Below are 243793 nucleotides of genomic sequence, written 5' to 3' on the forward strand. Positions count from 1 at the left end.
ACCGACCGGCTATCGACGAAGGAGTCGAACCGCTTCTACTCCTGGCCATCGGTGGTCAGTCTGGTCAGTGCCTGCCGGTACGGTGCATTCCCCGGCTTCGATGCATCTTGGGATGTGTTTGTGTACAAGCACTTCGCTTGCTTACTGTAAACAGCAGTCCCCACAGTGCACTGAGCGTAAAGTACAAGTTTGCATTTAGTAACATATGATAAAAATGTTCGGTTGAAAATTTTACCATTTGGCTAGGAGAATATCAGCTATTCTACAATCTAAACCAGAGAAATTGTGTAAAATAAAAAGAATGAAATAGCTGGAGTGAATCGCGATAAAAATCCGTTTAAAATCGAGTGGAAAAAATGTGATAAATCGGTATTTTGTGTGGGTTTGCTTTGTGTTTGTCAAGCTTTTTTTTCACATCTGAATGTAAGAAATTAATTCTGTAGTCGAGTTTTTTCACTAATTAATTTTAACAATTGAGCAGTCGTAATTGAGCCTTTTTAGTGCATTTTCAGCAAAAATCAACGATCTTATTGAATCGCTTCGTTTTGTTTAAACTGTTATTCAATTCTCTAGTCCTAATTACTATCACTACTGCATCCACTTTATCCACTACTGCAAATCGCTAGTACATTCTAGTAAATTTACAGCAGAAACTATTTTAGGTAAATTGAAATAATCAGCCACGTACTCAGAAGAAGGGGGGGGGGGGGTCTGAGTAAAGGTACTATGCATTACTTTACGATTAGATTAGGTTTTGATCTATGTGTGAGATTGGGAATCGAACCCAGTCGGGTTGTGTGAAAGGCATCGACTTACCCATCACGCTATACCCGTCCCGAATACGGAAAAATGTTCCATTTGACGGAGCGTTTCACTCGATATTATCGTGGGATGGAAAGCGAAAGAATGAGTTACGATGCGAAAGGAAGGAAGCACCTATAACTTCCTTAATAGTAACGCATCGTATGAAGTGTTATAAACGTCGCTCAATCGTAAGCTAAAGGTGTTACGAAACGTTAAATGCGTTACTTTTTTCAAAGTTATAGGCGTTACAAAGCGTTATTTTTTTAATTTTTTTTATGACTTTTGGTCAGTCAATAATTTTTACTTTTTTCGGTTTTTTAACGATATCATACCCGGGTAGGTGTAAATAGCAAACAAAGGTCAAAATAATAACAAATTTTACCATCATATCTTGGCTTGATGTCTCTGTGTTGTCAGAGTGATACTTGATATTTTCGTGATATTTCATCAAGGGATCAAGACATTGTACAATATCTGTTCAACATCAAAATTAGTTATAATATCTTATTTCGTTATTGATAAGCTAATTCAATTTCATTAAGTAAATTGACCCAGTAGTTTTATTTCAAATAAAATACCATTTAATAAACTGCATCAGAATCAGATAAGAGAAATACTTAAGATATTACTCTATTCTAAATGCTAGAATATAAAATAATGAACAAATTCATCTTCTATAAATATTTTGTTCTTGGTTTGATATTACAATGACAGAATTTTTTATTTTGTTGCTATTTTCTCATGCAGACTTTGTTATGATTTTTGATATTTTAACTCTTATTTCAAACTAAATAATGTTAATTTCTACCATTGAGATGTTTGATTTTAATGACAGAATTTGGTATTGGTTTGCAAATCACTTCTACCCGGGTACTAACTGGAGATTATAAGAGGAGAAAGAATATGAAATCATAGAGCCATAGTACTCAAGGAAGAGCAAGGATGTGAAGAATAAACTGCGGAAAAGTGGGACGTGACAAGGGTCATTTTAAGTAAGCAGAAAGCTTCTCGTATCTAAACTTTTACCTTCTACCAGAGGAGTCGGCATCTTAGGCATCTTAGCGATACGAGTCATCCGAGTCTCTGATATGTCAGAAAGTAAAGGCAAAGGTCGTTTGCCATTTACTGTCCGAACCGGCAAAAGTAGACGAAAAAAGTTATTTTTTTGTAAGTTATAGGCGTTACGAAGCGTTACATGCGTTACATTTTTGTGAGTCACAGATGGTACGAAGCGTTACATGCGTTACTTTTTCGTGAGTTATAGACGCTACAAAGCTTTACATGCGTAACTTTTTTGTAAGTAAAAGCGTTACGAAGTGTTAAATGTGTTACTTTTTTGTGAGTCATAGGTGTAACGAAAACTTACATGCGTTACTTTTTTGTGAGCTATAGGCGTCACAAAGCGTTACTTTTTGTGAGTCATAGGCGTTATGAAGCATTACATGTGTTACTTTTTTGTAAGTTACGGGCGTCACGAAGCGTTACATGCGTTACTTTTTCGTGAGTTAAAGACGTTACAAAGCGTTACATGCGTTACTGTTTTGTAAGATATAGCCGTCACGAAAACGTTACATGCGCTACATTTTTGTAAGTTATAGGCGTTACGAAACGTTGCATGCGTTACTTTTACGTGAGTTATAGGCGTTACGAAGCGTTACCTTTTGTGAATCATAAGCTTTATGAAGCTTTACATGTGTTACTTTTTTGTAAGATACGGACGTCACGAAGCATTACATGCGTTACTTATAGGCGCTACAAAGCGTTACATGCGTTACTTTTTTCTAAGTTGTAGGCGTTACGAAGCGTTACTTTTCCGTGAGTAATAGGTGTTACAAGAGTTTTGGCATCCGAATTTTTTTAAATATTTTTTTTGAGGAGTCACTTATTGGCAAAATCTACTGGAAATGTCAAAATTATAAAATTGTTAGAAATGATCCTTCGACGAAATGGAATACATTGATCAAAATTAGCACGATGACATATCTTATGGAAACAAAAACTAGTTTCTAATTATGAAGGAAAATGACGTTAATTAGGGTTAATAAGGTCTGTTTCATTTGTTTCATTTCATTTTTAGTACGTATAAAACCCCTTCCTTATAACTGAATAATATTTTACCATTTCCTAAAGTTTTTTTGTTACCTAGATACTTTTTGACCGCACTTCAGGAGTACATATCAATAAATTGTGTTGTAAAATTAACACAACTTGTCAATTAATATGAACGATTATTGATATTGGGTTGTTTGGGTGAAGCATGCCAGTTTTATTCGTATTCACGTCTTCCAGTTATGTCTCTGGCAATACCCACCCACTTTTTTTTAGGGTAAATGAAATTTGCATTAAGGAAAATTTCATGTTCGCCATTTTGATTATCTACCATAGCAATTATCGACATCAAATAAATTTCAAAATACAAGAAAGGGAAAATACGATTGAGTTTTATGTTTCATTTTCAGAACGTAGGCAAAAATTTTAATCCGACGATGCTGATTTATACCAAAATAACGACGAATCACTAAAAATAATTTTTAAAAATCATGCAGCCTTTGGCAAGAAGCGTATTGATTTCCAGACAATCAGTTAAAATTCTTTTTGTTATCTATACATTCACGATAAAATTGAAGCACATAATTTTGTTTTTAAATTCAGAGAAAGCCTCAAAGTCGTAAATAAAATCCAAGATATTCTAACCATCATCTGCATAAATATAATGCTGATATTAACTCAGGTTTCAACACTTTCTTGAATTTTTTTATCATTTCGAAATATACCTTATGATCAAAAACGAAATGGAATTTTCATTTTAAAGTCCCGCGCTTGTCCAATCGGTAAACTTTTATTCCCTCAACGTTGGCAACACTTTTATACACATTCTGTCAAATTTTGACGCATATCTTACGATTAGTTTTTGTTTGGCGTCTATACAAAGAAGTTGAAAAATTTTCGTGTGGCGATTTTTATAATGGATGAAAATTTAGAACAACGTGCGTGCATCAAATTTTGTGTTGCAAATGGATTTAAGTGTTCCGAAACGTTGAAAATGTTAGAAAAGGCCTTTAGTGAATCGTGTCTAGGAAAAACACAGGCATACGAGTGGTATAAATGCTTCAAAGGTGGTCGTACAAGCTTGGATCATGATGAGATCCCTGGTCGCCCAACAACATCTGTTACTGAAGAAAACATTGAATCGGCGAAGCAAATCGTGTTGCAAAACCGTTCTGTACTGATTAGAGAGATTGCTGTGTTGTTGGGCATCTCTTATGGATCAGCCGAACACATTTTAACTGATGTTTTGGGTTTGAAACGCGTCGCTTCTCGGCTGGTGCCAAAAAAGCTGAATTACATTCAAAAATAGCGTCGTGTTGATGTGGCCAAAGAAATGATTTCCAACGCAGATAGTGACCCCACATTCAACGAATGCATCATAACTGGTGATGAGGTGTGGATCTATGAATATGACGTCGAAACCGCACAACAATCGACCGAATGGCGCTTCGAAGGCGAGCCGTTGTTCTCAATTTTCATCCATTGTAAAAATCGCCACACGAAAATTTTTCAACTTCTTTGTATAGACGCCAAACAAAAACTAATCGTACGATATGCGTCAAAATTTGATAGAATGTGTATAAAAGTGTTGCCAACGTTGAGAGAATAAAAGTTTACCGATTCGACAAGCGCGGGAATTTTCAAATGAAAATTCCGGTTCTTTTTTGATCATAAGGTATTTAACGCAGCTTTATGCTGATTCTTTATTTTGCTTTGTATATCTTATGAAAAATTGTCCACTTGGCTGAAATATAATCTTATAATGGTTTTCAGTAGGCTTTTGTGTAAAATTCACAATGTGAGATTTATGATATAACACTTAAGACTGCTACAAGTATTTACTAATATTAAAAATGTGAGCTTGAAACGCTCAATACGGCTGTGTCATCTTTAAACGAGCAGCGATTCTGCAATTCATTTTATCGTCAATGTGCATATAGCTCTCGAGTATGAATATTATTTAATCATCTGTGGAACTATTTTATACTCCGACTCCAAGAAATTTCCGATGAACATTAGAATGGGTCCTGAGAGCAAATGAAAGATTCTCTTTTTTTACTTTCTGTTTGGATTATTATGGTACTCTTACAACCAGTGATGTCCGAGCTCAGCACACGAGCTGCTCTATACCTGCAGTGTGTGCTTATTAAACTCGTGTGCTGTGCTTTTTCAAACCAGACTTATGAGCGTGTGCTATTTGTGTAGTCCACCTACTGACAAGAGACAATACAAGAGCGGATACTGTGTGTTTAAAAATTATATTATATTATTAAATAAAAAACAAAAACGAAAACTCAACTCAGCACGTGAGCTAGCACATGAGCCAGCTCACGAGCTAGCTCCCCATTCAAGCTCATGAGCCAGCAGATGAGCCAGCATCGCGAGCTGGTTCTTCGAAGCATACGACTCTCGATCTAGTAGCAACACGGCACACAAGCGTGTGCTTCAGACTTCGTGTGCGTGTTTTTTAAAAGGTACAGCACACGGACTGTATAAGAGCTGGCTCGTGTGCTGGGCCATCACTGCTTACAACTAAAACTATCATCTATTTCAAATTTCATATTCTGTAAAGAATGTTCAAATTGGTAAGATAAAAATCTAATTAAAATTTAATCATCGTCTCTGCAAGCAAGCAAAATTTCTACAGTGCCAGAAAAATGTCCACTTCATTAGAGCTCCAAATTCTGAATATACTTACTCTCTGCTTAAAAGCTGAGTAAGGAACTACTTCAAAGTTTGTTTGTAATTCCTTAAAAACGGATTGTTCAGAATGCTGCTTAAGCCAAATAATTTTTTTACGAACTTTTGGTTACTTGGGCTCAATACAAATTGTAAATAAATCCTACTCTATCGAATGAACTGCAACGTTGTGCTAAGTTTAGTAAGTCATTAGTGGGGAGAAACGTTAACCACTTAGTATTTTAACAATCCTGCTGTCCGAAAATATAAATTCGAACAAATAATTTTTACTAGTTTGAACTTGGGTCGTTTATTGCTATAGAAACAGACTTGCATTCGAAATGGTGATTTCCAACATAGCTTGAAGCTAGACCAACTTGGCTAAAGATGCACGTTGTTAGGTGGTACTTCGAATGAAAAATGATACTATTAAATTATTCTCGAACTTTAACTTCCCTGCTCTGGAGGGGGCACTATCAGATTTAGCTTTGTATTTCATTTCCGGTGAGAAAAGCACTTTCAATTATCGAGGTTATCCCTGCATCGGTTTTGGAGCTGAATGCACAAACTAACAAACCGCAGCTGATAACTAACTGGTTTTTATTTACTGAGGAAACTTGAAGGAAAGCTATATTTGGAGAGAGTCCTAGCCATGCGATAAATTCCCATTTGTGTATTTGACCAACTGTAAACGGGATACGACTGAAAAGCAACCGAACTGAGCCGACTGTCCTTAAACTGATGACACGAGTAAATATCGCATAATTGAAGCCAATTATGCAAAATACTTCATGCGACCACGTTTTGCTGTACCACGTTGTCATACATGACCGGATGTGAGGATATTTGCAATCAATTATGATGTTGATTCACATCGAATTGACACCGGTGTACTCAGTTATTATGCAAGAGCTGTAATGTGCATCGGAGGCCTAAGTCACGTTTTTGGGTTTGACGTGCATACAATTACAGGGTACAGCTTGCAGCATGTGCCGTCCTGGTGCGCAAATTATAATGATAATAGTTAGGAACCCGACCAACACCAACACCACCACCACCGGGCGCAATGGTTTCTGATTTGCATAGTTGTGACATGGATTTAGATTCGATTAACATGAGGGGAGCAAAGGCCGCGTGGTTTTCGGGCGCTTTGGGGATGCTGCACTGGGGTCATAAATGTTTGTGATAATGATTATCATTTATTATCATTATCGGCGGAAGCAGAAGCTGCTGCACCAGTATCTCGTACTAACGAGAGAATTGCTCGACCATTAATTTAATTAGTCAACGTTCCGCGTGTGAACCGCGCTTACCGTTCCGAACACGCGGGTTCGGTCGGTAGGAGATCATCCGCCAGGGAGTTGAAAATCAGAAAATATCTACCGCGCGCCAGTAGCTCGATTAGTATAGCCCGAAAATATGTTTAGCTTGTTTCGTCCGGGTCGGAATAATGGCCCGGGTGGGTTGAACTGAACAAGCGATTGTGTAGTAAACGGAGAAATATTTGCATGCATAATTTATGAAGCGACAGAAAGATGAACCCTGCACCGATTGAGGTTAATTTATCTGTTCAATCGCAATCGCTATTATTGCATGCATTAGTTCACTATTAGTCATATCGTGAATATTTCAAATCACTGCATAATACATTTGGAAAATGTAAACTTTTGAATGTGATTCTGATCAGTCTCCGTTGACTCCTGACCATGTTCACTTAATATCGAATAGAGAATGTTTATCCCCCACATCAAAAATGAAGCCATAAATTCAACCCATTCTCAGACTGACAGACGGATGTTCTTCTTCGTAGCATTGGCCGGTTGTGTTACAACACAACCAACATATTGATGACCCGGACCCGAATCAAAATTTGTTCATTTAAGGGAATCCGATAACGATGAACCGGCATATATCAACAACGTTGGATTTGGTTGGCAAGGCCGTCGTAGCTCATCTAATTCGCATCTCCCAGTCCGGCCATAAAAGGGCAAAGCCAAACCGTACCGAGTCTGGCAAACCACTTGTTCGACCGAGATTTTAACAAAGCCGATGATAAGTGGAACCGTAAAATCAGTCGATTTATGGCAACGGCGTGTCCGAATTGTGCGTAGGAGCAGGACGCGGTGGTACGATTAGAACACGATTTCGATATTTTAATTTATGTCACACCCAGTCGAGCTGTTTTTTTTGTGAGTGTGTGACCGTCAACCGATTGACGGGGAAGGTGGTCAGTCTTAATTTACAATGCTTTCTTTTTGTCCGAAGAATATGTATTTCGCAATGGCCATACATTTTGTGTTTCTTGTTTTTTCCAATTTGACCTCTGTGGCTCACATAAATTGTAGAAATTCCCTAAAATTGTGCTCCACGATCGCCCCACGATCAGAATATGGAACGAGATGCAAGAGCCATTTTGTGGATTTAGCGAAGAGTGGGGCGTCAATTATAAAATCAGTGCGGTAAAACGTAAAAGTAAAGGTAAACAAAGAGAAAGTGTCATTTGCAGTTAGGCCCTTTTGTCGTGGGACTGGTTAGGACCGAAACGGCAAATAAAAGATAAAAAACCCCTTTATTTGTGTCGAATTTTAGCCTTTCTCATATAGAAAGGCTATGTAATCCGAGTGTAAATCGACTTTTTAACCGAGGCCCGGTTAAAGTCTCTCTCTCTCTCTCTCTCTCTCTCTCTCTCTCTAAGATTCAAATGAAAGGTCCCATAGCTTACCGGTTTCAGAGTTATATGGTAATATGCGAAAATTTGAGAAAAAGTTTACATTCAATTATCTCTGGAACAACTCAACCGAACTTCGCAAACTAAGATTCAAATATCCTAAAAAAATTTAAAACATTTTATCTGGATCCGACTTTAGGTTCCGGAACTAAAGCGTGATAAGAGGAAAATTACCAATTTTATTAGTATTTTTCCATGTACGATGGTAAAAAACTGGTACAGATCCCATAAAACTGTCTGAAAAATTCTTCTAGTTTGCAGAGCTTGTTAGTTTGTGGGCATAAAACCTTAATTCGGCATTACTGGTCCCCTCTTTTCTTGCTCCGAGAGCACCGAAAGTGGAGAAAAACTCCTACAACTAAATACACTTCGATTTCTCTGAGACGCTTGAATCGATTTTCACAAATCTTGATTTGAATTAAAGTTCATACTGTCTTTAAAGCTACTGTGACATTTCATCCGGATCCGACTTCCGGTTCCGCAGTTACTGGGCGATGAGTGTCAAAATTTTCAAATCACCATGTAGAGTACAACACCGAAAGAAGAAGAAAACACAAAACGAACAAGGCGTGCTTTGTTCTGTTTCGTACACGTTGTGTAGTGATGTCAATAATAATAATAATAATAATAATAATAATAATAATAATATAATAATAATAATAATAATAATAATAATAATAATAATAATAATAATAATAATAATAATAATAATAATAATAATAATAATAATAATAATAATAAAAAAAATAATAATAATAATAATAATAATAATAATAATATCACATGTTTGATGCTGTTTAGCTTGACTTACATATGCAGAAGTAACAGAAACGCTGGTTCGCCTCGTTTGTTAGATTTCTTTTAATTGGTTTAATCGAAATATAGAATGAGATAGTAAGTATAGGTTTAACTACGTTCAAAGCAGTTCCAATTTGTAAGTCATATTTGTTGGTAGCAAACGAACCAACTTCGGCTATTCCTTTCATCTGAATCCAGTTTCGGAAGAATTGGAAATAGTGATTAAAAACTGCAAAGAGGATCTCACTCACTTGTCTTGGAGATGGCCAAATCGATTTTCACAAACTTATAGGTTCAAAGGAAAAGTCTTGCAGTTTCATACGGAATTCCTTAATTTAATGTGGATACTACTTTCGGTTCCGGAACTACAGGGTAAACAGGATTTGTAGAGTTTGTGAAATTAGGTTCGAACAAATTTTCTTATTTCTATTCAATAAACAATTGTTTTTGCGAATTTCACAGTTATATTTATGATGTAATGAGTAATATGAGAAAGGCATCATTACACCACTAGGTGGATTAAAATAGGTTTTTTTTTCTCCACTCGATTTGTAAGACATTGAAACGAATTAAAAAACTTTGGAAGCGAGTCATTTCGTCGAAAGTCGATTCATCTAAAGCTATTTCGCTTAAAGCTGCTGCGTAGGAAATTACTTTTAACTACCGGAAGCAATTTCGTAGAAAGTTATTTTGCTTCAAACCGATTTGTTATAAATCATTCAACCGAAAGTCATTTCAATGAAACCCGTTTTTCGTCGAGAATCATTTTTTTTAAACCGTTTCGTCGAAAGTTGTTCTACCAAAAGCCATTTCATCGAGAGCAACCGACAATCGACGCAATCGTTTTCACTGAAGGTCATTTTATTGAAAACGTTTTAAGTCGAAAACAATATCATTGAAACTTCGTCCAAAGCAATGTCGTAAAAAGCCGTTTAAAGCAAAATCCATTCCGCCGGAGACCGTTTGTCTAAAGACATTCGATCGGGATCAGGGTCACTTCGCCGAATGTCATTTCGCCGAATGGGTCACTTCGCCGATTCCTGCAATTGTCTTAATATTATAATTGGAATTGATTTAAAATAAACACAAATGAATGAGAATACGTTAACACCCGTTTTGTTGACCTACAATTGTACTTCTTGAATAAAGATTGATTCATAACCAAACAACAGAGTTACCAAGGAAACTTGTTGACTATTAGCCACTAAGCATCAACGCAATTACATAGGTGTATCTACCAAGCAAATATATGTGGTATTTGCCGTTTACTAAGTGAAAAAAAATCTAATGTGGCTTCGCCACACCGATTTGATTGCAAATGAAACCCGTTTTTCGTCGAAAAGCAAAAACAAAGAAACCTAGCTTTGAGTAGACCGGGCAAACGAGGCGGTTACAGGTTTGTATGCAAGAGGGCGCCGCTTCCGACGGCGGGTCAGCGGCCACCTCAGTCGCCATCGCCTTGGCGGATTTATGCCATCGAGCCATCTTGCCTTCGGTTATGTGGCTGCGCCACATCAGTTTTACAGGAGGCATAATAACACAAAAAATGATAATATGATGTATTCGAAATGACCCTTTCGGCGAAATGACCCTTTCGGCGAAACGGCTTTCGGCGAAATGACCTACTCGGCGAAATGACGTTCGGCGAAATGGCTTTCGGCGAAATAACCCGCTCCCTTCGCGTCTATTGCATCGAAGGTGATTTCTTTGAAATTCACTTGATTGAGAGGCATTTCATCGAAAATCAATCAACCGAGAATCATTTTGTCGCAAGATTCCTTCTTCACAAAGAAGAATGAAAAGCAAAGCAAAGTCTTGGCATTACATTCCTTTTGTGGAATTTGGCCTTTCTGTTTCAACAGGCTTCGCAGCCGATTCTTAGTGTACAGAATCATTGCATGGCTAGTACTATGGATTCTACTGACACTAAGAATCCTTCCAGGTCGGGAAGAATGAAACGTATGCCATAGAAGATTTTAGGCAGTTACCAAGTTTTTAGCATTCGAACTGGCTACCGAATATTTGTGTACGAAGAAAAGGACGCGTTTTCAAAAAAAAAAAAAGTTTAGTAATGCAGGCCCTTTGCAGCTATGGCAGTAGAATTCGATATTTGCTTACAAACGGAACTGTGGGCAAGGATATATAATTTGAAGAGTATTTAATGAAGCGTATTTTTAACCGTGTCTTTACGATAGAGATGTTTTATTCTGATAGGTAGAAAATTACGTATATTACGTACTGGAATAGCCAATATGCTCAACTGTTCAGAATGACATCTTAACGAAAAATGTTATGTTCAGATAAAACATGATCTGTCATAGTTTTTAAATAATCAGAGAAACTGCCTATTATCTGTCATTTAGGCGGATTTGAGTGTGGTGGGATGGACTGATGTCCTTTTCGAAGCGATCCCCTTCAAATTTCTATGCTTTGAAGGTACACATTTTAACTTCTCTGCTGTAGTGATTGGCTTGCCAAATTTGGCTGAAACATTGTACGACTTAAGCTGTTAGCGTGTACAGTTTGTAAGCTGTAACATGCATACACTGCAGGGCCGCTATCACAGAAGGGCTGTGGGACACGTGTCCCCAGGGTCACGGTCTAGGGTAGGGTCTGATTGATGTAAAAAAATCATAATTTATGCGATTTTTTTTTCAGAACTATCGTTCAACAAAATAAACTCAAACGTTTTGCATAATACAAAGCATCATTCGAACAACATTTTGTAATTTTTTCCTGGAAAAATATTGAAAAAGGAGATGAAGAGATATTTTTGAGAACGCTTCATAAAAATCATGATTTGTGGTGTCCACTGTATCTCAGCTCAGACTAATCTGGAGTCAACAAATCAAAGCAGCATAGATAGAATAGATGTTTTTTTTGGACCCCAACCAGAGCTGAAAATTGTTAGTCATGTCAAATGACCTTGACAGACTGCCTAAAATCATCGTAAACTGTAATCGGTACGGTCAAAGTGTCTGTCAAATGAGATACTCGATAGTTCAATGATCAAGTAGAAGTATACTCAGTCAAAGACAGGCGACTCTTCTTGTTTACTCTCTCATTCTCCTATTCCCTGTTGAAGTAAAAAAATCAATGAGAGTACTAACATAAACATAAATTAATAAAGTTCATTGTTCTTTGCAAAAAGTCATCGGACTTCGGAGTTTATTGGTGTAAATGAATTTAATTCAATATTTATGCTGTTTGATTAATATTTAGTCACATCGTAATCAAGCAGTAACAGGAAAAATGAAGATAATATCAATCGTATTGGCAATCAATGAACGTCCTGGTCAGAGTAATACAAAGAGAATTTAAGTTATGACAGATCGGCTCTCAGACACTCAATATATGATGATTGGTAGAGCCTGGTTGGCAGCAGTCCAGTGACATAAGCTTTCCAATCTTCGTCGTGCAAAGTTGCTCGTTGATAGTGACATTTAGCAGCTCTGACCCCAACGTTTCTGTTTGATTTTTAATTTTCGGTTGTTGTTTAAAGTCTGTAACTGTAAAACCTTCCTAAAGTAACAAACAACAAAAAAGAAAACGTTGGGGTCTGGTACTTTAATAGTAGAAAGTGTGTGCAAAATTTGAAAAAAAATTGGTGTAGTATTTTTCGAATAACGATGGACACGGACTTTCAAAACCTGCTTTTGAGAAAAATGCGTTTCATGGTTTTTGGTTATAAAATCGAAGAAAACAATTTAGTAGTCTAGGGAGCCCGTAGTTTCTAACATTTTCGAAAATCTTTTTTTCTTTTATATTTTGTTATAATGAAACATTTAAATAATGTTTTTTTTAAGTTTACGAGTCAATCGAAGCAGAAATGTTGGGTCTGTGCGCCGAGCTCTTACTTCTTCGCAATATGAGCTAAGCAAAGATGAAGGCCCATAACTTGCTGAGTTTTGTTCCGATAGACTTGAACATTTCACAGAATGAAATGGTTTATTATAAGGAAACACAAAGAAAAAAATAAATGATTTTTCAAAAGTGTTAGATCCTACCCCCCCCTTAAATCATCTATCTGACTCTTCGATTTTTCAATTTTTTTTGCGAGATTGCACCTGATCTCGATGTTTCATGCATTTTTAAGCTATTTAGCGTAAAAAAACCTGTTTTAGTCCACCAAGTGGTGTACTGATGCCTTTTTCATATATCATATATTCTCATATATAAATGTGTGATATTCTACAAAATAATTTTCTTTTATTCTTGAAAAACATAAAGGTTTGTCCATATACTAGTATAACCTACAGAGTGAATCAGTACTCAGGTACCTCTGAAACCGGAATCCGGGAATCGAAGTCGGTTCGAGAAAAAGGTCTGGGATCTATTTTTAAGTAGTCTACTGACAATGACTAGCGATTGGAATAGTTTTGAGACGAGTTTAGAAATTATTTGACGTTTTTTTACTTCGCCGCTTTTAGTGATGGTATACACATCCTAACATTCTCCCCGCTGTTATTCCGGAACCGGAAGTCGGATCCGGAAGAAATATTAACCTGAGTTTGTGCAATTCGGTTAGGCCATCACTGAGAAAAGTGAGTGAGATTCATTTTGGAATATATAACCACTAACACTTTCGGTGCTTCCCAGGATAGCCGAAATCGATTTGCTTGGTTGTCTACTGATAATAGCGACGAACTGGAGTTGTTTCGAGGTCAGATTAGAAATTGTTTTACGTTTTTCGTAAGTAACGGTATCAAATTTTTAACATATTTTATCCTTAATTCCGGAACCGAAAGTCAGATCTGGATAAAATGAGACCTTTCATTTGACCTATCAGGTGTACAACTTTGCTCCCGCCGTTTCCCGATAGGTGACTGTACCGGCTGAGGCTGGTCAAAATACATAGATGATAATGCCTTTAAAGTGAGTGTGTACAGTGCCTAACGAATTGTCATCGCCGTTTCAGTGCCAGTTGTTCTTGTTTTCGTATTATTCACGCTCGAAAATGTCTGTTTATAAGCCCAATTCTCGCCATTTGCGGGAAGTTTTACTTTTCTGTTACAATTCGAAAAAAATGCAGCTGAAGCGCATCGAATTATCTCAGAAACTTACGGTGATGCTGCTCTGAGTGGTTTCAACGTTTTCAAAATGGTGATTTCGATGTCGAAGACAAACATGATGGTGGAAGAGAAAAAACCTTCAAAGATGAACAACTAGAAGCATTGCTTGATGAAGATTCGTGCCAAACCCAAGAAAAGCTTGCCGAATCGTTGGGAGTGAGTCAGCAAGCCATTTCAAAACGTCTCAAGGCCCTGGGCATGATTCAGAAAGACGGAAACTGGGTGCCGTATGAGTTTAAACCGCGGGACATCGAGCGCCGTCTATTTGCATGTGAGCAACTGCTTCAAAGACAAAATCGTTAGGGGTTTTTACATCGAGTCGTAACCGGTGATGGAAAGTGGGTTCGATACGATAATCCTAAACGCAGAAAATCATGGGGAAAGCCCAGGAATGCTACTTCGTCTAAGGCAAAACCGAATATTCATGGCACCAAGGTTATGATTTGTATTTGGTGGAATCAGTTCGGTGTGATTTACTACGAGCTCTTAAAACCGGGTGAAACCATTATAGAAGATCGCTACCGAACGCAACTGATGCGCCTTAGTCGCGCGCTAAAAGAAAAGCGACCACAGTATCAAGAGCGACATGACAAAGTCATCCTCTAACACGACAATGCTGGGCCTTACGTCGCAAAAGTGGTCTAAAAGTACCTGGAAACGCAGAAATGGGTAGTCTTGCCCCACCCGCCGTATTCCCCAGATGTCGTCCTTTCTGATTTCCACCTATTCCGTTCGATGGCACACGGTATGGCAGATCAACATTTTCAATCCTTCGAAGAGTTGGAAAAATGGATTGCTTCATGGATAGCGTCAAAAGAGGACTCCTTTTTTCGAGCCGGGATCCGAAAATTGCCGGAAAGATGGAAGAAAGTTGTCGATAGCGACTTTGAATAAGACATCTGTAAGCACCTGATAAGATTGTTAAAATCATTGCCGTTTCAACCTTCCGAGTGAACGGACGTGCTTTGTGTTTACTGCGAAAGCGTTGAAAACCAGTGCCGTGTGTGATAAAGTGACCGGACGATCAAAACTAGATCGCTATTGTGTAATAGACAATAGTGCTTTTTCCTGTGAGAGGTTTTATGCACATTATATACTGAAGCAGTGTATTGTTGTGAGCGGACGATCGAAACAGTACCGTTAGCCGGTGATTGTTCGATCGATCAAAACAGGCCCAGCGGTGTACGTGATATCACTGTGCGGATTAAAAAAGAGTGTGCTTTTTCCTCTCGGAGGTTTTTTGCACACCATCGCAGCGGCGATACGCCGATCGACGAGGGCTAGGCCTTGGTGGCCCCCGTTGGATTTAAGTTAAGTATCATTATTTAGTTTTTTTTTCCTTCCTGCATTCGACTGTTCTATTTCTCCCCGATTCACTTATTTCTGTGCGGAGGTAGCTCCGCAACATGTCTAGTCTAAATTCTGACCCCCCCGTTCCCGATGATCAAATGGAGACTTCCCTTGACTATAAAAAGTCTCGCATAAAGAGCTATCCGGATGGGCTCGCACTACCGGCCGGTCCTTATGCGGTCTATTTCCGGACCAAATCGAAAGAAAAAAAATTAAATATTTTAAAAATATCGCGGGACCTGTCCTCGCGATACAATACTATAAAAAGTTTTGATAAGATACGTCCAGACAAGCTCAGGGTCCTGTTTACCAGTTCAAAACAGGCTAATGAGCTCGTTCAAAATGATCCTTTTACGCGGGAGTACCGCGTCTACGTGCCAGCTCGCGAAGTAGAAATCGACGGTGTGGTCACCGATTCGAGTTTGACTTGCGAGGACGTTCTTAAGTACGGGGCGGGTTGTTTTAAAGACCCCTCACTTAAGAATGTCAAGATACTGGATTGCAAGCGATTGCATTCAGTATCGATCGCCGGGGATGGAATGTCCTATCCCCAATCAGACTCTTATCGTGTGACCTTCGCCGGTTCTGCTTTGCCCAACTACATCCTCTTGGACCGGGTTCGTTTGCCTGTTCGCCTATTCGTACCCCGAGTAATGAACTGTACTAATTGCAAACAACTGGGGCATACAGCTACCCATTGCAGCAATAAGCCACGTTGTGCTAACTGTGGGGAAGCTCATGCGGACGGCTCTTGCGGTAAGGATGCTGAAAAGTGTCTCTACTGTAAGGAGGGTCCGCATGACCTCTCTGATTGTCCCGCTTATAAACTGCGAGGTGATCGAATGAAGCGTTCCCTAAAGGAGCACTCCAAGCGTTCTTTCGCAGAGATGCTTAAAAGTGCCACCCCTCCTAAACAGACAACGAACCCATATGCCTGCTTGTCAACTGACGAGAGCGATTCTGACGACCCTTTGGAAGGTCCATCTTCGGCGGTCCCTCATAGCTGTAGGAAAAGAATAAATAAATCCTCTCATAAGCTACCTAAGCTACCTAGTAAGGGTTCGAAGGTGTCTTCCGAAGGGCTTCGAAAAGTTACAGCTAACGGGAATCGGGATACAACACCGAAGCAAAAAGCTCCTGGTCTCGGAAAACTCAATTCCGAGATGGAATTCCCACGACTTCCCGGGACTACAAAATCCCCAAGCGTCCCAAAAAATCTACCAGAGAACCAACTAGGTGCTGGACTTATCAAGTTCTCTGATGTTGTGGACTGGATTTTTACAACTTTCAATATTTCAGACCCTCTTAGAAGCATTTTAATTGCTTTCATGCCAACAGTAAAAACATATTTGAAGCAGTTGACTGCAAATTGGCCCCTTCTCTCAGCGATTGTATCCTTCGATGGCTAAATCATCCACCGAGGTCACGGATCTAATCACTGTTTTACAGTGGAATTGCAGAAGTATCATCCCAAAAATAGATTCTTTTAAATTTCTAGTAAATAATCTGAAATGTGACGCATTTGCATTGTGCGAAACTTGGCTAACTTCTGAAATATCCTTAAACTTCCACGATTTTAACATTATTCGCCTGGATCGAGATGATCCCTATGGAGGAGTACTTTTAGGGATCAAAAAGTGCTATTCTTTTTATCGAATTAACCTCCCCTCGATACCAGGTATTGAAGTTGTCGCATGTCATGTTACAATCAAAGGTAAGGACCTTTGTATTGCTTCCATCTACATTCCCCCTAGAGCCTTGGTTGGGCATCGGCGGCTCAGTAATATCATAGAGCTCCTTCCCGCACCGACGTTGGTTTTAGGAGACTTTAACTCACACGGTACGGGATGGGGCTGTCTTCACGACGATAACAGATCAGCTATGATCCATGATATTTGCGACAACTTCAATATGACAATCTTGAATACGGGAGAAATGACACGGATTCCTGCACCACCAGCAAGACCAAGTGCGCTGGATTTATCCCTTTGCTCGACATCGCTACGGTTGGATTGCACGTGGGAGGTAATTCCTGATCCCCACGGTAGCGACCATCTACCGATCGTAATATCAATCACCAGCGGCTTAAAACCATCGAAGACAATCAATGTTTCGTATGACCTCACACGAAATATTGATTGGAATAGCTATGCGACCTCGATATCTGAGAAACTAGTAACAACACAAGAACTTCCTCCGGAGGAAGAGTACACGTTTTTGGCTGGCTTGATTCTCGATACTGCGATTCAAGCTCAGACGAAACGTGTACCCGGCGCAAAAACTAACATCCGTCCTCCCAACCCGTGGTGGGACAAAGAGTGCACAAATTTAAACGCGGAGAGAGCCTCCGCGTATAAAAAATTCAGAAAAAATGGAACACCTGATAATTACCGGAATTACGCGGCGTTAGACGTTAAAACTAAGAACTTGATTAGAGCCAAGAAACGCGGTTACTGGCGTCGGTTTATAGACGGCTTAACGAAAGAAACATCTATGAGCACTCTTTGGAACACAGCCCGACGAATGCGCAACAAAAACACCATGAACGAAAGCGAGGAATATTCTAACCGCTGGATATTCGATTTCGCTAAAAAAGTATGCCCAAACTCTGTTCCGGAACTGAAGATCACCCGCGCCGCGACACCAAATACAAACGAGTCACCGTTTTCGATGGTAGAGCTTTCACTTGCACTTTTGTCATGTAACAATAAAGCCCCGGGATTAGACAGAATAAAATTCAACTTGTTGAAAAATCTGCCTGACCCCGCCAAAAGGCGCTTGCTGAATTTATTCAACAAGTTCCTCACGGGTAATATTGTCCCACACGACTGGAGACAAGTCAGAGTTATCGCCATTCAAAAACCAGGGAAACCAGCCTCCGATCACAATTCGTATCGGCCGATTGCTATGCTTTCCTGTATCCGGAAATTGTTCGAAAAAATGATTCTGTTTCGTCTAGACAATTGGGTCGAAACTAATGGTTTACTTTCAGATACACAATTTGGTTTCCGCAGGGGCAAAGGAACGAACGATTGTCTTGCGTTGCTCTCAACAGAAATTCAAATGGCATTTGCTCGTAAAGAACAAATGGCGTCAGTTTTCCTAGACATTAAGGGGGCTTTTGACTCAGTTTCTATAAATATCCTATCTGAGAAGTTGCATCAGCATGGTCTTTCGCCAGTTTTGAACAATTTTTTACATAATCTATTGTCTGAGAAACACATGTACTTTGCGCATGGTGATTTGTCGACAATACGATTCAGCTACATGGGTCTTCCTCAGGGCTCATGCTTAAGCCCCCTTTTATACAATTTTTACGTAAGTAAGATCGATGAATGTATCAACACATCTTGCACGCTAAGACAACTTGCCGACGACAGCGTTGTGTCTATTATAGGACCCAAAGCTGCCGATCTCCAAGGACCATTACAAGATACTCTCGACAACTTATCATCATGGGCTCTTCAAATGGGTATCGAGTTCTCTACGGAGAAAACTGAGCTGGTTGTATTTTCGAGGAAGCGAGAACCAGCACAATTACAGCTTCAACTAGGGGGTGAAACCATAGCTCAGGCCTTCACATTTAAATATCTCGGGGTCTGGTTCGACTCCAAAGGCACCTGGGGATGTCACATTAGGTATCTGAAACAAAAATGCCAGCAGAGAATCAACTTTCTTCGTACAATAACCGGATCATGGTGGGGTGCCCACCCAGGAGACCTGATCAGGTTATACCAAACAACGATATTGTCCGTGATGGAATACGGATGCTTTTGCTTCCGATCCGCGGCGAACACTCATTTCATCAAGCTGGAAAGAATTCAGTATCGTTGTTTGCGTATTGCCTTAGGTTGCATGCAGTCGACTCATACGATGAGTCTTGAAGTACTGGCGGGCGTCTTACCGTTGAAAAATCGATTCTGGGATCTCTCATATCGATTGCTAATTCGATGCGACATTTTGAATCCTCTGGTGATTGAAAACTTCGAAAGGTTAGTTGAGCTTAACTCTCAAACCCGTTTTATGTCCTTGTATTTTGATTACATGGCTCAGAATATTAATCCTTCTTCGTTTGTTTCCAACCGTGCTCATTTCTTGGATACTTCTGATTCTACTGTGTTTTTCGACACATCCATGAGAGAAGAAATTCGTGGAATTCCGGATCACGTGCGCCCTCAAGTGGCCCCAAATATTTTTTATAATAAATTTAGAACAGTCAACTGTGAAAAGGTGTTTTACACTGACGGATCAAACATTAACGAGTCCACAGGCTTCGGCATCTTCAATCAAAACATCACCGCTTCGTACAAACTCAGTGATCCGGCTTCAGTCTACGTCGCAGAATTAGCTGCTATTCAGTACACCCTTGAGATCATTGAAACCTTGCCCAAAGACCATTACTTCATTGTGACGGACAGTCTAAGCTCAATAGAAGCTCTCCGGGCAATGAAGCCAGGAAAGTATCCCCCATATTTCCTGGGGAAAATACGGGAACATTTGAGAACTTTATCTGAACGGTCTTATTTAATATCGTTAGTCTGGGTCCCTTCGCATTGTTCCATTCCGGGTAATGAAAAGGCAGACTTATTGGCTAAAGAGGGCGCATTGGAAGGTGATTTTTATGAAAGACCAATCTGCTTCAATGAATTTTTCAGTATTTCTCGTCAGAAAACTCTCGAAAGTTGGCAAACTTCATGGACGAATGACGAACTGGGACGATGGCTACACTCCATTATCCCTAAGGTATCGACGAAACCTTGGTTCAAGGGGATGAACATGAGTCGTGATTTCATTCGCGTTATGTCACGGCTCATGTCAAATCACTATACATTCAACGCACATCTCCGGCGTATCGGGATCGTGGAGAACGGGCTCTGCACCTGTGGCGACGGTTATCAGGACATCGAGCATGTCGTGTGGTCGTGCGTAGAGTATCGTGACGCCAGGTCGAAGCTACTGGAATCCCTCAGGGCCCGAGGTAGACCGCCTGAGGTGCCGGTTCGGGATGTGTTGGCGAGTCGGGATAGTTCATATATGCTTCTCATATACCAGTACCTTAAACACATTGATATACAAGTGTAATGTGTTATTCCTCGCTCAGAAAATATAATCTCCACCTACAGGTTCGACACTAACATCCGCCCGATTCTCTCGATCCCCGTCCCTGTTCACCATCTTCATTGGAATTAACAAGATCTTTTTTTTTGTCACTAACTTTTTCGTTCCCCTTTCCCTGTTTTTTCACCATCTCGATGGCAACTAATTAGATCTCTGTCGTTTTCAAACATTTTGTTCCCACACCCCTTTTTTACCCCGTTTCCCACAATATTTACTTCTTTTTTTCATTCTCTTCCGTAACATCACCATCACCGGAAGACCGCTCCAGTCAATGACCAGCATGCGGGCCACCCGCCGGGCCTTCGTAGCCTGGGGGTGTTTCCCGCGGACCCTCACGGACCGAAGAATGCGGCCAACATAGAAAATTACCATCGCCATCTGGAATCATCTCATCCTAAATTCAATTCACCGGCCACTACCGATCGCCAGATACTATATTACATAATGATACTACTCTAGTTTTAAGTTAGACGATAATTAAGATTAGTAAATACCCTTGGCATCTTAGAGCTTAAGCAGTGTGCCTTAATATTATATTATATTATTGAATAAAAAAAAAAAAAGATTGTTAAAATCGATACGGCCTTCTTTGAGAATAGTGAGGAAGTAACTTGAAATAGAAATTTTTTCACTAATCGCCCAGTAATTCCGGAACCGGAAATCGGATCAAAATAAAATTTAGAAACTTTATATGGGACAATTATACCTTTCATTTGAATCTAAGTTTGTGAAAATTGATTCAGCCGTCTCTGAGAAAAGTTGGTTCGTTTATTTGATTTTTTTTATCATCCTGTAATTCCGAAACCGGATTTCCTTTCATTTGAATCTAAGTTAATGAAGAACGGTTCAGCCATCTGCGAGAAAAGTGAGTCGAATGGTATATGACACTCGACCCTCTGGGTTTGGGTTCAAAAGTTAGTTTTCAAAGCATATGTTGTTTTCTGTCACTACTGATTGTACATTTGGGAAAGTTTATCACGAAAACCTGGATTTTTCGCCCCGGATGCAAATCTTTCGCTAGGTCATAAGTTTTCTTGTGAATTTACCGGCAAAAAAGAATTTGAACTCGCTACAGAAGTCGCCTCGACCAATGGCTTTATAAAACTTTTATTCGGAAAGCTGCCCGTAATCTATCTTCACATTTTCCGAAGAGTGTGTTCAGAATTAACTTTTGTTTTGCTGCTTCCATTGCTAAATAAATTGTGACGAAAATTTCTGCATTGAAAGAAGAAACATTTTAAAACAAACTGCTGTCAAAATAAAAGTATTAATACACACTAATAACCATTCCGTCATCTGAAAACAACAAAAGCGCAACAAAAACGTGTTTACACTTTCTGAGATACCATATAGGGGTAGATGGGGTAAAACGTACCCCCTAAGGAAATGTTGCTATATCTTAACTAAAGGATATAACACGCTAGGTGGAAGATTGTTCACTATTATCCATTAAATTGATAATTTATGAATAATTTTTGTAAGCGACTACTTGAGCATTTTGCCTCACACAATTCGGACCATTTTGCCCCCAAAAATATGAGACGATAAATTTTTGGCAAAGAAGTTCATTGATTACATAACTTAAATCGTCTTTCTCACCCTAGAAAATCCATGAACATCAAAAATTACTTATAACAGAGACATAATTGGTTTTTTATATTTTTTTTCAGATATAAGCAGTGTATCGAAATGTAGTTAGCAACATTGATTATTGAATAAAAAAGCGAAAAAAAAAACATATTTTGACATAAGTTTTCGATATATTGTAGAAAAATTACATTTTTTTGCATTTCACTGATTATATTGAAGAAAATCCTAGTTTCTGTGAAACGTTCGCACTTTGGACTTGACATTCTTCATTAAATTCTGCACAGTTACTTTTATGACTTTCCTGGTGGCAGCTGTCCAGTTATTTTTTTTGAACTCCTGCATGTTTTGGGACACTGTACCTTCCTTCGAAAGTGCCGCTTGACAATTGCCCAATACCTTTCAATTGGCCGAAGATCCGGGCAGTTCGGTGGGTTGATGTCCTTTTCCACGAATTGTACATTATTTTTTGACAACCACGGAGTTGGCGTAGTGGGCTGAAGCCAAATCCGACCAGAAGAGAGGAGGAGCCTTATGCTTTCTGTACAGTGGCAGCATTCTCTTCTTCAAACATTCTTCCTCGTACACCTTGACGTTAATAAAATCGACGACCGCGAACCACAGGTACAAATTGCTTGCCAGACCAACACCTTCTGCCCAAACTTTTCCATCGCCACCGTGGTGTCAGCGTCGTCCAGGTCTTGGTACATCGATTTCGTATAATATTGCGGTCCGGGCAGCGCTCGAGAGTCTTCCTTGGCGTAAGTTTCGTCGTCTATTAGGATGCATCCGTCTTTATTCTGTAGAATCCGGTTATACAGTTTTCGCGCTCTTGCTTTGGCCTGAACTTGCTGTACCAGGGACTTTTTCGGCACCTTCTGTTTCTTGTACGTTTTCAGAGAGATCCGTTGAATCATCCCGATGCTGGTGTTGAACTGCTTGGCCAAATCCCGCGTCGACGCCGATGGGTTTTTCCTGATGTACTCAACCACTTTTAAGTTCCGACCGGGCTGGCTGGGACTCGTTTTCCTACCGGATCGGGGCAAATCCTTCATGGAAAGGGTCTTACCGAACTTCTCGATAGTATTTTTGACACTGGTGTGGTGCACTTTCACTCGTTTTGCAATTTCGTTGTACGTGACACCACTTTCTGAGCACCAAGTGTGCAAAATTTTCTTTCGCGTTTCCGGATCAATTCGACCCATCATTGAAACGATAAACCGTACGGAAACCAATAGATTGCGCAGCTGTTATTGACATGTAAACAAACATGCCACCGCAGAACACGCTGCAAAAAATTAAGCCATTTCAGAGTAATAACTGTTTGAATGTTGCTAACTTCTTATCGATACACTCCTTAATTGAATAATCGCTACCAAAGTTATATAGTAATCTGTTGTTATGGCGGACTTTCAGTTTCATAAAAATTTCAGCGAAAAAAATTGGTAACTTTTGAGCAAGGTGCAAAAGGTGCTTTACCCCATCTTCCCTTACAATATATGATGCATGTTACGGCTACTAAATTCCTATGCATTGACAGTGTCCGTTTGCATTAATGTTCGAGGAGACTTTTGAATGGAAAACATGAGGGGGATGTATTCGAATGAATTTACAAATTTTGTGATTAAAATCCCCATCTTTACCAGCTTAGTGAAAACGCAACAATTCTCAACCTGGTTTCACACATCGCTTCTTTGGTGGGGGGGACACCAGAGATGGGATTACCAGGTATCTTCTTTCTTCTGTTGACAACTGCAAGCATTTTCCGCACTGCATGAATTCAACAGCTTTTCACAGAAATAGGTCGCGTAACCGTCAATGGGAATCAGAAAGAATGGAGAATCGACTTCTAGCGTTTGCGGTAGGACTGGCATTGCATTGGTGGAGGAGATAGATTGCATCAACGCGAACGAGAAGCAATTGTGCAACTGCCTAGATGAAGACCGGATGGCACATTAATTCCACACTTTTACGTAGTGATTCTTAAAGGTGGACCATTAATCAACTGGCTGGCAGTGGGAAGCAATTAAGCGGAGTGTTATAAACAATTCATAAAAATCCATCTGACAGCGCGTAATGCAGCGCGGTTGGGAAGTGCGCGGGCGTCGAATTCCACACATTTTCAAACGATTAAATTTTCCTTTCAGTCTTTGAGTAAGTGACGGAATTAATTTATACTGAGCAAAATCCTGAAACTGTTTTTGTTCTGCACTGTACTTGGACTCAAATATATTTGTTTAGCAAAAAACCAGTTGAGGTTGAAAGGTTTGATAAAAGCCATCACAGCGATAAAACATTTCATAGATACGTATTGTTCCGGATTTCAAACTTCTTTCAAAGTCGACATCAGCAGTAGATGACGAAACACGTTTCTTCAATTTCCTAGTAATCATTGTTCAATTTCGACATGGGCTGCTAGTTTCCCGTTCCCGGTGTGCTTTTTCGCTGCAGACAGTGAAAGAACGAAGTAGGCGCAAAAAATGAACCCTTTTCTCCAGAGTGCCACTCGGCGTATTGTCATCGCATCGGTAGGAGATTTTATATTGTTGCGCGATGAGAGGCGGTTTCCGAATTGCCATCACGAAGTACCGCTTCTGAGTCAGTTCCCGTGAAATATGACTGGAATTGTGCATTGAAGCATTGAGAACTTGCCGGTGCTGCTGCTGGATGGGGAAAACGATTTGTCTGCAGTTCCGTTCACGTTCCGCATCAGGCACTAGGCACCGATGGGTTGATCACATGATCGATGTGGGATGTGCTGTGTTCTTGTCCGGAGATGGAACGGAACACACACACACACACACAATTCGATTTAAATCAAATCCAATTAACATCGAACAAATCCGACAGAATTCCCCGTTGATTAAGTAACAGAATAAATAAGATTAGTAGAATTTTGCATGCGTAGCTTGTGATTTGTGAAAATTGCATTCCATTACGTGGCAGAGTTTCAAAGTGCATACATAGCAGGCGATGCGATGATTCAATTTTACACTCGAGTCCGAGTGTAATAAATGCTTTCATTGTTTTCATCGGGAATCGGTAGTAGGCAAACAATTTCACCATGGCAACTCTGTAGCAAAAATTTCTATTGCACAAATTCACCAAACTGAAGCTTCTAATTTTTGTTTTCCCACAGAATCAACGACCAACGAAGATGCCGGCAGCATTTCCCAGCAGCCAAAGAAGCGCAAAGGTTCCCGGGGTCACAATATCCAAGAGGAGACCGCCGTTAGCAGTGACATGGCCTCACGCTTGGATTTGTCCTGCATGGCCCAGGGTTTGATTCATGCACCGGAGATAAACAATGGCTACGTTGTCAAGTACAACAGGTGAGAGCGGTGATACATCGCTAACGCGTGCATTTTTATGTGGAATGTGTGTATGTGCGTCTTATTTTTCTTCCTTCCTTCGACAGGCGCAGGAAAGACGATCACATCTTTCTGGTAGCTTTCTACGAGTGCGATGACTACTACGAACTACAGCCAGCAGAAACGGATCGATTGTTCTGCAGTGGCAAGCAATGGATCGGAACGAAACCGAACTGTGTTTCCACACGCCCGGTAGGTGAAGAAGAGGAGGACGACGACGAAGGTGACGGCGACGAGGAAGAAGGAGGTGAGTAACTTTTTGTGATTATGACGCACATAAACGGATACGAAACCGGCATCAGTTGCAAGCAAAGGCCATTCTGCTCCCATGAATCCCGAGTTTTATGTTCCCAAAAAAAAAAACAAGTAGAAACACTTTTTCCTTGCTAAAAGGTTACTCTCAGTTTCCTCCAGTATTTTTGTTTGCACATGAGTGGGGTATCAGACACTGGTTTCAAATCCGGAAGCTTCTATTTTTTTTCTACATTTGATCAATGAAAGTTTTCCGGAGTAAGGTTCACATGCCAACCTCGGACGACTCGTATGCAGACGAAAATTAGTTCAGTTAGACCAAGCTTACGTTCATACATGAGAGAAGATTGTGACTGAAACTGTAGCCAATTCCGGCCGGTTCAAGTGGCAACTAAACTAAAAGGGCAGTGAAGTGAAGTGAACTGAGCAAGGATGATTTTGTGTGAAAACACTTGTTGTTCTGGGTAAGGTCTTTCATCTACTAGACTGACACAGGTTTGAGGTGGGATGTCACCGGCATATCCGGATACTATAGAGACTTAACGAAAACGGCTTTCGGTAGGACATTGGAAAAGTATTCACAGATTTAAGGGATTCTTTATTTTTTACCTGTATGTATTCTACTACACAACGATAGTAAAAGTCAATTTTTTATTTAGAAAACAGTGTTTTTGTTATTTTTATCCAAGCGTAAATATTGTTCAGCATTCTACTCGAATGCGAAAAATCAGCAGAATTCCGATAAAAAAGATTACCTCTCAAGCTAGACGAACATCGCATAAAAGAAATCCCGCTGACAGTCCACTACTGATATCCATAGTAATGTACTTCACGGCGGAAACGAACCGCACTGAATGCAAGTTGGTTCAATACTAATTCTGGTTGTGTGAAGTAGCGCAAATTCATAACTCATCAGTGTGAACAAATTCATTTCACTTTATCTTATTGTAATGGAGTAATTCCATACGAAATAATAGGCCGATTTTTACTTGTATTTTGCTGATTTGGCTCCTATTTCGCATATACATTCTTCATGAACAAAAGAAACAATTTGCATCATAAGCTAGCCATTTTTACTCTAGCCTTACTTTTGAGAAGAGACTAAGCAAAAATGCCTTGAAAATTTTCCATAATATATCAAAACGGTGGGTTTGAACGATTAGTATCTTCTGCAATTCAGTTTTTGCAATGACTGAGCGGAAATATATATTGGAGAAGCCAAGTGAAAGAAAAACCATGTTCGATGTACGTTGCTACTATGTCTGTGAGTTTTAGTGTTTTAACAAGATCAGAGTGGCGAAATGGTAGCGCGTATGCACGGAATGCATAAGAACGCAGGTTCGAGTCCTGTCTCTGAGCGTATCTTTTTCCAAAAATTCATCTTTTCTGTTAGTTTTTCTTTCACTTGGCTTCTCCAATATATATTTCCGCTCAGTCATTGCAAAAACTGAACTTAGTCATGGCGGCTTTACGTCAAACTAAAATTAATAAATCGTTAATCTTCTGCAATGTTTTAGGTAATTATAAAGACTATGTAGCACTGTTGATAAAATTTTAGATCTATTGTGGATTATTTTTATTTTAAAAATAATACCAAAAATTCAAATATCTAAAAAAAAAATGTTTTTTCGATCTGTTTTATTTTATTATTATGTTTTGGTTGAAAAAAATACTGAATCTATATCTATAAAAATGCAGAGATCATTCTTTGTAATCGCATCACGTAAGAACGGATGGACGGATTTGCATGAATCTTTTTTTGTTTGATTAGTTTTTACCCCCACCGGGTTCGTACATCAAAAAAGTTTGGAAAACTTGCCGGAAAAGTGGGAAAAATCAATAATATTATTTTGTATGGACAATGGAATTTTACATTGAAAAAGTCGTCTATGCTTGCTAGATCATCGATAGGTGTTTGGCGCAAAACGAGTTGCATAAGTGCTTGACCGACGAAGATAAGAATACTAGATCGTCGAATAAATTTTTTGGTGCGCAACGAGATGTTTTGTGTGGAGAATTCTCATGCATACGTGATTAATTGGGTATCAAAAATATTGCTTGGTAATTAAATTAATGACAGAATGCATATGTCTGTATGACCGCTGCAGGTAGAAGAAAAATTCTGATATCCAGTTGAAGAATTGTGTGTAATGAAATCAGATGAATAAAATTGATCATTGTGAGCGCGAGTTTAAAAAATCAGACAATTTTTGAATGAATCAATGAAAAGATTGTACTGTAGAAGCTAAGGTCACACATACTAAGTGGCAATTTAATCAATGCACAGTGGTCCGGATCCACAATTTAGGGGGACAAAAACATTTGTGGCTTAGCCTTATACTTTAGAGCTATGATGTCTTCGGAACAAATGATCAGTGAAAGATAAGCCATATTTTGAAGCATATGGTATTAGGGTGGTTCTAATTATTAGGGTGATCCAAAAATTATTTTCCGTATGTGTTGAGATAGAGGACTGCATCCTTCGGCAAAATTGTAGGAAAACTTATATCAAGCAACTTTGCCGAAAACACTATTGTAGTATCTCTAACGGTTTTAGTGTTACAGCTATTTTAATAGATCAACTTAGGGTGTTTCTAAAAAAATCAGATTTTTTGCTCTAGCTTTCTTAAAATTCACTTCTCGATTTTGGTGTCTTTGAATATCTTTTAGAGTTTGTTGAAACCAATTTTTTCATGACTAGCGATTCAGGTAGCGTTTTCTGAACCGAAGTTATGAGCAAAACTAGTTCAAAAACATATCATTTTTAAAATGCTATATCTAACTTTGGAGCAAACGAAAAAAAATCGGTTTCTTTCATTTGATAGAAAATACTTTCGAGCATGTTTATAGAAAAAATGGCAGAGGAGATATTTTTTTAAATTTTTTAAATTGTGTTCAAACATCGGGTTTTTTCATTGAAAAATGTTCTTTCATGTAAGACATTTATTAGCTATACATATTAAAATAAGGTATTGCTGTCTTCTAGCGTGTTAAAATAAAAAATGTTAATTCAGCTGCATAATCGGGAAGATGGAGTACACTCACGTTGGTTGTTACACTATTCGATAATGCTATTACAGGATCAGACGTTAAAAGAAATCGTTTGAATACATCCTCTAGATTCACTAAACGATTGAAGTTCTGCTGATGGAACTGCCTATACTTGCGAATTGATTTATTTCGACTCTCTTGCGCTTCCTTACTGTACATTATTTGCTATCTGTTTGGTTCCCTTGCGATTGATTGTTGAGCAAGAAGGCTGGATAATCTGGAACACTAAATTATCCTCCATCTGTTTCCCTTTGCTGCCCAGAATAATAATCTTTCAAAAAGACAACACGGAACTAACAGCAGGAAGTGGACAAAGTAAATGCAGAAATTGCAGAGCTTTCTCCCACAGTACTAGGGAAAGTATTTGTATCAACGAAGCTAGTGTTCTGCCTGAACGATACGAAAGTGTTAAACGACATAACAGGCATACACTCCCAAGCTTGGTACAGCTGCCTTACTTCGACTAAAGTTATCGTTTGCTGTCGGTCCGGATGGAATCCTATCTTGTGTTTCCCCTGCGTTGGAAGTCTTCCCATATGTTTCCGGTCCACAAAAAAGACGACAAATGTAATGTTGCTAACTATCGAGGAATAACATCATTGTGTGCTTGCTCCAAGCTATTTGGAATCATCGTGAACGACATTTTGTTTTCCTGTTGCAAAAATTAAATAGATTCTCAACAACATGGCTTCTTTCCAAAACAAATCTCATGCAGTTCACTTCAAACTGTTTACGGAATTTGGACTGCGGGTTGCAGATTGATGCGGCTTACATCGATCTTAAGGCGGCATTCGACCGGGTAGATCATGGAATCCTTCTAAAGAAATTGGAGTTACTTGGCGTTTCTACTCGTGCAGTTTGTTGGTTCAGATCCTATTTATCGCAACGCCACTGGATTGTCGATTATTTTACGCAGACGATACAAAAACTTTTCAAATCATCAAGTGCCTTTCGGACTGCATCGAATTACAAAAAATGCTGAATGTATTCCAAAATTGGTGCTCTAACAACCTTTTGGACTTAAGCGTCGAAAAATGCAGGATTATTTCCTTCCACCGTAAAAAAGCTCCAGTTGCTTTCGATTACAAAATCTTAGGACGCTCCCTCGCCCGAACAAAGCACATTAAAGATCTTGGCGTGATTCTGAATCGTGAAGTTACTTTCAAACTACACTATGACAACATCATTCGTAAAGCAAACCGACAACTGGGCTTCATCTTTAAGATTTCGTCCGAGTTCCGTGATCCGTTATGTTTGAGATCCCTATATTGCTCGCTGGTTCGGTCATTGCTCGAATCTAATGCGATTGTATGGTGCCAGTTCCACTCTAATTGGATTACCAGGAATGAGGCAATTCAACGAAAATTCGTGAGATACGCATTGCGGTTTTTACCTTGGTCTGATCCAACGCAGCTACCGTCATACGAGGACCGTTGCCGTTTACTAAATCTTGAACCTTTGGAATTGAGAAGAGCATATGCTCAAGCATCATTTGCTGCGAAACTGCTTTTGGGTAGTGTAGACTGCCCTGCTTTACTCGAGCGACTAAATTTGTATACTCCTGAGAGGCCTCTTCGACAACGACCTTTTCTGCTATTGGAAACTCGTAACACACTATATGGTCAAAATGAACCATTCAGATCCGTTTGCCTACGATTCAATGAATTTGCCGAATATTTTAATTTCAACGTGTCGTCTAAAGTTTTTTATCTTAGATTACTTTATCGTTTTCGTGTTGTCTACCGTAATAATGTACTTTAAGTTTTACTTTTTTTAAGACATACATTGTCAGATGAACTATAAAATAAACAAATAAACAAACAAATATGCAAGCGCTCAGGAAAAGCTCTGAATTATTCAATAACTGAAACAAATGAGAATAATCCAAACAAATATCAATTTGGAATTTCGCCTCTACACGCAATGATTCGATCTATGGAACTTTGGCTAAAAGTGAGTTATTGTTTGCACATTGAGAAACCGACATGACGCGTGTCCCGACAAAATCAGCATGTCAAGGAGCAAGAGACAAACATACTAACGGCATTAAAAGAGCAGCTAGGGTTACGTATTAGCAAAGACATTATATTAACAAGATATCCAGCTCGCATATTTCCAGAATAAATCATTGGAAACATCCTTTTTTGCGAGCATGGTACCCTCAGGTGAGTCCGTATCGAATCTCGTACATAGAAGTAGGGAAGAGAAATGTCAAATTCTTGCGCGCAAAAATAGCAGCACTGCGCACCCACACAATTGACATGATATGTTGAATGTGATGCCGTGTGATGGCGTTCCTATACTGAAGATTGATTTCGCTCCAAGCTGACAGGGTCTAGCATTGGTGAACCATTACCTGGAGGCGGCAACTCGAATGATGGTATCTGGGCCCGTAGATTTTTCAAAGAATATAACACAGTAGCGCAAATCATCGAGTTAAATGGAAATATACTTGAACGGTATTTTATAATCTTAACGTTGATAAACAGCAATGTGAAGATTTCGGTACCTGCTTTCCAGGAGTTTTTTTTAACAAACAAGAATTCGTTTTGTGGAGCTGTATGGATGGTATGCTCTGTCGCCAACTGTGCATAAACTTCTGGTGCATGGGACTGCAATTATAAAACATGCTTTGCTTCCTATTGGTATGTACAGTAAGGAAGCGCAAGAGAGTTAGTGAATCTAGAGAATGTATTCAAACGATTTCTTTTAACGTCTGATCCTGTAATAGCATTATCGAATAGTGTAACAACCAACGTGAGTGTACTCCATCTTCCCGATTATGCAGCTGAATTAACATTTTTTATTTTAACACGCTAGAAGACAGCAATACCTTATTTTAATATGTATAGCTATAAAATGTCTTACATGAAAGAGCATTTTTCAATGAAAAAACCCGATGTTTGAACACAATTTAAAAAATTTAAAAAAATATCTCCTCTGCCATTTTTTTTATAAACATGCTCGAAAGTATTTTCTATCAAATGAAAGAAACCGATTTTTTTTTCGTTTGCTCCAACGTTAGATATAGCATTTTAAAAATGATATGTTTTTGAACTAGTTTTGCTCATAACTTCGGTTCAGAAAACGCTACCTGAATGCGCTAGTCATGAAAAATTGGTTTCAACAAACTCTAAAAGATATTCAAAGACACCAAAATCGAGAAGTGAATATTAAAAAAGGTAGAGCAAAAAATCTGATTTTTTTAGAAACACCCTAAGTTGATCTATTAAAATAGCTGTAACACTAAAACCGTAAGAGATACTACAATAGTGTTTTCGGCAAAGTTGCTTGATATAAGTTTTCCAACAATTTTGCCGAAGGATGCTCTATCTCAACACATACGGAAAATAATTTTTGGATCACCCTAATAATTAGAACCACCCTAATACCATATGCTTCAAAATATGGCTTATCTTTCACTGATCATTTGTTCCGAAGACATCATAGCTCTAAAGTATAAGGCTAAGCCACAAATGTTTTTGTCCCTCTAAAATGTGGACCACTGTGCAATGTTCAAGATGATTATCATAAATTGCCATTTTCTATTTCATATTCTGTGAAGAATGTTAAAATTGGTAAGATGAATATCAAATTAAAATTTAAGCGTCGTCTCTCCAAGCAACCAAAAGTTCCACAGTACCTGAAAATTATCGACTTTATTAGAGCTTTAATGAACGCGTGGTACTTTTTAGCAACTAGAACGTACAGAAAATGTTCCCAGAAAACTTTCTCGCTGCTTTAAAACTGTACAAGGAACTTCTGCAAAGTTTGTTCTGTTATATAGGGTGAACATTCAAGTTTGAGTAATTCCTTAAAAACGGACTGTTGGGAATGTTTTGTATACTACTCAAGCTCAATCCTTTTTACGAACTTTTGGTTACTTGAGCTAAAAACAAATTGTAAATATATCTTACTCTACCGAATGAACAACTTTAGAAGAGATACTCTGCAACATTGTGTTAAGTTTATCAATCCAACATTATGCTTAGTGAGCTTTTTCATCGATTACCGGAAGTAAGAGTCACATCTGTAACGGAAAACGTGGCACCTTATATCCATTTCGTCGAAGCCGTCAGAGAAGGATCTCTGTTCAGTTCATTGACTCAAAGGATGAGATGAAAACCTGTGCGTTTGCTCAATTTTAGTATTTAGTATTTCACATTTTCACATTTTTTTTGTGGTACTCCTTTTTTGATCTAAAGCGTGTGTGTGTCGCATTCCGTTGATTGAAGGTTAGGTAATCAGAAAAACAATGGAGACATACATGAAGCACTTAGTCGTTTGACAATTCTGCTGTCCGAAAACATAAATTCGAAGGCGAGACGAAGTTCGACGGGTCAGCTAGTGTAGAAATAATATTTGAAAAAGTAATATTTTTTTCAAAATAATGTAAATTTTTTAAAAACATGATAAAAATTTTCTATATATTTTTGAACAAAATTTCATGAAAGAATGCCAAATTTCCAATAAAAAAGATGGTAATCAAAATTTTGCTTTATGCTACCGTTCTCGAGATACAGCAGCTTGAAAAAACAATTTCGGGAATCTTTTTTTGTTACGATTTTTGCATGGTTCTTAATCCACCTAGTAGTGGCCTTTCTCTTTCATCGATACAGTTTCATAAAAATAAAGCATGCTTCAGCGATTGTGTCACATATTCGGCATCATTTCTCAAACAAAGCGCTTGACATTTGCGTTACTTTTTTGTATCAAGTCAAAGTCAATTTTCAAAAAAAAAACGTGCTTAATCCACCTAGCAGTGAGGTGATACCTTTTTTATCGATCCGCATTTTGTTTTTTTTTTGCATGAATATTCGGCTCAATCGGTGTTTTAGTTCTCATTACATTATTTCAATGCACAGTTCGCTTTCACATCTCATCCAAGTCAGTCGATAAAACAAAACCGCTTACGTTCGGGACAGAAGAAACCAAGTACAGTATTGTGTAGTGAACAATAGAACGACTTCGAAATGAGTGACCAAACGAACAAAAGCTATCGCCGACACGAAAGAATACAATTGTTGTTGACTTCAGGCAGTGCAAAATTCGACCTTCGATACCAGAACTTGAAGGTTTGCTAAAGGAGCAAATACATTAAACGTGTGCATTTACTTCAATGAAATAAGACAAATAATCGCCCTTATTCTGAATAACGATGTATTGATTTTTCGATCGAATGTGGTTCGATCGAATCATAGCTACCTTTGATTTTGCTAGCGTTATGGGGAATACAAATGAAATACGAGGGAAAAAACGATACGACGTTATTCAGAATAAGGGCGAATGTTGTTTACATCCAGTTCTATAAAGAGTTGGATGCATTTCAATTCGCTAAAGACAATAATAATGTGCACTATGTGGAGCATGAAAATATCAAGTACAACATTCCAGTATATATGAAAGATAGTGCTATAGAAGTGCGTGTGCATGATCTTCCCTCAAGCGTCATCGATCCTTATATTCGCAAAACTATGTCCAAATACGGAGAGATTCTCTCTATCGAAAAAGAAAAGTGGAAGAATTTTTTCCCCGGTATTCTAAATGTCGTACGTTTGTTACGCATGCGCTTGAAGCGGCATATACATTCTTATGTGACTTTCGGTCAAGATACAAGAATCCCGTGCAAATCACTTGTTACCTATGACAATCAGATGGCCACATGTCAATATTGCCAAAAAGCTGTTCACTACGGTAAGCCATGTGATAAACTGGACAAGGAGACAACTACACCAAAGAACAACGGTGCTTTCTTCACACTAACACCAAGCAAACCCAGTACACCTGTGACAGCCACCAACAACAATGAAGTATCCTCTTCAACGAATCCATCATCATCCCCTATAGAACAAAGTACACCAGCTGCAGTTAAAAGCTTACCATCTAACCAACCAGCAACTGCAATCAATGTACAACAAGGCGCATCTATAGCAACGAGAAGAAGACGGAACTCGATAACAATACCATCGATACGGCAATGGATGACGAGACGAACCACAAACGAAGTGCCCCTCAATCCTCGCAGGAGGAAAATGGAAGCTCCTCTCCCCCTGGAAAAAGTGTCACAAGGATATCCAACTCAAAAAAGAAATTTATTTAAAACATCGGCTCAATCGGTCACGTAAAGCTTGTACGCAAATAGGCCTGAATAAAAATATCTTTTAAATAAAAAATAAATTGTGTAATATTACAGATTAATCAGAGATTCTTTTACAAGCCAACAAAACGTGTGGGTAGCCCACTGTGCTCATTCACTGAAAGTATTCCTGGTTTCTATGTGTCGTTTTTGTCTGTTATGCTTTGTGCGACGGTTCGTTAGACCCAAACGGTTAAAATATTGCGCGCATTTTCTGGGATCACCTTAAAATGTTGAATAACTTTGTAAGGAATAGGGCAAATTGTGTACAGTCTTCAATAAAAACAGGTTATTTTACAGGTTATAGTGATTGCCTCCAACGTCGTAAACATAGAAAACAGCCGTGAAAAAAGGTATGAACAAAAAATGATTTCAAGGGGTTTGAAACGAAAATGCTGCATATATCCGAAACTTTTTGTACCTATAGGCAAAGCTTTTTCTCGTTAGAAGTTTTAAAACTTCGTAGAAGACATCGTTTTTCTATTTCTTCAAGGAAAAAGTTATTTAGAAGAACTTTTATCATAGTAGGCTTTGAACATTTTTTTATTGTGATCAAATCATGAGGTTTGTGAATGAGTTCTTTGAACAAACTATGTGTGTCGCATGAACGGTTTAGCAGCAGCTAGAGAACTAAGTTCACGTTTTTATCGATTCAAACCACTGTGCAATGTAGCAAATTCAGTCATTGTAATATCAAACCAAGAATAAAATATTCTTAGGCTGTGAACTATTTCGTGGTTAATTCTAACTTTTGGTTGAAATCTGACACTCGAGTGGTTATTTTGATGTTGTCAAAAATAACCTTGCTCGAAAGCATGGTTATTTTCCGACCCTGAAAAAAAAACTTGCAAAGGAAATTCTAATATCAATTGTTTAGTCAAAATTATTTCCAGTGCAAAATAAACCCAAATAACTTTCCATCCGTCAAACTTTGAAATGGGCCGCAGTTTTAGTTAAATTTAACTACTCGATACAAAATAAGTTGTTATTTTAGCATTCATAACTCTTATCTAATTCTAAGGCAGTTTTGTCGTGAATACGACTTACTTTACTATGGGGCGCCTTTTCAAAATTTACCCTCTGAGAGAGTGATAAGTTTTTGATCGTGAATATCTCCTGTTGTATCTAATGAATCAACATAATTCTTGCTACATACCATCGGAAATATGATCACAATTTTATGATAAAATTTTCAGTTGTGTGACATAATCTAAAATAGTTCAAAATAAAACTTTTCTGGAATGTTCGGTATAAACGAGTATCAAAAAGGATAATTCACAAGGCGCCTTTGCCTTTCTCGTATTTTAAAAATTCATAGCTCAGTGATATGTGGAAGGATTTATATAATCTAACTACCAATAGAATCTAAAATTTTCAACTTGAACGTGTATTGCAACAACATTGAAGTTTTTCAATAATACACTATTGAAAACCTGTTTGATTTAACCTATGACAGCACCAGCCAATCAGAACGCGAGATATCAGCTTCTATAAGAGAGCATCCATATAAAAGTTGAGTGGTTCATTTTTCCTACCATTTGCTGAGCAACTGTTCCCGAAACAAAACACACGAGATCAACATCGAGAACCTGTCGTCTCACTGTTTCCCGTTCTGCAAACAGGAAAAAGAATTTTGGCAAAGGGGCTGTCCGCACACCGCTGCCAGTAGCAGGTATAAAATGAAATGTGATGTGAGAAATAGCGTCATTTAAGTTAAAGCAGCTACTCTGAACGTACGAGACACCGTCAGCACGATGACACCGAAAACCGGTAGAAAGGCAACCAAAAAGTCCAGCAAGGTCCATTCAAAGCAATCTTCAGTGCTTTTCACACAATTCAAAGCACTTTTCAGTGCTAAAGATCATTATAAAGAACTAGTTGAATTTTGTCGCTTTCCTACCATTTTCTGAGCAATTGTTGCCGAAACAAGACACACACGATAACCATCTCAGATCTCAATATTTCCTACCAAAACATTAATCAAGATGGAACTTAATATAATTTGCACCGTCACTAACACATGCAATTACGAACGGCAATGCGAAAACGAAAGTGATGATGTTGAACACATCTTTATACTAGTATGGGGTCGTGTGAAAATATGCGAAACAGGGTTGCCATATATACAGATTAATCTGTGTTTTATTTATCCTGAAAAATACAGATTCAAATGTTGCGAAAGGAAATAATTTCTTTATACCGCTAAAAATCCATATTTGTTTAGAAAGTGTTGTGAGCGAGCGGAATTCAAAATCCGATATGGTATGTTTATGGTAAATTTTTCTATAATGTTTGGCATATATTTTCAATGTAGTTATTGATTATAACGGTTTGCTTACTTCTCTTGAACATACATCTGGTGTTTTGTTTTTCAAGATATTTATAACAATGAAATATTAATAACAATTATAATTATAATATTATCATTGTTGGTTTTTCTAGATTATGAATTCGCGCCAGATTTTTAAATTTTAATTATGAAGTTCTAGTGATAATATTACGGATAGCGAAGTTAAAGTTCTTTATATATTTCAATAATTTTCCATCTTGTTCATTAGTTTGAATCCGAGCTAAATTGTCCATTTGTCCATTATAATACTAATTATTATTATTTTTATTATTATTATTATTATTATTATTATTATTATTATTATTATTATTATTATTATTTTTATTATTATTATTATTATTATTATTAGAATATTATCATTATAATTATTAAAACTACTCTTGCTTACCCAAGATCGTCGATAGATTTCAGACCAGGCCATTGCTATTGTCTCTTACTGAAATTTCGAGAAGAATCATAAATCTTCACACTTCATAGCTTCAATGAAAATAAATTACAAATTTATCGTACCTAGCCTATATTAGCAAATTAAAAAGGAATTGTGTCAAGTTTGGAATATATAGTTGTAGAATAGTAGCTGTTTAATGTAACTAATCTGTACTTTAATGTAGGTGCATCGCTTCAAACTCTAGTAATGAAAAAGGAGCGTGCCAGTTTTATCGTATTCACGACATCCAGTTATGTCTCTGACATTACCCACCCGCCTGTTTTTTAGATTGCTTTTTATTTGAAGATTGTAGCAAGTAATACAAAATATTTCATCAATAACGAAATATTGACGTTAAACAGTTATTGTAATATTTCTTGATTGATTTAATGAGATATCAAAAAAATATCATGTATTGCAATGACAGCCTAGAAAGAACAAGTCCTGACATGATGGTGAAATTTGCTGTTATGAATTTATTATCCAAAGCACTTGAGAATGAATTATTTTTTTAACAGCTCAGCAAATTTAGCAGAATTTCACATTAAAATAGTCACACAGTTCAATATTACACAATAATAGAAGTATTATTCTGTCACGATCCAAGAAAATGTAGCATACTTTGTTTTACGTCATGTGTACGTTTCTTTTTTGTAAAGAATATGAACCGCAAAATTTGTCATTCATTTGTTCGTGATCAAAACGCACAGCCCAACCGAACAACTACTTGTTGATTGATTTCATCTTTCTGAAATTATAAAATGCCTTCATGTTGTTTCAATGAATTCTCATTCACCCAGTAAATCATTCAAACAAGCTTTCATTGTTCATCGGCTGCCGTCAGTGTCAGAGCCGAATTGTACGTTTTTGCGACAAGGAGTGAATGTTCCATCTACTTTCAAGTCAATCGTCACCCTGAAGTCCAGCTCGATGACAATGAAGGAAGGGACGTTTGATTTGATGTCGAAATCGAAAATGATTGAAATCTCACTGCTCTGCTAAGTATCCCTGCAGTGACGATGCAACCAGCGCACACTGGGGTTTGGTAGGGTCGAATTTTGACCAAAAGTGACATGAACCCAAGTGTTAAAGTCTACAATTATCTGCAAGAAAAGGGACCTTTTATTGTGCTAGTGTAAACAAAAGATACCTACTGGAAAAGTTGTTTATCAAGAATTATAGATTTGAGGAGTCACGAACTAAATTCCAAATAAAATTTTCTTTTTACGAAATGGATTCGAAAATTAGAACTCACTTGTAATCAAATATATTTTCAAAATTCATTTTTGACCACGAATTTGTTTCGTTAGTTCCTTTGTGCAGTACTGGATAATCAATGTTGAACGCAGTAAATAGGGTATGAATTGAAAATTAATTGTTCTTCTTTCAATCAGCACTGCAATTTTGCTGCAATATTCAGATTGTTGTCCTGCTGACCGGTACGGTTCAGGTTCGACAATGTCTGATCAAACAATTGTCCGAAATTTCTGTTTATTGCCGTCCATTTTGGGTGTTTTTCCATCGAATGACATTCGATGTAAAATTTACGGATTTCGAATTTCTGTGACATTAATAAATTCAACTAGTTTAATTTACTACTTGTTTGCTTACAAATCCAATCCAATGTCACACGAAGAAGCATTCTTCATTAGAACTGTAAGGCGTCACGGCGTCGTAAGAAAAAGTTCCCCCCGATTTTCAATACACACGTCAGTGCCTAATCGCAACCAGATGGATGGATAACCGGAGGAGATTGCCGCAAGAGTACACTATTGTCAAAAGTTCAACATTCCGCAAGCACAATAAATTGGATTAAGCGACACTAATCTTCCGTCGGCATCGGTTCACGATCGATCTTTGAGTGTGCGCGCGCGTTGCCTTCCTCTTTGACATACCGACGAGTATTGGCAGCAGGGCCGCCGGATCGGTATCCATTTCAAGCCAGTGAACGATGCCATAGCTCTTTCGATCTGCTCGACCGTTTGTTTTGACCAGTGACAGGCTCCCGAGATTATCTGGTGTAAAGAGACTGTAATTTAAAAATAGATCGCAGTCTCGAATCTTCACGTTTTTTGTTGCGTTGATCGTTTTCATCTTCATTTTCATCTTCGGGATTTCCTTGTAGGGCCTTACAGGGAGTGCCAAAATGTGTGTTCACTGAGGGGAAGCTAGCCTAACAGATCGAAGCGACAAAAACGATTCCGCAACGAGACCAATCAATTCCATAATAAAATTATGCTATCTTCGCTCGATGCCTAAAAAAAGTGCCAATTTATGCCTCGTTCGATTTAAGTAGAGACAGGTACAGCTATTGACTGTCATTAACTATTTACCTTGGTGGTGTAAGGGGAGGAGAACGGATCCAATCGGAGATTAAATTTGATAGATGGATAGATTCAAACGGAAGAAGGAATCGGCACTTTAAATATCATCGATCACACGTTGGTTGGTTTTTGATGATGCCGTGGAATCTCTAAGCAACGAGCCTTTTGAAAATAAAACGCGCTATAGAAAAAGTTAATCGTTGTCCCCAAAATTCAACCTCTTGTTAGTAACACTCATGTTCTCCAGGCAACTTACCAGTCCCAGTCCCAGTCCCAGTCCCAGTCCCAGTCCCAGTCCCAGTCCCAGTCCCAGTCCCAGTCCCAGTCCCAGTCCCAGTCCCAGTCCCAGTCCCAGTCCCAGTCCCAGTCCCAGTCCCAGTCCCAGTCCCAGTCCCAGTCCCAGTCCCAGTCCCAGTCCCAGTCCCAGTCCCAGTCCCAGTCCCAGTCCCAGTCCCAGTCCCAGTCCCAGTCCCAGTCCCAGTCCCAGTTCCAGTCCCAGTCCCAGTCCCAGTCCCAGTCCCAGTCCCAGTCCCAGTCCCAGTCCCAGTCCCAGTCCCAGTCCCAGTCCCAGTCCCAGTCCCAGTCCCAGTCCCAGTCCCAGTCCCAGTCCCAGTCCCAGTCCCAGTCCCAGTCCCAGTCCCAGTCCCAGTCCCAGTCCCAGTCCCAGTCCCAGTCCCAGTCCCAGTCCCAGTCCCAGTCCCAGTCCCAGTCCCAGTCCCAGTCCCAGTCCCAGTCCCAGTCCCAGTCCCAGTCCCAGTCCCAGTCCCAGTCCCAGTCCCAGTCCCAGTCCCAGTCCCAGTCCCAGTCCCAGTCCCAGTCTCAGTCCCAGTCACAGTCCCAGTCCCAGTCCCAGTCCCAGTCCCAGTCCCAGTCCCAGTCCCAGTCCCAGTCCCAGTCCCAGTCCCAGTCCCAGTCCCAGTCCCAGTCCCAGTCCCAGTCCCAGTCCCAGTCCCAGTCCCAGTCCCAGTCCCAGTCCCAGTCCCAGTCCCAGTCCCAGTCCCAGTCCCAGTCCCAGTCCCAGTCCCAGTCCCAGTCCCAGTCCCAGTCCCAGTCCCAGTCCCAGTCCCAGTCCCAGTCCCAGTCCCAGTCCCAGTCCCAGTCCCAGTCCCAGTCCCAGTCCCAGTCCCAGTCCCAGTCCCAGTCCCAGTCCCAGTCCCAGTCCCAGTCCCAGTCCCAGTCCCAGTCCCAGTCCCAGTCCCAGTCCCAGTCCCAATTGCGGACGGTCTCGGTTGCGCGGCGCTGGAATCGTATTGGACGACAAATTTGAAAATTTTTTCAAAACCATGACGAACAATTCGAATAATACGAATGCGAGGGAACTTTGGATGCGTGATTGTTAAATTACTGGCTCCTTCGCCATAATCGCCAAATTTGGCTCTTGCGGACTACGATCAGTGGACATACCTTGAAAAATATTTCAATAAAATCATCAACAAACAGTTCAGTTTGCGCGAGGAGACTACATAATATTTTGCAGAAAATTACTTTGTCCGGTGTTTAAGGTTCGAAGCATAAAGCAGGGGGGAGGGGGGGGGGGAATTGACTATGTAAGCTAAACTTTTTTAATCAATTTTATTTAAATAGTTGACGAAAGCCTACAAAAAGTATTATACTATTGATTTGCATAAAATCGGTTTAGTTTTTCAATCAAAATACTGAAAAACTACAATATCGAGTCCTACACTGAAAACAATTGACTTTAAAATTTCCAAAAATAAAAACATTTCGTTTATGAGAAAAATTCATAGGGTCTTATTTATATTATCATCCAAAAATTTCAATTTGATAGTAGATATCCGATTTCAGATTTTTTTTTGCAAAAAGTATCAGTATTGGAGTTGACTTTGAATTTTGAAAATCGATTTTTTTTTCAGTGTAGGATTCGAACAAATTTCGCACAAAATCGTATTCGGAGTTGGCAGCATACAGACTTGCTCAGAAAGAGCTACTTTGCTCACTTTATTTTTCCAAAATTGATCTAGATTATTTTTTGAATAGGACTAGTCGTTTTTAGCATTTTGTTGCAAATTATTAGAACAGAAAAATGACAAACCCTCCAAAAAAATAGTTGTGTTAGTGGTGTACTCGAAGTAAGTCTGATTTTTCGAATGAATATACTGAACAAATTACTAACCGAATTTCACACTAAAAAAATCGATCCTAAAAATTTGAAGTCATATTACAGAAAAACGCCATTCTTTGTTTGAATGAAATTTTATTTCAGCATAGATAATTATGATGTGCCAATCTTCCATATATTGTAAGATGGGCGTATTGAAGGGCAAAATCTTATCCAGCACTGATGCTTTCAGCGAATATCGGGCAACTAGCAATAGGCTATTCGATGAAATTTTCTTACAAATTGAGAGTCATTGGAATCTTGGATGATTATGAGTTGCAGTTTAGTTTAGTTTTTAGTAAAAAGACAATGAATAAAAACTCAGTTTGGACAAGAGATAGTTTTTGTTTGTAATCATCAATCGTCGGACAAAATTTTATCAAAATCAAAAATGGGCTTCTTTGTAAATCGATCTTAAATTTTAAAATAAAATGTTTAGCCCTTTTAAAAAAACAGTCTGGATAAATTCTAGGAAAACAAAGTATGCGAAGTGGCTTTTTGTTCAGAAAGTTTCATACACATTAGAGAGAGTGCGGCTAACATTTGTTCGAGTTGGAACGAAATTCATCATATTGATAGAGAACATATTTTTTTTGGAAAGGTTTTTTTTGTTTCGATTATAGAGGTTCTAACCTTAAGGTCATTCGCCTCTTCGGGCCGGAAAAATTTTCTGACCCTATGTGCGGGGTTGAGAATCGAACCCAGGTGGGCTGCGTGAAAGGGCACCGACTTACCCATCACACTATACCCGTCCCCCTGGAAAGGTTTGAACCCCTAAAACCCCTCGCCTGTATACGCGCCCGACGGGTACGTAGGCTCGTAGAAATCATGATATCGCTATTGGGATGAAATGAATGGTTTCATGTCGAATTGCCCCAAGTAGCGAATGTTATTGGTTTCGCATGATTGGAATCGTAGTAGGCGTGTGTTTCAGACGCTACACTTTTTCGCTCTTGTCAAAATTTTAGAGAAGAGACATTTTCGCAGGTTTTCTGGTAAGACATTCAGTTTTAATATTCTGTAGTTTACATTTGAACTAGTGGTTTTTTAATTTTTATGATTAGAATCGTGTTGTGCGGTGCAGCGTTGCCGATTTGGTTGGACACCCCGACGACCAGAAATTTTCTTTCATTGGATATTTGAGTAAAATTAGCCGGGCAAAAAAGATGGGAGGGTAATGTCAGAAACATAACTGGATGACGTGAATACTAATAACACGGACATGGTTTTTTCCACACATCCGAATATCGATAATCGCACGTACTAATTGAATAATTGTGTAAATTTTTCAAACTTGCAAACTCATAATTGTAACGTTTTAGCTACATAGGATTTCCAAATTTTTAGAGGGAATTAATATGAAATTAGTTTCAGTAACTTACTTGTCTAAGCCGTCCAGAAAATATAAATTGTGTCGCGATTTGAAAAAATATCCACAAACTGACCTTAAGAATTGTAAAATATAAATTATCGCGCCAAGAGTGGGCAAAAAGTATCTATAATTCCTTCAAAAATTAATGAGAAATGGTGAGGTGTTATTCACTTATATATTGATATGATATGTACTTTTCAAACTAGATATATTTAGTAAATATCTTACAAGCCAGTTGTAAACTCATATAAAATAATCTTGTTAATATAAAAACGATCTTGTTTGAATATCACCTGGGTGAAGTATTGCCATTATGCTAAAGGTTATGAATTGTAACAAATAATGAACGATTTTTCAATAGGTGAGAAAATCAATTATAAGAGCATATTGATTATAAATTGAATGACTAAATTGGCTATCTTAAACAACATGCACAAATGTGTCTTCCTCATATTCGTCAATTAAAAATATTCATGGTTTTAAGCATACATAGTTAGTGTCTATTTTACTAGCGAACAAAACATGGCATAAACCATGTAATTGTAGTTCACTGAAATTTAGTTTACGCCGGGGATACGTAAGATCTGCCTAAACATAATATGTAGTCTGCTTAAAAATAATCGAAAAACTAAAGACTCAGTGTACTAGCCATGCAAAGTACGCTAAAAATGGATTGCCAAATTCCATACAAACTTGAAGTTGGGATTCGATCCAGATACAGAATCGGAATTAAAATCACCCAGAAGTACTATTCGAAGTTTACCTTAGTTATTTAAATTTTTAAAAGTTGATGGTATGGGTAATTTTCTTAGAGTCTCTGTGATTTTTCGGAACTATAGAGCAATGCATTTTAAACAGAAGTCGGGACACCGGAATATCAATCCTGTGTCGCGTGATAAATTCTAAATTACTAAAATTTTTGAAATAAAACGTAGACTTGAGGTTTAAAACATTTTTTACCCTACGGTAGAATCGCTTGCTTGGATGAGTCGTTGTCCTTCCGTAAACTAAATAACAAACTGCATTTCCTCTCTTCTATATCCGTTATCCTTCCCAGTGAATAATGGAGACGGTTGTAGTCGGAAATGTTGACTATCAAGCAGTTGAGATGTTCAATCTGAGTTGGAATTGTATCAACACAATTTCCCAAACAACTCTTAAGCGGCCCTTACACAAGAATTATTTACGTCATTTTTAATGATTACTAAGTAATGACATTCAAATGTATATGGAGTATTCATCATTCAAATGTATATGGAGAATTCATCATTACTGCCCTTACTCGTTCATTAAAAATGATATTAATCTTTATTAATAACACTTTTGATGATAGTGTAAGTGGCTTTATGTGTCAATGAGTAAAAACCATGATGATACCAGTTTGCAATCCGCCAATTAAATGCAAAGCGAAATGCATACAAGAAATTGGAGACAAAAATACTGCAGATTAAGCTCTTGCACTGCATATGGTGGGATCAAAAGTAGGTCGTATACTTCGAACTTATTCCAAGTGGTTAAGCAATTCAAGTGATAAACCTCCCTAAGTCGTTTGAAATAAAATTTAACGAAAAACGTTCGTAATTTTTCATTACGACAACACTCGGTCGCAAGTTGAGAGGAATCGCAGCAGGCGAGCGGTAAACTTGTACCATTTTACGGTTGATTTTTCAAATTTATCGATTAAACGGTGTAATATTGATCGACCAAAGTAACTGTAATCTACTGATCCAGTGGTGATACTTGTTGTAACAAGATTCACTGCATTTTGGACCTGCTTTTGCTTACTCGAAACCGGAAATTCATTTTAAATAGTTCAGACCTTGTTCAAGTTAAAGTGTCGATCATATTTTACAATGAAATGGTAACCAAAAGTTTTGGACCAAAATGAAACAACATCAATTAATATGAACTTCTAGATTTAAAAAAAAAAACATGAAACGGATAAAGAAAACTACTGCTTCCAACAATTTCAACTTTCAATCGAGACAACTTCATCCAAAGGCACGGGAATTTCGAACATCGGATGCCTGCTACGTCATTATCATTCGGGCAGCCCGGGGTTTCGATTTCGCCTCCAAGCGAATCTCATTTATGCCGCTTGATGAAGTACCGTCACTAATAGCCGGCACAAATTTTGACACATCTGTGTCTCGTTTTACAAACCGTAATAGTTGTTTGGTTGATTTGGTCGTACTCTAAAGGATCCAATGTGAAATTGCTTGACTCATCAAGGGAACAGACAAAGACCGACTCACAGAAACAAAAAAAAAGAAGAAAATAAAGTTCGTGGTTCGGGAGGGGAGCCGTGGATGGAGCCGGATAAGAATCTAATTTTGTATGATGAGAATTGTTGGGAAAGTGATTCCTAATGAGCCTATGATAACGGAATGCTTTTGTTTTTTGCTGGTCATTTTCTCGTGGCTCGAATGATTGGAATGTGACGCGATGTAAGCGATTCGTGTGATGAAGATGATGATGATGATGATTTGAATATCTATTTCGCTGGGCTATCGATCCGTTTAGTTTCCTTATTAGACATCCACTCCTATTACTGTTTTACTGGAAAAGATAATTGGAATTAAGATTCAGTGAACATCTCATCTTGATCGGTTGAAATTTGAATTGAATAAATTTAAACTCCTTATCATTACAACTTTGGATTATATTTGGAACTTCCATTTATGAACTAATTCAGACACTAGTAAGTGGTATCAGTCTGTTGGAAAAATTTGCTTTGAAAGTTAAAGCCATCATTTGTATATATATAAATCTAAAATAATTTTCTATTGTATTGTATTTTTTCAATGTTACAAAATTTAATGATTGAGTCAAGTTTAAAATACGAATCGGCTCCATCATCCATTGTAAGTTACGACAGATATTAGTTTGACTACAAGAATAGTAGGCGTAGAATGCTCGAATATGCACAATCGAACATTCACGACGCCTTGGTCATACTTTGCGTTTGGTAAAAGCAGCTACCCAGTGAAATTTGTAGACCCGCATAAGTCCGATCATCGGTCCGATTATCGGACCGATTGAGCACGATATGGGGCCGATCGTAGCGCTTCGATCGGCCCGTCATCGGACGATTTTGCACCATTTGCATCAACCGCGTCAACATTCGAACAAGCGAAACGCATCGATATATCAGACCGACATCGGCCCGATATCGCACTATAGAACATCGTGCGATCGTCGGGCTCTTTTATTTTGTATTTTCTTCTTATTTTTATTTAGGATTTTTCGGATTTAATCGAAAGAAAAATAGTCGTTATCTTGATGTTTTAATTTATAACTAATAAATCTATATTATATTGAATATAATTCATCGAAATTTCAATTATCCATGATACTTAGTTTTTTAATCAATTCAAGTGCAGTTGCAGCCGTATACCGCTGTGCGAATATTAATTGAAATTATTTGGCAATAGAGTTGTTATTGCGTCGGATGAGATGTGGTTGTTTGGAGCACCTATTGCAGATTCTGGTGGGATTTTTATGTCGTCATGATCGGCTCTGCAATAAAAGGAATAATATAGAATGTAAATAATCCAACGTTGATTTAACAGCCAATACCAACCAGATGTTTGTAGTAAATCCAGAATTGTTTGTCACAAGTAGTGCATTTTTGGGGTAGTTCATTATGGCTTAGTATCAAAAGGCCAGAAGAGCTTGTTTATTGTGATACGCTGGAATTGACATTTACAAGCCGTCCTAGTGAGCTGTGGGCGTCGTTCTTCGGAAAATTGACAATTCTCGTTGTTCCGGTGCAGTTGCATCCGGTTGGGGTTTCCATAAAGTAGAACAATTCGTTTGCCACCAGTTGGTATTGCGTCGGTTGAGATGTGTTCGTAGAAAGTACTGTTGAGATAGTTAACGAGGTATCTATATCACGTTCAGGTTGTGACCTTATCGTGTATTGGAATGATTGTATTGTAAGCTTCTACATTTCGTCCTTTGTTGTTTGTAACTGTTTCAGAATGCATATGGCTGTATGACCGCTGTACTGCCCATACTTGCATATCAGTCCCATATGGAAAACCGGCATGTCGAGAAAAAGACGATTGTGTTACAATGCTAAATCATGGTATTATTACATGAAATATCTGTAATACACCTTTGCTATTCCAATATTGCAACGAATAAAATTATTGAAATTTTCACTGAATGGGACTGATATAAGTTCATATTTTGTTCACATTTTACTGAACGAACCCTCAACTTTTATTGCAATTTCTGAGAGTATATTGAGGATAGATAGCATTCCTAAAGCTAACTCAAAATTGGCGAAAGTCGATATGGGACTTATATGCGAGTATGGGCAGTGTAGGCAAAAGAAAAAGTTCTGATATCGTTTACCAGTTAAAGGATTGTGTGTGATGAAGTCAGATGAATAATATTGGCCATTGTGAGCGTGAGTTTCACAAATCAGATTTTTTTCTAATGAATCAATAAAAAGATTGAGCTGTAGAAGCTCTAAAGTCAAACTAAGAGATTTTTCTTTCATTTTGCTTTCGAATGAATTAGACTACACTAAGCGCACATAATAAGTGGCAATTAGATCAATGTTCAAGATGATTACAATAATGGATTGAGACTGCAATTTTATATTTCCTGTAAGTAACCAAAAATTCCACAGTGCCTGAAAAATATTCACTTTGTTAGAGCTCTAAAACTTATCTTTTACTTATCAATTTACTTGAAGGTATTATTGGCAATTACATTCGCCGCCTTTTCAAACGGGCAGCTTTCGCTTCGTTGAATAAATTTATCGCCTGCCCCATTTCAGAGACAGCCAGTGTTCTCTCAATACAAAATTTGTGAATGCCCACTTCTGCAATGGAATAAAATAGATTAAATATTTCCTCTTTTTCTTCAATTTTTCTTTGGAACTGTTACAGGTGTTATGAAAGGGTTACATTTGATGTTTGAATCTATATTTGTGAAAATAGGTAAAGATATGAGAAAACTAAGTTCCCCATACACACACACACACACACACACACACACACACACACACAAACGCGCGCGCGCCTATCATACGCATGCTTATTTTTCATCTGGGTAAACCGATTCTACAATAATGAATGTGGCCTTTCTATAAGACAAAGTTAATTATTCAATTCTTAAAACTTTCATTAAATATGAAAGGCCTCAATACTAAATTTTAATTTTTAGTTTAGCACATACAAATTATTCACAACTAACTTACCTAGTAGGAGATTGAATATTTTTAAATCACATGCTCGTTTTATATCAATATTTTTAATTGCATTGTGTGCTTTCATTCCGGTCCAGTTGTGATAATCTGCATTTCTTAGCAATTCTTCACTAAAATGCCTGAACAGAGCACGTGCAGAATGACACATAAAACTGGTGAAAATTTGACGCAAGTTTTGCTGATGCATTTCGAAATTCTTCTCTATGTCATCCAATTCAACTTGACTTTTTGGAAGTCGGAATTCTTGTTGAATTGCATTTTGAATTTTGAGTTTTCCTATGTCCTCTGTTAGTTGTTGCAGTTTACCAATTACGTCGTTTAATAATCGTTTTTCAACAATGGTCATCTTATTTGTAACGTCAAGCTTTGCATCTTTTGAAGAAAGAATAATTTTTAATTTCAGAAAAATAGGGAAAAAAATCATAAAATACAAGAGTAATAATTTAAAAAATAAATTATCGCAACTAGAGAATTATGTATTAATACTAAGCGTCAATTTTTGTTCAACTCTGTACTTATGTATTTCAGGTGAAGTAGAAAGGGAAATAAAGCGAAATAAACTCTCAGTGTAAATCCAGAAACTTGTGTACTTAATCATCGGAGGTGTGTTTCATGGAGACGTTCAATTAATATCGCATTTAATTTGAAAATTCAAAAATTTCAACTTTTATGAATATAAATGATGTAGAAAGTATACACGATTGTTATTAGAATATTCAATGATATGATATTAATCCGGTTCGAAGGGCAAAGGCGGACACTTTCTAAGATGTAATCATAGAAGTGACGCAACTACTTTCTTTGGCACTTTTTATCTATTAACTTTTCGTTTGAGTGTTTGAACAGAATGATTTTACAAGGATATTTAAAAAATTATCCTTGTACTTTTTATCTAGCCGCTTAATTATCTCGGAAATGACTGAACCGTCTCCAACAACCCCATTGATAAAGTTCGGAAGGATCATTGCTACACTTCCGATTGTGGAGATATAATGGAATAAGTGACGTAATTGGTAGATTTCTTGGTTTTGTAATGGAAGTGTTGGTTTATTGTTAAGCTACAGTTACTAGCATTGCTCAATATTTCTCAATTCCCATTTGAAGTACATATGCTTACCAATAATCTTCAATTTTTCTATAATTGTCTCTGAGTCAGATCTAGTAGCAGACCCTGGGATCTCAATAGATTCTAAAATGAGAAAATAATTCGTAATACAGGAATATTTAATTTATTTAGACGTTAATTCTTATAACATGAACAGATTTAAACTTACCTTCTTTGAAACTTTGTTCCATTGAAATTCCTTTTATGTTAAGCTCATCAGAAGCATAAGAGTTGTTCTGAGTTGACGATGACATTAGTTTATTTGTGTTTGGTGTACATGTAGGTGCTATTGTGTTATGATAATCATCTCGCAACACAATTGGAGTCTTCGACATAACCGTAGTTTTCAATAGCGGAGTACATTTTGAAACATTTTTGTCACCTTGATTGATACATTAAATGCAAAAAAAGTTAATGTTACAATTTCGAAGCATTGCGTTATTTGAAAAACTAATTCTGGAAATCGAATGAACCAACAAACACATTAGACATGGACTACTGTCCACACGACAACCGACAAAATTGTTAGACAAAAGATTTAATAATCTATCGATTTATAGATTTATTGGAGGTTGTCATAGTGGGAATCGTTTTGAACTTAGTTTTCTTATTTCTATCAGTACTCAAATGAAAATTTACAGAAAGATTGTCACAGTTTCAATTTCTCGATTATTAACACATCACTCAATAAGTGGTGTGCCACGTTTACTCACAGTCGATCAAAAACAACAACGTGTTGATGATTTAGAGTAGTGTTTAGTCATGTTTATAGGTAACTAGCTGAAATACCCGGCGTTGCTCGGAAATGTTTCGTGAAGGTTGAAAAAGGATTCTAGAAACTGTCCTACTCATCGAAATACTATGAATGTTGTGAAACACGACAGCCCGATTGAACAATACTCCGTACATGTCAAGATTGCTCACAACCAGTGTCCTATCTCAGATATCACAATAATCATAATTTTCATGGTGTTGTCGACAAATTGGGTCAGTTTTATATTTGTACTATTTTGTTAGAAACATTTAAAACACCTTTCTTTCTATAAATACTTTCTTAGTAATCTCCGAGTTTCATATGTATATATACATATCGATAGTCCCACGACAAAAGGGCCTAACAGCAAATGAGAGCCTCTCTTTGTTTACTTGAAATTCCCCGGCAAAATGGTACCAGATCTTTTGAAATTATTTAAAGATAAGTGCGTTGCATTCAAATAAACAACAGCAATACCAACTACCATGACATTGAAATTCTTGTCACTCTCTTATTTTACAAAAAATTTGAGATGAAAATTTATTTTCAAAAACCTATATAAATTTCGTCATTGACCCTCTCCGCCCATGTTAAGGACACTTGCTACACACTCCCCCTGAAAATTCTCTAATGATCATCTCTGAAATACAAGAAGTACCTGTGCCAAGTTTGATGGCAATCCGTTCAGTAGTTCCGAAGTTATAGCGTTACAAACACGTTATATATAGATAAATCTGATTTTTCCATCAATATTTGACAATGGATATAGTATGGATCTATCACTACCAGTGCGGTAAAATTTCATTTTCAGTCGAATAATATAAGATGAACATGAAATTTATGGCCGCTGACCGTCAGCGTATCCCTACTAATTCATTTGACTTTTGTTTCCATTTTCAAGTGAAGCTCCCAGAATTCATCGTCAGTTGAATAATCGTACCTAGGCATTTGCAGTTTTGCTTGCTCAGTTTCAAATGCCAAGTAGTCTAGCAAGTAGTTCATTGTTTTCGCTCTTGGTAGGTAGCAATTTCGAACGAATAGAATTATAAATGGCGTAAAGTGTTAAAAATGAAAACTGAAGGAGGAAACAATTAATTTATGTGTATTCTATGATTGGCATTTTAGCTATCTGGTTTATCTTTAATCTATTATCTTGTACCAATTCGAATGTTTACATGAACCTCATTTGAAGGCCGCTCTCACACTATTGAAAGAGATATTTTGTTACTTCAAGAGATCAACTGACGGTGGTTAAACTGAGCCTCGATTGAAGAGAAACGTTCGGGCCGTCAGCAAACATTGTGTGTGTCAGAGAGTAAAGTTTACTGCAGTGGAGAGATCGTTAATGTGTTCCACATTCAGTTTCAATTGAATTGAATAAAGTTTTACTGCACTGATCACTACACTTCGGAATAAGAAGATCATTATCTGAGGAGACTGGGTTGATGAATAAAATCTATTTTATTTTCTTAGTTAGTCACACTACTTATTGAGTGATGTGTTATATCAAGAAAAACGTAACCGAATTTTATCGGTAGTTTCATGGGGTATATGTTTTCACCGGAAGATCTGCAACTTGTTCATTGGGCAGTTGGTATTTACATGCAACAACATCGAATATGAATATTACTAGTCAAAAAAATCAAAACTAACCTGCGATGACACGTTTCATTAAAACGGCTGGTCTTTCGAGATTATAAAATTTATCACCTTTGGATTCAGTTAGAGGGGCAGTTCGCGGATTTATTGGTATTCGTGTGGAAGTTGATGGTAGCAATTGCTGAGAAATCTTTACATCTTTACCGCTGGTTAATGTTGCGTTATTAGTAATTTGATGAGATAGCAGATACTTATTTGGCACTGTTCCTGTTTTTATCATCACCGGTATCAATGTTGGTTTGTTAGGTGCGATTTGAGAGGACATTGTTGATTTGAATATTTTAACTTTGTTACTACCGATACCGATTACCGGATCTGAAATACAAATTAATTTTTTAAACTAAGAATCATGCATTTTTTACAGATTTTTGAATCAATGCTATTTTAAACTAGTATTCCGATCAAAGAGTGGACTTTGATTGATAAAAAATAAATTAATGTACACTCGAGTTTTTGCAAGGAAAAAAAGTTTAAATCGGTTTACTTTGAGCCAGAATCTTCCGGTTTATAGAAAAGTAAAACTTAAAGTATAGTTAATTGTTAATTAATGCATATATTTTGAGTAAAAGATCTTATATATCCAAAAAATTCTTTCAGGAATCTATGGAAAATAATAAATAAACTATAATGTAAGATAAAATGAAAAAGAAAGAATGACCGAATGTAAATAATAAGATTATTGATTGGTGAATGAAATATGTATGATTATGCATTACCTGTACTGTTCATGTTATTTATTTTTGCAAAATTTATAGGAATCACTTTTTCTGTAGATACGTTGTTCGCGGGATTTTTTTTTGTTTTCTTCGGAGTTGGGATCAAGGATTCTTCTGGGTGGACCGTATCTAAATATTCGTAACTGAACGACATTCTGGAAAACAAGTATTATATCAGTTCGTAATTTCGTGCAATTTGAAATCTAAAACGCATTCTCATCCTAAGCCACCGTCATTAGCAAATATTTAATTATTTCTGTTATATTACTAATTTAGTTAGACTAACATGCTTGCTATTAGATCATTAGTATAGCTATATATATATATATATATATATATATATATATATATATATATATATATATATATATATATATATATATATATATATATATATATATATATATATATATATATATATATATATATATATATATATATATATATATATGTATGTATGTATGTGTGTGTATGTGTGTGTGTAGTTTACGTGATTAGTATATAGTGAGGGGTTACTGTATCATTAGTCATCCTTGAGAATAAGCACCAAATAGAGATAGCAGAACTCACTCTAACCAATGGTTTCCATAAACGAGATGAATGGTGGAGCTGATTCATCTCGTTTATGGAAACCATTGGTTAGAGTGAGATCTGCTATCTCTACTTGTTGCTTATTCTCAATGAATAAGATGGAAATGGGTGCATCGTACATTTTTCACACAAATTTAGTATTAGTAATTTAGATATTGGTTTCGTAATTTGATAAATATTGTAGTGACTCGATTAATGAGACGACTATTGATACAATCACCCTATATATTGTGTAGGGTTAGGTTTGCATTACTTACAAGTATCTGTGTGGAGAATTACTATGAATCCATGCACACCGTGTAGATTTATGTGCAACACTTTGGAAATGATGTTTGCATTCAGTATTGTTTGCTCATCCGCGTGACAAATATGCTCACAACAATATACACCCAAAGTTTTTGAATTTGTTGGTTCTATATATAAAGCGCTAAGGTTCACCACTTTGTAACATTGTAACATGTAATGGTCGTCTTCTTTTAAAATGTTTGTTACTACATATATATCGTCATTTTGACTGACATATCTATCGTTTCCATCAGCTGAAATAGTCATATTTTTGCAATTTGAGATTCTACTCAACGAATTTCCTCGACCGCTAACAACTATTGTTTTTTTATTAGATGTGTAGCTTAGATGCTCACTGAATCGGTTTCTAAATTGTTGTAGCGGGTATGGAGCTTTTTTAATGTAATGCAGCATTGTTTGAAGATAATTCTCGAACGGGAATGCGGAGAAATCATCTAGTTTACCATGTAACATACAATCGTCTGCTAAATGCGTTAATAGATGAAAATTGTATACAAAAAACTGTTCTCCATACAAACTCATAAAATCTCTGGCGAATGCTTCCAGTATGTTCTTTGCAACATTGTTCATGGTGCGATGTAGTATTGGATGACAAAGTATACGTATGGCGCTATGCAGTTTAATAAAATGTTTGTAATATCGTTCATCCAGCACATCAACGAAGATAAATGGTCCAATATAAAGTAACATAAGACGTAATTCAGTAGCTTTAAACCACTTTAAATCTGTTAAAGGTCTCGGAGTTCGTGCAAAATCACAACAAATTTGGTTTTTCACGAAAAATATTCTTCGGTCAATCTCTCTTTTTTGAATTACACTCAAATGACAAGGTATAGCGAAACTATTTAACCAGTGCTTTAGAATTGTACGGAACACGCCTAACAAAACATTGTGCATATAATCAATCGGTACACATGAAATGCAGCCAATCCCAATTTGTGCCAAAGGTGGAAGCTTATCGACCCTTAAATGATGACCATCAGTTAGATTCAAAAACGATTCATCCGTACGCAACTCATGAGATCCTATATTTGTGAACGTAGTACGGTTCCCAATGTGTTCTCCTCTGGTATTGCATTTGGGACATGCGTAGAAACCGGTATGTCCCTGTAAACATGTATATTTAATAGGTAAAATTGTGATAAGAAAAAATTGTATATAATATATATATATATATATATATATATATATATATATATATATATATATATATATATATATATATATATATATATATATATATATATATATATATATATATATATATATATATATATATATGTATATATGTGTGTGTGTGTGTGTGTGTGTGTGTGTGTATGCAAGCGAAACAAAACACGATGCACTTCTTGTCTTATAGCCACAAAATTCGCGTTCATAATAGTGGAGGTCGCTTTAGCTATTCAAGTTTTCGTTACCACTAGACTTTTCACTGATTAAATATTTAAAGCACACTAATTTCTTTTAGCTAGACCACATAACTACGGAGATCCATTTTATTGTATTGCAAAAATATCTTTCAATTGTCGGAAAACATAGTATTAAAGCATTCTCCAAGATTCAAAGAGTAATTTCGAGGCGTTTGGTTTCACAAAGTGTTTCATTTCACCTATTTATTACTTTAGAATCTTTTTATGTGATTGTAACTAACCTTAATGTCTAGAACATATGATTTAGCTGGAGCATCCATTACAAAGGCCGATAATTTCAGTTTTACAGACATGCTATTCATTGTAAATCCAACCGTAAGAACACTGAGCAACTCACGCACAAATTCTTCCATAAATAAATGAATATCCGGAGGTTTGCTAGATCCATGAAACACAGCAACTGGTAGAACCTCCGGGAACTCTTTAAGTTTCAATAGTATTGGCCAGAATGAGCTACCGGAACTTTTTGTCAGTGGTATTCCATCAATTCCGAATTGAAGGTGATAGCTTTTTTTTGATATAAGTTCGCATGAATGTTTGTCCAATATATGAGACAGCATTTTCGTTATACCAAAATAACAAAATTCTCCATGTTCCAATCTCTGAACCGCCACATCCACAAGTTTTGCATTGGTTTTCAATGCTTTTATCGTTTTAGGCAAATGTGGAAAATGATGTTGTTTTAACCACGCAAGTAAATTGTTAGTCGCTCTTTCAGATATGTTGAACTCCAAATGCCAACTAACAATTTTTTGCCCAATATCATCGGATTCAGGATTACTGGAGTTTACATCAGTGAAAGTTTCTTCATCTGAGGCGAATTCATCCACTCGTTCGAAATCCAAGTACTCAGTATCAGTGTCGATGAATTCTGACGGAATAAAATTATGTGAATCTGGCAAATCCTGATGTTCAATATTTGAACGAATTTGCTGATTTGTTGCTCCTACTGCTCTATATTCTCGTTGAAGCTCATCTCGATCCCTTCGACTAGCAGTCCAACGTGACATGTTCGAATTCCTTGGATTCTTCAAAAATTGGAAAAAAAATTGCACAACTAAAACAATGCTATAATGGGACTATTTGAATGACAACTGAAAAGTATTATCAAACCACTAGGTGGATTAAGAAGAGACAATGACGTAAGTGACGTACCGAGGATAATGAGCGCCTGGGGCAAAAGAAAAATTTGCCGCCCCGGGTGACCGCCTCCTTGCCCCCAACCCCCACTCCCTTAGGTCCGCCACTGAGAAGAGATGAGACTGGGTAAATCTATCAAGTCATATGTAAGAAACAACTAACGGTGCTAGAGTAGAAGGGTGAAACTATTTCTCGGTTGATTTTTCATTAGGGCATATAAGCAAGTTACAGTTTCTCTTTAATCACTCTCTCTTTTTCGATTATTGTGATGTGATTAAAATGATTTTCTTTGATATCACTATTCTGTTTGAAAGTCGAAAGTTTCGGGTATCATTTCATGCAAAGAGTTGAGTGATAAACGTGGAAACCGCATGGTAATTAATAGAAGAGAAAGTAAACAAAGAGAAACTGTCACTTGCTTATACGCCCTTTTGAAAAATTATCCGAGATTTCTTTTTCGTAATTAGGGATCTATCCGTCCCACATTATCAGATCCGAATGGATTCCGAATCAATTCCGAATCGGCGAGAAATTTTCATTCGGAATTTCATGTGGAAATCATAATGGATTTCGAATCAATTCCAACTCCAGTGCAACAACCGATTCCGAATGAACCGGTTCGCCTACAACCGGTTGATTCGGAAATCATTCGGAATTGAGTGAGAAGATGCGAACTGAATTGTCAATTCGTCTTCTTCTTCTTCTTTCCTGATTTTGCACGTTTTCGTGCTGATTTTCAGTTTATTTTTAAACGAAAACATAATATAACTGAATATACAAATTTAAATCTTCATGTTTTTCAGATATACAGAACTAGTAAATAATCAGTTCTTCTTAGAATCCCAACATAAACTATTGAAATTCCCTGGAAATTAACAAAACGGCCTACCTTAGTCAGCATCATCCATTCCTCTAGCTGGAGTGTAGTGAAATGGCTTAAGTCGCTTAAATTTCACACTAACACATTCATAAAATGAGCGAATATTCAATGACATTTATAATGTCACTGTCAATCAGGTTGATCGAGCAGCCAACTCAGGCGAAAATTCTAGCACTGAACCGATCGAGCACTAAAAAATCATGCAGTCGAGTAAGAATTCATTGCTCATTCCGTCATTTCGATAATGTGGGGTACTTCTGATAACTGCACTCAAAATAATAATCATATTATAGTTACGTGAAAAGTTATGTGAATATTTTCCACCCTACTTTTCACGTAGGTTTTAATGGACTGGCATTTGAAAGCTGTTTAATGCATAATCCAGTAAAAGTTACGTGTTTCATAGGTAAAATGTAATGTACTGTTCATATCACATTTATCTATCAGTTCATATCAAATTTAGATACAAGAAAATTACTATTTTATATAATGGTTGAAGCCGAAAGGGAGATTCCAGATTTTGATATAAATCTATGAAATGAAAAATGCCATGAAATATAAAACATTTATTTTAGAAAATTGTCATATAATTCCAATGGCTTAAAAAGCAACTAATAACTTAACGTCGTGGTATCTCAAATCGACAAGCCTCCAGAAATCGTTTATGTTGTCACTGCCATCCAACCGAAGCTGAAGTCGAGATCCAAGAACTTCCACAACACTACCGATGCAGTTTGAAGTCGCATAACATGGTTTCAGTGTCTCTAGCTTCATACCGACGGCCTGTTTGAAGCATTCGGCAGAAGCGGGTAAACTTCCGGACTCACACAGGCACTCGGTCCAGTTGAACACATGGAAACTTTTATACTGGAATGGTCCGGTCGATGGAGTAAAAAATTGTAATTAAATAACTTTTCTCGCAAATATTTACACTACTTACACTTCGAGGGCCACTGCTCGCCATTTTCAAAATCGAGTTTTCCACACTGGAAATTCACGTAGATTGTGTGACGTTTGGTCAATTCACGTAAACCTTATGTGATGACTATATTCATTTTAGGGGATGTTCGTATAACATTAATTTTCGTCACGTAAAATATTCAATTTGGAACCATTTTACGTGATTTTTCAAATGAATCGAACGTGAATTTTTATTTGAGTGTGGAAATAATAAATGCTACGATAAAATTACACGCAGTTTTACGAAAAAGGTATGAGCGTGTAAATTCACAATTCATGCATGGAGCATAGAAGATACACTGAAATGAAAATCTTATTTATATTCATTAGATTTGTCATATGAATCATATGCAGAATATAATTCATAGAAATTATATGGAAACTTATAATCTTTATTTAATGTGTACGTCAAATCTAAATGGACGTTATCATAATGAAAGTTATAAAAATATCCCATATAATTTATATGGAAATCCGATGGAAGTCGTGAATCGTACTGCTTGAAACTGAAAAAATAGTTGTGTCTCCGATATTCATCAACTGCTCCAGACCATTTTTTTTTCAGGAAGTTCCGCATCTCAATGTAATTTTAAATCGCTGACAAGACGGCTCATCCAACTTCGTTCAAGGATATGCGTTAACGGACCATGAAATATATATCTGGTACACACTTAAATTTTTTAGCTGAGTCTCGGCAAAAAAATGCCGAGATTCGCACAGCCGAGTAATCAGCAATCATCTCGGCAAAAATAAAATTACTGAGCGTCTCGGCACCCTCAAATTTGACAAACGTCAAATATTGCCGAAATCGTCAGCATAAGATTTACTGTTTGCTCAGTGAAACGTTCACTGAATATACGGCAATCCAATAAAACGAAAAAATGAAAAAATAATTACAGAATCATCAGTAATTAAAAATCTAGTCAATTAAATTTGTTTGTAATTTCTCAACATTATAAACACGCCATTGAGGATCAAAAATTCATTTTATTAACACTAAAAGGAGGCTTATGAATTTGTTGCCAGTAGTGCTTAAAGCCTCTACCTGAAAACATGTAGCATAAAAAACAGCGGCGTTTCCAGATGCGACAACCTTGAGTCGAGCTGGAAATATGAAAATAAAAATATATATTGATTTTTGGCTTACAAAAATGTTCAATATTTAATGATGCATATACGGTATTGTTCAAAAAATAAACTTACTTTGATCTATTGAATTATTCCATGCATTGGGTTATTTTTTCGCATATCCCCCAAAGTTTTATCTCGAGGACGCCTTGAGCCCCGTGTTGGGTGTTTTTCCCTTATAATCGCGAGTGCTCTGATAAAGTCGCTTTTTAGAAAAGCGAAACATGTCACTATATTTATTCAATATTTTTATTTGCATGTGATCCATTTTTTCACTCGAGAATTTCATCAGAAAATAATCGCACAATGCGAAGCGAAAATGTAACGCGGCAATAAATGACAGCTGTCGTGCTGAATCTCGGCAACAGCTAGCGCATATTCCGAAATCTCGGCAAACGTCTCTGCTGATGTCGGCATATCTGTTGTTTACTGATAAATTCAGCAAGCAACTATGCCAAATTTCGGCAAAGTGAAGCATTTTACCGAAATATCAGTGAATGCATTTAACGAAGTTCAGAAACATGCGTATTGATTACTGAGCAGTCAGCAAATTTACGTGTTGCTGATCAATTTCGGCATTTTATTATGCCGAGCTCAAGAAATGGTTTTAAGTGTGTACATTTCATTACTCTATCTGTCTAGTAAAATTCATTTTTATTTTCAGTCTCGGGATCTCACTTCTTTTTCGCAAATATCATGAGGTGCTCCCTTACCGAACGGAATACTAGTAAAGCTTGAATCCTCAAAGAAAAGTAGTAGTTGGCGATTATCTGCTATTCGTATGAGCTCTATTGACAGTTATATATATATATATATATATATATATATATATATATATATATATATATATATATATATATATATATATATATATATATATATATATATATATATATATATATATATATATAAATTTTTTAAAACTAGTCATATGGTATATATGAACCTATCTAAATAAAATCGAAGTGAATATTATATGCGCTTCATAAATTGTTCCAATGTATGTTGTTCGGATATCTAGTAATGGTTATAAGACGCGCCAATCAATTTGACTCAGACTGGAAATTTCATTCGTTATATGGAAATCCTGTAAAAATAACGTTAAGAAGAGTTTTATGTTTCATAAGATTATCTCATATATTTGACATGATATTGAACACATCTTGTAACTATTATTGGAAATGCTAATAGTGCAAAATCATTAGAATATCATATAATGTGAAAAAGAAAATTTAGCTCAGTGTAGAAGTAAACAAATCGAAAAAGAGCGAAACTTATATTTTGTTGCTTTATTCTGTGGAAATCGAATGAAAGTGAGAAAATTTGCATACGGTATAAGGTTTAACCGACGGCTTAACAGTAAATTCATCGATCTATTAAACATTGATCAGAATATGTACGATAATTTCTTAATATGAATTGAAACCAAATTCAAAATGTTCATTGGTGTATTGCTCTATTTGCTGACAATGTAAGTATCGCCCCCTTTCTAAGAAAAATGAGTGAGTTGTCTGTTGAAGCTTTTAACCACTGTTTCCGGTACTTCCGGAACCGAAAACCGGACACCGGTATAGCCAAAGGCGGTTTGATTCGCTAGCTACTATTAATACCTACTAATTAGAATAGTTTGAGCCCATTTTAGAAAAAAAATTACGTTTTTTGCATCGGCACTTTAAGTGACGGTTAAAAATTTTAAACACTCTTTACTCTATAGTTCCGGAATCGGATGTCGGATCCGGATAAAATTCCGTGTTATTCTATGGAGCCATAGAACCTTTTATTTACATCAAATTTTGTAAAAATCGGTCAAACCATCTCAGAGAAAATTGAGTGTATATATTTTATTCATTAATTTTTACACAAATAACCCCATAAATCCCGAACCGGAAGTTGAACCCGCAAGAAATTCAATAGGGTTCTATGGGACCACAAGACCTAAGTTTGTGAAAATCGATTCAGTCATCGCTGAGAAAAGTGAGTGCATATTTCTTTATGAGAAAGGCTGAAATGGTTGATAGAGGGCAAACAGATTCCTCGAATCCGACTAATTGGGGAAATGTGCATAATAGTGAAATGATTTCATGTTTTGGAGTGAGTATACAGGTAGTTTTTTTTAAATTAAACTATATATCTTTGTAGATGCCCCCAACGCTAGATAATAAAATGGAAACAAGTTCATATGAAGCACTGAAAATGTTTACCGATGCACATCATCGCAGAACATACCCCAAGATAGTATCACACTCTCAACAGTATCATCGGAACGTGAACAGAATCCCGAGTGCCAAGCAACGATCGAAAGAAGCGCTGAATCAATTAACTACAATCAACAAATAAAAAACAGATGATCGATAATCCAGATAGCAAGTATGAGACTGCGCTCAAGACATACACGACAAAAGCTTTGAGGAATTTCAGTTTAAATGAAAGCAAAACATGGTATACTGCAACCGGCTGAGTGTGTTGATTCAGATAAAATTCCTTATGCTCTGCTGGAACAAATCGGTAGTTTTGAAAATTTTGGATTTGAGTTAGTGAGGAACAGACTCAGGTGGCTACAGTTAAAGACGAAAACGGTGTTATCGATCCAAGTGATCCGCCACAGAAATTTTGAATAAGGATTTCAGGCTAACTGATGACGATGTGCAGCTTCATTAGGACGCAGAAGATATTTATGCGTACTGAATTATTGTTAATGAATGCTAATTAATACAGACCAACCTGGAATTCTTCAGGGCCAAGCTCTCCAACTCTCAAACGATCAGATTGAATGAATTTCAAGCAAAGAAAACAGTTACGTAACGAGAAAAAAAATTTATCTTCTGTTGAAGGTCGCACTCTTATTTCTGCTCTCGTATAGCGGACTATAATTTGATTTATGGTGATAAATTAATCTACGAAATAATCTCTCGATTATTACGAAATAAAAACTTACCCTGGTATGAAATATTGTGTCACTTCAATCGTATTCCAAATTCTCTTCTAATCATTTTTGACATAACTAATGAGCGAGATGAAAGATTTCGGACAGAGAAACATAAAAATAAATCTTTCTTCTCTTTCGTTCTAATGATACACAATGCAAACGTCAAACTTTTCGAAACGCAAATGCAACTCGCCCGCCCGATTCGCACGACGGGCGAATTTACTGGGTAGATATGTTATGGATCAATCCTAAACGCAGTTGATGTCCTCAAACCGAACGATGATTTCACAACATCAATTGAAATTTAAATCTGAATTTTCTTTTTGCTTTGATTTCAATACAGAATTCTACACTTCACATCTAGAAAAAACCGTATAAATTTACGTCTTTTGAGATCGACACATTCGAGCGTCAAAAATGACTCATTTTTACGGTTAATCGAACACAAATCTAATGCACGATGATATTTTTTTAAGTGCTAAAACATGTATGTTTACACGTCTGCTCGAAGGTCGGATATTTAAGATACACATTCGAAATTTCATGCTTGTTAATTTCCGCCATTTTACTAATTACATCCCTACGAATTACATTCTTACGAATTGTTTCATATGTGAATTTGTGTTACCTGCAAATTTCATTTTTTTTTTTTTTTTTTTTTTTTTTTTTTTTTAAATAACTATTTATTGGAATATGAGTTAAAATTAAATTATTAAGATTTAAATTGGGTGTTCAGCCACAAGTGGTGACTTTTCAGCCCTGTTATATATATATATATATGATTTGGTTATTACCATGAAGACATCATTTGCTTCCGCAATTCTGAGATTTTTGTGTAGGGAAAATTCTAAACCTACTTGTATTGTGTAATGGGGAAAAGGAACTTATATACTAACTTACTAACTAATACAGAGAGCGAATCGATTCAATTGAAGATTGCATCGATTTTTGTCGGAATTTGCTTATAATATTATGTGACATTACATCTAATGGTTCTATATTTGTGAGTCTGTGTAACTCATTTGTACTAAACCAGGGAGGACGCTTCAGAATCATTTTCAGAATTTTATTCTGAATCCTTTGAAGCGTTTTCTTCCTGGTGGAACAACAGCTTGACCAAATTGGTACCGCATAAAGCATGGCTGGTCTGAAAATTTGTTTATAAATTAACAATTTGTTTTTTAGACAGAGCTTAGAATTTCTGTTTATAAGAGGATATAAACATTTAATATATTTATTACACTTTGCCTGGATTCCTTCAATGTGATCCTTGAAAGTGAGTTTTTTGTCATACGTTAAACCTAAGTATTTAGCTTGATCAGACCATGTCAATTCCAAGCCATTCAATTTGAGAATGTGATTATTGTTTGGTTTAAGAAAAGAAGCTCTTGGCTTGTGAGGAAAGATAATTAATTGCGTTTTTGCTGCATTTGGTTTAATTTTCCATTTTGACAGATAATCACTGAAAATATTTAAACTTCTTTGTAGGCGACTGCAGATCACTCTTAGATTTCTACCTGTGGCTAACAGACTTGTGTCGTCACAGAATAGCGATTTCTGACAACCAACGGGTAGATTTGGAAGATCAGAAGTGAAAATATTATACAAGATTGGAGCTACACTCGAACCCTGCGGAACACCGGCTCGTACGGGTAGCAATTCAGATTTACAATTCTGATAGCTAACCTGAAGAGTACGATCAGTTAAATAATTTTGAATCATTTTGATCAAATAAATAGGAAACTGGAAATCAGACATTTTTGCTATTAAACCTTTGTGCCAAACACTGTCGAATGCTTTTTCTATGTCTAGAAGAGCAACTCCAGTGGATAACCCAGAAGATTTATTTGATTTTATCATGTTCGTTACTCTGACAAGTTGATGAGTAGTTGAATGTTCATGACGAAATCCAAACTGCTCTGGTAAAAAAATTGAATTCTCATTTATATGAGTCATCATTCTTAACAAGATAATTTTTTCAAAAAGTTTACTGATAGAAGAAAGTAAGCTAATTGGGCGATAACTTGATGTTTCTGCTGGGTTTTTATCAGGTTTTAGGATAGGAATTACTTTAGCGTTTTTCCATCTTTTTGGGAAGTAAGCTAATGAAAAACACTTGTTGAAAATTTTAACCAGGAGTCTCAAGGCAACATCGGGAAGATTTTTAATAAGAATATTAAAAATTCCATCATTACCAGGAGCCTTCATGTTTTTAAGTTTTCTAATAATTGATTTAATTTCATCAAAATTCGTCTCAATAATGTCATCGTGTGATAACACTTGAGTTGAAATATGATCATATTTCAGTGAGACTTCATTTTCAATAGGACTCACAACGTTCAAATTAAAATTGTGGACACTCTCGAACTGCTGAGCAAGTTTTTGAGCTTTTTCGCCATTTGTAAGAAGTATTTGATTTCCTTCCTTGAGAGCAGGAATAGGTTTCTGAGGTTTCTTAAGAACCTTAGAAAGTTTCCAGAAAGGTTTAGAATATGGTTTAATTTGTTCAACTTCTTTAGCGAAATTTTCATTTCGCAAAAGAGTAAATCTATGTTTAATTTCTTTTTGTAAATCCTTAACTATGTTTTTCATAGCAGGATCACGAGAACGTTGATATTGTCGTCGACGAACATTCTTCAACCGAATGAGCAGTTGAAGATTGTCATCGATGATAGGAGAATTTAATTTAGTTTGAGCTTTGGGAACTGAAAGATTTCTAGCTTCGATAATATAATGATTCAAATTATCAATTGCTGTGTCGATATCCGCAGAATTTTCTAAAATAGTTTCATGATCCACATGATTTTCAATGTGAGATCTGTAATCCAACCAATTTGCTCTATGATAGTTGAAAATAGAACTAATTGGATTAATTATAGCTTCGTTGGAAAGTCTGAATGTTACAGGAAGATGATCTGAGTCAAAATCAGCATGAGTAATCGGTTCACTACAAATGTGACTTTGATCTGTTAGAACCAGATCAATTGTAGACGGGTTTTTCACGGAAGAGAAACAAGTAGGATTACTGGGATGAAGAACTGTAAAGTAACCAGCTGAGAGTTGATTATGAAGTATTTTACCATTACTGTTATTTTGCCTACAATTCCACTGGACATGCTTAGCATTTAAGTCCCCTATTACGAAAAATTTCGATCGATATCTTGTAAGTTTTTGCAAATCGCCTTTAAAGAAATTTAATTGTTCGCCGGTGCATTGGAATGGCAAATATGCTCCAGCGATGAAATAAATTCCATGAATGGTTTCAACTTCGATTCCCAAGCTTTCAATAACTTTAGTATTGAAAGAAGGTAAAATTCGATGTTTAATTTGCCGTTGGACAAAAATGGCAACTCCACCACCAATTCCAGTAAACCTGTCAAATCGATGAACCACATAATGTGGATTACTTTTCAATTTTACATTTGGTTTAAGAAAAGTTTCTGTCACAATGGCAATATGAATTTTGTGATCTTTGAGAAAATTATAAAATTCATCTTCACTCGATTTCAAAGATCGAGCATTCCAATTTAAAATATTCAAATAATTATTTAACATCACTGTTAAATTTTAAATTCATTATAATATTATTTGCAAATTTCCATCCGATTTGAAATGCTTCAAAAAGTGATGAAGTCGAATTCATTTGGATGATCATTTGAAAAAGTTGATCTTGTAGGTAGATCATTTTATTTTCAGTTATATCGCCTAAATCGACTTCATTTAAAGAAGCGAATGGCATTGAAGGAATATTTGTAGGTAGACTGCCATTAGAAGAAGATGATTTGGCCGGTCTACCTATTAATAAATTGTTTTCGTTAGAAGAAGAACTGCAAGGCGGTCCTGTGTTTTGATTATTTACATTAGAAGAAATAGGAGATAGATTTCTACCTAATATACCAGCATAACTGACATTAGAAGAAGATGATGACGAGGTCGATCTACCTGTCAATAAATTGTTTTCGTTAGAAGACGAATTGGCAGGTGCCTTAGAAGAATTTTCAGGTATGTTCTGTAAATTTAAGGTCGTTGATTTGACTTGTTGTCTAAGCGAACGAGCGTTTAAAATTTTTTCCCTGACAGGACATTTCAAATAATTGGATTTATGATTTCCATTGCAATTTGAACATGAAAATTTATCAGTGGTTTCATTCATTGGACAAGCGTCTTTCGAATGCGATTTACCACAATTCAAACACCGTATATCCATATGACAATTTTTGGTTCCATGACCGAAGCCTTGGCAACGACGACATTGCGTTAAGTTTGCAATACGATTATGCCGTTTATAATGTTCCCAATGAATTTTAATGTGGGAAATGAAACGTACTTTTTCTAAAGTTTTCAAATTGTTTACATCACTTCGATTGAAGTGTATTAGGTAAAGTTCATGGGAAATTCCAGAGCGTGGTTTAGAAGTACCATTCGCTCTTTTTTTCATAAGTATTACTTGGGAAGGGGCAAAACCAAGCAATTCTTTTAGTTCATTTTTAATTTCATCAATACTTTGATCATTTGATAATCCTTTCAAGACAGCCTTGAAGGGTCTGTCTGATTTTATATCATATGAATAAAATTTATGAAGTTTTTCGGACAAATATCGAATAAGACGTTCGTAATCTTCCAATCCATCCACCAAGACTCGACATTCTCCTCTTCGTCCGATTTGAAATGAGACTTTTACTTCCGGGAGAAAAGTAGAAAGCTCAGTACGGAATGCTTTGAAGTCGGAAATCATCACCGTCACTGGTGGCATAGATTGATGTTTCTTCCCAGAACGACAAGCGTCCATTTTGGGAATTTTTGAAGAATTTTCTTCTATGTCGCTACAATCGGATTCAGGAAGAATCTCGTAAATATTGTTAGACGGCATAGGATCAACGGAAGGGAAATCCGTCCGTTGTCTTTTATTTTTACATTCAGATTCTATAAGATCGTGAATGTTATTAGAAAAATGTTGAATAACGGATTGTGATTTATTCCGTATTGAATTATTTTTAGCCTTAGGCTTGTTGCCTTTCCGGTTGGACGCAGGCATTTTTGAAATTAATGAAATTTTAAATTAAATTAACTAGGCTAAATTAGTCTTCGATTAGACTCCTAGCTAGCCTTAAAAAAGGCTGATTAATTTCTTAGTCACTCTAATATCACTCTTTGTATCACTTAGTCACTCTAATATCACTCTTTGTATCACTTAGTCACTTAGTTAGTGATTCAGGTAGCCTTGAAAAAGACTGAAGCCTTGAATCAATGAAACTCTAGGTAGCCAGAAAAAAAAAATTCCAGGAGCCAAGAGCTATACGCGTGCGGTGCGAACGACTGTTCAACACCGACTGACCTGCAAATTTCATAATTTGTACCTGTGTACGCCAAAGTCTTCGATAAAGTACAGTTTTGGGTGTATATAACACAGTTAGAAGAAATCGTGTTATTCACGCCTGAGAGTATGACTTATTTCAGCATCAGAAAAAGTTTTACTTTTATAGTTAATTCAATACAATATTCATACACATTGGTGTACTTTTAAGTGTTGAAACATGTAATTTTACGTGCCGTTCGTTCGTTTCGTTTGGGTAAAACTGCGGGGTTAAGGGATAAACAGTTTCGGGAAATCGTTTTTTTACATTTCGAAAATCTTGTGTCAAAATTTCAAATCAATTGAATTATTCAGTGTAAGTTACCAAAAATATTTTTTTTTGCTCACTTTTTGAGAAAAAAAACTTAAACATTCACGACGCCTTGGTCGCGTTTATCTAGAAACGATCCTGCAAAATCTACTTTTCAAACTTGGAACATACATTCTTGGTATAAAATGCTTTCCCCCTACGTTTATGAAATTTTTCCGTTTTCGTTATTATGGTAGTTTTTTACCTCAAAATTGACGGAAAATTCAGCGCAAGATCGTGTTTTTTGCTTAAACATGCCACGAATTGTTAAAAAATCAAAGTGATAACCTTCACAGTTCGAAAAAATCTTGTGATTTACATCTTATAAGATGCACATAGATGGAGCGCCGTATTTCATACTAATTTATATTCAAGAGCATGTAAAATTGTGTGATTTGGGAATTACATGTCGTGAATTCGAATGAAATAAAAAACCAAAAGATCGATAGCAGCAGCGCGACTTGAACCGAGAAACTTTAGATTACAAGCATATCGATTACTCGACTGAACCGCTGCGCTTATATCTGTTTCCTGAATAATTGATAAATATAAATCCATACAGCGGCACTTGGTAGTCGAGTGCAAATTACATTCGGAGCATGTAAAATTGAAAAATTAAGTAGTTGTGCATTGTATTGTTTGTAGAATTCTGTCACCTGTCTCTGTTACCGGCTTATTTTTCAATATTAATATTAGGAAATTCGACTAAATATTCTTTAAATGATGCTTTATAATATTAAAAAAAAGTTTGAATAAATTTGTTTAAGCTGTTTCTCTGTAGAAAATTTACAAAAAAGTGTTTTTTGATTCAAATTATTCATTACTCCCCTCTCAAAAGGTATAAAGACTGTCTCAGAAAGTATGGACGCAAACAAAAACCGCTGTCATTTCGCAATCCCGGGTAGAAGTGATTTGCAAACCAATACCAAATTCTGTCATTAAAATCAAACATCTCAATGGTAGAAATTAACATTATTTAGTTTGAAATAAGAGTTAAAATATCAAAAATCGTAACAAAGTCTGCATGAGAAAATAGCAACAAAATAAAAAATTCTGTCATTGTAATATCAAACTAAGAACAAAATGTTTATAGAAGATGAATTTGTTCATTATGTTATATTCTAGCATTTAGAATAGAGTAATATCTAAAGTATTTCTCTTATCTGATTCTGATGCAGTTTATTAAATGGTATTTTATTTGAAGATAAAACTACTGGGTCAATTTACTTAATGAAATTGAAATAGCTCATCAATAACGAAATAAGATATTATAACTAATTTTGATGTTGAACAGATATTGTACAATTGTCTTGATCCCTTGATGAAATGTCACGAAAATATCAAGTATCACTCTGACAACACAGAGACATCAAGCCAAGATATGATGGTAAAATTTGTTATTATTTTGACCTTTGTTTGCTATTTACACCTACCCGGGATGGCTCAAAATCTGTCAATTTTTATGGCTGCGTCCTTTAGTGTACACTCTTCTCTAACCACTTGTGCAGTTGTTTATTCGTTTTCATTAGTTTGTTTCGAAATGCGTGGACTTTCAGCAGAACAACGTCGAAAAATTGTGTACAAATGGTGCACAGAACGCGGACTGTCACTGAGAAAGATAGCAAAAATGGAAGGAGTAAGTGAAAAAGCTGTGCGAAATGCAATCAGGAAATTCAATGAAGATAACACCTTTGAGAATAAACCGAAAACGGGTCGAAAAAAAAGATCCTGCTAACCCTCAGTTGGATAAACTTATACTGAAGGCGTTCGAGCAAAAGAAGAAGGTTTAGTTCGGGATGTGGCCAAAAAAGTGGGCACTTCGAAGTCAAATGTTCTTCGTGTTAAAGAACGACTGAATCTTCGAGCTTATTTGAAGCAGAAACAACCAAACCGTAGTCCGAAACAAGAAGCATCGATCAGGCCGAGGGTTCGAAAGCTGTACAATGCGATTCTTGTTGGAAATTTGAACTACATAATCATGGACGACGAAACCTACGTGAAACTCGATTACAAATCCTTGCCGGGACCACAATATTAAACGGTGCGAGAAGGGCAAGTGTTAAACCAGTCCGAGACATCGATTGAAGTCGAAAAATTTGGTAAGAAAGCTATGTTCTGGCAAGCAATTTGTAGCTGCGGTAAGATTTCGAAATCCTTCATCACCACTGCTTCAATGAACAGCGAAATATACGTCAAGGAATGTTTACAAAAACGACTTCTACCCATGATTCGAAGCCACAAGAATCCTATTGTCTTCTGGCCAGATCTTGCTTCTTGCCACTACTCGAAATCAACGGTAGAATGGTATACTAGCAAAAATGTAACTTTCGTCCCGAAAGACATGAATCCACTTCGACCAATTGAGGAATTTTGGGCATTAACGAAGGCACATCTTAGGAAACATGTCTCGGCAGACGAAACCATTCAACAGTTCAAAAAAGATTGGAAAAAACTGTCGAAACTTGTCGCCAAGAAGTCTGTACGGAATTTGTTGAGGAACGTTCGCAAGAAGGTGCGCCAGCTAGTCTACAATGGCTAAGTAGCAAATGTTGAGAATAATATTCTGGTTGTTGTAGTTTAATATTATCAGTATATCGAATAAAATTTGAATATCTAACACTTGTGAATTATTTACAGCGAAATCAAAGTGCGTCCATACTTTCTGGTACAGTCTTTAGGATTTGATTTTCAAAAGAAAACACAACAAATTCGATGAAATTGTTGAAATATTTTTTGGAATCGATAGAACGATCATTATGGTTTAATGTTTGAAGATGATTTTATAGATTATAGACTAAACGGAACTAGTTTGACAATGATACAAGAAACGATTCATTCATGATCTGTCAAAAGCAGTGTTGGCAAAAAGATACCAGCAAAAAATCAACCTTTATTTGACAAAATTCTATTAAGAGAGGGTATCATAATTTTTAATGATTGAATGACTGAATGATTGAATGATTGAATGATTGAATGATTGAATGATTGAATGATTGAATGATTGAATGATTGAATGATTGAATGATTGAATGATTGAATGATTGAATGATTGAATGATTGAATGATTGAATGATTGAATGATTGAATGATTGAATGATTGAATGATTGAATGATTGAATGATTGAATGATTGAATGATTGAATGATTGAATGATTGAATGATTGAATGATTGAATGATTGAATGATTGAATGATTGAATGATTGAATGATTGAATGATTGAATGATTGAATGATTGAATGATTGAATGATTGAATGATTGAATGATTGAATGATTGAATGATTGAATGATTGAATGATTGAATGATTGAATGATTGAATGATTGAATGATTGAATGATTGAATGATTGAATGATTGAATGATTGAATGATTGAATGATTGAATGATTGAATGATTGAATGATTGAATGATTGAATGATTGAATGATTGAATGATTGAATGATTGAATGATTGAATGATTGAATGATTGAATGATTGAATGATTGAATGATTGAATGATTGAATGATTGAATGATTGAATGATTGAATGATTGAATGATTGAATGATTGAATGATTGAATGATTGAATGATTGAATGATTGAATGATTGAATGATTGAATGATTGAATGATTGAATGATTGAATGATTGAATGATTGAATGATTGAATGATTGAATGATTGAATGATTGAATGATTGAATGATTGAATGATTGAATGATTGAATGATTGAATGATTGAATGATTGAATGATTGAATGATTGAATGATTGAATGATTGAATGATTGAATGATTGAATGATTGAATGATTGAATGATTGAATGATTGAATGATTGAATGATTGAATGATTGAATGATTGAATGATTGAATGATTGAATGATTGAATGATTGAATGATTGAATGATTGAATGATTGAATGATTGAATGATTGAATGATTGAATGATTGAATGATTGAATGATTGAATGATTGAATGATTGAATGATTGAATGATTGAATGATTGAATGATTGAATGATTGAATGATTGAATGATTGAATGATTGAATGATTGAATGATTGAATGATTGAATGATTGAATGATTGAATGATTGAATGATTGAATGATTGAATGATTGAATGATTGAATGATTGAATGATTGAATGATTGAATGATTGAATGATTGAATGATTGAATGATTGAATGATTGAATGATTGAATGATTGAATGATTGAATGATTGATATTTGCTCGACGAACGATGAAAAAAATCACCATCTTTGCGATTTTTTTTAAACTATCGTTCAACAAAATAAACAAAATAAACTCAAACATTTTGCATAATATAAAGCATCATTCGAACAACATTTTGTAATTTTTTCGTGGAAAAATATTGACAAAAATAAGTGGGTGGAGTGGTATTTTCGAGAACGCTTCTTGAAAATCATGATTGGCGGTGTCCACTGTATCTCAGCGCAGACTAATCGGAAGTCAACAAATCAAAGTAGCGTAATTAGAGTAGAAGTTTTTCTAGACCCCAACGTTTCTGTTTGATTTTGTTTTTTTTTTCATTTTTGGTGGTTGTTCAAAGTGAGAACTACGATTTTTCACCGAAAAATCCGCCATTTTATAGTTGTAAAACGTCCCCAAAGTAACAAACAACGAAAAGGAAAACGTTGAGGTCTGGTTTTTTATATGTAGAAAGTGTGTGCAAAATTTGAACGAAATTGGTGCAGTAGTTTTTGAATGAAGATGGACACGCACTTCTAAAACCTGCTTTTGAGAAAAACGTGTTTAAAGTTGTTTGTCTATAAAATTAATGGAAACAATTTATTACTCCAGGGAGCCCGTAGGACCTAAAACTTTCAAGAAATCATATTTTTTGTTTTATGATATATTATAATGAAACATTTCAAGAATGTTTTGTCAAGTTTTGAAGTCTATCGAAGTACAAATCTTGGGCCTGTGCGCTGAGCTCTTGTTTCTTCGCAGAATGAGATAGCTATTGATAAAGGTCCATAATTTCCAGAGTTTCGTTCCAATAGACTTGAAAATTTCACAGAATATTCTTGAAATGATTTACTATAAGGAAATATAATAAATGATTTTTGAAAAGGAGAATAATAAATGATTTTTGAAAAGTGTTAGACCCTACACGCCCCTAAAGCACGTTTTTCTCAGATGGATGTATCGTTTTTAACAAGCTTAGGTTCGTTTGAGAGATACTATTGAGTCTTGGATTCAGTTCAAAGATCATATAGCTGACAACTCCAATTTTGGAAGTATAATAGTTACAAGTGATGTAACCGACACATAATTTTTTTCTATCCGCATAATTATTTCAGAAAATGACCTAAGATCAAATTGAAACGTATTATTACTTATGAAGTTGGTTTGAGAAACTTTGAAAATTGCATGGCTTGAAATCGAATCGCAAATATTGCGTCATTTGACAAGCTAAGTAGTTATGAATTGTAACGTGTGTAGGATTATGTCATTGATGGCAATGCAGGAATCGATTACCATTCTGCCGATACTTCTGAGAGATAAACGAATAATGAAGCACTGCTCATCCTGCTTTCTAAAGTGATTGTAAGGATGATTATTAACCGGTTTACTCGTATAATCTCATTTAAGGGTTTTGTACCTCACTGTTTGTGCTGAAATGCGAATGAAAAAATACGGGTGTGTAATGTCAGAGACATAACTGGATGTCGTGAATACGAATAAAACTGACATGTTTTCTTTAAACTTTCGAATTCGAGTTGATAGTTGATCGATTGTGTGATTGAGAAATTTTTTAAAACTAAAATTTGACGTCGATTATATCATTTCGGATTTGCATATTTCATTGAAAGAAACTATCAAGATGCTGTTAAATTGTGGTATTCTATACGATATTTCGCACAGTTCGGAACATTTTTCTCGAACGATTTTCGCACAGCGAAAAGTGCACCTAAGCAAATCAAATTATTTTGGATTTTAACTAAACTGATGATTTTTACGAATCTTAATAGTTCTTTAGATAACATTTAGAGCCATTAGAACGGCTGATTTAATATAATGTTGTCCACTTTTCGTTTCTCGTTTTCTTTCTCTCCCATGCAAACGACCAGCAGCTGCTTCCATCCAACGCACAAGAAGAAATGATCGATTTTCGAGCTCGGTTCCCCTTCTATAACATTCAGTTGAAGATATGTGCCTGACTACCTCAAAATCATCGTCCTTGCGTGAAAAACCCCAAGCGAAAGTAAAGAGTTTTCCGTGTTGTTTTCAAATTTTCAGAAAACCTAATTTTTGAGTTGTTTGTGGTTATCTCACACTGTTCAAAATATTATCTTAAATTCCTGATCATATTTCTGATGAAATAGTGAAAGAATTATGTTTCTGTTATTAATTCACGATTAAGTTCTGCCCATTCTTACATATGGCTAATTCTGAAAAGGCGCCCCATAGTAAAGTAAGTCGCATTCACGACAAAAATTTAATTCTTACGTTACGCCACCGGCTCATCAGTCTTTAGGTTGAATGTATAATTTCAAACCCGATCTCGACCGGTACCCGATTAAAAATAGAAAACTTTTACCCGTACCCGAACCCGATAGAAAAATAAATACTCGTTGAAAATGAAACAATCGGCACCCGACCCAAACCCGACAAACATATATTTTTCTGTACCCGAACCCGACCAATACCTATCGGACTCGGGTTCGGGTTTGAGTTCGGGTACAGGTCGGGTTCGAGTTCGGGTCGGGTCTTGAGCACAAATACGCGAAACCCGTCCATCTTTAATGTACATCTAATTTACAAGATGCTTTTCAGCTATCTGTTTTTGATAGCTTATTTCATAATTGACACTGTATGAATCTTTAAACAGAGCAATAGACTGAGAAATGGGAAAAAAAAATTAATTCAAATTTTATTCATTCCATTCAAATTTCCAGTTGTTAATTTCAATCATATGCTATTATCACTGTTCACACGCAGCATTTTATCTAGGTGTGAAATAGGCAGACCGCAACACGCTAGCGGCTATCGGCGAAGCCAATGACTTCGGTTGGAGTTTGATTCGTGGTCCCGATCTTGACATTAATCAATTTATTTCACAGTTTGATATCATCCACGTTGAGAGGTGTGTTTTTTCTTCTTCTTTTACTCATTTCGAGTAGGCAAACTTTGAAAGTCACCATCACAACTTGCTATCGGTCTCGTCATCCATCCATCCATCCATGCGTTCTGGGATGGAACGTGGGGCGGGGGGACGCGGGCTGAGAATAATTTGCCTAAGTGGTTTTTGATAACGAACTTTGAAACTACTACTGTTTTGCTTTATTGGTGTTCGGTTGTGTTCATATCAATCTCCATTCAGATTTATCAACTATTTTTTCCCGACCAGGCGTCGATCGGAGTTTGATCGTCGTTTCGCATGACAAGCGGTTTGTTTGAGTTGTCAGCTCCGGACTCGTCGACCCACCGACGGTCGACGGTCGCTTTAGGGCTGTAGTTTTCTCTATGTGTTGATGGGCGTTGAACGGTGATTAAGCGATTTGGGAATGTTGCTGAAATTTCTCACTGTTGTGGAGGGAGATACTTTTTGAATCTAGTTTCAGTTGTTTTCCAGATCAGATTAAATTATGCAAAACGGTTCGGGTAAACATGCTAACTCGGTTGTCTAACTTGTATACTTTACAGACTACGACGAAGAAGACGAAGAGGAAGGCGAAGAAGAACCGAGCCCCGAAGAGGATAATACTAATCAGCTGTTACCTGAAGAAGTATCATCAACTACTGCTGGAACAACAACAACAACAACGTCGACGACGACGATGACTGCACCATCTGTAAGTGAACAAAGCACCACCGAAAGTGCTTTTACAAACGAGCATACCAGCGATGCTGCGGAGAAGAACGTGCAAGATAAATTGTTAGAAGTTGATAAAGATATAAATCATGTAGCAGAGGACAACAGCGGAGAGGACGAAAGTGATAATACAACCGAGAAAACAGCGCAAGAAGAAATGCATCCTGAGACGAAATCTGTTCCGATAAGTAGTCCGAGTCCTACAACCGAACAGCCCAAGGAAGAGGATACAAAAATTTTAACACCCGGTTGTGAAACGGAGGATCGCGGAGGATGTGAACACATATGTCATGAGAACCGTGAGGTAGAACCGGAAGTGCAATGCTCGTGCTACAGCGGATTTGTTCTGGATCCCAACGATAGACGTTCTTGTCACGGTATGTAGCATCATTTCTTAAAAATTTCCAAAAACGGTTCGCCATCAATTGTGAGTCAGCGACTAATGAGTCTCGTTATTTGTGTTGAAAATGAATGGATAGAAGTGATAATTTATCAATAGCGCTTTAATTTTTGAGCTTTGCTATTTAATCATTGATCGATTTATTATAATCTCTAATGGTTAATATTTCAGTTTAAAACTTCACCCTTTCGCATTCAAACTGCTTGTATATATTCTAGCACTGTGACAGGTGATCGACATTAATTCCATAACGGCAGTCCAAAATGATTCTGTTCGTAGCTTCGTGGTTGACAAATGACCGGGTGCAGGTTTGCTTTGCTACAGCATCCACTGAATCCGGCAGCGGTTTGTACCTCTTCACGTCACATCGTCCGTCCGTCCGTCCGTCCGTCCGTCAGCCGACAAACGACGACGTGTCTGTCTTACAAACCACTGCTTCAAATCGATCATCGTTTCGGATGTCAATCGGTCTGAACTTTACACATTACTGAAAGGGGGGGATGTTGGAATGAGGGAAATCACTCAAAGTGACTATTTGTTTTCCGTCTCTCTATTAGTTTCAACAAAAAAAAACGAAGTTAGTTCTATTCTCCCTGAATCGATGAGGTTCACGGTGACGAAGAATTTGAACGCGTTTGATTAATTGCCAGCACGCGTCGTGTGTACTCTATCTCTCTCTCTCTTTCTCTCGATCGAATGTGACGACAGAAAGCGGGTTTCTGGCACTTAAAAGCTAGGAGATAAACGGGAACAGCTGTGACAGTTTTTCTTTTTTTGCCTGCTTCTCTCCGATCCGATCCGCCCGTTGGGGGGGAGCCCGATTCGAGACACAGTTGCTATCGCACAGTCGAAAAAAAAAACAGTCGAGATTAGATGATTTGACGCCACTTGGAGTCGGAATCGGCGTAATGCTCAACGCTTAATTTGTTTTTCAGTGGGAGTGTGTGTGTGTGTGAAGCTGGAAGATTTGTTCGGTCTTTATTACGACTAATAGGAGATGGTGCTTTGCTTGGGGATTAGGAGTAGTTAATGAGTTGTTGATTGGGTCACTTGGAAGAGTATTAAGTGCTAGATCTGAACGAAATTTATGGATATTGAGAGAAGTGATGTATTTTATGATAGATCATGTTTCTGGACCATTTGAGTTCAGTCAATAAGATAAATACAATTGAATGCAGTTATTTACAATGTTACGGTTTTGTAGAAGAGGGTGAATGGTTTTTGTCGAAAAATTTCCAAAACTCATACATCATGCGGCTTTTTTTTATTTTTATTTTTAATAACTATTTGTTGGAATATGAGTTGGAATTAAATTATTAATTTGAAAATTGGGTGTTCAGCCACAAGGGGTTGACTTTTCAGCATTATTATATACATGATTTGGTTATGAAGACATCATTTGCTTCCTCAATTATGTGATTATTGTGTAGAGAAAATTGTAAACCTACTTGTATTGTGTAAAGGGGAAAAGGAACTTATATACTAACTTACTAACTAATACAGAGAGCGAATCGATTCAATTGAAGATTGCATCGATTGTTGTCGGAATTTGCTTATAATATTATGTGACATTACATCTAACGGTTCTATATTTGTGAGTCTGTGTAACTCTTTTGTACTAAACCAGGGAGGACGCTTCAAAATCATTTTCAGAATTTTATTCTGAATCCTTTGAAGCGTTTTCTTCCTGATGGAACAACAACTTGACCAAATTGGTACTGCATAAAGCATGGCTGGTCTGAAAATTTGTTTAAAAATTAATAATGTGTTTCTTAGACAGAGCTTAGAATTTCTGTTTATGAGAGTTTGAGCTTGAGCGACCTCCCCTGGTTGCTATTCCGCTACTGATCGGGATTAGCTGAAATTGTACAGGGAGTTTCTAGATGATCCGACCTGGGACTGGTAAATCATTCTTCAATGTACATCTTCTAGTAACCCCAGAATTCAATGATCGGTACCGACACCGGCCAGAAAATATCTGATAACTGAAAGGAAAAAGGAACTCCTGCAATTGTCACCTTTTACGACATGGAAGCAGGAACCCAGTGGATCTATTCTTGGTTCATTTTTTTCCGCCGGATTCCACACGGCATCTAGGCTGGTACTGTCCGGAGAGAGCTAATAGGTACTATCAATCTCCTAGTGGACCCCAGCCCCTTTTGGAATTTCTGTTTATGAGAGGATATAAACATTTAATATATTTATTACACCGTGCCTGGATTCTTTCAATGTGATCCTTGAAAGTGAGTTTTTTGTCATACGTTCAAACTAAGTATTTGGCTTTGTTCAGACCATGTCAATTCCAAGCCATTCAATTTTAGAATGTGATTATTGTTTGGTTTAAGAAAAGAAGCTCTTGGCTTATGAGGAAAGATAATTAATTACGTTTTTGCTGCATTTGGTTTAATTTTCCATTTTGACAGATAATCACTGAAAATATTTAAACTTCTTTGTAGGCGACTGCAGAACAGTAAATGCATGCATTCAGATTCTAAATACTGGATCTTGGTTCGGGATTTGAATTTTGGATAGGATTGTGTAACTGAATTCTAAACCTAAATTTTGAATTTAATTTTAGATATAGACTTTAGTTTAAGAATTCATTTTCAGCTTTTGGTTCTAGAACTAAGGTTCAAAATTTAAATCTGAGACTCTGGAACTGATTACCAACTGGAGGATACTAGAAGACAGGAAGATTTGAATACTAGAAGACTAGAAGACTGAAAGACTAGAAGACTATAAGACTCCAAGACTTGAAGTTTGGACGACTAGAAGAGAGGAGAAAAGAAGACTAGAAGAGAGAAGGATACTAGAAGACAGGAAGACTTGAATACTAGAAGACTAGAAGACAAGAAGACTTGGATACTAGAAGACTAGAATACTGAAAGACTAGAAGACTCCAAGACTTGAAGATTGGAAGACTAGAAGAGAGGAGGAAAAGAAGAAGAGAAGAGAGGAGGAAAAGAAGACTAGAAGAGATGAGGATACTAGAAGACAAGAAGACTTGAATACTAGAAGACTAGAAGACTGAAAGACTAGAAGACTAGAAGACTCCAACACTTGAAAATTGGAAGACTAGAAGAGAGGAGGAAAAAAAGACTAGAAGAGATGAGAATACTAGAAGACAAGAAGACTTGAATGCTAGAAGACTATAATACTGAAAGACTAGAAGACTACAAGACTAGAAGACTAGGAGACTCTAAGACTTGAAGATTGGAAAACTAGAAGAGAGGAGTAAAAGAAGACTAGAAGAGAGGAGGATACTAGAAGACAAGAAGACTTGAATGCTAGAAGACTAGAAGACTGAAAGACTAGAAGACTCCAAGACTTGAAGATTGGAAGACTAGAAGAAAGGAGGAAAAGAAGACTAGACGAGAGGAAGAAAAGAAACCTAGAAGAGAGGAGGATACTAGAAGACAAAAAGACTTGAATACTAAAAGACTAGAAGACTAGAAGACTAGAAGACTAGAAGACTAGAAGACTAGAAAACTAGAAGACTAGAAGACTAGAAGACTAGAAGACTAGAAGACTTGAAGACTAGAAGACTAGAAGACTAGAAGACTAGAAGACTAGAAGACTAGAAGACTAGAAGACTAGAAGACTAGAAAACTAGAAGACTAGAAGACTAGAAGACTAGAAGACTAGAAGACTTGAAGACTAGAAGACTAGAAGACTAGAAGACTAGAAGACTAGAAGACTAGAAGACTAGAAGACTAGAAGACTAGAAGACTAGAAGACTAGAAGACTAGAATACTAGAAGACTAGAAGACTAGAAGACTAGAAGACTAGAAGACTAGAAGACTAGAAGACTAGAAGACTAGAAGACTAGAAGACTAGAAGACTCTAAGACTTAAAGATTGGAAAACTAGAAGAGAGGAGGAAAATAAGACTAGAAGAGTGGAGGATACTATAAGACAAGAAGAATTGAATACTAAAAGACTAGAAGACTAGAAGACTAGAAGACTAGAAAACTAGAAGACTAGAAGACTAGAAAACTAGAGGACTAGAAGACTAGAAGACTAGAAGACTAGAAGACTAGAAGACTAGAAGACTAGAAGACTAGAAGATTAGAAGACTAGAAGACTAGAAGACTAGAAGACTAGAAGACTAGAAGACTAGAAGACTAGAAGACTAGAAGACTAGAAGACTAGAAGACTAGAAGACTAGAAGACTAGAAGACTAGAAGACTAGAAGACTAGAAGACTAGAAGACTAGAAGACTAGAAGACTCTAAGACTCTAAGACTTGAAGATTGGAAAACTAGAAGAGAGGAAAAAAAGAAGACTAGAAGAGAGGAGGATACTAGAAGACAAGAAGACTTGAATACTAGAAGATTAGAAGACTGAAAGACTAAAAGACTAGAAGACTAGAAGACTAGAAGACTAGAAGACTAGAAGACTAGAAGACTAGAAGACTAGAAGACTAGAAGACTAGAAGACTAGAAGACTAGAAGACTAGAAGACTAGAAGACTCCAAGACGTGAAGACTGGAAGACTAGAAGAGAGCAGGATACTAGAAGAAAAGAAGATTTGCATACTAGAAGACTAGAAGACTGAAAGACTAGAAGACTACAAGACTCCAAGACTTGAAGATTAGAAGACTAGAAGAGGGGAACAAAAGAAGATTAGAAGAGAGGAGGATACTAGAAGACATATGTCATATGCTCAAAAATAGTACTTACTTCCATTTTTCGTCGATTGCAGAGCCGATATTCCCAATCGTAAGGTCAAATAATAGGTTTCATGGTGCAGCAGCCCTAATTTTTCCAAAGAAATCTTTATCTAGTACAGTCAGTAGACCAGTAGAGTAATAACTGATAACGATGATGACAGTGTATCGATATTCATCAACTATACAGAAGTAATTCTTACATTTACTTACATTGTAACTGCAGCAGCCCTAATTTTTTCATAAAAATCGTTATCTTAGCTAGTACAGGCAGTAGAACAGTTGAGTCATTGTAATGCCCACGGCTGGCTATTTCAACATATTGCATCAGCCAGAAGAAACCGATCGAATTAATTGATTATGTACATAAGCGACGCGATCGCAGTGAATTCACGTAGGTAGTTATAGGTGGTAGTTAGTCTACCAGATATATATATATATATATATATATATATATATATATATATATATATATATATATATATATATATATATATAAGTATAGGTTTTTGTTAGTTACATAGGTTGGAGTATAAAAGGGTCGGTTTTTGGTTTAAACGAGGCTTTTTTCTTAATTTTACTGTAGAGTAATGCTCCTTGGGCGACCGGGTAACACCGTAATCAAACTTGGACACCATTACTCAGGCCAAAAGCAGTAGTTAAGAAAAAAAATTAAGTTGTTCATTAATTAGGAGTTAGGTCAGGCACAAAGTTATGTGCTGTAGGGAAGATAGGGCAGTAAAGTGGAAAAATTATTAGAAGAAACAAAAGAAAAAAAAGGGAATTTGTGCGGTCTATAAGTGCTTCGAAAGAAATACCCCTCTCGCCGCTCGGGCAACGCATTGTGGTGACAGTGAAAAAAGAAAAAAAAGAACATTTGAAAAAATATACGGAACGCTATTCGAGAGGAGGTATTGTGCCGCGAGTGAATTTAAAATGAAGACAGTTATAATCAGGTGAGTCTACATTTTTTATATATATATACAGTGGACAAATAAACGCACGGCAAGGCAGGTTTATGAACTCAGCAGTCTGTACATTGTCGGTACCAGTGATATCCGCGGTCATGTTAAAAATTTGAATTTCTATTTCTTCACTTCGGTCAGGTTTGCGAACGATGGAGTAGAAAAAAAAAAAGGATTTATTACGCGAGCAGACGGTTAGAATAAAAACGGTCAGGTACATAATTGACTGAGTGCATACGAAGTTCTGATCGTACTAATAATCAACGTCCGCGCTGGCATTTCGGTGCTAATGAAAGCACATAATATATAGATTGACAAAACGAGCAAACGCAGCAGATACTATCGCGTACACATATCGACTATAATATCATTGAGTAGCTATCGAACTTGACGCGCGCGCGAATGAAATGAAATAAAGAAACAGACATATATCTGACTCTTATATTTGACAACCGCTTATGCTTCGGCAATGATTGTTGGTTCATATTTTTGCAACCAACTATAACATAAGAAAAATATCGGAACAAGTAGTTTTGCATTTTAAATTCAAAGTGTCTTAAATAGTACAAATAAATCTCAAATGAAACGGTAGAACGTTTTCTCGTACTAATTAAATATATTGAAACCCATTCACGATGACGACATGTCATCCCCGATTCAAAGTAACAACCTATGCACATATCCGGAATAGTGACAAAAAGCGCAAACAATGCATTTTAAACCACGCGCATAGCTGCGGTATGATGAATGATGATACATACAGTGTAAATAATAATAACAATAAAGGGTAATAACTTCGCGCGATCGACTTCGCGAACGATTGAAACATTACTAGCGCAGGTTAAATTCTCGTATGGTATGTAATACTAGGAAATTTGAAACTGTGTTGGCCATGGTCAAGATATTGCGGCCTACGATGATTTGTAGATGTTTGGAACATATCAAATTTGCTATGACTAACAAGTATTTCGAGATTCCAATCAAAATATTAAACTAATATAGATTGCATGAGTTGTAGCAAAATAATAAATTACATTTACATGTCAGTTTGGTATTTTATGCTGGTTAGAGTTGCACACGATGCTAACATTTGTGTGTATGGTATATCATACGGTGTAATAATTTCGTGAAAAAAAAGATTTCTAACAGTGGTTTTGCGTTTCCCATAATTTTCAACACATAATATGATGGAACTGATGTTATCAGTTCATTCGATTCAAATTTTAAAACCCCTGTGTTATAATGGATGTGGTAATACTAAAAGAACAGCGCAACAATTGCAATTCCGGGCGAAAGTTGCTCGTGCAGGGCTTCTTATTGAGATGTGTTATACAATGACCAGTAATTTAAAACTAGGTCAAGTTTGTTTACGATGATTGTTCTTTTTGTTTGTCGACCATGACCACGGTCAAGATCGTAGTTTCGTACTGGTGGGGGGGTAGTGAAAACAAAACTATTAGAAGCGCACAGCGTGTTTGAAAAATTCCTGCATATGTTAAAAATGATGCTCGTAAAAAAAAACATACAACTGAGGTTTTACAAAAATACAAGAGTATAAAAATGAAATGAAGTGCTACTAGTTAAAAAGATAAAGCGGCATAGCGAATTAAAGTCACATTGACAATGGCGAACGAAAATAATACTGAAGGCGGTGGTGCCTATCGATTTCCGATGTTGGATGCAATACAATGTATACCAGAATTTCATGGTTCAGTTAATGAACTGGAACCATTTTTATGTCAAATAAGTTATTTTGCGGAGCAAATCCCGCAAGGTGCGAATGAAAAACCTTTAGCAAATGTGATACTTACGAAATTAAAAGGAAATGCCGCAACTTTTATCAATAGAATAAGAGCCAATACAATAAATGATGTATTCCAAAATTTGAGAGATCAATTTGCAGTAAAAGTTACAGTAGAAGAGATTCTTATCAGGATCGAAACTCTTGAACAAAAATATGGAGAATCTTTTGAAGAGTACGCTGAAAGAGCGCTACAAATAATGGAATTTATTGACGCTCAACAAGAGAATCAAGTCACGGAGGAAGTACAAAAATCCTTTGCAGAAAGAGCATTAACGATTCATTTTATAGCAGGATTATCGAATAAAAACTTAAAGCAACTAGCAAAAAATCACAGGCTTCTTAAGTTTCAAGAATTAATAGGATTCCTAAAAGAGGAGGCAAAAATCAGCTATATATTAACAAATATTGAAAATCGGCTGCTATCCTACCATGCAATTGATAAACCAAAACTCTGTCCAAGCAACAAATATAAATGTTATCCAGAGAGACAAATTGAAAATTCCCATAAACACAACCGGAATTTGCACAACGAATTTTATCGTAACGACAGATGCTTGATCGAAGATAGCAATTTTGATAGTAAACACTTAAAATATAATGCAAAACAACTGTGGGTAAACTGCATGACATACAGTAATAGAAACATATTGCGAAGATATGATAATAATATCAGAAGCAGAAAGGTGCCTGATCAAAGGAGATATGGAGCATCTAGATATTCGAACGCAAATAATTTCAAGGAAAAACGTCCAGAAGGGATATGGGTTAAACTACATAACACAAAAGACTATGAATTTATGATGTTATTGAGATCGGCAACCAGACCTAATAAAGAAATGAGCTTCCTAGTAGACACAGGAGCAAGTGGCAACATGATAAGTAGACGAAACGCAGAGTACATGGGGGCATATACAATTAATGGGAACGAAGTAATAGAATATTCTGGGGTAACAGGTACTGTTAGAAAAACATTAGGTACCGTAGAACTGAGTTTTATCATCGCAGGAAGAATTTTCCGAACGAAGTTCGACGTAGTGGAGAATTTGACTCCAGGTAGTATTTTGGGAATGAGATTTATGAATAAGTATGTTCTTAGTATGTACAATGATCAAGGGTGGATATGCTTACGGAAAATACCTCTCACATTTGAACCAAAAACGGAATCGTATGAAACTCATCAGAAACAGGGGAACAGAGTCTCGGAATACGAGGCAGGTAACGAGGTCAAGGTACAGGAAAAATACCAAACAGAAGATCAAACCAATCTTAGTCTACAGGGTAGGCAATGTACAGAAACGACAAAAAATTACACGGGGCAATTGCAAGAAAGTATGCAACCACATGAATTGTTGAAAATAAATTGTACTAGAAACAATCAATTGTTAGTGAGAATTGCTTCAGTAAATAGACCGAATGAAAAAATTAAATATATGCTCGATACTGGAGCCTTTTATAACGTGATGAGATGGGATACTGTTGCGAAAATAGGTGCAGAGGAAATAAACTATAAAGATAATTTATACATTGCAGGCTTTGATGGAACTCAATCACAGACTATTGGGTCAGTGAAAATCACGTTGATTATTGGAAAAACTCAATACAGAGTTAGGTTTTACATAGTAAAAGATTTATGTGTTCCTGGAATCATTGGAGCAGAGTTTTTAAAGATATATACAATTTATGTCACTCAGAATTTCGAGTACATATGCCTAAGGGTACCAAACGAGTACATTAAAACAGAATATATTCCAATATCGGAAAAAGAAAATTTTAACAGAGCTGAGAATTATGGAACGCGTGCTGCAAATAACGATAAGGTCAACATTGAAATATCAAACCGAAATGAAAGAAACAAAGTAGTTTGTGATAGTAAACAAAAGCCAAAGATGTTGTCAAAAAGCGACAACAATTGTTACATAAATAAATCAACAAGTAGAGAGAGTACAATCAAGAAAAATATTAAAAATAATGTGGAGAATGACAAAAAAGAATTAATCATCGTAAATGCTGAAGCCATCGAGCGCGGTATATCGAAGCATGATAAACATGAAACAAACCAAAAAGTGAATAAAAATGAAAACATTAATGTTGTGCCTCATAACAACAATGAAATATACAACAACGACGATCGTTCAGATAGTATGCTTCCCTTTTGTGGAACTAACATTGCTAATGAAAAAGAACAAGATTTGGTAAATAGATATTGCAACGAGGAAGATATAAATTTACTTGATTTAGAATCAAACCAAGACCTGAGTTTAACGGAAAATAAAAGATACGGTCAAACAACTGGTCAGGACCGGACGGATAAAGTACTGGAAACATTAAATACAGAGCACTTGAAAAGAGAAAACTTTGTAGGCATAGAGAGAATTATGGCAACGTATAGCGATGTCTTCTATTTGAAGGGGGATAAATTAACTATCACCGATGCAGCGGTACATGAAATTGAAACTACTTCAAATGTGCCTATCAATAAACGGCAATACAGATTTCCAGAAGCCACTAAAAAACATATTAATGAAGAAATTGAAGAAATGAGGAGGCAAGGTATCATAAGGCCTAGTAAGAGTCCGTGGAATGCACCAGTCTTATGTGTCCCTAAGAAGGACGATGAATTTGGAAACAAGAAATACAGAATTGTGGTTGACTTTAGGGCTCTAAATTTAGTAACAAAACCATTTGTATACCCAATTCCACTAATCGACGAGATTTTAGACAATCTTGGAAACAGTAAATATTTTTCCACTTTGGATTTAAAATCGGGATTTTATCAAGTACCCATTAACCCAAAAGATGCTGCCAAGACAGCGTTTTCAACTCCAAAAGGCCACTTTGAGTTCACAAGAATGCCTATGGGTTTACGAAATAGTCCATCCACTTTTCAGCGATTAATGAATACGGTGTTGTATGAAATAAAAGATGTGAAAGCTATAGTCTACCTGGACGACATAATTGTTTTTGGTTCAACTATTGAAGAACATAATGATAACTTTTGCAAAGTTTTAAGGGCATTGCGCCGACATAATTTAAAAGTTGAGCCAGGAAAATGTCAAATTTTAAAAACGGAAATAAAATACTTAGGTCATGCAATCGACAAGGAAGGCATCCGGCCTACTGAAGAAAACATTAAGGCAATTAAAGAAATGATAGCGCCCAGGTCAGTTAAAGGAGTCCGCTCATTTTTAGGGACAGTAAATTTTTATGGAAAATTTATACCACATATAGCAGAGAAACGTAAACCACTGAACGATCTCTTGCGAAAGAATGTGAAGTTTGTTTGGACAGCAGAGTGTCAAAAATCTTTTGAGGAATTGCGGAATTTTTTAACTTCTGACGCACTGTTAGTTAGACCGAACTATAAAGATACGTTCGTGATCACGACAGATGCCAGCGAGTACGCTATTGGAGCAGTACTTTCCAATGAAAAATCGATCGACAGGCCTATTTCTTATGCAAGCAGAGGTCTAGTAGGTGCTGAAAGAAAATACCATACGATTGAAAAGGAGTTGTTAGCCATCGTATGGGCAGTGAACCGCTTCAAACATTTTATCTATAATCAGAGATTTATTGTATACACTGATCATAGACCGCTGATTTCAATATGGCATTTAAAAGAAACTTCGCCTACGCTAACGCGTTTACGTCTGAAACTTCAAGGGTTGGAAATGGACATTCGCTATAAACAAGGCAAAGACAATGTTGTGGCAGACTTTTTATCCAGACTGCCCGAACAGGCCGAGTCCTTACACCCTATTTCAATAGTCACTAGACAGCAAAAGCGTCAACAACAGCAGCAAGCAGAAAAAAATGAACTTGCGAAGCAGAAAGACGTGGAAAATAAAACAACTTCCCCAAAACAACTGAAAGACGAATCAGGCAGGTTTACGTTATTTAAAAATAAACAAAAGACAGAATGGAATCCGCACATGGACGGATTAGAAAATATCGATTTTGGATGGGACGAAAAGGAAGATTTGGGAGTACTCTCCCATTTCGAAGAATATGAAATATGCATAAATAACAATGACATCAAATTTGATCTGCTGAAATTCTCAAAACAAAAAACTAACGAAAGTGATTTTGATGGTACTTTCGTAATAGTAAACAGTAGATCAGCATATAAAGAACTAGCCGAGCTGATACACTTACCACACGGTTTAAAAGACTACCTGAATGGAAGAGTATTTTCAATTCCAGAGCGTAAAATATGGGGATTGGTTCTAAATGGCTCTAGTAGATCAATAACCGATACAAGAATTCTAATAGATGGGTTAGTAGATGCATTCACTAACTGCCCTGAAGACATGAAAAATGCAAAGAACATGCAAATTATCTCTTTTCGAAACATGCAGAAAACCCCTGAGGCAAATGTGTTGAGATTTATTGCCGAGAAATTTGATAAAATTTTCACACTTTATGCACCGGAAAAAGATAGGATGTGGGTGCCGGAAAAAGACCGCGAAACTACATTGAAAGAATTCCACGATGCTCCTCTAGGCGGACATGTTGGAAGCAAACGAATGTTGAAAAGAATGAGTCCACTATTCCATTGGACTAATATGCAGAAGGATATTGAAAATTATGTTAAACAATGTAGCTCGTGCCAGAAAAACAAAATCGGTCGAGCGAACAAAATTCCAATGAGAATTACCACGACATCGTCCGAACCGTTCGAGAAATTGTATATGGACATAGTGGTATTACCCGAGTCAGAATGGGGGAACAGATACGGACTTGTGATGCAAGACGATCTGACTAGATATCTAATTGTAGCACCGATGGAAAATCAAGAGAGTGCCACGGTCGCGCAAACTTTCGTGAATAATTATATATGTAAATATGGAACACCCGCCGAATTGGTAACCGATAACGGAACCAATTTTGTTAGTTCTCTTATGAAAAATGTATGTAAAATTTTAAAAATTAAAAAAATTACTACAAGTACATATCATCCACAAGCAAACTTGGTGTAACGATCGAATAGGGAATTGAAAACCTATTTAAGACAATACGTAGGTAACGAACCGAAAACATGGGATCAATTACTCCCATTCTTCAGTTTCGAATATAATACCACTGTAAATTCCTCAACGGGTTATACACCGTTTGAATTATTATACGGAAGACGGGCGAACATTCCAAACTCCGTTTACAAATACGATAATGATGGTCTCTACTATGAGGACTACGTCAATGAAATGCGATCTACATTTAAACGACTTCACCACCAAGCCCGGGAGAATCTAATTGCGTCTAAACACAAGCGCAAAGAATTATATGATAAAAACTCCAACGAGTGGCAGCCAATGTGGGGAGACTTAGTGTTAGTCAAAGCCAATCCCACAGGCGCAGGCCAAAAATTACAATCACTCTGGAGAGGACCATATGAAGTAGTCGCTCTACCTAGTGAACAGACAACAACGATTAAAAATGGAAACAGGCTTGAGAAGATCCATAATAATCGCTTGAAAAGATATACCGAATGATTTATACAAAAAAAAAATTTCACTCTATAGAGTCTTTTAACTGAAAAGATAACCGTTAATACAATATAATACTAAACGAAATAATGGGATAAAGATCGTGTGTTTGTTAATCATGAAAAAGTGTAACAAAAGAAAGACTTTTAAACCAAGTATGGGATTTTGAAACACAAAATCAAGATGAAATTCAAGTTAACAAATTATGAAAATCAATAGCGAAAAATATATTCGACAAAGCGATATTGTTTGAATATGCAACATAAAAGTGTAGATAAATTAATGTAAAATGGACAAAAGTTATTTAAAGGTGTACGACTAGATATCAACACGAACAAAACATTAAATAATGATTCAGGGTTAAAAGTACCAAAGAAAAATCAACTTGGATGGATCTATGGATTACGAAAAAGGTTATGTAAAAAAAAAGAAGAAAAAAAAATTCCATGCATGAAAATCAGTCAGGATAACAATAAGAAGATAAAAATAAAAAAATCACAAAAGAGAGAATTATGGGAAATATTTTTGCTTACAATGGAAAGCAAACTTAATGCAAGGGAAACAATATCAAGTAGTAGTAAAAGGATGATGGGATATAACTAAAAAGGGATACTCAAACGGGTTTTTTTTCATAGAGTTTATGGATTCAAAATAAAATGACATGATAAACATTAGGTCAGCACAAATATATTGATTCGTAGTTAGACATTAAACTAATATAATGAAAAATATAATTCAACAATGACGTGATGGAATTAGAATACGACACAACGTTAGAGGACAACAAAATGAGAAAGATATAAGAAACTAGTGGACATATTAACGAATACCAAAACGACGCTGGCCAGCATATAATTCCTATGCCATAAAGGTATTTTAGCAATTTCTTCAGTATGAGTGTGGAAACTAGTGTGTGTGGACAAGGGGAGCCGGACCCCAGAATGAAAAGAAAGTGCGCACTATTTTGAACGGAATGGCAATTTGTATTATTAAACAAAGCATCTGGATAGAGATGAAATCAAATTTTGTGATAATTCTCAATACTCAAACAAGACTTCGCGACAATCGTAATGAAACAAGAATATGAACCTGAAAATCGGATTTTACTTGAAACCTCAAATTATTTATGACAAGATAAATACAACACTCAACGAATCACGCAGGGTCGTATAAAGGAATAATACATAAATCAAATAAATAGGAAATCAATTAATGATACTAAAAAAAAAAAACGTGTTGAAAGGATGAAAAGAAATACAATTCACTATCATAAATCACTTTACAATGTATACTAACATATATATCTGATTTATTCACAATTTTTGTTCAAATTAATCTAAAAAACAAATCTAAGTATGTTTTTAGAACAATATAGACCGCCGAAAACACATCTCAGTAAGTAAGGGGGGATAGTTGCGGCATTGAACTGACCATTCGACCTGGATGAAAAAGTAACCAAGCAGAAAGAAGGAAGAAAGCAATTACCAGAGGCAAATAAAGGTAAAACAAAGTCGATGGATAGAGATGAGCAAAATGTAAGCAGCATTCTTGGTAAGATAAGCTAAAATATTCGGCATGTAAAGTGAGTTGCAGGGAATACAAAAAAAACAGACATATTTATAAGACAAAGGTTCATAATAACCAGCAACAAGCATTCGCATGCCGCAACTTTAAAAAAAATTTTATTTCCACAGACACACGTATTGTCGGCAGATGGGTACTTCAACGAAAGGACGGGTACCTCAACGGAAATTCAGTCGAGATAAATTATAGACGAATAAATATATCGACAGATACACCTAATTGCATTAAAGTTAAAGGAAAGCTAATAGTAGGTTGATTGCCAAAGATAGATTAGATAGATTTCTTTATGAGTTCCAAAAATAACTATACAATACGGAAAGATAAGAAAAACGAGCAATATAATCAGAGAAAAAAACACGAGCCTGCAATTGTTTACGAAATTTGATTGTGGAAATATATATATATATATATATATATATATATATATATATATATATATATATATATATATATATATATATATATATATATATATATATATATATATATATATATATATATATATATATATATATATATATATATATATATATATATATATATATATATATATATATATATATATATATATATCTATATATATAAAAATGCAGAGATCATTCTTTGTAATCGCATCACGTAAGAACGGATGGACGGATTGAGATGCTTTTTTTTTGTTTGATCAGTTTTTACCCCCACCGGGTTCGTACATCAAAAAAATTTGGAAAACTTACCGGAAAAGTGGGAAAAACCAATAAAGTTATTTTGTATGGACAATGGAATTTTCCACTGAAAAAGTCGCCAATGATTGCTAGATCTACGACTGATGTTTGGCGCGCAACGAGATGCTCAGTATTTCGCCGCTGAAGAAAAGAATACTAGATCGTTGGAAAATCGTTTGGCGCGCAACGAGTAGTTTTGGGTGGAAACTGTACATGCATGCTTGATCCTTAAGATTCGTCATTTTGAAACACGTGTTTTACAGCTTATGCCAAATGACATAGTGGAACGCATATGGTTGTTCTAGCTATACCGTAAGCAGGTTCAAAAGTTCTGATATCGTTTACCAATAGATGCATTGTGTGCGATGTAATCAGTTAGATGAATAATGTTAGCCACGATGGGCGTGAGTTGTATAAATCAATAAATGAATTCTGCTGTTGAAATATTGAGGTCAGATACAGGGACGGGTATAGCGTGAAGGGTAAGTCGATACCTTTCACGCAGTCCATCTGGGTTCGTTTCCCAACCCCGAACATAGGGTCATAAAATTTTCCTGGCTCGAAGAGGCGAATGATCTTAAGTTTGACACCTCTATAATCGAAACAAAAAAAGAGATTTTCCTTGCATTTAGCATGCTGAAGTTCGTTTAGCCATTTCGGGTAAATTTTCAAGGATGGATTACTAAAAAACTCATATCATTCTCCTAACCATCAATTACCAAATGCTAATCGTGAATATCATACATGAAGGAGAAATTGTGGTATGTAAAAACCATTAGTTGTGTGATCTATTGTTTTATGCATTAGCTTGAACGATGAGAAGAATAATGGTAGAATCACTCATCATGTTCACTCCACTAGAACAGAAGAATTGCTCATTTTTCTAAATAATTCATTCCGGTATTGATTCTCAAGACCGAACTCATCGCCATTCGTTAATTTTAGATCGAATACTAAGCAAAACTATGTGGTGGTGAGACGGCTATTGATACAATTATTATACGATTTCAGCGTTCCTAAAAAAGTTAATGGACACTATATTTGATAAAATGGTAATTTGAACATTCGAGTGTCCAAGATGAATGTCTCATTTTTTTGCTAAATTGTGAATCGAAAATTGATCCTGTGATTGCCATTCTGCGAACATTTATAAAACACAACTAAGTATTATCACCAGACCAGCGGTGAACCAATTTATGGAAAACTGCTCAAAACAATGTGGTTCCCTCCGATAATCCCAAGGATTTGCCTTTAAATTTTTAAACGTCATCAGTCTACAATTAAGCTTCAATATGCAATTACAAATAACAAGTTGCGAGGGCAGCTTTTGTAAATTTGCGGAATCAATATAAAGTATTCATTTGGTCATCTCTACTCCACCCATCAAGTTTGAAAATGGGGTTCAACTCCATCCATTAGTTTGAGAGAGATCTACAATCTCTGTTCAATTCACTGCCTCGAAAGATGAGATGGTACATTTGTTTATATTTTTCGTTACAAAAGTTTTTAACACGTTCACAATAATCTTTGATGATATTTCTTCTGTAGGTCGAGTTCAATGTGTTGAATATGAATTAAAAAAAATATATCAATATAAATATGAATGTAAATTAAAAAAAAATATATCAGACGAGACGAAGTTCGACGGGTCAGCTAGTATATATATATATATATATATATATATATATATATATATATATATATATATATATATATATATATAATCAGTCATGAGTCTTCAATTATTTACGAAATTTGATTTGTGTTAAAACTCGGTGGAAATAATGCATTATAGAAAGGATAACAATTGAGTGGTAGTTACAATTTATAGTTATGCGCATGCAAATTTATTAAGAGATTAGTTCTAGAAGAAATAATAGCCCTGGCCAACGTGTGCGTCCAACGTATTCATCGCGGTCGTGCAAGAAGGAAGGATGTCGGTAGCATAGTAAAGCTACCTAAGATAACGAGAGGGTGTGGTCGAATGCGGTGGCAAGTCGAAGACAAAGGGGACCGTGGACCCATCAAGATGTCGGAAATATGAACACAAGAGCCAGTAAATCGGAAGGAGGTGCAGATTCGGTATTGGGGACCATAGCAACGAATTGAAGTAGAACGCAGTCAACACAGTAAAAGACGATGCGCGGGTGCAGCACAACAGTCCAAAGTGCTATCGCATATCTCTCACGAAATAAGACAAGAAGGAAGTAAACGTAGTCGACACCGTCGGAAATGATCTGCGCGGGGGGTGCCACAACAATACAAGGTACTACCCCGTCTTTCATTCAGTGGGCATCGTCAAAGCTCAACTGAGTGCCATAAACAAGCAAAGGAAAAGAATTCAATGATCATTGGGAAAGCGACCACGAAACCAGACGAAACATTTTTGGAGATGCGCTAGAAGCCTCAACTCATCGGACAGAATAATGCAGCAGTTTCGATGACAATTAAAACTCAAACGAAACAGCGATTAATTCCTAAACTATGGTCAACAAACCGAAGGATACTGAGATGAGAACCAGACGAGAAGAAGGAGCTACCATGGAGGAAATGACACGGCACCCAGAGTCCAAGACTAGCAACCGTTCGATCACCCCACCCCACAGAGAAGGTACAGACAAAAGCAACTACAAGGCGGCACTGGGTCTGGAATGGAAGCACACGCTACGGCATTATAAGGTTAGGGAAGCTAACGTCATCAAATATTTAAATGAAACAAAGTGCATATGTAAACAAAAAAAAAACAAATGAATATGTAAACAAAAAAAAAAGGGGATCAAAAATTATTAATCTTTTGTAACGGCAATCTTAGGGTTTACATTTAGTTAGCATAACGGGTTAAGTTATTACCCGCGCAATCAACTTGATGGTAGCATCAAGCTCAGTAAGTAAGGGGGCATGCAGCAGCCCTAATTTTTCCAAAGAAATCTTTATCTAGTACAGTCAGTAGACCAGTAGAGTAATAACTGATAACGATGATGACAGTGTATCGATATTCATCAACTATACAGAAGTAATTCTTACATTTACTTACATTGTAACTGCAGCAGCCCTAATTTTTTCATAAAAATCGTTATCTTAGCTAGTACAGGCAGTAGAACAGTTGAGTCATTGTAATGCCCACGGCTGGCTATTTCAACATATTGCATCAGCCAGAAGAAACCGATCGAATTAATTGATTATGTACATAAGCGACGCGATCGCAGTGAATTCACGTAGGTAGTTATAGGTGGTAGTTAGTCTACCAGATATATATATATAAGTATAGGTTTTTGTTAGTTACATAGGTTGGAGTATAAAAGGGTCGGTTTTTGGTTTAAACGAGGCTTTTTTCTTAATTTTACTGTAGAGTAATGCTCCTTGGGCGACCGGGTAACACCGTAATCAAACTTGGACACCATTACTCAGGCCAAAAGCAGTAGTTAAGAAAAAAAATTAAGTTGTTCATTAATTAGGAGTTAGGTCAGGCACAAAGTTATGTGCTGTAGGGAAGATAGGGCAGTAAAGTGGAAAAATTATTAGAAGAAATAAAAGAAAAAAAAGGGAATTTGTGCGGTCTATAAGTGCTTCGAAAGAAATACCCCTCTCGCCGCTCGGGCAACGCAATGGTCCTATCGAAAATTACAGGGTATTTGTCAAAATTATGTCAAAATCATGTAAATCTTCAAAATTTGAATAAAAACTAGCAAAGTTTGTAAGCCATAGTTGAACTTAGTTCTCATTTCCAAGTAACGAATGATATATCGAAATTTCTAGATGTTCTACAAATGTTTTAGAATTATTCATTTATGTTAGATATGTTCAGAAAGATTTTTAAACATATTAAAATCGGTTGTGAAACTCAGTGATAAGTTACATATTACTACCAAAAAATCACTGTAGAACCACTTTAAGTACGTCTAGAACGATTGTCACCAACTTGTCCATGTTGCACTAGCAGTTGTAGAAGTTCTGCAAAAATTTCTAACATCGTCATGCAGGCGCGTATCCAGAAACAATGTTCGGGGGGTGTTTTTATAATGTAGGGGAGACCGGAACCAAATCGGACAATTTTTGGAATGAATTTGTTTTGAGACTATGGAAATCCGTAAGAGATGTTCCAAGATTCAAGAACTACTTGAAATATTATTTTTATTGACTACACTGTGCCACAGGAAGAACTACAACGGCTGATGCTTATTTTTTGTTTGCTGTTCATATTTTAGAGCTACACATTTCTTACTTGTCTATTTGAATCTGTTCGAGGGATGTATTCAGCCGTCCAAGAACTTCCGTGAAAGCAGATCTTAAGATATACGCATGCAATCAGCAGTCATGGAGCTTCATGTTGCTTGCTTGGCTACTTGGCTGGTATATCTTAAGGGCTGAGGCCAGTAGGTCGCGTAAACCACTTGTCTCGCTCTGCGTATTACATTTCTCTCCATGCTCTCTCGCATATGTACAAAATGACTCTCGATGGGCCGGGTAACCAGAAAAGTTTCTATATTTTCGGTTACAGGTTTGCATAAAATGTGTCTGCATCCGATAAAACTACCGCTTGTTTGGCAGCCTTGCTGAGCCGATTTTATTTCTCTCTCTTTTTTTTTTTGTTTTGTTACCAGGAAACTGGAGCAGAAAAAAATGGCGCGTACATAGAAATCGACTTACCTTTACAAAAATAACATTCACGTGGGTTTTTATGCTCCAATCGCATCTAAATTAATTTATCTAGACATTGTCAGGATAGATTTTTGATGCATGCCTTTAAAAGCGAGATATTCATTGAACAAGTCGAAAGTTGCCGTTTTCAGCTATGCAATTCTTCCTTCAGAAAAAAGACTTTCCCGACCGCTAAAGTCAATTAATCATTCTGAATTTTTCACAGAATAATCTAAACTAATTTTCTAAGAGATTGTCAGTTGGGTTTTGGGATATTATCAACCGTTTCTGAGAAAATCAGATTTGAAGCTTGAAAACAGCCCTCTAAATCACCCTAAAACACACTGGCCTGAGCCCTTAAATTGTTTGGTAGAATACGTTACAATTTTGGAAGGGAAGCAATAATGGTTGCAAAATTCATTCACGTGCTCCAGTTATGTCACTCGACTTTTTATCTCCAAAAAAAAGAAGCAATCTTTATAGTTCTTTAGATAACATTTGAAGCCATTAGAAGGGCTGATTTTGCACAATGTTCCCCATCCACTTTTCGTTGTATTTTGCTTCAATGCAAACGACTAGCAACAGCATGACGCAATCGCTCTTGTTTGCAGCGAAACTGACTCTGTCAACGTCCCGCAACAGAACTGCACACAGTCAGTGATGGCATTTCACCAGAGTGATACACGCTGGTGTAAGATTTATGTCTACACAGGGGATGCAAGAAGCGAACATCACACAAAAAGGAAAGCGCACTTCTTCTCAGTGTCGAATAGACAGAATTTGAGTGTGTGCTTGTGGTAAAAGCAGCTGGCGCGAAGTAGAATTTTGATGTAGATTATTTCAATTTGCATTTTTCAGTGAAAAAAATTATCACAATGCTGTACGGGGCTGATTTCTGACATTCAGAAGGGCCGAATTGTGGAATTCTCTACGAACCCAAGTAGCACACGTTATTACACTCCATTGACAGTAACTTATATGAAACAAATTCATGGAACAAGTTGAAGACATAGAAATGTGCATTATAACTGCTATGTAACCTGAAAAGCGTAAGAGGCGGAGCTAATGCGACTTACTGAGAGTTGTCAAACAAGTTCTCAGCAGGGAATATTTGATTTGATGAAACAGAAAAATTACGTTTCTGTTTGGTTTTAATTTATTGAAGTTTTGCATTCAACATTTTTAGCCAAAGATTTGTATCCATAATGATCGGAACTGGAATATAGAATTGAAGCTTGTCTGAACCCACTATATCTACTCAAAAACTATGCACTACTCAATTTTTATGGTGAAGTTAATCATCTTACTTATTGAAAACGTGCGCGTCATCGATATTTTGGGTTTTATTACATCCACAAACAATTAATATTCATATTCTATCCCAATCATATGCAATTTGAAGCTGAAAAGTCTAAAAGTATTCGGATATAATTTTTTGGGTGATTAATATTAGTTTTTTTTAATATATCTAAGTTAAAACAGATGACCAAGTGCCATGAAATTTCTAGAAATCTAATGAATTTTCATTTCACTGGTCCTACCATAGCTACCATAGCCATTTGCATAAGTTTCCCTATCATACACTGCCGTGACAAAGCATCTCAAAAAAAATGTTTGTTTCGCACAAATACCTGAAAATTTTTTTGAGGAATTCCAATAGCGTTTCGTATTAGTGTTACTTTTTCATTGTCAAATTTCGTTGTGGTGACCAGTTGACAACCAAAACCAGTAATTGTGAACATATTGTAAGGTTACCAAAAAGTCACGTTGGAATTTATTGTAGCATACTACGATGAAGTTTGAATTCGTAACATTATTTTGACTTCGTTGTCACCATCATAATCCGGCTTGTTTCATTTTATCTTTCATGCGACTAGTATGTAGCTTACGTTTTTATTTTCCTATGAATTAGTTACAGGTGCTACTTGGAATATTTTACATTTGTTCGGAGCATTTTTTTTCGAATGCGAAGCAGTCAAATGCTGGCTTTGTTCACACTCGGTTGGTGCGAATTTTGCACTGCGAAGAGTGCACAATGCTAATCAAATTATTGTAAACGGAAGATTCTCATTTTCGATTTGCAAAGAAACAATTTTTATAGTTTTTTAGTTAACATTTAGAGTCATTAGTAGTGCTGATTTTGCATAATTTTCCCCATTGTTCTATTTTGCTCTAGTGCAAACGACCAGCAGCAGGATGACGCAATCGTCCCGCAATTGATTCAAAACTGAACTGAATTCTTGAAACTGAAACTTAGCTCTGGACCTGAACTAACCAGACTGATGTACTTGCTTTAGATAGGTATAGATGTACCGTTAAATTTCATGAATGGAAGCAGTAGAAGTTGCAAAACTCACACAATCAATCAACTAGAAGAAGTATGTTAGTTGTATTTGAATTCATTTCCGTCAGTTATGTCTCTAGTAGTGGCAGTAGTTTTGACACCGAAAACCATCGTCCATTATGCCAGTTCGTTTTAATGCAAAACTGTTCACTCGAGAAGAGTGTAATTCAAAATTCCCAACTGTAGAACTTATGATACAACTATGTTCTCAATTTTCATATTCATTGATTCAACTAAAAACCGGATAGAATGAAGCTAATAACCGCTCAAAATATGATCGTTTCTATTATTACCGAACCCGACTAATTAAAACCCGTCGCCCTGGAAGAAGCTATGTTAAAACATCTGTCCTATCCAATGCACACCAAACTCGAAACCAGTCGGCAAATGCATCACCGAAGAGCACCCCGCGCCCGCGGTCAACTGGCCACGTAACAGCGGCCACGTCCCGGTTCAACACCCGGTGAATGAGTGTTAGGTTCACTTTTGTCATCATTTTCCACGGCCGACTGCCTCCTGCAAGAACGCGACCGGAATGGTCTTTACTTCGGGATGGCCGAAGCTCGGAACACAGCGATCAGGAACCGCTCGCCTGTCATTCAAGTGCCAACTCCAGACATGACCGCGCACGCTCTACCTTCCCCGCCACACGGTCGGTGCCGGTGCCGGGAAGAACTATTCCGGACGAGTCCCAGCCCGACACGGGCAAGATGGGATCTGTTTCTACGACAGGGCATCCATCCATCATGAATTCGAACACCGAGCGGAACCCCTCTGGAAATGTGAATCAACGTGAAAACGAATCTGGAACCGAAAGAGGAAGATGGCGTGGATTGTAAATAGCTGGCAATTAATTGGATTCATTTACTTTTCCACTTGGGTGCAGTACTTCAGGATTCAGTAGCGCGTCTGCCGTAGCGAGGATACAGCGGATCACGTTTCAAAGCTTCAGCTCGCTCCTGTCACTCGTTTTTTTTTGAAGCCGAGCTTTTCGTATTAGCACCTTCTGGCCTCGGCGGCGAAGGCAGAGACGTCTCGCGCTTGGCATTAAATGACGTTTTGGATGGAAACAGTTAGGTTGATGACGACACTAATTAGTCCAGATTTTATGAGCATTTTAATTTTCGCTTAATAACGACGCTATTTGGCCAGGATTTTGGAACGCTCAGTTCGCCCTACATCCGCGTTAATCAGATAAGCATGGGAAATCTTGGATTGTTTAGCATTTTCTATGGGGTCAGATTAGAGTCCTTTCCGGTGCGGGAAAAAAATGAGTGAAAATGAAGTTGATCGTTTCCAGTAGACGTCGAGCGCAGGAAAGAAGGGTTTCATTAGACTTTTTTTTTGTGCCTTCTTCAACTGAAACGACGGTCCATTAGGTTTCATTGGGTTGTAATTATTTCATTCAAACACCCCCAATTACATCGGAGAGCAAGAGTAAGCAACCTGAAAATACCGTTCTTCGTGATTTCCGATGGATCCTATGGGCAATGCGAAACGGTACTTTTCCTTCTACTCATTTTTTCTCTCAGCCCGTAGGAGAAAAGTACGATTGGAAGATGCTGTTGTTTCTCGCATCTGGGCTAAGGTCAAACTAATACCGTTGTTTTTTTGTTTGAGGGGCCATTAATTCGTGTAACATTATTGCTTCTGTTCAACCCTGACTGAGTTCCCAATCCGGTTTTCGCAGAAATAAAAAAAAAATCCAATGTTTTTCCAGTCGTGTTCTTCTTTTCCCTGAAAAGGTTCTGTTTTCTTTACGCCAGGATATCAAATGAGTGAGAAGATTAGCTTTTCCTCGAAGCAATATTACCGTTATACGTTCTCGCCTGTTGGAGCTGTTTTCATCTTTGTGTTCGGAAGTTATTTTTCCGGTTGCCGAGAATCGTTCTGGAATCAATCAACTTCCAATGGGGTGAATTCTCCATATTATCACTTTGCGGTGGATTGCCACCGGTTTCCTTCACGGACATGTGCAACGCTCTTCGGTCCATCTGAAGGTGGAGCTTCATTTTCTGGACAGCAGAGCATAACCCGCAAGGCTTTCGTTCCTACGAAATAAAGATATTTTTGCTAGTGCGAAGAAAATATATTGCCTTTGGTCGATCGAGCCACGAGTAGGTGGTTCATGAGGGCTAGTAAAGTAAACTGTTTCCTCCGGTTTCCCATTGCTTCCAGGGCCTGATTCAATAAGCATGGCCAATTGGTGACTGATAAGTAAAATTGATATCACTTGTTAGCAGGAAATGAGGCAATGCTCTAGGGCCTCTAGGTTGTACTGTTATGGCTGGGAAACTGTAAAAACGAAAAAAATAACGCTCTGTTGAGAATGTATTAAAGCAGGGAAATATGAACTGTAATATAAAGGAGAATTTTCCTGAATTTAAATCGTTCCTATTTCTAAATATACTGTTTAACGTCAAGATGATTACAATTGATTATAAAGACGCAGTATTTGGTTTTTGATTATATTTTGTATAATCTGTTCTATTGTGTCTTACTAAAAACAATTTCCGTGTTCGTAATTGATAGCCAGGTTCATAAAATTTTACTTAATTGAAAGATTACGACGTTCTTTGAGTGTTTGTATATTAATAAGCATACAGCGTGCTTTATCACGGAACGACCGAAATTAGCTCTGCGCCTAATTCGTATTACTGTTTTTGAATTAGTTGATTTTAACAACAAAATTTCCAAAATAACTATAAAATTAGTTAAAATTGAAAATTTACTTTGCTGAAAAAACTCTTAGTTTTAGAGAATGTGTTTAGTTGGTGAATATCCTGGACTCAAACCAGCAATATTTCAATCCAACACGAAATTCTCATTGACAACTAATTTTGTTATTAAAATCAGAAAATTTGTTTCTATTTATCTATCACCATCATTACTGAAGGACAGCACAAAAAAACCAAAACTGAAATGGGAATTATTAACAAGTTTATTTTGGCTCATGAGAAGTGTCAAAGCAAAACAATCCATTAAAAAGCTAAAAAGGACAGTCTTATTGAAACTGCTGGAACATTGTTTTGATGTTTTTCGCATGTGTTCGATATATCTTTATTTAAATTTCTAAACCGATATGTAAAAATATCGTAAACTGTTAGTGGAAATCGTATTTATTCAGAATTTGTGCGCACTTGAAGCGATTGTGCGTAATAATGTTTTTACGCGGAACAGTGAAGTGAATTTCGAATGTTTCACTCTAATTGTGATGAAGTTTTTTTGTATCTTCAAACCTTCCGAGCTGCGCCGTCCGGTGTACTATTTGTATTCGGTTTTTGTTTTCCGAGTGCTCAAAGTTTTCAGTGAGAATGAAGAAAACAGTGATTTAGAAGAAAAAAAATTCAAAAAGATATTTACGTTTCGTTTATGTCTTTTTCTCCAATACAACATCGTATTTATACCTGTCAATATGGAAAAGACAACCGCGTCTGAATTTTTTTCGGCAGTAGTGTGCCATCTAGTGGCTAGTAATCATTAAGGTGTTAGCGTTTCGGTGACAGGGCGCCATATAGCTGCAGATTGCAGAAGCCAATTCAACCATTCATATTGGTTGAAAACAACATTATATTTCTTTAATTCAACTAAAAAATTAGTTGACTGGATATGAAGTGTGCCTTAACTAAGAAATGACAGTACGTTTAATTTGTGAATTCAACTAAAAAAAATAGTCATTTCAACAAATATTTTATTATTATTAAGGGAATGAGAATAAAAAATCTAAATCAGCAAAAGTAAGATTTTTTTAGTTGTCTCAAAAAATAACTAACTAAAATCAGCAAATCAACTAAATTTTTCGCGAAAATGCTGATTTCGGTCGTTCCGTGATGTGATGGCAGCGGAAATGCTGTCAAGTTTATTTTACAAAGCCTATATAAAAGTAATTGTTTCTAGATCTATTCAATGCATTCTTCACGAATAATATTATTTGGATTTCATACTAGGCTGCAATATTCCAGAATAGGTCTGACATATGTACTCTACTATAATAATTCAATTGTATATGGGTCCTTGAAATTACTACGTTTAATAAAGCCCAACATACTATTTGCTTTATTGATTATGGTTATTGTAGTGTTTCACAAAAGTGAGTTTGAAGTCTAAGACAATTTTACATTTATCTGCAAGTTGGTTTTCTAGATGTACAGTCTGTTACGTGGTCACGATTACTCGCGATCGGCAAAGTATTATTTCATTTAACACAGAGGGCAGTATTGTCCTTCATGTAATGCGAGAATAAATCAGCTGACTATTGCTTACAATTCGATTTGAGCATTTTTCCAGAATAAGTACCGCGTACGCTACGCGCTTCGAAGCAGTTTTTTTTGTGCCTTAATGATCCAAGCTGCCGCGACGAAATACGCGCAAAAATCGAAACAGTTTGTGAGTAAGTGAGTGAATCGTTTTAAAAAGGGTGAAAAATGTCGACGACTTTTGAAATCTCGGCTCTGTCGGTGTCAGAAAAAGACAAAAAAGTGATTGGTGACCTGTTTCTGAAGAATCCGACATTGAATTTACACGAAGGTGCTTTAAAATTGACCAAAAAAGGTTTTAATGTTCGCAGACATTTGATTGCAAGTAATTTGAAATTTCGAGGTACTTTGCAAAAACCGATGTTGAGTGAAAAACATGTGCAAAAACGTCTTGAATGAGCCAAAAATAAAAATAGTGTGTCCAATTGAGATCGTTTGGGCTCAAATGAAGATTAGGCTTGGGAAAAACCAACCACACAATTTGAAACAGCTTGTTCGACAAATTTACAAATTTGGAAATCGTTTTCAGAAGAATACGCGCAAAATCTCGATCAAAGTATGCCTCGAAGGCGTCAAGTCGCTAACGCTGAAGGCGATTGGGCTTGTTGTTAATGTAGTTACATGCAAGTTTTTGATCTAATAATAATAAAGTGTCTCAAGGTCCCATACAAAATTCCAAATTTCATCCGGATCTGACGTCGGGTTCAGGATTTATAGGGTAAAGTGTGTTAAAAATTTGATACCGTCACTTAAAGCGGCGAAACAAAAACGTAAAAATATTTCTTAGTAGACCTCGAAACTACTCCAATCGGTAACCATTACCAGTAGACAACCAAACAAATCGATTTCTGCTATCCAACCGCTCTATTTTTGATTCCGGAAGCACCGGAAATAGTTGTCAGATATTCCAAAATGGCTCTCACTCACTTGACCTGTCCGATTTTCACAAACTTCGGTTCAAATGAAAGATCTTGTGGTTCCATATTGAATTAATGAATGTCATCCGGATCCGACATCCGAATTACAGGGTGAAGATGGCTGAAATATTTATACTACTATATCTCTTATCTCACTAAAAGCGGTAAAGTGAAAAACGTAAAAATGTTTTTTTTTCATTTCTCTATACCCGGCTTTAAACTACTAACGGTCGGTCGTCGGGTAAAATAAATTCCTAAACTTGCCTCAAAACTGTTCCAATCGGTAGTCATTGTCAGTAGACGACCAAACAAATTAATTTCAGCTTTCCTGATTCCCGGTCTTCGATTACCGACCTGAGATTGTTGCCATAGACTCAAAGAATGGAACCAAGTAACTTTTCTGGAACCAAACTTAGATTCAAATGAAAGGTCTTGTGGTCCCTTTTCTAATAGATGGCGCGTTCGATTTTCACAAACTTAAGTTCAAATTAAAGGTGCTGTGATCCCATACGTAATTCCGGAAACATAGGGTAAAACGTGTTAAAATTTTTTTATCTACACTGAAAGGGGTGAAAAACCGTAGAAAGTTTTCTAAATCGACCTCAAATCTTCTCCAATTGATAATTTTTATCAGTAGACGGTCAAACAAACTGATTTCGATTATTCTTTTAAGAATCGAAGAAAATTATTTTGAAGAATACCACAGTATTTTATATGATAGTATGATCGATATGAGGAAGGCATCATTACACCACTAGGTGGAATGAAACAGGTTTTTTTTACATTGAGCTTGAGTGGAATTTCGCTGCACCATTTTTCCAACCAAGGGCTTGACATTTGCGTTGCCTATTTGTATGAGAAGAGTGATGCTAATCTCAAATAACCCTTCTTCACCCCTTAATGCTCTAGGGAAATATTTTTCCCTTCTATAAAAATCGTTATCGATTCTTCAATTATTATTAAAGCGATGAGTTTTTTAGTGAATGTTAAAAAAAACTTATTTCCAAGGCTTTCTGAATGAATAAAAAAAGAACTATAGGACACATAAAAAATGTGTTATGTGCAACGTCCACTTGTGCTAAACAAGTACACGAAATCATTTCGTAGAATACCATAACTAACTATTTATTTTACTATTCTGTTAGGGTGAAGCCAGAGTGGGCGCGACATGCGACGCGATGCGATGCGATGCGAACATTTAAATATCTGAATTTCGTTCATTTGTTTTCAGTAAAAAATTAACATGTATTCCAGAGTAAAAAAAACACGAGGCATTACACAGTGACAAGCCATTTTCGGTGCGACAAAAAAACGAAGCAGTACGTTCTCAGTTTTTCACGCGACTGACGAGCGAACAAAGGTTTCCTAACTTATTTTTCGTCATGGCAAATTTGATTGAAATCAAAGCTCTGATTGAAGCAGTTTTACAATGGAATGCGCTTTGGAATCCACAATCTCGACACAGTGGAACTGGGTTCTTGTGAACAAGTGTTGGCAAAAGGTTTCGAAAACCTTAGAAATTACTGACGAAAATTAGAAATTAACGACGAAAAATACGTTAGGAAATCTTTGTTCGCTCGATAGTCGTATGAAAAACTGAGCACGCACTGCTTCGTTGTTTGTCGCACCGAAAATCGCTTGTCACTAAGCAACGTCTCGTGTTTACTCTAGAATACATGTTAAGTTTGGCTTGGAATGAATGAACGAAATTTAGATCCTTTAATGTTCGCATCGTATCGCTTCGCGTCGCCAGAGAGGTGAAGCCAGAGAGAAAGCGACAAGCGACGCGAAGCGAAACTTAACAGATAAAACGGAGTAGCGCGGTAGAGCTCCGTCCACTCAAGTTCAGCAGAAAATTGACAAGTATGTCAGAGTGAACTCGATTGCGTTGCGAAACGACTGCTGACCGATCGCATCGCAAACACTCTGATATACATGTCATTTTTCTGTTGATCTTGAATGGACGGAGCTCTACCGCGCTACTCCGTGCGATATGTCAAGTTTCGCATCACATCGCTTCGCAATGCTGGTCGCTTTCTCTCTGGCTTCGCCCTTAGAATTGCATGAAACGTCGAGATTGAGTGTCATCTTGAAGAACCGTTTTTCTAGGTCTCAGAAAATCGATTTTTTCAGAAATTTTTTTTTAAATTAAAAATTTTAACAACATTTTTTTTTTAGATGTCGACGTTTTATGAAATTGTAAGACCATATGAAAGCATTGTTTAGCATATGAAAAAAATTTTCGGTTTCGGAAATCTCATTTTGCATGGGGACTTTTTTCGAGGTGCTTAAATTTTTGAGCTATTCCGCTTTACGAAATTAGAGGGGATCCCAAAATATTGGCACCCTTATATGCATTAGAGCGGTAAAAACAATGTGTTTTGTCGGTTACGTTACTGATACCATTATATCTCGGGAACCAGAAGTCGCAGCCATTTGATTTTCGAACTTGATCAACGGCCCGGCAGTAGTTTTCAAACAAGCCTAAATATTTTTTTTAAAATCGGTTCAGCCGTCTCTGAGAGAATTGAGCGGTGAAAATATCTTCGAAAAGTGCACACACATACACACGCATACACACACAGACATTTTCCGATCTCGTCGAACTAAGTCGACTAAGTGGTACATTACACGTAGGGTTTCTGAGGATCCGTTCAAAAGTCGGCTTTTCCCGGTCGAATCGGAAAGTTACTCCTGACATGTTTATAAGTTCGATAAATGGATTGTTTTTAAAAAGTTCAACCACAAATAACTGAATTCTGTTTTACCCCAATTCATCTTCTTCCATGAAGTCACAGAAAATAAGTTCTACTGATAGGTGTTTGGACCAATTATGATGGAACAAGACAGTTTCAAATTTTCTCACAAATATGTTTTTATGTTGAATTCTTAAAAAAAAACTTATAAATTGAATCGAGGTAAAGAGGATTAAACGGACTCCTGCTGTCATTCGCATTATGTATATTTGGAGTTTGTATTGGATCTGCTTTCGGATTGTAGATCAATATTTATCAAAAGACTCAATCAAAAATTAATTGAGATAAAACGGTATACCAAGATTCATGCGGTCATTGAATCTATTTGTATTCTTATTTTTAAGGTCTTTCTTCGTAATATAAATCGAATTTTATCAACCGAAATCAGTTACACGGAATGCGAAAGAAAATTTAACCAATGATACGATTTTTGAAATTAATTGGGGTAAAACAGATTAAATAGGCTAGTACTATCATTCCCATTGTATTTACTTGGATCACAGAAATTTGCGCGTATTATAAACCAATATTGTTAGATCGTACTGGATCTGCTTCTGGATTGCAGATCATATTTCAAGTCAATATTATAACTAGAATGGAATTGGGGTAAAACGGCACAACGAGTTTGCAACTGTCATTGAAACTATATGTTATCGATTTGTTAGACTTTCTGCCTTTCTCGTATAGCAAGGCTATGCAAGGATACGGAGGGCCGAATGCCATATACCATTCGACTCAGATCGACGAATTGAGCAAATGTCTGTGTGTCTGACACATAATGTCACTCGATTTTTTCAGCGATGGCTGAACCGATGTTTACAAACTCAAATTCAAACGGAAGGTCTTATGGTCTCATCGATCGTTATTGAATTTTATCCCGATCCGACCTCCGGTTCCGGAATTACAAGGCGATATGAGCAAATCGATGAGAAAATGCGCATTCCATTTTCTCGGAAATTTCTCAACCGATTTTTAAAAACTAGTAAGATGCAAATGAAAGGTCTTGAAATTCTTTAAAAAGTCTCTGAAAAGTTGATCCAGATCCGACTACCGGTTCCGGTATTCGGTGCGATTAGTAAAAATTTTCAATTTCATGGCAAAACGAGGTGCACATTTTTATAAAACTTCATTTAATTGGCAGAAAAACGAAACTCGCTTCGATTTCTCAGCAACGGGTAATTCGATTTTCACGAATCATGATTCAAATGAAATGTCTTAAAAGATACTGTGCAATTTCATCCAGATCTGACTTCCGGTTCCGAAATTATAGGGCAATAAGTATCAAAACTTTCAAATTGTCATACAAAATTATGCAAAATCGGTACGCATCGGTACGTGCTGGTACGGAGGAAGAAGGAAACCCGAGTAAAGTCTAACATCAAAATTATAACAAATTGATATTTGATTATGATAGCAACATCGAATTGAAATCCTAATATGATATTGACTCATCAAATTTTCAATTAATATAACATTGTGTTATCATTTTGCTGTTTAAAGGCAAAAGTTTTGTGAAACTCAAAAAATGAAAATAATAATATCAACAACTTAGTGAATACATTAAAATTGAGCAAATTTCAAATGGCAGCACAAAAATACAAAGTTAAGTTTCAATGGAAGAATTATTTCTTCAATTCTTTGTTGCCTTTCACAAAAATGCTTTGACATCCTGCCGAGATCCTGCAGTTGACCGCAACCATAACCGCGTAGAAACTCGTTCTAACATTTTTTCAACTTTTACGCAAATAATGCTCTATCTTTTTAACCACGAGAATATTAGTGTCAAACCACACGTCTGTGAGGCATTAGATAAATTGGCGATCATCGGTACCACGTTTGTCTAAAGCAGGTCAATCTGAATAGTGGCTTTAGCATTCCCATCTCGCTGATGGTCTGCCGTAGAAGGAGCTTATTTCAGAATTTGATACGAGAAATATATTTGACGTCATCGATTTCCTTCTAGATACGTTAAGTATCCGATCCTGTAACAATTTTTGCGTTCAGTTTTAAATAAATGTTTCGATATTTGTAATCATACGACGTCGCGAAGTTCATTCCAAAGTTTTTAGACCATGGCAAAAATAATCTACCAAAACCGTTCTGAAAATACCCATAACTTTATATCCAACAGTATGGACAAAATCATTGTTTACGAAGTTCGAACATCGAACATTGAATGTCTCAGATTTCAGAACCTAGAGCTAATTCTTAATAATACTTTAGTGGCTTAGAGGAGCCACCAAGAAAATATATGTTTAATTTGTATATTCCTAAGTAGTCCACAAACTGTGTCGAAGAACCTCTTCAGAACAATTCTTATTCCTAGTTATAAATGCTTAGAACTTCATATTCTCACTAACGCTAGATGCTATGAGAAGTATTTTATCAATCTTCTAATAGATCTTGAAACTTTAATACACTTTTCTAAAGAACCCGACTAACTAAACCTTCATAATTTTGAGTCACAGGACTAATCCCTGTGTTGTAAAAGACTTCACTGTAAAAGGTTCGGTCTTCAGAGCCTCTAAATTCGTATTTCAAAGTGATTACATGTGCGAGTTATATGCGATCAAGTAGATAACTCAATTTGATGTTGTAATGTTTGAATGCTACAGCTTTGGATATGAGAAGGACATAGAGAATATTTTTATACTGTACTCAAATAGCCACACTGCTATTCACGGTGGATGCGGGATGGAAGCGACGCAACGAGTGTGCACTGACAGAAACTACCTGTATACAAATTTGTGAAACAACACTGCTTGTCATATATCCGAACATTTTCCATCTCCTGATAGCTAGCGCTTACAGTCCATAGCAATCGCCAAAAATTCACATTCCAAAACATCCAAGTTCGAAACCGGATTTTCTCCGAGGTAATTTGGAGATTGCATGAAATCTTTTTTCTTGCTTCCGACTAATATGGAGATTGCATAAAATCTTTTTTCTTGCTTGCGAGTCATATCGCCTGAATGTATACTATCCCGGACCTTTTTTGGCTGTTCTATTTTTAGATTATGCTCGTGACGAGAAAATCTACATCATATTAAGTTTTCAATGTGCTTTCACTGAGAGCAAAACTAGTTTCCAGTTTGATGTCACACAGCATTTTTTTGTCGTGAATACGACTTACTTTACTATGGGGTGCCTTTTCAAAATTAGCCATATGGAAGAATGGGCAGAACTTAATCGTGAATATCTCGACTTGTATTGACGGTAGCAACATAATTCTTTCACCATTTCATCAAAAATATGATCAGGAATTTAGGATAATATTTTGAACAGCGTGAGATAACCACAAACAACTCAAAAATTAAGTTTTCTCAAACTTTGAGAACAACGCGGAAAATTCTTTACTTTTGCTTGGCTTTTTCGCGCAAGGACGACGATTTTGAGGTAGTCAGGCACATATCTTCAACTGACTGCGTATAAAAGGGGAACCGTGGTCGAAAATCGATCTTTTCTTCTTGTGCGTTGGATAGAAGCGGAAGTCATGGGACCAGTAGTTTCGGAGAGTGCACCTTCTGCGTGGTACCAAACCTCAAACGCTCAGGTCGTGCTCTCATTTGGACTTCAGCCGTCAGGTAGAGCAGTCGTCAATGAAAGCAGACCTTTTGCGTAGTATAAAGCCTCAAACGCTCAGGTCGCAGTGCCAGTTTCCCTTCGAAGAAGATCGATTACATCATCCTGTTGGTGGTCGTTTGCATTGGAGCAAAATACAACGGGAAATGGACAACAATGTGGAACATTATGCAAAATCAGCTCTGCTAATGGCTCCAAATGTTACCTAAAGAACATTGCTTCTTTGTAAATCGAAAATTAAAATTATTTTATCATAAAGAACTATACTGGTTATTTTCTAATATTTGTGTGTCAGAATATTTGATGTAACTGATCTGTACTGTAGTTTGAGTGTATCGTTTCAAATTCTAGTAGTGAAAATGGGAAATCTTGCACAATTAACACAATCGATCAACTAATTGATATTCGGAAGTATAAAGAAAAAGTATCAGTTTTATTCGTATTCACGACATCCAGTTATGTCTCTGACATTACACACCTGTACTTTTGCTTTCAATTTTGATCTTTTAACCGTTAAAACGACCAAAACGATAGCAAATTAAGTAATCGATATATACGAACAGCACAACATCAAATTGAGTTTTCTTTTTAATCTCACACTCTACTCGGGAACGCACCCGCCTAACACAAAGCGTGCTTTGTTCAATTTTGTGTAGCGTGCAGGGTTGCCACATTTAAAGCTATATTAACTGGACATAACTGTTCACCTATTGAAAAGGTTATGGTAGTTTATACCAAAGAAAGTTTTTGATTTTATTCAAGTTTAAAAAAAAAACCGTGACAGAATCTTCTAGTGATGTTTTTGAAAAAAATAAGTAATATGAGAAAGGCATCATTACATCACTAGGTGGATTAAAAAAAGGTTTTTATATCAAAAACACCCTATTCGCTTTTCTGCAAGTACTTGGTTTAGTGTTATATAGTTAAGCGTGAGTTCCATACAGTACAAAAACGGGAACTTGAGGTAAAATGAACATGATAGTGTTTCGTGCGGTACTTCTAAATACGTGGAATCGATTTTACTAACTATTTTACACCAAAAAAGTGTTTGGTGGTAAGACTCGAAAACAAAAATCATCGCGTTTTTTGTCCATTTTCCCGCACTGTGCAATGCATGACTACGATTCTACTGACACTAGGATTCGTTCTAGGTCGGGGTTCGAACATACGACAACTGACTTGTAAGATCAGCGCCTTATGCTAAGAACACTTTCTTCGAATGTAAAAAATCAGCAGTATATCGATGAATATTAATAATTGTCTTACAATATCAAATCAGTGCTTGCAATCCGAACATAGTGAAAATCAGTTCAATATTACACTGAACATCATTTTTACTTATTTTTTGAGGAGAAATCACTCATTGTCGAGCTGTTCTATAAGTTAATCTATTCAAACCTTTACTTGATCGTAAAAAATTTTGGAGATGCACTTAAGTTGATTTTAGGTAGGATTTGACCCAAAATTAGCTGGCGGCTGGTAAGAGTGTAGTGCTATATGCGTATCTACATACTGTCACCAATAAGGTCGGAGATAGCGCGGGCGAGAATAAAACAAGCGCATTGAGGTTTCTATCACCGGCGAAAAAAGAACGACGGCCCTAGTGAAAAATTTTCGAGATGAAAACAAAACGAGTATGTAAGAGCGATTCACACGTGCCATTTCAACGCCAGCTATCAACGGCTTGGGATTGTTACGGAACGACAACATTAATTGTGAGCAATTCTTATGGAACATTTTGACGTCCGGTACGTGACCGGGGCTAAAGAAATTCTTAAATTAATCTTGACGTCGACCGAAGCTGATTAATCGTCTGAATTGTACTTAATACTGACATTTCCTGATGCAAACAAACCAATCTAATTTGCAGTTGTGATTGTAAATGCGCTGTCAGAAAAGTCAATATGAAGCTATTTTTGATTTGATTATGTTGTTGTCGAATTGATTATTGAAGAGAAGATCATAAGCAATTCTTTGGTATCAATTTGGTTGATCCTTAAAAGATCCGAATAATTAAACTTCTCGATGTTTAACAATGTCGATGTCTTTTTGCTCGAAAGCAACAGCTTGGTCAACAGGATATCGATTAAAATAGTTTCCTCTCTGTACACAAATTGACAAAAATGGTCCATTCGCGGGTTTAATTAGTTCTATTCGAACCGATTTTCTCACTTCATCGGAAGAAAAATCTCTGTGTGCTGTACGGGATCGATTTGTAAGTCCTCGAAAGGACCGGGTAATAGAACTTCTCTGATGTAAAAATTTGCTCCGAATGGGAAGAATTTGTTGAATAATTTTCTATAGCAAATTGCTGAGAACATTTCCGAATACCGGGAGTAAGAATTATGTTGTTATCTTCATTCCAGCATATTGACGATCAAATTCTCCCCATTCAGTAACAAGGTGAATTTTGAAAAAGTAAGTAAAAAAGTAAAGTAAAGTATGATTTATTCACATCAGAGAAGTTTTTCATGGTCTCTTAAAAATACTTCTCGATCCCACCGTTTGGGAATAGCTGGACTAATATGAATAGTAATACGAGATGATTGTAGCCCAGAACTTTAATCTTTCAAATTGTTCTGAAATTCGTTCCTTCGAACGGGCTTGAGCTCTGGTCAATCGGTATTTTCGGAAATATGTTCAGCCAGATGAAACGGTTTACCAGTTCAAAAGAAGTTGAGCAAGCAAACCTGCCATTGCTTACCAGCTTGTACCGTCGCTCAAAACGAATGTTAGAGGAGAAATTTGGAAATTCGGATATAAATTTAATCGAAAATCTTCTAGTTTTCATGTGAATGTTTCTGTGAGGAGAAATTTTGACCTTGAAGAAAACGTTTTTATCACAGCAGCTGTTGAATTGTATACCCAATTTGTTGCTAAAACTCCACACAAAACTTTTCGTGACCAGAAATCGAAGCGATTTTTTTAGTGCTTTTCCGATAGTATCAATAATACTACTTTAAACGATACTGGACTTCTAAGGTAGAGGCCATCACAGAGATTCACACGAATTAAATTGTGTGTTATTCAATTGATTGAAAATTAGAATACTGTTTGAAAACATATTGTTATCCTGTAGACTCCCAAATCATAAAGGGAAGTCCTTCTAATTCTGCTTGAATTCAAACACATTTGCACATTCGTGCACCTAGTACAGTAATGATTCTCAACAAGTTTAATTGTCTTATTGCAGACCTCGACGAGTGTGAGAACGAAAACGGAGGCTGTCAACAGATCTGTACCAATAAGCCTGGTTCCTTCGAGTGTAGCTGCGAACCAGGACTGCAAATTGACGTCCTCGACGGCAGAAGCTGTATCGGTAAGCTTTGATTTTGCTGGTGCATAATACGACATAATTGCTTGAATAATTGATTTTAAGCTTACCGGTGCTGCGAAACACAATTATCTCCATTAGCTTACCTAATTGTTACCTAGCTGAGCTTGTAGTTGGCTTTATAGTTTCCATTGTGTGTGTGGGTGGGTGGGTGCATGGTTCTAACATCAGCCATTATTACGATACTAACACTAATCGTACGATACAAGAGCGATTGCGCTTCTCCAATCGAACCAGTTTAACTCCACATTATCCTATGCTCACATTAGTCGAATGGGAATCGCTTGTTCAAGGGTTTCTCAAATCAATAGTACTATCTGAATTAGGTAGCAATTGAACTTTGAAGCTCGCTTCTTAATTCATCGTCTTAGCTATCTTTATATAGGCTAGGCATGCACACATCCGATTTCAATGTTTTGTATTTTCCCCTCAAAAAGGTTATGTTTAAAATGTTTCTTGCTAAAACTGCAACGGCAATTAATGGAAACTTTACTGGTCAAATGACAGGATATTACAATGCAGACACTATTCTGAGACTAATGGCGTAATATTTCAGTGGTATTAATGTCATGGCGCATTTTTGTAGGAATTTTTATTCGGTTTACTGAAACAGTTACAGGAAATCATTCCAAAAATTTTGTGTGGCAGTCAAACGCCATATTTTTGGTGCTATTTTGTAGATAGAAAAATATCATGCCGTTGGATACCGCGAAAGCAGACTACGAACCGAAAGTGCAAAGGCGAGCGCACTCCGGAAGCGTCTTTCGTCATGCTGATGCGAAATCGAATGGAATTTTGACGTTGAATGACCACCGTTGTTGTAACAGGCCAGAGAGCAAATTGAACAGAACGGTCTAACGATGTTCAATAGGTAGGAAAGATCATAGTGACGGGAATTATCATAACAAATTTTTCGCGGATTGCCATAAAAATAGAAAAGCCGTCAGCAGTAAGTAGTAGCGCGTAATGTTGGAGCGATTGGAGGTCAAAATCGGACTATTAATGCACCGGCACTGAATAGTATTACAGTTAACATCAACGATTCAAGGAAACAATTGAGTAATTCCATCACAAATAACAGTTTATTTTAATTTAATTTTTTGATTTGGCTCAAATCTTGCATAAGCATTATTTATTGCCAAACGAAACAATTTGCATCACCAGTTTAATATTTTTAATCTAGCCTTACTTTTGAGAACGAAATTATTTAAAATCTCTTGCAACTTTTCAATAATATTTATCGCAGAAACGGTGAGTCCGATCGGTTTGGTATCTTCTGTAATGTTTAAGGTAATTATAATTTAGTACTGTCGACATTTTTTTTGTTTTTAAAATAAATCCTAAATTAAAACATCTAACAATTTTTATTTTTAATTGTGTCATGATATGTTGTAGCTGAAATCCATAATAAAATACTGTCAAATTTTAGAATGGGCAAATAATATTTGAAAATATTGCATATTTTCAAAATAGTAGAAATTTATTCATATTTTTCAACAAAATTGTATAAAAGACTGCTAAACTTCCTATAGAAAAAATAATAATCAAAAATTTTCTATATGCTCTCGTTTTCGGTTTGAAAAAAATAAATCTTGAAATTTTTATTTTTGTAACGATTTTAGATAATCTTCGAATCTTGTAGACATAGTAAATTTTCATGAAACAGTAGATGAATTGTTTAGTAAAAGCTTGTACTCATTCTATGATATGTTTTATAAGTTTTTTTTTCTAATATTAAACCTTAAAGTATATGAAAAAGGTGATATATATTTTCCGTAAAGAATTATAAAATATTCCAGTTTACTGAAATAAACATACCTATTATTTTCTTAGGGTATGCCTTCGGTTATATTCCTCCTGATTTTCTTTAATTTTTTCAACGGTACTAATTTTTTTTACATAGTCCATATAATTACCTAAAACATTTCAGAAGATACCAAATCGATCGGACCAACCGTTTCAGCGATATATATTATTGAAAACTTCCAATAGATTTTTCCTTAGCTCCTTCTGAAAAGAAAGGCTAGAGTAAAAATTGCCAGCTTATGATGCACATTTTCTCCTTTGATCGTAAAGAATGCATATTAAAACTTTGACCCGAATTAAAAAAAATACAAGAAAAATCGACCTTTGATTTCGTATGGCATTGCTCTCTCGTTCTGTTACCCGACGTTTGAACAATTGTCTCAAATGCCACTTTTAATCCAAACACCAAAATGTGCGAAAAAAGATGAAAAAAAAAACTGTTCTGTCCATGGTGACTCCCATTTAAGAGAATTTTGATTCAAATTTTCGCCGCACTTAAACAGAATTGCGAAAATTGCGGTCTAAAGGTAGAGGTATCTCGCGTTTTTGGTACGCACAAAAAGACCTCTGTTTTTTTATTCAATCGATTTTTTCGATTAGTTGAAAATCCAGGCAATTCAGAGGATTCATTTGGCTAGGGACAAAATCGAGTAGTGGAAGCTGGCCAAATCGCGCCAAAAGATGAATTTACCTCTATGCTTGCTGATGAACGGCGATACCCGCTTTTGCAGGCATTCTTCGATTGTAAACTTGGGATGTCATCGTCGAGGGTGCGACGAACGATTCGGTTCTCAGGTCCCAATTGCAAATGACTATCCAAATCATGGCCTTCTTCATAAAGTTGTTAACAAACAAGAACTTCAATCTTTCTGGCCTTTTCCTGCGACCAGATGTAAAACTTTTGACAGGGAAGCTTATTATTATTATTATTATTATTATTATTATTATTATTATTATTATTATTATTATTATTATTATTATTATTATTATTATTATTATTATTATTATTATTATTATTATTATTATTATTATTATTATTATTATTATTATTATTATTATTATTATTATTATTATTATTATTATTATTATTATTATTATTATTATTATTATTATTATTATTATTATTATTATTATTATTATTATTATTATTATTATTATAAAGTAAGTTATTTATACCCTGCTTTAACCATTTCGGTCATTCGCCGTTTGCACCGGAAAGCTGCATAAAGTTGAGTTTGGCGCATCCGTACCAATTTACTTTTAGTCAACCATCCTAAAGCGAACCAGGTGCGGTATTTCTCATGCACTGCTATCAAACTAGTTTTTGACATTAGTTGTTCCCTTTTGAGGTCTACTGTAGTTGGGATGAAAAGTGACGAACTCGAGCTTGGTTCAACATTATTGGACTTTGTGGATTTGACTTCCACGAAATCATTTCGTAGTATACGACATCCTTGAAATTTCATAATACGCAGACTCCGACAATATCTACGTGAATTAATACCACCTTGATTATAAAGTTCTCTGAACCACCACAGTGTGGCGCTCACAGTCACTCGATTAGATTTTATATTTTTTTCAGGTTGCGACATCTTTCATTGATTCTATCAAATTTTCAACTTTATATCTGGACATTCGTAAAAGTTGCGCTGTATTGAGTATATCTGCGATTGTGCGTGTCCTCGATTTTGTACAATTTTCAAGATGGAATTGAATTTGCAACAACGAGCTTGCAATAAACTTGGCGTTAAAAAGGGTTTCAATGGAAAAATTTAGTTTCCCGCGGACCCACACGGACCGAAGAATGCGGCCAACATGAACATTCACCAACGCCATATGGAAGACTCTCATGAAATATTCAATTCACCGGCCACTGCCGATCACCAGCTGAAGGCTGGATCTGCCAAAGTCAACCATTGCGACCCAAATATGACATTACTCAATGATACAACCCTAGTTTTAAGTTAGTCGTAAATTAAAATTAGTGAAAGCCCTTGGCATCTTAGAGCATAAGCAGTGTGCCTTAAACATTATATTCTTGAATAAAAAAAAAAAAATGGAAAAATTTAACGGGGTGGTTGAAGAAATCGGTTCTCTGACCTAATCTGACCCGCTCCGAGGCGAAGTTTCTAGTCGGGCAATCTTTGAACGTGACAAGTGGTCCTCGTAAGAGGTGGCGCTTAAACCACTTGTTCGTAGGTCCGGGAAACGATACAGCTCTACTGGTTTCGGTTTCAGGATCCGGAAGTAGCGGTCTCACATTCTCAGAGATGAGGGATGAGATTGAGGTGTGAGAACAGACAATAGTTTGAGAAAGCCAACTCAGGTGAACAAGGTGGATGGCCAAGTAATTTGAACCTAAACCGTTCATTTTTACCATGGAATTTTTAGCTTTTCAGTTATCAAGGTGATGTCGTCGAAATTACCCTTTCAGCGGAACGACTTTCGGCGAAATAACCCTTTTGACCTAATGAATTTAGGCGAAACGACTTTCGGTTAAGTGGTTTTCTGAGAGTTAATCCGCTCCCCTTTCTAATTATTTCCACTAAACGAATCAACAATATTCAAGTTTTACCCTTTCTACGATTTGTCTAAAGCTGTGCTCTTCACGTGAATTATAAAAAAAATTGCTTCTTATTATATTGTCACAATAAATACTTCTTGTGACGAAAAGTTCATAAAATATGCAAAATTTCGACAAAAAATAGTGTTCCTTATTTTCCAATCAATTCAAGTATTGCCCTCGTTGTTCCCATACTAAATCCCATACAAACTTTAAACCTCGTGCGCAACAATATAGTTTCATCGATCGAGCTAAAATTGTGCATCGTTTTAATGGGACTCAGAAGGAACATGGAAAGTTTGCTGGAGCGAGAAAATAAACCTTTTTTTTCTTTTTGCCTTTCTCATATAGAAAGGCTATGCAATCACTGTGAAAATCGACTTTTTAACCGAGGCCCGGAGGGCCGAATGTCATATACCATTCGACTCAGCTCGACGAACTGAGCAAATGTCTGTGTGTGTGTGTGTGTTTGTGTGTGTATGTAACAAAAATATGCACTCACTTTTCTCAGAGATGGCCAAACCGATTTTCACAAACAAAGATTCAAATGAAAGGTCTCATAGTTCCATAGCCTGATATTGAATTTCATTCCGATCCGACTTCCGGTTCCGGAGATATAGGATGATATGTACCAAAAAAGTGAAAAAAATATGCACTCACTTTTTTCAGAGATGGCTGAACCGATTTTCACAAACTAAGATTCAAATAAAAGGTATTATGGTCTCATAGCTTGCAATTGAATTTCGTTTAAATGTGACTTCCGGTTCTGGAGTTATATGGTAATATGTGAAAATTTGAGAAAAAGTTTACACTCAATTATCTCTGGAACAACTCAACCGATTTTCGCAAACTTAGATTCAAATGAAAGGTCTTATAATACCCTAAAAATTTGTGGAACATTTTATCTGGATCCGAATTCCGGTTCCGGAACTACAGCGTGATAAGTGGAAAATTACCAATTGTATTAGTATTTTTCCACGAACGATGGTTAAAAACAGGTACAAATCCCATAAAACTGTCTCATAAATTCTTCTAGTTTGCAGAGCTTGTTAGTTTGTGGGTATAAAAACTTAATTCCCCACTACTGATTCCCTCTTTTCCTGTTCCGAGAGCACCGAAAGTGGAGAAAAAAAAGTACAGGTGTGTAATGTCAGAGACATAACTGGATGTCGTGAATAAGAATAAAACTGATACTTTTTCTTTATACTTCCGAATATCAATTAGTTGATCGATTGTGTTAATTGTGCAAGATTTCCCATTTTCACTACTAGAATTTGAAACGATACACCCAAACTACAGTACAGATCAGTTACATCAAATATTCTGACACACAAATATTAGAAAATAACCAGTATAGTTCTTTATGATAAAATAATTTTAATTTTCGATTTACAAAGAAGCAATGTTCTTTAGGTAACATTTGGAGCCATTAGCAGAGCTGATTTTGCATAATGTTCCACATTGTTGTCCATTTCCCGTTGTATTTTGCTCCAATGCAAACGACCACCAACAGGATGATGTAATCGATCTTCTTCGAAGGGAAACTGGCACTGCGACCTGAGCGTTTGAGGCTTTATACTACGCAAAAGGTCTGCTTTCATTGACGACTGCTCTACCTGACGGCTGAAGTCCATATAAAGGCATTGCCAACTGCTCCACCTGACGACTGAAGTCCAAATGAAAGCACGACCTGAGCGTTTGAGGTTTGGTACCACGCAGAAGGTGCACTCTCCGAAACTACTGGTCCCATGACTTCCGCTTCTATCCAACGCACAAGAAGAAAAGATCGATTTTCGACCACGGTTCCCCTTTTATACGCAGTCAGTTGAAGATATGTGCCTGACTACCTCAAAATCGTCGTCCTTGCGCGAAAAAGCCAAGCAAAAGTAAAGAATTTTCCGCGTTGTTCTCAAAGTTTGAGAAAACTTAATTTTTGAGTTGTTTGTGGTTATCTCACGCTGTTCAAAATATTATCCTAAATTCCTGATCATATTTTTGATGAAATGGTGAAAGAATTATGTTGCTACCGTTAATACAAGTCGAGATATTCACGATTAAGTTCTGCCCATTCTTCCATATGGCTAATTTTGAAAAGGCACCCCATAGTAAAGTAAGTCGTATTCACGACAAAACTCCTAAAACTAAATTCACTTCGATTTCTCCGCGATGCTTGAACCGATATTCACAAATCTTGGTTTGAATTAAAGTTCATACTGTCTTTAAACCTACTGTGAAATTTCATCCGGATCCGACTTCCGGTTCCGCAGTTACAGGACGATGAGTGTCAGTTTTCAAATCGCCATATAGAGTGACAATATGTACAACACCGAAAGAAGAAGAAAACACAAAACGAACAAGGCGTGCTTTGTTCTATTTCGTACACGTTGTGTAGTGATGTCAAAAATAATAATAACAAGCCTACTACATGTTTCAGGCTACTGATTCATGCTGTTTAGCACGCAGTAGTAACAGAAACACAGGTTCGTTTCGTTAGATTTAGTTTAATTGGTTTAAACGAAATAGAGCATGAGATAGTAAGTAAAAGTTTAACTACGTTCAAAACTGTTCCAATTTGTAGGTCATAGTTGTTGGTAGCAAACGAACCAACTTCGGCTATTCCGTTCATCTGAATCCGGTTTCGGGAGAATTGGGAATAGTGATTAGAAACTGCAGAAAGGATCTCACTCTTTTTTCTTGGAGATGGCTGAATAGATTTTCACAAACTCATAGATTCAAAAGAAAAGTCTTACAGTTTCATACGGAATTCCTTAATTTGTTGTGGATACTACTTCCGGTTCCGGAACTACAGGTTAAACAGGATTTATAGAGTTTGTGAGATTAGATCCGAACAAATTATCCTATTCCTATTCAATAAACAGTGGTTATATTTATGATCTAATGAGTAATATGAGAAAGGCATCATTACACCACTAGGTGGATAAAAATAGGTTTTTAAAGATGTTTTTATTCAGGCCTATTTGCATACAAGCTTTACGTGGGCGAATCAGCCGATTTTTTAAATAAAGAATTGTTTGAAGTGGATCTCGTTGTCACTCTTTTTCTAGGAGGAGAAGAGCTTCCATTTTCCTCCTGCGAGGGTTGAGGGGCACTTTGTTCGTGGCTCGCCTCGTCATCCATTGCCTCATCGGTTGTATTGGTGTCCGTCTTCGTTCGTTTCATTTTCCTTGTTGTTCGTAGTCTTGAGCTCGTTGCTAGTTGCTTTAGATGCGCCTTGTTGTACATTGGTTGCAGTTGCTGGTTGGTTTGATGGTGAAACATGAGTACTGCGCTCACTAGTTTTCATTGTTGAACGGTTGACCTTGTTTTTGGTTGAAGATGTCTTTTTCGCAGTTTCAGTTTACCGTAGTGTGCAGGTTGTTCACAAAACTGACATGTAACCAGCTGATTTTCATAGGTAATCAACGTTTTACACGAACGTGTCCCACCTTGACCACAAATGATGTAAGATGGAATTGCCTTACGTAGTTGCATACGCACAACCCGCACGCCATTTCGGATGCCGGGGAAAAATTCCGCCATACTTCCCTTTCAATGGAAAGGATTTCACCGTACTGCGACATATTCTCCCGAACGAACTTATCGGTGGCCTGCGGGGGAAGGTCATGCACGCGTACTTCTATGGCATTGTCCACCATGTGCACAGGGATTTTGTATTCAATGTTGTCACACTCAACGATGTGCACCTTGTTGTTAGCCGAAGCGAATGCAACTGCATCGCTTTCACGTTTAAACATAATGTACACACAGTTAGACGCCTTGTTGAATTGAATCTCACTTACATTATTAGCGTCTGGATGCATTCGTTCTTTAAGTAAGACTTCAATTTCATTTGCTGCTGGTCTAACTTTGCAACGCTTGGAATCTATACAAATTGAATTCGGTCTTGCAGGCCAAGTTTCAGGCTTTGTTAAATCGTATTTGACCATTCCTTACACTCTATTGTTCACTGGCGTATTGTCTTTGTTTCTGTTGTTTCAACCGTAAAAGATTTTCGACTGTGTCGGGTGAGATGCGAGCACGAACTGAAAATAAACCTTTTTATCTTTTTCCCATACTATCTTGTCTCACCCTAATTAACAGCAATTGAAGAAAACCGTCAATGAATGTATTGAATTTGATTCCAATTTCTTTTTAGGAATTATCAATGTTTGACGAGTCGAAGAAAATCATTTCGCCGAATGCCGTTTCGCCGCAAACCATTTCGCCGAATGCCGTTTCGCCGAAATCCAAAAGCTGTCCCGCATACAGCCGTTTCGCTGAAAGCCATTTTACCGAAAGGATAATGTCATCGAATGACAATTCGCCGAACAACATTTCGCCGAATGACATTTCGCTGAATGACATTTCGCCGAAAGGGTCATTTTGCCGAAAGATAATAGTGTTTACACCCGTTTTGTTGACCTATAATCGTACTTCGGAAAGATCCCGAATTTAAAATAATGAAGAATTTCATTTCCCGTGTTTAATCTAGAAAGATTACTGTCTTGATGATTTTTTTCAGATTGATCAGAACGAAATTCTGTCTGAAAACTTGTTTACTTTATTAGGTACTAAGCATCTAATCGTTTGCTGTATTGGTGTATATTCCAGGCGAATATGTGCAGTTTATTCGTTAACTGAGTGCAAATCAATCAATCATACTATCATAAATAATACTAGAATATTGTACAATATAATTTTCTTCGATTTTTGAAAAAATAACCGGAATCGGTTTGTTTGGCCGTCTATTGGTATTGACTAGCAATTGGAATAGTTTACTTTTGATGCCCTTTTACGAAATTTTTTTACATTTTTTTGTTTCGTTCCTTTAAGTGATAGTATAACAATTTTACCACACTTTACCCTTCCGGAATTGGAAGTCGGATCCAGGTGAAATCAAGAAGTTTTGTAACCATTCATTTGAACTTAAGTTTGTAAAAATCGATAGCGCTATCTTTGAGAAAATTTAGTACACATGTTATTTTTTTGCACATTTTACCCCATAACTCCGGAACCGAAAGTCAGATTCAAACAAATTGCATTTGAATCTAAGTTTGTAAAAATTTGGTTCAGTTACCTCCGAGGAAAGCCTTTCTTTATGAGGAAGACAATAAAAATCTAAAGCGGCTCGCTACCGCTCGTTCGGGCCTAACTAAGCCAAAGAAACCTAACTTTGAGTACATCGGGCAAACGGGGCGGTTACTGGTTTTTATGTATTTGTTATGATTTGTTTTAATCTGGTTAAAACGTAGAGCCGTCTTGAGCTAGTTTTAAATCTGATCAGTATCAAATGAGCACAGAAAGAAATTATGAATTCTACAGGTGATATAATTCTACGAACGATACAATTCATAACTACTTAACTTGTCAAATGACGCAATATTCTATTCGTACAGAATTTTACAGGCTACCAAGTACCGCTATTTGAATTTATATGTATCAATTATTCATTAGGTAGACATGCGATCTAATGTTTCTCGGTTCAAGTAGCGCTGTTGTTATCCATCTTTTGTATTTTATCTCATTCGATTTCAAGCCATGTAATTTTCAGATCACACAGTTTTACATGTTTTCGAATATAAATTTATGTTAAATATGACGCTCCATTTATGTGAGGAAAACAGATTGAATAAATAACAAGCGAATGCAACTATGCAAAAATGTTACTGCAGAGACGGTACTCGAACCCGTTGCTTTGGTCCCTAACCGGGGATATTGTTTTGCCAAGAGACAAAAACCAAAATATCAAATCATAGTCAGACGGCAAAGTAGAAGTGAAAATAGACTTGTGATGCGGCGTGTGTTGTTTTTTTTTCTTCTGTTGGATGTGGTTCCATCGAGATAGGACTATAATAGAATGCGGCCAAGTAAAACGAAGCATGCTTGGTTCCTGTAGTCAATTGGGCTGTCTCTTCTTGTGTTTTTATATGCAGGGTCGTTTAATTGGCAAAACAATTTCCCTGGTTAGGAGCTGTTTCCCAGACTTTGTACCATTTCATTTATTAAGGTGATGTCGTCGGAATTACCCATTCGGCGAAATGTAATGTATTTCGGCGAAACGACTTTCGGTGAAATGGCGTTAATCAGAATAACCCGCTCTCCTTTACATTTTTTTTCCAATAAATGAATCAACGATATTGATGTTTTGCCGTTTTTCGATTTGTCTAAATCTTTGCCTGAATTATTACGCCCTCTTGTATTTTTCGTTAAATCGTTTGGGGCTCTCGGATAAGAATAATTTGATTCTAATTAAAGGGTGAATTTTTGCAGATATCTTTATGGCAACACTATTTTTAAAAGAATCTTGTCTTTTATCAGTGTCAAATTTGTTCAGTTTGTTCTTTTTTTTACAAGGTGAAATGTATTTACCACTGTATAATTGCAACTACCCACCTTGGATCTCCAACCCTACTCCTCGGAACTATCGTTAGGTATTACTTCGGGGTGGAAGGCTATCGGTGCTCAAAGCACCCTTCCCGGACTTATGCATCGTCATGGACGTCTGCGCTTTCTCTCCTACTTTTGTGCCATTTATAACACGACTTTGAGCAACTCGTTCCGCTACAGGGGATCGACCAGGAGGATGTCGAGGTCGGTGCGGCGATTCCGGTTGGAGCTTAGCTTCCGGTTCGCTGGCGCCTCGACGACCCAGGGTTTGTCTACGTCACGAACTACTCGGCTAATCCCCGACGATGGATCTAACCTACACTGACGGGAAAGTTCCCCGACGATGGAAGTTTCCCCGGGACCGACGCTCCCGAAAGCCGTGAACGGTTCGAACGGCAAGATGCCTGAGTTGGTCCAGTGATTCCGGTTGGAAGATGACTTCCACTGTTCCTTCCTCCTTCGCACCCGATTTAACGGGTAGAGATCTCCCCAAACCCTTTCTCCCAAAGAGGTTTATCTTCTCTCCTTCCTTGTTTGATTTTTGAACAGGATTAGACTTGGGCAACAGCTCTATATTGATGGGGGCTCCAGGTACCCATCAAGCTCCGTTAGTGGTTTGAAATTTTTTAGTCCTCAAAACATTCATTCCTTAGCACGGGTTGCATGACACCTTGAATTAGGGCTTGGTATTAGGACAGATGGGGTAGGAATTTAAAGGTTGGGGGGTATCAGGACACGAGATATCTGGAGAGCTACAAATGAATCCCAAAAAAGTCACTGATTGGTGTGGATTATGGGTCGGTGGCATCTTCGGGCCGTACTTCTTCAAAGGCGACGATAAGCGGAACATTACTGTAAATGGCGAGAGCTACCGTGTGATGATTGACGATTTTTGCTGTCCAAAATGGAAGAATTGGACATGCCTGATATGTTGTTGCCATAGGATGGTGCCACATCCCACACGGCACGTGTAACAATCACCAAATTGAGACCCAGTTAATCTCACGTTTTGGGCCCGCCAATTGATCCCCAGGATCGTGCCTTTGAACTTTTTCTGGTAGGGTCATGTGGAAGCTCATGTCTACAGGGATAAACCAGCAACGATTGATGCACTGGAAGCCAATGTTGGAGCATTTATGTGTGAAATACCGGCCGATATGTTGGAGAGAGTGTGCCAAAATTGGACATTGCCTATGGGCCATCCAAATCGTAGCCGCGGTCAACATTTTGTATGAAATCATCTTCAAACATTATTTCATATTGATCATCATTTTTTTCAATAATGTCTCTACCTTGTTTGTATCTAATATGCAAATTCAAAATTAAATGGTAGCAACTTTCAGTATATTACTTGCCGCCAATTTCGGAACCAAATCGTTGAAACCTGCTCAAAACGGTATTCTACTACCAACTATGAAAGGAACTCATTAGCTATTAGCTATGAGAGAACTATCAACTATGAACGAAAGTTATTACCAACTAAGAGAGAAACTCATTTGCAAGCTAAATTATTACCGGTGACGGTTGGAATGTGCACTCTATCAGTACGTGAGTCCACCCGAAGTCAAAGTTTTGTGTTCATTTGAGCAACTGCACAACGTGCACGGTATCACTGCTGCTTTGATTACTGCCACCTCGTTTTGAATACTGCCTCCCCCTTCCCCCCCTTCCCCCCCTTCGATCAGCGTTCATATGATAAAAGACTTTTCTCGAGGCAAAGAGAGAACCGCCTCGATGCAAAACCGTAGCCGATCTTCTTGACTCCGGAAGCATTTAACGGCATCGTATTTAGCAGAAAGTAATTCGAGATAATCCCATGATGAAGGTGAAACAATGAAAGTTCAAGGAAACTTACTTCCTTCCTAAGGATCCTGTGCCCTCGCATCGTCTCAGTCAGTCTGTGGGAGGATGATCTGCAATTTGGAATATACATCAGTATAAATATCTAAGTTAGCTCATCATCAGAGTGGTTGACTTCACGGCACAAGTGAGTTAAGATTTAGTTTGGTTTATAAGGTGAGTGGTGCCATCTAACGTATTCATGATTAACTGTGCGCTGGCTAATGGCTAATGTATTCCGCATGTTTGCGTAGGCACTCGAAGGTCATTGAGAAATTGGCGCTCGTACAGTAATAACATACCTGCTCTGACATCTTACCTTTCGACTTTAATTAGTTGGAATCTGATACTTCCTGCCCTTAAAAGTGGAGGCTAAATGAATAAATATACTCTTTAGATTATTGCAATCATATCAAATCATATCTTCAACTGAATTCAAATGCGTTAATTGTCTGAAAATGAACAAAGAAAGGAAATTGAATTTAGACATTCACCATCCAGCATTTAGTAAGCAGTGTCCTGTATATCTGAGATTGCTTGAAATGAAAAAGAACAACATTATGTCAATGGAATAGCAACTAATCGATGAGAGGCATTCAGATATTTTGTATTTGAACATAGCCGGTTTGTCTTCTAATTATGTCGCAATGCGTCATCTTATAGAGGATAGACATCCTTCATTAGTTTTGCTCTCAGAGACACATATTGTTGATTCTGACGCTTTCGATCAGTTCAGTGTTCCGGGTTACACTGTTGCTTTTTGTTTGTCCCATTCCAGGCACACGGATGGAGTTGCAATTTACGCCAGGGGATCAATTAAATTCAGCATTCAATCAAACGAAGCAGTTGGAAATAATTGGTTCTTGGGTATATCAGTTGAAAGAGGCATGCAGATGGGAAATTATGGAGTCGTTTACCACTCTCCAAGTTCAAGCGACCGCCAGTTTCTGGAAATTCTAGAAAACTGGTGGGAGAATTTTGTCGATTTTGGTAAACTAAATATTATTACTGGAGATTTTAATATTGATTGGCTCAGTGATCAAGGTTCGAATCAATTGAATCAGTTAGCAGAATTCTTCAATTTGAAGCAAACTGTGAATGAATTTACCAGAATTTCGAGATACAGTAAAACATTGATAGATCACGTGTATTCCAATTTCGACGGTGTTTATTCAAATGTGGAATCCGATTGCAAGATTTCAGATCATGAAACAATTGCAATTTCCGTAACGAGTAGCTATAGAAATGAGGAAGATAAAGATAAAACTATTCAAAGCAAACCATATCTCGACTTATATCAAGAAGCTTGGGTTGTACAGAGTTGACTGGAAATTTGGATCACAGTGTTCAGCAGATCAATCAAAGTATTGAATTGGTAGGTGAACCTGTTCAAATAACACAGCCGATGAATAACTATTGTAGACTTGATGAATTTCAACCAATCACTTTTGAACAATTGAAAAATATTTGTTTTAATTTGGGAAAATCGACGGGTATTGACAATGTAAACTCAAAAGTGATACAGGATTGCTTTCATGTTATCGGACACGATCTACTGGATTTGGTAAATGAATCGTTGTACACGGGGCACGTGTCAAAAGTGTGGAAAGAATCTCTGGTGGTTCCTATCCCCAAGGATACTGGAACGGATAAAGCCAAGGAGTACCGTCCCATTAACATGTTGCACACGCTGGAAAAAATTTTGGAACTTGTTGTTAAAGATCAGCTGATTAACTATTTGAACTCTAACAGTTTGCTAATACCGGAACAATCGGGATATCGTAAGGGTCACTCTTGTGAAACCGCTTTGAACCTAGCCAAAGAGAGTGTTTTTACTGTGTTCTTGGATCTGAAGAGAGCCTTTGAAACAATTTCAAGACCTTTATTGTTGCAGACATTACGGCGTTTTGGCATCGGGGGAATGGCACATGAATGGTTTGAAAACTATTTATGTGGTAGATCTCAAAAGACTGTTTTTAACGATGTAATGTCCAGTTCCCTCGGCAATTCACTTGGTGTGCCTCAGGGAAGTGTGTTAGGTCCTATTCTATTTATCATGTATATTAATGATATGAAGCGAGTCTTACGTTTCTGTGATATAAATTTGTTTGCTGATGATACTGTTCTGTTCATTACGGCTAAGGATTTCAATGAAGCTGTTGCACATTTAAACGAGGATCTAAGTTCGCTGGTTCGATGGTTAAAATTTAAGCAACTGAAACTAAACGTCGCGAAAACTAAATATATGGTTATTTCTTCTGTTAGCACCAGTCATGACGCCAATGTGGAAATTGATGGTGAAACTATTGATCGCGTTAGAGAAATGAAGTATCTTGGAGTCATAATTGATGAAAAGTTAACATTCAAATCTCATATCAATAACGTCATCAAGAAGATTGCCAAAAAATATGGTGTATTATGTCGTTTGAAAAATGACTTAACGACCCATAGTAAGATTCTTTTGTATAAAACCGTCATTTCACCACACATTGACTTTTGCCCATCCATTCTGTTTCTTGCTAATAACACACAAATCTTGAGATTACAGCGACTGCAAAATAAGATCATGCGATTAATTCTAAAATGTAGTAGATATACCTCCTCAGATTTTCTACTGAACGCATTACAATGGCTTTCAGTGAAACAGAGAATTTACTACTTAACCATGGTATTTATTTTCAAGATATTAAATGGCATGCTGCCTCGATATTTGTGTGATCGAGTTGAAAGAGGAACTGATTTGCATAGGTACAATACTAGAAACGCGTCTGATGCTAGAACACCAAGCTTTTTGTTAGCCAGATCGCAAAACTCATTACTGTACAAGGGAATCAGTTTTTTCAATTCGATGCCAAGAGAAATCAAGCGCGCGGCGACATTGGTGGAGTTCAAAAAGTAATGTATTTCACACATAAAGTCCGCTTTGTAAGCAAATATTTAGTTAGTTAGTTCAATTTTTTTTTAGATTTTTTATTTTTTTACGTATTACGAAGATTGTATTTTTTTTTTGTTTATATATATTATTGTGAGACGTATTAAGTTACTATGTTCGGTATGATGATGATGGATTTTTACTTTGTTTGAGAGTTAAAAATAATGAGCAGTCTACAAACGTTTGGACTGGCCGAAGAGCCTTAGCATTCAGTGTGTTAAGTTTGCTCTTGACCTTGATCGCAAGGTTGGATAATAATTTAAGGAATAGATTCGGGAAACTAATTGGGATCGACAGTTGTTGATGGAATTTGGCTTGGCTCTGCTCATCCGCAGTCTCGTTACTCCATCGTAGCTGATGTGTGTAGGGATGAACTGGTCCGGCGGGAAGGGCCAGGTGAATTACTGTCTGATACTGGTAAAGATATCGGGTTCGATTCCTGATGTGATCAAGGATCTTCCCGGGTTGGAAATTTTTTTGATTAACCCTGGATAGTAAATCCGAGATATTTGAATGTTATTTTGCGGTCAGTCGTTCTTTTGAAGAAGAATCTATACCTGCTAGATTAATCAGATCGTTTTCTTTTGTTTACTGGTTAAGATATGTGCAAAAATATTAATTATCATTTAGATAACTCGTTCTGCTCACACCTTTGTAGGGGTATGAGGTGGGATCATCATCATCATCTTAAAACGTATCTGTTTCTTCCAAGTATCTAAGATGACTAAGTGAATTCATACAAAATTGTACTTAAAGCATAGCAACATTGAAAACTGACAATGATTCATTCCGTTTAACTGCGTTGCTAGAAGTGGGTGCCTTGCCGTCCTCTGCTGGAAATGTCTCTGCATCTACGAAACCGTTCATCACTATCACCCCCGTTTTGTAGGTGTAACTTTCGGCACTCGATCTTGAATACCAACGTTTTCTTTCGGAACGGGTAACCTAAATGGGTTTTGCTTGCCAGTGGCAGGGAAAAACAAGGCGACCGTAGGCGAGAATAGTTTTCCTTTCGTCTGTTCGGTGGTCCGATCCTGGAAACTGCTTCTTCTGCTGAGCTTGTATTATGATAATGATGAAAAGTGACTTTTAGTGGAAACAAGAGCGAACGCTAAAAGCTCCAGTGCGCATAATAGTTTGTTGTTTGGTGTGGAAAGGTTGTGATTTTCTCCCCGGCACCAGTTGTTTGTTTGTTTGGAAGGTAGCAAGCATCCGATGGGGGAGGGGGCGGGGGTCATTGGTGCTCCGGTGAAGATGAAATGAAACTTTGGTGGTGCTAATAGTACAGAAATTGCTTAGCAAGGGTTGAGCGAGAAACTATTATTTATATTATTATTATTATTCGTTGCACTGCTGAACGGATCCACCCGCTTTGTACGTGATGATGAGGTATTTAAGTTCCTCGCCTGGTTCAAGGGGACGATGGAACTCGGTATGATGCTGATGATGATGATGATGATGCAACCCGGCGACGGTAATATCGAGAAAGAAGCCCACCAAGCAAAAGATAAATTCTATTCATCGTCGTAATTAAGCCTGCTTATTCTCATTAGAGAATATTCTTTGACCTTTTGCGCGAGAATATTGGTTTTCCTGGGCACGTGGCACAATTCAATTCAGCTTCGTTGCACTAGTTCGTACGGCAGGGTCTCAAGTTTCCATTCCATTAAGTGTGATACTGATTTTTCCAGTGTGTTAGTTTTCTGTATCGAATTGTCGACGTATTACGTCACAACTCGGTTCGAGAAAATTGATAGGCTCGTGTGGAACCAAATATATTATATATCAACATGAATCACTTTAATCGATACACTCGACAAAATTTTCTTTCAAATAATAAAAAAAAAAAACGGTATTTTTTTATTTAAAAGATATCTTTATTCAGGCCTATTTGCGTACAAGCTTTACGTGGCCGATTGAGCCGATTTTTTAAATAAAGAATTTTTTTAAGTGGATCTCGTTGTCACTCTTTTTCTAGGAGAAGAAAAGCTTCCATTTCCCTCCTGCGAGGGTTAAGGGACACTTTGTTCGTGGCTCGTCTCGTCATCGATTGCCGCGTCGGTGGTTTTGTTGTTTATTTCCACCTTCTTTTCGTTTTCCTTGTTGTTCGCAGTCTTGAGCTCGTTGCTAGTTGCTGTAAAAGTGCCTTGTTGTACATTGGTTGCAGTTGCTGGTTCGTTTGATGGTGAAACAGGAGCGCAGTACTCACTAGTTTTCGTTTTCGAACGGGTGACCTTGTCTTTGGTTGAAGATGTCCTTTTCGCAGTTTCAGTGCAAGGTTTACCGTAGTGTGTAGGTTGTTCACAAAAATGACATGTAACCAACTGATTTTCATAGGTGATCATCGTTTCACATGGATGTGTCCCACCTTGAACACAAATGATGTAAGATGGAATCGCCTTACGTAGTTGCATATGTACCACTCGCACGCCATTCCGGATGCCGGAGAAAAATTCCGCCATACTTTCCTTTCGATGGAAAGGATTTCACCGTACTGCGACACATTCTCGCTGGCCTGGAGGTGGGTACGGTGGGTAGCACTACCCATCCGAAAATTCCAAAGGTGGGAAATTACTCATCTGAAATTTCGAACAAAAAACAATGGAAATATTAGCATTATTCAGTATAAGAATATTTTCATTGAAATTCGGAATAATAAATAAAATCAAAATTATTGAATGCTAGTTCTCAAGGTAGAGCAAGGATGTGAAGATATACCGCAGAAAGGTGAGTCGTGATAAGGGTCCTTTGAGCAGACAGAAATCTTTTAGTAACGTTTGCTTATTTGAACGGTATTTTTTACCTTAAGAATTAACAAATGTTACACATTAAAACACGAAATTGGTTTTGATCCAGTGTTCTGTAAATAACTAAAGTTGTGTCACTCTTAGAACAATAATTCACAAACTAAGAAATAGCATATCATGAATTTTAAACAACTATTTTTTAAAGGTTACACAGAAAGAAAAGATGAAACTTACACGACATGTAAACCAATCGTACTATTAAACAGACATCAGTTGAAACGAAAATCTGATTTAAAACCATGATTGATGTAAAATTACATTGAAATGCATTTACTTTTCCATCGAACAAGGCTGTATATTTATATTTAACCGAAATCGGTTTGTTTGACCGTCTACTGATAAAAACTATCAATTGAAAAAGATTTGAGGTCGATTTAGAAAACTTTCTACAGTTTTTCGTCCTTTTCAGTGATGGTATAAAATTTTTAACACACTTTACCTGATATTTCCGGATCCGGGTGAAATTACGTATGGGACCGCAGGACCTTTCATTTGAACTTAAGTTTATGAAAATCGGTCGCGTCATCTATGAGAAAAGGTAGAAAATATATTTTCTTTTTTTTTTTGCACATTTTACCCCATAACTCCGGAACCGGAAGTCAGATCTAAACAATATTCAGGAATTTTGTATGGGACCACAAGACCTTTCATTTGAATCTAAGTTTGTGGAAATCGGTTCAGCCATCTCCGAGAAAACTTAGTGCAAAAAAAAACGTTACTTACACACATACGCACATACACACAGACATTTTGCGTACTCGATGAACTGAGTCGAATGGTATATGACACTCGGCCCTCCGGGCCTCGGTTCAAAAGTCGGTTTTCACAGTGACCTTTCTATATAAGAAAGGCAATATATAAGAAAGGCAAAAAGGTGACTGCAATATGACTAGCGCCATCTATGTGTTAGACCCGGGACTTTTCAGTTCATGCGTTAAGTGACGTAACCGACAAAACGCTTGTTTATTTCCGTTCAATTTTCCCAGAGATGGCTCAACCGAGTTCAACAAGCTTAGGCTTGCTTGAAAGTTACTATTGGGTTATTGATTGAGTTTGAAGATCTAATGGCTGTGACTTCCACTTCCGGAGGTAAAATGGTATAAGTGACGTAACTGACAAAACGCGTTAGGTGATTACCGTGCCACTTTTTCGAAGATGGCTCAACCGATTTGAACAAACTTTAGCTCGTTTGAAAGCTATCAAATGGCTGTGACTTTTGGTTCCGAAGATATGATGGTATAACTGACGTAACCGACAAAATGCGTTGTTTTATTACCGCTGAATTTTTTCAGAGATGGTTGAACCAATTTGAACAAGCTTTGGCTCTTTTGAAAAAAAAATCAAGGGCTACTATTGCTCGAATGACCAGCCGGGTAAAAGATCCTCAATCACAAAAAAATGACTACTATTGGGCCGTTGAATAATTTCGCAGATCAAATGGCTGTGACTTCCACTTTCGGATATATAATACCATAAGTGACCTTGTCACGTTATTTTACAACCGCTCTATTTTCTAGGAGATGGCTGATTTTAACAAGCCCTAACTCGTTTGAAAGCTACTGTTACTGGTTATTGAATAAGTTCGACTATCAAATGGCCGTGCCTTCCACTTTCGGATGTATAATGATATAAGTGACATAACCGACAATGTGTGTTGTTTTCTTACCACTCAATTTTCTCGGAGACGGCTCAACCGATTTCAACAAGCTTAGACTCGTTTGAAAGCTACTTGTGGGGTCGTTGATCAAGTTCGAAAATCAAATTTCATTTCTGTTTCAGAGATATGATTTTATAAATGACGTAACCGACAGAATGCGTTAATATATTAGGGCTCAATTTTTTTTTAGAGATTGCTGAACCAATTTAAACAAGCTTTGGCTCTTTTGAAAATAAATCAATGGCTACTGTTGGGCTATTGATTGGTTTTGAAGATCAAATGGTTATGACTTCCACCTCCGGAAATATGATGGCATAAGTGACGAAACCGTTGTTTTATATCTACACAAGTTTTTCGGAGATGACCGATTTTAACACGCTCAAGCTCGTTTGAAAGCAAGCTACTGTTGGGTTATTGATTCAGTTCGAAGATAAAATGGCCGTGACTTCCACTTCCGGAGGTATAATGGTATAAGTTACGTAACTGACAAAACGCGTTATATGATTACCGTACAATTTTCTCGAAGAATTTAACAAACTTCAGCTCGTTTGAAAGCTACTATTGGTCCATTGATCAGGTTCGAAGATCAAATAGCTGTCGATTTTGCTTTCGGAGATATAATGGCATAAGTGACGTAACCGGCAAAACACGTCGTTGTTTTACCGCTCAATTTTCTCAGAGATGGCTGAAACGATTCTAACAAGCTTGGACTCGTTTGAAGGTTACTATTAGATCATTAATTAGGTTCAAAAGTTACATGGCTGTGACTTCTGGTTCCGGAGATAAAATGGCATAAGTGTTGTAATCGACAAAATGCGTTGTTTTATTACCGTTCAATTTTCTCGGAGATGGATCAACCGATTTAAACAAATTTAGGTTCGTTTGAGCTGCTTTTAAACTTTTGATCAAGTTCAAAGATCAAACGGCTGTCACTTCCGGTTCTGGAGATATATTTATATAAGTGACGTAACCGATAAACCCTAGTGTTTTAGAGTGCAACAAAATTTCTACGAAATGAAAGAGAGATATTCGAACGAATTAGACTCGTTTGAAACATACGAGGTCTGTTCAAAAAGTTCCCGGAATTTTTTAATTGCGCGTCTGGAGAGTCCGGTGGTCAAATTTTTTTTTTATTGTGTTGGTACACATATCCCTTATGTATGGTGAAATTTTCAGCTGTATTCATTGTTTACATTCTGTCTTGTAGCGGCTGGTGTAGACGTGTTTTTTTGAGCTCGGCGATTTTTGTCTTGGTGACGTTGGGTGCTTCCACGTGGACGATTGTTCTTTTGTTTCGACATCATAACCGTACACCCATGTTTCATCACCAGTTATGACCCTTTCAACGTTGACGTCGTTTAGCAGCTCCTGAGCGATTGTAATGCGTTTGTTTTTTTGATCAAAATTCAGCAGTTTTGGAACGAATTTTGCTGCCACTCGTTTCATGCCCAAAACATTTGAAAAAATATGATGGCATGAGCCAACTGATATGCCAACTTCATCAACAACTTCTCTAATAGTGATTCGGCGATCATCCATAATCATTTTTTCCACTTTTCCCACATTTTCATCGATTATTGACGTGCTGGGTCGACCGGAACGTTCGTCGTCTTCAACGTCTTCGCGCCCATCTTGGAAACGCTTATACCATTCGTAAACACTTGTTTTTTTTCATAGCAGACTCACCGTAGGCTCTCTGTAACATTTCGCACACTTGGTTACACTTTATTTCATTTTTCACGCAAAATTTAATACAAATTCTTCAATTCTTCCATTGTTTAAACTAACAAAAATCGCCGAGCTCAAAAAAACACGCCTACACCAGCCGCTACAAGACAGAATGTAAACAATGAATACAGCTGAAAATTTCACCATACATTAGGGACATATGTACCAACACAATAAAAAAAATTTTGACCACCGGACTCTCCAGACGCGCGCAATTAAAAAATTCCGGGAACTTTTTGAACAGACCTCGTACTATTAGATTATTTGATAAGCTCACATCTAACACTAATGATCGAGAATAGAATTTTCACAAAGGTTCTTAATGAGACTATTTGAATTGCAAGAGAATATCGTTGATTTTTTTATTAATTTTGTCTTGAGTGAACGCACATTGTCAGGAATGAGGACTGTGTGAAAATCTTTTTGCACACCAAATTTTTGTTACAGCACCAACTTCACTGCAGCCGAAAGTAACGATTAAATCGGACATTGTTTCCTGTACGCCCGGAGAAGCAAACGACTACTGAACCAAAACAACATATTCAAATTGAGTGGTACATTTAATGATACTCACAAATTCAAACGTGTTAGCAAACGACCCGATTTCCGGAAGAACAAAGCCTACAGTTTCTGTCAACCGCAATCAAAGTGTAACGGAATCATGCTTTCACCTAGTCCTTGTTTGTTGGAAACCATCCTCGATTCATCACTGAATACGAAACAACGTATTACGTCATTTTCCCGTCCGTTGTTATCTAATTGCCGCCTTCAGTGTTTATTTTCCATGCATTTTGCTGGAATATCATGTAACACCACAATTGAAAACATCCACCCACACACGCACACACAGCACACATACATAGACGACGACGACGATGACGATGTGAGGATTATCAGCGAACGCATGGAAGTGGCCTTGCTCAGGATTCTCACGTGGAAAAACAAGACGTTCTCGCTTTGCATCGGGCAAAGCACATCAAAGGAATTTCCGCCTTGTGCTGTTTTCATCTCTGAAGTGGCGGATGGTGGCTTCTGCTGCGAATGAATTCTGATGAATAGTAGTAGCAGTCCACGTCCTCTCGGTGGTGGAGCCAAGGATGGAAAGCGGCACCGCAGCAATGATACTTTGTATAAATATTTTTAATTGCGGAAATTCACACTTTTGAAACTGAGATTTTTTATATTTTTCTATTCTGCTGGAGTGTTTACGCTAGAAAGGATGTGGAGTGAGGCGCAACCGCAGCGGATGTAACATTTTTTTTTGCCCGAGGATTTATGACTTGAGCGTAAAAATAAGAGCATGGCTTTCGAAGGTGGTGGTGGATGTTTAGTTTAGGCTTCCGAGCTTCCAAAACTAGGACACCCCGCAGGTGTTCACAGCCGTGAAATGTGTGCTTGTCACATTATGCAATTGAGGAAAATAGGAAAAAAAAAATCTGTAATTTGAACAGAAAAAAAAGAAACAGCTATTCAAAAACTACCGAGCATTCCAGTCCAACGGAATGCGGTTTGAAAGAAGGATCCAATAGCAATATGATCTACCACCAACTTTGCCGCCATTCAAGTGCTTCGTCATCTGGGGGAGGAAACTGGTTAATGAAAGAAGTATTCACGTTTTGAGATATTTTTACAAGTTGCTTTCTAGTCATTAGCAAATTAACATCGCTAATGAACAGTTTGTGAGTTTGCAATTCTTTACTAATAAGATTAATGAGGTTGTTTTATATTTTTTTTGCGCTCTTTGCCAGCGATAAAAAATTTTCCAAAGTAGCTGTTTTCCTGCTTGAATGATGGATTTTTCTTTCTTCTGTTGTTCGCGTTGTGCAAATAATCCCGAGAGAAAGAATGAGCTTAGTTTGTGGAATCAATTGGTTTTATGAAACAAAAAAAATCACTCAACCATTCAGATATCAACGAGTGCCTGCTGCGAAATGGCCACGGTCCCTGCCAGGATACGTGTATCAACACATGGCGCGGTTACAACTGCAGCTGCGACGGTCTTCCCGGCACTCGGCTCTCGAACGATGCACACAGCTGCGAAGATGCCGGCGATTGTTCCAAAGCGAACTGTTCCCATCAATGCCTTAGCACAATGGGACGAATCTACTGTTACTGTCCGGTCGGATTTGTCCTCGGAAGTGATTGGAAGACTTGCGAAGGTAATACCGGTTCCAATGGTGAATGTGAATCGTCGGTCGCGGTTGACGCCTGTGCTGCTGCTAACCGAGTTTTGCACCACTTCTTTAATCAAGTTTTATGTTTGAAATTATGCTAAATTATTCACCGAGATTCAGCCATCAATTCGCCTTCGAAAGTAGTAGCACTTGTCACGGAACATCAACTGCATTCATCAATCATTCAAATCTACATGGTCAGTTCGAGAGTCTGAAACAAAAGCAGTATTTTTAGATCAACATCATCATCTGGTTCAGTTACACTAACATTGAAAATTGACCCAGCAAAAAAAATTTTTTTTTTTATTTCGCGGCGATCGAGTCCCACTGCACAATGTAACACCGAGGGGTTTGATTTATTACAGCTTTCGATGAAAAAAAAAAAATGGAGGCCCGTTCTAAAAAACCGTTTTCATCAAATACTCTTTTGTTTCTCACCCAGAAAGCAGCGACATTCAATTCACAAGTTGACTGGATAACCTGGAAGAGCAATGACAACGAGCTTCCGGTCCGGAACTTTGCTCAGTCATGGTTGGAAGTTGGAAGACAAAACAAAAAAAATAATAACGAATAGTTCATGCCAGATGCAGTTTATCTTTTGTCCCGTCTGGCTACGTCTGCCATTTTGGCTCTCTGTGGTGCATTTTCACAGCATCAGTCATCATCAACCGGTGTCTGCAAGGGGGCGAATATATTTAGAATCATAAATAAACGGAAGAGTGTCCTGAAATTTCGGGCTGTGCTCTTTTAGCACTTGTACTAGGCATTATTTTCAAAGTTTGACGGTAATCAGTTAGTTTCTTATTGAAAATTGTGAGGGCAATTGTATTGGCCATTTTGCCATGATAACTGAACGATTTCTTGTATAATTAAAATTGAAATTGTGAAAGCAGTGTTTCAAATTGAATGCATTGCGTAATAATCAATAATAATTGGTAACCAATTAAGGTATTGATAGTTCTCTGCCATTACCTACCAGGTGGGCCAGTTAATTTTACACCGAAACCTCTGTTTATGAACTAAAAGGGGGTTCGCGAATTGAGTTAGTTGGTTTCCGTCATCTGCTCATAAAATCTGTTCCGAGAATATCAATATTGTAAGGATTTTAAGGAATATCAAAATTGCTTATGTCGCTATCAGAACCACCTAAAGAATTTCATGGAATATTGACAAACCGGAAGTCGACACATTGAATTTCGGAAGAAAGTCAAATATCGTTATCCGGCATCTACTCCTCAAATTCGTTTAGAAAATACCCTTATTTAAAAGGCTTCTAAGGAATTTTGAAAAACCGGAAGTCGCCATCTTGAATTTCAGAACCGCCTCAAACATCGTTTTCCGGCATTTACTCATTAAATCCGTTTTAAAAATAGTCATATTATAGTGGCTTCTAAGGAATTTTGATAAACCGGAAGTCGCCATCTTGAATTTCGGATTCACTTCAGACTTCGTTTTTCGACATCTACTCATCAAATCCGTTCCGAAAATACCCATATTGTAATGGCTTCTAAGTAATTTGGTAATCGGAAGTTGCCATTTTTTTATTTAGAACCACTTCAGATATCGTTTTCCAGCATCTACTTCTAAAATCCTTTCCGAAAATATTTCAATAATTTCAATAAACCGGAAGTCGCCATCTTGAATTTCCGAACCACTTTCCAGCATTTACTTATCAAATCCGTTTCGAAAATACCCATATTGTAATGGTTTTTAACTAATTTCAACAAACCGGAAGTCGCCATCTTGAATATCAGAACCACTTCGGACACCGATTTTCGACATCTACTCATCAAATCCTTTCCGAAAATAGTCATTTTGTAATAATTTTAATGAAATTTCCATAAACCGGAAGTTGCAATCTTGAATTTCAGAATCACTTCAGGCATCGTTTCCCGGCATCTACTCCTCAAATCCGTTCCGAAAATACCCGCTATCTTGAATTTCAGAACCATCTTGAAGAACATTTTCTGACACCTACTTGTATAAACGGTTCCGAAATTACCCACATTGTAATGGTTTTTAAAGAATTTCGATAGCCCGGAAGTCGTCATCTTGAATTTCATAAAAACTTCAGAAATCGTTTTCCAGCATTTACTCATCTAATTCGTTCTGCAAAAACCCTCATTGTAAAGGTTTATTAAAGAATTTCTATTACTAGAACTTAAACATCGTTTTTCGGCATCCATTTATCAAACCGTGGGTCGCCATATTGGATTTCGGAAGTAACTCAAATATCGTTTTCCGTTGTCTACTCATCAAATCCGATCCGGAAATACTCATTTTGTAACGGTTTTTTTAAGTATTTCAACAAACCGGAAGTCGTCATCTTGGATTACATCAAGCATCATTTTACGGAATCAACTCTTCAAACCCGTTCCAAAAACAACATATTGTAGCGGTTCCCATGGAATATCAGTAAGTTCGGAATCAAGTTCATTTTAGGCAAAATCACTTTTCATGAAGTTGGTTCGTAAAAAAGATGAGTGAGCTATGCCAGAGACATAACTGCATAATGTGAATACGAATAAACTGTTACGATTCCTTCACACTTCCGAATATCAGTTAGTTGATCGAGACAGACACGTCAAAAACTTCTTTATTCATTATCATACGAAAAGTTTCCTCTACTTCAATGCAAATGAACAATAAAATATTTTTAATGTAATCAACAATAAAATATCTGACACCACTTGCATACCCTGTTGCCAACAAAACGCTCTCAAATCAATACACACAAAAAAATCCAATTAAAAAAAACAAGCCAAGAAAAGTATGCGACAATTTTTGAATTAGAATCTATCAGACTATAAACTTTCACTTAACTGATTTTTTTAATTCCGATTTATATTTCAACAGATAAGTAATTCTAACAGTTTTTTAGATAACATTTAGAGCCCTTGGAAGCACTGTTTTTATATAATGTTTCCCATTGCTGTTCACTTTCCGTTGTATTTTGCTCCAATGCAAACGACCAACAGCTTGTTTGCAGCGAAACTCGTACTGCGATCGTCCTGCAGTAGTACTACCCACGGTGCGAATTGATTCAATATTGCAGCTATCTTCGTGAAGGGTTTTCTCTATAAGTGATTTCGTTTGAAGTTTTTCCACAAACGGTTGGTTGATGTCGATTATTTTATTTCAGATTTGAATATTTCGACGGAAGAAACTATCAAAATGCTGTGCGGGATTCATTTCTGGCTTTCAGAAGGCAAAATTGTGAAACTCTCGACAATATTAAACATTGTTCGGAGTATTTTTCGCGAACGCGAAGCAGCCAAATGTTGGCTTTATTTGCACTCGTTTGGTGCGAGATTCGAACTGCGGAAAGTGCACAAATCGTATCAAATTATTCTAGGCTTTTACTACACCGATGATTTTTTCCTCCGGACTTTATAAAAGTAGTGTTTATAGTTATAGGGTTGATTTTGTAAAATGTTCTCCATCGCTGTATTTCGCTCCAATGCTACCGACCAGCAGCTGGATGACACAACTTCCTTGTTTGAAGCGAAACTCGCACTGAGAACGTAGGTTGGGTATGGGAAAGACGTCATGAGTTTTTTTCTTTGACATTCGTTGATACCCAACATTTCGGAAAACTTTAATTTTTAATTATTTGTGATTATGTTATGCAACTGAAAACGTCATCATAAATTGATGATCATATTTCTGATGGCAAAAATTATTTTTATACATACTGTATCTAAAGTAAGAGATATTCACGATCACAAACTTATCACTCTCTCATAGTTACGTAAAAGAAGCTAACTTAAAAACTTCGCGTAAACAGAGTTTTTTAAATGGAAATAAATGCCTTCAAAAGCTATGCGTTTGTTCCATTCTTTGACCACTTCACGAATACCATAACGAAAGAACTGTTCATCTTTTGAAGGTTGTGAGACCATTTTTTCACTACTTTATTACTAGTGAAGTGCTGCTCCGTAAGTACGTGAGACATCGATGAAATTCCAAACGTTACTTGAAAGGGGTCAAATCTGGGGAGTATAGCGAGTGGTATAAAAGTTCCACTTCTGAGCTCAGAATCTGTGTTTTCGACCGCTTTCGCTGTGTGTGTGTTCTAGGGCGCTGTCGTATTGTAAAATGATGAATGATTTCCCTGTGTCTTATGGAGTATGCTGGTTCAGAGCTAATAGAAGGCAATTTCATTGACTTAAAATAGACGAAAATGGCGAAAAATAAACGTCACTCTCTACTTCGCTTGCCAATTTGAAAAACGAGATCCATGTCCAGTTAACAACAAACGCGTTTCGAAATTGTGTTTTCTATTTCATTTACCTTTTGTGTCATTTTCGGTTTTCAGTGAAACCCGTATACTGGGCAGTACCAATATTCAACCGAAGCTTCGAGAATCGATGGTTACAGAAAACCATTATCAATGATTTTCACCTGAACGATTCTACAGTACAAAGTGGACCATTTAAAGTGAAAGCATTTGTTTCTGAACAAAATATGTAAAAAAAAAATTTAAATGATATCGCGTACATTACCACCTTTGACCTTGAATGCAAAATCTGCCTTTTTTGGCGTTTTCATCGTTGTGGCCAATGTATCGGTTGATATGCCACCGATTTTACATCGTAAGTTGTCTTTGAATTGAGCTATGATTCTTGGCTTATCAGCGTATACTTTGAATTTCAAATAGCCCCACTAAAAAAGTCTGGTTGCGTCTAATCGGGTGATCTCGAGGGTCAGTCAAAATCATTGTTTTGCGATATGACTCGTCCGTGGAACAATGGTCGTAACGAATCGATTGTTAGTCGAGCTGTATGGCATGTTGCACCGTCCTATTGAAACGGGTAGCCATCCAAACCATTTTCACGAACAATGGGCATCAATGGGCTGTTTCACAATTAATTGAGGCTTTTCAGTGGTATAGAACTGACAATTTTGCTCATTAAAGCATCCATTTAACGTGAAATGTGCCTTGTTGTCGCCAGAAGTTGGCCTCGTTTCGTATGTAAAGCTGAACAATTTCAGCGCGTACTTTTGGTTTGTACTGTTCCATGGGAAAATTGTCTTGGAATGACGCTTTCAAGACGGTATGTCATTAGTCGATCTGACAATTCTGTCCAAAAGTTATTGATTTGCCTGATGCTTCCACTTTAAATGACCCACCTGTAGTTTTGGTTTTCGAAGAGTTCTGAAGAGATCCTGGGGTGTAATCACTTTGATTTTGCATATTTTAAGTACTTTTTATAGCACAACTGCACAGACTTCCATGGTATTGAAGAAAGAATGAGAATTGAAATTCGACGGATTTTCACAGCAACTGTTATTTTGATTGTCGTGGAGGCACACGAGTGACGTTGGCATTGATACTCGCTTTCGCTGCAGTGCTAGACGAAAATGCTTCATCTTTCTCCGTTTGTTTTGGATGTGATCATTTACGAATGATGCACAGTATACAAAACGAACATGAAGCTGTTGAATTGGATTTTTTCATACGTTACAATTTTATTTCCAGAAATTCTTGATCATTTGCTGTCGTTAGTGATTATTGATTGTAGTTGTCACTGATTTGAGAAGCTGGAAGTATTTTTGATCCGTCTATCGTTTTCTTTTTTTTTTGGTTTCGTCATCGTCTATACTGGTTTGAATTTTAAAACCACATCACCCTGTAATTCTTCAATCGGAAGTCGGTTCACCAATTTTGTAATTCTTTTAATTTGAATTTTGTTATGAAATTCGTTTCTGCCTTAATTGGAAGAAACGATTGAGCTTCTCTATTCCCGATGCATTCGGAGGTGGAATTCAAAAATCGGTGTAGCCGAAGTCAGTTAAATACACCTAAGGGATTGTAAATTATTGCATTCGATTCGAAAATTTTTATATTCAGTGTAGGCATCTTTGAGAAATCGTAGTGCGTTTCAAATCAAATTTGTGGGTTTCTTTCAGGATCGAAAACCAAATACCGGTGAAACTGAAATAAGTTTATTTGGTCATTGGCTATCAAAATCTGCAAACCCAATAAACCCGCTTAGTTTATGTGAAAATGACATTTTCTCACTAATCTCATTGTATCTCCCGAACCGGAGATCGGATCTGATTAAAAAACAATAAGTTTTATGGTATCTTAAGACGTTTTATTTGAATCGTAGATTGAGGAAATCGGTTCAGCCATTTACGAGAAAAATGGATGACATTGTTCTAATTTCGTTATACATATCATCCTGTAGTTCCGGAACCTGAAGTCGGATCCAAATGAAACTCAGGAGCCTTGTATGGGAGCATACGACTTTCATATGAATCTAATCGGTTAAGTAGGCTTAGAGAAAATTGAGAAATATCTCCCTCAAAAATAGACGGATTTCAACAAACTATGGATTATTTTAATGGCTCTACAACGAGGTATGGAAATTCAAGGTAGTTTGGGACAGATATCACCAAAAAACTAAAAATTTTTATATAAAACTATTTGTAACTCAAAAAGTAAACAACGGATCAAAGAACGAAAACAATAGCGTTTTGGCTGACATAAAGATCATTCATTTGCAACTAGTCCGATCAAAATCGGCCCAGCACACACACACACACACACACACACACACACACACACACACACATAAATACATTTGTTTAGTTCGTCGATCTGAATCGATTGGTATATGGCACTCGACTCTATATATATATATATATATATATATATATATATATATATATATATATATATATATATATATATATATATATATATATATATATATATATATATATATATATATATATATATATATATATATATATATATATATATATATATATATATATATATATATATATATATATATATATAAAAGGTGAGGTACCAATCTAACGTTTAAAATAAAGAACCGATGAGATTTTGCAAATTTTATGCGTTTTATTGTTTAAAAAAGTTCTCAAGCTCTTAAAAAATCACCCTGTATATATATATATATATATATATATATATATATATATATATATATATATATATATATATATATATATATATATATATATATATATATATATATATATATATATATATATATATATAAATTTAAAAAATATACACTTATTCCTTCTATTTTGAATGATTTGCTCAACACCGAAGACATCGGAAGAAACAACTAAAATTACCAACAGAAAACTCCTATCGATATCTCAGAGATACTCTAATTGATTGAAAAAAATGAATTTAAATGAAAGGTCATATAGTCGCATAGGTTTGAATTAATTTTTTTTCCGGATTCGATTGCCGGTTCCTGAGATACAGGGTGATGAAAGTTCTAATTTTCGAACCGCCATATGAGGGCCAACGCGGTTGCTATTTCAATTTTTAGGTCTACTTGGTTGATGGCCAAAAATGAGGTGGAGGCTAATGTCAAAGACAGAACCCGATTGACGAGAATACGAGCAAAATGGACACGATAACTGCAAAATTCTGAATAATTAAACTCGTTTTAGTTCATTGAAGGGGTTAAATAGGTCAATGACTTCAAGTGTAGCGATAGGTATGTGACTTCAAGTGTAGCGAAGCTCGTGAAATCAATGACATTTGTATTATCCTGGATTGAAGCGTCTATACGGAAATTCTCCATAATCATTAATGAAGTATTTTTGCGGTGGTATAAATCATTGTAATCAGTTCTTTGAGATCAATTTACCAGGTATGAAAAAATCGTTTGATTACCTTCACTGTTTAACAATGCTGATGGAATCATGGATCTGCAGAGTGTCGATAGAAATGGTTATCTTATGAAATGTAGTTGGTGCAGACGAACTGCAAATCTGTTTTATATTATTACCAATACTGGTTACGTTTCGGTTCTATTTAAATATCAGACAGCGTCACCAACTAAAGTGGAGCTAACGTGAGTAAAAAATATTGCAAACAAAAATCGACCAACATTTCTATAGCAATTGCTTTACTTATGAATTGCTTTTTGAAATGAAACAAAAAAATACATACCGGAGGCAGCTCTTCGGGATCGATTTGTTGGCCCGAAAAAGGACTGAATAATTGATCTTCTTTGCTATTTTTAATTTATTTTTACTTTTTTTTCGAATTCGAATGGCCATCAATTGTATTGTATTGTATATCGTTCATTTATACTCGGCGATTAACTATTATGGATGAAGTTTACAAAAACTTTGCTTTGATGGCAGTTTCTCATAGTGCCACAGATCTTCCGCAGAATTCATTTTGAAAATTTTATCCAAAAAATCCGTTATCGTTCAAGATGATGCTCTCCCGCTGTTCTAATTAACAATTTATGTATTTTTTGTACTCGTCAATTTAAATAACAACACTGACATCCAGTACCAGAATGGTAAACACGTGCCACGATTTCTCCTTCTTGACACCCATATTGCTAAAGACATAAAGCAAGATTGATGAAGATATTCACGATCAAAAACTGAACACTCTTTCGGAGGGCAACTTTTGGCAAAAGTGAGATATTTTACCGTAAAGTACGCCTATACGGAAGGCATCTATATATTAGTAGAATGATTCAAACAGATTATTCTGAGGGTGTGTTTATCTTTGGACTTTTCAGGTTAACGTTATTCAGTCTGGTAGTTCACTCAGTAGTTTGAGAAACATTAGCTCTTAGCACCCGAAACCAGGTCGGATAACGATGCATCTTCGGGATGTGCTTTCTTCTGCAAGAGTAAAGATTAACGAACGGTTTAAGTGTTTTAGATTCTGCAGAGTAAGATTCATGATAAGTTGAAAGATAAATATGCAGTGTTTTATTGAAAAATTTCGCTTGCACCCGGAAAACTGAATTTATGGTTCTTGCTAGCAGCCTGCAGTCGATGTCTGTAGAACTGTTTGAGCACTGTTTGTTACTTGTCAGCTTTGCACGATGTGGAATTTTTTTTTTTTTTTTTTTTTTTTTTTTAAATAACTATTTATTGGAATATGAGTTAAAATTAAATTATTAAGATTTAAATTGGGTGTTCAGCCACAAGTGGTGACTTTTCAGCCCTGTTATATATATATATATATGATTTGGTTATTACCATGAAGACATCATTTGCTTCCGCAATTCTGAGATTTTTGTGTAGGGAAAATTCTAAACCTACTTGTATTGTGTAATGGGGAAAAGGAACTTATATACTAACTTACTAACTAATACAGAGAGCGAATCGATTCAATTGAAGATTGCATCGATTTTTGTCGGAATTTGCTTATAATATTATGTGACATTACATCTAATGGTTCTATATTTGTGAGTCTGTGTAACTCATTTGTACTAAACCAGGGAGGACGCTTCAGAATCATTTTCAGAATTTTATTCTGAATCCTTTGAAGCGTTTTCTTCCTGGTGGAACAACAGCTTGACCAAATTGGTACCGCATAAAGCATGGCTGGTCTGAAAATTTGTTTATAAATTAACAATTTGTTTTTTAGACAGAGCTTAGAATTTCTGTTTATAAGAGGATATAAACATTTAATATATTTATTACACTTTGCCTGGATTCCTTCAATGTGATCCTTGAAAGTGAGTTTTTTGTCATACGTTAAACCTAAGTATTTAGCTTGATCAGACCATGTCAATTCCAAGCCATTCAATTTGAGAATGTGATTATTGTTTGGTTTAAGAAAAGAAGCTCTTGGCTTATGAGGAAATATGATTAATTGCGTTTTTGCTGCATTTGGTTTAATTTTCCATTTTGACAGATAATCACTGAAAATATTTAAACTTCTTTGTAGGCGACTGCAGATCATTCTTAGATTTCTACCTGTGGCTAACAGACTTGTGTCGTCACAGAATAGCGATTTCTGACAACCAACGGGTAGATTTGGAAGATCAGAAGTGAAAATATTATACAAGATTGGAGCTACACTCGAACCCTGCGGAACACCGGCTCGTACGGGTAGCAATTCAGATTTACAATTCTGATAGCTAACCTGAAGAGTACGATCAGTTAAATAATTTTGAATCATTTTGATCAAATAAATAGGAAACTGGAAATCAGACATTTTTGCTATTAAACCTTTGTGCCAAACACTGTCGAATGCTTTTTCTATGTCTAGAAGAGCAACTCCAGTGGATAACCCAGAAGATTTATTTGATTTTATCATGTTCGTTACTCTGACAAGTTGATGAGTAGTTGAATGTTCATGACGAAATCCAAACTGCTCTGGTAAAAAAATTGAATTCTCATTTATATGAGTCATCATTCTTAACAAGATAATTTTTTCAAAAAGTTTACTGATAGAAGAAAGTAAGCTAATTGGGCGATAACTTGATGTTTCTGCTGGGTTTTTATCTGGTTTTAGGATAGGAATTACTTTAGCGTTTTTCCATCTTTTTGGGAAGTAAGCTAATGAAAAACACTTGTTGAAAATTTTAACCAGGAGTCTCAAGGCAACATCGGGAAGATTTTTAATAAGAATATTAAAAATTCCATCATTACCAGGAGCCTTCATGTTTTTAAGTTTTCTAATAAATGATTTAATTTCATCAAAATTCGTCTCAATAATGTCATCGTGTGATAACACTTGGGTTGAAATATGATCATATTTCAGTGAGACTTCATTTTCAATAGGACTCACAACGTTCAAATTAAAATTGTGGACACTCTCGAACTGCTGAGCAAGTTTTTGAGCTTTTTCGCCATTTGTAAGAAGTATTTGATTTCCTTCCTTGAGAGCAGGAATAGGTTTCTGAGGTTTCTTAAGAACCTTAGAAAGTTTCCAGAAAGGTTTAGAATATGGTTTAATTTGTTCAACTTCTTTAGCGAAATTTTCATTTCGCAAAAGAGTAAATCTATGTTTAATTTCTTTTTGTAAATCCTTAACTATGTTTTTCATAGCAGGATCACGAGAACGTTGATATTGTCGTCGACGAACATTCTTCAACCGAATGAGCAGTTGAAGATTGTCATCGATGATAGGAGAATTTAATTTAGTTTGAGCTTTGGGAACTGAAAGATTTCTAGCTTCGATAATATAATGATTCAAATTATCAATTGCTGTGTCGATATCCGCAGAATTTTCTAAAATAGTTTCATGATCCACATGATTTTCAATGTGAGATCTGTAATCCAACCAATTTGCTCTATGATAGTTGAAAATAGAACTAATTGGATTAATTATAGCTTCGTTGGAAAGTCTGAATGTTACAGGAAGATGATCTGAGTCAAAATCAGCATGAGTAATCGGTTCACTACAAATGTGACTTTGATCTGTTAGAACCAGATCAATTGTAGACGGGTTTTTCACGGAAGAGAAACAAGTAGGATTACTGGGATGAAGAACTGTAAAGTAACCAGCTGAGAGTTGATTATGAAGTATTTTACCATTACTGTTATTTTGCCTACAATTCCACTGGACATGCTTAGCATTTAAGTCCCCTATTACGAAAAATTTCGATCGATATCTTGTAAGTTTTTGCAAATCGCCTTTAAAGAAATTTAATTGTTCGCCGGTGCATTGGAATGGCAAATATGCTCCAGCGATGAAATAAATTCCATGAATGGTTTCAACTTCGATTCCCAAGCTTTCAATAACTTTAGTATTGAAAGAAGGTAAAATTCGATGTTTAATTTGGCGTTGGACAAAAATGGCAACTCCACCACCAATTCCAGTAAACCTGTCAAATCGATGAACCACATAATGTGGATTACTTTTCAATTTTACATTTGGTTTAAGAAAAGTTTCTGTCACAATGGCAATATGAATTTTGTGAACTTTGAGAAAATTATAAAATTCATCTTCACTCGATTTCAAAGATCGAGCATTCCAATTTAAAATATTCAAATAATTATTTAACATCACTGTTAAATTTTAAATTCATTATAATATTATTTGCAAATTTCCATCCGATTTGAAATGCTTCAAAAAGTGATGAAGTCGAATTCATTTGGATGATCATTTGAAAAAGTTGATCTTGTAGGTAGATCATTTTATTTTCAGTTATATCGCCTAAATCGACTTCATTTAAAGAAGCGAATGGCATTGAAGGAATATTTGTAGGTAGACTGCCATTAGAAGAAGATGATTTGGCCGGTCTACCTATTAATAAATTGTTTTCGTTAGAAGAAGAACTGCAAGGCGGTCCTGTGTTTTGATTATTTACATTAGAAGAAATAGGAGATAGATTTCTACCTAATATACCAGCATAACTGACATTAGAAGAAGATGATGACGAGGTCGATCTACCTGTCAATAAATTGTTTTCGTTAGAAGACGAATTGGCAGGTGCCTTAGAAGAATTTTCAGGTATGTTCTGTAAATTTAAGGTCGTTGATTTGACTTGTTGTCTAAGCGAACGAGCGTTTAAAATTTTTTCCCTGACAGGACATTTCAAATAATTGGATTTATGATTTCCATTGCAATTTGAACATGAAAATTTATCAGTGGTTTCATTCATTGGACAAGCGTCTTTCGAATGCGATTTACCACAATTCAAACACCGTATATCCATATGACAATTTTTGGTTCCATGACCGAAGCCTTGGCAACGACGACATTGCGTTAAGTTTGCAATACGATTATGCCGTTTATAATGTTCCCAATGAATTTTAATGTGGGAAATGAAACGTACTTTTTCTAAAGTTTTCAAATTGTTTACATCACTTCGATTGAAGTGTATTAGGTAAAGTTCATGGGAAATTCCAGAGCGTGGTTTAGAAGTACCATTCGCTCTTTTTTTCATAAGTATTACTTGGGAAGGGGCAAAACCAAGCAATTCTTTTAGTTCATTTTTAATTTCATCAGTACTTTGATCATTTGATAAGCCCTGATTTTATATCATATGAATAAAATTTATGAAGTTTCTCGGACAAATATGAATGAGACGTTCGTAATCTTCCAATCCATCCACCAAGACTCGACATTCTCCTCTTCGTCCGATTTGAAATGAGACTTTTACTTCCGGGAGAAAAGTAGAAAGCTCAGTACGGAATGCTTTGAAGTCGGAAATCATCACCGTCACTGGTGGCATAGATTGATGTTTCTTCCCAGAACGACAAGCGTCCATTTTGGGAATTTTTGAAGAATTTTCTTCTATGTCGCTACAATCGGATTCAGGAAGAATCTCGTAAATATTGTTAGACGGCATAGGATCAACGGAAGGGAAATCCGTCCGTTGTCTTTTATTTTTACATTCAGATTCTATAAGATCGTGAATGCTATTAGAAAAATGTTGAATAACGGATTGTGATTTATTCCGTATTGAATTATTTTTAGCCTTAGGCTTGTTGCCTTTCCGGTTGGACGCAGGCATTTTTGAAATTAATGAAATTTTAAATTAAATTAACTAGGCTAAATTAGTCTTCGATTAGACTCCTAGCTAGCCTTAAAAAAGGCTGATTAATTTCTTAGTCACTCTAATATCACTCTTTGTATCACTTAGTCACTTAGTTAGTGATTCAGGTAGCCTTGAAAAAGACTGAAGCCTTGAATCAATGAAACTCTAGGTAGCCAGAAAAATAATTCCAGGAGCCAAGAGCTATACGCGTGCGGTGCGAACGACTGTTCAACACCGACGATGTGGAATTTTTGCATATGGATAATATTCGGCGTGACGTGCGATACCTGGGAAGTTACTTGGGTTACTCCTCCTCTATCTTCTGATTCGCTAAATTAGCCAAATGGATTATGATTTCTAGAACATCGATAAAAATCGGTTTGAAACCCAGTTTGATGTGCTTAAAAATAGAGAAAATTTCCACCGATAGCAGTTTTTTTTTGTGTACTAATCGCAGCCTTCATTAGTGTATTAGTTCTAAATCTATTAAAATTATATTTTGTAAAGCAATATTCTGAGAGATGGTTGCGATTGTATGACACTTCTCGAAAGGGTAATTGCCGAGGAGAGATTTATTCTAAGGCTCATCTCGAGTGTTTTTTACGGATTCCAGGAAGTACTTACTGTTCTTGGCTTTCCGACCAGTCTTTCTGAAGTTTCGGATGAAGTCGTCGATGTGTTTCCTTCGGAAGTCCGCGAATGTAAACCAATGGCCGCCAATAAATGTGCTCCTGTTAGACTAGTATGAATTTTACTGGTTTTGACTTGATTAAAAGCCGTACTTTGTGATCTATTGATGCTCGGTTCAAGTCGCGCGGCGGAAAAAAAAACTTAATGGAAGTCGAGGTAACTTTTTTTTAAAGTTATTTCAAAGTTAGTTTTAATTATTGATAATCTGGAAAATGATCTAGTTCAACACACGTTAAAATAACGGAAAAAATAATAACCGACAGATGATGGAACATCGTGAAAGTAGATATCTAATTGAAATTTTTCCTTGTTTTTTAAATATGTGTTGAACTTTTGAGAATTTTAAGAAGGTCTAAAAATGTTCCATCGAGTTCCACTCAGGTTTTTTTTCCCTACTATTGTTAATTGTCAAAAAGTAAACAAAATGAAAATCGCAACAGTTTGATTCATGGTTGAAAAATAATTGAAAATTCTCTCTCGCCCATCGAACAAATATCCGAGGAGCCGCAAAAGTTCAGTAATAAATTTATAAAAAAAATCTTGAGAAAACACAGCCGTAAATAAACGATGATTGATGTTTTTAGTAGACTCCTAGACTCACTGATTTCGATTTTTTTTTTGACAAACCTGCCAAAGCTGGAAAAGAATTGTCACTAGGAGTAATTGAGATGTTATAATTTACAACAGAGCAAGAAATTAGCAACACGAAAAACCTGGATGAAAGCGTGACTGATCAGTGTTAGGAAAAATAAAAAATCGCAACAGAAATTTTTTATAAGCGATTTTCAGACAAAAAAAAACATCGCTCAGAAAACTCACTACAGAAAAGTTCAGTACAGATTTTGTGAAAACGCGATTCACCATTGAACATTCTCCTAGATGATATTCACGAAAATTAAATATATCTGATCTGATTCTCGAGCAGAAGATTTTGGATGAATCAATGAAAATGAATTTACATTGCCGTTATGTATATATCAACCCTTTGCAGAATACATGATGAATAAATTTATGATGAACAAAAAACTGAACCTTTCTGAAAATGTTCAGTGTGTGTATGGTAATTGATAAATGAATCAATAGTGATGATGTATTTGAAATTTAGTCGGCACCACCGTGATGGTGTAGTAATATCAATAATTAAAACAGCAAGTGATGTGATGAATATTAGTTATTATGATAATAAAAACATGAAGAAAAACAATCACAAAGCATGTTATGCAGACTAAAAAATATTAACCAATTTAGCTTGAATAACGTACGCAGAAGTAATAGGAGCGCAGGCTTTCGCTACGCTAATGCAAACGCACCATTCAAACGCTGCGCCTACCGTGTGTTCGAGACATGCTGACGATGCTGCGTTCCTGTTACTTCCATAAATCAAATTCTTGCTAAATAGCGTTTTATTCGGTTTAATCTAAATAGTGCAGGAGTTGAAGCAGCCTTTCGTCGCTATAACCACTGTTTAGAATGTACAATAAAAATTTTGTTCATATTGAGTATCGCAGTTATTATTTCTCAGTTTAGAATTTAGTCAGTAGAGATTTTTAATTGATGAATATATAATAGTCGTCAATGTTATATTGTAACATTGATTGATTAGGTAGTGAATTTAGATTATGGCAAGCATAATAGAGCACAATAATGTTGTTAATGATGTCTTTAAACAGTAAGGATTATTGTGAATAAGGGCTATAGTAAAATCGTTTTAAATCAAAAACCCAAGGAATCTACATTCTAAAATTTTCACTGCTTTCACTAGAGGGTACAGTGATTCAAATAATGCTTAGTATGCCGTCACCAAAGAATTTTACAATTTTGAAAAAAAAATATTCGAAAAACGTTTATTTTTCGCATAAAATTGGTTGTATGTCCTGACAGTGACGTCATTTCGGAAAAGTTACTTATTCAAATGTTACCTAAAACTTTGTAGTAGATATTCAGGCTATAAAGATAGATTGTACAGTTATAAATTCATAAAACTGAATCAAAGCAAGTATCTTTAAAAATTATATTTTTATATAATTTATTTCTTCTCATTAGTGCTTAAAGCACTTCAAATTGAACTAATATCTCCGTCTAACACTTCATTTGAACCACTAAGCAGACGTAAAGATTACACGAAGGAGTGTACCGATAAGTAGTTAGCAACATTCAAACAGTTATTACTCTGAAATGGCTTAATTTTTTGCAGCGTGTTTTACGGTGATATGTTTGTTTACATGTCAATAACAGCTGCGCAATCGATTGGTTTCGGTACGGTTTATCATTTCAATGATGGGTCGAATTGATCCGGAAACGCGAAAGAAAATTCTGCACACTTGCACACGTACAACCGTGAAAGTGCACCACACCAGTGTCAAAAATATTATCGAGAAGTTCGGTAAGACCCTTTCCATGAAGGATTTGCCCCGATCCGGTAGAAAAACGGGTCCCAGCCAGCCCGGCCGGGACTTAAACGTGGTTGAGTACATCAGGAAAAACCCATCGGCGTCGACGCGGGATTTGGCCAACCAGTACAATATCAGCATCGGGATGATTCAACGGATCAAAGTTCGGAACTCCCTGAAAACGCACAAGAAACAGAAGGTGCCGAAAAAGTTCCTGGTACAGCAAGTTCAGGCCAAAACAAAAGCGCGAAAACTGTATAACCGGATTCTACAGAATAAAGACGGATGCATCCTGATCGACGACGAAACCTACGCCAAGGAAGACTCTAGAGCGCTGTCCGGACCGCAATATTGTACGAAATCGGTGTACCAGGACCTGGACGACGCTGACACCACGGTGGCGATGGAAAAGTTTGGGCAGAAGGTGTTGGTCTGGCAAGCAATTTGTACCTGTGGTTTGCGGTCGTCGATTTTCTTCACGAAGGGCACAATTAACGCCAAGGTGTACGAGGAACAATGTTTGAAGAAGAGAATGCTGCCACTGCACAGAAAGCATCATCTCTTCTGGTCGGATTTGGCTTCAGCCTACTACGTCAACTCCGTTCTACAGAGGTTGTCAAAAAATAATGTACGATTCGTGAGAAAGGACATCAACTCACCGAACTGCCCGGATCTTCGGCCAATTGAGAGGTATTGGGCAATTGTTACTTTTGAAAAGATGGTACAGTGTTCCAAAACATGCAGGAGTTGAAAAAAACTGGACAGCTGCCACCAGAAAAGTCACAAAAGTAACTGTGCAGAATTTAATGAAGAATGTCAAGTCCAAAGTGCGAGCGTTTCACAGAAACTAGGATTTTCTTCAGTATAATCAGTGAAATGCATAAAAATGTAATTTTTCTACAATATATCGAAAACTGATGTCAAAATATGTTTTTTTCGCTTTTTTATTCAATAATCAATGTTGCTAACCTCGATACACTCCTTAGTCCGAAACAAGAAGCATCGATCAGGCCGAGGGTTCGAAAGCTGTACAATACGATTCTTGCTGGAAATTTGAACTGCATAATCATGGACGACGAAACCTACGTGAAACTCGATTACAAATCCTTGCCGGGACCACAATGTTATACGGTGCGAGAAGGGCAAGTGTTAAACCAGTCCGAGACATCGATTGAAGTCGAAAAATTTGGTAAGAAAGCTATGGTCTGGCAATCAATTTATAGCTGCGGTAAGATTTCGAAACCCTTCATCACCACTACTTCAATAAACAGCGAAATATACATCGAGGAATGTTTAAAAAACCGACTTCTACCCATGATTCGAAGCCACAAGGATTCTGTTGTCTTCTGACCAGATCTTGCTTCTTGCCACTACTCGAAATCAACGGTAGAATGGTATACTACCAAAAATGTCACTTTCGTCCCAAAAGACATGAATCCACCCAATTGCCCACAACTTCGAAAAATTTAGGAATTTCGGGCATTAACGAAGGCACATGTGTCGGCAGACGAAACCATTCAACAGTTCGAAAAAGATTGGAAAAAAGTATCAAAACTTGTCGCCAAGAAGTCTGTACGGAATTTAATGAGGAACATTCGCAAGAAGGTGCGCCAGCTAGTCTACAGTGGTTAAGTAGCAAATGTTGAGAATAATATTCTGTTGTTGTAGTCTTATATTATCAGTATATCGAATAACATTTGAATATCTAACACTTGTGAATTATTTACATCGAAATCAAATTTCGTCGATACCTTCTGGGACAGTCTTTACTACACAATGATCGCATGAAAGACACAACGAAATCAACCGGATTTTGATGGTGACAACGAAATCAAAATATTGTTACAAATTCATATCTCCATCATACGTCCAACGTGACTTTTCGGTAATCTAATTCTTACTATATGACTGAAAGTTTCCGTACAGTAACATTACATCAATAAGTAAAGAAAAATTACTCAATTTGATAAGAATCATGTGCTTAGTGGTTCAAACTGAACTGTTTAGTAGTTTAATTTGAACTGCTCTGCACTGACGAGTCGAAGACGAAACGTAATGAATAGTGAAATTTCAATGCATTATTCATATATTACAACTTTTTCGTTCATGGAAAAAACTTATTTTATCCTCAAATTATTGATTTTGTTAGATAAATATGAAAAATGATGAGTAAGAAAACTTAACAAAGTGGGCGGCATGTCAAATGAACATATATGCCAATTGAAGCTAATGTTCGAGCCCACTGATAGAGGGCTTTACCGATGGGACGTGACGTTTAGTGTTCGAATTGTTGCGAGTGGTCATTATCGCCCCGGTCTTCCCTACAATACATAGTGTTATGATAGTTATGCGAAATGAAATTATTGGTTCATGAACACAGCTCTTCTGAAACAGGTAATTGTTTGAATAAAAAAACAACAACATTCAACCCGTTTTTTCATCGATTTAACCGCTTGACTACCACCAATTGCATTTTTTTTCTCAAGTATAATTTTGTACTCGCTTAATTTTGATGACCTGCTACTAAAACTGAACCCCCGTCCATAAAATGAAGAAGGGGAAAGAATATTGCTTGTCTCAGCTGCTTTATAACGAAGCACTCTACTAATGCATTCAGGAGTTTTTTTTTGCAAACATACAAAAAGCGCTCGTTTGTAAATACAGCATTTTCCTTTTCTCCAAACGGCGGGAATCAACAGACATCGACGAGTGCCAGGACGTAGCGATACTCGAACAATGCTCGCTGGGATGTGAAAATACGCACGGTTCGTATCGGTGCCTGTCGGAATCGGTTCCGTCGAGTACGGAAAGACAATTCCGCACCAACGACAATGATGATGTCGATGATGACGGTGGTGACGACGACGGGGACGGTAATGGAAACGTCGGTGGCAACAGTGAAGGTGAAGTTGATGAGGAATTTGTTAATGAAAATGAGAATGACAGTGACGGCACAGTCGGGGAGGTTGGTTTTTCTCCTCTCGTGACTTCGACCTCAACCACAACGGAAACTTCTGAAATTGACGAGGAAACCGACGGCGACGATGAAGACGCCGAAGAACAAACGAACAATGAAATTTCGCCCGTTGAGCGAGATGACCGATTGAGCAACGAATTGCCACCATTGACACCGGAAATTGATCGGCCAGAAATTGAAGAGGGCCACAAAACGCCCACTAACAGTAAAGTGGATACTGATGATGCTGCAAATGGGGATGATGATCTTGATGATGACGATGATGACGATGTTAGTGAGGATGTGGATGATTTCGATAGGCGGCAAAATGAAGTGGAAATTCATCATCACCGGCACCATCACGGTGAGATTGAACCGAAGGAGGGCGTCGATGCTATCCGCTCGGAAGTTGAACATCATATCTATAGTTCAACGACCGAGCCATATCCGAATGAGGTGGACCCGGTGGAAGAGGATCAGGACCCTGTGGAGGAGGAGGAGGAGAACGAGTCAGACACCGATGATTATCTCGAGCCGCTGTATGTAGCTTCTTCCACAACGGTTGCCAGCCCACGTTCGACTGTTGACTGCCACGAGGGGCTAAGAATGAATTTAGATGGAGTGTGTGAAGGTTAGTATTATGAATTTTGTGTATAGATGACTTTGTGTGTTCTTGTTTGTTTTGCGAACAGCGTATGAATTTTTGATTTTATGATTGCGGCTTCTGGAATATTCACGCCTCGAATTGGGCTGCCCTATAGAAACGAAATGGACGATAAAAATTTATTTCTATAATGTTGAATAGATAAAAAACAATAGGTCGGTTCATAAAATTTTTGTCCAACTCATATCAAGGGCACGACATTGAATTGAAAGTTACTACATTGTTCAATTTGTTAGGTAAAGCAAATTAAGCATTGATTTAAAATTACTATCTTGTTAATGGAAAAAGGAATGATTTCCAGTTTTGTTACTGTTGCATAGATGATGATATTCAATTCATACGGCACCCAATTGCCTACCTTTGGGATCATTTCCATTGGTTTTGAATGTTGGCAATTCGCTCAGTTAGAACATGGTCAGCATATGCTTCCGCCAAAATACGATTAGTTTCGACGGTTTTTTTCCTCCTGTTGAAAAAAACTCCCAGCAAAATCACTTTATTCGCCACAACAATCGAAATTTTCATAGTGAAAAAAGTACTGTAAAGGTACTGCTTCAGCAAAATAAATCATAGTGATTCTTCACCTGCAAGAAAACGGTACGATATAATTTATGCACCTATCACAATTTGTGTATCAATGTAAATTTTACTATATTCTTAAGTGTAATTTAGCTTGCTTGACTGCCGGTGAGGATCAAACTGAAATTGATTATTGAAATATAATTTATATGAAATGCATAAATAAATTATACTTGGGAGCAGGGGCGTACCCAGAACATTTTTTCGGAGAAGGTTTCAGAACACGATGATTAATTTCTGTGCGCATGAAAATGTGCATATAATTACTAGAAAGTTATTTGGTTAAAGTCGTGAAAATTATTCATTTCATGATTGACTTAAATATGATGAATATTCGCAGTTGGTAGAATTTTCTCAGCTTTGAATGAAAACTTTTGGACATGTAGAGTTTATCCTAAACTGCCACATTGCTTTGTTTTTCCAAAAAATTCTAGACTGTCTTTTGAAAAGGTGTCTTTTTTCAAAAAGTTGACGAAAAAATGACAAAACCTACAAAAAAGTACTATCTTAGTAATTTTCACAAAAAGGAGTCATATTTTTCAGTAAAAACACTGAAGAACTTTCCTAATAAATTTACTTGAAAAAATTACAAAAGATTACATATTTTTATTTCATTAAAAAAAATTACAGTGCCTTTTTACCGAAAACCAAACTAAACTGGAATATTGCATGATATTTGCAAAAAGCATCAGTAATGGACAGGAAAAAGTTTTAGATAAAAACACTCTGGACGGTTGAAACAAATCTGGACGGTTGAAAGAGAACATAATAAGCTACCTTAGGAGAAAGTTTCGTTGGTGTTTTTTTCTTGTAAATTGACTTTCGATTTTAAAACTCGATTTTTTTCAGTGTAGGATTCGAATAGGCGAATTTCGAGCAAAATCGTATTCAGAGTTGACAGCGTACAGACTTTACCACAAGAGAGCCACTTTGCTCACTTTATTTGTCCAAAATTGATCTAGACTATCTTTTGAAAAGGACTAGTCATTTTTCAATTTTTTTGTGTCATCCGGTGAAAGATCGTAACTTGGTTAAAAACGGGTATAATTTATTTAATATAACAAAAAAAAAAACATTTTTTTTTGTAAGTAACTCGTGCAGAAAAATGACAAATCCTAATAAAAATTGATGTGCTGTTGATGTTTTTAGAATAAGTCTAATTTTCGATTGAAAATACTGAAAAAAACAAAAGGATCAGCCCCATGCGGTTGTTCGTGCCATTGATGTGGAACAAGGCAACCAAAATTTCTGATGATCTACAATCAAACAGATCAATCAATCGTCACACTTTTGAATCCGCAATTGCACGAGAGTCTGCTTAGATTGATCTTGATTAGGAACCAATACCGAACATTGTTTGTTTTATAACCGACGAAATTACACCAGAATCCCAAATGTATGCAATTATATCTTTATACATACCTGCGATACGATTTTGATATTTAAGCTTCTCTTCGCCAAGCTTGTGTTCAAGTTTTGTATGCAAGAAGTTATTTTAGCGTTAAGTTTCTCTACCATTCTGCGATTTCGGTTGAAGCGATAAAATTTTTCTTATTATCAATCGAGTTCATTTTATATAAACGAGAAATTAATCCTAAGCACTCAAAATTTACCCTGGGTAGTTATCAATTTCTCAGGCGAAACGACATAACATGGAATTTCATCGGAGTTTGCATGATACAAGATCAGAGCATACCAATTAAAGCTTCAAATCGTTTTATGGCACTTTTTGTCTTGTTGTCTAGCAACAATCTACCTCTAGCATGCTACGCGTAGGACTGAAACGTTAGCTATAGCTTCGCTTCTATTTTCTAGATTCGCATGCTTCCAACAGTTTCGCTTTTGCATTGACTGACCAATTAAAGCGAAGTTTTCCCTTTGATGAATCGCTCACTCCTTCAAAACCGTCGTCTATGGCAGGGAAATCCGATATGCCGGAGATTTTTATCAGACAAAATAGGACACTGCTCGCTACTTATCTAAATTTCAATCATTTATTATTGAAAATATGTGGCTTGATACATTCAAATCGAATCTTAGAAATATTTCTAATCAAATAATGAAATAATATTAATTATTGATACAAAATATACTGAGCTGTAAGTGTTTAGAACCTGACCACATTTCTACGTGTGTTTTTCCTGGAGTTTCTGATTTGCACCCCTATATAGAAAATAAAGATGTGTTCCACATCAAAATACTAATCGAATTTTACACTGAAAAATATCGATCCTAAAAATTTAAAGTCAAATTACAAAAAAAAACATTATTCTTTATATGAATGAAATTTGTCCCAACATCGATAATTTTGACCCCGGCCAATCTTACATGTATTGTAAAATGGGCGTTTTGAAGGAAACAAAGTTTTTCCAACAAAATCATGTTCTTTTCCAGCACTGATACTTTCTGCAAATATCGGGCAAATAGCAATAGGGTATTCGGTGCAATATTCTCACAAATTAAGATTCATTGCAATCTTGGAGGATTATGGTTTTTAATTTAGTTAGTTTTCAAACAAAAAATACAAGAAACAAGAAGTAGTTTCTAATTATTAAAGATACTCAAGTTGAAATGAGATACAATGATTTTCAAACGTCTTTATCGGATGAGCGATAGGAAAGAAAATGGGTTTTCTTCGTAAAGTGATTCAAATGAACAACTTTACTGGAAAGACTTTAGTTCTTCTAAGGTGTACTTTTCGCAAACTTCTACTTCCGCAATGCTAGACATTTACTTTTTTTCAATCTCGTCTCAGGTAAAGCTAAGCTTATGGAGCATTATTCTGGCTTGATTGACTGATTTTCGTAAATTGTTTATGTGAATAGAAGAAAATGAGACTACATAGACTTTGCATAAAACCCCCATCCCCTCTCGTAGACTTTCATTAAATCCCCTCAAAGTGACTTTTTGGGTCAACAAACCGAGATGCCGCGAAATTCGTCATATTTAAAGAGAAGAGTTTTCTTAACCAATTTCAATTTTCTGGAGGGTTTCACTCTTTCATACGCGCCTGCTTGGGAGTTGTACTCAGATCGTATCGTAGATTTTTAAAATCATGAACTTTATTCATGATTTATGATAAGATATATCATGAGCAATATTTTTAAACAATTACATTATTTTTTAACAATTACAACTCGAAATCTATAGTTTTTCCATGTCCATAGCACTTCCTAAAAAACATACACTGAAAAAAATCTTCCGATTTTTCCTAAAATCAAAAATATAATCGACTTTTCAAAATTCTTAGATATTTCACCGTTGAATTTTGATGTGGAACACATCTTTATTTTCTATATAGGGGTGCAAATCAGAAACTCAAGGAAAAATACACGTAGAAATGTGGTCAGGTTTTAAACACTTACAGCTCAGTATATTTTGTATCAATTATTCAAATTATTTCATTATTTGATTAGAAATATTTCTAAGATTCGTTTTGAATGTATCAAGCCACGTATTTTCAGTAATAAATGATTGAAATTTTGATTAGTATCAGGAATCAGAACAAATTGGCTCAAATGGCACGTTCGCCTTGATATTTGGAGATTTGTGCCTTGCCATCAATTTGTTTTTAGCATCATTTTCCCGATATATAAGAGGGAAGGATTGAAAGGAAATGGTAAGGGTTGGACTAGGAGGATGGGAAAAATTGACGACACAAAAACACATAACAGCAGAAGTAAATTCTGAACCTCTACGAGGTTCCGAACAGTCTGCTGTTAATAAAACCTCCAACCCCCGAGAGGATTTAGAGATCACAGAAAGAAATAATGAAATTTACACGAGATGTAAATCAATAGTAACATGGAATAGACATGAGTTGAATCGAAATTTTGATTGAAAACCTTCATCGATGCAAAACTAAATTGAATTGCATTGAATTTTCAATGAATATAACTGTATCTTTCAATTAACGTTTATTTTGCGATTAAATTATATTGAAACGTACTGAATTGTGATGTATTTTTATGTTTAATTACCTGCTCCAAATATGTGCATGAAAATAGATGTAAATTCACAAAATATTTTTATATGTGATCTTACAAAAGCGACACCATTCTGCACTCCCGGAAGAATGCAGAACGATTCGCAGTATGTACGAGTAGAAGTAAATTCGGTACCCCCCAAAGGATGCCAAACAATCTGCTAAACCCTATTCAAGGTGAATACAGAAGGGATTCATTCACTCCAGGAAGAACGATGAACCCTTCTGACTATAGCTCCTTACCACATTGGGTGAGAAACGAGAGAATATCCTTCAATTTTAGCTCCGCATACACAGACTCAACCATGTATGGAGAACCAAAAACCCGGATACGTAGCTGCGTCAATGCGGGACAATTACATATCAGATTATATGAAGTACCATAATCGCATTCACACAAATCACACGAATAATACTCAGCACGTTGAATAGTAGCCATGTGATAATTGAGTTTGCAATGTCCAGTCAGAGCTCTGACCAGAATACTGCAATGATGCTTGGAGAAATGCAGTAGACACTTTAACATTTTCAGATTTAAATCTGGTAGAAATGCTTTTGTCTGAGCGCAAGTTTGCAAGCTGCGCCAGTAGCTGGCATGTTTGGATGCAGCCCAAGAACGAATCTTGTGCTTTATCCAACTAGTTGAAAGTGGTAAAGCTGGTTCAGGACCAACGAAATCATTCGTTGCACCAGCTCTAGCCAACTCATCAGCCCATTCATTTCCAGTAATACCAGAATGGCCGGGTACCCATAAGAAGTAAACAGCATTTGAAATGCTGAGGTCTTCAATTTGAGTTCGACATGCGATCACTAGATTCGACCGTGAGTCATTCGAACTGAGTGCTTTTAAGGCTGCCTGACTGTCGGAACAAAAATAAATTCGCTTACCACAGCTCCTCTGCTGAAGTGCCGATTGTACTCCACACAGAATCGTGTAGATTTCTGCTTGGAACACAGTACAGTATCTACCAAGTGAATGAGACTGCTCCAGCCTCATTTCACGACAGTAGACACCAGCACCAGCACGACCATTCAACAGAGAACCGTCCGTATAACAAACTATGTGTTCATCAAGTTGTCGTTCCAGACAACCGGACAACCATTCCTCACGAAGAGGATAGCTCACATTGAATGTTTTGAAAGGAAAACTGCATGTGAGAGTTAGGTCACTAGGAGCGAGTAAATACTCATCCCACGTAACCATTTGAGACCACAAGCGAGTGTGGCTGGTAGCATAATCTAATGGGTTACTGTTCCAAAGCCCTGTAACCTTAAGACGGTATGCACAAGATAATGCTTCTTGTTTTAGGAACACATGTAGTGGTTTAATACACAGTAGCGCCTCTAGAGCAGCAGTAGGAGTTGTCGTGAATGCTCCTGTCATCGCCATTAGGACCATCCTTTGGAGATGATTTAGCTTTGACTGAACTGTCGCGACTTCTCCTTTCTGCCACCATACAAGACATCCATATGCTAAAATTGGTCTAACAATGGTTGTGTAGATCCAATGAATATATCTGGGTTTGAGTCCCCATGATTTTCCAAAAGCTCGTCTGCATTGGCCGAAAGCCATGCAAGCTCTTTTAATCCTGAAGTCAATGTGAGCAGACCAATTCAGTTTTGAGTCAAGAATAACCCCGACGTATTTAACTTGTTCGACCACAGTGACCTCTGAACCAAAGAACTGCAACGGACGAGCTCCTGTGATTATCCTACGATGAGTGAAAAGCACCATTGATGTTTTGCCCGGATTCACAGATAATCCAACCTGACAACACCTTTGTTCAACAGATCGCAGGGCTTGCTGCATTAACCCTCAGGGTACGGACTATAAAAAAGTTACGTTCAGTACGGACTGGGTTAGCCTAACCCGGCGACTTTGATTGGGTGTATATCGAGCTGTACTTTGTCAATTTGAATAATTTTTTTTTATTTTGTGTGAAATTGTCTCAAAAATATAATAGAGTTGTCAGATTAATCATTTAACTGATTGAAAAAAAATTATAATGAAAAATGTGAACGGGTCTTGAATTTTTTTTGTAAAAAACGTTTTTTTTTCAAAATGCTGTAACTTTTCGAAAAAAAAAATATTAACATTGTATAACTCGCATTTGAAAGGTAAAAAGTAGTTCTTACAAATGTCCATAACGGTTTTTTGATTTATTCCAAAAACTATATTTTTTTTGAAAAATGAAAATACGCGTTTTTTCGAGTTAGCGAAAAAACGTTGTTTCGTTGATTTATGATGATAAAGGTTAAAATTAATTACTTTGAGCGTAAAAAAATTGTTTCTCAGATATTGTTGAGTAGTATCATATAAATAAATACCAAACATAATTGTTAAAGGCGAATATTTATTATTAAAAAGTTACACAAGTCATGTTACATAATATTGCCGCACTCGCAGCACAGTTTCGCTACGGTATGAAGGGCGGCCGCGTTTGCGCGGCGGGGCGCCTCTCGGAGCAGCTGCTTCTTCTTCGCCTGACAATGGCTCTCCTTCAGATTCTGCGTCTGTTTCAGAATCGTGAGAACTTTCCTCTTCCGCACCTACGGCGTCGTCGGTGTCACTGTCATTCTCTGTAACGCTGTCCTCCTCGTTTTCCTTGTACAACTCCTCCAAAGCAGCAACGCTTCGAGTGATTCGACGCGTTGCCATGTTTTTAATGCGTGTTCTTTAACAAAAAATTACAAGAAACAAAATTTAATGAGTTATAATTCACTACGAGCAGCAAAGATTTCGATATAAGACGTACGTTCAAGTGATTGAGATCTACTACAATACTTCGCTTACACCATGTACAACGCGTTATTTTGAGGTTAGAATCTACAAAATTAAGTAAAGAGTACGTATTCTTACTTACCTTTTTATTCCTCAGCGGCAAACAGACGAAAATTAAAACTTAATTTTTTTGAAAATTTTGGATTTTGTAACGTTCGATACGGACTGGGTGTACCACACCCGAGCACAATGTTTATATGTGTCTAGCTCGGACACAAAGCGGAGACTGACTCTGCCGCTTGGGCCTCTAATAGTGTGTACCTATAAGTTTTTCCCCCCCTGGTCCGGACCCCCCTCGCCGACTTCTCTTCGTATGGCGCTTCTTTCAAATTTCGCTCGGGTTACGGTAACCCAGTCCGTACCCTGAGGGTTAAATCAAAGAGAGTGTTAATGCTTATACCGGTCATCAATATATGATAATCGTCGGCAAAACCATAAGTCGGAAATCCAAGGTTATTAAGTTTCCTTAACAAACCATCAGCGACTAGGTTCCATAAAAGTGGGGATAGTACACCACCTTGAGGACACCCACAGACACTCAGCTTTCTAATCTCTGCTTGCCGAAGCGATGAACAAAGAAGTCGATTGCTAAGCATTGCGTGTATCCAATTTGTGATACTTGAAGGTATGCCATGACCACGGGCTGCTTCCAGAATTGAATTGAAAGACACGTTATCAAAGGCACCTTCAATATCTAGGAAAACTCCCAAGCAAGATTGCTTTTGTGAGAAAGCTTTTTCAATGTTGTACACAACATCATGTAACAGGGTTGTAGTGGACTTTCCACGCTGGTAAGCATGTTGCATTCCATGTAGCGGATGCACGCCCAAACTAACATTCCTGATATAGTGATCTACTATGCGTTCTACTGTTTTAAGAAGAAATGAGCTTAGACTGATAGGCCTGAAACTCTTCGCTTCCTCATAAGTGTCGCGACCGCCTTTGGGAATAAATTTGACAATTATTTCCTGCCAGGCTCTTGGAATATATCCTGTCGCAAGACTAAAAGTAAGTATTTTCTTCAAAACATGTTTGAAATGTTCATACCCTTTCTGCAGTAACACTGGGAAAACTCCATCCTTTCCCGGAGACTTGTACGAAGCAAAACTCTCAACTGCCCATTTGACCGATTCAATCGTCACAACGCTTCGAGCAAGGGCCCAAGAATCGTAACTACCTGAAAAAGTCTCGGGAAGAGCTGTCGATGATGGATCCATACATCCTGGAAAGTGAGTGTTAAAAAGGCAGTGAAGTACATCACTTTCATCAGACAAGTGTTCACCATCTGAAGTTCTTAAGAAACTGACATTAAAGTCCTTAGACTTCGAAAGTAACTTATTTAATCTGCTAGCCTCGTTGAGACTAGAGACATTTGTGCAGAGGCTTTTCCAACCACTTCGCTCAGACGATCGAAGAGCATTTTTGTAAGCCCTTCGAGCCGACACGAATGCCTCCGACCCATCTCTGCGTCGGTGGTTCCAAGCTCTTCTGCATAGTTTCCTTAGTCTAGCAAGTTCAGCATTCCACCAAAGAGTTCCTCTAGTAGCTCGCACAATCCGAAGTGGATAAGCCTCTTCATATGCTGCAACTATGAGTGAATTTGTCTCGTCGACAACATTTTCCAAATCAATTGGGGTTTCAATTGTTGGTTGGTACCCGTAAAATCTAGTCGCCAAGCCCTCTTCATAGAGGTCCCAGTTTGTAGATTTGGGATTACGATATGTGATAATATCAAATTTAACGTTTGAATGATCAAAGAAGATGTACTTATGATCAGACAACGAAGGTTCGAGCTCATCGGAGACGAGCCAATTCACCAACTCATGCGCAATTCTATGAGAGCAGAGAGTTACGTCCAAAACCTCCTCTCTTCCAGCTCTCGCAAAAGTTGGACGGTTTCCTGCATTGACTATGTGCAGGTTTGTACTGCTCACGAATTCCATCATATCAGAGCCTCTCGAATTTATATCTGTGCTGCCCCAAATGATATGGTCAGTATTTATGTCACTGCCGATTACAAGCGGTAAATCTTTCTTGCAGCAGTATGATACAACCTTTTTGAGACATATTTCCTGTCTATGCCATCAGTAGTCATACCAACTGTGACAGCACAAATATCCCGAGTTGTGAGCTCCGATATGAGAGAAACATCGAGAGCACTATTTGCAAGTATGCATGCTCGAGGTATTTCACGTGGATTAGTCATACCGGTCTTGTTGAAGGCAAGAAAGACTGGGTTTAACAATTTTCCAACGTAGAAGTTTCCCTTTTGGAAATATGGTTCTTGAACCAAAGCTATAGAAGCTTTACCTTCTTGCAGAAGTCTGGATAGATTCATAGTTGCTGTACGTTTATGCTGAAGATTGATTTGTGCCACTCTAACCATTATCAATCAGAGTAACGAACACTCCACCTCCAGCACTTATCGTACAACAACTAGAAGAAACCAAATATATTGGCTTATAATCGCCTATAGCGAACCATGTAATGATTTTTTTAAATGTTTTAATCATTTAAATTCCACGAATTGCGAAGAAAGAAGTCGTCCACTGTGCCAGAGCTTCGCTTAACACAGTAAGGGAAAATCCAAAGATATTCCGTTCACGACTGCATTGTTTAACCTCCTGCAGCCATTCAGTCATCGGCACGGAAATACACCTTGACTTAGGAGTTCCTATTTTTGTGCCCTTTTACGACATGGAACAGGAAACCAGGGGATCAATTCTTGGTAAAAAAAATAATTCCGCAGGATGCCACACGGCTTACCTGTTTGGTGGACTTATACCACCGGTACAGGTGGACCGTAGCGTTATTCTTAGCCAGTTGGGAAACCGCTACCGACACTACACGGCTATCTAGGCTGCTCAGAGAGGGAAGTTGACATTGATGGTCAACTCCCATGGATGGCCGAGCAGCCATGATTAGAAATATTTCTAAGATTCGTTTTGAATGTATCAAGCCACGTATTTTCAGTTATAAATGATTGAAATTTTGATTAGTAGCGAGCAGTGTCCTATTTTGTCTGCTAAAAATCTCCGGCATACCGGATTTCCCTGCCATAGACGACGATTTTGGAGGAGTAAGCGATATATCAAAGGGAAAGCATCGCTCTGATTGGTCAATAGATGCAAAAGCGAAGCTGTTGGAAGCACGCGAATCTATAAATAGAAGCGAAACTATAGCTAATGTTTCAATCCTACGCGTAGCATGCTAGAGGTAGGTTGTTGCTAGACAGCAAGCCAGAAAGTGCCAAAAACGATTTGAAGCTTTAATTGGTATGCTCTAATCTTGTGTCATGCAAGCTCGGATGAAATTCCATGTTATGTCGTTTCCCTAAGAAATTTGATTGCCTAAGATAAATTTCTAATTTATATAAGATGAACTCGATCAAGAATGAGAAAAAGTTAATTGCTTCAACCGAAATCGCAGAATGGTACACAGAAAGAAATTATTAATTTTACAGGTGACATAATTCTTCAAACGATACAATTCATAACCAATGAACTTCTCAAATGCCTCATTATTACATTCGTACAGAAATTTACTGGCTCCGAGTGTAATTTGCACTCGGCTAGCAAGTGAGACTGTATGAATTTATACGCACGATTTACCAGCCAAGCAGATATGTGCTTCCGTGGCTCAGTCGACTAACTGGTGTGCTTTGTGATCTAATGTTTTTCGGTTCAAGTCGCGTTGTTGATGTCGATCTTTTGATTTTTATTCTTTCCGTTTTAAAGCAATGTAATTTTCAAATCACATAATTTTTACATGTTCTTTAATATAAATTTGTGTGAAATATGACGCTCCATTTATGGGCATCTGATAAGATGTAAAATCACAAGAATTTTTCGAACTGTGTAGAGAATCTTGACGCTATAAAAATAACTGCTTGCATACAAAACTTGAACACAAGCTCGGAGAAGAGAAGCTTCAATATCGAAATCCGTATCGCAAGTACGTACAAAGATATAATTGCTTATATTTGGGATATTGGTGTAATTTCGTCGGCTATAAAATAAATACAAATCAAGACAAACAATGTTCGGTGTTAGTTCCTAATCAAGATCAATCTAAGCAGACTCTCGTGCAATTGCGGACTCAAAAGTGTGACGATTGATTGAACTGTTTGATTGTAGATTAGTAGAAATTTTAATGGCCTTGGCTCGAACAACACCATGGGGCTAATCCTTGTAGTTTTATTTTCTTCTTTTTATTCATAAAGAATACTTATGCAAAATTTGAGCCAAATATGTAGAATTGTTCTGTATTCTTTGTAATCAAAATAAATGGTTTAAGTGAAAAGTTTAGTTTATTTTGGTGCAATTACCAGTAGTTCCACAATTTTTCCTTGTTTTCTTGAATCGTCACCTTAAAAATAACACATTTTTAGGGAGATGAGGTCATGCTGTGCTGAGAATCTCAATGTTTGATTGAAAGGCTATTAACCAAAAATGAATTTAAATTGGGACTAAGCTCACTGAAACAGCTAGTAACTTATGACAAAAAGTTTGAATAAAATACAATTATTATTACGAATAATGATTGTAAAGTGAGTTTCCATTCGTATGAACGGTGTTCAGGACTAATACATTCTGTACTGGCCTGATACACATTCGCAATAAAATATTGAACACTTTCAGTCATCTACAATTAAAAAACATGATATTTGCACGATTTTTTTTACACTAAACAAGTCTTCTAAGCCCGTTTCCAAAATTTCTCCCTGCTTCCCCCGGTCTGGCCAATTTGTCGAGTGATCCCGAAGACAAAAAAAAGTTGACAAGCTTCATTTCCACGTGGATTTGGCAAACGCACAAAAAAAAGTAAACAAAACAAAAAACACGATACCAACCTGAAACCCAGCAACCATTGCAACGCTTGTTCGTGTTTCGGCTAATTGAATTTAGCACCGCATTCATGCACTTCTCCTCCTCCCCCCCCCCCCAACCAACCTTATTCCGCATGAATCACGTGTCTGCCGTACCGGAAGTTGAATTCGGTACTGTACTAATGCAACCCCGAACGAGCACTGGCAGAGAGATGTTGATCCTTTGTTCTCGTTGTGCACTATTTTCCGGTGGCTTTTCGGAATCGTACTGTTGTTGATGTCGTCATCGTTTGTTGTTGCTGTTGTTGCTATTGGTGTTTCTGTCCACCGAAAAACAGCCGGGTCGTGTAGATTGAATTTCACAACTTTGTCCTACGATCCAATTCATACCAGCAGGGAATCAGGGATTAGGCTCGGCCGCTGTTGTTGCACGGTTACCTACATACGACTGAACGGGATATACTTTCTACAAAGTGCGCACACATTCAGGGTGACATTTATCAGACAGGGAACAACTCATCCCGGATCCCATCGGTGTTGGGATTGGGACGTTCGGTTCAGCAAACGGCAAAGTGCCGACATACCGCTGAGCATGTTAATTGTTGTTGTAATTTTGTACTGATGTGGCCGGTCGGTCAGGACCCTTGAGGATTCCGCTGTGGATACACGGCATACAGGTTTTGTTGGTTTCCGCTATTTGGGCAGTTGAGAGCCTAGCCGTGTGTTTAGCTACCGTGCTTTGGCCTGAAACGTGGAACAGGAAATAATAGTGCAATGTTGAACAGATTTTCATGACGCGGATATTCTTCGGACATGATTGGCTGGAAAGAGGATTGAGTGCGATTAACACGATTCGTTAGTTTTTCCGTTCCATGTCCATCCAGTCAAATGTCAGAGTTGGTTCCGGACCGTTTCAGCTAGAAACATGGTTAGGAGGAGATTTATATTTCATCAGGATGCTTTATTTTCTAATCACAGAACACGAATGTCATATGTAAATTTTCAAAATTAGAACTGGAATGCAATAACCAATTTCACTGAAAAATTTCATCCAAATATTTCTGTTTCACTTAGTCTTTTTTATGTGGAACTCATCATCTATACATGCGGCAGTGATGGATGCTATGCCATTTGAGTGTATCTGTGATCTCGGCAGGAAATATCATCTCCGAATAGAATTGAAAAACATTTTAACTTTTGATACTAATACCGAAGGAGAAAGAGACCGATTGCATGATACTATGAAAATGGAACTTTTGGAAAAGTGTCCTACAGTTGCTGGACACGAATCACTATCCGAGGAAGTGCTTTATCAAGTGAACCAGATTGGAAGTGACAGTACTATAGATCGCTTTGATTTGACTCAGTATGCTAAGGGGCGTCCAAAAGTGATCATTTCTATTTTTTTAACTATAACGTACAAATGCTCAAGCATGTCAAAACTTCTTTTATCCTAGATAGTTCTGTAAAAATCTTTTAATTGAATCTTAAATGAAAACAAAAAGGTTTATTTTGGGTATGCCCAGCCAGCGACTGGCACCATTAAAGAAGGTGACAAGCGATTATAAATACACTCTCCTACTCAATGCTTGATCGGAGAAATAGGTATAAAGCGAGAGGACTAGCGTTTGATGGACAGAGAAGATGTTTGGATATAAGGTATCGGTCGGATGACGGCCAGGATGTAGACCATGTTCGATGTACGTTGCTACTATGTCTGTGAGTTTTAGTGTGGCTAAAGCAAGATCAGAGTGGCGAAATGGTAGCGCGTATGCACGGAATGCATAAGAACGCAGGTTCGATTCCTGTCTCTGAGCGTATCTTTTTCCAAAAAAATCATCTTTTCTGTTAGTTTTTCTTTCACTTGGCTTCTCCAATATATATTTCCGCTTAGTCATTGCAAAAACTGTACTTAGTCATGGCGGCTTTACGTCAAACTAAAATTAATAAATCGTGCTTACTGATGTATTATTCGAAATATTGTCCGTTGTTAGCGACAACTTTCTCCCATCTTTCCGGCAATTTCCGAATCCCGGCTAAAAAAAAGGAGTCCACTTTTGACGCAATCCATGAAGGAATCCATTTTTCCAACTCTTCGAAGGATTGAAAATGTTGATCTGCCAGGCCGTGTGCCATCGAACGGAATATGTGGAAGTCAGAAGGGGCGACATCTGGGGAATACGGCGGGTGGGGTAAGACTTCCCATTTCAGCGTTTCCAGGTACTTTTTGACCATCTTTGCGACGTGAGGCCGAGCATTGTCGTGTTGGAGGAGGACTTTATCATGTTGCTCTTGATATTGTGGCCGCTTTTTTTTAGCGCGCGACTAAGACGCATCAGTTGCGTTCGGTAGCGATCTCCTGTGATGGTTTCACCCGGGTTTAAGAGCTCGTAGTAAATCACACCGAGCTGATCCCACCAAATACAAATCATAACCTTGCGGCCGTGAATATTCGGTTTTGCCTCCGACGAAGTAGCATGCCCGGGCTTTCCCCATGACTTTCTGCGTTTAGGATTATCGTATCGAACCCACTTTTCATCACCTGTTACGATTCGATGTAAAAACCCCTTACGATTTTGTCTTTGAAGCAGCTGCTCACATAAACTCGATGTCCCTCGGTTTCAACTCGTACGGCACCCAGTTTCCTTCTCTCTGAATTATGCCCAGGGCCTTGAGACGTTTTGAAATAGCTTGCTGACTCACTACCAATGATTCGGCAAGCTCTTTTGGGTTTGGCACGAATCTTCATCAAGCAATGCTTCTAGTTGTTCATCTTTGAAGGTTTTTTCTCTTCCACCACCATGTTTGTCTTCGACATCGAAATCACCATTTTTAAAACGTTGAAACCACTTCCGACACGTTCTTTTACTCAGGGCAGCATCACCGTAAGTTTTTGAGAGCAATCGATGCGCTTCAGCTGCCTTTTTTCTCGAATTGTAACAGAAAAGTAAAACTTCCCGCAAATGGCGAGAATTGGGCACATAAACAGACATTTTCGAGCGTGAATAATACGAAAACAAGAACAACTGTCACTGAAACGGCGATGACAATTTGTTAGGTACTGTACACACTCACTTCAAAGGCATTATCATCTATGTATTTTGACCAGCCTCAGCCGGTACAGCCATCTATCGGAAAACGGCGGAAGCAAAGTTGTACACCTGATATAACACAAGGGGTGTACCGATAGTGAATAGTTCGCGCAGTACAATATAGGTGGAACTAGTGCATCACGAAAAAATTTTTTTATAAGAACTTACTCATACTGTCATGTCTGTTAGTCTGTGGTTTAAGTTCTCAAAAAATTCACGAGTTTTGTATATGACCATAATACCTATGAACCATAAGTCTATGAAAAACGACTAAGCCAACTCTGTATAATACATCAAAGTACATTCAATTGGTGAAGACTAGCGAGACCCACACATTAGAATAGTTTTTAGCACTGTCCCGAAGACTCTTTATGTTATGTATGTTATAATATGAAAATTTTAACTTATAGGAGCATTTTTAGCATACTTTGAACATGAATCAATAGCAATATTCAACAGCAGATTGAGAGACCACAAGACTTTCAATTTGATGAAAAGTTATGAAGTTAGTTTTATTTCTTGCCATTTGAAATCTTGCATATTCTAAGCCGAGCTTTGTTTAACGTCTTATTTTACCGTGTGTACGAAATCGAACACGGCATGCTGTAAGCATTGTTCGTGAAAGCGGCATTGAGTTTTCTTCATCCAAACCTACACGTGTACGTACTGAAGCGCTTTACATGACTATTCGAAGTTTTTAACATTCATCACCATGAAATTCCGCAGCCTTCAGTATCCGGATGAAATTCAGGAAGTTTGTATGGGATAATAGCATCTTTCATTTGAACCATAGTTGTGAAATTCAGTCCGGTTATCTCATAGGAAAGTAAGTAAATGATTCGAAAGTGAAATTTGTACACTTATCACGTTGTAATTCCGGAACCGGTATTCGGATCATAACTATATTCAGGAATTTTTCTCGTTTAAATCTAAGTTTGTGGAAATCGGTTTAGCTATCTGTGAGAAAAGTGCACAACAATGTTTCACACACATACACAAATATAGATATTTTACGCACTCGACGAACTGAGTCGAATGGTATATGACACTCGAGCCCCTGGGTCACGGTTAAAAAGTTGTGTTTTTTATAGTGATTGTTTAGCCTTTTTGTCTTTCTCTATAGAAAGGTATTAGAATTGTTGGAAAAACCGACTTTTGAACGGAGCCTCGGAGACACATATTGTTATATACCATTCGACTCAGTTCGACGAGATCGGAAAATGTCTGTGTGTGCACTTTTCGAAGCTATTTTAACGCGCTCAATTTTCTAAGAGATGGCTGAACCGATTTTAACAAACTTATGCTCGTTTGAAAGGTACTGTCGGGCTATTGATCAAGTTCGAAGATCAAATGGCTGTGGCTTTCGGTTCCGGAGATATGATTGTATAAGTGTCGCAACCGACTAAACGCGTTGATTTGTACTGCTCTTATACATATAAGGGTGCCAACATTTTGGGATCACCTCTAATTTCGTAAAGCGCTACTATTCAAAAGTTTAAGCACCTCGAAAAAAGTCTTCATGCAAAGTTTGAGCTAAATCGAACATGGGTAAGGGGTGCTGTCCAGCGGTTAAAGTTTGAAAATTTTCGATTCTGAAAAAGCACATGAAATTTCCGAAACAGAAAATTTTTTTTGATGCCAAAAATCTTAAAAATGCATGAAACGTCGAGATTTAGTGTTATTTCAAAAAAAAATTTATTTCGAAAAAATTGACTTTCTGAGACTTAGAAAAATTTTGATAGTTTTTCGAAGTCCCAAAAAGTCGATACAAAAAAAAAATTTTTTTCGAGATGACACTAAATCTCGACGTTTCATGCAATTCTAAGACTTTTGGCATCAAAATTTTTTTTTTCGATTTCAAAAATTTCATGTATTAATAAATTTTTTATTTTTATTTTATTGTTATTAATTCCATCTGACTAAAGTCTACTTGAAATATAATCTTATATTATATGATTACACTATTTTTAATCCGTGTGATAAATCGGCAAGACGGTTCTCCGAATTCGAATAGTTCCTCAACAGATGTAAAAGTACGAACCAGTGATGTAAACGGCTCATGATATCCAAAGTTAGTGCGATGGAAGCGAGGTACAAGAAATGAGCCATGACGCAGAGATCTGGATGGTACTCGGATGTTCATTGATGACAATAGTTCAGAGCTGTCAACTTCGCCATTCAAGAGTTTTGCAACAAATCCAGCCTGTTGGATGCAACGACGTCGTTGAAGAGTTTCCAAATTTAGCAGCTTGCAACGATCAACATAAGGTGGGAGATTTATCGGGTCGCGCCATGGTAGGTTCCGCAGTGCATATCTGATGAACTTACGCTGTACATTTTCTATCCTCAAGCTCCAACTCAATTGATTAGGATGCCAAACGATTGAAGCATTCTCCAGTATGGGCCGAACGAGTGAGCAGTAGAGTGCTTTCAAACAATAAGGATCCGAGAAGTTTTTCGATATCTTCGTAATAAACCCTAATTGTCGGTTAGCTTTTGCGATTACGGCAGATCGATGCATATTGAACGTGAGCTTTTTATCAAGCAGCACACCTAGATCACTAAATTGATGAGTTCTATGCAGGACGACACCATCAACAGCATAGTCGAATGTTAAAGGCTGTTTGATGCGATAATAAGACATGACTACGCATTTGGAAACACTCACTGTCAGCTTGTTTCGATGGCACCAGTCGACAAACTGATCCAATATTGCTTGAAGGTGAACGCAATCATCAATGCATCGAACAATAAAGTAAATCTTCAGATCATCCGCATACGCCAATTTACATCCGGGCATCAGAACTTGCAAAATGTCGTTGAAAAATAAAATGAACAATAACGGACCAAGATTGCTACCCTGGGGTACTCCGGACGAATTAGTGAAACTTGATGATTTTGTTGAACCAAGCTTAACACGTAGTATTCTACCAGTTAAATAAGATCTCAACCAATTTGTAATACGCTCAGAAACTCCTAATTTTGATAATTTTGCTAATAAAATCCCATGGTCAATCGTATCGAAAGCAGCTTTAAGATCAGTATAAATAACGTCAATTTGCGCTCCTTTCTCCAAATGTTCGAAACAAGTTGTAACGAATTGGAGTACATTTGTGGTAACTGATCGCCCCGGCATGAATCCGTGTTGATCATTCGAAATATAACGTTTAGCTTTTTCGAGGAGAGCACTACTTACGATAATTTCAAAAATTTTAGATGCGGCTGAGAGACTCGTGATACCACGATAATTTGCAACATTCCGTTTATCACCTTTTTTGTGAACAGGGACCATAAACGATTGTTTCCAAATAGCCGGAAATCGAGATTCGATAAGCGATTGGTTAAAAATTCTGCATAGTGGCTCAGCAAGAACTCTAATGTTTCGGCAAAACACTATAGAAGGTAAGCCGTCCGGACCTGGTGTGAACGTACTTTTAAGTTTGCGAGTAGCTCTCATAACCATATCAGGTGTAACATGTGGCATATCAAAATCGACCAGGTTATCAGGAACATCCCTAATGGCCAAATCAATTTCAGACGTTGCAACGGAATGGGCAGCAAACACTGACGCGAAATGAGTGGCAAACAATTCACATTTTGTCATAATAATTTCGAATAGTAATTTTGACACCAATTGATTCAGATTGATTCGAGTAGTTCACAAAAGCATGCTTCAGTGTTTATGTCACACAGTCAGTATAATTTTTCCAAACTAGTGCTTGACATTTGCAGCAAATATTCATACCCGGCACCCGGTGAACTTTACTCCTGTTTGGTTTTTTCTTTAGAGGTTTTCAAAGTTATGCAGTGTTCTTGTTTTGTTTCAAAACTGCACGAAACGTCGAGATCTGGTGTTATGTCGAAATTTGTTTCAAGTCAACTGTTCGATTTTCATCAGAACAATTTTTTTAGATAGCACAAAATCCTGCCGTTTCATGATTTTTTAAAACGTCTGGCAACAATTTTATCCTTAGGTTCTCAATTTTTTTTAAGCAAATTTCAAATTTATGCGTTTTACCTTTTTTTATATATATAAAATAGGTATAGAATTCGCTCAAACTTTAGAAAATTTTTCCGAGGCCCCTAGGGCCGAATGACATATACCAATCGATTCAGCTCGACGAACTGAGCAAATGTCTGTGTGTGTGTGTGTGTGTGTGTGTATGTGTGTTGTCAACTAAGAGGTCGAGATCTCAGAGATGGCTGGACCGATTTTGATCAAACTAGTCGCAAATGAAAGGTCTCCCCGTCACCCAAAACGCTATTGAATGGTTTTGAGATCGGATGTTTACTTTTTGAGTTATACGAAGTTTTATGTCAAAATTTTCAGTTTTTTGACAGTATCTGTCACAATTGATCTTGAAAACAGAATATGTTTTCAGACTTAGATTCCGCACGGTAATAGCTATCCAACAAGCCATAGATTGTTAAAATCCGTCCATTTTTAACGGAGATATCGAAATTTTTGTGTAAACGACTTTTCCCCCTATTCCAGCAGTAGGAGTTTTGAGCGCTGTATGACAAAGAAATGCTTGGGAACAACGGAAAACACGATTTTTTATACTGTTACATACAATTGTTTCTAAGTACCAAAAAGACTGTGTACAGCATTCTTTTTCATGACATTTAGCCTCGGACCGATTTTAGCACGGCTCGTTTCGGGCAACATAAACGTTCGAATATGACATATATAAACCAGATGATGGCAGTTTTTTTTAATCATATTGTTTTAAACTACTTACAGCAATAAATGCTGGAAGAACATAGCACCCATATACCATTCGAATCAATTCGTCGAGATCAGCAAATGCATGTGTGACAAATAATTTCGCTCAATTTTTTTCGGAGATGACTCGACCTCAGATTCATACAAACTCAGATTCATATGAAAAGTCGTATGCTCCCAAACAAGGTTTCTGAATTATGATTGGATCCGACCTCTGGTTCCGGAACTACAGGATGATATGTGAAACGAAATCAAAATTGTGTCTTCTCGTAAATGACTGACCCGATCTAAGATTCAAATGAAATCTAATAATCATCTAAGAATGAAATGAAAAGTTTCAAGATTTTATAAAACATCTTGCTCTTCAGTCAAATCCAACTTCCAGTTTCAGGGATACAGGGTGATTGGTATAAAAATGTCTATTCCACATAAATTAATCAGGTTTATCGTGCTAAAGCTTGCTTCATTTAGAATTGGAACAAAGACAATTGCCTGTATTTCAGTTATTTATTATTGTATTCAAGATCTTTTTTTATACAAATGTAGCGTTTTCTTCATACTTTTAAGAAAAAATACGGATAAAATTATTCGTCACGGTTTTGAAGGAATTCTCGAATTTTTCCTGTAACACGGCTCAGTAGGCGGCGCACACCTTCTTCGTCCATCATTTTAGCTATCTTATTCCACCAGGTCGTCATCTGATGGATGTCTTTGACAACCTTTCCCTTTGCCTTGAGTCTCCTCTTCATGATTGTCCAGTATTTCTCAATAGGGCGGAACTGGGGGCAGTTGAGTGGGTTAAGGTTTTTCGAAACAAACTGGACCACTTTCTCTGCATACCATTCTTAAACGGCTTTGCTGTAATGACAGCTTGCCAAATCTGGCCAAAACATTACAGGATGGTCGTGGGATCGAATGAACGGCAAAATTCGTTTTTGGAGACACTCTTTTTGGTATAGTTCCGATGTCATTGTCTTATTTGTAACGAAAACTTTCGCTTTTTGCCGCAGCTGCAAATGCCCGGCCAAATCATAAATTTTCTTGCAAATTTGTCGGCAAAAACAAATTTAAATTTGGCTGGAACATCCCCCCGAGCCGTTGCCAAGTAAAATTTTTGACCTGGGATTTGACCGAAGTCAGCCTTGACACAGGTTTCATCGTCCATCAGAAGACACCCGTTGAACTTGGTCAGCACCTGGTCATATAGTTTCCGAGCACGAATTTTGACCACACTATTCTGTTTCATGGTCCGATTTGGCTGTTTGCTAGCTCGATACGACTTGATTCCTTCCCGGAGTCGAGTTCTCCTCACGGTACTATGGGCAGCACCGAATTTTCTGGCCAAATCACGGTCCGACAGATTAGGATTCCTCTTAATCGTCTTCAAAATCTTACCACGCAGTTTCCGGTCGACAGTTCGACTCCGACGATCGGCTTGAGGCTTCCGAATTGTCGTCAATGTTTTCTTATACCGTTTGATAACGCGCCATACGGTATTTCTGGGCAATTTCAGCTGTTTAGCTAGCCTAGATGCAGACCACAATGGGTTTTCCAAATAACTGTGCAAAATTTTTTTTCCTTCTTTCGGCTTCCATGTTGATTGTTTACAAAGTACAGTTGATTTTCGGAATGTCAAAAATCATACGTGAAGCTGACAAAATTCCCGACACGTGGGCGCCAAGAGCTTCCAAATCCGTCCACCAGGAGCGCCACAATATGAGCAAAAGTTTGTTCCAATTCTAAATGAAGCAAGCTTTAGCAGATTTGGATAGTCGATAAAAAAATTAACTTTTTTCAGTTTTAGTGGTATTCAGTTTTCGATTCAGAAGGCACCTAAAATTTAATTCGTGCTACGATTTCTCAAAGATGTCTTCACTGATTTTCATATATTTTGAATCTGCCACTCCGGTGAATTTATCTGACTTCGGCCATACCGATTTTAGAATTCCGGTTCCAGTATAAAATCGTTTCTCAAAGCTCAATCGTTTCCTCAAAAAAGCCAGATCAAATTTCAGAAACAAAAATTCAAATTAAAATAAATTTATATACAAAAATTAATTAATTTTATCCAATTATGACTTTCGATTCTCGAATTACATGATGATGAATTTTTAAAATTCAGACCGATATAGAAGATGAGAATCCCGAAAAGCTTCAAAGTTGGACTAAAAACTGTTATAATTTATTCGTCATATGGCCATACGAATCGGTTTGGGTTATGCTGGTTCCTGAATACCGGCTCTGGAAGTACCTTATATTACAGTAAACTCTAAAGTGGAACTTACATATCATGGCATGTTTAATCGATTATCACACTTTTAGATTCAAATTCGGTCCGATTTGCAGTTTCAACATTACAGAGTAATGAGTGATTGAAAGATCCAATTGTCGCTTAAAACGACGGTCATTAAAATAATGTCATGAAAACTTAAACACTGAAGAATATTCATGCAAAAAAAAACATGCGGATTGATAAGAAAAGGTATCATCTCACTGCTAGGTGGATAAAACACGTTTTTTCATGCAAATTTACTTCACTTCTTTTGTATGCTTTTGTATTTTTTCAACGATTTTTCTTTCTATACAATTTTTAAAAAATATGCGTTTTTCATGCGAATTTTCAAAGTTACGCGGATTTTTATGCCGATTCTTGAAGTTATGAGGTTTTTCGAGCGATTTTTAATGCAGTACGTACTCCCTTCACAAAAAGACTTCAGTGCATACTCAAAGGAAGGATATGAGATGTTACTTACATATTTGCCAAAATAAGCTATACTTTTGTTATACACACTTTTTCAGTGTTTTAGTATTCTGACAGAAAACACGAGTAAACAAGAGAGGAAATATTTTTTGGTCAGAGAAGAGTAAAGCTGGAAAGGTTTCGAAATCATCCAAGTTTGATTATTGCGACTCAATACTCAATAAATTGTTCCAAGTGGGATCAGAACGGAACCGGTATAGGATGAAATTGAAGCGATTTTGTTGTTTGCACCGGATTAGGGTAATCGGTAATCGAAGTAATCCATTTCGGGACTGGTAAGTAATCCAAGCTGTTGGAAACCCTTGGTTCTCAACACGTTGCAACGATTATGACGGAACGGATACTGCCCATTGATCTGTGGAAGCAATAAAATATACAAATCAAATCTTCCATAATTGATGGTATATATTTGTGCATAGAGCAATCTGTATTAACTCAATATTTCTGTTTCCCTGTTCTTTGGCTCAGAAAGGGGAATGGAATCTTGTCCTCTTTGTTACCTCTGGCAGTCGCCAACATTGTGTATAACATCGTCCAAGGTCAGGACACCTAGTAGTTTGATTGCATGTTAGATGTTGTTCTCTCTTAGATTGTGTTGTACTTTCTATGCCATTCGTTACTTTCATTTAGTTCCATACTTCGCTATCATTCCTAGATAATTAAAGCAATAGTCGTATGTATCGCTTCAGACATAAAAGGTTATATAGAAAAGCAGGGCCAAGACCGAAATGGACACAATACGAAATTCTCCGAAGTTGAATCAACGAAGACATTAGAAACAAAGAAGCAGTTTGTAGGGTGACAAAATACCGATACGATTCTGTATCCTATGATAAAGAACTACCAATGATTGATACATTTCTTGCCCAAGTGACAAATTCTTTGGCGAGCTTGTAATGAAAGATACTCCTATCTTTTGTTGCAAATTGGTTACCGTACAGGAATGTGTTGCTTGGGTTACATGTTGGAGGGTTTCCTCCTTCTTTACTAGTGTTCATTTGGACACCATAGCCTAGTTCGTCCGGTATTGGAAAGTGTGGTGTCTTGTAACCCCCACCCTCGGCCAGAGTAGCCCATAAAGGGATAAAATAAAAGAAAAATATAGTCATACAAATATGGCAACCCTGCACGCTATACGGAATTGAACAAAGCATTTTTCTTCCATACAAGCACGTACCGATGCGTACCGGTTTTCCATCGTCATTTTGTATGACGGTTTGAAAGTTTTGACACTCATCGCCAAAAAATTTCTGAACCGAAGTCGGATCTGGATGAAATTTCAATGAGAGCTTTAATTTGAATCAAGGTATGTGAAAATCGATTCAAACCGATAAAATATATGATAAATCGAAGTAGGTTCTATTTCTATTCTGTATTGTTCTTTTTTCACTATTATCGGGGCTTTCGGAAGCGTTAGCCGGAAATTATATTTATATCCACCAACTAACAAGAGATACCAACTAAATAAATTTATCAGTAAGTTTTATACAAATTTGCATCTCGTTTCGTCATCACTTGTATACCGGAACCAGAAGTCGAATCTGGATCAATTTTTTGGGAATTTTTTGAAGAATTATAAAACCTTTTATTTGCATCTCAGTGTGTAAAAATCAGTGACGAAATTCCCGAGAAAATTGAGCGCGCATTTTCTCATAGATTGGCGGATACAGACGAAATTCAAGTTTGTGAAAATCGGTTCAACCATCTCTGAGAAAAGTGAGTGGCAGTATTTGTCACTTACACACAGACATTTTGTGATCTCGATGAACTGAGTCGAATGGTGTATGATACTCGGTTTTCACAGTGATTGCACAGCATTTCTACATTTTATTTATGTGGAGTGAGATAAAAATATTATTTTAGCTCAGGGTCAACATAGTGGCTAAGAAACTTCAACAAATTTGTGCAGAAAGTCATTTAGAACAAATTTGTAGAAGGTATTATTCTCGTAGCTTGGGTAGAATTCATGTATATTTTTATTTTCGCAACTCGAGTAAAATTTATGCATTTTCTGAAAAGGGTCCTCTTAAACGCAACTTTCAAAAAATGTCTGAAACGGTTACAAAACTTTTCCATTTATAGACTTCGATGTACAAAAAAAAATCATATTTTGTGACGATCGCCATTGAGCTATAATATATAGTGCTGAAAATGATCCTTTCAAAACTTTGTATACTTATTTAGTAATTCATTCCTCTGTCATATTTAACTTTCAAAAAGTAGGGAGCTACACTGTTTGATTCCGAACTATTGAAAATTATGATAAACTTTGATAATTAGGTTAACTTGGAGAACTTTCAACTGGATTTGAGGACTTATCAGTCGACATTCGTCAGTTCTAACGAATTAAAATCCACTATTGCCTATAACTCAACACACTTCGATAATTGGAAAAAACAATTCGACTACCTAGTTACATGATGCACGATTTCAGAAAAAATAGTGTATTCCCATGTTATGGTTATACACCATGATAGAAAGTTCTTGGATCATGAAAACTTGGTTTTGTTTAGTCTATAACTCCAGGGTTATTGTTGTTATCACGGTATTCCTTGCAGTATAAACTTTGGCGTCACACAGTGGTCCAAAACTGGAAGTGGGTAGTACCAATTTCGAATATTTTTTTTTTTTCACAAATTCTTTTTTCTATCTCGTTTTGAAAACAAAAAAAATTTAAAGTATTGCTGAAGATATAAATAATGTAAAAAAAATCATTATCTTTACGTTTCGTCTTAGGTTCGTCAGTGTAGAGCAGTTTGACTTGAACTGATTACTGCAAACTTAAACAGTTCAATTTGAACCGCTAAGCAGACGTAAAGTTATTGCAAATTTCTTACTCTGTATTTTCTTGCTCTGTTGTAAGTTCTAGCATGTCAATTGCTTCCAGTGACATTTCCTTTCCAGCTATCAAATTAATCTATATATATAAAAATGGATGTAAGTTTGTATGTTTGTAACGCATTAACTTTGGAACTACTGAACTGATTGCCACCAAACTTGGCACAGGTACTTCTTGCATTTCAGAGATGGTTTAAAGAGTATAATTATAGGGGAGGGAACGTAGCAAGTGTCATGAACAAAGGGGTCATGGAAAATTCATATAACTTGACAAAAATCGATACGTTCTAAAGACCATAGAAACATTTTGCATACCTTAGATATGACTATACGGGGGGTGGATGTAGCAAGTGCCTATTTTTTATATCATTTATTTATACCCGGCTTTAATCTAGTTGCAGTCGTTCACCGGGTTCGAGCAAGTGCTTTTAAAAAGGGGGATATAATGTTTAAATCTTAAAGCGTAGTAAGTGTCCTTAACAGGGAGTCATGAAAAGATTTGCCTAATTTGACGAGACTCGATACTTTTTTAAGACCATAGAAACATTTTGCATATATTAGATATGATTATATGGAGGGTGGATATTGCAGGAGCCTTTAAAGAGGGGGTGTAATGTTTGTAATGGCATAACTCCGAAACTACTGAACGGATTGCTATCAAACTTGGCACATGTACAAGAGGGTTATAACAAAATTCATGTAACTTGACGAAAATCTATACGTTTTAAAGACTATAGAAACATTTTGCATACCTTAGATATGACTATACGGTAGGTGAATGTAGCAAGTGCCTTAAATAGGGGGTAGTAATGTTTGTAACGACATAACTTCGAAAGTACTTAACGGATTGCTATCAAACCTGGCACATGTACTTCTTGGTCTTCAGAGATGGGTATTAACGTATTTTTATGGGGGGGGGGAGCGTAGCAAGTGTCATTAACAAGGAGGAGTAATGAAAAATTTCATTTACCTTGACGAAAATCGATATTTTTTGAAGACCTTAGAAACATTCTGCATACCGTAGGTATGATTTAATGGGAGATGGATGTTGCTGGTGCCTTTAAAAAAGGGGGGGGGGGGTGTAATTTTTGTAATGGCATAACTCCGAAATTACTTAACTTTAAACTTGGCACATGTACTTCTTGCTCTTCAGAGATAGTAATAAGAATATATTCATTCGGGGAGGGAGCGTAGCTAGTGTCTTTATTGAAGATAGTCATTAAAAAAATTATCTAATTTGACGAGAATTGGTACTTTTTGAAGACCGCAGATACTTTTTGCACACTTATATATGATTATAAAGATATTCGCTGGGGAGAGGGTGTAGTAAGTGCCTTTAAAAAAGCGAGTGTAATGTTTGTAACGGCATAACTCCGGAACTACTGCACGGATTGCTATCAAATTTGGCACAGATACTTCTTGCTCTTCAGAGATGATCATTATGACATTTTTCAGGGGGAAGAATGTGTAGCAAGTGTCCTTAACACGGGTGAAAAGGGGTCAATGACGAAATTTATATAATTTGAAGAGAATCGACATTTAAACATTGATTCGTATGGCCATAAATTAATATGACGAAGAAATTGCAATAGTTTTGAGTCCAACTTTATAGCTTTTTGGGATTGTCATCTTCTATATTGGTTTTAATTTTAAAAATTCATTATCCTGTAATTCCAGAATCGAATTTCTTTATTTTGTATGAGACAATAAGTTTATTTTAGTTTGAATTTTTGTTTTTGAAATTCGATTTGGCTTTTTATTGAGAAAACGATTGAGCATTGAAAAACGATTCGATACTGGAACCGGAATTCGAAAATCGGTGTAGCCAAAGTCAGACAAATTTACCTGAGTAACTGTATAGTTTACATTCGTTTCAAAATGTTTGAAAATCATTGTAGACATCCCCTAAACTGGAAGTTGAATCTGACTAAAAATCAACATGCTCTATACGATCTCAAAACTTTTCATTTGAATCTTAGATGATTCTTAGATTTCATTTGAATCTTATATCGGTTCAACCATCTACGAGAAAAATGAGTTACACAATTTTAGTTTTCGTTTCACATATTATCCTGTAGTTCCGAAACCAGAAGTCGGATCCAATCATAATTCAGAAACCTTGTTTGGGAGCATACGACTTTTCATATGAATCTGAGTTTGTATGAATCTGAGGTCGAGTCATCTCCGAAAAAAATTGAGCGAAATTATTTGTCACACATGCATTTGCTGATCTCGACGAATTGATTCGAATGGTATATGGGTGTTATGTTCTTCCAGCATTTATTGCTGTAAGTAGTTTAAATCAATATAATTACGGAATTGCTTTCAACTCGAAAATGCTGCCATCATGTGGTTTACATATGCCATATTTGAACGATTCTGTTGCCAAAAACGGACCGTGCTAAAATCGGTCCGAGGGAAATTGTCATGAAAATGGATGCTATACATAGTCTTTTTGGTTCTTAGAAACAATTATATGTAACAGTATAAATAATCGTGTTTCACGTTGCTCCGAAGCGTTGCTTTGTCATACAATGCTCAAAACTCCTACTACTAGAATAGGGGGAAAGTCGCTTATACAAAAATGTCGATATCTCCGTTAAAAATGGAAGGATTTTAACAATCGATGGCTTGTTGGGTAGCTATTACCGTGCGAAATCTAAGCCTCGAAACATATTCTGTTTTCGAGGTCAAGTGTGACAGATACTGTCAAAATCTGATTTAATCCACCTAGTGGTGTAATGATGCCTTTCTCATGTACATATAATATTGTGGTATTCTATTCAAAATTTTTCTCTTCGATTTTTGAAAGAAACCAAGAGATTGTTTATGCATAACATGTTTGTTGCATCCGAAAATATTTTAAGTGACGGTATACAATATTGAACACACTTTACCTTATAATTCCGGAACCGGAAGTCGGATCCGGATGAAATTCAGGAATTCCGTATGGGACCACGAGACCTTTCATTTGGATCTAAGTTTGTCAAAATCGGTTCAGCCATCTCCGAGAAAACCTAGTGAGATTATTTGACACATACACACATACACATACATACACACACACAGACATTGCTCAGCTCGATGAACTGAGTCGAATGGTATATGACACTTGTCCCTCCGGGTCAATTTTCACTAGTCGGTTTTCCAAGTGATTGCATAACCTTTCTATATGAGGAAGGCAAAAATCTGAAAATTTTGACATAAAACTTCGTATAACTCTAAAAATTGAACATCCGATCTCAAAATCAAAATCGGTCCAGCCATCTCTGAGATCTTGACCTTTTTGTTGATAACACACATACAGACACACTCTCGGACATTTGCTCAGTTCGTCGAGCTGAATCAATTGGTATATAACACTCGGGCCTCCGGGCCTCGAAAATTTTTTCTGAAGTTTGAGCGAATTCTATACCTATTTTTTCATATATTAAATATTGTAAAAAGATAAAATGATGTATAACTTTTCCAGAAATGAATAAAACTTGTACAAAATTTTGGGATTTTATATTTTCTACAATTATTCCAAACAAAGTATGTATAATAAGTATTTTGGAATGCAAAATCCGTATAAAAATATTGAGTGCAAAATCCGGATACGGATCTAGCGATTCAAAAATCGTTTAAAAACAGTTTTTTCACAAGAAACAGATAAAAAAACGTTGACTGCAAAAACCGAATAAAAACTAAGCCGGTTCATTCATAATGTTTTTATCCGGTTTTTGCACTTAAATGTTTTGCATTCAAAAATACTTGAACGGGGTTTCGAAACTAATACTATGTTCACACTGACCGAAAATAACATGTTTTAACGATAGTAATATAAAGTTAAAACCGCACTGTTCACACTAAGAAAATTAGTTGTACCTGCGTTGCCAGGTCATTTTTCCAAAAATATGTAGTCGGCGCAAAAATCTATCTGTATCATATCGGTCTCAATATCTCTTCTACATAAGTAGTAGAAAAGGTGAGCGAAAAAAAAAGGTCCAACGACAACCTTTTCTCATGTCTATTCAAGCTAAAAACCAAAATCGGTACTTATCTGTGTGATCCGTGAATTATCGGTATTTTGGGAGAACATATCTGTATTGTGATATAGAGGTCAAAAATCTGTATAAATACCGAGAAATCGGTATACCTGGCAACGTTGGTACCAGTTTTCAGTTTTGTTTTATTATGATTACATGGCTACTTTGATGGAAAACTGCTGTTGTTGAACAGCTTGTCAATTGACATAGTCGAAAAGTGAAGGAAAATGCTAGCAGGGTTGTGCTTTACTGACAATTATATCATGTTATTTCGGGAAAACATGTTTTAATGTGACGTTTATGAATATGAAATAACGCAAAAGTAAAACATGTTATTTCGCTTAAAACGTGAAATCGGAGTTATAACATGTTTTAAGTCATAGTGTGAACATAGTATAAGTTGCATTTCTTCGATTTTTTTAATCAGCCATTCAAATATAAAGTGAAATGGTAATAAGAATGCATTTTATACGCATGATTCCAACATTTTTCCCAAAATATTGGTTTTAACCAATGTTTCAAATGCTATGCTTTCGAATAGCCAAGTAGCGCGATTAATTGTTTTCCTAAAGATTAATTTAAATTCTCATATTTTGAATCATTTTCAGTATTGAAATATTGTGTTTTGAACAACGACGTAAAAAACCATTGTGTTCTATAAACAGTTATTTGTTTATCACTCCGGGTATGTTTTCATATTTTTTTGCACAAAATCAAACGTCAAACATATTTCATATTACAAATATTTCTGTTGAAAACCGCGGTATAGCTGTTTTGTTTTTCCGGTAAACTGTTTGGAAAATTATTTTTTTTACAAAAAATGATGCATGTATTATTTCGTTACTATACAGACTAGCGAGAGAGCAACATATTTATCCTTCAATGTAAATTTTATCACGTGTCCTCTTTGCCCGTTTTGCGGGCCACGATCAGCCGGCGACTATCGCAACCAAAAGTATACGGAAAGTATATGAGAAGATTGGAGTGAGATATAAAATATCTGTCTGATAGGTAGCAAATGGGTGCATAAAAATAAACTCATAGTTTATTGCACCAGCAGAAACAGCAGCAGCAAGGCGTCAGCAGCCGGCTGTGTAACAGATTCACATGTCGCATATTTTTCATTCCTTGGATAAGTGCTGTCGCTTTTATCGTCTGATAAAATTGACAGGTTTGTCCAAAATTAATACAATCCACCATTTGACTGATCTAACTGACGGGCTATTGAACTCTCTCTCCCACAGATATCGACGAATGCGAGGAGCAGGAGCACGGTTGTGACTACTGTCGGAATGCCTACGGTGGGTACGAGTGTATCTGTCCGGCAGGTTTCGAGCTAGCCGACGACGACAAAAGCTGTCATGACGTGGATGAGTGTAAAAATTACGATCCGGATGACAAAGACGACGAATCTGTTGGTGTTTGTTCACACGAGTGTGTCAACACGGTTGGTTCGTTTGAGTGCCGATGTCCAGACATGTTCCACCTGAACGTGGACCGGAGGACGTGTGTGCGGGATTTTTGCGCTGACCTGTACGAAAATCCGAACAAAACCAGATGTTCGCATGAGTGCAAGGACGGAACCGAGGGGTTCACCTGTGTTTGTCCGGAGTTTTACATGCTGGATGAATTCGATCGTAAAACGTGTCGGAATGTTTACAGTTGTGGTGAAGAGTTCAAAAAGCGGTGTGATCCGGGCGTGTGCCGGATGGTGGAGGGAGGTGATTATCGGTGCGAGTGTCCTCCCGGATATCAGCAGCACGATCATAGCTGTCATGATCTCGATGAGTGTGAACTCGGTCGGCACAAGTGTTCCCATGATTGTCGGAACACACCCGGTTCGTATCGGTGTGAGTGTCCGCCGGGTTTGACACTTTCGACGGATAGTCAAACGTGTGATGACGTTGATGAATGCGAGCAGCCAGCCGACGGGGATTTGTGTGGTGATCTGCAGTGTTCGAATACCTACGGGAGCTACAAATGTGTTTGCCCGGAAGGTAAGGAACTGGACGAATACGGTATCTGCCGACAGATGGATTTGTGTACGACGGGCAATGGAGGATGTTCGCATATTTGTACGTTCTTCAATCGGGAAACTTTCTGCGACTGTCCGGACCGGATGGAGCTGGCGGATGATGGGAAAACTTGTATTGTGGTGAACGAATGTGATTTGAACAATGGAGGATGTTCACATTTTTGCGATTCTCAGCTGGAAGTAGTATGCAGTTGCCCGGATGGATTCAGTCTGGGCGCTGATGAGCGAACGTGTCATGACATCAACGAATGTGCCGATGCTAATGCGGGATGTGAGCAAAGATGCATCAACTTGGCGGGAAGTTTTCAATGTGGTTGCTACGATGGATTTGAAATTTCCCGAAGTGACATCCGAACGTGCTTGGATTTTTTTTTTTTTTTTTCATAAATACGTTTATTTCATAGGCAATATACATAAGTTTTTCTTCGCCGTGGCATCCACAATACATAGTAGTTTAAACCTAATACATTTCGAATATCATATTAGTATGTTGGTACTCATTAGTTAATCTAAACACTGTTTTTATCAAGCGAGTTGCTATTTTAATTACATTAAATAAAATACATTTATTTTGTACATGATCTTATAACTATTTCAGGATTGTTTGTATCAGTTCACCACTTATATTCAATATCCTATAGTTGGCTATTGGTTGAACTCATGGAAGAGAAAACAGTTTAACATAAAATAAAATTTAAATTGGAACTCTAATGGATTTAATGAAATGATAAAGAAGTTTCATGTATGGAAGGTCACGACAAGCAAGAATGTCGCGAACTGGGACATTGGATAGTCTACCTTGGGTACGCAAGGAATTTATTAGTTGAGATCTGACATCACGAAACTCCACGCATGTCCAAACAACATGGTCAATATCGCGGTAACCTTCGCCGCAAGCACAATGATTAGTCTCGGAAAGTCCAATTCGAAGGAGATGTGCATCTAACGTGTAGTGATTGGACATGAGTCTGGACATCACACGAATGAAATCTCTACTCACATCCAGTCCCCTGAACCATGCCTTTGTCGATATTTTAGGAATAATTGAGTGCATCCACCGACCCAGATCATCTTTATCCCAAGAAGCTTGCCAGCTGGCAAGTGTTCTTTGGCGAGACGCGCTATAGAATTCGTTGAAAGCAATCGGTCTCTCATAAATTTCACCCTCAATAGCACCACGTTTGGCTAAAATATCGGCTCTTTCATTGCCTGGAATGGAGCAATGAGCCGGAACCCAAACTATTGTGATTAGATAATTATTATTCAATATGTCGTTCAGACACTGTTTTATTTTACCCAAGAAAAACGGTTCATTTTTGCCAGCAGCGTTTGAGCGAATGGCTTCAATTGCACTCAGACTATCTGTGAAGAGGAAATAATGGTTTGGAGATAATGTGACGATTACATTCAAGCTATAATGAACTGCTGCTAACTCTGCTATATAAACAGATGCAGGTTCTTGAAGCTTGAATGAGGCCGAAACATTATTGTTGAACATACCAAACCCTGTCGCTTCTTCCATTCGCGATCCGTCCGTGTAAAACATTTTCTCAGAGTTAATATGCCTGAACTTACTTGAAAATATTTTTGGGATTTCCATAGAGCGTAGGTGGTCCGGGATTCCACGCACTTCGCGCTGCATGGATGTGTCGAAAAATAAAGTTGAGTCAGGTACATTTAGGAGGCTGACACGGATAGGAATATATCTTGAAGGGTTGATTTCCTGTGACATATGGTTAAAATATACTGTCATGAATTTTGTTTGAGATCGAAGCTCGACTAGTCGTTCGAAATTATTAATTACCATGGGATTCAGCACATCACATCTTATTAGCAGGCGTGATGAAAGCTCCCAAAATCGATCTTTTAATGGAAGAACTCCCGCCAGAACTTCAAGACTCATTGTATGTGTCGAATGCATGCAGCCTAAAGCAATTCGCAAACAACGGTACTGAATTCGCTCAAGTTTGATAATATGGGAATTTGCAGCGGAACGAAAACAAACGCATCCATATTCCATCACTGAAAGTATCGTTGTCTGATACAATTTTATTAGATCTTGCGGATGAGCACCCCACCAAGACCCTGTTATTGTTCGAAGAAAATTTACTCTTTGTTGGCATTTCGTTATCAGATACCTAATGTGTCCTCCCCACGTGCATTTGGAATCAAACCACACCCCGAGGTATTTGAAAGTCAAAACCTGTTCGATTATTCTTCCCATCATATGAAGCTGAAGTTGCGCGGGATCATGCTTTTTTGAAAAGACGACCAGCTCTGTTTTCTCCGCAGAGAATTCGATACCAAGATGAACAGCCCAAACGGACAATTTATCTAAGGTATCTTGCAATGGTTTTTGCAGATCAATAGCTTTGGATCCAGTAACTGAAACCACGCCATCATCTGCCAATTGTCTTAGTGTACATGGGGTTACTAGACAGCTGTCAATGTCATTCACGTAAAAATTATAGAGGAGCGGACTGAGGCATGAGCCTTGCGGGAGACCCATGTAGCTAATTCTGATTGTTGCCAAATCGCCATGTGAAAAATGCATGCGTTTCTCTGACAAAAGGTTGTGCAAATAATTATTTATAACCGCTGGGAGTCCATGTTGGTGGAGCTTGTCTGAAAGAACATCAATGGAAACTGAATCAAATGCTCCTTTAATGTCTAAAAATACAGATGCCATTTGTTGCTTTTGAGCGAAGGCAATTTGGATGTCAGACGAAAGTAATGCAAGGCAATCATTCGTCCCTTTATTTCTACGGAAGCCAAACTGAGTATCTGACAACAAACCGTTCGTCTCGACCCAAGTGTCGAGACGTCGTAGAATAATTTTTTCGAACAATTTTCTGATGCAGGACAACATCGCAATGGGTCTATATGAGTTGTGATTGGAAGCTGGTTTCCCCGGCTTTTGAATGGCGATAACTTTCACTTGTCTCCAGTCAGGTGGAACAATATTTTGCTCAAGAAACTTGTTGAACAATTCCAACAAACGTCTTTTTGCGAGGTCGGGCAGATTCTTCACCAAGTTGAATTTAATTCTGTCCAATCCAGGAGCGTTATTGTTACAAGACATGAGTGCTATGGAAAATTCCATCATTGAAAAGGGGCTATCAATGGAATCATCATTTGAAGAAGACTCCCTAACAATGCTATGCGTAGGAACGGAATCTGGACAAACTTTCCTCGCAAAATCAAATATCCATCGATTCGAGTACTCCTCACTCTCATTTCCTACGTTACGATTCCTCATTCGTCTGGCCGTATTCCAAAGAGTGCTCATTGAGGTTTCTCTTGACAAACCTTCCACAAAATGTCTCCAATAGCTGCATTTCTTAACCCGAAGTATGTTCTTGTACTTGGTTTCTAAAACCAAGAATTTTTCAAAATTCTGAGGAGTTCCTCCTCCTCGTTTTAAAAACGTCTTGAAAGCATTTTGTTTCGCGTGTTTAGCATCTGAGCACTCTTTGTCCCACCAAGGATTTGGAGGTCTTCTGTTAGACGATGGACCAAGAAATCGTTTGGTTTGGGCTTGTTCTGCGGCCTCCAGAATCGAACAAACGAGGAAGTCATATTCTTCAAGTGGGGGAAGCTCTTCCATTGAAGTTAAGACACTTGAAATATTACTTTGGTATTTAATCCAGTCAATATTTTTTGTCAAATCATATGGAATATTAACTGAATTAGCAATGCCTTTGTTACTGCTAATTGAGATGATGATTGGTAAATGATCGCTACCATGTAAATCAGGAAATACTTTCCAGGTGCAATCTAGTCGAATTGAAGTCGAACAAAGAGATAAATCTAATGCACTTGGACGTGCAGGAGGTCTTGGGATCCGTGTCATGCTACCCATATTTAGTACCGTCATGCTAAAATTGTCGCAAATATTATATATTAAGGATGATCTGCTATCATTGTAAACGGAACCCCACATCATTCCGTGCGAATTGAAATCTCCTAAAATCAAACGTGGAGCAGGAAGGGCTTCGACAATTTCATTAAGCTGTCGTTGTCCAACTTGAGCTCTTGGAGGAATATATACCGAAGCAATGCAAATGTCCTTTCCTTTAATGTTTATTTGACAAGCAACAACTTCTATACTAGAAGTCGAAGGAATGTTTAATCTATAAAAGGAATAACATTTCTTAATTCCTAAAAGCACTCCACCATACGGGGAGTCTCTGTCGAGACGTATAATGTTAAAGTCATTAAAATTTAAGGCTATGTTTGATGTAAGCCATGTTTCGCACAAAGCAAATACATCACATTTTTGACTATGCAACAAAACTTTAAATGAATCAAGTTTTGGCATGATGCTTCGACAATTCCACTGCAGGACAGTGATTGAATCATTTGCGGCGGATGATAAATTATCCATCAAATGATACAAAACCTGAAAGAGCTGGCCATTGAGCTGATAACTGTTTCAAAAAAGTTCTAGCTATTGGAAGGAATGCTGTTATGATGGTCTTTAGAGGTTCAGAAATATTGAATGCAGCGAAAATCCATTCTACAATTTCCGAAAATTTCAGTAATCCTGTTGGTGAATGTGAAATGGAGCCCACTGGATTATTGTCTTTTCTTGAGCTAGTTCCTGGATTGGTTTGTGAATTTGACAAACCAGGAGGCACAGTTTTTGGTTTTAAATTTGGCTTTTTAGCTTTAACACGGGGATCTTTTTTTGAAGGTATAATTTTAGGTGTCTTTTTTGGTATTTTGTGGTTTGTTAATCTCCTCTTAACAGACCCTTGAGGAGTGACAAACGAGGTATCTTCACTATTTCCGTCAGAGTCAGATTCCTCTGGCTCCGCAAGATTTGAAAAACCGTTTTCGGTTTCCAAAGGGGAGACATGTATGACCGTTTTGAGCATTTCTGCATATGTGCGCTTAGACCGTGCTTTTAAAGAAAGCTTCATTTTGTCTTTACGCAGCTTAAATGCAGCGCACACTGAAAGATCATCATGAGGGCTTTCCCCACAATAAACACATTTTTCAACATCTTTATCGCAAAGATTATCCTTATGAGGCCCTTGACATTTGATACATTTGGACTTATTACTACAGTAAGTAGCTGTATGTCCGAATTTTTTACAGTTCGTGCAATTCATAACATGCGGTACGAAAAGCCGAACAGGAAGACGAATTTTATCGATATAGACATGGCTAGGCAATGCAGATCCGGCAAATGTTACGCGAAACGAATCTGAGGGACGATAAGACTTTTTTCCATCGACAATAGATGCTGAGTACAATTGTTTGCACTCGAGTATCTTAACTCCCTCAAGCATGGAGTTTTTAAAACGGCCAACTCCATTTTTAAGTAAATCATCTGCTGTCAGACTTGCTTCAGTCACAACACCGTCAATTTCTACCTCCTTCGATGGAATGTAAACTCGATATTCAATAGCAAATAATTTACAGGTTACAATATCGTTTGCCTGTTTCAAGTCGTTAACTACAACTCGAATTTTATCTCTATTAACCTTACAGATTTCTTTAACTTCAGAGAAATGTGATGTCAAATCCTTTGTAATTTGCATCAAGTTTAAAATCTTTTCTTTTTTTCGAAGATAGACTATCCATGGCCCAGTGGTACCCTGTGGATAATGTTTAGCCCTCGGAGTATTTAAACTTTTACTAGTATCCGGAATCGGATTCGGATGATCTTCCATGAGATCATCCATTACATTAAATTTTTTTTGTAAATTAATAATACCAAAATAAAAACTTATGTTTAGTAAAATTTCAGATATAGGAAATAAAAAATAAATTAAATTAAATCTACCTTGTAGCTGATGTCTCTGTTCCTTTATCGTGAAGAACGACGTGAAGCTCTTCCAACGATTTCCAATTGGCAGTCTTTTGCTGTTTCCAATTGGCAGTCTTCTGTCGTTTACTGCTATCTCAGTTGCTCTGCCGTCGTTGTGAACACCACTGCACTTGCTGTGCTGCCTGTACCTGACCCCAGGTACAGTGCTTTTGCTCTTGGTGGCGATCAAATGCGATGCTTGCAGTGTAGCACCTCGCGATATATGCCGTCTCTTTTGATCCTACGCAGCGTACAAATTCTGGTACCTGGTAGATCAGCACTGGGTTGCTTTAGCACCTCTGTGCCTTTGCACCCCTTCGTCTTCGCACCTTTATGCGATGGCACCTCTGTGACTCGTCACTTCTATGCTCTCGCACCTCTGTGTCTCTACACCTCTGTGCGTATGAACGGGATGGCCTTCGTTGCTAGCTTTCCAGTCGGGAAACGCCCCGAATATTGCGTTTGCTATGGGCAGTTTAACTACCTGAAGCTTAGAATTGTCTCGGTAGCAGCCGTTAACTCACGAGCCAGTACAATCGAAACACAACCTCTTCGCTTGAATGGTTTTTACTGAATGAACGTGCTTGGATATCGATGAGTGTTCCGCAAATCAAGCAGGCTGTGACCACCACTGTCACAATTCGGAGGGGTCCTTCCATTGTTCGTGTCAAACCGGGTATGTTCTGGCGGGAAATGGAAGAAATTGTTCGGATATTAACGAATGTGAATCAAACAATGGCCAATGCTCACACGTATGCCACAATTCGAATGGATCGTACCATTGTTCCTGTCCGGAAGGACAGTATCTTACGGATGATATCCATTCGTGTGATTTCATTGACGAATGTGAGTTGAATAATGGTGGATGTTCACATGTTTGCAATTACCATCGAGGAGGTGTCGTTACCTGTTCTTGTCCGAAAGGATTCGAGTTGGAGGGGGATAAGCGCAAAACTTGTGTAGACACTAACGAGTGTAACACTCGCAACGGTGGTTGTTCACACGATTGTATCAACTCACTGGGAAGTTATGAGTGTTCGTGTCCGGCCGGATTTGAACTCAGCCACAATCGACACAATTGTGATGATATTGACGAGTGCATCGAAAACAACGGGAACTGTTCGAATATCTGTATCAACCTGTTAGGTGATTTCAAATGCGCCTGCGAGGCAGGTTTTGAGTTGCAAGAGGATCAGCAAACTTGTCGGGACGTTGATGAGTGTACGACGAAACTGCACGACTGCTCGCACATCTGCGTAAACGTCCCAGGGACTTTCGAGTGTGAATGTCCCGACGGATATCTGCTAAGACGGGATAAATTCACCTGTGAGGATATAGACGAGTGTGCGACGTCACCTGATCGAGGAGGTTGTCAGCATCTCTGTATCAATCTGCCGGGATCGTATCGATGCGGATGTGAAGACGGTCATCGTCTAGAGGCGGATAATAGAACATGTTCGGATATTGACGAATGTTCGGATGAGTTTAGAAAATGTTCGCATGATTGCTTGAATACCAAGGGAGGCTTTGAATGTTCTTGTCCCGCTGGGCTGAGGCTGGACATGGATGGAGTTTCCTGTTTGGATATCGACGAGTGTAGGATTAATAATTTCAATGGTGGCTGTTCTCATATTTGCGAGAATCAACACGGAAGTTTCCGGTGTGGCTGTCCGGCCGGGTGGCTGCTGGGAAGTGACCAGGCAACCTGTGAGGATGTAAATGAGTGCTCGACCTTGAACGGCGGATGCAGTCAGCAATGTGTCAATCATCGCGGGGGCTACAAATGTGCGTGCAATTCTGGATTTGCTTTGATGGCTGACAACAAAACTTGCGAAGTAAGTAATCCGTGTGCTCTGAGAAATGGTGGCTGTGCACATTTCTGTAGTTTGAAGAATGGTGTTCCGGTTTGCTCCTGTCGGGAAGGATTTGTTCTGAGTAAAACGGATTCGGCAAGTTGTGTTGATCATAACGAGTGCCGTCTGGCTACGGATAACAACTGTCAGCAGAAGTGCGTTAATTCGGAGGGTTCCTACAGCTGCGAATGCTACACGGGTTATGAGAAAAATGAGCTTGGTCAGTGTTTGGATGTCAACGAATGTCTGGAGGCAAATGTTTGCAGTCCCAACGCCCGGTGTCTCAATTTGGCCGGTAGTTTTCGTTGTGTGTGTCCTTCGGGATATAAAATGGGTAAAGATCGGAGAAGTTGTTTCGAAATTCGAAGCAACTGTCAACCGCTGAAAGCTCCGAAAAATGGAGATGTTAGCTGCTCCCGTTCTCGCCATAAGACGCAGTTATTCTATCGAACGAAATGTCACATCCGGTGCCGGAAAGGTTTCAAACTGATTGGTCCAGCGGTGAAGCAATGCAACGGAACTGGTCACTGGGATGAAGGGGATTCGCTGTGTGTTCGTAAGTGTTCTGTTAGTTTATATCTTTTTTTTTCTCGCTTAAAACCTTTAATTTTCCCAGCTCAATCATGTCCACGTCTACAACGTCCGGAACATGGAACAATTCTACCGGTGGCGTGCATGTCCGGGAAAATCTACGCCGGTGAACGTTGTGTACTTCACTGTAAGCCAGGTTTCAAACCGGCCGGTAAGAGAACTGCTGTTTGTGACACCGAACAAAAGTGGATACCGGCACCCAATCTACGATGTGTTCCGACAGCCGTTCCCACTCCGGTGCCAATCAAACCGTACATCCAGTGTCCGTCGGATATTCATCAGGTACTGCCCGTGGGTCAGCACACGGTGAAAGTTCGAATAGAACAACCCAAAACCAATGTGGACTGGTACAAGTACGTAGATGCACATCCTGCCTGGGGGAAACAACTGGAAACGGAACTTCCAGCGGGAGAAGTGGCGGTGGTATTCCGAGCAAGGAGCCCCAATTCTCACATGGACGATGTTTGTCGAGTATTGATTAGGATAAGAGGTAGGAAATATATATCTCGTTAATCCTAATTGATTCCATTAAGAATGTTTTCCTGTAGAACGTAGACCGCCGCAGGTCACGAACTGCCCGGAATCCTTCAGTGTACAGTTGGAACGGCAAGAAACTACACGGTCGGTGTTTTGGGTCGAGCCCCATTTCGAGAGTGAGTCGGAAATCAAGCAAATTTACAAATCACACACTCCGGGTCTGCTGCTAATCGCCGGTGTCCACTACATCAACTATGTGGCAACCGATGCCGATGGACTCAGTGCCAAATGTAGTTTTGGCATTACGGTGCGAGGTTCGTGTCAGGATTCGAACCGGTGCATATTCGGTAGCAGAAACTGAATCAGATTTTGTTTTTTTTTTCTCTTCCAGCATCCGCCGAGACCGGGATTGCAAGACGAACGATGCATCGACAGTTCGAAACGAACAGACTGGAAAATCATGAGTCATTCCTGATATGCCCGGGCAAGTCACCGGTTCGAATCGATGCTAACGATCCTGTAAGTAGACTGCACGTCATTTTTCATACCATTTGGCACCACCGCCGCCTGCCTCTGCACGAATCTAACCAAAGCCGAAAAACTGTCAGCCAAAGCTACGTGCCATCATCATCATCTTCTTCATCTAATCACGATGCGGACAGCATCACCCTCGAACGCAACGCTACCGCAACTACCAACAGTACACAGTTGGACACCTTCGTCAGCAATTCAACCTCCCATAAACACAATCACACAAGCAACAGCATCCCATCCGTGTACAAAAAACACAGCCATCACAATCAACGAAATAATCATAATCATAATACTCGCCGAAAACAAGTCATATCACCGACGCTTTCTACCACCCACTCGTCGTCGTTGTCTAGACTGCGTCTTCGTCCTCGACCAGCCACTTCAACTATCATTCACATATGGGACTGTTCGGAAGAAGACGAAGAAGAAAGCAGTGGCGGCGACGAAGATGACACCAACGACGTCGAGTTGGACTACCACAATGAGAAGAATAATCAAGACCAAAGCAATCATATCGCAAATCAACATCGACATAATGAGTACCTCATCGATATTTATCATTGGCTTGTGCATCATCGCCATCGCCATCATTGACCACCACTACCACTGCCACTGCCACGGCCTACTATTAAATTATTTCACTAGCATAGAAGATACACATTTATCACGTCAGATTTCGTTGCATCAGATTTGCCTTGTCAAACCGCCACTGGAACCGTGGGGTGAGTGATTCGTTGGAATGGAATGGAGCTAGAGTGCAGAGTGTAGATAAAATTGAAAATGTGGGAAATGAACAAACAGAAAAATTACATCTTGATTCAGATAATAATCAGCCTGATGTGCTTCTTCTATGTTCGGTAGATTTTCAGTTGTACAACTATAGCGATCCTGAATGGTAGATGTTTCATAGTAGGCTGATTTTCCATCGTGTTGTTCATTATACTCTTCCATTGCACAGTGGGTAAAAATGGACCAAAAACGCGACGATTTTTTTTGGGGGGCTTGATATAGCATATATATATATATATGTCAGTAAAATCGATTCCACGTATTTAGAGGGACCGCACGAAGCGCTATCATTTTACCCCAAGTTCCCTTTTTATACTGTACATTGTATTCAAGCTTAACTATATAACATAAAACCCTTCCTAATCCACCTAATGGTGTGATAATGCTTTTCTCTTTCTTCAAACCAGTCTCATAAAAACATGTTTTATCTTTTGTCGTGAATACGACATACTTTACTATGGGGCGCCTTTTCAAAATGTACCCTCTGAGAGAGTGATAGGTTTTTGATCGTGAATATCTCTTGTTGTATCTAACGAATCAACATAATTTTTGCTACATGTCATCGGAAATATGATCACAATCTAATGATAAAATATTCAGTTGTGTGACATAATCTCAAATAATTCAAAATTAAACTTTTCTGAAGTGTTCTGCACGGAACGACCGAAATTAGCTCTGCGCCTAATTCGTATTACTGTTTTTGAATTAGTTGATTTTAACAACAAAATTTCCAAAATAACTATAAAATTAGTTAAAATTGAAAATTTACTTTGCTGAAAAAACTCTTAGTTTTAGAGAATGTGTTTAGTTGGTGAATATCCTGGACTCAAACCAGCAATATTTCAATCCAACACGAAATTCTCATTGACAACTAATTTTGTTATTAAAATCAGAAAATTTGTTTCTATTTATCTATCACCATCATTACTGAAGGACAGCACAAAGAAAACAAAACTGAAATGGGTATTATTAACAAGTTTATTAGCCAAAAACTCATGAGAAGTGTCAAAGCAAAACAATCCATTAAAAAGCTAAAAAGGACAGTCTTGTTGAAACTGCTTGAAAATTGTTTTAATGTTTTTCGCATGTGTTCGATATATCTTTATTTAAATTTCTAAACCGATATGTAAAAATGTCGTAAACTGTTAGTGGAAATCGTATTTATTCAGAATTTGTGCGCACTTGAAGCGATTGTGCGTAATAATGTTTTTACGCGGAACAGTGAAGTGAATTTCGAATGTTTCACTCTAATTGTGATGAAGTTTTTTTGTATCTTCAAACCTTCCGAGCTGCGCCGTCCGGTGTACTACTTGTATTCGGTTTTTGTTTTCCGAGTGCTCAAAGTTTTCAGTGAGAATGAAGAAAACAGTGATTTAGAAGAAAAAAATTGAAAAAGATGTTTATGTTTCGTTTATGTCTTTTTCTCCAATACAACATCGTATTTATACCTGCCAATATGGAAAAGACAACCGCGTCTGAAATTTTTTCGGCAGTAGTGTGCCATCTAGTGGCTAGTAGTCATTACGGTGTTACCGTTTCGGTGACAGGGCGCCATATAGCTGCAGATTGCAGAAGCCAATTCAACCATTCATATTGGTTGAAAACAACATTTTATTTCCTTGATTCAACTAAAAAATTAGTTGAATGGAAATGAAATGTGCCTTAGCTAAGAAATGACAGCACGTTTAATTTGTGAATTCAACTAATAAAAATAGTCATTTCAACAAATATTTTATTATTATTAAGGGAATGAGAATAGAAAATCTAAATTAGCAAAACTAAGAATTTTTTAGTTGTCTCAAAAAATAACTAACTAAAATCAGCAAATCAACTAAATTTTTCGCGAAAATGCTGATTTCGGTCGTTCCGTGTGTATAAACGAGTATTGAAGAGGCGTGTATAAACGAGTATCATAAGGCGCGTTTGGCTTTCTCGTATTTTGAAAGCTCATAGCTCAGTGATCTGTGAAAGGATTTTTATAAATCTAACTACCAATAGAATCGAATAGATCCTCTGTCCCGAACGTAAGCGGTTTTGTTTTATCGACTGACTTGGATGAGATGTGGAAGCGAACTGTCATAGTACACTATTGAAAAACCTGTCTCATTTGACCCATGTCAACACCAGCCAATCAGAACGCGTTCTGGGGAAGAGAAAACAAATATCTGCTGCTGTACAACAAATCGTTCGAGAAAAATGTTCCGAACAGTTCCGAATATCGTAGTGAGTTCCACAATTTGGTCCTTCTGAAAGGCAGGAATGAATCCTGTACAGCATCCTGATAATTTCTTTCAATGAAATACAAATTAAAAATTAAATAATCGACATTAAAATTCTGTATGCGACTATTTTTCTACCCGTTAGAACCGCCCATTAGTGAAAAAGCTACAAACGAAATCACGTTAAAAGAAACCTCTTAACAAAAATTGGATCAGTTTGGATTCTATCGCCACTGCGAGCAGAAGTATTGTTGCATCGGACAAAAAGACGGTTTGAAATTTTAAACACGCTTATCTCTGTAGTTTCGGATTACCTTTTATTTGTGAAAATCGGTTGGATGAGCTCCGTTTTGGTGATTTTTATTCCAATTTTCGATAATTCCGGAACCGCTTTCCGAAGACTGGTGTAGCCGAAGTAGGTTCGTAAAAATACTCTCTCCAGCCAGAATTATAAATAGGTTCGCATTTGAGTTTTCGATTATCACCAGCATGTTTGAATCGATAATTTTCGACTATTTGAAATGTTCTGAGATGTGTTCCAAAGTATTCAAAATGGAAACTGAAAGATTGAACAATTAATTTATGATTATAATTGATATTTGAGTTATCATGACTTGTTTACCTTTCATCCATTGTCTTAAACTAATTCGAATGTTTCCATGAATCCCATTTGGAGGCCGCTCTCTTATTAAATTGTAATAGATCTTTTGTCATTTCAAGGGATCAACTGACAGTAGTAAAACTCAACTCAGCTGGAAAGAGAAACGAATGAAACGAGCTGAATGCTGCCTATTCGGTACGTCATCGAAGGTTGTGTGTTCGAGTATGAAGTTTACTGCAGTGGAGTGATCGTCAATGTGTTCCACATTCGGTTTCAATTCAATTCAATGAAGTTTTGCAGCACTGGTAGCCAGTAGCTTACATGACATACATTGGAATAGTTTGGAGTCCAATTTAAATGTTTTTTTTTTCCCTATTTTACGCCAAGCTCAGAAATAAAGGAATGAATCGGTCGAAAAAGCGAGTGAGTTCCGTTTTTAAGGTATTGGATATTATTTCCGCCGAAGTAGGTTCGTATTATCCGCAACTCACATAAACTATTCATTGGAGAAGTTTTGAGTGCAACCGGAATCGGAATCAGACAAACAAAATGCAGTAAATTTGTAAAGGACCGTAAGACCTTTCATTTGAATCTATGTTCAAGAAATTCGATTTAGCCCTTTCGGAGTAAAGTGAGGGAGTTCCGTTATGGAAGTTTTTGAGCACTGTTTCTGGTACTTGCAGAACCGGATTCCGGGGACTCGTTGAAAACTTGCTAAACCTGTGAAATAGACGAATTATTTTACTATATTTGAGAAATTTGCTCATCATTACACATATTTGTCATTCTCATATAGAAAGGTTATGCAATAGCTTGAAAAATCGACTAGTAAAAATTGGCGCAGAGGGCCACGTGTCATATACCATTCGACTCAGTTCATCGAGCTGAGCAATGTCTGTGTGTGTATGTGTCAAATAGTCTCACTAGGTTTTCTCGGAGATGCCTGAACCGATTTTGGCAAACTTAGATTCAAGTGAAAGGTCTCATGGTTCCATACGGGATTCCTGAATTTCCCCGCTTTTTCTACGATGATTTCCGTAGCTACGCAGATATCGGAAGCTACGCTATTTTTTACGCGGATCTCCGAAATTACACGTTTCTTTTCACACTGATTTATAAAATTACGCGTTTTCTAAGAGAATTTCCCAAGTAACGTGAATTTTTTATCACGGATTTCTGAAGTTACGCGTATTTCCGAAATAACGCAGTGTTTTACGAGGATTTCCAAAGTTAGGCGATTATTTTTAACGCAGTTTCCGATGCCAGACCGTTTTTTCACACGGATTTCTGAAGTTCAACTTGCACAACACGTTTTTCTACGAGGATTTATGAAATTACGCATTTCTTGAGTGGATTTCCGATATTACACCGTTTTTTAGGCGGATTAAAGAAATTACGCGTTTTACAAGATTTCCGATTAAGTTACAAAGTTTTTTATGCGGATCTCTGAAGCTACGTTGTTTTTTTTTACATGGATTTCTGAAGTTTCGTGTTTTTATCGCGGATTTCCGAAGTTACGCGGATTTTTTTAAACACGAATTTTTTAAGTAACGCGGATTTCCGAAGTAACGCAGTTTTTTACGAGGGTTTCCCAAGTTACGCGGCTTTTTTTTTACGCAGGTTTCTGAAATCACTCGGATTTTCGATATAACGTAGTTCGTTTTAAACGAATTTTGAATTAAGGCCGACTCCGAGGATCGTTTCCGCGGATTTCCGAAATTATACGGTTAGTTTTTATTCACGGATTATCGAAGCTGCACAGTTTATTTTCGCGGATATCTGTCGTTTTTTTACTCGTATTTCCAAAGTTCGGCGCTTTGCAACGCAAATATTTTAACACGGATTTGTGATTTCCGTTGTGCAGTTTTTTTTACATGGACGTCAGAAGTTACGCAGTTTTTTCACACGAATTTCTGAAGTAACGTCGTTTTTTACGCGGTTTTTCGAAGTTACGCAGTTTTCAATCGCGAATTTGTGAAGTAACGCAGTTTTTTCACGAGAATTTTTGAAGCTAAGTCGTTTTTTACGCGGATTTCTGGCGTAACGCGGATTTCCTAAATTACGTGATTTTTGTTTACGCGGGTTCCTAAAGTTCTGCGGTTTTTAACACGGATTCCTAAAGCCACGGATTTCCGAAATAGCGCAGTTTTTTATACGGATTTTGAAGACTCCGAAGTTTTTTTATTGCAGATTTCCAAAGTTACGTCGTTTTTTACTAGGATTTTTGAATAGATTTTGAAGTTAGACGGATCTCTAAAAATTACGCTATTTTTATTTTCGCGGATTTCTGAAGTTACCCGGATGTCCTAAGTAAAGAAGATTTTTTTAACGGTTTTTGAAGTTACGCCGGTCTCTAAAGTTATTCGTTTTTTATTACATAGATTTCTGAAGTTACGCAGTTTTTTTATTGGATTTCCGAATTTACGCCGTTTTTTAAGCGGATTACCGAAGTTTCGCGGACTTTTGGAGTTACGCGATTATTTTTTCGCACATTTCTGAAGTTACACTGATTTCCATAGTAACGCGGTTTTTCTCTAAGCGGATTTCTGAAGTTACGGGGTTATTATGAGGATTTCCGAAGCTACACAGTTTTTTCACGTGGACTTTTCAAGTTACGCGGTTTCTACGAAATTAAGCGATTCTCTAACACGGCTTTCTGAAGTTACGCGGATTTTTAAAGCTAGCCGGTTTTCCGTAGTTACCCGGTTATTTTTACGCGAACTTACGGAACTACGCAGATTTTTAACACGGATTTTGAAATCACGCAGTTCTTTTCCACGCGAACTTCTTAAGTAACATACTAAATCGGTCCCAATTCCTTAAATATGTGAAAGTTGGTTGTACCGGATAACTTAAAATAGGATTCCTCCAGAGGACTATGACTCGAAGCGTTCAAGTATTCTCTAGAGCGTCGGGATGGCGAAAAATGGTATTGACCGCTGGTGGTCTTCATCGCTCGAGCCAAAGAGTAACCTTGCAGGATGGCCTCAATTTGGATTTTGTAGCCGCCATCTCGGGTAATTTTTTCGGATTTGGAGTACTTTTTCAATAAACTACACTAAAAACCTCGTCGAAAACATACTTCAAAACTTTGTCAACTTATCATTCTGCAAAAAAAGAACTTTTTTCACAGCATTTTCTCAAATTTAAACGATTTATCCTTAACAGTTCGAATGGATTATGTTTCGAATTTGCTCTGCAGTCGTACTCGCACATTGCATTTTCATTTCGTTTTTGCGGGGAAATTGGTTGCACGTTCTGAAACGTGCAATTCACTCATTGTTGAGCCGGCTCATTTGCGGTTTATTTATTTCCAAACCGATCTCACATACAGATGGGATTTTTTTTTATTTCAGCCTACCTTCCGTTTCTTTCGTTCCGTTCATTTCATCACGGCCCGGACCCGGGAATGAGTGGGCTACTTTTTGTGCTATTTTCGGTAATCCTCCATTTCGACTAACATAAATAAATTTTGCACGGATAATGCAATGACGAGGTAAAATGTGGTAAAATCATTTCTAAACCATTCCGGCTGGGTTGTGATGTGATGTTTCTGGCTTACCAGACATACTGTACAAGAGCTTTTCATATGTTTTCAAGTACCATGTCCCGAAACTGAAAAAAAGGGCTGTTAAGTCGACATACAGAATGTTCGTGCGTTCGCAAACGGGGCTTAATTCAGGGATTTTATTTCGCCCTTCGCTAGTCAATTTATAGCACGAGATTCCCAGAAGGATGAGAGTTGTGAGTAAAGGTCAAATTTTTACGCTAACAGTAAATATCCGTAAATGTGGGCTCAGGCGCGTTCCCAGGGTGGGGGCACTTTCTTGGATTGATTTGATGCATACGATTATGACATTTATTTTGTATACAAATTATATAACGATTACAATTATTATGTTACAATTGTTTTCTGTAATACTTAGAATACTCGATTATAACTACATTTGGGTCGACAAAAACTGTTACTAAACCAAGAAAACGTGATTCTGTTAGGAATAAATGCAAAGTTTATTTTCTAATGTCAAATTTAATACTTACGTTTGTCGTATTGATATGTAATTAACAGGGTAGCCGAATGAAATCAAGAGCGTTAAATTTCAATGTTTATTGCAAGTGAATAGTGGTAAATATTTACATGAGCTCACAAGGAGACGTACAATAATATATATACCGCGCACTGTTACCCACATTTCCACTACTGATGACTAAAATAACGAACGCGAGCACACTTCGGAAGCATGCTTGGTTATGCTGATGCAGACTCGGTTGAACTTTTAGTGTGTCGGTTGGTTACTGTTAACGAAATCTGGATCCATTATTATGCGCCAGAGAACAAAATGATTAGCGGAAAATGGACTGGTACTCCTGGTACACGAGGTACACAAGGGCTCCTTAACGGTCCAAGGAGTCTAAATGGGGCGGAAAGGTCAAGAAGATGGCTCTCTGGAAATGTCATGATCTACTGCGACAGCAAGTATTAGTGTACATTGTTAAAGTGTTTGAAGACCGAAAAAATTGTTTTTTCGAAACTTGAATCCGTGTTTATGGTTACGTAGTAGTTAAAGCCGATGTTAAATAAAAAGACATTATAATAATTAACATTATAATTATTAACTAATATGACTTACAAATTGGAATAGTTTTGATGCACGTTCTTCAGGAGCCGGAACAAAGGAGCTACCTCGGACCACTGCTGTTTGTTAATGATCTTTGCAGTGCATTATCGTCACTTGAAGTACTGTATGTATTGGAACGTTTTGGTGCTTTACTAGGTTCTTATACATATCAGATCGAAACGGAATCCAGTTTGTTGTTGTTACACTGAGGTTTTTTTTAAAGCGGTGTTTTACGCGAATTTCCAAAGTTACGCGGTGTTCTTGTTTTGTCATGGAAGAAATTTTTTTCATGTCAACTCTTTGACACTTAGAAAAGTCGTTTTTTTAAAAAAATGTCCTTTTTTTAAGATTATACCAGATTTAGACATTTCATGCATTTCTAAGATATTTGGCATAAAAAAAAGCTTTAGTTTTGTTGGAACGCATCCCCCGCGTAAAAAGGGGTCTCAGTATATAGCGAAAGTCTAATTCCTAAATTTTGTTCGGATCTGACTTCCGGTTCCGGAATTATGGGATGTGCTAAAAATTTTAATATGTGCACTAGCTTTTCTCGGATATGGCTGTATCGATTTCTACAAACTTAGATTCAAATGAAAAGATATGCGGTCCCATATACGATTTCTGAATATTATTTTAATTGGACTTCCGGTTCCGGAATTATGGGGTGCACAAAATGTGAAAATACGTGCACAAACTTTTCTCGGAAATTCTCTGAATTGATTTTCATAAACTATGATTCAAATGAAAGGTCATCTGATGTCATACAATTGCTGAATTTTAACCGTATCCGACTTCCGGTTCCGGAGTTATGGGATAAAATGAGCAAACAATTTAAAAATTGCACTAATTTTTCTCGTAGATGCACTAACTGGCACTCGTAGATGACAGAACCAATTTCCACAAACCTGTATTCAAATTGAAGTATTGAAGTCTTATAGAAAATTCTTGAATTTTATTAGAATCCGTCTTCCTGTTCCAAAATTACAGGGAGATGAGTGTTGCATATTTAATTTCAAATCACTTACTTCTCACATATGGTTGAACTGATTCTCAAAAACTCAGGTTTATTCGACATTCGGTTCCGTAGTTACAGGATGAAGAGTGTTAAGAGTTTTCTAAAACGCGGAAACGATTTGCAAAACTGGGCTAAAATCACTTCCAATCGATGAACCTTAATTGTTGACTAAAAGATACCGAGTTCGGCTATACCGGATCCCGGATTCTGGTTACGGAAGCCGGAAAAAATAGTTGGCACAAACTCTGAAATGAAACTCACTCACCTTTTTTCATTTATTTTCCCAACCTTATGGATCCGACTTCCGTTTCCGAAATTACCGGATGACGAGTGTTTAAAATTTTATACTATCGCTTTCAAAATTGTAATACGCATCGCTATCTTTTTTATATGTTATGGAAAACTGTTTCAGCTTTCATAAAAAATATTAAATTACATTGTGCCATTAGTCGCAAACCATGGAAACCGTTAAAAAGTTATAAAGACTGCCCAAGAAAGTATGGACGCACTTTGATTTCGCTGTAAAGTGTTAGATATTCAAATTTTATTCGATATACTGATAATATTAGACTACAACAACAGACTATTATTCTCAACATTTGCTACTTAGCCATTGTAGACTAGCCGGCGCACCTTCTTGCGAACGTTCCTCATCAAATTCCGTGCAGACTTCTTGGCTACAAATTTTGACACTTTTTCCAATTTCAATTGGTCGAAGTTGTGGGCAATTTGGTAGATTCATGTCTTTCGGGACGGAAGTGACATTTTTGGTAGTATACCATTCTACCGTTGATTTCGAGTAGTGCAAGAAGCAAGATCTGGCCAGAAGACAACAGGATCCTTGTGGCTTCGAATCATGGGTAAAAGTCGTTTTTGTGAACATTACTCGATGTATATTTCGCTGTTCATTGAAGCAGTGGCGATGAAGGGCTTCGAAATCTTACCGCAGCTACAAATTGCTTGCCAGACCATAGCTTTCTTACCAAATTTTTCGACTTCAATCGATGTCTCGGGCTGGTTTACCACTTGCCCTTCTCGCACCGTATAATATTGTGGTCCCGGCAAGGATTTGTGATCGAGTTTCACGTAGGTTCCGTCTTCCATGATTATGCAGTTCCAATTTCCAGCAAGAATCGTATTGTACAGCTTTCGAACCCTCGGCCTGATCGATGCTTCATGTTTCGGACTACGTTTTGGTTGTTTCTGCTTCATATAGGCTCGAAGATTCAAACGTTCTTTAGCACGAAGAACATTTGACTTCGAAGATCCCACTTTTTTGGTCACATCCTAAACTGAAACGTCCTTCTTTTGCTCGAACGCCTTCAGTCTACGGTTATCCAACTTTTTTCGACCCGTTTTCGGTTTATGCTCAAAGGTGCTATCCTCAACGAACTTCCTGATTGCATTTCGCACGGCTTTTTGACTTACTCCTTCCATTTTTTGCTATCTTTCTCAGTGACAGTCCGCACCATTTGTACACATTTTTTTGACGTGGTTCTGCTGAAAGTCCACGCATTTCGAAACAAACTGATGAAAACGAATAAACAACTGCACAAGTGGTTAGAGAAGAGTGTAAACAACAGGACGCAGCCATAAAAATTGACAGATTCTGAACCATTGCGAAATGGCAGCGGTTTTTGGTTGCGTCCATACTTTCTGCGACAGTCTTTATGTTCTCAAATTTTGATTTGATCGTAAAAAAACGTGATTAATCCACCTAGCAGTGAGATGATACCTTTTTTATCATTTCGCATGTGTTTTTTGCATGGATATTCTTGGGTGTTTTAGTTCTCATGACATTATTTTAATTATCGTCATTTCGAACGGCAAATTGAGATTCTAATTACTCATTACCCTGTAATGCCGGAACGTCAAAAAGTAGCGAATTTCAATCTAAACGTGTGACAATCGATTGAACATTCCATGAGATGTCGAAGTAAGTTCCACTTTAGAGTTTTTCGTCATCATTTATGGTACTTCCAGATCTGGTATTCACGAACTAGCATAACCCAAAATGATTCGAATGACCATAAATTATTACGCCAAACAATTTATATTTTCTATATCGGTATGAATTTAAAAAACTCATCATCTGCAATTCCAGAATCGGATAAAATTCACCAATATTGTATGGGACCTCAAGTCCTTTTATTTGAATTTTTGTTTTTGAAGTTCGATTTGGGCTTTTTTGAGAAAATGATTGAGCTTTGAGAAACGATTCGATACTGGAACCGGAATTCTAAAATCGGTGTAGGCGAAATCAGTTAAATTCACCTGAGGAGAGTGTAGACATCTTTGAGAAATTGTAGTGCGAATTGAAATTTGGGGGTACATTCCGAATCCAAAAAAGAATACCGCTTAAACTGAAATAAATTTATTTGGTAATCGACTATCCAAATCTGCAAACCCGATAAACCTGATTATTTTATGTGAAATGGACATTTTTATACTAATCACCCTGTATCTCCTAAACCAGATCTGACTGATCTGACTAAATTTTATAGGTTTTTGAATCATAGATGATTCTTAGATTTCATTTGAATCTTAGATCGGTTCAGCCATCTACCAGAAAAATGAATTGCATTATTTTAATTTCGTTTCATATATCATCCTGTGGTTCCGCAATCAGAAGTTGGATCCAAACGTAATTCAGGAACCTTGTTTGGGAGTATACTAGTTTTCATATGAATCTGAGTTTGTAGAAAACGGTTAAGCCATCTCCGAGAAAATTGAGTGAAATTATTTGTCACGCACGCATATGCTGATCTCGACGACCTGAGTCGTATAGTATATGGAAGTTTTGTTCTTCCATCATTTATTGCTGTAAGTAGTTTAAATCAATATAATTATGGAATTACTTTCAACTCAAAAATGCTGATATCATCTGGTTTACGTATGTCATATTCGAACGATTATGTTGCCAAAAACGAACCGTGCTAAAATCGGTCCGAGGCAAAATGCCATGAAAAAAGATGCTGTACACAGTCTTTTCGGAACTTAGAAACAATTGTATGTAACAGTATAAACAATTTTGTTTCACGTTGCTCCCTAGCATTGCTTTGTCATACAGCGCTCAAAACTTTTCTCGGATAAGGCTGGCCGATTTTTACAAATTTAGATTCTTGTGGTCCCATATAAAATTCCTGAATATTATTTGGATCCGACTACCGTTTCCGAAGTTATGAAATAAAATGTGCAAAAAAAGGTGAAAATAAGTGCACCAAGTTTTCGCTGAGATTGCAGAACCGATTTTCAAAAGCTTAGATTCAAATGAAAATTCTTATTGTTTCATACAAAATTCCCAGGTTGGCGGTTCAATGCATAGGACGCTGGTCTTTACAAGCCAGTTGACGTATGTTCGAGCCCCGACCTGGAAAGATTCTTAGTGTCAGTAGGATCCATAGTACTAGCCATGCAATGATTCTGTACACTAAGAATCGGCTGCGAAGTCTGTTGAAACAGAAAGGCCAAATTCCACAAAAGGAATGTAATGCCAAGACTTTGCTTTTCATACAAAATTCCTGAATTTTGCTTGGATCTGACTTCCAGTTCCGGAATTTTGGGGTAACATGTGTAAAAACTGAAAATATGTGTACTAACCTTTTTCAGAGATGGCGTAACCGATTTGTACAAACTAAGATTCAAATGAATGGGCTGCCAAACTGCTGAATTCCTCTTGGACTTCTTGACTTACGGTTTCGGAATTATTGGGTGATTAGTGTAAAAAATCCAATTCAAATTACTTACTCAGTTTTATCAGAGATGGCGTGACTGATTTTTACAAACTTAGATTCAAATGAATGGACTAAGAGTCTTTTACCAAACTTATAATTTAATGTATGTTGAGTTACTGTTCCGGAATAATAGGGATAAGTGTGTTACAAATTTTATTTCATCACTAAAAGGGGCGAAGCAAGAAACGTGAACAATTTTCTTAATCGGCCTCTAAACCACTCCAACGAGTAGTCATTATTAGTAGACGGCCTAACAATCCGATTCCGATTGCTTTCTCAAGACACATTCACATTCTCTAAAAACAAGAGTTATTTTTCAGCAAAGTAAATTCTGAATTTCAACTAAATTAATAGCTTATAGTGGAAAATTAATAGCTGATTTCGGTCGTTCCGTGCACAGTATTATATATGATAGTATGATTGAAAGGAGAAAGGCATCATTACACCACTAGGTGGGTTAAATCAGGTTTTTATTTATCTCAGGCTTTAGCCTAAATGAAGTTGTTCGTTGGACCTAACACTAGATACATAAAGAATCGTCATATGGATGTTTTATTTTTATCCGTGGGCCCCTCCCGAAACGTAATCCTCGGTGCGGGCCTGAGTGTGGTGAACCTTTTTCCATGAGAGAATCGAGCTCGTTTGTCGATTTTTGCTGGCTCGTGTGCTTGTGAGAACAGCTTGTGTTCAGAGATAGGTGATGCATTAAATATATATTCGCATCTGGTTCGGGGAAGAAAAGTAGCTTAAATACTTGATACTTTCGATGGTCCGGATTTTATGTGCACGAAAGCATTCGTTTGTTGAATAATAAGCCCATTCAGTAATGCGAATTGGCCTGTGCTTTTTGTTTCAATAATCCTAAGCGCTGACATTACGTCAGCATTACGCTTAGGTATTCCAAACTGCTCTCCGGTACCATAAAATAACAATATCTCAAAGCGTTACAGGCTGTTACAGTCTCCGAAAAAATTGGAGAGGGCTCCAATTGACGATTGACAAACAGCGACCCAGGGATGATGACAACGCAAGCCAATGAAATCCAATAGTGTCGATATTCAGCGAAAAAAAACATAATAGGACTATCGAGGTCAGTACGCAAGCAATTCTCACACATGGAGCTGGATTATTATGATTATTATTGCCATAGCTACCTACCCCCCAACAACGGCTGTAATTGTCGTGTCCACTTTATTACAAGTCTAATGAAACAAAAAAGGCGACGCTATATTGCACAGCTGCTGCCGAGTGAAACAGAAATCTGAGACCCAAATTCTGCCCGGTCGGTGTCGGTTTCAGCAAACACAACGATAATCGCCGATTGGGCCGGATTTCGATTGTTGACCGCCACACGCGCAAATGGGTACTGCGTTGTCATTGGGAATGTGCTCGAGAATCAATCACATGATACTGCTGACCGATGCGGTTAAAAATGCCAAAAATTTTATCCCATTTTCCAGTAGGCCTTGCTTTTCGCCTCCATCGGTTCGTAAAGAATGGAGACGCATTGTGTTTTGATCGAGCTTCGTGATCGACAACAAAAAATAAATAACCTTCCGAAAATGATTGGTATTCCGGGACTAATAATTGTGAAAAATGTTCATCTACGCTTGTTTGTGTGGTTGTGTTTGGTAGAATGGCAGACGAAAGGAGCCGAATGGGTAAAAAAAAACGGATCACGGTTATAATGGATTGATACGTTTTCATATCCTTAGTGCTAAATTATATATTTTCATTCAATCGTTTCTGTGCTGGATCTGTGTTCGGAAATGCCTGTGTGTGTTTTGCTGTTGAGCTACTGTATTGAAATGTGTAATTGTTTCTGTGGCATATCATAGTTTTTAATTACTAATAGTCTGCGAGAACTAGAATAATTGTACATATAATCTGCCAGTGCGTGTAATTATAGAGTGATTAAACGATTTAATTTATTTGCGCAACCGGAAAATGTCTTCTTTTATACTTTTATACTGTTTACAAACAAAACTGTGTTCATTACCGTGTGTGTGTGTTTTTCATAATCATAATCCGAAAGTTATAATTTACTACAGTGCTATTAGCATACAATTAGGCGCGATTGAGCGTGCAAAATAAAAACTAGAAATAAACATCCTTTGTTCTTTTGTTTCGGTTCCAGCACCAATTCTATCGGCAGTTTCTCTGGTATCAGAACGTTCGGAGAAATCAAGTTCAACTGAAATCGGTAAAATTGTAACTGTGTGGGATTTGATTTGTTTGATCAGTGGCATGTTTGTGTGTTGATTTATTGTTTGACAATAATTGTGGAATGGATTTTATGTTGTTTAATATTATCAGCATGGAAGAAACTATATTCGAAAAGGTATTATTGAATTCTAGTTTTAACTATCCACAAAAAATCAGGTGAAAAAATGGCGGGCTGTTATGCTTCTTTCACACTTCCGAATATCGATAAACGTTCATTCAGTAAAAACCATTCCGCTACAGGTAGTTAAAACTGCTGGTGCTAATCGCCAAGGCAATATTCGGGGCATTTCCCGATTGGAAAGCTAGCAACGAAGGCCATCCCGATCATACGCACAAAGGTGTAGAGACACAGAGGTGCGAGCGCATGAAGGAGTGCAAAGGCACAGAGGTGCTAAAGCAACCCAGTGTCTACCAGTTAGCCGAATTTGTACGCTGCGTAGGATCGAACGAGACGACATATATCGCGAGGTGCTACACTGCAAGCATCACAATTGATCGCCACCAAGAGCAATAGCACTGTACCTGGGGTCAGGTACAGGCAGCACACCAAGTTCAGTGGTGACCACAACGACGGCAGAGCAACTGAGATTGCAGAAATCGATACCATTTTTATTTCTCTTATAACTGAAATTTTACTGTACATAAGTTCTCATTTTGATATTATTAATTAACAACGCAAACAGTTAATGTAATAGATGGTCTCATGGAAGATCATCCGAATCCGATTCCGGATACTAGTAAAATCTTAAATACTCCAAAGGTTAAATATTATCCAGAGGGTACCACTGGGCCAATTTCGTAAAAAAGAAAAGGTATTAAATTTGATGCAAATTACAAAGGAATTGACATCACATTTTTCAAAAGTTGTAGAAATCTCTACAGTTAATAGAGATAAAATTCGAGTTATTGTTGACGATTTGAAACAGGCGAACGAAATTGTAACCTGTTAATTATTTGCTGTTGAATATAAAGTTTACATTCCATCGAAGGAGGTGGGAATTAACGGTGTTGTCACGGAAGCAAGTCTGACAGCCGATGTTTTACTTAAAAATATGGAGTTGGTCGTTTTAAAAACTCCATGCTTGAGGGAGTTAAGAAAGTCGAGTGCAAGCAACTGTACTCAGCATCTAATGTCGATGGAGTTGAGTACTATCGTCCCTCAGATTCGTTTCGAGTAACATTTGCCGGATCTGCGTTGCCTAGCCATGTCTATATCGATGAAATTCGTCTTCCTGTTCGGCTTTTCGTACCGCATGTTATAAATTGCACGAACTGTAGTAATAAGTCCAAATGTATCAAATGTCAAGGGCCTCATAAGGATAATCTTTGCGATAAAGATGTTGAAAAATGTGTTTATTGTGGGGAGAGTCCTCATGATGATCTTTCAATATGCGCTGAATTTAAGTTGCGTAAAGACAAAATGAAGCTTTCTTTAAAAACACGGTCTAAGCGCACATATGCAGAAATGCTTAAAACGATCATTTATGTCCCACCTTTGGAATCCGAAAACGGTCCTTCAAATCTTGCGGAGCCAGAGGAATCTGACTCTGACGGAAATAAAGAAGATACCTCGTTTGTCTCTCTTCAAGGGTCTGTTAAGAGGAGATTAACAAATCACAAAATACCAAAAAAAGACACCTAAAATTACACCTTCAAGAAAAGAGAAATTTAAAACCAAAAACTGTGCCTCCTGGTTTGTCAAATTCACAAACCAATCCAGAAACTAGCACAAGAAAAGACAATAATCCAGTGGGTTCCGTTTCACAGCCACCATCAGGATTACTGAAGTTTTCGGAAATTGTAGAATGGATTTTCGGCAGCATTCAATATTTCTGAACCTCTAAAGACCATCATAACGGCATTCCTTCCAATAGCTAGAACTTTTTTGAAACAATTATCAGCTCAATGGCCAGCACTCTCAGGTTTTGTATCATTTGATGGATAATTTATCATCCGCCGCAAATGATTCAATCACTGTTCTGCAGTGGAATTGTCGAAGCATCATGCCAAAACTTGATTCATTTAAAGTTTTGTTGCATAGTCAAAAATGTGATGTATTTGCTTTGTGCGATACATGGCTTACATCAGACCTAGCCATAAATTTTAATGATTTTAACATTATACTTCTCGATAGAGACTCTCCGTATGGTGGAGTGCTTTTGGGAATTAAGAAAAGCTCTTCGTTTTATAGTTTAAAAGTTCCTTCACCTTCTAGTATAGAAGTTGTTGCTTGTCAAATAAACATTAAAGGAAAGGACATTTGCATTGCTTCGGTATGTATTCCTCCAAGAGCTCAAGTTGGGCAACGACAGCTTAATGAAATGGTCGAAACCCTTCCTGCTCCACGTTTGATTTTAGGAGATTTCAATTCGCACGGAATGATGTGGGGTTCCATTTACAATGATAGCAGATCATCTTTAATATATAATATTTGCGACAATTTCAACATGACAGTATTGAATATGGGTAGCATGACACGGATTCCAAGACCTCCTGCACGTCCAAGTGCATTAGATTTATCTCTTTGCTCGACTTCAATTCGACTAGATTGCACCTGGAAAGTATTTCCTGATTTACACGGTAGCGATCATTTACCAATCATCATCTCAATTAGCAGTAACAAATGTATTGCTAATTCAGTTAATATTCCATATGATTTGACAAAAAATATTGACTGGATTAAATTCCAAAGTAATATGTCAAGTATCTTAAATTCCATGGAAGAGCTCCCCCCACTTGAAGAATATGACTTCCTCGTTTGTTCGATACTGGAGGCCGCTGAACAAGCACAAACCAAACGATTTCTTGGCCCATCGTCTAACAGAAGACCTCCAAATCCTTGGTGGGATAAAGAGTGCTCAGATGCTAAACACGCGAAACAAAATGCTTTCAGGACGTTTTTAAAACGAGGACGAGGAACTTCTCAGAATTTTGAAAAATTCTTGGTTTTAGAAACCAAGTACAAGAACATACTTCGGGTCAAGAAATGCAGCTATTGGAGACATTTTGTGGAAGGTTTGTCAAGAGAAACCTCAATGAGCACTCTTTGGAATACGGCCAGACGAATGAGGAATCGTAACGTAGGAAATGAGAGAGGAATACTCGAACCGATGGATATTTGACTTTGCGAAGAAAGTTTGTCCAGATTCTGTTCCAACGCATAGCATTATTCTTCAAATAATGGTTCCATTGATAGCCCCTTTTCAATGATGGAATTTTCCATAGCACTCATGTCTTGTAACAATAACGCTCCTGGGTTGGACAGAATTAAATTCAACTTGTTGAAGAATCTGCCCGACTTTGCAAAAAGAAGGAATTATTCAACAAGTTTCTTAAGCAAAATATTGTTCCACCTGACTGGACGCAAATGAAAGTTATCGCCATTCAAAAGCCGGGAAAACCAGCTTCTAAGCACAACTAATATAGACCCATTGCCATGTTGTTCTGCATCAGAAAATTATTCTTCGACGTCTCGACACTTGGGTCGAGACGAACGGTTTTTTATCAGATACTCAGTTTGGTTTCCGTAGAAATAAAGGGACGAATGATTGCCCTGCATTATTTTCGTCTGACATTCAAATTGCCTTCGCTCAAAAACAACAAATGGCCTCTGTATTTTTAGACATTAAAGGAGCATTTGATTCAGTTTCCATTGATGTTCTTTCAGACAAGCTCCATCAACATGGACTTCCAGCGATTATAAGTAGTTATTTGCAGAAGCTTTTGTCGCCATTGCGAAGATACATATTTCGTTCATATGGAAATCTTTAATAGAAATTTCTCAACTTTCGCAGCAAGATGTTTTCAATGCAATCAAAAGCCTGGATATATAACAAGACTTTATTTTAAAGAAGTAGCTTTTGAAGTCTAGCGTAAAATCACACAATCCGAACTATCATTTAAAAAATAATAAATACAGAAAGTGAAAATCTCGACACCTGGATACTTAGGAACAATTACGTACATTCAGATTATGATAACGCATTATGTCCATGGTTGATTTGTTTGACAATTATAGAAATTTAGGAAACTGAAAAAAGAGTTAAATTGTTATAACTGTTGTATACAAAAATACGAAAATGAAGAAACAACAAACCCCGTTATAAAAATCTAAGTTCAGTCAATTGCAATGCGCCCCTGGACCACGGAAATCAGGGCGCCCCATCAACAAAGTCAGCGACTAACCAATGAAAATTGAACAACTACGGCACTGGTCAGAAGCGAGACAATCGTTCATTGTCCTGATTAATCGAAAAAAACAAATGATCTGGAATACCTTACTGCCGGATTCCTAATTCACATTCCCTGGGTTGTAGAAGACTTCACTGTAAAACGTTCGGTCTTCAGAGCCTCTAAATTCGCATTTCAAAGTGATTACATGTGTGAGTTGTGTGAGATCAAGTAGATAACTCAATTTAATGTTATAATGTTTGAATGCTACAGCTTTGGTTATGAGAAGGACAAAGAAATCATTTTTATACTATGCTCAAATAGCCACACTGCTATTCACGGTGGATGCGGGATGGAAGCGACGCAACGAGTGTGCCTTGACAGAAACTACCTGTATACATCTTTGTGAAACAGAACTGCATATAATCATATAATCGAACATTTTCCGTCTACTTATAGCTAGCACTTACAGTCCATAGCAATCACAAAAAGTTCGCTATTCAAATTACCTAAGTTCGAAACCGGATTCTCTCCGCGGTAGTGTGGGAGGGAGATTGCCTAAAATCTTTTTTCTTACTTGCGAGTAATAGCGCCTAAATGTAAACTATGCCGGACCTCTTTTGACTAGTTTATTTTTAGCTTATGCTCGTGACGTATCATTTCGAGAAAATCTACATCATATTAAGTTTTCAATGTGCTCTCACTGAGAGCAAAACTAGTTTTCAGTTTGATGTCACACAGCATTTTTTTTGCTTTCGATTTTGATGTTTTAACCGGTAAAACGACCAAAACGATAGAAAATTAAGTGATCGATATATACGAACAACACAACGTCAAATTGAGTTTTCTTTTTGATATAACACTCTACTCGGACAGTGAACCCAAATACACGAACTCGTCAACCACCTCGGTATCGTCACCGTCTATCAATATTCGTGGTGGGAGGCGTAGTGTTTATTCTCTAGAGCCTCTTACTCTCATGTATTTTATTTTCGACGCATTTATGGTCAGTCCGATACGGCTAGCTTCAGCTTTCAGTCCGATGTAGGTTTCCGTCATCTTCTCAAGGTTACGTGTCGCAATATCAATATCGTCAGCGAAGCCAAAAAGTTGTACGGACTTTCGGAAGATCGTGCCACTCGTGTCGATCCTCGCTCTTCGAGTTGTATTCACGACACTTCTGGAGTACTTGTCTTATCGCGAATATGTGATCCGTAGTGGCGCGGGCTCCAGTAAATCCCGCTTGGTACGGCCCTACGAATTCCTTAGCTATTGGTGATAGACGACGGCAAAGGATTTGGGAGAGTACCTTGAGGGCGGCGTTCAGCAATGTGATTGCGCGGTAATTGCAACAGTCTAGCTTATCAACCTTTTTGTAGACGGGACATACCACTCCATCCATCCATTCCTGCGATAGAATCTCCTCTTCCCAAATCCTAGAAATCGTCCAGTGCAGCGCTAAGTTCTGAGGCGTTCAAAATTATGATAGAAAAAGCTTACGCGATTATTTTTGCATTTTTTTTAAACTGACACCCAGCCTCGTACTGTGAAGAGTTAGCAAAAGCGACAATCCAACGAGCGAACGCATACACAATCTGGTCATCACCTCACAGGACGAGCTACTTGTTTCATTCGCAATCAAGCATCAACAGAAATCAAGAAATGATTAGCAGCATATTTTTATAGATTCCTCTTCGAAATACGCAGAATGATGCGGTGTTTTTATGCATGACGCAAAGCCTCCTATGCCGAACAAAAAAATTAAGTAAATTTGGTCAGCTGGGATTGGTGGATGAAAACATAGGTCAATTCTAACCATTTTTTCAATAGTATGCTATTGAAATACTGAAACGACGTCGTCATACATGTTTAAGTTAAAAGTTTCCGAATCGATTGGTTGTTAAATTATATCAATTCATCAATAAATGACTGAGTTATTAACGTTCAAAATTATGACGAAAAAAGGTTACGCGGCTATTTTTGAAACTTTCAATTGACCCCCGGCCCCGTATAGTGAAGAGTAAGGTATTTTTAATGCCAAAAACAGCCCTAATTGCACCTCAATCTCATCCAACAACCCTATGATAAACATTACGAGCACATGCGAAGACCAATAATTAAAAGTCCTAGTCGATCGGCCAGAACAACGGTTTCGGTTTTCTAGCTGACTGACATCACAAGCACATGCAAACAATGGTTCAATGAGTCTAACATTCCGTATGATGAACCGTTGATGGATAACGTATCCAATCAAACCGACCGCTTGAATGAGTGGAAAATCACTGTCGAACTGTTAATGACGGTACCAACGGATTGGGAAATGCATTGCAACAGCGGACACAAAACCCGGCACATATCAATAATACAATTGCGATGGCAAATGGATTGTAAAAAGTAACCGAGCCGCGTAAAAGTAATGATGTTTTTATTGGACAGCCTGCAAATTAAATCATGACGGGTACGAGCGAAATTGCTCCCCCCATCCCCCCCCCCCTCCGTCCTTTTCCAGCTGCACGTGCAGAATCCATAAAATACGAAACTTCTTTGAGATAAAAGAAACGCCGAAAAACTCAAACGAACAGCAAAGCTGCCATTAGAACTTTGCCTGGAAGCTGGAAATGTCTCTCGTCGAACACTCGGTGCACAAAAAGTCGCGAAAAAAAAACTTTTTCTCTTCTTTGCACCAGTGCGATAAAGTTGAAAAGTTCGGGAGGAAAACATTCCCATCCGGCGTTGTTGGCGTGAGTATTTTGGCTCTTGTTGCTCGGCCGAAGAAAACTGCACGAATAGCCCACAAACAAGGATACTTTGCTGCTCTGCATCATCACCATCACCATCACCAGATGAACTTTACTGCTTTTCAACCCTTTGGAACAATTTTCGCCACTGCTGCAATGCCAACACAACCAACACCCATTTCGGCCGATAATGAGTTGCAACCGATTCGGGAAAAGCAAGCTTCCTGAGACGGGAAAAGGATGAGATAGCAGACGATACGGAAAACTTTTGCAGCACGTCTTTCAGCATACTAGTCAGCATTGATTCTCGGTAGGAAGTAATCCGGCTGATTGTTCGCATTGTTTTCCATATTTCTTTGGCCGGAGGATCTACAAGTGGAGTTCAACTGATGTCTTAATGGAAGCAGCAGATAATTGTGGTGATTCCCATAAGTTACCGAGCACTTTTTGGCAGTCGGCAGTCGTACTTTGGTTATAATTTCGTTTTGCGAGTTTTCGTAGAAGCAATTCCATCCAACTTTCTGTAATTGGTAACACGTTGGAAGATGATCATATGTCGGAAGATTTTGATAACTTTAAAAACGTTTACTGTGGGCTTCTTGTGTCCTTCTAATGTCAGGTATTTCTGTTCTATCCTCGCTTGTTTGATAATGTAATTATCAAATCCATTTATCCTTGAAGATTGCCATTTCGCAAAAAGTATGTATGATCTTCAATAAGTATTGATTCTCAACAAATTAACTAAATTTTATCACTCCCCTGTTCAGGACACTTGAAATGCTCCCTCCTCTATTAAAATACCCTTATGACTATTTCTGAAGAGCAATGAGTACTACGTTTGATAGCAATCCGTTCAATAGTTTCGGAGTTATGCGGCTACAAACATTCCACCCCCCCCCCCCCCCCCCTTTTTAGAGGCATTTACTGCATACAAACCCACCTCCTCTTCACGGGAAAACCCTTAAAATCATATCTAAGTTGTGCAGAAAGTATCTATGATCTTTAGGTAGTATCGATAATTGTTTTTCAATGAAGTTAGAGTTTTTCTCAAAAGAGACTGGATATTGAGTATTTTGTCATTGGCCTTTTTTAGGTCACGTTTAGCATGCCTTCATGAAATCGGGTCGACAACATCGAACAAAATATTTCAAGAACAAAGAGCAATCTAGATATCCACCTCTTTGTTCAAATTTCTCAAAAACCGCTGCCATTTCGCAATGGTTCAGAATCTATCAATTTTTATGGCTGCGTCCTGTTGTTTACACTCTTCTCTAACCACTTGTGCAGTTGTTTATTCGTTTTCATTAGTTTGTTCCGAAATGCGTGGACTTTCAGCAGAGCAACGTCGAAAAATTGTGCACAAATGGTGCACAGAACGCGGACTTTCACTGAGAAAGATAGCAAAAAATGGAAGCGAAATGCAATCAGGAAGTTCGGTGAGGATAACAACTTTGAGAATAAACTGAAAACGGGTCGAAAAAAAAGGTCCTGCTAACCCTCAGTTGGATAAACGTATACCGAAGGCGTTCGAGCAAAAGAAATAGGTTTGAGTTCGGGATGTGGCCAAAAAAGCGGGCACTTCGAAGTCAAATGTTCTTCGTGCTAAAGAACGTTTGTCTCTTCGAACCTATAAGAAGCAGAAACAACCAAAACGTCGATAAGGCCTAGGGTTCGAAAGCTGTACAATACGATTCTTTCTAGAAATTTGAACTGCATAATCATGGACGACGAAACCTACGTGAAACTCGATTACAAGTCCTTACCGGGATCACAGTATTATACAGTACGAGAAGGGCAAGTGTTAAACCAGTCCGAGACATCGATTGAAGTCGAAAAATTTGATAAGAAAGCAATGGTCTGGCAAGCAATTTGTAGCTGCGGCAAGATTTCGAAATCCTTCATCACCACTGCCGCAATGAACAGCGAAATATACATTAAGGAATGTTTACAAAAACGACTTCTACCCATGATTCGAAGCCACAAGGATCCTGTTGTCTTCTGACCAGATCTTGCTTCTTGCCACTACTTGAATTAAACGGTAGAATGGTATACTACCAAAAATGTCACTTTCGTCTCAAAAGACATGAATCCACCAAATTGCCACAACTTCGACTAATTGAGGAATTTTGGGCATTAACGAAGGCGCATCTTATCAAACATGTCTCGGCCGCCGAAACCATTCAACAGTTCGAAAAAAAATGGAAAAAAGTGTCAAAACTTGTCGCCAAGAAGTCTGTACGGAATTTAATGAGGAACGTTCACGAGAAGGTGCGCCAGCTAGTCTACAATGGCTAAGTAGCAAATGGTGAGAATAATATTTTTTGTTGTTGTAGTCTAATATTATCAGTATATCGAATAAAATTTTAATATCTAACACTTGTGAATTATTTACAGCGAAATCAAAGTGCGTCCATGATGGTATAAAATTTTTACCCGTCGGATCCGGATGAAATTCAGGAATTGCGTATGGGATCACAAGACCTTTCATTTGAATCTAAGTTTGTGAAAATCGGTTCAGCCATCTCCGAGAAAAGTTAGCTCAAGAAATTTTGTACTGCTGAATTTATTGAGAAAAAATAAATTTTGTAAAGAGAAAAACATTTTGAAAATTGGGATAAATCTCTTCTGCCAGCAAAATTTCGCTGTAGATAACCGAAAACACAGCAAGGGCGGTTGGAAATAGTCAAATGTATGCTTGCATTTATGCGGCTCTCATACTTCGTTCCATCATAGGAGTTTGAACGAAGTTCGTCAAAACCAGATACGTACCAGGATTGGGGGCCCCTTCCAAAATCCAAATGGAAACAAACAAGTTTGATAAATGTTATAGGGCTGTTGGTTCTGGAGATTAAACAGTAAGATTTTGGTTTTAGGAATTTGACGATGGTCAAAATATCACTGCCACTGACAGTGTCAAAACTACATCTAATGGAGATTAAAATCGTGACAAAAAACGACAATAATAATAGTGGAAGATGCGGTAAAACGCATCCCCTGAGGCACAATACATATTTTGCTTTCCTCAAAAGTTACCGCTGAAATTTTAATGAAACTGCATGTCCGCGATGAAAACAGATTTCTATAAAATTTTGGTAACGATGGTTCAATCATATCTGGAAAAATTATAAAAAACCAATTATGTCTCTGTTATAAGTAATTTTTGATGTTCATTCCATAGTAATTTTCTAGGGTGAGGAAGACGATTTTAATTTTGTAATCAGTGAATTTCTTTGCCAATCATTCGGGTTTCTAAAATTAGTTCTAATGCGCAAGTAGTCGCTTACAAAAATTATCCATAAGTTTTCAATTTAATGAATAATAGTGCAAAATCTTCCACCTGGCAAATATTTCGTCAACGCAAAGTCTAAAGCTTTCTTTAAATAAGAAGAAGAAGCTTTATGAGGGTGAATATTTCCCCGTGGTTGTCATGAGCTTTAATTTAATTTTTTTTGGTGTGTGGTGTATAACAAAGGACCCGGCCAAACATGTATTCGAAATGCGCTTGCGTTCATTTTTTTAGTTTTAAGTTGGTATGTGTGGGATCCAGCGGCAGGATATTTTTTTTATCTGCAGAATATTTCCGGTCATCCAGTAAAATTTTTTGTGGGGGTAGATGGGGTAAAACGCGACCCCTAAGGAAATGTTGCTATATCTCAACTATAGAGAATAACGCGGAAGAGTTTCAAGCATGACTATCTTCCGTAATCATTATTTCTCAAAATACTCGCTGAATTCATTGAAAAATACATGAAATATCTCATTTTCCAAAACCCTTGAAAATTGTCTATTGAATTGTCGCTACTTCTGGAACCGATAACCGGAAACCGATAAAGCCAAGTTTGTATAACAGCCAATTAACAAGCCCTTTAAACACTTTTGAACCAAGTGGAGAAGCTATGAATTTGACCAAATGTGAATATTTGGATGTGTGGGTCTGACATCATTCTTTGACTCTTTCAAACCAAAGTAGACATAGCATTTTCGATGGCTGATATGCTTGAGCAGCGTATGAATGAATATCAACTCATTTCGTTGCTCATTGATGGCGGTCGAAAATTATTGACACTGCTCAAGAGAGGCTTTCAAATTGAAATCGGTTCAGTCATCTTCAAAATTTTATCAATTATGCGTGCATTTTTTCGTACATTTGGACCACCCTGTATTTTGATGTGAAATTATCATCTTCAATATTTCAATATTCAATGTCAAGAGAAACCTCAATGAGCACTTTTTGGAATACGGCCAGACGAATGAGGAATCGTAACGTAGGAAATGAGAGTGAGGAATACTCGAACCGATGGATATTTGACTTTGCGAGGAAAGTTTGTCCAGATTCTGTTCCTACGCATAGCATTATTAGGGAGTCTTCTTCAAATAATGGTTCCATTGATAGCCCCTTTTCAATAATGGAATTTTCCATAGCACTCATGTCTTGTAATAATAACGCTCCTGGGTTGGACAGAATTAAATTAAACGTTTGTTGGAATTGTTTAACAAGTTTCTTGAGCAAAATATTGCGCCACCTGACTGGAGGTAAATTGAAGTTATCGCCATTCAAAATTCGGGGAAACCAGCTTCCAATCACAACTCATATAGACCCATTACAAATAGAATTAATTAGCACATGAGTCTCCCGCAAGGCTCATGCCTCAGTCCGCTCCTCTATAATTTTTACGTGAATGACATTGACAGCTGTCTAGTAACCCCCTGCACACTCGATTTTGGGAGCCTTCATCGCGACTGCTTATAAAATGTAAGGTACAGAGTTCCCTGTTTATTAATAACTTCGAAAGGCTAGTTGAGCTTCAATCTTAAACAAGATTCATGACAGTATATTTTAACCATATGTCACATGAAATCGACCCTTCAAGATATATTCCTATCCGTGTCAGCATCCTGAGTGCCCCTGACTCAACTTTATTTTTCGATACATCCATGCAGCGCGAAGTGCGTGGAATCCCGGATCATCTACGTTCGACGGAAATCCCAAAAATATTTTCAAGTAAGTTCTGGCATATTGACTCTGAGAAAATGTTTTATACGGACGGATCACGAATTGAAGAGGCTGCTGGGTTTGGTATATTCAACAATAATGTTTCGGCTTCAAGAACCTACATCTGTTTATATAGCAGAGCTAGCAGCAGTTCATTACAGCTTGAGTGTAATCGTCACATTATCTCCAAACCATCATTTTCTCTTCACAGATAGTATGAGTGCAATTGAAGCCATTCGCTCAAACGCTGCTGGCAAAAATGAACCTTTTCTCTTGGGCAAAATAAAACAGTGCCTGAACGACATATTGAGTAATAATTATGAAATCACAATAGTTTGGGTTCCGGCTCATTGCTCCATTCCAGGCAATGAAAGAGCCGATATTTTAGCCAAACGTGATGCTATTGAGGGTGAAATTTATGAGAGACCGATTGCTTTCAACGAATTCTATAGCGCGTCCTGCCAAAGAACGCTTGCCAGTTTCTTGGGATAGAGATGATCTGGGCACTCAATTATTCCTAAAATATCGACAAAGGCGTGGTTCAAGGGACTAGGGACTTCATTCGTGTGATGTCCAGACTCATGTCCAATCACTACACGTTAGATGCACATCTCCTTCGAATTGGACTTTCCGAAAGTAATTATTGTGCGTGTGGCAAAGGTTATCGCGATATTGATCATGTCGGGTGGACATGCGTGGAGTATCGTGATGTCAGATCTCAAATAATAAATTCCTTGCATACCCAAGGTAGACTCTCCAATGTCCCAGTTCGCGACATTCTTGCTTGTCGTGACCTTCCTTACATGAAACTTCTTTATCATTTCATTAAGTCCATTGGAGTTCCAGTTTAAATTTTATTTTATGTTAGACTGTTTTCTCTTCCATGAGTTCAACCAATAGCCAACTATATGATATTGAATAAAAGTTATGAACTGATACAAACAATCCTGAAATAGTTATAAGACCATGTACAAAATAAATGTATTTCATTTAATGAAATTTATAATAGCAAATCGCTTGATAAAAACATTGTTTAGATTAACTAATGAATACCAAAATATTAATATGATATTCGAAATGTATTAAGTTTAAAGTACTATGTATTGTGGATGCCACGGCGAAAAAAAAATGTATGTATAATGCCTATGAAACAAACCTATTTATGGAAAAAAATTCTGTGCTGTGAAACCTAGATAAATGCGTTAGGTGAGCGAAACAAACTGGACATATTTACATATTTTTATTTATTTGGACATATAATACTGTGGTATTCTTCAAAATAATTTTCTTTGATTCTTAAAAGAATAACCGAAATCGGTTTTTTTGACCGGCTACTGATAAAAACTATCAATTGGAAAAGATTTAAGGTCGATTTAGAATTTTTTTTAAGGTTTTTCCCCATTTTCATTGATGGTATACAATTTTTAACCCACTTTACCCTATATTTTCGGATCCGGAAGTCGGATCCGCATGAAATTCAGGAATTACATATGGGACCATAAGACCTTTCATTTGAATCAAAGTTTGTGAAAATCGGTTCAGCCATCTCCGAGAAAAGTTAGTGCAAAAAAACGTTACATATACACATACGCACACACACACACACACAAACACACACACACACACACACACACACACACACACACACACACACACACACACACACACACACACACACACACACACACACACACACACACACACACACACACATACACACACACACCGACATTTTGCGTACTCGACGAACTGAGTCGAATGGTATATGACACTCGGCCCTCCGGACCTCGGTTCAAAAGTCGGTTTTCACAGTGATTGCATAACCTTTTTATATGAGAAAGGCAAAAAATATACGACAACATTCTTTAAGTTTCTATTTTTTCTTACATCTAATAGCTGGAAAAATATACCTTCGAGTATAAGTAATGAGAATCGAGGATTGAGATTCCAAAGCGTTAAAGCATCAAAACTTTTATTAATTATTTTCGAACCACAACGCCAATAACGAATTAAAGCGCAGTTCGCCTATAAATAAGTGCGAAATTTGAATGAATACTTAAAAAAAAACACCGGGTGGGCGTGTTTACCCCGGTCTCCGCTATCTAGATTTTGTTAAGAGCAAATTATAGATTCCACGCATAATATTTAAAATTAGTCGAATTCATTTAAAATTCTTATCAAAAGTCTTGCTAATGAGTTACAGCTCCGTTCCTACTGATATCTAGTCTAGTAGCATCGCTGTCACCAACCAACTTGTGACCATCTGCTGCAACTTACTTTGCAACCGATCTTTATTAGCATACAAAGCAATCGCTGAGCTGAGTGCAAGTGATCTTACTTTTTTCCAGCGAGCTTTAAGAAATATCTCCCCGTTCCGTTCATTCTTTTCCTTTCGAACGCCCCGTTTTCCACAACATTTTAATTAAGTGCCGGAGGCTTACACGAATGTCCATTAAAAGTCCCGTCGTTCTCGCGGTTGAAGCAAGCAAGCAAGCTCCAACTCTCCCAGGGACGGCAAACTTTCTGCTGAAGAAAGTAGAAAAGTTAGACGCCACTCCCATTCGGCGACTGACCCCAAGTCATTTGTTGCCGGTGCTGTGGAAAATTTTGTAACCACAACGACACCGAAGTCAATGCAGATTGATAACAAGTGAATATGTAGCTAATGGAACGTGTCTGAAAAATTGATATTTAATTTTAATCTATTTGTTAATCGCGGCACGATTCTTTCCAGCAGGGGGGAAAAAGATCACCAATAGTACGGGTCTGCCCGATAAATATGAAACTCAGGTGCGCAAAAACGGTCGGTGACGAATGGGATGGGCAACCAGCACACAGGCAGAATGCGGAACATTGAGTTTATTAGCTAGGGGGGCGGCTTGAACGACGGTTTGGCGAAAGGGTCAGAAGAAACCATTGAATTTACTCACTGAAATGTTACGCCCAGCCGGCAAGTCAAAATATTACGGACCGTTTCCCACGAAAGGTAAAATAAATAAACAGTCGAAGTTGGCACAATTTGCGGTCTAATAAATCATAATATCAAACCCAATGGATTTGTATCGCATGAGTTCGGTATCCGTATAGGTAGGTCCTAACCAACACTTCACCGTCGTTGCCCGGGTGTTCTAGTGGTTGGTTTCCGTTTACAGAACCAGCGCTAGAACACTTTGTGCAGTCGACTCCCGAGTCGAGTCGAGCCGATCTGTTCCAATGCGGACTACTACTACTACTACTACTAATACTACATGTGGGTGTGGGTGGCAATTATAACTCGTCCCTCCTGCCTGCGATTCAAGACAGAAACACGATCGCGGGAAAATAATCACAGCCTGCTTTGCTGTACGGCTCCGTATGTGATGTGATGCGTGGGTTTGTGTGTACAGGTGGAAAAGCGCCTCCTGTGGTTGACCACCCTGCGATTGGAGCGTTAATAATAACATCAAAAACAGCAGTAGAAACCGCATGCTGCCGTTACTGTTCGGGGCTGCCTGGGTTCGTTCATTGACAGGGTTCCACATCTACCGGGGGCCAGAGTAGTGTTCTGACACCTCTGTGCACGACCGCAGTCACCCGGAAATTGTTTTTCTGCGGTTCACGGGGAAATGAATTAATTTCTGTAATTTAGCTTATTAACATTGTTTGCCCGGTTATAAGTATTCTGAGCCATTCGATAAAGTAGAAACTATGAAATTGGAACACACGATAGTTTCACGAGCTCAGTCTACTTCTTCATGAGACCCGCATGAAATATGTCCAACATTTGCACTCCTCAACGCGATGGCCCCATACTGTTTTTTACATGACTTCCGACATCAGCTATCATCTCAGGTGTGATTCTGCTTGTCTCAATTGCCATATAATACTCCCGAGACCGCCAACCGGGATGCGGAATCTAGAGAAAGTTCATTTATTAGGACTCCTGTGTCGTTGCGAAAAACAACCCTTCCTTCGGTCGGTTTTTCCCTCATTCCACACACCATTCTCGCCACACTCTTGATTGGCATCAATTTTCGTTCGTTACACTTCGGCTAGCGCTGCCTGCTTTGATCCCATTTCAGTCCAGGTCGGGGCATGAACCTGACTCATGTCCTCGTGATTGAATGTCATATCACAGTAGCCGGGGTAGGTAATACCAGATTTGGTTTGCACTTTGTGTGTGAAAATTGCCGTAAATTAAAAGGATGTCGCTAGAAATGATGAATGACGTGAGCTACCGAAGCTTCGACTTGTTTGCTTATTAGATTTTTTTCTTCAGTTTTTGTGACATCTTTTCTACCGTGAGCACAGATTGCTAGATTTCACCTGCTTGCCAATGCACACTGCACATTGCATGATGTGGTAAACGCATGCGTAACTCGCAGTTTTTTTTTAGTTTATGTTAGAGGTTTTAATTGTTTTCAATGTATTTTTTTATTTCTTAACAATTTTAGCTGTACATACCGCAGGGTTGCGTAGTGAAGAACATTCGCATTAAGCAGAAACTGGCACGTCTTCGACATCAGCAGCAAGTTCTCCAGCGCCACTTGCAAGAACTGGAGGAGGCCCCCAATCCGGACCCAATGATCATTCAGCAGCAGCATAAACGTTACAGTAAGTATTCTACATAGAGGTTCATGCAAAAGTAAGCAAGGCAGCTAGTTTTGTTCAATAGTATTTTTTTTTAAATCGGGTCAGAGTAAATGACAACATTTTTCCTCAAGAAAAGCTTCTCCTGTAGGCGGGGTTTTTTCATTCCTTCGTTTTAAGTGTAAATTGGACAAAATGGGTTGCCTAGTCTTCAAATTTTATGTAGTTATTATTCTTCATTAGAGATTGTCACAGTGTAAAATTTATGAAAAAATTATCAAGTTGTTCCTGAGACATGGTTGCTTTCACTCTGTACAAGAATGGGCAGAACGAAATTGTGAATATCTCTTGCTGGATTTAACGCAGCAACAAAAATTTTTATCCATGCCATCGGCAATATGGTGATCAATTTATGATAAAATTTTCAGCAGTATGGGATAGCTACAAATAATTCAAAATTTAAGTTTTCTAAAATGTTTGGTATGAATGAGTGAAGACTGTCCCAGAAAGTATGGACGCACTTTGATTTCGCTGTAAATAATTCACAAGTGTTAGATATTCAAATTGTATTCGATATACTGATAATATTAGACTACAACAACAGAATATTATTCTCAACATTTGCATTACTTAGCCATTGTAGACTACCTGGCGCACCTTCTTTCGGCTGCCGAGACATGTTTCCTAAGATGCGCCTTCGTTAATGCCCAAAATTCCTCAATTGGTCGAAGTTGTGGGCAATTTGGTGGATTCATGTCTTTTGGGACGAAAGTGACATTTTTGGTAGTATATCATTCTACCGTTGATTTCGAGTAGTGGCAAGAAGCAAGATCTGGCCAGAAGACAACAGGATCCTTGTGGCTTCGGTTCGTGGGTAGAAGTCGTTTTTGTGAACATTCCTTGATGTATATTTCGCTGTTCATTGAAGCAGCGGTGATGAAGGGTTTCGAAATCTTACCGCAACTACAAACTGCTTGCCAGACCATAGCTTTCTTACCAAATTTTTCGACTTCAATCGATGTCTCGGACTGGTTTAACACTTGCTCTTCTCGCACCGTTCCAAAATTTAGTAGTAGAACATCAATTACACAATTACAATTACATCCCATATATGTTCACTTAAACAAAGTCAATTTATTTCTATACATATTAGAAAATTATTCGAATAAATAAAATTTTAAAAGTTACGCCTCCCAGAATACTACATAAAGATTTTAGATCATTTGAATGCAAAAATCATGGACCTCATATGTTGAAGAAAAAAACACTGTTTTACTAAGACAATACACTGATTCAAAGGTCCATTGAATGATGGTAAAATTGAACGAATTACACTTTGTATTAGTTCCTCATCCACTGTATTGACCTAATCTGACCCATAGTAACTATAGGCTGTGCGCTTATCTTAAAAAAGCTTACCGATAAGAAATTCAACTCAAATGAAGATTCGAATGCTGAATGTGAAGCCTATTCTGAGGTAAAAGGCAAATCCTTCTATAATCACGGCATCAAGCTCTTGTAGAATAATGAATAAAATCATGCATTATACCAGATAGATACACATTACTCAAGAGACAGAATCTTTGCTTTTTTTGCTTCAGATCCTGTGGCAGACGCGTGCTTGAGTAACCAATCGAAATAATGTTCTACCGCAAACTGGATCGTATTATTGGCTGTGTGGCTCGTTCGCAAAGGCGGTGGTGTTTTCTACCAGAACGTGCCGATGCGTACCGGTTTGGCATCGTCATTTAGTATGACGATTTGAAAGTTTTGACACTCATCGCCCTATAATGTCGGTAGCGGAGGTCAGATTTGGATGAAATTTTTTTTATGTATTTTTTTTATGTATTTGCACATATTATCTCGAAATTCCGAACCTCAAGTCGGATAAAAATGGAATCTAGTAGCAGGCTAGGAGATTGTAAGACCTTTCGATTCAGTTTAAGTTTGTAAAAATCGGTTAAGTCATCTCTGAAAAAAGCGAGTGACTATTTTTTCCATTTTTTTTTGTGCAAATCACTCTGTAATTCTGAAGCCGGAAGTCGGATCGGGTTAAAATTCAATAGCAGTCTATGGAATCATACGACCTTTCATTTGAATCTGAGTTTGTGAAATTCGGTTCAGCCATCTCCGAGAAAATTCACGCACATACACAGACAAACATTTTGTGATTTTGATGAACTGAGTTGAATGTTATATGGCACTCGCTTCCAGGGTTACCAGATATACGGATTTTTCAGTATTCTACTGATTTTCAAGTACATTGGTATGTTAAAATTTACTGAATTTTATATGGATTTGGCAAAAAAATACTGATTTCATACCGATTTTTAAAGTAGTCTTTTTTTCATAATATAATGAAAGAGGAGCGTGATTAATCGGTTGGACAATCGGGCCGATCCCGGCCGACAAATTTCACTGGGTTCAATAATTGAAAACTTGCGTTAAACTCAGTAAAGACTGTCCCAGAAAGTATGGACGCAACCAAAAACAGCTGCCATTTCGCAATGGTTCAGAATCTGTCATTTTTTAAGGTTGCGTCCTGTTGTTTACACTCTTCTCTAACCACTTGTGCAGTTGTTTATTCGTTTTCATTAGTTTGTTTCAAAATGCGGGGACTTTTAGCAGAACAACGTCGAAAAATTGTCACTACTCGAAATCAACGGTAGAATAGTATACTACCAAAAATGTCACTTTCGTCCCAAAAGACATGAATCCACCAAATTGCCCACAACTTCGACCAATTGAGTAATTTTTGAGCATTAACAAAGTCATATCTTAGGAAACATGTCTCGGCAGCCGAAACCATTGAACAGTTCGAAAAAGAAAAAAGGAAAAAAGGGTCAAAACTTGTCGCCAAGAAGTCTGTACGGAATTTAATGAGGAACGTTCGCAAGAAGGTGCGCCAGCTAGTCTACAATGCAATGCGTGGTAGCAAATGTTGAGAATAATATTCTGTTGTTGTAGTCTAATATTATCAGTATATCGAATAAAATTTGAATATCTAACACTTGTGAATTATTTACAGCGAAATCAAAGTGCGTCCATACTTGCTGGGACAGTCTTTAATATCGGTAGAGAGCGATAGTCACCATCGTAGATTTAGAAACCACAAATGTCATGTTCCGGGTTGTTTACAGCAAATTCGAACGGAAACTACCATCTTGGATTTTAGAACGACCCCAAGCTTCGTTTTACTTTAATCTACTTATCCAATACGTCCAACAGGAAATTGCCTTCTTGTATATTGAAACGAACCCAAACATCGGTTTTCAGTATCTAATCATGAATCCGAATTCGAAAAAGCAAGGAAAAGTGACAGTAAATTCAATGCATAAATTCGTGTCATTTTTTTACATGAAACTTTTGCTCACGATAAAACGCAACCGAACCCACTGTGCATTTCTCACACCACCACCATTGCTTGCGCGCTTCTGTCTTGTATCAGCGCTGATGAAAAGTCTATGAAAGAGTAACAGTTTATACATTTCAAAAACCAAGTACGGCTCGGCAAAGCGATTTTTCAAAATTCTATGAATACTTAGTTTTGATAAATTCAATTGCGAAAACTTGAGTGTTTGGTTTGTTTTTCGAAATTCTGTCTAGTTTTTGAATGATTGATCAGAAAACGCGACGCTCGCTTTCCGCTACATTTCATCGTGAAAGCTAGTTTTGAGTCTACCCGAGTAGAGTGTGAGATTAAAAAGAAAACTCAATTTGATGTTGTGCTGTTCGTATATATCGATTAATTAATTTGCTATCGTTTTGGTCGTTTTAACGGTTAAAAGATCAAAATTGAAAGCAAAAAAAATGCTGTGTGACATCAAACTGGAAACTAGTTTTGCTCTCAATGAAAGCACATTGAAATCTTAATATGATGTAGATTTTTTCGAAATGACACGTCACGAGCATAATCTAAAAATAGAGCTGCCAAAAAAGGTCCGGGATAGTATACATTTAGGCGATATTACTCGCAAGCAAGAAAAAAGATTTTATGCAATCTCCATATTAGTCGGAAGCAAGAAAAAAGATTTTATGCAATCTCCACACTACCGCGGAGAGAATCCCCGGCTTCGAACTTAGGTGTTTTGGAATGTGAAATTTAGGCGATTGCTATGGACTGTAACCGCTAGCTATCAGGAGATGGAAAATGGTCGGTTATATGACAAGCAGTGTTGTTTCACAAAGTTGTATACAGGTAGTTTCTGTCAGTGCACACTCGTTGCGTCGCTTCCAACCCTCATCCACCGTGAATAGCAGTGTGGCTATTTGAGTACAGTATAAAAATGTTCTCTAAGTCCTTCTCATATCCAAAGCTGTAGCATTCAAACATTATAACATCAAATTGAGTTATCTACTTGATCGCATATAACTCGCACATGTAATCACTTTGAAATATGAATTTAAAGGCTCTTTTACAGTGAAGTCTTTTACAACACAGGGAACGTAAATTAGGAATTCGGCAATAAGGTATCCCAGATCATTTGTTTTTTCGGCTAATTGGGACAATGAACGATGATCTCGCTTCTGACCACAGATAGAACCAGAATCTCTTCAGTTCTTGTGTAGACTTATAATTTCCGATCATTTGATGCAGAATTAGTCATGTGACTCAAAATTATGAAGGTTTAGTTAGTCGGGTTCTTTAGAAAAGTGTATTAAAGTTTCAAGATCTATTAGATGATTGATAAAATACTTCTCATAGCATCTAGCTTTAGTAAGAATATGAAATTCTAAGCATAACTAGGAATAAGAATTGTTTTGAAGAGGTTTTTCGACACAGTTTGTGGACTACTTAGAAATATACAAATTAAACATATATTTTCTTGGTGGCTCCTCTAAGCCAGTATTATTAAGAATTAGCTCTAGGTTCTGAAATCTGAGACATTCAATGTTCGATGTTCGAACTTCGTAAACAATGAATTTTCCCATACTGCTGGATATAAAGTTATGGACATTTTCAGAACGGATTTGACGAGTAGATTATTTTCGCCATCCAGGTCCCCGATTTCTTGATGCACTGAGAATAATGGTCTAAAAACTTTGGAATGAACTTCGCGACGTCGTATGATTACAAATATCGAAACATTTTTTCAAAACTGAACGCAAAAATTGTTACAGGATCGGATACTTAACGTATCTAGAACGAAATAGATGACGTCAAATATATTTCTCACATCAAATTCAGAAATAAACTACTTCTACGGCAGACGATCAGCGAGATGGGAATACCAAAGCCACTATTCAGATTGACCTGCTTCAGACAAACGTGGTACCGATGATCGCCAATTTATCTAATGCCTCCCAGACGTGTCGTTTGACACCAATATTCTCATGGTTAAAAAGAAAGAGCATTGTTTGCGTAAAAGTTGAAAAAATGTTGAAAAAAGGAATCGTTTCTTCGCGGTTATGGTTGCGGTCAACTGCAGGATCTCGGCAGGATGTCAAAGCATTTTTGTAAAAGGCAACAAAGAATTGAAGAAATAATTCTTCCATTGAAACTTAACTTTGTATTTTTGTGCTGCCATTTGAAATTTGCTCAATTTCAATGTATTCACTAAGTTGTTGATATTATTATTTTCATTTTTTGAGTGTCACAAAACTTTTGCCTTTAAACAGCAAAATGATGACACAATGTGATATTTATTGAAAATTTGATGAGTTGATATCATATTAGGATTTCAATCTGATGTTGCTATCATAATCAAATATCAATTTGTTATAATTTTGATGTTAGACTTTACTCGGGGAATTGGTCTCTACATCCGTGCAAAATAAACGGTTTGTCATGTGATGGGAAACATGTACAAAATTCAGTCAAGATCGGAGTATGTGAAGTGCAATCCATTTCTGGAATTGCTCTGCTGGTGAAATTTGAACGATCTCATCACTTCGTATGTGATAAAAAAATTCTCAAATCTAAATCAAAAATAATGTAAATAAATTACCTCTGCCGAACGAACGACGAACGCACACCAAAGGAGGAAAAACCTCTTGATTGTCAAGCCTATTTAATCTCAATCAACCATGTGCAGCCTACTAAGTGTATAACCAATCCATTTGTTCCCATTTGCAGACAATCTATTGCGCTACTATTCGTCCTGGGACAATGCCGTCAGTCGTGAAGGACAGCAACAACAGCAGCAGCATCAGCATCAGCATCGCTTCGAAGACCGTTTTCAGTCACACAATCTAGCGCCAACGGGTTCAGTTCGGAGGTGGTTCAAAAAGCGCAGCAAGGACGACCGAAAAGATGCAATGCCTGATGACACACCGAGCCAGAACAGGCGGAAACCGAGCGACGACACCGGAGAATCCTGACCTGTTTGACCCCACTCCCCCAACCCCCCCTTGCTATCTCAACTCCATTTTTTGCTGACTAACCGTGCTGGTTAAAGAATATGCACTAAAATACTTGCCATTTTTCATGATACCTTTTTATAGCGATATTTTTCCTCAATCGTATCAGCTACTGGGTACTTAGAGACGAAGGGCAAAAAAAAAAGAAAAAAGAAAAACTTTGTTTCGTAAGCAATAGACTTAAATGATGACCGAACGAAGATAGGGAAAAATATTCGAATGAATGGGACTGCCGTATGGCAAGTTATAAAAATAAGGTATTGATATATATTAATACTTCTTCTATATCAAGGTAGGAGAGCGTGATGATGAAGAAAAAAAAATTGAATAATGGATGCGAATAAAAAAGTCGAGAGGATCGTCGATGATAATGCTGATGAAGGGCTTCTTCCCTTTGTGGCACTTTTCTCACCATAATAATATCACCTCCTTAGAGCATGCACTGATGCGCGTTCAGGGGAAATTTGAAATTTTACCCCCAGCTACCTTTCACTACCAGGGTATGTGGCGCAGGGAAGCTGGATAAGCATTCAAAAAAATGGATCCGGAAAGGGGCGAATATACGCCAGTCACATTCTTATGCTACTGGGAGGGATGCTGAGAAACGACCGCATTCTTCCCCATTCGACGGCTTCGGTACGGACTAGCGCTGGTGGATTTTCTTCCGGAGAAAAGGTCGGATGGAAGCAAGGAAATGAACGGTTTTTTCCCATCATTACAATGAAATGGAATGGCCATATTATGACAGTTATGTCAATAATTTCCCAGTAATAGGATTATTTCCGTTGCTCATCGGGGGAAAAAAATGTGCTCCCTACCCGAACCCATCGGAACGGAGTTGGCAAGAATGAAGTTGGCTGCTGGCCGATTCGAAGGAGAGGCAAGAGATGGTAATTAAATTTACTCGCAATTGCTTGCGTGCAAGCGAAGCAGACAAATCCGATTAGAAGAATCCTTATTTTAATTTTGAATCTTTTTTGTGCTTAAATCAGATTCACTTTTCCGCTCGGCAAAGCACGAAAGGCACACTTTTTAACTTTGAAGATTGTGCTGAAACATCGAACGAATCGAGAAGGGGTTTGGCTACGGTCCGTCTACGTCTGATCGCTGGATTAGGAAAAGGAAAAAAATTCCGTTGGGAATTTAACCGGAATGGCTACTTTGGCTAGAATTTCTCTTAACTAGGCTGACCATTTTAGAATTGGAATTTATTCAAACCAAAACACTAAGGCCCTTATTACCGTTCTCACTTCCACTTTCACATTCACTTCACTTACATGTCACTTCACTTGATTTTACCTATTACCGGTATCACGCATAGTGAAGTGATCACTGTGGTGGAAAAAACTAATTTTTTCAACAAAATGTTGGTGGCGTGATGTTAATAATGACATCAAGTTTATTCAAGTAATTACTTTTGTCTCTGAAGCGACTTCCGTAATAAGAACCTACATTCAATTCACTTGATTTCCATCGTGAAGTGATACCCATAATAAGGGTCACAGTCACTTCACTCGGTTTTCACCGTGTAGTGGCACCGGTAATAAGGGCCTAAATCTGAAAATTCTGCTCGTTTCACTAGTTTATAATTTCTGAAAATTAGGCATCTTATTTTCATTAAAGTCTGATTCATTTAATGTGCACTGCTTATTCATTACACCGCTCAAAGAAGTTCTGTTATAACAAATAAAGTATAAACATCATAGGAAGGAAATAATTCTTAACACGCACATCGAAATTGTGTTAGCTGACCAACGATTTGCAGCAGCAAAAACAACGACCTATACGGGTTTTGAGGGATTTGGCTAGCTGCCACTACAGGTGAAAGATATTTTTGTGTTACCACGTAAAAAGTAGGTGGACTTAAGTACAATTCAATCAACAAAATTGTCTCTAATTTAACCGGGACGAAGATTATTTGGTAATTATTAGGTGTACAACTTTGCATCCGCCGTTTTTTTTTCCAAAATTCAAAGCTTTATTGCGAAAAAGTGCTTACAGATGTATTACTCAAAGTATTGTCCGTCGCTAGCGACAACTTTCTCCCATCTTTCCGGAAATTTTTGAATCCCGGCTCGAAAAAAGGAGTCCTTTTTTGACGCTATCCATGAAGCAATCCATTTTTCCAACTCTTCGAATGATTGAAAATGTTGATCTGCCAGGCCGTGTGCCATCGAACGGAATAGGTGGAAATCAGAAGGGGCGACATCTGAGGAATACGGCGGGCGGAGCAAGACTTCCCATTTCAGCGTTTCCAGGTACTTTTTGACCACTTTTGCGACGTGAGGCCGAGCATTGTCGTGTTGGAGGTTGACTTTGCCATGTCGCTCTTGATACTGTGGCCGCTTTTCTTTTAGCGCGCGACTAAGGCGCATCAGTTGCGTTCGGTAGCGATCTCCTGTGATGGCTTCACCCGGTTTTAAGAGCTCGTAGGAAATCACACCGAGCTGATCCCACCAAATACAAATACCTTGGCGCCGTGAATATTCGGTTTTGCCTTCGACGAAGTAGCATGCCCGGACATTCCCCATGATTTTCTGCGTTTATCGAAACGAACCCACTTTTCATCACCGGTTACGATTCAATGCAAAAACCTCTTACGTTTTTGTCTTTGAAGCAGTTGCTCACATATAAATAGACGGCGCTCGATGTCCCTCGGTTTCAACTCGTACGGCACCCAGTTTCCTTCTTTCTAAATCATGTCCAGGGCTTTGAGACGTTTCGAAATGGCTTGCTGACTCGCTCCCAACGATTCGGCAAGCTCTTCTTGGGTTTGGCACGAATCTTCATCAAGCAATGCTTGTAGTTGTTCATCTTTGAAGGGTTTTTTTCTCTTCCACCACCATGTTTGTCTTCGACATCAAAATCACCATTTTTAAAACGTTGAAACCACTCCCGACACATTCTTTTACTCAGAGTAGCATAACCGTAAGTTTCTGAGAGCATTCGATGCGCTTCTGCTGCATTTTTTCGAAATGGAACAGAAAAGTAAAATTTCCCGCAAATGGCGGGAGTTGGGCACATAAACAGACATTTTCGAGCGTGAATAATACGAAAACAAGAACAACTGTCACTGAAACGGCGATGACAATTCGTTAGGCACTGTACACACTCCATTTAAAGACATTATCATCTATGTATTTTAACCAGCCCCAGCCAGTACAGCCACCTATCGGAAAACGGCGGAAGCAAAGTTGTACACCTGATATTGAGTAGGCACTAAGGAACCCTGGAAAAGTATCTCGAGATGAAGAAATGGGGGTTAGAAATGGTCGCTCAAGTTGACAAAAAGTGTGTCCAAATCATGACGCGGCTGATTCGTGAAAACATAACTTGTTATATAGGGCGGTTAATAGATTTACGATCCACCTTAATTTTCTAAATTTAGCTCAAGAATACAGGTTTAAAAGTAAAAGCCAAGACTCTGATCTGAATCCAAATTCTAAACTCTGGAACTAGATTTCTGGAACTGGGTTTCTACTAGATTTTAAAACAGAATTTGGTGCCTTAATTTCTGTTCGGAATTAGTATGCAAAAATCTGATTCAGGTATCTAATTTCAGAATTCTAGAAAAAAATTCAAGATATGAATTTTAGATTTGAACTCCGAATCAGAGTCTCTGAACTGATTTCTGAATCATAATTTCGTTCCTGAAATCAGTTCCAGAATTCAGTTTCTGAATTTATTTCCAGAATTCAGGCTCAGAGCTCAGAACCTGCATGCTGCAATTGAACTCGGATATTTGGTTTTGGAACTATAATTTGGAAAAAAAATCAGTTTCTTAATTCAAGTTCAAGAGTTCAGTTCTTCAATTCTGTTGATTCTGATAATGAATTCTGAGAATTCTAGAACTAAAATAACGAACTTAATTCTGGATTCCCGAAAATGAGTTTAGCAACTGAATTTGGAGCCAGACTCGGTTCTGAATTTAGTTCTTTAATTCAGTTTCAGTTTCTGAATGTCCGGAATTCCGGTTCTGGTTCGAAGTTTTCCTTCACTGCAAATCAACAAATAAAAAAACAACTACTCACATTTGTTTATAGCTATTCGTGTTGTGGATAAAGCTATGTTTATTTAGAATCCGGAATAATAAAATCATCTGCATCTCAGTAATCCATCACTTCACTTGATTTTAACTATTACCAGTATCACGCATACAGCATACTAACCTTTGATTCTGAGACAGGTCATCGAGAGAAATTTGCTCTCGCACTGGTGTCCAACCATGCCGGTTTTTTGTTGCTGCGATGATATCCGTCTCTTTTTGATGGCACTGATTGAATCATGTGAAGAGTTGCTAGTGAGCATTCTTTGTTACGATAAAAGCCATTCTTGATTGCAACCCATAGATCTAATTGTGAATCAATTGTTTAGGCTGTAAAATCAATGGTTTATTTTTTACGGATAGGTAAACAAACAGCTGTAAAAGAGTTCTTGCAGCCGTCACTTTCCGTGCCGCTGCCACACAATAACTGATTCCGGATTCTAACTGAACAGAACTTTAGTGTTGGGAAAATCATGATCAGAAAAAGTTCATTTCGTTATTCCTCGTGAAAAAATCAGCTCAAGAGATTTACTAAAAAAAATCAGTGACTGAAAAAATCACTTTCACAGATTTTCGAAATTCATAAGTGATGTTTTGTGTCAGCGAAACTGGATGACGAATTTTTTCCCACTACGCTTCTGTTCGACACCGAAGATTTGTGCAAGTTTTAATTGTTATATTTTCAATATCTATAACTTTACTGAATAAATTCGCAACTGGGATATAATGAGTGTGATTTTTTTCGATGCTCGTATATAAACAACAATAACCACATAAAAACACATACCAAATAGTAATTATAACGACGAACGCCTGTTTTCATTTCAGCTGATTGATTACACTTATTTTGATTAAACCCAATAAAATACTATTTAGCTTCCAATTTATTTATACAAGTAACAGGAGCGCAGCATTTTTCATGTCTCAAACACACAGTAGGCTCAGCGTTTGAATTGCACGTTTGAATTGGCGTTGCGATAACCTGCGCTTCTGTTATTTCTGTGCATGTTATTCACGTAGAATTAGGTAATATTTTTTAAACAGCTGCTTAACATACTTTGTGATTGATTTTTTAAAGATGTTTTTATTATATTTAAAACTAATATTAATCCCAGCACTTACTGCTTCTATTGATGATATTACTTCTTCATCACGACATTACTGAATAAATGTCGAATACTTTATCACTATTGATCTGCTTATCGACAGACCATCAAATCGACAGAGCTAAATAGTTAGCATTTTTTCATTGCAACCCTTCAGGCACTTAATACTATTATGTATGTGTGTGACAAATGTTGTCACTTACTTTTTATAGGAGATGACTGAATCGATTTTCACTAACTTAGCTTCAAATGAAGGGTCCTATGATCCCATACAAAGTTTCATTTGAATTTCGTTTGGATCCGACTTCCGGTTCCGGAACTACACTGAGATATTGTTTTACGTCGCGTAAAAAAACCGCAAAAAAACCGCGTAACTTCGGAAATCCGCGTCCAAAAAAACCGCAAAACTAAAGAAATTGTTTTTTTAGTCGAATACCTTAGAAATGCATGAAACGTCGAGATCTGGTGTAATCTAAAATTTTTTTTAGTAATATCGAAAATTTGCCAAGTGTCAGAGAGTAGACTTAAAAATTAAATAACACCAGATCTCGACGTTTCATACTTTTCTAAGACAATATAGGAAAACCGGATAACTTTGAAAATCCGCGTAGTTTAAAAAATCTGCATTGAAAATGGCCGCATAACTTCAGAAATCTGCGTAAAACCAGCCACGTGAAAAACCGCGTAAAAAGAAATCTCAGTGTACAAAGTGATTTGTTAGATGCTACTGAGAGGTTTTCAGATATCAAAATGCCTTTCTCATCCATCGAAACGGATCAGGGTCATTTCGCCGAAAGCCGTTTCGCCGAATGCCATTTCGCCGAAAGAGTCATTTCGCTGAAAGAGTCATTTCGCCGAAAGCCATTTCACCAAAAGGGTCATTTCACCAAATTTGTCATTAGTCTCAATATTGCAATTGGAATTGATAAAAAAGACAAATAAAAAACTACAAGGATCACGATCAGCCCCATGTTAGAGCCAATTATGTGGAACAAGGCAACAAAAATTTCTAATGATCGACATTTTCAATTAATCGTCACACTTTTGAATCCGCAAATGCACGAGAGTCTGCTTAGGGGCTGTGCATAAAAGACGTCACGCCGCAAGGGGGAGGGGGTGTTTCATAAAACGTGACCTTTTGTGACAGCGGAAAGGGGGGAGGTTTTTGGAATGTGACGTCCAATATTTTCAATGAGCGCATTTTTGAAATACCTAATTATATTACTGCTTTGCCCTATTTTCTGAAAAAATCTCCACAATAAACGTTTACATTCTATAGAAAAACGTGTATTTGTTGATGTAAAAGCTTCTTCTTGTAAATTCGGAAATGAATGATGCAGGAAATCATTTCTGTTGTGATCAGCAAAAGTGCACGGAGGAGCGAGTAAATTAGCGAAATTAATAAATTTTGCCAAATATGAGTAAAAAAGAAAAAAATGCCATCAAACGGTTTAACTTAAGTTATGCACTGACAATTTTTTCAGTAATTTGATTTTCTAGCATTGATAATAGTATATCATAAGAATTTCTCTTCTCTGGTTCTGAGGCAGTTTATTCAATTGTACTTCATTTGAAAAAGGGCGGGAGATCAACGATTTCAGACGTAGATCATGTCATGTCTTATATTGATCAACACCAACATCAAAGCTTATCGAATCATCCAATGATTGAACTTACATAAATCAAGAATCATTTTAGCTTAAAATCACTACCCATTGTGTGACGGAAGATCGATGTGATTTAAATTTCACTGATCAACTGATAATGAAAAGATTCTCCGGCAGTGATCTCGTTTTGATGAGGTTTTGGTCTTGATTTTCTGAGCCCTGTATGCTACACAAAGGAAATATTATTCTTTACCTAAAACGATAATATGTCTATATCGATTTTTCCCTCATATTTGTATGGTTTGTCATACATATTGAGAATGTATTGAGATGAATTTTATTTATTTTGAATTCGTGACATGTGGCATAGGGGAGGTGGGGAGCCTTTGCTTCTGTGACAATTTGTGACAAAGGGGAGATGGGGAGTAAAAATTCGTCAAAAAATGTGACGTCTTTTATGGACAGCCCCTTAGTCTTTATTATGAACCAACACCGAACACGCGAACCCAGAATATAGACTATATTTGTCATGATTTGTATTTGTTTTTTAGCCGACGAAATTACATCAATAGCCTAAATGTCGGCAGTTATATGTTTGTACATGCTTGCGATACAGATATCGATATTTAAGCTTCTTTTCGCCAAGCTTGTGTTCAAGTTTTGTGTGCAAGTAGTTATTTTTATAGCGTTTCTCTACCATTACTAACATTCTGCGATTTCGGTTGAAGCGATAAACTTTTTCTCATTATCAATCGAGTTCATCTCATATAAATAAGAAATTAATCTTATGCACTCAAAATTTACCCTGGGGTAGTTGTCAATTTCTCAGGCGAAACGACATAACATGGGATTTCATCCAATCTTTCATGACACAAGATCAGAGCATAGCAATTAAAGCTTCAAATCGTTTTATGGCACTTT

At 37.3% G+C, this 243793-nt stretch overlaps 1 protein-coding gene and 2 long non-coding RNA genes across 3 annotated transcripts; 2 read left to right on the plus strand and 1 right to left on the minus strand.

Annotated features, from left to right (window-relative positions):
• Positions 1 to 25330: 25330 nt before the first annotated feature.
• Positions 25331 to 236464, plus strand: LOC131433648 (fibrillin-2-like). The gene is made up of 12 exons (XM_058600137.1): positions 25331 to 25517; positions 25604 to 25803; positions 75715 to 76260; positions 113174 to 113299; positions 156234 to 157121; positions 188018 to 189160; positions 195203 to 197035; positions 197096 to 197560; positions 197619 to 197861; positions 197939 to 198066; positions 229619 to 229778; positions 235831 to 236464. The coding sequence occupies exons 1-12, from the start codon at positions 25429 to 25431 to the stop codon at positions 236073 to 236075; spliced, it is 6066 nt and encodes a 2021-aa protein (XP_058456120.1). The 5' UTR covers positions 25331 to 25428; the 3' UTR covers positions 236076 to 236464.
• Positions 46926 to 62625, minus strand: LOC131433649 (uncharacterized). Its single transcript, XR_009230283.1, has 5 exons — positions 62202 to 62625; positions 48803 to 49183; positions 48290 to 48424; positions 47171 to 48232; positions 46926 to 47106 (listed from the first exon to the last, which is right to left on the minus strand). It is a non-coding gene; the product is annotated as an uncharacterized LOC131433649 (long non-coding RNA).
• On the plus strand, positions 60698 to 62427 carry LOC131433650 (uncharacterized). The gene is made up of 2 exons (XR_009230284.1): positions 60698 to 60951; positions 61620 to 62427. It is a non-coding gene; the product is annotated as an uncharacterized LOC131433650 (long non-coding RNA).
• Positions 236465 to 243793: the final 7329 nt, after the last annotated feature.

The sequence above is a fragment of the Malaya genurostris genome, chromosome 3, assembly GCF_030247185.1.
Source record: "Malaya genurostris strain Urasoe2022 chromosome 3, Malgen_1.1, whole genome shotgun sequence".
NCBI classification, from domain to species: Eukaryota; Metazoa; Arthropoda; class Insecta; order Diptera; family Culicidae; genus Malaya; species Malaya genurostris.

What these genes read in the sequence shown, in the direction of transcription:
- LOC131433648 (XM_058600137.1), top strand. Translation starts at nt 25,429, where the DNA reads ATGGCCTCACGCTTGGATTTGTCCTGCATGGCCCAGGGTTTGATTCAT. An exon ending in TACGTTGTCAAGTACAACAG is followed by an intron (nt 25,518 to 25,603) that starts GTGAGAGCGGTG and finishes TTCCTTCGACAG; the next exon opens with GCGCAGGAAAGACGATCACA. An exon ending in AGTATTGATTAGGATAAGAG is followed by an intron (nt 197,561 to 197,618) that starts GTAGGAAATATA and finishes GTTTTCCTGTAG; the next exon opens with AACGTAGACCGCCGCAGGTC.